This window comes from Carcharhinus amblyrhynchos, chromosome 32, assembly GCF_965287045.1.
Source record: "Carcharhinus amblyrhynchos chromosome 32, sCarAmb.v2.hapA, whole genome shotgun sequence".
NCBI lineage: Eukaryota > Metazoa > Chordata > Chondrichthyes > Carcharhiniformes > Carcharhinidae > Carcharhinus > Carcharhinus amblyrhynchos.
In genome coordinates this window covers 15,601,953-15,890,310 of record NC_137355.1, presented here as the reverse complement: position 1 = coordinate 15,890,310, position 288,358 = coordinate 15,601,953, and the positions used below count along the sequence as shown (strand labels likewise).

The following is a 288,358-nucleotide window of genomic DNA, read 5'->3' as shown; positions in this document are numbered from 1 at the left end:
GGCCACAAGGTGGCCCACAATTGTCCAGCGGCAGGAACTTGGGGGATGTGTAATATAATGGGTTAATTCTAACTGTATGATATGCTAACGAGGCACATTATACATCGTCACAGGAAGTGGTGCAATGCTTCATAATCTCGCTCTGTCTTGTGGGACCGCGTGACAGACTGGAAATCAGCAAAGCATTTCTTCATGAATGTAGAGCTTTCCTTATCTTAGCAGATTGTGTAAATATTCTGCACTACCGCACCCAGACAAAGAATATTATAAAAGCCTCACCAATTCGAGGTCAGCTATAGATTGTGCTATCCTAGGTCAAGCTATCTCGGTCATCACCTCACGAGCCTGCAACCTTCATGCCAGGAAGGAGAAGGGTATCAGATGGGAGAAAATATTCAGATTCTCACAGAATCTCTACAGTGCAGAAAGAGGCCATTCAGTCCATTGAGTCTGCACCGACTCCCCAAAAGCACATCTCATCTTGGCCCTCCCTTTGCCTTATACCTCTAACCCCTGCATTTACCATTGTTAATCCACCTAACCTACACATCTTTGGACATTAAGACGCAATTTAGCATGGCCAATCCACCTAACCTACACATCTTTGAACGCTAAGGGGCAATTTTAGCATGGCCAATCCACCTAACCTACACATTTTTGAACACTGAGGGGCAATTTAGCATGGCCAGTCCACCAAACCTACACATTTTTGAACACTAAGGGGCAATTTAGCATGGCCAATCCACCAAACCTGCACATCTTTGCACACTAAGGGGTAATTTAGCATGGCCAATCCACCTAACCTACACATCTTTGGACATTAAGGGGCAATTTAGCATGGCCAATCCACCTAACCTACACATCTTTGAACACTAAGGGGCAATTTAGCATGGCCAATCCACCTAACCTGCACATCTTTGAACACTAAGGAGCAGTTTAGCATGGCCAATCCACCTAACCTACACATCTTTGAACACTAAGGGGCAATCTAGCATGGCCAATCCACCTAACCTGCACATCTTTGAACACTAAGGAGCAGTTTAGCATGGCCAATCCACCTGACCTACAGACATGGATAGGATGTTTCCACTAGTAGGAGAGACTAGAACCCGAGGGCACAACTTCAAGGAACGCTCCTTTAAAACTGAGATGAGGAGAAATTTCTTCAGCCAAAGTTTAAAAGTTTGTTAGTTTATTTATTTATTAGCCATAAGTAAGGCTTACATTAACACTGCAATGAAGTTACTGTGAAATTCTCCTAGTCGCCACACTCCGGCGTCTGTTCGGGTCAATCCACCTAACCAGCATGCCTTTCAGACTTTGGGAGGAAACCGGAGCACCCTGAGGAAACCCACAGAGAGTGTTGAATCTGTGGCAGTCATTGCCACAGAGGGCTGTGGAGGCCAGGTTATTGAGCGTCTTTAAGATAGAGATGGATAGGTTCTTGAGCAATAAGGGAACCAAGGATTACAGGCAGGAGGCAGGAGAATGGGGATGAGAATCACACCAGCCATGATCAAATGGCAGAGCAGACACAATGGGCCGAATGGCCTAATTCAAATCCTATATCTTATAGCTCTTTTGGCCTTATGGATGGGCCAGCCAGCGGTGCACATGTCCCATGAAGGAACTTTTTAAAAATCCATTCAGATTTTTCTTATAAGTTGAGAATGTGTTGGGTTTTAATGCAGGTCAGATTCAAGCAGTGATGATTTGTATCAGTAATTCACCAAGGCATGTTCCAATTCTATCTGTGTTTGATTTACTTGTCAATCCTTTCTCTTTTTGTGAAGTTTATTGTTTCCCAAGGGGGTGGACCTTCACTAAACCTGTTTCGGGGAACCGTCACCTTACATCTACTCGAAAGAAAGACCTGAAATGACATAGGATCTTTTGCAAGATCTCAAGGACATTTCCAAGCATATTACAATCAAGAAAGTACTCTTGAGGTGGAATGAAATCAGTACACGTGGCCAGGTCCCTCAAGGAGAAATGTGATAGTGATTAGATTATCTCTGTTTGTGATGATCATTGCAGGAAAACACTGCACCTGCTTAACTCCCCTAATGTTAAAACTTGACTCAGAACAAGAGGCAGGGTGCACTGTCCCATCTAAAAGACAGCATCTCTGACACTGAAAGACTCCCTCAATGTTACACCCGAGTGTCAGCCTAAGTTTTACAATCATAGAATCCCTACAGTGCAGAAGGAGGCCATTCGACCCACCGAGCTTGCAGCGACGACAGGGTAGCACAGTGGGATGGACCATAAGACCATAATGCATAGGAGCAAAATTAGGCCACTTGACCCATTGAGTCTGCCCCGCCATTCAATCATGATTCTAACCATGATTAGCACTGCTGCCTCACAGGGCCAGGGACCTGGCTTCAATTCCTGGTTTGGATCACTGTCTGTGTGGAGTTTGCACATTCTCCCTGTGTCTGCATGGGTTTCCTCCGGGTGCTCTGGTTTCCTCCCACAGTCCAAAAGGTGTGCTGGTTAGGTGCATTGGCTGTGCTAAATTCTTCTTCAGAGTCTGCACATTGTCCCTGTATCTGTGTGGGTTTCCTCTGGGTGCTCCGATTTCCTCCCATAGTCCCGAATTTGTGCTGGTTAGGTGCATTGGCCATGCTAAATTCTTATTCAGGTGTATTGGCCATGCTAAATTCTCCCTCAGAGTCTGCACATTGTCCCCATATCTGCATGGGTTTCCTCCGGATGCTTCGGTTTCCTCCCATAGTCCCAAAGTTGTTCTGGTGAGGTGCATTGGCCATGCTAAATCCTCCCTCAGTGTACCCAAACAGGTGCTGGAGTGTGGTGACTAGGGGATTTTCACATTGCAGTGTTAATGTAAGCCGACTTGTGACACTAATAAATAAACTTTAAACTTAATAATCCCACCCAGGCCCTCTCCCCGTAACCCCACATATTTACACTGCTTAGCTTCCCGACACTAAGGGGCAATTTAGCACGGCCAATTCACATAACCTGCACATCTTGGGACACTAAGAGGCAATTTACTATGTCCAATCTACCTATCCTGCACATCTCTGAACAGTGGGAGGAAACTGGAGCACCCGGCGGAAACCCACACAGACATGGGGAGAACATGCAAACTCTATGCAGACAGCCACCCCAAGGCCGGAATTGAACCTGGGTCCCTGCTGCTGTGAGGCAGCAGTGCTAACCCCCGTGCAGGGAAATAGGGGATGAATACACATTGTCCTAACTCAGAAACAAAGGTGCTACCCACTGGGGCACAGATGACACCTTGTGAGAGATGTTAACTCAAGGGAAATGCTCGATAACTTGACATTAGCATCTCACCGGGATCCTTCCTGGACTCAGTCTGTAGTTATGACATTGCATTTGGATGTGAATGCATTAGGCACACTGAGCTATCTCCCCTCACTGCACTTTATAGTCGTAATAGAATTCAATTCGTGACACATGCCTTTGACACAGTTCTAAAATAAACTCATAAACAGATGGGCAACGAGAAATTCATCTATTTCATCTTGATCTGCCACATGACAATGGACGTATCAGTTGTTTGACAGTTGTTTGTTACGATTAAATACACCTACAGCTCACGATTGGCGGAAATACCGAAAATAGTTTAACCTTTACAGATACTATGGTCACATCCAAGATAAGATATGCATTGCAACAAGGCCGGCACACTTCCCAACGCAGGTCAGCTGTTCGCTAAACAGAGCTGAAGGTTTAGGCTGTGGAATTTTGCCACTGCTCGTACGAACAGCCCCGCCAACGCCTCTATTTCCTCAGGAGGCTAAAGAAATTCGACCTGTCCGCCACGACTCTCACCAACTTTTACAGATGCACCATAGAAAAAGCATCCTTTCCAAATGGATTTTAGCTTAGTTTGGCTCCTGATTTGTCCAAGGCCGCAAGAAACTACAAACGGCTGTGAACGTAGCCCAGCCTCCCATCCATTGGTTCCATCTACACTTCCAGCTGCCTCGGAAAAGCAGCCAGCATAATCAAGGACCCCGGGCATTCTTTCTTCCATTGGGGAAAAGGTATAAAAGTCTGAGGTCACGTACCAACTGACTCAAGAACTGCTTCTTCCCTGCTGCTGTCAGACTTTTGAATGGACCTACCTCGCATTAAGTTGATCTTTCTCTACACCCTAGCTATGACTGTAACGCTACATTCTGCACCTTCTCTTTTCCTTCTCTATGAACGGTATGCTTTGTCTGTATAGCACACAAGAAACAATACTTTTCACTGTATCCCAATGCATGCAACAATAATGCATCAAATCAAATCAATATTTGTTGGGTTCCTCCATTTATCTTGGAGCATAAGGTTTCAGGAGTACAGTGACTCATTTCAGAGCAATGTTGGCTTTTGAAGGAGGCTAGGGTTCCAAGAATGTTTGGAAAGTATGACTGAACCATCCTTGAATTCATAATATCAAAGAAAACAACAACTTCTAATTATACAACACCTTTAGGATGGGATGTTCTGGTCATTCCTGTCCTTGGGATCTTCCAGTCCCCTGACAGTAATCACCCCACCCCACATCCATGGGTTCTCTGGTGGCAGTGGGTGCGGGCAATGGGAAACCACGTTGATGGCGCGGGACTGGAAGATCCCACCGACAACCAATGGCGCCAAAACACGTCGTGGGGGTGGGGTGAGGCGGAAAGTCCTGCCTGTAATGTAATCAAAGTTCCTAAAGAGTATAAGCATGGCCAATCCACCTAACCTGCACATCTTTGGACACTAAGGGCAATTTAGCATGGCCAATCCACCTAACCTGCACATCTTTGGACACTAAGGGGCAATTTAGCATGGCCAATCCACCTAACCTACACATCTTTGGACACTAAGGGCAATTTAGCATGGCCAATCCACCTAACCTGCACATCTTCAGACTGTGGGGGGAAACCGGAGCACCCGGAGGAAACCCACGCACATATGGGGAGAACGTGCAAACTCCACACAGACAGTGACCCAATCCGGGAATCGAACCCGGGTCCTTGGCAGTGCTAACCACTGTGCTGCCCCCACTTAGGGGCTGGGAGCTGCAGCATACGAGAGAATGTGACTGAAAGTGATGGAGAAAGTAGTCATAAGTTTTCTCTTGTTCCACAGTTAATTGAGATACAAGAGATGTGAGAATCTTTTTAAAAAACCAAACTCGTTTCAAATGCTAAAGAATATCGATTGGTCCTCGAGTGAGTATTGCCCTGTGGTGCTGGAACGTTGGCGTTAGGTCTTAGTAACGGTGATGGCTTCTGCTATAGTTCCCACACTGCTTGGCAGGTTGTCAGGGAGTGACACCTATCATCAGCCATTCAACCCAAACCTCTACACCCACCCCACCTCCTTCTTCCCTCCCACCAGCTCCCCACCCTCAACTGGCACAGCTGTGACCCGGGCAATGCCCTTACAGCACAGGCGCCAAATATCTTTCTACAGAAAGGGAAACAGCAACGGAGAGAACAGGGGTTAAAAAGGAAAAGGAAAGGTCCAAACTTACTGCTGGTGGGCCGGGTACTTACTGCTGGTGGACCGGGTGGGCTGCATGTTTTGTCTCTGGATCAGAAGGCCATGTCCATCTCCAAGGAAGTAGACACAGGGAGAGGTTAATCTAGCTGGTTCCAGTCTGCCCACTCAGGGTTGGATGTGAAAGAAGATTTGACCATTATTTGCCCCTCAACTCACTCTGCAGGACAGATTCTCTGCTGCCGAGCTGCAGCCACAGTGACTGAGCTTGAAAAATACTTTGCTGGGTTCTGGGGTCCATGAAGGCGCTATCTAAAGGCAGGCCTTGTTCCGCTGTTCGTCGATCGCCTCACATTTTCTATTTTGTAAGGAGGACGATCCCAGACCTTAAAGGGTTAAGTGCCGGGCTGTGCACTCACCTGAATCCGAGGCAGAGTGTTCAAACGATTCTGATGCGCAGCGATACAATGGACAAACGTTACACCCGCTCGTCACGTGACAGGCCACGTAATCAGCTGCCACCACTGTCTTTCATGTCCCAACTCTGATTCATCCCTGAAGTGCGTTTATCTCCTCATTTCGAAATCAAAAAGCTTGCTCGTACTTTCCGTGCAGGCTTCGCTGGCTAGCTATTCCGACGTGATTAGCAACTCTGGCCAGCATTAGAGAGAAATGTCATCGCAGGGTTATTAATTAATGCAGAAGATGTTGAGTCAACGCTTGCAACCTCACTGTCAAAAGCGAACCCTAGGATTTACGTGCCTGGGTACAGTGGGGTGCCCTGCTCCCCGCTCTCAAACTGGCCCTTTGCAGACTCCAAAAGGGCTCTTTTATTTACACAGGAACGTAGGAATTAGGAGCAGAAGTCGGCAAACTCAACCCTTCGAGTCTGCCCCCGCCATTCAATCAGATCAGGGCTGATCTTTTTAAAAATAAAGTTTATTTATTAGTCACAAGTTGGCTGACATTCACACTGCAGTGAAGTTACTGTGAAAATTCCCACACTCTGGCTCCTGTTCAGGTACACTGAGGAAGAATTTAATGTGGCCAATTCACCTAACCTACATATCTTTGGAGTGCAGGCGGAATCGGGAGCACCCAGAGGGGACCCATGCAGACATGGGGAGAATGTGCAAACTCCACACATGCAGTGACCCAAGCTGGGAATCAAATCTGCGTTCCTGGCACTGTGAGGCAGCAGTGCTAACCCCTGTGCCACCGTGCCACGCCTAGGGAAAGTTACATAAGAATTTCCCATCCGTTTATTGTTAGCTGTGAGTAAACTCTGTATATCGGAAATATTAGGGTGGTCCTCCCATTCCGACCTGCCGGTGTGCCGATTCCCGGGATTCGCTCCCAAATTGCAATCATCTCCCAGCGATGGGAGTCTGGCAGGGTTGGGACCACACAGGAAACACCAGGTAAGTGATTTTAATCTTATTTTAAATGTAATTATCGGGCCCAGGACTGAATTCTCCCGACCTGAGAGCATCTCCCACTGGCAGGGTTTAGAGTAACTGTCACTTTCGGGAAACTAGCGGGAGACCCTGCCGGAGTTTAGGGAGGGCAATTTGGGCCCCCTCGGTGTGGGGGGGGTGGTACCCCCTGGACATGGGCACCCTGGCAGTGCCAGCCTGTGCCCCTGGCACTGCCCAAGGTACAAAGTCACCAGGCCCAGGGGGCACGTTGGCACTGCCCACCAGGCATGCGGCAGTGCCAAGGGGGAGTGGAGCCAAGGGGGTGGGACTTGGGGTTGGGGGGGTGGGGCGCGATCGGGATTAGGAGGGGACTGCTGACACTCTGCAGGCAGCATTGGTGTGGGCTGGAGGAATGCCAGTGATTGGGGGGGGGTTGGAGGCTTTGGGGGGGCAGTGGGTGTGCCGGGGGGCGGGTTCTGCCTCCTGTGAGGTGGGGGGGGGGTGGCCTGCTGGGTGGGGGGAGGTCTGGGGGTGGAATCTGCCTCCCACAGGGGTGTGGGGGGTCCTGTCAGGGTTGAGGGAGGGATTGTCACTGCTGGGGACGGGGTGGTAGCCCAGAGATCGGTGGTGGGGGGGGCTCGGACGGGAAGGGGATCGGGGCTGGCGCGGGAATTGTTGTGGTGGCCCGGAGATCGGGGCTGTGGTGAGGGGTGGGGGGTTGCTGGAGGACCAGCAGTGCGAGGGTCCTGGGCTGACCAGCGATTGAGCAGACCAGCTGACAGATCAGGGCAACTGCGCATGTGCAGAGTTCCAGAACGTCAAACTCTGGCACGAATAGGCCCCACAACCTCCCCCCCTCCCCCACCCCCCCACCCCCCGTGCTTTTACTGACATTCACAACTGTGATCTCTGCATCGCACAGAGTGTGGGAGATTCAGGCCTGAAGCTGCACTAAAAAAAAGCCAACGTGATTTATACCATTTTTTCCGCAAACTTGACACTTAGAACTTTTTTGGGAGAATCGTTGCCATTGTGACTGAGGGAAATGTTAATGCTAACCCAGCCAGCCAAACATCTTTGGAGCGTGGGAGGAACGTTTTTTTTTAACTTATTTGTTAGTGTCACAAGTCAGCTTAATTAACACTGCAATGAAGTTACTGTGAAAGTCCCTGAGATTTTGGTGCATGTTTGGGTACACTGAGGGAGAATTTAGCACAGCCAATTACCTTTCAGACTGTGGGAAGAAAATGGATCATCTGGAGAAAACCCACGCAGACACAGGGAGAATGTGCAAACTCAACATAGACAATGACCAGAGGCTGGAATTGAACCCAGGCCCCTGGCACTGCAAGGCACCGATTCTCTACTATCCTGATGGGGATGGGGCCTGGGTGGGATTGTGGTTGGTGCAGACTCGATGGGCCGAATGGCCTCCTCTGCACTGTAGAGATTCTATGACTTAATACTAATAAATAAACTTCCACTTTTTAACAATTAGGGATAGGCATCAAATGCTGGCTTTGTCAGTGATTTTATGAATTAAGAAATATCTAGATGATAATGCTGTGCTAACACTGTGCCGCCATGGCGCTGGCAATATATTCTTTACTGCGTCAGGAGTCTATGCCAATGCTAAGTCAAACTTTAATTCTTTTCATCGTGGTTTGATGATGAGATTTGAATGTTAAAGAGGCAGCTATTCTTTAAGATGACTAGGACACGGAGATAACACCTCCAAGTGGATGTTGGGTGGTTGGTTAGATGATGGTGTCTGGATAGACAGGGTTGTTGGACTGGATTATTTTTCCCTGGATTTTGTAGTTAAAGCTGTGGGATTGTCTATTTTGGAATTCTTGAGTTAGAGCAGAAATGATGTAAGGAGTGTCGGTTTCAATCTATGAATGGACCAGGGGGAAGGAGCTATTTTGTTGTAACTTTTATAAAGGTCTAATTGTCTTTTATATGGGTGGTTTATCTTTGAGCAGATTCAGTGACCCTTTTAAGTCTATGCAACATAATGGACAAAGCTAAAATTACTTTCTTACTTATTCTGAGACATCAGGGAGGTGATGGCCTGTGGTATTATAGCTAGACTATGAATCCAGAAACTGAGCTAATATTCTGGGATCCCGGGTTCGAATCCTGCCACGGCAGATGATGGAATTTGAATTCAGTGAAAGAAATATCTGGAATTAAGGATCTACGGATGACCATGAAATCATTGTCAATTGTCAGGGGAAAACCCATCGGGTTCACTAATGTCCTTTAGGGAAGGAAATCTGCTGGCCTACCTGTGTCTCCAGAGCCACAGCAATGTGGTTGACTCTCAACTGCCCTCTGAACAAGGGCAACTAGGGATGGGTAATAAATGCTGGCTAGCCAGTGATGCCCATGTCCCATGAATGAATAAAAATAGTAACCCAACCAATTCCAGAAAGTAACATGTTTAATTGGATTTGATCTAGAGGGATATAACTGGTTGGTTTAGACAGGTAAATGTGATCAGTACAGGTTTAGAGGGCCGAAGGGCCAGTTCCTGTGCTGTACTGTTCTTTGTTCTTAGCATGGCCAATCCACCTAACCTGCACATCTTGGGACACTAAGGGGCAATTTAGCATGGCCAATCCACCTAACCTACACATCTTGGGACACTAAGGGGCAATTTAGCATGGCCAATCCACCTAACCTACACATCTTGGGACACTAAGGGGCAATTTAGCATGGCCAATCCACCTAACCTGCGCATCTTTGGACACTAAGGGGCAATTTAGTATGGCCAATCCACCGAACCTACACATCTTTGGACACTAAGGGCAATTTAGCATGGCCAATCCACCTAACCTACACATCTTTGGACACTCATGGGCAATTTAGCATGGTCAATCCACGTAACCTGCACATTTTTGGACTGTGGGAGGAAACTGGAGTGCACAGAGGAAACCCATGCAGACATGGGGAGAACATACAGACTCTACACAGACAGTATCACAAGCCGGGAATTGAACCTGGGTTCCTCGCACTGTGAGGCAACAGTGCTAACCATTGTGCCACCGTGCCACCAGGTGATGTGAGAGACTCTGCGACTGAAATGTAACCCTCTCTTGAATTCCTTGCAATATTAAATATGCTGCAAAAAGATCATTGGTCTGTGATTCCTGCACTGCCTCCAAGGCAATTCTTCATAATGCACTGTGATATTCAGGTCAGTATTGTGGGTTTAAATACAGGTTTAGTGCGCTGAAACATTGAGTCCATTGAAAGAATTAAGCCATGCTCTGCTTATTACCTGCAGTGTTCTTGAAGCCTCCGATAATCCACTAGCTACCAGGTATTTATAACTTGATCACATTGGTAAGGTTTGTAATTGTAACGACCCCATGGTTCATCAATATCTCACACACACACTGAAGACTGTGCTGAGAGAGTGGGTGACACCTGTACATTCGAGGGGTACTGTTTTCACTCGGAGACTGGTGGGAGATGGGGAATGGGGGGTCTACTGCAAAGACAGTAGAGGAAATGACTCCCACCACATTTAAGAAGTACTTGGAAATTCACAACTTGGGCCAAAAGTGGTGGACCAGAAGTTGCAAAGTGGGATTAGGCTGGATGTGCTATTTGTGGGCTTGTTCAGAGATAATGGGCTGAATGGCCCCCTTTCCCTCATCACCCCAGCCCCATACTGTAAGCTTCTCTTATGCTAGGAAGGGGAACAGGGATGGATGAGTGGTATTATTGCTAGACTATTAATCCAGGTGGCACTGTGGTTAGTATTGCTGTCTCACAGCGTCAGAGACCCGGGTTCCATTCCCGGATCGGGTCACTGTCTGTACAGAGTCTGCACCTTCTCCCCGTGTCTGCATGGGTTTCCTCCGGGTGCTCCGGTTTCCTCTCACAGTCCGAAGGACGTGCTGGTTAGGGTGCATTGGCTGTGCTAAATTCTCCCTCAGTGTACCCGAACAGGAGTGTGGCAACTAGGGGATTTTCACAGTAACTTCATTGCAGTGTTAATGTAAGTCTACTTATGATACTAATAAATAAACTTTAAAAGTGGTGGGCCAGAAGTTGGAAAGTGGGATTAGGCTGGATGGGCTGGTACAGGGATAATGGGCTGAATGGCTGCTTGCACCGCTCTCCCCACCCTTCCCTCATGCTGTAAGTTTCTCCAATGTTGCAAAGGGGGAAGGCGATGGCCTAGTGGTATTATTGCTGGATTTTTTAAAATCCAGAAACTCAGTTCTGGGGACCGGGGTTCGAATCCCACCAAGGCAGATGGTGGAATTTGATTTCAATAAAGAATAGCTAGAATTAAGAATCTACTGATGACCATGAAACCATTGTCGGAAAAACCCATCTGGTTCACTAATGTCCTTTAGGGAAGGAAATCTGCCTTCCTTACCCGATCTGGCCTATATGTAACTCTAGAGCCACAGCAATGTGGTTGACTCTCAACTGCCCTCGGGCAACTAGGGATGGGCAATAAATGCTGGCCCAGCCAGCGACGCCCATGTCATGTGAATGAATAATAAAAGAATATAAGCCTGTCACAAAAATAACACCAAGTATTGGCCTAGAGGAGGAAATTTGGCAAGTCAGGTACAACTCTCACCTAGTTTTACAGATGCACCATAGAAAGCATTCTTTCTGGTTGTATCACAGCTTGGTATGACTCCTGCTCTGCCCAAGACTGCAAGGAGCTATAAAAGGTTGTGAATGTAGCCCAATCCGTCACACAAACCTCCCATCCATTGACTCCATCTACACTTCCCGCTGCTTCGGAAAAGCAGCCAGCAATAATTAAGGACCCCACGGTCCCTGGACACCCTGGGACATTCTCTCTTCTACCTTCTTCCATTGGGAAAAAGACACAAAAATCTGAGGACACGTACCAACCGACTCAAGGACAGCTTCTTCCCTGCTGCTGTCAGACTTCTGAATGGGCTTACCCTGCATTAAGTTGATCTACACCTAGCTATGACTGTAACACTGCATGCTCCTTTCCTTCTCTATGAACGGCAGCGCGCAAGAAACAACATTTTTCACTGTATGTTAATCCGTGTGACAGTAATAAAGCAAATCAAATCAAAAAGGAGAAGTACGAGGTTAAAAATGAAAGAGAGACTTACTGCCGCGTACATAAGGTAACAATTCTACATCTGAAAGCAGCTGTAGACATGGAGAGAGCTGATCGAACACGGGCAGGATGCGCGAAAGTACAGAAATATTACGCCAGGGGAAGTATGTACCAAACTAGCCCAGATTTGCATTAGAACAAGCGGGCCTCTGTATGACGTATTTACAGAAACTTGATAGATCAAACTTTAGCATGATTGTTGCTGCACTGGCAGGTAATTTAATAACTTGTTGAACAGAGTGTTCAGCTTAGCGCTGCTGGATATTGTATCTAATGAAAGGGATCATCTCGGTTTCTCTCTCAGGAACAGATAATGACAAAGCAACGACTTTCGAGGTAAGGACAGACAAACACTTGATCCCTTAGGGGTGGCACGGTGGCACAGTGGTTAGCACTGCTGCCTCACAGCACCAGGGACCCGGGTTCCATTCCGGCCTCAGGTCACTGTCTGTGTGGAGTTTGCACATTCTCCCCGTGTCTGTGTGGGTTTCCTCCGGGTGCACCGGTTTCCTTCCAAAGATGTGCAAGTTAGGTTGATTGGCCATGCTAAATTGCTCCTTAGTGTTAGAAAGGTGTCAAAGTGTAAAGCGAAGTTTATTCATTAATCACAAGTAGGCTTACATTAACACTACAATGAAGTTACTGTGAAAATCCCCCAGTTGCCACACGCCGGCAACTGCTTGGGTACACCGAGGGAGAATTTAACATGGCCAATGCACCCAACCAACACCAGTCTTTCGGACTGTGGGAAGAAACCGGAACACCTGGAGGAAACCCACGCAGACACGGGGAGAATGTACAAACTCCGCTTTGACAGTGACCCAAACCAGGAATCAAACCCAGGTCCCTGGCGTTGTGAGGCAGTAGTGTTAACCATTGTTTTACTGTGCAGAATTAGCAATGTAAATATGTGGGGTTATGGTGATAGGACTTGGGTGGGAAGAGGTTGGTGCACACTCGATGGGCCGAATGGCCTTCTTCTGCACTTTAGGGATTCAATGATTCTTCCCCTATGACTGAGCCTGGGTAAGGCTGATAGATTGGAGAATCATTGCATTTGTATTATGAAACTTTGGTTAGGCCACACTTAAATATTGCCTTCAATTCTGGTTGCCACATTACAGGAAGGACGTGGAGGCTTTGGAAAGGGTGCAGAAGAGGTTTACCAGGATGCTGCCTGGATTAGAGGGAATGAGCTACAAGGAGAGGCTGGACAAATTAGGCTTGTTTTCTCTGGATGCAGAGGGGAGACCAAATAGTGAACCAAATGGTTTTTTTTTTCTCTGACAATGGTTTCATGGTCATCAGTAAATTCTTAATTCCAGATTTTTTTTATTGAATTCAAATTCCACCATCTGCCGTGGCGGGATTCGAACCTGGGATTCAACAATGGTCGTGTCATTGAACGTCAAGGAGGTCAATGACGTTGGAGGTGGTCATTGCCTGGCACTTGCGCGCGGCAAGAACATTACTTGCCACTTGCAAGCTCAAACTTAATGGTCAGAATTTTACTGCCCCGTCCATCAGCGGGATTGGAGCAAGCTAGGGGCAGAACACAGAAGGATCTGTTGACCTCAGGAGGAATTTTACAGGACGAGAAAGGCTGTAAAATCCTGCCCAACATCTCCAGGTCTCGTTGCCTATGGACATGGACTCATTCACCACCTGAGGAGTCATGAATGGTGCTGAACATTATATAGTCATCAGCGAACTTATGATTTCAAAAGAGATTAAAGCAAAAGAGGGTGATGCAGATTCCAAAAAGGGAAGAAGTGCACTCATCAGCGTATTGTGCGACATGTTAAGACAGCAATCGATTCGTTGACTTAGGAAAGGACAGAGTGAGCCAAGAAGGCATTTGCGAGCATTGATTGAGCAAGAGCATTACTCTTAATGTGGATGTTCTAGTGCTTCACAATTGTCTACAGAGCTTCTGGGCACAGTTTTGAAAAAGTAAGAATCACAGGTCATAAATATTGGGCAGCAAACTGCCACATTGAATCCCAAACACAAAAAACAGGGGTCAGGTCAGGCAGCACTGTGGAATCCAACCGTCTACAGCCGGAGTAAGAAATAATCACATTTAGAAAGATCAAGGACAATTACAGACTGCTGGAGTCAGAAATGAATTAGCTTTGATGTGCGTTCTGCTTTAATGAGTTTGAATGGTGTCACTGCAATCACTGTGTATCTTAGTGCTGATGTATCTGCAGAAATAATGCTATTATTTTGTACTAGTTTCAGGGGTTTTTGTAACTGGGGATTGGACATTGACGAAATCATGACTTCACTGAGATTTAACTAAGGACAGGCTGGATAGACTGGGATTTTTATTCGCCGGAGCGTAGGAGGTTTAGGGGGTGATCTTACAGAGGCCTATAAAATAATGAGGGGCATAGGTCAGCTAGATAGGTCAACATCTTTTCCCAAAGGTAGGGGGATCTAAAACTAGAGGGCATAGGTTTAAGGGGAGAGGGGAGAGATACAAAAGGGTCCAGAGTGGCAAATATTCCACACAGAAGATGGTAAGTGGGGTGGCAAGGTGGCAGAGTGGTTAGCACTCTGCCTCACTGTGCCAGAGACCTGGGTTCGATTCTGAACTTGAGCGACTGTGCAGATTTTGCATGGCCTCCCGGTGTCTGCGGAGTTTCCTCCAGTTTCTTCTCACAGTCTGAAAGGTGTGTAGGTTAGGTGGATTGGCCATGCTAAATTGCCCCTTAGTGTTCAAAGATATGTAGGTTAGGTGGATTGGCCATGCTAAATTGCCCCTTAGTGTTCAAAGGTATGTAGTTAGGTGGATTGGCCATGCTAAATTGCCCCTTAGTGTTCAAAGATATGTAGGTTAGGTGGATTGGCCATGCTAAATTGCCCCCTAATGTTCAAAGATATGTAGTTAGGTGGATTGGCCATGCTAAATTGCCCCTTAGTGTTCAAAGATATGTAGGTTAGGTGGATTGGCCATGCTAAATTGCCCATTAGTGACCCAAGATATGTAGGTTAGATGGATTGGCCATGGTAAATTGCCCCTTAGTGACCCAAATGTGTAGGTTAGGTGGATTGGCCATGGTAAATTGCCCCTTAGTGACCCAAGATGTGTAGGTTAGATGGATTGGCCATGCTAAATTGGCCATTAGTGTCCAAAGACATGTGGTTTAGGTGGACTGGCCATGCTAAATTGCCACTTAGTGTCCCAAGATGTATAGATTAGGTGGGTTGACCACGATAAATAACCCCTTATTGTCCAAAGATGTATCAGTTAGGTGGATTGGCCATGCTAAATTGTCTCTTAGTGTCCAAAGATGTGCAGGTTAGGTTGATTGGCCATGCTAAATTGCCAGGGTTACAGGGATAGAGTGGAGGAGAAGTATGAGATAGTCTTTCTGAGAGCTGGCGCAGATTTGATGGGCTGGATGGCCTCTTTCTGCACTGTAGGGATTCTCTGGAATGTGTCCAAATGGCACCATCAAGGGCCAAGTGGGTGACTCTGGGGTGTGAACACACAGATCCCCAACAGTTCACCAGACACAAGCCCTGACCGTGAGCTCTATTCACCGCTTCCCTCAACCGGGTCTGACAGTTATGGCTGAACTTACTGTTATTTTAGCATAGCAATACTCTTGTGGATGTAAAAAATTCTGTGACACCATTAGAATGAGCATTGCAAACACGCTGAATCCAGTATGCACCCAACATCTTATTTACACTCCTTCCCAACAGGCCATGGCACAGGAGCAGGAACCAATTTTCTGTGCCTTAACCTGAGTCTACTCCCACCCTCTGGAAAATTGCTAGCCTTTCTTTATGGGGGAGGCATTAGCACAGTGGCATTGTCAGTGATCCAGAGGAGGTTCACGAAATGATCTCTAGAATGAAGAGCTTGTCGTATGAGGAATGATTGAGGACTCTGGGTCTGTACTCTTTGGAATTTAGAAGGATGAGAGGGAACCTTATTGAAACTTACAGGATACTGTGAGGCCCTGGATAGAGTGGACGTAGAGAGTATGTTTCCACTAGTAGGAAAAACTAGAACTAGAGGGCACAACCTCAGGCTAAAGGGACGGTCCTTTAAGCCAGAGAGGAGGAGAAATTTCTTCAGCCAGAGAGTGGTGAATCTGTGGAACTCTTTGCCGCAGAAGGCTGTCGAGGTCAGGTCATTGAGTGTCTTTAAGACAGAGATAGATAGGATCTTGATTAATAAGGGGATCAGGGGTTATGGGGAAAAGGCAGGAGAATGGGGGATGAGAAAAATATCAGCCATGATTGAATGGCAGAGCAGACTTGATGGGCCAAATGGCCTAATTCTGCTCCTATGTCTTATGATCTTATGGACGAGGAATCCCGAGACCCAAGATAATGCTGTGGGGACCCGGGTTCGATTCCAACCACAGCAGATGGTGAAATTTGAATTAAATAAAAATCCAGAATTAAATATCTATTGATGACCAGGAAACAATTGTCAATTATTGTAAAAGCTCATCACTAATGTCTTTTAAGGTAGGCTATCTGCCATCCTTACCCGGTCTGGCCTACATGTGACTCCAGAGCCACAGCAATGTGGTTGACTCTGAAGTATCAGGGAGTCACTCAGTTCAAGGGCAATAAGGGATGAGTAATAAATGCCGGCCTCGCCAGCGGCACCCACATCCCATGACAAAAATATTTAAAAATTCTCTCCAACTATCACATGTTGAAAAATGGCATAGAATCGTATAGCACGAAGTAGGCCATTCGGCCCATTGTGCCTGTACCTGTTCTATGAAAAGACTACCCAATTCATCCCACAGCCACAGCGCTTCATCCAATTACTCTTTGGAAATGATAATTACATCGGCACCCTTTCCAGCAGCACATTCCAGGGAAGGCTGGAGTATTTTTCAATCCCATCCGAGATCAACCCGGAAATTCCCATCAGAGGTAAACGGACCTTTTGCTTAACCATTGAATTCTACAACATCCCCCCCCACCGCGACTATTACTGCAGTCGGTGGGTGGGCAGGATTGGAAGATTTAGGCCCGGGTTTTAGAATGGTTTGGGGCAGCGCTTTGGGAGAGTGGTTAGCACCGCTGCCTCACAGCACCAGGGACCCTGGCTCGATTCCCAGCTTGGGTCACTCTCTTGTGTGGATTTTGCGCGTTCTCTCCGTGTCGGTGTGGGTTTCCTCTGGGTGCTCCAGGTTTTCACCAACAGTCCAAAGATGTGTAGGTTAGGTGGATTGGCCATGCTAAATTGCCCCTCTGTGTCCAAAGATGTGTATGTTAGGTGGATTGGCCATGCTAAATTGCCCCTTAGTGTCCAAAGATGTGTAGGTTAGGTGGATTGGCCATGCTAAATTGTCCCTTAGTGTCCAAAGATGCGCACATTAGGTGGATTGGCCATGCTAAATTGTCCCTTAGTGCCCAAAGATTTGTATGTTAGGTGGATTTGCCAGGGTAAATTGCTCCTTAGTGTCCGAAGATGTGTAGGTTAAGTGGATTGGCCAGGCTAAATTGCCCCTTAGTGTCCAAAGATGTGTAGGTTAGGTGGATTGGCCATGCTAAATTGTCCCTTAGTGTCCAAAGATGCGCACATTAGGTGGATTGGCCATGCTAAATTGTCCCTTTGTGTCCAAAGATTTGTATGTTAGGTGGATTTGCCAGGCTAAATTGCTCCATAGTGTCCAAAGGTGTGTACGTTAGGTGGATTGGCCATGATAATTTGTCCCTTAAGTGCCCAAAGATATATAGGTTAGGTGGATTGACCATGCTAAATTGCCCCTTAATATCAGGGGGTTTAACAGGGTAAATACATAGAATTAGGGGGATAGGGCCTGGATGGGATTGCAGTCTCTATGGGCCGAATGGCCTCCTTCTGCACTGGACGGACTTTATGATTTTTTGAGGATGAAAGACTGTTCAGTGTTTAGGAACCGTTCTCAAGCTTGGTGCCCTTGTTTTTGCAGCTTGTCATCACGTGAGGTTCTTGCAATTAAATTAACGCGGTTTCTACGCACTGTGCACGTGAGCTCTGAGGAGCAGGATGTGTTTCATTGAAATGAATGGAAGGAAATGTCAGGCAAAAATTAGCAATTAGTTACGGAAAGCATTCACCTTAACAAGATCAAAATATCAAGCATCGAGGGACTGGAGAATGACTTTCTAATAATAGATCTCATTCATAAACATGCCTTCCCCAGTTGGCCTCCCTGATATTATGATGAACACAAAGGGGATTATTACGGGTGTCAGAATCCATGCCCCAAGGAAATCTCTACAAAGCTGCAGCCGCTTTGCTTTTAGAAAGAGTTTCTTCTTAATCATTCGTGGGACATGGGTGTCACTGGCTGGGCCAGCATTTATTGCCCATCCCTAGTTTGTCAAGGGCAGTTGAGAGTCAACCACATTGCTGTGGCTCTGGAGTCACATGTAGGCCAGACCGGGTAAGGACGGCAGATTTCCTTCCCTAAAGGACATCAGTGAACCAGATGGGTCTTCCCGACAATGGTTTCACGGTCATCAGTAGATTCTTAATTCCAGATATTTTTTATTGAACTCAAATTCCAACATCTGCAGGATTCGAATCCAGGTCCCTGGAATATTAGCTGGGTTTCTGGATTAACGGTCTAGCCACTAGGACATCGCCTCCCCATGAGTTGAGTTGTTGAAAACCCATGAAGGGGATTGGCAAGTTCAGGTGAATAGTTCATTGTCCTGAAGGGTTGACATAGCAGTGTTGAGGGTAGGGGTCAGGGGTCGGGGTGGGGTGGGGGGGTGCGTGTGATCTGGGGGTGCTTCGGTGGAGGGCGGGTTCATGATTAGGAGTTAAAGGGGAATTGGACCGAATTTCTTTTCAAGAGATGGACATCAGCAGTTCAAGATGGCCACCTCATCACTACCTTCTCAAGAGAAAAGCTGCCCAGCCAACAATGTCCAAATCTGGTAAAAGGACGAATAGAAGATACCTAGAGTAGCAGAACTGTAGTCAGTCGACAATATGAATGGATTCTAAAGTTTAGTTATTGGTGTCACAAGTCGGCTTATATTAACACTGCAATGAAGTTACTAGTTGCCACACTCTGGCGCCTGTTCGGGTACACTGAGGGAGAATTTAGCACGGCCAATGCACCTAACCTGCACTGTGGGAGGAAACCAGAGCACCTGGAGGTAACCCACGCAGACATGGGGAGAATGTGCAGATTCTGCACAGACAGTGACCCGAAGCTGGAATTGAACCTGGATCCATAGCGCTGTGAGGCAGCAGTACTAGCCACTGATCCACCATACCGTTCAATGGGAGATGGGAGACCCCTTTATTTTTAAACCATGCCCGCTAAGTTCTAGATTCCCCCATGACAGAAAACAACCTCGCCACATCCATTTTTTAAATTCCATTTCACTCTTCACTACACATTACCACGTTTGACATTTGGAAACACAGCAGCAATGAGATGCATAGCTGACTCAAATGTCATCATGTTCTGGCTACGATTGAGAGCTCGGCAATAGGGACCCATTTCACACTTTGCAGTTTGTAACTTGGTGATAACCAAAAAGGATTTGAGCCATGTGCAGTCCTCCATCTCAGTTCCAGACTCTCCAATCTGAGGGGCATTGTATGGCTCAAAGGAGAAGTCAAATGAAGCTCTGACATGTTGTAAGAGTGTACGTGTAAGAGTGTAAGAGCTATGTGCCCTCGCCTGACTGTGTCCTCTGGCATGGGGAGGCAGTGGCACAGTGGAATTTCATTGGGTCAGAGATCCAGGATAATGCTCTGGGGACCTAGGTTCAAATCCCAGATGGTGAAATTTGAATTCAAGAAATATTTGGAAATAAAGTCTAATAATGACCCTGAATTGATTGTCGGAAAAAACCAACTGGTTCACTAATGTCCCTTTAGGGAAGGAAATCTGCTGTCCTTACCCGGTCTGGCCTGCATGTGGCTCCAGATCCACAGCAATGTGGTTGACTCTCAACTGCCCTCGGGCAACTAGGGATGGGCTAACTGATGCTAACACTGACTGATAACCCATTCCATTATTTTCAACACTTATTTATTTGGAAAAAATAGGATGTATAAAGGGCTTGTGGCTCGAGTCTCTGATGTGATACAAATTTCGATAAAGTGCCTGATCTTTAAAGAACTTCCAGACCTTTAACTCTGTATTTTCAGGCAGTGGCAGTACCTTCGGAGGGCTAGCATGATATTATGGGCAGAGCAGCCTCTATTTCTATCACTATGAGAGCTCTGACAAAGGGCCATCAGACTCTGATAGCTCCGTTCTCGCTCGGCAGACTGCTGAGATTTTCCAGCATTTTCTATTTTTCTTGCTAGGAGTAGGCCCTTCAGCCCCTGAAGCCCGCTCCGCCATTCTATAAGGTCATAGTTGATCTTGTTGTTGCCTCAAATCTAACTTCCTGTCCATCTGCCTGACCCTTAACCCCACCTTCCTGTCTGCCCCCATCCCTCGACCCCACCTTCATGTCCACCCGCCTGAACCTTAACCCCACCTTCCTACCCTCTCTCCCTAACCCTCCATCTCACCTTCCTGTCCACTCGTCTGACCCTCGACCCCAACTTCCTGTCTGCCCCTATCCCTCAATCTCACCTTCCTGTCCTCCCTCCCCGTCCCTTGACTACACCTTCCTGTCCTTCCTCCCTGACCCTCGATCCCACCTTCCTGTCCTCCCTCTCCATCCCTCACCCCACCTTCCTGCCTGCCCCCATCCCTCAACCCCAGCTTCCTGTCCTCCCTCCCTGTCCCTCGACTACCCTGTCCTTCCTCCCTAACCCTTGACCCCACCTTCCTGTCCTCCCTCTCCATCCCTCACCCCACCTTCCTGCCTGCCCCCATCCCTCAACCCCAGCTTCCTGTCCTCCCTCCCTGTCCCTTGACTACCCTGTCCTTCCTCCCTAACCCTTGACCCCACCTTCCTGTCCTTCCTCCCTAACCCTTGACCCCACCTTCCTGTCCTTCCTCCCTAACCCTTGACCCCACCTTCCTGTCCTTCCTCCCTAACCCTTGACCCCACCTTCCTGTCTGCCCCCATCCCTCAACCCCAGCTTCCTGTCCTCCCTCCCTGTCCCTCGACTACCCTGTCCTTCCTCCCTAACCCTTGACCCCACCTTCCTGTCCTTCCTCCCTAACCCTTGACCCCACCTTCCTGTCCTTCCTCCCTAACCCTTGACCCCACCTTCCTGTCTGCCCCCATCCCTCAACCCCACTTTCCTGAATCAAGAATCCAAATCAGTCTTGAATATATTCAGCACCCACTGATCTCTGGGTGAGAGAATTCCACAGCTAAATGACCCATTGAGAGAAAGCAATTTCCTCCCATTGCAGTCTGATATGGGAGATTGCTTATTTTTAAACTGTGTCCCTGAGTTCCCCCACGAGGAGAAACGTCCTCTCAGTGTCCATCCTGTTGACTCTCCTCAGAATGTCAAACAAGATCAGAGGACGTTGTAAAACCTCAGCGGGTCCTGGGAGCAGAGACAAAGATACACAAGGCAAACACACCTGGCCGTCCCATCGTATCGGGCAATGGAACTCTGTGTGAGAACCTCTCCGGCTACGTCGAGGGCATCCTGAAACCCATTGTACAAAGAACCCCCAGCTTTTGTCGCGACACTACGGACTTCCTACTGAAACTCAGCACACATGGAGCAGTTGAACCAGGGACACTCCTCGTCACAATGGATGTCTCAGCGCTCTACACCAACATCCCCCACGACGATGGCATTGCTGCGACTGCATCAGTACTCAATGCTGACAACTGCCAGTTTCCAGATGCAATTTTACAACTCATCCGCTTTATCCTGGACCACAATGTCTTCACCTTCAACGACCAGTTTTTCATCCAGACACATGGAACAGCCATGGGGACCAAATTTGCGCCTCAATATGCCAACATCTTCATGCACAGGTTCGAACAAGACTTCTTCACTGCACAGAATCTTCAACCGATGCTGTACACTAGATACATCGATGACATTTTCTTCCTCTGGCCTCATGGTGAACAATCACTGAAACAACTATATGATGATATCAACAAATTCCACCCCACCATCAGACTCACCATGGACTATTCCCCAGAATCAGTTGCATTCTTGGACACACGCATCTTCATTAAGGACGGTCACCTCAGCACCTCACTGTACCGCAAGCCCACAGACAATCTCACAATGCTCCACTTCTCCAGTTTCCACCCTAAACATGTTAAAGAAGCCATTCCCTATGGACAAGCCCTCCGTATACACAGGATTTGCTCAGATGAGGAGGATCGTGACAGACACCTCCAGACCCTGAAAGATGCCCTCGTAAGAACAGGATACGGTGCTCGACTCATAGATCGGCAGTTTCGATGCGCCACAGCGAAAAACCGCACCGATCTCCTCAGAAGACAAACACGGGACACAGTGGACAGAGTTCCCTTCGTCGTCCAGTACTTCCCCGGAGCGGAGAAGCTACGACATCTTCTCCGGAGTCTTCAACATATCATTGATGAAGACGAACATCTCGCCAGGGCCATCCCCACACCCCCACTTCTTGCTTTCAGACAACCACACAACCTCAAACAGACCATTGTTCGCAGCAAACTACCCAGCCTTCAGGAGAACAGTGACCACAATACCACACAACCCTGTCACAGCAACCTCTGCAAGACATGCCGGATCATCGACATGGATACCATCATCACACGTGAGAATACCATCCACCAGGTACATGGTAAATACTCTTGCAACTCGGCCAACATTGTCTACCTGATACGTTGCAAGAAAGGATGTCCCGAAGCATGGTACATTGGGGAGACCATGCAGACGCTACGACAACGGATGAATGAACATCGCTCGACAGTCACCAGGCAAGACTGTTCCCTTCCTGTTGGCGAACACTTCAGTGGTCACGGGCATTCAGCCTCTGACCTTCGGGTAAGCATTCTCCAAGGCGGCCTTCACGACACACGACAGCGCAGAGTCGCTGAGCAGAGACTGATAGCCAAGTTCCGCACACATGAGGACGGTCTCAACAGGGATCTTGGGTTCATGTCGCACTATCTGTAACCCCCGTGACTTGCCTGGGTTTGCAAAACCTCACTTACTGTACTGTCTGGAGACAATACACATCTCTTTAAACTGTGATCAGTGCTCCTACCACTCACATTGTCAGCCACTTCAGGTCTTGAACAGCAGGTTAGGTGTAAGGATTCGCATTTTAATCAGTAATCTCTAAACTGTCTGTGCTTTATATGCTCTGTCTGAGGCCAGAACTCTCCATTCACCTGACGAAGAGGGTAACCCCTCGAAAGCTTGTGAGAATATTATCAAATAAATAGGTTGGACTAAAACCTGGTGTTGTCAGACTTTTTACTGTGTTTACGCCAGTCCAACGCCGGCATACCCACAGCAGAGACATAACCAGAGCTTACGTTTCGAGTCTGTGTGGCTCTTCCTCAGGATCTTCTAAGTTTCAATAAGATCACCTCTCTTTCCAAGTTCCAATGTGTATACATCCAACCTATCAATCTGTCCTTGGAAGATAGTCCCCTCATCCCAGGAATCAGTAAAATGAATTGAAAGAAACTTTGCAGAATTGTTTCTGGTGCAATTTTTAAAAAAAATTATTAATGGGATGTGGGTGTCACTGGCTGTCCAGCGTTTACTGCCCATCCCTAAGAGCCCTTGAATTGGGTGGCTTGCTAGACTGTTACCAGATTGCTGCGACATTGGAGTTACTTGTCGACTGTAAGAGAATACAAAGAGTTCTGATTGTAACCCAGTCCATCACGCAAACCAACCTCTCTTCCATTGATTCCGTCTACACTTCCCACTGCCTCGGCAAAGCAGCCGCATAATCAAGGACCCCACACACCCTGGACATTGTCTCTTCCACCTTCTTCCAAGATACAAAAGTCTGAGGACACTTACCAACCGAGCTTCTTCCCTATGCCATCAGACTTTTGAATGGACCTATCTTGTATTAAGCTGATATTTCTCTACCGCCTGGCTGTGACTGTAACACTACATTTTGTACCCTCTCCTTTCCTTCTCCCCGATGTACGGAATGCTCTGTCTGGATAGCACACAAGAAACATCACATTTCACTGCACACTAATACACGTGACAATAATAAATCAAATCCTATGTAGGCCAGACCAGGTAAGGAGGGCAGGTTTCCTTCTCTAATGGACAGTAGTGAACCAGATGGGTTTTTAAGACAGTTGACAATGGTTTCATGGTCACCCTTAGATCCAGGTTTTTACTGAGCTCAAATCTCACCAGCTGTCGTGGTGGGATTCGAACCTGGGTCCCCAGAACATTAGTTGAGTTTCTGGATTAATAGCCTAGCGATAATATCACGAGACTAGTGCCTCCCCTTGATTATATCCATTCATAAGTAAGGAGGCCAAAGGGGGAGACCACATTCAGGATGCAAGCTCTGTATTCTGTTTAACTGCAGCATCATCTCCCTACTTTTATACTCAGTTTTCCTTACAAAAAAAATACCAACTTCCCATTGCCTTCCTAATCACTTGTACCAGCATATAATGTATTCCTATATATATCATCCTCTTTTGATTCATGTACTTGGACTCCCAGGTACATTAGTTTTTTAACTGACAATTAACCATTCTTTAAAGGCTCTTAAACCACTTCCCGTAAAATACAATTCATCTGCTGGAGGTTGTGTGCCAGTTGAAAAACATGTAGGATAGACTTCACACCCCCTGCCTCGCTCGCCTCCACTCCCCCACACATCTCCTGGCAGAACAGCTTGCTCAGTTGGCTCCTGCTGGCATGGGGATGATAGAATGAAAGAATCCCTATGGTGCAGAGGGAAGCCATTCGGCCCATCAAGCCAGCATCAACAACAATCCTACCCCAGCCCCATCCTCTGACCCCTATGCACTTACTCTGATAATCCCCCTGACACTCAGGGCCAATTTAGCCTGGCCAATCCACCTAACCTACACATCTTTGGACACTAAGGGGCAATTTAGCATGGCCAATCCACCTAACCTACACATCTTTGGACACTACGGGGCAATTTAGCATGGCCAATCCACCTAACCTACACATCTTTGGACACTAAGGGGCAGTTTAGCATGGCCAATCCACCTAACCTACACATCTTTGGACACTAAGGGGCAATTTAGCATGGCCAATCCACCTAACCTACACATCTTTGGACACTACGGGGCAATTTAGCATGGCCAATCCACCTAACCTACACATCTTTGGACACTAAGGGGCAATTTAGCATGGCCAATCCACCTAACCTACACATCTTTGGACACTACGGGGCAATTTAGCATGGCCAATCCACCTAACCTACATATATTTGGACACTAAGGGGCAATTTAGCATGGCCAATCCACCTAACCTACATATATTTGGACACTAAGGGGCAATTTAGCATGGCCAATCCACCTAACCTACATATATTTGGACACTAAGGGGCAATTTAGCTCTGCCAGTCCACCTAACCTCACATCTTTGGACTGTGGGGGGAAACCGGAGCACCTGGAAGAAACCCATGCAGACAAAGAGAGAACATGCAAACTCCACACAGACAGTGACCCACGCCGGGAATCGAACCAGGGTCCCTGGCGCTGTGAAGCAGCAGTGCTAACCACTGTGCTGCCCTACCTAGATCATCATAGAATAGATCATAGAACCCTACAGTGCAGAAAGAGGCTCTTCGGCTCATCGAGTCTGCACTGAACACAATCCCTCCCAGGCCCTACCCCCAGGTCCCTACGTATTATACCCACTAATCCTTCTAACCTGTACTACTCCGGACACTAAGGGGCAATTTCTTAGCATGGCCAATCAACCTAACCCGCACATCTTTGGACTGTGGGAGGAAACCGGAGTACCCGGAGGAAACCCACGCAGACACGAGGAGAATGTACAACAGACAGTGACCCGAGTCGGGAATCGAACCCAGGACCCTGGAGCTGTGAAGCAACAGTGCTAACCACTGTGCTACCATGCCGCCCTCAAGCTCTCCTTTCCCTTGCTAGCTGTTCCCTGTTAAATTATTGATTAAGCTTTTATCCAGCCTTGCTGTCTAGATGCTGTCGTTCGCACAGGAAAGTACGTGCTAAAGTACTGCGCTAAATGCCAACTACAGTGACTCTCAGGGGAGGTCAGCGAAAGGGTTAAGCACTGCTCCTCTCACAGTGATACGAAAAGCAACGACGAGTGCTTGCCTCAAGGATATGCTAGAAAACACAATGCAACTTTATGTCACCAATTCTTGCAACACTGCTGCTTTGTCTCAAAAACCAGACAATGTTAACTGCAACCTATTCACTGCAGATCAAAGAATCTTGCTGCAGCTTTTTGATGGGATGATCAGATACCAGGGACACAGCAAGCAAGAGGTTAATCATTTTGTTTGCATATGTTCCATCAGAAAGCGATGCCCCTGCACATATTAACAGCAAACATAATACGTAGTTAAGCTAAAGTAGGTCTTATAAATTCTGCAAGCCCATCATAAATTCTTATTACATCTCTTACACACGCATCAGTTTTAAAACAGGACACTCACATCGCAGCCACGCCGGCTAAAGACACATATCGTGGGAAAATTAAGTTCAGGAATACTTACTCATCGTTTGTCCTTCACGCTCCTGCAGTTAACTCAATCTTTAAACCTTCCAGCTCGCAACTGACAAGAAGTTAAGGCAAGAAAAAAAAAAGTAGACACAGCTTGTCAGACACTGGTGTGGGGAGGGGGGACTGGGGGGGTGACCAGTCCTCAGGATCGCCCACCTCTGACTGACCGTAGCTTTGATCTTTCCGAGGCAAGCTAATGCCTCCGATCACCATGGAGTTGAGGCCTGACTACATCTAATTGATTTTCATTCAGTAGCTTTACAGCAGCGATTTGGACAAACCTGTGGGAGGTTTAGACAAACAGTAAAGTATGATTCATCCTCCCCCTGCTCCCCACCCCCCCAACGAACCAGTCTCTCCTTCCTTCAGGGAGAAGGTGCCGGCAGCAGAGATTAGAGGGGCCAGAAACTAGAGAACAGTACTCTCTCTCCACGTTCGTTTATCCCACCCCAGGATTGAAGCTTTTTAACGTTCAAAGTGTATATATTCATGTCACAAGCAGGCTTATGTTAACACTGCAATGTGAAAATCGCCGGGGATTAGCAGGGTAGACGCCAAGGTTAGGGGGTACCTGGGTGGGATTGTTGTCAGTGCAGACTTGATGGGCTGAATGGCGTCCTTTTGTACTGTAGGGATTCTATGATGACCCCGGTGCCTGTTCGGGCACACAGGGAAAATTTAGCAGCTAACCACGTCTTTCGGACTGTGAGAGGAAACCGGAGCACCCGGAGGAAACCCATGCAGACACGGGGAGAATGTGCAGACAGTGGGCCCAAGCCGGGAATCGAACCCGGGTCCCTGGCGCTGTGAGGCTAACCGCCCGTTTAACCATTGAAGCTCGGTCGATCGTTCATTTAATATCTCTTGCCTTCCACAAAAAGGGTTGAGTTTAAAGGGTTATGGTAGTCACGAGTCTACAAAGGTACGGATTTAATCAGGCATCCTCGGAATCATGAAAAAAAAAGGCTGTCAGACTTTGCAATATGAAAGAACACAATCAAACTGTTCAACAGGGATAAGGGCAGCTGAAAAGAGACGGGTTCGGGTTACAGGTCAGGGTTCAGATAAAACAGGCTGTACTGAAAATGAGAATTTTTCTTTCATCACCTCCGATGCTGCACATTTCCAACATTCCTGTTCTTATTTGAATCTCCTAGGGTTATATTTTCAGGTAAGGGGAAGCTAACAGCTCAGCACCCCCCCACGCTGACACTATGGTTAAGAAAGCCCACCAACGCCTCTACTTTCTCAGGAGGCTAAGGAAATTCGGCATGCCCACCCTCATCACAGACGCATCATAGAAAACATTCTTTCTAGATGTACCCGTGAAACTCTTTGCTGCAAAGGATGTGGAGGCCAGGTCATTGAGTGACTTTTTAAGACAGAGACGGATAGGTTCTTGATTAATAAGGGGATCCAGGGGTTATGGGGAAAAGGCAGGAGAATGGGGATGAAAAACATATCAGCCGTGATTGAATGGCACAGCAGACTCGATGGGCCGAATGGCCTAATTCTGCTCCTATGTCTTGTGATCTTATGTATCACAGCTTGGTACAGCTCCTGCTCTGACCAAGACTGCAAGAAACTGCAAAGGGTTGTAAATGCAGCCCAATCCATCAAGCAAACCAGCCTCCCATCCATTGACTCTGACTACACTTCACGCTGCCTCGGAAAAACAGCCAGCATAATCATGAATCACATGCACCCCAGACATTCTCTCTTCCACCTTCCTCCACTGGGAAAAAGATACAAACTTCTGAGGTCACATCCCAACTGAATCAAGAACACATTCTTCCCTGCTGCCATCAGACTTTTGGATGGACCTACCTCGCATTAAGTTGATCTTTCTCTACACCCTAGCTATGACTGTAACACTACATTCTGCACTCTCTTGTTTCCTTCTCCCTTATGTACTCTATGAACGGTATGCTTTATCTGTATAGCGCACAAGAAACAAAACTGTATGCTAAAACATGCAACCGCAATAAATCAAATCAAATCAAATCAAAAAGGAGGGGACAACTAACTGTTGAAAGAGATCCCACTAAATAGCACAGAAATCGATGGACACAGCTGCTCACTCCATGCTTCCCACAGATGTTCATTCATTCAACAAACACACACATGTATATACACATGTGCCCATGCACACGTATGCATGTGGGCACACTTTGCACATACACATCTGCAAACAAACATGCACCAACACACATACACATATGCACAAACACGCATACGCACACACGTTCACAAGCCACTTGTTAGCCCATAGGTTCATAGAATCCCTACAGTGCAGAAGGAGGCCATTCAGCCCATTCAGTTCTGCACCAACTCTTCCGAAAGAACATCTTTCATGGTTCTGCTAAAGCCCGCTATGCTAACTGCCTCAAGTACAATCATACCATCGCTACAGAAGGAGGCTATTCAGCCCATCGAGTCTGCACTGACAACAATCCCATCCAGGCCTTATCCCCGAAACCCCACATATTTACCCTGCCAATCCCTCCAATATACACATCCCGGGCAGCAATTTATCATGGCCAAGTTTGAGTTTAGTTGCAGCTGGAAGCTAGTGGAAGAAGGCAGGGTGCTTTTCTCTCTCTCTGCCTCTCTCCCCAGGGATGTGCTTAAAGTTCCAGAGATGGGAGGCCTCGGAGATTTAAACCCCATTCAAAGGACCAATTCACAACTGTTGTTAAAAAGCTGCAAAACCTGGCATTGGGTGAGCATACTTGCTTCTTACGCCAAGTATAGAAAGAGATGTATAGTTGTGGGGTGTTATTTGACATGGAACAGCTTCGATAGCTAGCCATTGAGGTTTAAACTTCATCCTGGGTGATTCTTGTAATTGGAAAAGGTTGTGCTAAATCTTTTTATTATAGTTTAACTGTGGTCTTAAATAAACTTTGTGAAACTTTATCAGTGTCACAAGTAGGCTTGCATTAACACTGCAATGAAGTTACCATGAAAATCCCTGAGTTGTTACATTCCATCACCTGTTCGGGTACACTGAGGGAGAATTTTGCACGGTCAATGCACCTAACCAGCATATCTTTGGACTGTGAGAGGAAACCAGAACACCTGGAGGAAACCCACGCAGACACGGAGAGAAAGTACAAACTCCACACAGACAGGGCGACACGGTAGCACAGTGGTTAGCACTGCTGCTTCACAGCTCCAGGGACCTGGGTTCGATTCCTGGCTCGGGACACTGTCTGTGTGGAGTTTGCACATTCTCCTTGTGTCTGCGTGGGTTTTCTCCGGGTGCTCAGGTTTCCTCCCACAGTCCAAAGATACGCGGATTAGGTTGATTGGCCATACTAAAATTGCCCTTAGTGTCCTGAGATGTATAGGTTAGAGGGATTAGTGGGCAAATATGTAGGGATATGGGAGTAGGGCCTGGGTGGGATTGTGGTTGGTGCAGACTCGATGGGCCAAATGGCCTCTTTCTGTACTATAGAAATTCGAAGTCATTCTAAGACAGTGACCCAAGCCAGGAGTCAAATCCAGGACCCTGGCGCTGCGAGGCAGCAGTGCTAACCACTGTGCCACCTTTTGATAAAAGCTTCCTAGTGGATCACTTGAATCATACCTGGGGTGAAACTTTTTTTTCACTCACGCTAATGCCAAAATCAAAAGTAAAATTTAGTGTCTAGACTAACTTCATAAAAGATTTCTGTCCGGAATGATTTTTCTTTTATTCATTTGTGGGACACAGGTGTCGCTGGCTGGACCAGCATTTATTGCCCATCCCTAGTTGCCCTTGAGAAGGTGGTGCCTTCTTGAATCACTGCAGCCCACGTACTGTGGGCTGACCCCACAATGCTAATAATAATATATGTATCTATATAAGTACATAGTCAATTATAAGGCTTGTAAATACTAATGTGATAAGTTAAGGAAGTTCCCCTTTACTGAATGGAACTAGGAAACCAAGTATCGACCTGTTTATTGTGGGATGTGCCTTAAGTCAATATCATTGCCCCAAAGGCTTCCTCGCTCTTTCTGTATTACTGAACAGTAGGCTAGTGAAAGACATGCGGCAAGCTCTGAAATAACTGTAATGAATTCGAGCCACACAGACAGACCGCTGACAGCTCAATCAAGGATTCTGATGCACCAGTGGGGAAGTGTTGTGAATCTCGCCCTCCCCGCTAATGCAGCGACAAGGGTTCATTAATTCCAATCAGTTGATGACAACTCTCCCCAGCATGAGCCTTAAGCATTGATGTCATACAGAGTGGTCTCCATGGCAAGTCCCAGCCATTTCCTGTCTATTAATGTCCTTGGTTGTTTTGTGGAATAGTTATGAATTTGTGCAGGATGACAGTTAGCTGGGAGAGAGCAGCAAGGCTCATCCCAGCGCTCAAACCAATGCCAGAACTATGCGCCGCTGGCAAGCAAAGTGGCTTTCTAACTTACTTGTGACAAATAAATAAACTTTAAGTTGGCTTAACACTGCAAGGAAGTGAAAATCCCCCAGCTGCCACAATCCATGCTGTAGCAAGCGTGGCATCATAGCAAGCTGACCCCCTCCCCCATTGCATTCTTTGAGCATTATATCCAAGTCTGTCTTTCTACCAAGTCTCACTGTTTGCGCCGTGCTGTAGGGGTGGCTCCAATCCCAGTAAGCTGGACTCCACCCAGAATCAGGATCGCGAATGATGCCAGGACCTTTTGAGCTCCAGACTTGCCATTGTTGCTGGAGTCCCCAGCGGGCATGAGACTCAAAGAACGAAGGAACATTTAGCATATGGACAGGCCCTTCGGCCCTCCAAGCCTGTGCTGTTCATGTTCCCCAACTAAACTAAAAACAAACCTTCTGTCCCTCCCCCCATCCATATCCCTCTACTCCCTCCCTCCCCATTTACCATAAGAAGTCTCAAAACACCAGGTTAAAGTCCAACAGGTTTATTTAGTATCACGAGCTTTCGGAGTACCGCTCCTTCCTCAGAGAGTTGGGTTCATAAACAGGGCATATACAGACACAGACTCAATTGCAAGATAATGTTTGGAATGTCAGTCTTTACAGGTACAGACAGTGTGAGTGGAGAGGGGGATAATCACAGGTTAAAGAGGTGTGAAATGTCTCAAGCCAGGATGGTTGGTGAGATTTTGCAAGACCAGGCCAAATGATGGGGTTTACATGTAGTGTGACATGAATCCAAGATCCCGGTTGAGGCCGTCCTCATGTGTGTGGAACTTGGATGTCAATTTTTGCTCAGCGATTCTGCGTTGTTGTGTGTCGTGAAGATTTGGAGAAAGCTTACCCAATCTGTAAAGACTTGCATTATCAACTATTATCTTGCAATTGTTCCTCTGTCTGTATATACCGTGTTTATGAACCATCTCTCCCCTCCTCTAATGAAGGAGCTCCGAAAGCTCGTGATACCAAATAAACCTGTTGGTCTTTAACCTGGTGTTGTGAGATTTCTTACTGTGCCCATCCCAGTCCGACACTGGCATCTCCACATCACATTCATTTATCAATCCATGTACTCGTTGCTTACATTTCTCTTGTATCATTTACTCTTTTGCAATAAAACATATAATAAAGTATATTTATTAGACACGAGTAGGTTACATTAACACTGCAACAAAGTTGCTGTGAAAATCCCCTAGTCACCACACTCCGGCGCCTGTTCGGGTACACCGAGGGAGAATTTAGCTCGGCCAATGCACCCTAACCAACACGTCTTTGGGGAGGAAACCAGAGCACCGGGAGGAAAACCAAGCAGAGAACGTGCAGACTCCACACAGACAGTGACCCAAGCCAGGAATCGAACCCTGGCGCTGTGAGGCAGCAGTGCTAACCACAATGCCACCCCAAATATTTAGAGCTTTTGATTCCAGCCTGTCTCTTATTTAACATTCTCCCCGATTATCACAAGAATGAAACAGGACACCAGTCGAGGATTGTATTGTTGCTCGCTCTGTCGAAACACACCGACCACCAGCCCGAAGGCACAGTGGAAGATACACGGTCACAAAGGAAAATGACACAATAAGAATATTGATGATATAAATCTTGCCCTTTACCTGGCTCATTGAACCCTGAACCAGTGCTGGGGTTGTAGAAACAGACAGTTGCGTTTGGCTGTGCGGGCACTGGCATTTAGCAAACTCAATCTTCCTGACGTGGGAAGGTGTGAATTGGAGACAAAATCACCTGTAGATCATTGCGGCTCAAGGCAGGTACTGAGGGAACTGGGCTCCGCGAGGGAGAGACATCCCAATGTGCCATTGAACGAGATGTTAATCAAAATGAAAACAATTATTCTACATTCGACAAACAAACCGCCCTCACTCTGATATTTGTTCTGCTTCCCTCACGTGTCTTCAGGGAGGATGTCACTGACAGCAGCTGGTTACAGAGAAACAAATATGCTTTGGAAGGCCAGTGTAATCGGATCTGCTACTCACCTTCAATCCTGCTCCCTTACAGCAACAACCCAGTGGCTCCACATGCAATAAAGCAGAAAGACACAGCTCAGTGCTTGTTCATCCCTCAGGTCCCCAGAACTGCTTTCACCATCCATCTCCCCCCTCCGTCACCCTCCATCTCCCCCTCCTCCACTCTACATTTCACCTCTCCGTCACCCTTCATCTTCCCCTCCATCACCCTCCATCTCACCCCTGTCACCCTCCATCACCCTCCATCTCCCCCCTCCTCCACCCTCCATCGTCTCCTCCATCACTCTCCATCTCCCCCTCCTTCACCCACCGTCACTCTCCATCTCCCCGTCTATCACCCTCCATCTGCCCCTCCGTCACTCTCCATCTCTCCCTCTGTCATCTTCCATCTCCCCCTCCTTCACCCTCCGTCTCCCCCTCCGTCACCTTCCATCTGCCCCTCCTTCACCCTCCATCTTCCCCTCTGTCACCCTTCATTGCCCCCCATCACCCTCCATCGCCTCCTCCATCCCCCTCCATCTCCCCCTCCTTCACCCTCCATCTCCCCCTGCATCACCCTCCATCCCCCCCTCTGTCATCCTCCCATCTGCCCCCTCCTTCACCCTCGATCTGCCCCTCCGTCAACCTCCACCTCCCCCTCCTTCACCTTCCATCTCCCCCTCTTTCACCCTCCATTGCCCCATCATCCATTCCCCACTCCCAGCAAAAGAAATCCAAAATCTTACCTCCCTCTGAGAGTAGAAATCCGTCCTCATTTCCCTCTGAAACGGAAAGCCTCTTATGTTGAAACATGTCCTATTAATTGCCCCGTGAGGGGGAACATCCTCCCAGCACCTACCCTGTAAAGCCCCCAAGAATCTTACCTGTTTCAATGTGATCACCTCAACCACTCCAAGTGGGAGCACATTCCACATTCAGAGCATCCCCTGGATAAGGAGGTTTCACCAGAATTCCCTACTGATCTTCTTAGTGACTATCACGTGGAGAGATCTTATCATTACAGTTTCTCTGGCAAGTGTGACCATTCTCTCCATCTACCCCATCTACCCACAGCTGCCCCATCTAACTTGTTCCTTGAGAAGCAAGTGCTAAGTTACCTTCTTGAACTGCTGCAATCCCTCGCCAGCTTCTCCAAGTTCCGTTAGGGATTGGCAATGAGATCGCTGTCCTAGTCAGTGATACCCACAACCCGTGAATGAATAAACAAAAGGGCCCATGTTCTGTAGGTGCACCCACAATGCTGTTAGGGAAGGAGTTTGAGAATTTTGACCCAGTAAAAGTGAAGGAATGGCCAACATACTTCCAAGTCAGGATGGTGAGTGGCTTGGAGGGGAAGTTGCAGGTGGTGATATTTCTGTGTATCTGCTGCCCTTGACCTTCTAGATGGGAAGTGGTCATGAGTTTGGTAAGATTTTGATTTGATCTGATTTATTATTGTCGCATGTATTACCATACAGTGAAAAGTATTGTTTCTTGCGTGCTATACAGACAAAGCATACCGTTCATAGAAAAGGAAAGGAGAGAGTGCAGAATGTAGTGTTACGGTCATAGCTAGGGTGTAGAAAGATCAACTTAATGCAAGGTAAATCCATTCAAAAGTCTGACAGCAGCAGGGAAGTTGTTCTTGAGTCAATTGGTATGTGATCTCAGATTTTTGTATCTTTCTCTCAAAGGTGGAAGAGAGAATGTCCGGAGTGCGTGGGGTCCTTAATTATGCTGGCTGCTTTGCCAAGGCAGCAGGAAGTGTAGACAGAGTCAATGGATGGGAGACTGGTTTGCCTGATGGATTGGGCTACATTCACGACCTTTTGTAGTTCCTTGTGGTCTTGGGCAGAGCAGAAGCCCATACCAAGCTGTGATACAACCAGAAAGAATTCCTTCTATGATGCACCTGTAAAAGTTGGTGAGAGTTGTAGCTGACATGCCAAATTTTCTTAGTCTTCTGAGAAAGTAGATGGTTCTGGTGAAAGAGGCTTTGTGAATTCCCACAGTGCATTTTGTAGATGTTTAGGTGGATTGGCCATGCTAAATTGCCCTTTAGTGTCCAAAGATGTGCAGGTTGGGTGGATTGGCCATGCTAAATTGCCCCTTAGTGTCCAAAGATGTGTGGGTTAGGTGGATTGGCCATGCTAAATTGTCCCTTAGTGTTCGAAGGTGTGCAGGTTTGGTGGATTGGCCATGCTAAATTGACCCTTTGTATTCAAAGATGTGTAGGTTAGGTGGATTGGCCATGCAAAAACACTTTGGAGTTTCTGACTTGAACCATAACACTGGACAGCCATGAGATGGAAAAGCACTGGAACCTCTATCATCTTACCTACACACCTTTGGATGCTAAGGGGCAATTTTTAGCATGGCCAATCAACATAACCCACACATCTTTTGGACTATGGGAGGAAACTGGAGCACCCAGAGGAAATCCACACAGACACGGGGAGAACATGCAAACTCCACACAGACAATGTCCTGAGCTGGGAATCGAAACTGGGTCCCTGGCGCTGTGAGGCAGCAGTGTTAACCACTGTGCCGCCCCAGTTGAGGTGAATCGAGAACAAGCTTGTTTTGTAGTGGTTGCCATGGGAGACACACTAGGCCCAGCTCAGGTTTCTTTGAATGAAAAGGTTTGTTGGGACATGGGCTTGAGTGCTTGATGCTTGCGTTCACACTTACACACCCACACCACAGCAAATAGTGCCCCCAAGTGTCAGTCTGCAAACCCTGTGAGAAATATTACAGAACACACTCGATGTTGTAACTTGGCTGATTTGAAAGGCTGCTTCAGTTCAGCTAGTCCACCCTCGTTGTCCTTTTCTCGTGGAGATTCTTTCTTGCCAACAGGAGTTCTCTTGAGGAGGCGGGGGGGAGCGCAGTTTAGATCAGAGTTGAGGAGGAACTTCTTCACTCAAAGGGTGGTGAATCTCTGGAATTCTCTGCCCGTTGAAGTGGTGGAGGCTACCTCGCTGAATATATTTAAGACACGGGTAGATACAGACAAGGGAATTAAGGGTTATGGGGAGAAAGTGGGAAAGTGGAACTGAGCCACTTCAGATCAGCCATGATCTTATTGAATGGCGGGACAGGCTCGAAGGGCTAGATGGCCTACTCCTGCTCCTATTTCTTATGTTCTTATGTTCTTGGTTGCAGGGAGGGGGAGTTTGGGGTTTCGGGGGGGTTCAGGGGGAGGATGGGGGGGCTAATGTTTCCCTCATCTATGACAATTACAGCAGGCAAATAGTATGTTGGCCTTCATAGTGAGAGCATTTAAGAAGAATAGGGATGTTTTACTGCAATTGTGCAGCCTGGGCAGCACAGTGGTTAGCACTGCTGCCCCGCAGCGTCAGGGACAAGGATACGATTCTGGCCTCGGATCACTATCTGTGTGGAGTCTGCACGTTCTCCCCACGTCTACGTGGGTTTCCTCCGGATGTTCCGATTTCCTCCCATACTCCAAAGATGTGCGGCTTAGGTTGATTGGCCTTGCTAAATTTCTCCTTTGTGTCAGAGGGATTCGCAGGGTAAATATGGGGTTTGGGGGAGTGGGGCTTGGGTTGTGGTTAGTGCAGACTCGATGGGCTGAGTGGCCTCCTTCTGCGCTGTAGAGATTCTATGATTCTACAGGCCATTGGTGACGCCACACCTGGAGTATTGAGTGCAGTTTTGGTGTCCTTATCTGAGGAAGGGTGTCCTTGCTATAGAGGGAGTGCAGCCAAGGTTTACCAGGCTGATTCCAGGGATGGCAGGTCTGTCATATGAGGAGAGACTAAATTGGTTAGGATTATATTCACTGGAGCTTAGAAGAGTGAGAGGGGGAAACCTCATGGAAACTTATAAAATTCTAACAGGATTAGACAGGGTGGATTCAGAAAGAATGTTCCCGATGGGAGTCCAAAACTACAGGGTCATAGTTTGAGGATAAGGGAGTTGAGGCAAGGAGAAATTTTTTCACCCAGAGGGTGGTGAATGTGTGGAATTCACTCCCACAGAAAGTAGTTAAGGCCAAAATGTTGTGATTTCAAGAAGAAATTAGGCAGAGCTCGTGGGGTTAAAGGGATATTAAAGTTTAAGTTTAAAGCTTATTTATTATTGTCACAGGTAGGCTTACGTTAACACGGCAATGAAATTACTGTGAAAATCCCCTAGTCGCCACACTCCGGTGCCTGTTCAGGTACACTAAGGGAGAATTTAACATGGCTAGTGTACCTAACAAACATGTCTTTTGGATTGTGGGAAGAAACCAGAGCACCCAGTGGAAACCCACACAGACACAGGGAGAATGTGCAGGCTCCACACTGTCCAAAGATATGTGGGTTAGGTTGATTGGGCATGCTAAAATTGACCCTTAGTGTCCTGAGATGTGTAGGTTAGAGGGATTAGCGGGTAAATATGTAGGGATGTGGGGGTAGGTCTGGGTGGTGCAGACTTGATGGACCGAATGGCCTCTTTCTACTGTAGGATTTCTATGAGACAGTGACCCAAGCTGGGACTTGAACCCACATCTCTGGCTCTGTGAGGTAGCAATGCTAACCATTGTGCCATGGCGGACATGGGGGGAATGGAAGGGTCAGGGTATTGAATTTGATGATCAGCCATGATCATAATGAATAGCAGAGCTAGCTCGAAGGGCTGAATGGCCTACTCCTGCTCCTACTGTCTATTAGATTGCAATGATTTCCTCACCCAGTTTGCTCTGACCAAGCTGTTGAATTGCTGACAGTGGCCGTGCTCGCCTGGGGTGGTGGGGGGGGGGAAACACAGCGAGGCTCCCCCCACCCCCTCCAACCTCCTCTAAGCGGCTGCCGTTCAGCTGTGAGTCTTCAGCATGAGGGGCTATTGAACTGTGGAAGGCATCATCGCAGCCAAGAGCAACGGTGTCGTCACCCGTCAGTCCCCTCAAGTGACCAGTCGGGGTGGGGGGGGGGGGGGGTGGCGTTGGGGGGAGAACCGGACGCCATGCGTCGGGTTCAATTCCAACACAACTTTGGCTCCCCCAGCTAAGGTCCTGGTGCTAGGTGCTAAACCTGATCTTCCTCACTTCATTGCAATGGACTGGAAAATGACCTCTCTCTAAATTTGAACAAGGGCTAAATTGGCCAGCAACTATGGACAGTCAACAGAGGCAAGGTGGGGGTGGGGGTGGGGGTGGGGGGGGGGGTGGAGAAGGAATGGCCTTTCTTGCACTTCATTGTCTCTCTGAATCTATTTACCTGCATTTTAAGGAGCAGTCTTGTTGCTGCCCCTATAGGCAACCACCAGGAGGCACCAGGAGCACAAGTTATACGTTGAGCTTTGCAACCTCCAACCCCCATTCAGCCCATCAGGTCTGCAGTGAGTCTCTGGCAGAGTATCTTATCCAGCACCTCTCCTCTGCTCTATCCCCACCCATTTACCAAAGTTTAAAGTCGATTTTAATCGTGTCACAAGTTGGCTTTAACATTAACACTGATAGGATAGAGGTGGAGAGACTCTTCCCGCTCAGAAAGGACAGTAGGACAAGGGGGCACAGCCTCAAGATAAAGGGGGGCGATTTAGAACGGAGTTGAGGAGGAACTTCTTCACTCAAAGGGTGGTGAATCTCTGGAATTCTCTGCCCGTTGAAGTGGTGGAGGCTGCCTCGCTAAATATTTTTAAGACGCGGGTTGATGGGTTTTTGATAAGAGAGGGGATTAAGGGTTATGGAGAGGGCGGGAATGTGGAACTGAGCCACGACAGATCAGCCATGATCTTATTGAATGGCGGGGCAGGCTCGAAGGGCCAGATGGCCTACTCCTGCTCCTATTTCTTATGTTCTTATGAAGTTACAGCAGAAGTCCCCCTAGTCACCACACCGGTCCGGGTAGCTGAGGGAGAATTTAAAGTTTATTTATTACTGTCAAAAGTAGACTGACATTAACACGGCAATGAAGTTACTGTGAAAATCCCTCAGTCACAACACTCCGGCACCTGTTCGGGTACACTGAGGGAGAATTTAAAGTTTATTTATTAGTGTCACAAATTGGGTTACATTAATGCTGCAATGAAGTTACTGTGAAGATCCCCCAGTCGTCACATTCCAATGCCTGTTTGGGTACACTGAGGGATAATTTAAAGTTTATTTATCATGTCACAAGTAGGCTTACATTAACACTGCAATGAAGTTACTGTGAAAATCCCCTAGTTGCCACACTCCAGTGCCTGCTCAGGTACAGTGAGGGAGAATTTAGCACGGCCAATCCGCCTAACCAGCGTGTCTTTTGGACTGTGGGAGGAAACCAGAGCACCCAGAGGAAACCCACACAGACACAGGGAGAATGTGCAGACTCCACACAGACAGTGACCCAAGGCTAGAATCGAACCTGGGTCCCTGGCACTGTGAGGCAGCACTGTGCCATCCTCTTAACTGGAACTGTATTGGCACAGCGTGTGTTACAAAAACCAGCACATTTTACTTGAGTTTGTTTTCAGGACGTGGAATTTTTTTTTTGCCTGTGATGGTTTATTGAGAGAGGTTTGGCTGCATCTTTTAAACAGCAATCGCGGAGAAGCAATGTCCGGTGATTGAAATTGGCCTAAAGGGATACTGGCAGTGAGTATCAGGAAGAACTTTGTTTCCCAGATAAAGTGATAAACTCTTGGGATGGACTTCCCGGCAGGCCAGTGTATTAAAAATGCTTTAAAAATAGATGATGCTTTCCAAAGGGATTTGAGGGATGTGAGAGCAGAAAGATGTCCCAATCAATATAGTCTCTTAGACGTCTATGGTGTAGATGGAGCCCGTGGGGTCTGCACCAACCCTCTAAAAAACCAATTTACCCTGCACCCCTCCCTCCACCACCCCCTATTCCCATAACGCAGAGCACTTACCAATCCATCTGACCTGCACAGCTTTGGACAGTAAGATGCAATCTAGCATGGCCAATCCACCCTAACCTGCACATCTTTGGACACTAATGGACAATCCTCCTCCTTCCTCCAATCACTTGATGAAGGAGCAGTGCTCTGAAAGCTTGCGATTCCAAATAAACCTGTCAGACTTTAACCTGGTGTTCTGAGACTTCTTACTGTACTCACCACCCTAACTTGGAAATATGTCCCTGTTCCTTTGCAGTCGCTCGGATAAAATTGGCATTCCGTCCCTCACGGCGTTGCGGGTCAACCCACAGCACGCGGACTGAAGCGATTCAAGAAGGCAGCTCACCACCATAAGAACATAAGAAATAGGAGCAGGAGTAGGCCATCTGGCCCTTCGAGCCTGCCCCGCCATTCAATAAGATCATGGCTGATCTGTCGTGGCTCAGTTCCACATTCCCGCCCTCTCCCCATAACCCTTAATCCCCTCGCTTATCAAAAAACCCATCAACCCGCGTCTTAAAAATATTTAGCGAGGCAGCCTCCACCACTTCAACGGGCAGAGAATTCCAGAGATTCACCACCCTTTGAGTGAAGAAGTTCCTCCTCAACTCTGTTCTAAACCGCCTCCCCTTTATCTTGAGGCTGTGCCCCCTAGTCCTACTGTCCTTTCTGAGCGGGAACAGCCTCTCCACCTCTATCCTATCCATCCCATTCATCATCTTATACGTCTCAATGAGATCTCCCCTCATTCTTCTAAACTCTAACGAGTACAAGCCTAGTTTATTCAGCCTCTCCTCATAGCTCAACCCCCTCAACTCCGGTATCAGCCTAGTAAACCTCCTCTGCACTCCCTCCAAGGCCAAGATATCCTTGCGTAAGTACGGCGCCCAAAACTGCACACAGTACTCCAGCTGCGGCCTCACCAATGCCCTATACAGCCGCAGCAAGACCTCCCTACTTTTATATTCAATCCCCCTCACTATGAAGGCCAGCATCCCATTCGCCTTCCTGCCCACCTGCTGCACCTGCAAGCTGGGTTTTTGTGACTCATGCACAAGGACCCCGAGGTCCCTCTGCACCGTCGCCTGCTGCAGTTTTTCGCCACGTAAGTAATAACCATCTCCTTAAGGGGCAACTAGGGATGTACAACATATGTATGTATGGATATATATGGATATATATATAAAACATATGGATGTACAACACACACACACACATTGGGAGCAGTAAAAGTTTATTTGGATAAAAAACATTCACGCGAATGTCAAAGAGAGACGACCAAAATATACAGAAATATCATAAAAGTAGCATAATTTGAGGTATTGATGTCATCTAGTCTATTCGCCAGTCCATACGTAATACAGACACAAAAGTCAACACACACAAAGGATAAAATTAATAAAAAGACTCTCAGTATGTTACTGCATAGCCAGACTACATTCCAAACTTTCGTAGGTGAATCTTAGGTCCGATATTGCTTTCACGTTAGCTTACATTTTGTACACAATGTCGTGGCAACAACCAAAAGAAATATTTTGGCTTTACATTTTTTTTTGCCCTTTTGTCAAGTTCCACTCTTTTCTTTTAAATTAAAAAATATTTTAAAATCTCTGAACATTTATGACAAAGAGTTGTAAGAGGTAGCTATAAAACTTCTTCTTGTCTTCGTAAAGTTAACAGTGAAACACAGTAAGTCGTAACACTTTTTTTTAAAAGGAAAAAAGGAACCCCGGTAAATCCTAAACCCGAGGGTCACTCACTATCGCTTTGCTGTCTGCCCCTGAGTACCACAAGATAACCTTTAACCGGGTTTAAGTGGGAACCTGGCACCAAGTCGGTTAACACGCGTTTCGAAATGCTCCCTGAATAACGGTGCTCCTGTCTTCGACTTCACTTCAGCGATGCACTGTACACCGAGTGGTTTTTGCTGTCAGCAAACAGAATCGTACAATCCTCACGCCGCAGAGGAGGCCATTCGGCCCATCCGTCCTGCACCCACTCTATCCCCCGCGACCCCCACATAATTACCCTGCTAATTAGCACGGCCAACGCGCCTAACCCACACAGGTTTCGGACGGTGGGAGGAAACTTGGAGCACCCGAAGGAAACCCACGCAGACACGGGGAGAACGTGCAAACTCCACACAGGCGGTGGCCCGAGCCGGGAATCGAACCCGGGTCCCTGGTGCTGTGAGGCAGCGGTGCTAACCACTGTGCCACCGTGTCACCCCACCGGTGCAATTTGACATGAAGCAGCCATAATTTTGAATGGTTAATCTGATCAGACACAATTTAACACAGGAAGAGGTTATTCAGCCCATCAAGCTGTGCTGGCTCTTGGTGAGCTAAACAGTTGGTCCCACTACCCACTGTTCTTTCCCTTTTTGTTTTGGGGAAGGTGGGGGGGGGTCACACAAATCATATTTAAATTGGAAAAACAGTCCTTCCCATCCACTGTCCCCCCGACCCCATAGAAAACAAGTCAGCTGGAATCATTGAATCCCTACAGTGCAGAACAAGGCCATTCGGCCCACTGAGCCTGCACCATCCACAATCCCACCCAGGCCCTGTCTTCCTAACCCCATATATTTACCTTGCTAGATCTCCCTGACACTAATGGATAATTTATCGTGGCCAATCCACCTAACCCGCACATCTTCGGACTGTGGGAGGAAACTGGAGCATCCGGAGGCAACCCAGGCAGACACGGGGAGAATGTGCAGGCTCCACACAGACAGTGGCCTGGGAATCGAACCCGGATCTCTGGCGCTGTGAGGCAGCAGCGCTAACCACAGTGGAAACAGCCACATACTCATTGCAGCTGTGAGGTTCAACACCCCAGTCCTGGCCCCTTTGCTCCATGATGTGGAGATGCCGGCGTTGGACTGGGGTGGGGCACAGTAAGAAGTCTCTCAACACCAGGTTAAAGTCCAACAGGTTTATTTGGTAGCAAAAGCTACTCGCACTCGGAGTGCTGTTCCTTCATCAGGTGAGTGAGGCCCACTCACCTGACGAAGGGACAGAGCCCCGAAACCTAGTGGATTTTGCTAATGAATAAACCTGTTGGGCTTTAACCTGGTGTTGTGAGAATTCTTCCTCTCTTTGCTCCATCGCAGACTAACTTGCGGATAAGATTGATGTATTCGGGGGGGAGGCAGTTCAGTAGGTTTCCCCTTCTCTGTGCACATCCTCGCCGCTGATAAAGGGTTGAACGTTCAAGTTTAACAAGGCCTCGCTAGGCCTATCGGACGTTGTGAAACGTGTTGCAGGTTGTATCCTGTGCGAGAGCCAGAAGAGGCCATGCCACAGGTGTCGAGCGAGTTGCAGAAGGCTGCCGTTCCTCCCCCTCCCCTTGCCGAGGCTTTCGAGAGGCTGTTGCCCTTGGGGGAAGCCATGTCGCCCAGGGCAAGTTCCACCATGGGCCGGCCGGCGCTGGCTACACATTTCGTACTCGCCTTTTGAAAGAGGGGGGAGTTTTCCGCCCCCATCCCTGAGCTTACACAACACCAGACCTTGACAGAGCAAGTCAGCAGGAGATAACAAGCCGTGCGCTCATCGAACAAAGACCAATCTATCAAAGCTACGCTTACCTCATGAGAAATGACTTCTAAAGCTTGCCGGATCTGTCTTAGGGGGGTGGGGGAGGCCACACATCAGATTAACCGTTCAAAACGAAGGCTGTTTAGTCTCCATTAAATTGGACCTCAGATACCAGCCAGTTCCCATGCTGGGTGTCCCACCCAGGCCTCCTAAATGACTTTAGCCTTGGAGATAATGAGCCGAGCTAAGCTTAAAAAGAGCGAGGGCGTTGCTCTGACGACAAAAAAACTGCATCGTAAAGATTTGTATCTCATTCTTGCCCCCGCTGACATGAAGGTTGCGATTAATGAGCAGGCAGATTTTTGACCAGCTCGTGACTAAGGGGAACTCTGGGACTCTCAGTTGAAAGGTCACAAAGTGACTCCAGGCCTCCCAGAGTTCAGTAACTCCTCCATATCAACCGTCCTCATTATTACAGCAGGATTTAACATCCTTTCATGGGGATGTGGGTGCCCCTCGCAAGGCCCACGTTCGCGGTCGGCCCACTAACTGCCCTCGAGTGTCTCGCCAGGGAATTATTTAAGAGTCAACCACGTTGCCGTGCGTCTGGAGTCACGTGTAGGCCAGGCCGGGTAAGGTCGGCAGATTTCCTTCCCGAATGGACTTGAGTGAACCAGATGGGCTTCTCTGACAGGTGGACAGTTGTCATGGAGACTGCCTCATTCCCCGCTTAGAGAACAGGTCAAATTGGGTGGGAATTATGCCCCCCCCCGCTCTCTCTTTAGAAGTGAGGGAGCTGTAAAGTGTGGAAGATAGAATGACAGGATTTGAGACCTATGTGAAATGCTTTCCCGCTAACACCCGCACTAAGAGCAAGCGGATCTACCCGGAACAACTCACGTTAGACCCGCCCCGATCCAATCCGTAACGCCTACCCGCCAACAGGGAGTGGGCGTGGACACCGGTAAAGAGAGAAGGAAGGACGTGCCAGGCTTTATGGCCTCTAGGCGGAGTGTTGCTCATTCGGAGACACGACGGGCCGAATGGCCTCCTTCGGAGCCCTCTGTGTGATTCTGTCAGCGATTCAAAGTCATAGCTTAACTCGGCTCATTATCTCCGAGGCTAAAGTCATTTAGGAGGCCTGGGTGGGACACCCAGCATGGGAACTGGCTGGTATCTGAGGTCCAATTTAATGGAGACTAAACAGCCTTCGTTTTGAACGGTTAATCTGATGTGTGGCCTCCCCACCCAACCCCCCCATCCACCCACGCCCCCACCCCCCCCCCCCAAACCCCCACATCCCCCTCCCCTCACCCCCTCCAACCCCACATCCCCCCACCACCCCACCCAGCCCCACCCCTCAGACAGATCCGGCAAGCTTTAGAAGTCATTACTCACAATATAAGTGTAGCAACATCTAGCTTTGATAGTGATTAAGTCACAGTTGGTGGGTAGTGGCACATTGGCACAGCGGTTAGCACTGCTGCCTCAAAGCGCCCGGGATCTGGGTTCAAATCCGGCCTCGAGTGTGAGTGTGCGCGTGTGTGTGTGGACACTTTGCACGTTCTCCCCGTGTCTGCATGGGTTTCCTCCCTGGGTGCTCCAGTTTCCTCCCGCACTCCAAAGACGCGCAGGTTAGATGAATTGGCCATGCTAAATTGCCCCTTAGAGGCCCTAGGTGTATGGGGTTGGGTGGGTTGGCCCGTGCTAAATTGCCCGAGCATCAGAGAGACTCGCAGGGTAAATACGTAGGGGATAGGCCCCGAGCCCTCGGTGCAGGCTCGATGGGCCGAATGGTCTCCTTCTGCACCGTTCGGACTTCTGTGATTCTATGAGGCACACCCAGGCCACAGATATGGTGCAGAGTGACACTTGCTCCCTTGACTCTCAAGTCTAAATCATAAGGCATGAATCCACTTGGGAAAGTATTGATTGAAAGGCGGGAGGGTCCTCAGTGATGGCCCCCTCGCTCTGTGGCCCTGAAACCTGAGGCCTACATCTTTTCCTCAGGCTATTAGTCTTGACCTGAGAGCAAAATTGTGGTGTACAGTGCAGTCAGTGACAGTCACATGCAATATATAATCAAATCTCTTTGGTGCTCACCGTCCAACCCCACCACCCCCACCCCTGTACAAAGGGGACCCAAACAGCAGGACTTTGGTGGCCCACGCACCTCCTGATCTTTCATTTTTTTTTTTGGCAGTTTCTAGACAAATATGCAAGAATCTCGATGTCGGTTGACGACGACGGAACCTCCCCGACGGCAACACTACATAAAACAGAAGGGTTGTGGGGGGGGTGAAAACAAATTCTACAATCTCCCGCGCTCCCCCCCCCACAACCCCTGCAACGCGCAAGCCAGAACGGAGAACTTGGCCTTCCGACCAAAAAAAACTCCGGAGAATCCCAGCCAGGAACGAGGACGGAGATTTCTGGGCGGCTATCTCAGAATCTCTGGAGGCATTTCATAACGGTTCCTTTTTTGTTTTGACGGGGGTGGGGGTGGTTTAACGAGCGTGGAACATTCCGGAGAGTTCTTTGTGAAATCTCTTCTTTGGTGCTACCAGCTTGGAAAATGGTAAATTGTCTGGACAAACTTGCTGATGTTTAGAAAGTACAACAGTAATAGACGGCTGAGGTATACGTGTGCTTGTCGTGTGTGTGTGTGTTGTGTGCGTGTGTGTAGGGAACAGAGTCTGAGGTATGTCAGTTTTGTCAGTCTAAGCGCAGGGGCCTGGATATAACTGCATCACCTCACAGCCCTGACAATTATTTCATTCTACCTTTCGAATCGAAAGAGTGCTCGTTCCCAGTCGGCGACCGTCCCATTTATGGATCAGCACGCCCCAACTTGTCAAGATAACACGGCGAGGTCAAAGGTTAAAAGTCGGGTGAACAAAAACCGGCATTGCGTCCAGCCCATGTCCAGAATGGGCCGAATGGCCTCCCGCTATGCTGTATGTAATTTTCCTCGCGCTGATGGCAAGCTGCTATATCACCCTTCTTCTCCAACTCCCGAATAATAAGGGGAGGGGTGATGGCACAGTGGTTAGCACCGCTGCCCCACAGCGCCAGGGACCCAGGTTTGATTCCCGGCCTCGGGTCACCATCTGTGCAGAGTTTGCACAGCGACTGCTCCGGTTTCCTCCCACGGTCCAAAGATCTGCGGGTCAGGTGGACTGGCCGTGCTAAATTGCCTCTTAGTATCAGGGGGATTAGCAGGGTAAATATGAGGGGTTAGGGTGATAGGGTCTGGGTGGGATTGTGTTTGGTATGGGCCAAATGGCCTCCTTTTGCGCTGTTTGGAATCCTATGATTCTATTCTACAAACATCACAATCCTACGAATGTAAGATGATAGCTAAGTAGTGTCGTGGTTATGGAAATTTTAATTGTTGATCTAGTGACCTTCTCCGACTTGGGAAAGGGGATGGTGGAGGGGATTAGGAGGTATTGATGGTTAATCAGGGCTCCCTGGTCCACCATGTTCATAGGGTGCTCCAGAGAAGACCTGAGCGGAATACCTATGCTCGCCCCCAAATTGGAAAATCCTACGGGGATTTTTCTGGGGCGACACAGTGGTTAGCACTGTGGCTTCACAGCTCCAAGGGAAGGGGGTTCGATTCCCGGCTTGGGTCACTGTCTGTGTGGAGTCTGCACGTTCTCCCCATGTCTGCTCCTTGATGTCAGGGGGATTAGTAGGATAAATGTGTGGGGTTACATGGATAAGGCCTCAGTGAGATTGTGGTTGGTGCTGTCTCAATGGGCTGAATGGCCTCCTTCTGCACTGTAGGGATTCTATGATACACACACACACACACACACACACACACACACACACAGGTGTGTGTACGTGGAATGGGGGTGGGCGGAGAGAAAGACAAGACTTACATTGACCGCAGTGGACAGGGCTGGAAGATTTAGGCCAAGGTTTTAAGATGATTGGGGGAGGCGCAATGATTAGTACTGCTGCCTCACAGCGCCAAGGACCCAGGTTCAATTCCGGCCTTGGGTCATTGTCTGTGCGGAGTTTGCACATTCTCCCCGTGTCTCCGTGGGTTTCCTCCGGGTGCTCCAGCTTCCTCCCACAGTCCCAAAGATGTGAGGGTTAGAGGCGTTGGCCGTGCTAAATTGCCCCTTAGTGATCCGGGAGGCATGGGTTAGGGTTGTTAGCGGGGTAACTACGTGGGGTTACGGGCCTGGGTGGGATTGTTGTCGGTGCAACAATCTCGATGGGCCAAATGACCTCCTTCTACACTGGAGGGCTTCTCAACGAAAAGGAACTCATACACAGATGCTTGTGGGGTGGAGAGAAAGAGAAAGGCACAAGTTACACTGACCGAATTGTAGCTCGAGGAATTACGATGGGTTGTCAACGAGTCAAGTCAACCAACAATGGGTTCACAAAGAGCCAACTGGCGTATATTATAGACGGGAACCAACGGTCACTGAATTAGACAAATCCTCCTTTGGTATGCCGTATTCTGGGATATTTTAGAGTAGCTGGAATACTGTGAACTCCCCCCCCCAACATTTTCTACCTCCCACCCCTCATCATGAAAAGTAGAAATCAGAGGCCTTGTTCACAGGCCTCGCTGCCTCCTTCTATAACTGCGGCTGAAGCTCAAAGGGGAAAGAATGAGGCTGGTTAGGAGAAGGCAGAAGAATTCTCACCCTGGGGATGGGGAGTAGGGACAGAGGAGATGTCAGGGGTAAGTTTTTCACTCAGAGGCTGGTGGGTGAGTGGAATCGGTGGTGGTGGAGGCAGATTCGATAGGGTCTTCTAAGAGACTTCTGGATGAGTACATGGGGCTTAATAGGATTGAGGGTTATAGGTAAGCCCAGTAGGTAGATCGGCGCAACTTGTGGGCCGAAGGGCCTGTTTGTGCTGTAGTTTTTCTATGTTCTACACAAGTGCGCGCACACACTCAGGACGGTATAAAATCAGTCACGGTTATAAAAAGCAGTCGGGCTGCTCTGTTACCGTGGAAACGGTCGGCGAGGGGCTACTCTGGCAACTTCCCTGAGAGGACACAGGCAAATCCTTCTCTTGATTGACTGCAATAACGTAATCGCCCAACGTCAACAAGTTATTGAGGCCTGCACTAACCGGTTGGAAATGAGCAGCACTTGAAAGAGAGAAGGGGGCCGACTTTTAAGAGCGGAGCTCCCATCAGCTCCAATGAAGGTCTCCAAGCGGAAATGTCTATTCCAGGAGCTCAGCCACCCATTCCCGACATTTTTCCATCCCTGTTTCAAATTCCCTAACCATCGTTAGAATTCTGGAAGATTTTTTAATTCATTTGTGGGACGTGGGCAGTGCTGACTGGCCAGCATTTACTGCCCATCCCTAGTTGCCCTTGAAACTCAGTGTCTCGCTAGGCCAGTTTAGAGGGCAGTTGAGAGTCAACCACATTGCTGTGGCTCTGGAGTCACATGTAGGCCAGACCGGGTAAGGACGGCAGATTTCCTTCCCTAAAGGACATCAGTGAACCAGATGGGTTTTTCCGACAATGGTTTCACGGTCATCAGTAGATTCCTAATTGCAAATTTTTTAAATTGAATTCAAACTCCACCATCTGCCGTGGGGGGATTCGAACCCAGGGTCCCCAGAACAATTGCTGAGTTAATAGTCTAGCGATAGTACCACTGGGCCATCGCCTCCTGCCATGTTTGAAGGGCTGGTGGTGTACAAAACAGGCTGAGAGGTAGGAGGCAGGGCCAATAAAAATGCAACAGGTCATGATGGGGAATGTGGGAAGGAGCTTCTTTCGTCAGAGAGCGGGGAGAATGTGGAACTCGCTCCCACAAGGAGGAACTGGGATGAACCGGATAGTTGCATTCGATTGGAGGCTGGACAAACACATGAAAGGTTTGATGGGGTAGGAGGCTTGGACGTTGACATGGAGTCAACGGCATGTTCCTTGACTATCAGGTATCATGAAAGAGAGAGAGAGGGAGATGGAGAGGGATAGACAACGGGCTACTGATTTAACAGTTTGTGTTTTATACAGACTTGAACCGAGTCCCTCACTCCAGCAAAAGACAATTCCAGCTAGAAATGGAATTTACCCATCTGATATTGTAGACATTTTGGAGTTTAGGTTACGGATGTGGGCATTAACACAGCATTCATGTGAGGGCCCCCCCCCCCATTCTATAAATCAAGAGAGATTTTTGGGGTGGGACACATGTCCCCTTTCCTCCACATTCTCCTTTGGGCTCACATCCAACCTTTGTTGCTCCTTATGATGCCTTGCCCTTATCTGGTGGCTTGGTGTCTTAGCTGTAAGGTTAGGAGACGTGTGCTTGCAATATGCATCTTTATAAATAAATATCAAACTGTGTAAAGATTGACTGCAGTTTGGGGTGACAGGCCCCTCAGCTCCCTGAGATAGAGTGTTTATTTTGTATTCATTCATGGGATATGGGTGTCGCTGGCTGGTCAGCACTTATTCCCTTGAGAAAGAGCTGCCTTCTTGAACTGCTGCGTTGCCTGTGGTGTAGGTACACCCACCGTGCTGTTAGGCAGGGATTTTGACCCGGAGACAGGGAAGGAATGTTGATATAATTCCACGTTAGGGTGGTCAGTGACTTGGAGGGCAACCTCCAGGAGATGGAGTTCCCATGTGCCTGCTGTCCTAATCCTTCTCGATGGTTGTGTTCATGAAAAGGTTTGGAAGGTGCTGTCTAAGGAGCCTCGGTGTCCTGCAGGGCATCTTGTAGATGGTACACATGGCTGCCACTGTGCATCAGAGGTGGAGGGAGTGAATGTTCACCTTTGCGGTGTCAACAAAGTGGTTCGTTTTGTCCTGGGTGGTTCTCGAGTGTTTGGGAGCAGCACCCATCCAGGTGAATATTCCATCACATTCCTGTCTTGTGCCTTGAAGATGGTGGACAGGTTTTGGGGAGCTAAGAGGTGAGATATTCTCCGCAGAATTCCGAGCTGGAATTCCAATATTCAGTTGTCTCTGAATGGACACCTCTTCCCATCAAGGACAGGGATATAAAAGTATCGTGTCCTTTCGCAGAATCATCATACAATGCAGAAGGAGGCCACTCAGCCCATCGAGTCTGCACCGACCGCAATCCCACCCAGGCCCTATTCTCGTAACCCCATGCATTTATCTTAGATAGCACCACTGAAACTATGGGGAAATTTAACACGGCCAATCCATCTAACTGCACATCTTTCGGACTGCGGGAGGAAACCCATGCAGACATGGGGAGAACGTGCAAACTCCGCACAGACGGTGACTCAAGCCAGGAATCGAACCCGGGTCCCTGATGCCGTGAGGCAGCAATGCTAACCATCGTGCCACCGTGTCGCCCTTTCTTTTGAAATGTTTCAGCATGTAGGTTATGTAAAAAACCGGAGAGGCAAAGAAGCTGCTGTCTGTTGACTGATGGTGAAGGACCAACCAATCAGACCATCAGTCTGCGTTCCAATTGGTCTGGAAAAGGCGGGGCTTTGAGCGGATGGCCAGCAGCGGGAGCTGTGATTGGCAGGAGGTGGTCATGTGGTTAAAACCTCATGTCCCGCCCACTATGACACCCACGGAATGGGAAAACTCCGCCCAAATTGTCTCTCGGAAGTCCTCCCAACATTGGCTGTCTGACAACCTGCCTTAGAAAAGCGTCAGAGCGTGTGTACTATCAAATTGCTGCCCTCGGTCTCTTGGTCAAAGGCCTGTATCTAGATAGTCAGGGGGAAATCCGCCCTCCTGAGTGATTAAGGCGAACCGAGTGACCGCAAAACATGATATTGTTTCTTAATACAAGTATTGTGTCCCCGTCCGCAATATAAGTGCCATGTCAGGACAAGGGGAAGTGGGGGCTTGTACCATTAGTGCTTCCCCAATGGTACTCCCTCTGTACACGGGCAACGTGTACTCATTTGTGTACATTCAGCACCCACATGGGAATGCTGCACACACACACACACACACACACACACACACACACACAGTCCCCAATCTCAGCCCCAAGCCCCCCCCCAACCCCCCCGACTCCCCCTCCAAGACAATACTTTTTGCTTCCACGTCTGAGCAGAGGTTAGGAGCCAGCTCATCCCCACGTTCAATCTAGTAGACACGCTATTCTTAACTCCAGCATCCACCCGCCCAACACCCGGGGCTAGCAGGGAGGGGAAGGGCAATCAGCCAGAGTGGCCTCCTCCCACCCGCTGTCTCCTACATGGCAAGATCTCGCTGTCACTCACGCTGGTGGGGGTCTTACAGTCCCGCTAACAAGGTGCCCCCACCACGGCAGTGAGGGGTGCGTTGGATAGGAAACCCCTTAAGATACCATCACCAGGGAGCTAGTTCCAGCCACTGTGAAACACGGGATTGAGGGGGGAGGAAGATCCCGCCCATTGGGTAACAAAGAAAGACTTGGATTTATAATATTAGGGATTCTCAACCAATGGGGGTCCTTGAAATATTGGAGCCAATGTGCGGAGAGGGAGATCCCATAGCCAGCACTGAGGTAGTCAATAGATTATCCATCTGACAGTGGTTGTGGGATAAAAATTAGCCAGGATGCTGAGGGGAGAAGTCCCCCTCGTAATGGTGGCCATGTAATCTGCCACGTAACCTCCCAAGAGGGTGGATGGGGGTTTTACGTCCCGTCCAAGTAAAAGCACCTCCGGCAGTGCAGCACTCCCCCAGCGCTGCGCCGGGAGGGTCAGCCCAGAATTGGCACTCGGGTCAGCGGAACTTGAATCCTCAACCCCTGTGGGCCCAGGAAGGAAAAGAGCTACACACTGAGCTAAGGCAGACACCGAAAAAGGTGTAGATTAGGTCCTGGTGCGATGGCCGGCGCAGGGGCAGTCCGAAGGTTAGGTTGATTGGCCATGCTAAATTGTCCCTCAGCGTCAGGAGGATTAGCAGGGTAAATACAGTGGGGGTTACGGGGATGGGATCTGGGTGGGATCGTTGTCAGTGCAGGTCTGATGGGCCGAATGGCCTCTTTCTGCACTGTAGGAATTCTATCTGCTGTCACTCAGAACCTGGGCAAACATGGCTGGAGGGAAGCGATGCCTATGGACTCCCAGCCCAGAGAAAGACAGACATGAGGACCCAACGCAAGGGCCTCACCATTGGTACTTCATTGTCATTCTATAAATTGAGTAATCAAATTGCAACGAAACGTTGTCAAGTTTGGAGTTCCTTCCTGATTAGATTGTTAGAGAAGTTGCTGATTGTTCGGACTGCAGTGAAAAATGACCACAATCTTACCCTGCACCTCTTCCTTTGTGACCTCTGAACAGTTGCCAGAGGGCAACAAAAGGGACGCTGTCACTTGAAGGTAAGTCAAATTAAAATCACACATATAATTGGCTGCATATTTATAATATATTAAAAAAAATCTTGCGCTCGCATGCACTTCCTGACAGCTGTTCCCATTATGAATGCCGGTGGCCAGCTTTACAATGGGAATCATCCATGTAAAGGTGTCACGCTGCGATTACGCCCTCCCACCAATGGTGGCACCGCAGCCCCACTACTGGCAGGAGGGCGTAACCACAAGAGTGGCAAACTGACACAGGGCTAATTCCCGTTATAAATGTAGACGTATAAATGCATAATGGATATATAAAAATAAGAACTGTACATAAAATGGGGGAAGGATTTACGTTGGCAAATCCAGGTCTTATTAACCTTCTGCCCCCTTTTTAACCTGAAGACAACACTCGGTTTTTGAATTCTCCCTGTGCAACACCGTACGAGATCGGCTAAAATGAATTGTCACCTCGGTTCCTTGAGTTGAAGTGATCTGTGCAATCCTTTTCTGTAATCTTTTTTTTCCTGCATTTCCTTTTTCCTCCTCCCCCGCTTTCTTCTCTTCCCTGTCCTTACTCTAGAAAAATACAATCGGGACAAGTCCATCTGCTGACGCGGAGGGCCACCATCAGGGGGAGCCGCTGGTGGAGGGCTCGGCGGAGGTGGGGCCCTTGACGGAGGTAGGACTGGAGGTGCTCTGCGAGCCAGAGGTGGTGCTGCTGGGTCCCGCGATCACGTGCACAGCTGGTCTCTGAGCGAACAGCACTCCTGTGTGGGGATAAAGAATAAGGTTTGCATTCTGTTTACCCCGTCCGCTTCAAACCCCAACAGGGAAAAAGAACAAAGAGAAAACTCTTGCGCTGACGTAGCGCCTGTCACTGCCTCAAGATGTCCCAGTGAGGTACTTTACGAAACCTGGTCACTGCTCATGGTGACAGAGGCACAGTGGTTAGCACTGCTAATGCCAGGGAACCAGGTTCGATTCCCGGTGTTGGTCATTCTCTGTGTGCACATTCTCCCCGTGTCTGCATGGGTTTCCTCCGGGTGCTCCGGCCTCTTTCCACAGTCCAAAGATGTGCAGGTTAGGTGGATTGGCCATGCTAAATTGCCCCTTAGTGTCTAAAGATGTGTAGGTTAGGTGGATTGGCCATGCTAAATTGCCCCTTAGTGTCTAAAGATGTGTAGGTTAGGTGGATTGGCCATGCTAAATTGCCCCTTAGCATCTAAAGATGTGCAGGTTAGGTGGATTGGCCATGCTAAATTGCCCCTTAGCATCTAAAGATGTGTAGGTTAGGTGGATTGGCCATGCTAAATTGCCCCTTAGCATCTAAAGATGTGTAGGTTAGGTGGATTGGCCATGCTAAATTGCCCCTTAGCGTCTAAAGATGTGTAGGTTAGGTGGATTGGCCATGCTAAATTGCCCCTTAGCGTCTAAAGATGTGTAGGTTAGGTGGATTGGCCATGCTAAATTGCCCCTTAGCATCTAAAGATGTGTAGGTTAGGTGGATTGGCCATGCTAAATTGCCCCTTAGCGTCTAAAGATGTGTAGGTTAGGTGGATTGGCCATGCTAAATTGCCCCTTAGCGTCTAAAGATGTGTAGGTTAGGTGGATTGGCCATGCTAAATTGCCCCTTAGCGTCTAAAGATGTGTAGGTTAGGTGGATTGGCCATGCTAAATTGCCCCTTAGCGTCTAAAGATGTGCAGGTTAGGTGGATTGGCCATGCTAAATTGCCCCTTAGTGTCTAAAGATGTGTAGGTTAGGTGGATTGGCCATGCTAAATTGCCCCTTAATGTCTAAAGATGTGTAGGTTAGGTGGATTGGCCATGCTAAATTGCCCCTTAGTGTCTAAAGATGTGCAGGTTAGGTGGATTAGCCATGCTAAATTGCCCCTTAGTGTCCAAAGATGTGTAGGTTAGGTGGATTGGCCATGCTAAATTGTCCCTTAGTGTCTAAAGATGTGCAGGTTAGGTGGATTGGCCATGCTAAATTGTCCCTTAGTGTCTAAAGATGTGCAGGTTAGGTGGATTGGCCATGCTAAATTGTCCCTTAGTGTCCAAAGACGGGTGGATTAGCCATGGTAAATTCATGGTTTACAGGGATAGGGTGGAAGGGAGGTCCTGGGTGGAATGCTCTTCCAGAGAGCTGTAGGGATTTTATGGAATGTCTCTAAATGGCACATCCAAACCACCACATGGGTGACCCTGGAGCATCAACCGGTCAATATTTTTCCACCAACTGATGTCAAATAACCGGGATATCTGGTCGTTTTCACATTGCTGTCTCTGGGAGCTGGCTGGGCACAAATTGGCCACCATTTATGTTCGAACGGTAACCAGTTTTCACAAGGTACCTCATTAGCATCTAGGTGTACATCTGGCCTACCCACCAGCTTTACTAACTTGGTACCGACGCGTTTGACCAGCCGAGTCCGGGGAGAGAATGGTTCTTTCTGGGCAAAACCGCCAAGAAATCTTCTCAGACTGGCCATGTTGTAAATCAGGACTGAGGTCGTTGGTTTTTTCCAATAGTGATTTTCTTTTCCCCCAGGGCTCAGGGTGAGTCAGAGGGAGACATTGACCAACACGGGGTTAGAATATCCTGGCAGCGACGGGCAAAGGGACCAGCTTCGATGATAAAAGGTCTGGAAAAAGTAGACATGGAGCGGATGCTTCCTCTGGTGGGACATTCTCGGACAAGAGGTCACAGTCTTAGGATAAGGGGGAGAGTTGGAGGAGAAACTACTTCTCCCACAGGGTTGTGAATCTGTGGAATTCCCTACCCCAAAGATCCTGGGACAGTGAGCAAACTTAAGGAGGAGCTGGACAGATTTTTAATGGGTTGAAGGGTTACGGGGAGAAGGCAGGGATGAGGAGCATATCAGCCATGATCGAATGGCGCAGCGGCATCGACGGGCCGAATGGCCCAATTCTGCTCCTATATCTTATGAACTTTGAGCTTTGTATTCCCACCCGACTGGCTGTCACTCAGTTGAATGTTTTTAAGGCAAAGCTAGATAAATTTTTGAACAGTAAAGGAATTAAGGGTTATGGTGAGAGGGCAGGTAAGTGGAGTTGAGTCCACGAAAAGATTAGCCATGATCTTATTGAATGACGGAGAGAGGCCTACTCCTGCTCCTAATTCTTATGTTCTTACTCTACTTACTCCTTGTCGCTGAACCCAATACTGACCTAAGAATCATACTTTTAACCATTACGTTTCTGGCTTGATGTTGTTTTTCCTTCAAATAAAAGCAACACTTGCCTGTTTGACGGGTGCTTTCTGAAGCAGAAGGGCCCTGGGGCTACGGCATGGACAATTAAAAGACCAGCAGAATTGCCTGAGGGTAGAGTGTGCACAGGGAGATCCCAGCAAGTGCACCCCACAAATGCTTGGGCGCGGGGAACTAGCAAAACCACTGACCACCCCACCCACCCTTAACGTAAAGTCCGGACGGATAATCTGGGATCAGGTGCCAAGAGATATGTGAAGTATAAAACATGTAAATTCTCCGACAGTGTGCGTCAGGTTTGGAAAGGTACTGAACGGGAGAGTTGCGCTGGAAACACTGAGTGCCACAGATCCGCATGGGTGGCCAGGCCTGGCCCTTCTTAGCCAGAGTCAGGTTCATCTGAAGGCCCTACTTTTATCACCTCTGACCTTTGACCCGAAGCCCACGGACCGAGAGGGCGTTTGCACCTTACCTGTGTAGAGAGTGCCGTTGATCTCAATGGACATATTAATGCTGCTGATCCCGTTCGTGGACAAGTTCAACGCGAGCTCCTGACGATCATCTGGAGAAGGAAAAGGGAAAGGGAAGCGGAGGGAAAGGGTGGGGGGGGGGTGGGGGGAGAGGGGGAGGGATAAAGCAGAGACATGAGCGGCCATGTTTTATGAGTGGCCATTTTTTATGAGCGGCCATTTTTATGAGCGGCGTCCATCGTGGAATTGTAAACATTCTCAAACGCTTACCTGCTGGGGTGTAGCTAGTGTAAAGATAAAAAAGACCAATTGGAAAGAAACTGTACACTATTCTTAATCTGTGGGAATTTCAGACTCAAAAACAGAAGTCTTCTCATTTGAGTAAAATCTGATTTGACTTTTTATTGTCACGTGCATTAGTATACAGTGAAAAGCATTGTTTCTTGTGTGCTATACAAAGCATACTGTTCATAGAGAAGGAAAGGAGCGTGTGCAGAATGTAGTGTTACAGTCACAGCTAGGGTGTAGAGAAAGATCAACTTAATGCCAGATAGGTCCATTCAAAAGTCTGATGGCAGCAGGGAAGAAGCTGTTCTTGAGTCAATTAGCATGTGACCTCAGATTTTTGTATCTTTTTCCCCGACAGAAGGAACTGGAAGAGAGAATGTCTGGGGTGCATTGGGTCCTTAATTTATGCTGGCTGTTTTTCTAGGGAAGTGTAGATAGAGTCAATGGATGGGGAGTTCAGTAACAGTGTCAAGGAACCCACCTTAAATCTTCACCTCAACTCCACCAACAATGCAGGGTGGCAGCCGCGTGTACCACCCACACTGCAGCAACTCACCAAGGCTCCTTCGACAGCACCTTCCTATCTCATGCCCTCTAGAAGGACAAGGGGCAGCAGACACATGGGGGAACAGCACCACCTGCAAGTTACCCTCCAAGTCACTCAACTATCCTTTCTTGGAACTATCATCGGCCGCTCCTTCACTGTCGCTGGGTCAAAATCCCGGAACTCCCTCCCTAACAGCACTGTGGGTGTACCTACATTGAATGGACCCATTTGGTTCAAGAAGGCGGCCCACCCACTACCTTCTCTAGGGGACAATCTCTGAATAAAGGTTCTATGAATTGATGGAGGGGTGGGCAAAGGAAACGTTGCTCTGACCAACAATGCTTAAATCTCATGAACAAATTAACCATTCGGAGTACGGGAGCTCCTGTTCTGACCCAACCTCTGAAACCAATCCCCACTGCACCAGTTGCCATTCCACACACTACATATTCCGTGTCTGAAATAGGGCTATTACAGGCGCAGCTTTAGATCAGCCTCTGGATAAAGGACATCTCAGACATTCTTCAAGGGTCAGCATCACTGGGTTATTCGACTACGGCAGGCATCACAGTTGAGCTTGGTCCTCCTTCTCACTCAATGTACATGCAAACCTACGCACATGTTTACACGCATGAAACCCGCACACACACCACATACATCCAACAGGTGGTGCCGGTGAACTAAAGGAGATATCACCTTTGGGAAGCACAGTGGAGGACATGTCCCCGTCTACATCAAAGGAGATGAAGTGGAAATGGTCGAGAACTTCAGGTGTCCAGATCACCAACAACCTATCCTGGTCCCCCCTATCTCAACAATATAGTTAAGAAAGTCCACCGACGCCTCTACTTTCTCAGAAGACTAAAGAAATTCAGCACGTCTGCCATGACTCTCACCAACTTTTACAGATGCACCATAGAAAGCATTCTTTCTGGTTGTATCACAGCTTGGTATGGGCTCCTGCTCTGCCCGAGACCGCAAGGAACTACAAAGGGTCATAAACGTAGCCCAATCCACCACACAATCCAGCCTCCCATCCATCGACTGTCTACACTTCCCGCTGCCTCTGAAAAGCAGCCAGCATAATTAAGGATCCCACTCATCCCGGACATTCTCTCTTCCACCTTCTTCCGCTGGGGAAAAGATACAAAAGTCTGAGGTCACATACCAACCGACACAAGAACAGCTTCTTCCCTGCTGGCATCAGACTTTTGAATGGTCCTACCTCGTATTAAGCTGATCTTTCTCTACACCCTAGCTATGACTGTAACACTACATTCTGCATTCTCTCTTTTCCTTCTCTATGAACGGTATGTTTTGTCTGTATAGCGTGCAAGAAACAATACTTTTCACTGTATGTTAATACAGGTGACAATAATAAATCGAATCAAATTAAGGAGTGCAATCCAAAATGGGAGCTTTGATTTCTTCCTGGTTAACTCAGAGAAGCTGGCAGCGATCGACCTTCCCCACTGCCTGCCCACTCTCACACAGCAGGGAGTGGAACTTGAACTGCTCAGTGCTCTTGGTTCAGGTCACTCCCAACAGGGGCTGGCATCCTTTGCAAGTGAAGCAGCCGTGGGAAAAAGAACAGCGATCAAAAGTGAGTCAAATCGTCGCGCGACGCTGGCCAGCAAACGAAAAGTAAGAGCTAGTAACGGCCTTGATTCTGGCAAAGTCCCCACTGAATGGGACAGATACGCTGACTGACTGGGGTGGTCAATAAATGAGAGCCTGATGAACTTCCCTGACTAACCACAGGGTGGCATCAAACCCTCACTCCAGTCGCAGCAGCTCGAGGCTGTCACTCGGGAGTCGGGTCCTTTTGTCACAGAATGGCCCCCCCCCCCACAACACCCAAAAGCACCACAACAACAACTTGCATTAACGTTGCGCCTTTAACTGCCCTTATAACGCCCCGAAGCGCTTCATGGGACAGCAGTCACAGAAACCGGACCCCCCCCCCCCCCCCCACCAACAATGCACCTCCCCAAACTTCCGAGTTACATAGGGAGGAGTTAGAATCATAGAATCCCGACAGTGCAGAAGGAGGCCATTCAGCCCATCGAGTCTGCACTGCCCACAATTCCATCCAGACCCTATTTCCGTAACTCCACACATTTACCCTGCCAATTCCCCCGACACTGGGGGTCAATTTAGATTGGTCAATCAATCAATCTAACCAGCACCCTCCTTCGCACTGCGGGAGGAAACCGGAGCACCCGGAGGAAACCCAGGCAGACACGGGGAGAACGCGCGAACTCCACACGGACAGTCACCCGAGCCGGGAATCGAACCTGGGTCCCCCCGGTGCCAACCCACTGTGCCCGCTCACTTGTGGATACCCAATCCGTGCCTTGCCGACATTCCACGACGGAATTTTTAAAAAAAAAACTTACCCCTCAACCCCTTTTGCTCCAAGGAGAACAACTCCCACCTTCCCCACTCCAAATGAAGAACCTCACCCCTAGAGATTACCTGGTGCGAATCCCCTCGGCACCCAGTGGGCACACCGCCCCCCCCCACCCCCCACACCCCCCCCCCCCCCCCACCCCCTAAACACCCCCTAAACACCCCCGGAAGGTGCTGGGCCAAAGCGCACACAGTATTCTGAGCCAGTTCGCTCTTCATCAACAATCTCACAGACTCCGCACCTGGTTTGTTCCGAGTGATGTTGTGTCTTTTGCCTTCCAAATGACTCCTCAGCTGAATTCAAATTCTCAAACCACCTCAGCGAGAATCAAAGAGATCCTCCCTAGATTAATATTACCCAGCCCCTCCAGAGCAAGGCAGCGGTAACATAACCACCCACAGTACCACAGCGGAGCCTGTCTACACTTCCCGATGCCTCCGCGAAACAACCAGTATAATTAAGGACCCCCAGGCGCCCCGGACATTCTCTCTTCCACCTTCTACCTTCGGGAAAATGATACAAAAGTCTGAGCTCACGCACCAGCCGACTCAAGAACAGCTCCTTCCCTGCTCCTGTCAGGCTTTTGAATGGACCCACCGTATATTAAATGAACACACACGTCCGCGATGACTCTCACCAACTTTTACAGATGCACCATCGAAAGCATCCTTTCCGGATATATCGCAGCTTGGGATGGCTCTGCCCCAAGATCTGCCCAGGAAGGGTTGTGAATGTAGCCCAATCCATCAGGCAAACCAACCTCCCACCCACTGACTCTGTCTACCCGCTGCCTCGGCAAAGCAGCCAGCATAACTGAGGACCCCCAGGCACCCCGGACATTCTCTCTTCCACCTTCTTCCGACGAGAAAGAGATACAAAAGTCTCAGCTCACGGACCAACCGACTCAAGAACAGCTTCTTCCCTGCTGCTGTCAGACTTTTGAATGGACCTCCCTCACATTAAGTTGATCTTTCTCTACACCCTAACTATGACTGTAACACTACATTCTGCACTCTCCCCTTTCCTTCTCTATGAACGGTATGCTTTGTCTGTATAGCACGCAAGGAACAATACTTATCACTGTATCCCAATACATGTGACAATAATAAATCTAATCAAAATTGAATGCTGCGTTTGTTTTTGGCAGTATTTCTGTGAGAGGGAACACTCGATTAACAAATGTCTAGTTAGCAACTTTCTCGTGACTTAATCTGAGGCACAGTTGACCAATGACCCAAAAGAGTCATCAGCGCTCGAAACCATTACACAGAGCCTTGGTGGGACCCCCCCAGGGGGACTGTGTGCAGTTTAGGTCTCTTGCAGTGAAGGCTCGTGAGGCTGATACCCCGGTTGGTGAGACTAATGTTTGAAGTTATTAAGAATTCACAGTTCATTTATTAGTGTCACATGTAGGCTAACACTGCAGTGAAGTTACTGTGAAAATCTCCTAATCATCACACTGCTGTTCGGGGACACTGGGGGAGAATTTAGCACGGCCAATGCACCGAACCAGCACATCTTTTTACACTCAGGGGCAATTTAGCATGGCCAATCCAGATTGGCTTTACAAAGAACAAAGAAGATTACAGCCCTTCAGCCCTCCAAGCCTGCACCGACCATGCTGCCCAACTGAACTAAAACCCTCCACCCTTCTGGGGATCACATCCCTCTATTCCCATCCTATTCATGTATTTGTCAAGATGCCCTTTAAAACTTGCTTCCACTGCCTCCCCCGGCAGTGAGTTCCAGGCACCCACTGCCCTCTGTGTAAATAATTTGCCTTGTACATCTCCTTTAAACCTCACACCTTAAACCTGTGCCCCCGAGTAATTGACTCTTCCACCCTGGGAAAAAGCTTCTGATTATCCACTCTATCCATGCCCCTATAATCTTGTAGATTTCTATCAGGCCGCCCCTCAACCTCCGTCATTGCAGTGAGAACAAAGCAAGTTTCTCCAATCTCTCCTCATGGCTAATGCCCTCCATACCAGACAACACACCGGTAGATCTTTTCTGTACCCTCTCCAAAGCCTCCACATCCCTCTGGTAGTGTGGTGACCAGAATTGAACACTATATTCCAAGTGCGGCCTCACTAAGGTTCTATTAAGCTGCGACATGATTTGCCAATTTTTAAACTCAATACCCCAGCCGATGAAGGCAAGCATGCCGTATGCTTTCTTGACTACCTTCTCCACCTGCATTGCCACTTTGTGACCTGTGTACCTGTACACCCAGATCCCTCTGCCTATCAATACTCTTAAGGGTTCTGCCATTTACTGTATATTTCCTATTTATATTAGACCTTCCAAAATGCATCACCTCACATTTGTCTGGATTAAACGCCATCTGCCATCTCTCTGCCCAAGTCTCCAACCGATCTATATCCTGCTGTATCCTCTGATGGTCCTCATCGCTATCCGCTAATCCACCAACCTTTGTGTCGCCCGCAAACTTACTAATCAAACCAGTTACATTATCTTCCAAATTATTTATATTACAAACAGCAAAGGTCCCAGCATTGATCCCTGAGGAACGCCACTTGTCACAGCCCTCCATTCAGAAACACACCCTTCCCCTGCTACCCTCTGTCTTCTTTGGCCGAACCAGTTTTGTATCCACTTTGCCAGCTCACCTCTGATCCCATACGGCTTCACCTTCTGCACCAGTCTGCCATGAGGGACCTTGTCAAAGGCCTTACTGAAGTCCATGTAGACAACATCCGCTGTCCTACCCTCGTCAATCATCTTCGTCACTTCCTCGAAAAACTCGATCAAGTTAGTGAGATACAACCTCCCCTTCACAAAACCATCTCACAAATACGTCCACTTATTTCCAAGTGGGAGTAAGTACTGTCTCGACGAATCCTCTCCAATAATTTCCTTACCACTGCTGTAAGGCTCACCAGCCTGTAATTACCTGGATTATTCTTGCTACCCTTCTTAAACAAAGGAACAACGTTGGCTATTCTCCAATACTCTGGGACCTCCCCTGTAGCCAGTGAGGATACAAAGATTTCTCTCAAGGCCCCAGCGATTTCCTCCCTTGCCTGTCTCAGTATTCTGAGCCCTGGGGACTTGTCTACTTAGTGCTTCTCAAGAACTCCAATACCTCCTCCTTTTTGATCTCAATTATGACTCAAACTATCCACACAGCCTTTCCCAGAGTCATCATCCACCGAGTCCTTCTCTTTGGTGAATACTGACGCAAAGTAAAAATTTAATACCTCGCCCATTTCCACTGGCTCCACACATAGATTCCCTCTCCTGAGTGGGCCAACCCACTCCCTGGCTGCCCTCTTGCTAGTTATAAATGTATAAAAAGCCTCAAGATTTCCCTTAATCCTGCTGGCTAATGACTTTTCATGACCCCTGTTAGCCCTCCTTACTCCTTGCTTAAGTTTCTTCCTACTTTCCTTGTGTTCCACGCTTGCTTTGTGTGTTCCCAGCCTCCCAGCTTTGACAAATGCTCCCTTTTTCTCTTTGACTGGGCTCACAATATCTCTCGTTATCCAAGGTTCCCAAACCATACCATACTTATCCTTCATCCGCACAGGAATGGGCCAGTCCTCAATCCCTATCAACTTACATTTGAAAGCTTCCCACATGCCAGATGTTGATTTGCCCTCAAACATCTGTCCCCTATCTACCTTCTTCAGTTCCTGCCTAACATTGTTGCAATTAGCCCTTCTCTAATTTAGCACCTTAACTTGAGGACTACACTTAACTTTATCCATCAGTACCTTAAAGCTTACTGAATTGTGGTCACTATTCCCGAACTGCTCCCCCACTGAAACATCGACCACTGGGCTCATTCCCCCAATACCAGGTCCAGTCTGGCCCCTTCCCTTGTTGGACTGTCTACATACTGTTTCAAGCAGCCCTTCTGGGTGCTCCTTCCAAACTCTGCCCCATCTACGCCCCTAGCACTGAGCCCCAGTCAATACAGAGGAAGTTAAAATCTCCCACCACAACTACCCTGTTACTTGTACACCTAGCCAAAATCTGCCTACATATCTGTTCCTCTATCTCCCCCTGGCAGTTGGGCAGCCTATAATAAACCCCCAATATTGTGACTACACCCTTCCTATTCCTGAGTCCCATCTATATTTCCTCACTGTATGAACCCTCCGAGGTGTCCTCCCGCAGTACAGCTGTGATATTCTCCTTATCCAATACTCCCCCACTCCATTTACATCCTCCCCCCCCCCATTCCCGCCTGAAACATCTGCATCCTGGAACGTTAAGCTGCCAATCCTGTCCTTCCCTTAGGCAAGTCTCTGAATGACGGAGCAGGCCCGAGGGGCCGAATGGCCTACTCCTGCTCCAGGGAATCTCTTGCGCTCCTTCAGTAGATGTGCCCGTCACGGTCAGTCTGGCAAACATCACCGACTACCCGCTGGGCCGATAACAGGTTAGTAAATTACAGCTGTAATAAAGGCAATTAAAAGGAAACCTTTGGCCCCGGTCCAACAACACTGCAAGGTCACAATTCTCCCATTCTGTGACTTGCACAACAACAAAATAACGCATTTATATAGCCCCTTTGGCCTTGTGCAACCTCTTTTTTTTTTCCGGGTTACCAACCATTCAGTGACCGTGTTTATCGAGTCCAGTTTCACAACACGGCAGAAGCCTAACCGATTGTGTAACCCCTACAGTGCAGAAGGAGGCCACTCAGCCCATCATGGCTGCACTAGCTCTGCGACAGGGCACCCTATATCCCCGCTACCCCACGTATTTATTCTGCAAATAAGACCATCGGGTACAGAAGCAGAATTAGGCCATTGGGCCCATCGAGTCTGCTCCACCAATGAAGGATTCCGATCCCCACTCTTCCCATGAAAGTCGCAGATTGGATGGGAAGAGATAGATGGATTGGGTAAAGGTGAGATAAGGGTGGTAATTGGAAAGAAGGTCGATGACATTTTACAGATCGAGGCAAGAGTAACAAATAGCAACTATACAGTTAGACCATAAGATCACAATCAGGCCATTTGGCCCATTGAGTCTGTTCCACCATACAATCACAGCTCATAAGTTTCTCAACGTCATTCTCCCGTCTTTTCCCCGTAACCTTTGATCCCCTTACCAATCACGAACCTATCAATCTCTGTCTTAAAGACACTCAATGACCCGACCTCCACAGCCCTCTGTGGCAATGAATTCCACAGATTCACCACCCTCTGGCTGAAGAAATTCCTCCTCATCTCAGTTATTAAGGAGCGTCCCTTCGCTCTGGGATTGTGCCCTCGAGTTCTAGTCTTTCCCACCCGCGGAATGGATATGTGGTGAAGAATGTTTTTGCACCACTGTGTGGGGTAATGATCTGAAACCCGCTACGGCTGTGAGAAATGGAGACAAAGATCTCTAAAAGAGAAATTGGCTGGGGGTACTTGAGAGAATTAAGTCTTTTGATTTATTATTGCCACATGTATTAGTGTACAGTGAAAAGTATTGTTTCTTGCGTGCTATACAGACAAAGCATACCATTCATAGAGAAGGAAAGGAGTGAGTGCAGAATGTAGTGTTACAGTCATAGCTAGGGTGTAGAGAAAGATCAACTTAAAGTGAGGTAGGTCCATTCAAAAGTCTGACAGCAGCAGGGAAGAAGCTGTTCTTGAGTCGGTTGGTATGTGACCTCAGGCTTTTGTATCTTTTTCCCGATGGAAGAAGGTGGAAGAGAGAATGTCCGGGGTGCGTGGGGTCCTTGATTATGCTGGCTGCTTAACCTGCAGGGCCACGAGGGATAGATTTTAGGGGGAGAAGTGGGGTGGTGGGGTGCGGGGTGACTGAAGGGATTGTTGTACATGCACACGGTGACCCACCATTACTGTATTGGCTCAATCACCTCACCAGCTGATCCCGTCAATGATCAGTCCAAAGATGTGTGGGTTAGGTTGATTGGCCATGCTAAGAAATTGCCCCTTATGTCCAGGGATGTGTAGGTTAGAGGGATGAGTGGGTATAATATGTAAGGTTATGGGGGTAGGGCCTGGGGTGGGATTGTGCTTGGTGCAGACTCGATGGGCCGAAGGGCCTCTTTCTGCACTGCCAGATTCTATGATTCTATGAAGGATGCTGAGGTAAGCTGCAGACAGCTTCGCTGGAGAGCATTTACCTTTCAAACGTTAATGTACTCAAATTCCATCTCCCCACCCCCAGCCCCAAGGCATTTCGTTGGAAAATTATCAAACAAAATTTGACACCTAACCAGATAAAAGATATTGAGACATGTTGATTTTAAGGAAATTGGTCTAAGGAAATTGGGCATGTCAGCTACGACTCTCACCAAGTTCTACAGATGCACCATAGAAAGCATTCCTTCTGGGTGTATCACAGCTTGGTCTGGGCTCCTGCTCTGCCCAAGACCGCAAGAAACTACAAAAGGTCGTGAATGTAGCCCAATCCATCACACAAACCAGTCTCCCAACCACTGACTCTGTCTACACTTTCTGCTGCCTCATAATTAAGGACCCCACGCACCCCGGACATTCTCTCTTCCACCTTCTTCCGTCGGGAAAAAGATACAAAAGTCTGAGGTCCCGTACCAACCGACTCAAGAACAGCTTCTTCCCCGCTGCTGTCAGACTTTTAAATGGACCTACCTCGCATTAAGTTGACTGTAACACTACATTCTGCACTCTCTCCTTTCCTTCTCTCCTCTGCACTCTATGAACGGTATGCTTTGTCTGTATAGCACAATGAAACAATACTTTTCACTGTCCCCAATACAAGGGACATTCTCTCTTCTTCCGTCAGGAAAAAGATACAAAAGGCTGAGGTCACGTACCAACTGACTCAGGAACAACTTCCTCCCTGCTGCCATCAGACTTTTGAATGGACCTACCGTATATAAATTGAACACACACACACACACACACACACACACACACACACACACACACACACACACACACACACACACACACACACACACACACACACAAGCCCTGGGAAAGCTATCTGTCCTCACTGGGTATTTATTTCCTCATTCATCACAGCAATGGCACTGCACCCAAGGAGGCCACTCTGTCCATTGAGCCCTCTGCCAGCTCACTGGGACAATTGCTCTGATGACAGGTGGATCAGGGATGGGTCCCCAAAGCCAAACAAGACTTGGATTTGAAACTTACCATGGTCGCTGGCTGTCACCATCTTGCCGAGAGACGGACAGCGCTGAGGCTGTGAGGGGGCTCTGAATAATTGCCTGTTTTAATGCTGCTTCATACAACTAACTGCCACCGAGATTGTATCAAATATTATCTCAGGGGCCCAAATCCTTTATCTTCTGAATTCCGCATGTCAGTAAAGATGACTTTGTCTTCCTCACCAGTGTCTTTTCTTCCCTCCCATTTCCTGTGACCTGGTCTGGAAGGTTCTATTCACCCAAAGTTTCACTGATAATCTCTACTGGAGACCACCTCTATGCACCCAGTTACTGTGTGCTGTGGTTCGACTAACCCTCGCTCCTCTTCCTGTAACCGTTTCTTCCCCACTCGCTCTCTGCTTTCTCCCTGCGTCTGACCAGCACTCTCTGGGTCTTCATTCCCCACCTCACACATTCCTGTATATTTCCTTTCCCTATCCTCTATCTGCTCAATGCCTCTGTCTCCCCCTCCTGTTTCTGCCTGTGTTTCTCACCATGTCTCTCTTGCTTGCTCTGTTTTTCCTCCCCTCCTCCTCTCAATGTCTCTCTCTTCCCTTTCTTTATCACCCCTTCAATATTTCTCTATCACTCCCAATGTCCCTCTCTCCCCAGTTCTCGAACTCTCACTCACAACGTGTCTCCCCCTCTCCATGTCTCTCACTCTCTCTTCCCTCCCTTTCCATGACTCTCTCTCCGTCTCTCTCTTCCCCTCTCCACGTCTCTCGCTCCCTCTCTCTCCCCCTCACCATGTCTCTTGCTCTCTCCCTCTCCATGTCTCTCTCTCCCTCTCTCCCCCACACCATGTCTCTCGCTCTCTCTCTCTCCCCCTCACCAAGTCTCTCGTTCCCTCTCCCTCTCTCTCTCTCCCCCGCACCATGTCTCTCGTTCTGTCTCTCCCCCTCTCCATGTCTCTCTCTCCCCCCTCTCCATATCTCTCGCTCTGTCTCTCTCCCCCTCTCCATCTCTCTCTCTCTCTCTCCCCCTCATTATGTCTCTCACTCTCTCTCCCCCGCACCATGTCTCTCGTTCTGTCTCTCCCCCTCTCCATGTCTCTCTCTCCCCCCTCTCCATATCTCTCGCTCTGTCTCTCTCCCCCTCTCCATCTCTCTCTCTCTCTCTCCCCCTCATTATGTCTCTCACTCTCTCTCCCCCTCACCATGTCTCTCGCTCTGTCTCTCCCGCTCTCCATGTCTCTCTCTCCCCCCTCTCCATCTCTCTCTCTCCCCCCCCATCACGTCTCACTCTCTCTCCCCCTCACCATGTCTCTCCTGCTCTCCATGTCTCTCTCTCTCTTCCCCCTCCATATCTCTCACTGTCTCTCTTCCCTCTCCTTGTTTCTCGCACACACACTCCACCACCACACACTTCACACACTTACACTCACACTCATATTCACACACACACACACACTCACACACACACACACACACACACCAGATAGTTGTCCTGATCGCCTAGTTCTGAGATTAGCTTTGTATTCCAGAGCTATTAATTGAATTTAAATGAGAAATGGAACTTAAATCTCACCAGCTGCTGTTGTGGGATTTGAACCTGTATCTCCAGAGCAGCAAGACAAAAGCAAAACACTGCAAATGGCAGAATATGAAACAAATGCTGGAAAATCTCAGCAGGTCTGACAACATCTGTGGCCATGATGTGGCGATGCTGGCATTGGGCTGGGGTGGGCTCAGTAAGGAGTCTCACACCAGGTTAAAGTCCAACAGGTTTATTCGGAATCTGGAGCTTTCGGAGCTCTGCTCCTTCATCAGGTGAAGAAAACAGCCAGCTCAAAGTGGACAGGATCTCCAAGAAGACTGAAGGAGCAGTGCTCTGAAAGCTCGTGATCTCAAATAAACCTGTTGGACTTTAACCTAGTGTTGTGGGACTTCTTACTGTGAACACCCCAATCTCCATCACTCACCTGATGAAAGAGCAGCGCTCCGAAAGCTCGTGATTCCAAATAAACCTGTTGGACTTTAACCTGACGTTGAGATACTTCTTTCTGGACCTGTGGGGAGCGTATAGAGCCAACGATTCGAGCTCTGATGAAGGGTCATCCAGACTCGAAAGGTTGGCTCTATTCTTTCTCCACAGATACTGTCAGACCCGCTGAGATTTTCCAGCATCTTTTCCAGAGCCTGGCTCTGTCAATTGCTAATCTAATGACTTCCCCACTCCACCACCGTCGCCCACTAGGGGCCAGGGAGGGAAGCGCGGAATGCGGCTGGATCCAGGGCCTCACCTTTGCTGTTGATCTTGATGCTCATAGGCACGTGGGCTGTCATGGCGAAGAGGTTCTGCTGCAGGGCCTGCTGCATCAGCCGCTGCTGCCCCTCGGCGAATCTGGCCATCCGCTTCTCGGGCGGCTCCCCGCTCTCCAGCTTCTCCCGAAGCTGCTCCAGGGTCACGGCCTGGGCGGCGGCCGAGTGGTGGGCCCCCTGGGCCAGCGGGACGTGGATCCGGCTTGGCGTCAAGGAGCAGGACCCGGCTGCTTCCTCTGGAAGAGAAACACCGGCACGGGTAAGAGCCAGGGCTGTACGGCATCCAGGGTCAACGGCACACACGCACCCTCCCACCCCATCATTCACACAGCAGCAATGGAGACCTGAGCAAATTGAACACAGCAAGTGGTTAGGATCTGGAATGGGCTAACAATCTACCTAACCTGCACATCTCAGGATACTAAAGAAGAATTTAGCATGACCAATCCACCCAACCTACACATCTTTGGACACTAAGGGACAACTTAACATGGTCAATCCACCTAACCTGTATATCTTTGGACCTGAAGGGACAATTTTGCATGGTCAATCCACCTAACCTGCACATCTTTGGACACCAAGGGGCAATTTACCATGGTCAATCCACCTAACATGCACATCTTTGGACTCTAAAGGAGAATTTAGCATGGCCAATCCACCTAAGCTGTACATTTTTGAACATAATGGGTAATTTGGCATGGCCAATCCAACTGAAGGCAGGTTTAATCAAGACTTTCAAAAGAGAACTGGATCACTATCGGAAGATAAATAAAATTTAAAGTTACGGGGAGAAGGCAGGGGAGTGGGACTGGGTGACATGTTCTATGGATAACACAGACTGGATGGCTATTTTGTGTGTGTAACCATCTGTGTGGATGACTGTGTGGAATTTACACATTCTTGCTGTGTCAGTGTGGGTTTCCTCCGACTGCTCCAGTTTCCTCCCACAGTCTAAAGTTGTGTAGTTTAGGTGGATTGGCCATGCTAGATTGGCCCTTAGTGTCCAAAGATGTGTAGTTTATGTGGATTGGCCATGCTAAATATGTGCAGCTATGGGACTAAGGGAAGTGGGTCTCAGTAGAGTGTTCTTTTGGAGGTTCAGTGCAGTCTCGATGGGCAGAGTGGCCTCCCTCTACACTGCAGGGATTCTAACGCTTGATCCGAACTCGGTACAGAACAGCAATTGATGGGACATTCAAGGTTGGAGTTGGTGGAGATTCAATGGTGCTTTTCAAAATCGTGCAGGGTTTAGGTGGAGAAAAGTTTCTCTACCAGTTGGTGAGTTGCTGACCAGCAACGCAGATCAAAAGTAAAAGCAAAATATTGCAAATGTTGGAGATCTGAAATAAAAACACCAAATACTAGAAAAGGCAAGAGTAATATACCTCTCTCCATGGATTTTAAAAACATCCTTTATTCCATTCCTAAAATCACAAAGCCAATGTGCAGGGTGGACTGGGTAATATCCTCTTGTTCGTTCCACAAACCAACTCCAGTTGAATCCAGTTCAAGGTCCCCACAAGAGAGACTCACAAGATCGAAGCTGACAGGATAAGACATTGGATCTGATCTCGGGCTCATGTTGACGCCTGATCTTAACCAAAGGCCCAGTGCAAACTGGAGAAACAGAATTCACCGGTGGCATAATGGTTAGTGCTGCTGCCTCACAGCGCCAGGGATCCGGGTTCAATTCCCCGGCTTGGGTCACTGTCTTTGTGGAGACTGCACATTCTCCCCATGTCTGCATGGGTTTCCTCCGGGTGCTCCGGTTTCCTCCCACAGTCTGAAAGACGTGCTGGTTAGGGTGCATTGGCCGTGCTAAATTCTCCCTCAGTGTAGCCGAACAGAGTGTGGCGACTAGTGGATTTTCACAGTAACTTCATTGCAGTGTTAATGTAAGCCACTTGTGACACTTATAAGTAAACTTAAAAAAAGACTCGATGGACCAAATGGCCTCCTTCTACCCGCTACCATTTACATAAACAGGCTTAATGGACCAATTCCTGTTCTGTTGCACCCGCTTATCTGCTATGTTAGCAGGGTGAAAAGGGCCAATGTATTTGATCAGATAAAAAGGTTCTAAAAGAACGGGAGATAAATAGGAAACAAAAGGAGGGATTAAGGGGATTGCCACAGAGATCAAAGGGAAGTACAGCTGTAATTGATCTGAAAACGCTTGCAAAACCCACTGGGTCCAGGTACGAAGGATACGCTGGCACTGAGGTGATTAGCAGGAAAAGCAGAGAAAAGGACTGAGGGGGATTTGAACCTTCATTGTTGAGTGGGGGATAGACGGGGTCGCTGGGTCACTGGTGCGCCCCACTTTGAGTAAGCAGTGTGAGGAACTGGTGGGCAATGTGTGAGACAGTGGATCGTAGGACTCCCCCCCCGTGAACAGCTGTCCAGTGAACCCCAGGCTCCTCACCAGCTGCACACACTCCTCCCCTGCCCAGGCCACTCTGTTCCCCTGCATCAGGCAATCCCCAAAACCGCTCCCCACACCGTCTCCCAACCCAACTGGGCTCAGTACACCTAGGACACTCAAGTCTGACTGGCTCGTGGTCACCTGGAATCCACCAGTCTGATTGGCTTATCTTGACTTCAAATCCTCCAGTCTGACTGGCTTATTTAATCTTGAATCCTCCACTCTGTTTGGCTTATTTTATCTGGAATTGTCCAGCCTGATTGGCTCATATTCACCTGGTATCCACCAGTCCAATTGGCTTATTTTTACTTCAAATCGTCCAGTCTGATTGGCTCAATTTCAACTGGAATCCTCTAGTCTGATTGGCTCACCTTCACTTGGGATGCACTACTCTGATTGGACTATTTTTACCTGATGTCCTCCAGTATTATTGGCCCACTTTCATTTGGGATTTTCCAATTTGATTGGCACAGTATCATCCCGAACCCTCTGGCCTGATTGGTTCAGTCAGTATGGCCTGGAATGCTCCTGATTGGTCCATTGGAGCTCTGAGGAAGGATCATCCAGACTCAAAACGTTGGCTCTATTCTCTCCCTACAGATGCTGTCCAACCTGCTGAGATTTTCCAGCAATTGCTGTTTCTTAGTGAGATTTGTTCAGTGTTACCCGTGACTCTGTTTCCCTCCAAACCAGCCTCCCGTCCATTGACCCTGTCTACACTTCCCGCTGCCTCAGAAAAGTAGCCAGCATAATTAAGGACTCCACACACCCCGGACATTCTCTCTTCCACCTTCTTCTGTCCAGAAAAGGGCACAGAATTCTGAGGACACGTACCAACCGACTCAAGGACAGCTTCTTCCCTGCTGCCGTCAGACTTTTGACTGAACCTATCTTGCATTAAGTTGCTGGGTCTCTACACCCTAGCTATGACTGTAACACTACATTCTGCACCCTCTCCTTTCCTTGTCTATGAATGCTATGCTTTGTCTGTATAGAGTGTAAGAAACAATGCTTTTCACTCTATGTTAATACATATGACAATAATTAATCAAATCAAATCTTATTCATCTTAGTGTTATTGCGCCAACCCCTGGAACCACTCAAGGACAATGTACCAGCACCTACACTCAAAGGGTACATTCTTAACATTTCAACACAACAGCATACATTCCTTCATGCCCTTTTCTTTAAAAAAAAATGCACTTTATTCCCATGTAGATAAATGCTCGGCAGATTGCTGAGGGCATTGAACCAAGACTGGAATAACACACGCAGAGCAATAGCAGACAATAATGATTAGATGTGAGTGATTGGGAAATGTTACAATACTGCATTTAGGGGACTGGATGGCGGGGGGAGAGTCTCGGCACTAATATTATCCCAGCAATCAGAAAGATAGGAACTACATTCCTTGTGGCACCTGCTGTGAAGTCTACAGTTTAGCGCTGTCAACGTACACACTTTGAGTCAGAGGTGATAACGTTCAGGTTTCACTCATATTTAGGGCTGTGCTGAAGGAGTGCTAAACTACCAGAGTGCAACCACGCTTACAACAGAGCTGTTAAACAGAGGCTTGAGGTCCCATCGTGTTCAATTCAAAGGAGTGTTCTCCCCTATTGCCCTACATCTACTGGGGGCGGCACGGTGGTTAGCATTGCTGCCTCAGTGCCAGGGACCAGGTTCAATCCCAGACTCGGGTGACTGTGCAGAGTTTGCATGTTCTCCTCTAAGTGCTCCGGTTTCCCCCCACAATCCGAAGACATGCAGGTTAGGTGGATTTGCTGTAATAAATTGCTCCTTAGTGTCCAAAGATGTATAGAGTAGGGGGATTAGCCATGCTAATTTGTCCCTTAATGTCCAAAGGTATGCAGGTTAGGTGGATTGGCCATGTTAAATTGTCCTTCAATATCCAAAGAGTGCAGGTTAGTTGGATTGGCTATGCTAAATTGTCCCTTAGTGTCCAGAGATGTCTAGGTTAGGTGGAATGGCCATGCTAAATTGTCCTTCAATGTCCAAAGAGTGCAGGTTAGTTGGATTGGCTATGCTAAATTGTCCCTTAGTGTCCAGAGATGTCTAGGTTAGTTGGAATGGCCAAGCTAAATTGCCCCTTAGTTCAGGAGGATTAGCAGGGTAAAAGTAAAGTAAAGTTGATTTATTAGTCATAAGTAAAGCTTACATTAACACTGCAATGAAGTTATTGTGAAATTCCCCGGATCGCTGCAGTTCGGTCAATGCACTTAACCAGCACGTCATTCAGACTGTGGGAGGAAACCGGGGCACCTGGAGGAAACCCACGCAGACACGGGGAGGATGTTCAAACTCCACTCAGACAGTGACCCAAATCCAGTGTTGAACCTGTGTCCCTGGCGCTGTGAGGCAGCAGTGCTAACCACCGTGCCTTACAAAGCTTACACTTCTGTGGTGATCCTGTGTCACAGTGGGGTTAGCGTCCTGGCCTCCGAGCCAGAAGTTCCGGGTTCGAATCCTACCCCAGAACTTGACGGGCAAGGAAGGTGCGTTCATAACGCAGTCAAACAAGTTGAGTGTCAACCTGCAAAATCCTTCCAAACAGATCAATGGCTGGCAGTGTGAGCGGGAAAGACTGCTGACCAGCCACACTTGGCATGGAGTGGCGCACCTCAATCTATAAAGCCTCCTGGAGACAGACTAAGGAGCTGTTCCTGGAATTACTAGCTATGGGAACAGATGAAAAACTGGTGTTAAAATTGCATTTTTGTGGCATTTACAACATCACAAAACACTTCAAAGAATCAGACATTTGTCATCAAGGAAATATTAGGACAGGGGTCCTAACGCTTGGTAGGTTTTATAAAGAGTCTCAAAGGAAATGGGCGAGGTGGAGAAACAGACAGGTTTAGGGAGAGAATTCCAGAGCATAGACCCCTGGCAGCTGGAGGTACATCTGCCTACAATGCAGCAACGAAACTTGCAGAGTTACAGGACCCCAGAATTGGAGGTTATGGAGCTGGGGGAAGTTTGATTTTGATTTGATTTGATTTATTATTGTCAGATGTATTAACATGCAGTGAAAAGTTTCTTGCGCGCTATAAGAGAGAGCATACCATTCATAGAGAAGGAAAGAAGAGAGTGCAGAATGTAGTCATAGCTAGGATCAACTTAATGCAAGGTAAATCCATTCAAAAGTCTGACGGCAGCAGGGAAGAAGTGTTCTTGAGTCGGTTGGTACGTAACCTCAGATTTTTGTATCTTTTCCCGATGGAAGAAGGTGGAAGAGTGAATGCCCGTAGAGCCCTTCATTATGCTGGCTGCTTTGCCGAGGCAGCAGGGTAGTGTAGACAGAGTCAGTAGATGGGAGGCTGGTTTGCGTGATGGACTGGCCTACATTCATGACTTTTTGTAGTTAAAGAAATATGGGGGGCTGTTATGAAGATGCATATATAAAGCTGGAAATGTGGTGTTTGATGAGTGTGGATGTGAAGGAGGGATGGTGGGACCGAGAGAGGAGGTCAAATAGCATTGTCTCTTTAACAGCTGATTGTATCAATGCCTGGGAAAAGGAAGAGCTGTTTTGGGTTCAAAGCTGAACTGTTTAAATTGCAGGCAGCAGAAGCAGGTCTTTATAACACTGCATCAAAGCCAGAAGTCAGTATTCCAACATAGCAAAACAGGCTTTTGAATTGGACCAATAAAGCAAGTACGCAGAGGCACAGGACCAATGGGATTCAAAGGTGAGTGTTGTTGACAGTCTCAAGCCACTCAGATCGTGGGAATACTGTGAGACAATTCCAGGTATATAAACCGGACAAGGGGGAATAATGGTTAGAGTAAGCTTGCCACCTATTTAGTCAGAAGGTGGGAGAAGCGAGGCTCTTTATGTAGAATCCTGCAGTAACATATATCTTCCGAAAATCACCATCTAAAGAAAAAGATACCAACTCAGCGAGCGTTCCAGACGGAAGCATCAGAAAAAAGTTCATACTTCCAACAGACGTCCGGAATTATATTTGAGAGTGACTACATCCCATATGGATTTATTTTATTAGATAGTGAGAAGCTTTTTCCCCAAGGTCGAAGAGTCAATTACCAGGGGGCACAGGTTTAAGGTGCGAGGGGCAAGGTTTAAAGGAGATGTACGAGGCAGATTTTTTACACAGAGGGTGGTGGGTGCCTGGAACTTGTTGCTGGGGGGTAGGTAGTGGAAGCGGATACGGTAGCGACTTTTAAGGGGCGTCTCCACAAGTACATGAATAGGTTGGGAATAGATGGACATGGTCCCCGGAAGGATAAGAGGTTTTAGTTAAGTTAGGCAGCGTGGTCAGTAAGGGCTTGGAGGGCCAAAGGGCCTGTTCCTGTGCTGTAATTTTCTTTGTTCTATTATTCCTGAATGAGTCTTGTTCGAACAGCATTCAATTGGGATTTTATTCAGTTTGTTAATTGTTTTGATAAGGTTGTCACCAGTTTTGAGATAAAGACCTGTTAACTGTTCAGGATAGTGTCCCAACTTGCTTCAAATTCCAAGGCTAGTAGCTTCCTATTACCTCACACGCTTTTGTATAAGATTATGAGGGGAAGTATTCTTTTGGGGAGGCTTCAACATCGCACTGAGGGAAACATTATAACAAGAGCCAAGACTCTTAAATGCTGGCTTTGGTTCCAACCGGTCCCTGGCCGAGACGACCCAAAATTTAGGGGGGTTAGATCATCCGATTGGGCAAGCTCGCTTACCTTTTTTGATGGACAGGCCCGGAGAGAGGTGGGTACCGTTGGAGGTGGGGACATTCACGGAGGACAGGTGGACCTTGGCGGGGGACAGGAGGGCGGTGGTGGAGCTTGGAGAGTAGCCAAAGAGCGCTGTGCTGTAACTGGGTCTCCTGCCTTCCCGCCGATTGCTGTCGATGGCTGCCTGGAGCTCCGTGGGCGAGCTGAGAGATTGCTTTTCACATTCATACGGGTAGAGGTATTTCATGTATCTGCAGAACGGGAAAAAAAAAGGAGGAGACGTCAGACAAGAGTAGCCGGCCTCCGATCCGCAGGCAAGCGTTCTCCAAGGCAGCCTTCAAGACACATGCAGAATCGCCAGGCAGAAACTGATAGCCAAGTTTTGTATGGCCTCAACCAGGATCGTGGGTTCATGTCAAACTTATATTCTGTGGGCTGAGCTCACTTTGTAATGAATAATACAGGTTGCTATCTCCTTGAGATAGAGACAGGATACAAAGGGAATCCACTGGCTCTTAACTGCCCTCTGATATGAAGCAGTTAATTCTGGGTAGGGCGTAAATGCCAATCTTGTCATCAATGCCAAGGAGTAATCAAGTAAAACTGAACCTATAGTGGAATTCAAGCAGGGAACATACAACAGCACTGAACCGCATTCAGAATGCCGCTGATTTTACTTAAGGCTTTACTAAAGACCCGTAAGAATTAGAACAGTAGCAGGCCATTCAGCCCTTCATGTCCAGTCTGCCACTTAATAAAATCATGGCTGACGGTATAGAATCCATACAGTGCAGAAGGAGGCATTTTGGCCCATCAAGTCTGCACTGACAACAATCCCACCCAGGTCCTATCCTTGTTTACACTACAATGAAGTTACTGTGAAAATCCCTTCATCGGGTACACAGAGGAAGAATTTAACATGGCCAATGCACCCTAACCAAAATGTCGTTCAGACTGTGGGAGGAAACCCACGCAGACACGGGGAGAATGTGCACAGTCAGTGACCCGAGGCAGGGAATTGAACCTGGGTCCCCAGTGCCGTGAGACAGCCATGCTAACCACTGCGCTACCCCTTTTGACCCAGTTTCAATGGAAGGCCAATGTACTTTGGGTGATTTGCGAATTGACAAGATGGTGCTGCTTTGTGCCTGCTACCCTCGTGTTAACCACCCCAACCCCACCACCTTGCGATGGACATGGCTCTGTTGAAGGGAACCCATTCAACACGTAGCAAGAGCGCAAGTCCCAGAGCAGCCGGATCACTGACAGTCAAACAGAACGCTGGCTACTTACTGGGTCCTGAGTGTGAAGGCCGCACTGGTAATTGAGGTAGGTAAGTTGAGGCCTTTTGTGATTTCTCGCCAAATCTTCTTGTTGATGACTTCCACCAGTCCGCCCTTCTCCGTGACGAGCTTGTACAACATGTACAAGTCTAAGACCTGCTTCGCCATGATGGGGATCCGGTTCACTGGCGTCCCTGCAAGACAAAAGGGGCGGAAGGGTTTCCATCACATCTCCTCAAACTCCACCAGCCCTAACGCAGGGCATGTTCCTCTCTCTCTCTCTCTTACACACATGATACAAGGAGTCTCACACCACCAGGTGAAGGTCTAACAGGTTTATGTGGAATCACGGGCTTTCGGAGCACTGCTCCTTCATCAGGTGAGTGGAGGTAGGTTCACAAACACGGCATATATAGACACAACTGCAAGATAATTCCAGCTTGGAAAGTGAAGAATGGTCTTTACAGGTAATCTAATCTTTACAAGTACAAACAGTGCGAGTGGAGAAAAGGATAATCACAGGTTAAAGAGGTGTGAATTGAGGGGTTAGGGAGTGGGCGTCGGGGGTGAGGGGTTAGGGAGCGGGCGTAGGGGGTGAGGGGTTAGGGAGCGGGCGTAGGGGGTGAGGGGTTAGGGAGCGGGCGTAGGGGGTGAGGGGTTAGGGAGTGGGCGTAGGGGGTGAGGGGTTAGGGAGCGGGCGTGGGGGCGAGGGGTTAGGGAGCTGGCGTAGGGGGTGAGGGGTTAGGGAGCGGGCGTAGGGGGTGAGGGGTTAGGGAGCGGGCGTCAGGGGTGAGGGGTTAGGGAGCGGGCGTAGGGGGTGAGGGGTTAGGGAGTGGGCGTAGGGGGTGAGGGGTTAGGGAGCGGGCGTGGGGGCGAGGGGTTAGGGAGCTGGCGTAGGGGGTGAGGGGTTAGGGAGCGGGCGTAGGGGGTGAGGGGTTAGGGAGCGGGCGTCAGGGGTGAGGGGTTAGGGAGCGGGCGTGGGGGCGAGGGGTTAGGGAGCTGGCGTAGGGGGTGAGGGGTTAGGGAGTGGGTGTGGGGGTGAGGGGTTAGGGAGTGGGTGTGGGGGTGAGGGGTTAGGGAGTGGGTGTGGGGGCGAGGGGTTAGGGAGCGGGTGTGGAGGCGAGGGGTTAGGGAGTGGGTGTGGGGGCGAGGGGTTAGGGAGCGGGTGTGGGGACGAGGGGTTAGGGAGCGGGTGTGGGGACGAGGGGTTCGGGAGCGGGTGTGGGGGAGAGGGGTTAGGGAGCGGGTGTGGGGACGAGGGGTTCGGGAGCGGGTGTGGGGGCGAGGGGTTAGGGAGCAGGTGTGGGGGTGAGGGGTTAGGGAGCGGGTGTGGGGGCGAGGGGTTAGGGAGCGGGTGTGGGGGAGAGGGGTTAGGGAGCGGGTGTGGGGACGAGGGGTTCGGGAGCGGGTGTGGGGGAGAGGTGTTAGGGAGCGGGTGTGGGGACGAGGGGTTTGGGAGCGGGTGTGGGGGCGAGGGGTTAGGGAGCGGGTGTGGGGACGAGGGGTTCGGGAGTGGGTGTGGGGGCGAGGGGTTAGGGAGCGGGTGTGGGGGCGAGGGGTTAGGGAGTGGGTGTGGGGGTGAGGGGTTAGGGAGCGGGTGTGGGGGCGAGGGGTTCGGGAGTGGGTGTGGGGGCGAGGGGTTAGGGAGCGGGTGTGGGGACGAGGGGTTCGGGAGCGGGTGTGGGGGCGAGGGGTTCGGGAGTGGGTGTGGGGGAGAGGGGAAGCCACAGGATGCTATAAAACATGATGTGTATATCAGACTTCCCTCAGATGGCTGGTGGGTGATAGTGCACAGCCCAGATCGCTGCAATTTATCTGCTGATGTGATGCTGCCAGTAAATGAATGGTGTGGGGTTCTCTAAACAGGGTTGACACATTCCCCCTGTACCAAACACACACACACACACACACACACACACACACACACACACACACACACACACACACACACACACACACACACACACACACACACACACACACCACCCCAGCCCTGACTCTTCAGTTTAAAGTTTTCAGAAGGTTTGATGAGCTGCAAACAAGCGTTGAGTTTGAACATGGAAAGCCTTTAAGAAAATGATAATTACTGTGCATTTAATTGCAGCAAGTCTGCAGAGAGTTCCTCACTGGGCTTTAGCAGGAAGCCCGTGTTTGATACAATGCCTCATCTCACACATTACTGGACATCTAACTCACAATCTGCGTTAACCAGGATCAGAGCCATGTATTTCTCTGTATATCCACACATACCTCTTTCTGTCTCTCTCTTTTCAAGAGCATGGTAGAACGTGCCTGGGAGTGGAGTTATTTAAGAATCTGTACTAGTGGTGACATTTTTACATTAAAACCACCCATAACTAGCACTCCAAACTAGGTTCCCTATTAAAACTACACAAAACCAGCAACCTAAAACAGGCACTCAATTAAAACCACCCATAACTAGCACTCCCAGACTAGGTTCCTTATTAAAACCACGCATAGCTAGCATCCTAAAACAGTGTCTCTATTAAAACCATACATAACTAGCACCCCCAAGCTAGGGCCTCTTTTATAACCACACATAACTGACACCCCAAAAGTTGTGGTTCAGGCTGGCTCCACGGACTTAGACAGGTGGCCCCAGTTTCCATGTGTGGGTCCGGACAGTGAGCAACCAAAACCTCCCCCCCCCAACCCCGCCCCCCTCCCCCCCCACCCCCCCCCCCCCCACCAACAACCCCCCACACCATTCAACTGCAGAAAGCATCACAGCTAAGCCTGTCCTTATCCTCAAACTCTCTCTAGGAAGTGGGTGAGGGATAGAGGTGAGTGGCTGCCACGAAGGCGAGAGCAATTGTAGAACGTAAGCTTCCAATACAGACTCTGAGAACACATTCCTGGGCATTCTGAACTAGATGGATCCATAACAGACTGAGACAAGTGTACAGGTGCCTTTCAAAATCATAATTACTTTGAGTTGATTTATTATTGTCACAGTATTAGTACACAGTGAAAAGTATTGTTTCTTGCGTGCTATACAAAGCATACCGTTCGTAGAAAGGAAAGGAGAGTGCGGAATGTAGTGTTACAGTCATAGTTAGGGTGTAGAGAAAGATCAACTTAATATACGGTAGGTCTATTCAAAAGTCTGATGGCAGCAGGGAAGAAGCCGTTCCTGAGTCGGCTGGTACGTGACCTCAGACTTTCGTATCTTTTACCCAATGGAAGGAAGGTGGAAGAGAGAATGTCCAGGGTGTGTGGGGCCCTTAATTATGCTGGCTGCTTTTCCGAGGCACTGGGAAGTGTAGACAGGGTCAATGGATGGGAGGCTGGTTTGCGTGATGGACTGGGCTACGTTCATGACCCTTTGCAGTTTCTGTGGTCTTGGAATGAAGTTTTACTATAAAACACCTGGTGGGCCTTAACTGGGATGCTGCGTCCAGTTCTGGATGCTACACTTTAGGAAACATGTGAAGTCATTAGGCAGAAGGAGAGTGTGGAAAAGATTCACAAAAATACTTCCAGGGATGAGGAACTACACTTGCGTAGATGAATTGGTGAAGTCAGAACTGTTCTCCTTGAAGAAGAGAGAAGGTTTGAGAGGAGATCTGATCGAGGTATCCAAAACAGAGTGGACAGGGAGAAACTCTTCCCTAAATTACCCTTGGTGTCCCAAGATGTGCGGGTTAGATGAATTGGCCATGCTAAATTGCCCCTCAGAGTCAGAGATGATTAGCTGGGTAAATATGTGGGATTATGGAGTTAGGGCCTGGGTGGGGATTGTTGTTGGGTGCAAGCTTGATGGGCTGAATGGCCTCCTATTGCACTGTAGGGAGTCTACGATTGAGGGTGGCATGGTGGTTAGCACTGCTGCCTCACAGCGCCAGGGATCAGGTTCAATTCCAGACTCGGGTCACTGTCTGAGTGGGGTTTGCACATTCTCCCCGTGTCTGCGTGGGTTTCTTCCTGGTGCTCCGGTTTCCTCCCACACTCCCAACAACGTGCGGGTTAGGCGGATTGGCCGTACCCCTTAGTGTCAGCGGAATTAATAGGGTAAAAATTACGGGGACGGGTGGGATTGTTGTCGGTGCAGACTTGATGGGCTGAATGGCCTCCTTCTCCTTCTGCACTGCAGGGATTCTATGACAGCTGAGGATTGGCTGCTCAGTCAGTCGGGTTTTGGGACCAGGAGTCTCTCAAAGCCAGGCAGTGATTGGGATCTCTAACCTCTGAGGCTACGTGAGCTCTGTTGCAACCTCTCTGCAGTCAATGAGGAAAGTGACCATTAACTTTGCGATTAAATGGGAAGTCCTGATGTACCCTCACGGCTATAAATCAGGACATTCTATAAGGTTGGGAGCCCCAGTTTAGTGTTGGGCTCACTGTGATCTGAGGTCACCGCATATTGACTCAGTGAATCGAGTGTGAGTGTTGTTAATAAGCCGGAGCTCAAGCTTTCTCCTCTCTCTATTTTCCTGCCCTCCCTTCCCAGGCTTTCAGCGCGCTGATGTCCCAGAACCGTACAGCCAATGTCACGGGTGGTCAAGTCCCTTTGGGGTGGAACACATCTTTGGACACTATGGGGCAATTTAGCATGGCCAATCCATCTAACCTCTACATCGTGGGGCACTAAGGGGCAATTTAGCCTGGCCAATCCACCTAACCTACACATCTTGGGACACTAAGGGGCAATTTAGCATGGCCAATCCACCTAACGTACACATCTTTGGACACTAAGGGGCAATTTAGCATGGCCAGTCCACCTAACCTACACATCTTGGGACACTAAGGGGCAATTTAGCATGGCCAATCCATCTAACCCGCACATCTTTGGACTGCGGGAGGAAACCGGAGCGCCTGCAGGAAACCCAGGCAGACACGGGGAGAACATGCAAACTCCACACAGACAGCGACCCGAGGCCGGGATTGAACCCGGGTCCCTGGCGCTGTGAGGCAGCAGTGCCAACCACTGTGCCGCCCCTTTTGGCCACAATGGAACCGAAAAGGATTCTGGGGCACGTGCCCCATTTGCCGCAAAATAATAAAAAGTTTAAAGAACGAATACCTCGGTGGGAAACATCTGTCATCGGATTTGTGGGTTAAATGGACTGAAAAGCAGGAAATGTATTTACTCCAGCTCCTGGAGCAGAACTCAAACGGTTCCTATTAGCCCGGCTGCTGTGTCGCATTGTAAACGTTGATTGAATTCACAGAGATTGAATGGAAATTAATAGGGCTGTCAGCCAGAGCTGTTGCAAATGTTGAAGTGGGAGCAGTCCCCCTGGCCTTTCGCAGCTGATAAACATCTGCGCTGCCACACATGTGCAGGGCAGGAAGTGACTGAGCAGCCTGCAGTGACCTACTGCAGGGACGGTGAAAGAAAACCTTCTTGTTAAACAGGGCTGGCGTGGACAGGCCCATCTCAGTGGCCACCCCTCGCCTGGGCAGCGACGGGGGATCCGAAACCTGGGCACAGGGCGATCCCAGCCAAAGCGAAACCCAGAAACTCACTCAATGGTCACAGAGCTTGGCCTATACAGCATCCCCCCAATCCGGCCCCCCCCCCATCCCCCCCGAGTCACTCAGGGGCCCCTTCCATACTTCCTAAGTTAAGACACTTTAAAAAAATTAGCAAAAGGCACACATTTTGGCTTGAAAATTGCAAGCAGGTAAGAACTAATTTCGTAAGCACTAATTCCCATCTCCCGTCCTATCTAACTCACGCCGTTCACAATAATCCTTTGTGATTGGCGCTGCTGCCTCACAGCGCCAGGGACCCGGGTTCAATTCCGGCCTCGGGTCACTGTCTGTGCGGAGTTTGCACGTTCTCCCAGTGTCTGCGTGGGTTTCCTCCCACACTCCAAAGATGCTCGGGTCAGGTGGATTGTGGCCGTGCTAAATCGCCCCCTTAGCGTCCAAAGGTGTGCAGGTTAGGGGATTGAAAACTAGAGAGCATGGGTTTAAGGTGAGAGGGGAAAGATTTAGAGGGGACCCGAGGGGCAACTTCTTCCCGCAGAGGGCATTGCGGATATGGAATGAGCTGCCAAGGAAAAAGTGGTTGAGGCGGGTACAATAGCGACGTTTAGAAAGCGTTTAGATAAGAACATGGATGGGGCAGGATTAGACGGATAAGGGCCAAACCGGGCAACTGGGACTAGCTGGGAGGGCAGCATGGTCAACATGGACCAGTTGGGCCGAAGGGCCTGTTTCCGTGCTGTTTTACTCTACGACTGGATACAGTCTGGTACATCTCAGCACTATACACAACCTTCTACTTCTGCTTTCCACCAGATCTCCATTACTGAGTCATGTGACGTCGCATCAGTCGTGACATCAGTGTCACGCGCTCACGTTAACCCTTTACTCGACGATGTAATTCACTGTAGGAGAACAGCAGTCCAATTTTGGGAGCAGTCCAGAGTGTGATTTACGCTCAGGCATTTAGTGGTCCAACTGAAAAATCGCACCAGAAGGGGGCCTCTGATGCCAATGGGGTTGGCGCTCGAGCTTTCAACAGTTGGCCACCTGGTGTCCCAGAATTACCCATGATCCACCAACACCACCACCTCAGGAGTTCCACCATAGGAGGGCATAATGAAAGGGAGTTAGGCCTCAAACCTGGTCCACCATTAAACCAGATCATGGCTGATCTCCTGCAACGGCACTGACCCATCATGTCCCTTGATTTCCCCGAGGGATTTAAAATTATTTATCCCTGCCTCAAATACCTCAGCCCTGCTCACATAATCACTGTAGAAACATGAAAACTTTCAACGTGTGACCTTGCTGAGAAATCACAGAATCCTTACAGTGCAGAAGAAGACCATTCGGCCCATCGATTCTGCACCAACCACAATCCCACCCAGGACCTATTCCTGTAACCCCACATATTTACACTGCTCATCCCCCTGACACTAGGGTCCATTTAGCATGGCCAATCAACCTAACTCACAAATCTTTGGACACTAAGGGGCAATTTACTTTGGCTAATTCACCTAACCTGCATATCTTTGGACTATGGGAGGAAACCGGAGCACTCAGAGGAACCCCAGGCAGACATGGGGAGAACATGCAAACTCCGCACAGCTAGTGATTAGAGGCTGGAATTGAACCCGGGTCCCTGGTATTGTGAGGCAGCAGCGCTAACCAGTGTGCCACTGGGTCATTCATAATAATTATCTTGCTGGGAGGGATCTAATCTTTTCTTGAGTAGGGGGTCAATATGCGAGGGTTAAATAGGAGAGGGGAGTAAGTTAATGACAGAACTGTTGTGATAAATCTCACTCAATCTGGTAGGCCTCACACAAATATATATTTAAAAGGCTGGCAGGTTGCCTGAAGGGCTGATCACATGATCTGATGGTGCTGTCATTGCTGCTGCTTTAATTTCAGTTTGTACTCTGTGCAGTGAACATTTCTTTCAATAAATCTATTGTTGTTAGTTTGAATCTACATGTGCATCTTTTCTATTTTGTTTAAAATCCACAACCCCTAACACAGTTCGGACATTTTACACGGATTCTTTAAAGTAAACACATAATTACACATGTTCCTTTACATGGAGCTGCTTGTGTAGTTTTTGAGAGTGGAGGTGAGTTGGTACCTTTGGGACCCACTGCGTATTTACATAGTGCTTTTCATATCGATGGCTATCACTGTGCCTCAGTGGAAAGATGAAAATTCCTCTATAGCCTCACCCCTCCCTATCTCCGGGATCTCTTCCAACCCAACAACCCTCCGAGATATCCTTCGCATCCTGTCCTCTTGTGCACGTCCGATTAGAATCACTCTGCTTTTGATCAAGGTGCAAGTACTACAACAACAACTTATATTTATACAGCGCCCTTAACAGAACGAAACATCGCACGAGCATTACAAAACACTGACCACATAAGGGGATGTGGCACCAGGTATAGGGGGAAGTAGTGGCATAGTGGCACTCATCTCTGGATTAGTAATCCAGAGACCCAGGGTAATGTTCTCTGGGGACCTGGGTTCGAATCCCACGATGGCAGATGGTGAAATCCCAATTAAAGAGATCTGGGGTGGAATTTTAGGGAGGCACGCTGGCACAGTGGTTGGCACTGCTGCCTCACAGCGCCAGGAACCCTGGTTCAATTGCAGCCTCAGGGTCACTGCCTGTGCAGAGCCTGCATGTTCTCCCCATGTCTGCCTGGGTTTCCCCCGAGAGCTCCAGTTTCCTTCCACACTCCAAAGATGTGCAGGTTAGGTGGATTGGCTATGTCAAATTGGCCCTTAGTGTCCAAAGATGATGTGGTGATGCCAGCATTGGGCTGGGGTGGGCACAGTAAGAAGTCTCATAACACCAGGTTAAAGTCCAACAGGTTTATTTGGAATCACGAGCTTTCGGAGCACTGCTCCTTCATCAGATGAATAGCTGCACTAACCACAATCCCTTATTGTGTCCAAAGATGTGCTTGTTAGGTGGATTGGCCATGTTAAATTGCCCCTTAGGGTCAGGGGGATTAGCAGGGTAAATACAGGGGTTATGGCAAAAGGGCTTGCATGGGCTTGTGATTAATGCAGGCTCAATGGGCTGAATGGCCTCTTTCTGCACTGCAGGGATTCGATGATCAAAGAGTTAGGTTTTAAGGAGTGTCTTAAAGTGAGGTGGAAAGGGACAGGAATGGAATTCCAGAGCTTGGGGCCCAGGCAACACAAGGCAGAGCCCCCAGTGACGGTGTGATTTAAACTGAGGATGGACAGGGGGCTAGAATTAGGTGTTTAGGTTGGGCAATAGCACTCTGCGTTGCCTTACAGCCTGCCAGTGACAGCTCACATAATGTGATGAGTACATGGGATTTAACGGGATTGAGAGTTATAGATAGGCCTAGTAGGTAGGGATATGATCAGCGCAACTTGTGGGCCGAAGGGCCTGTTTGTGCTGTAGTTTTCTATGTTCTAAACAACACCTCTGACACGGTGAAAAACATTCCCAGAGTGCTTCAAAGGAGACATTGGCCGAAACTTTACCAAACATCCTCGCTGGTGGGATCCCCCAGGCCTATGGAGACCCCCCCGGCCATGGAGTGTGGTGACTAGGGGATTTTCACAGTGACTTCAATGCAGTGTTAATGTGAGCCTACCGGTGACACTAATAAACTTAAACTGAGGGAGAATTTAGCACGGCCAATGCACCCTAACCAGCACGTCTTACAGACAGTGGGAGGAAACCGGAGCACCCGGAGGGAACCCCCGCAGACACGGGGTTAAGTCAAAGGCGATTAGGGGAGCTTAACGGGGAGGAAGGGAGGAGGACAGTTGCTGGCGTACTTAAGAAGAACAGACAAGTGGAGGAGACACTAAATGGAAGCTGACAGCTGGGGAACTCTACAGTAGCTGGAGCAGGTCTCAACGGGGGTGAGGAGGGGGGGAGATAAAGTGTGGAAACTGCAATGGGAGGGGGGAGGCTTTCTTTCTTTAAAAAAAGCAGAACAGAAATGGAAGAAAATCCAAGAATAATGTAGCTTCTATTTGATAAAAGGACACAGACTGGGGGGGGGGGGGGAGAGAGAGAGAGAGAGAGAGAGAGAGCCAGGCCGGTGGAGGAATCCGTGCCTCTGAGAGCGGACTCAGTTAACGCTGCTGATCTGAGCTTTACGCGGCTGTGTTCACATCCTGTCACCCTCCATGATGAATGATTGTCATTTGGCACATCATGATTAATGATGCTGGGGGTCGTAGGGCAGAATTCCAGAGGGGAAAGGTCACAGACCTTTCAGCCAAGCCCAGCTTGAGTTCCAGGATAGGACCTCCCAATACACACGGAGCTCTCCAATCCCCCTCCCAGCCGTTTTCTTTTCCCGAAACGGTCGGGAATAATTTATCCGGCATGCCAAGCTGCAAGGGACTCCTTGCCTCCCTCCCCGCCCAACTTCACCTCTCTTCATCAGATAAGGAATCAAAGGCGTCCGCAATTTCCAAGGGTTGCTTGTGACTGAGAGGGGCTGGCTTGGGGCTGTGTGTAATCTAATACAGGTACACACTAATAACCGCTCCCCCACTCAACCCTTTCAAAGGAGGGAAATCAAACTCAGATGGCCATGGTTAATACTTTGTGATGCGGCTGGTTTTGGGAGTCCATTCATCAGCCACAAATATCGGGGACACACAGTGTTCCTTTCATTGGATTTCCTTTACCCTTCTTTCGAGAGAGAGACTGTGTGTGAGATAGATAGAGAGAGAGAGAGTGCGCGTGCGTGAGACAGAGAGAAAGAATGTGAGTGAGAGAGCAAGAATGTGAGAGAGACAGAGAGCAGAGCAGGCAAGAAAGAGAGAGAGAAAGAGAAAGAGCAAGGAAGAGAGTAAGAAAGAGCAAGCGAGCGAGAGCGAGCAAGCAAGATAGAACAAGAGAGACTGAACACGAGAGAGTACGAGGGAGAGAGAGTGAGAGAACAGACGCTCAAGAGAGAGGGAGTGAGAGGGAGAGCGAGAGATACTGTGTGTGAGATAGACAGAGATTGAGACAGAGCGCGAGTGAGTGAGCGAGGGAGAGCGCGAGTGAGCGAGCGAGCGAAAGACAGAAGAGAGACAGAGAGAGACAGAGAGAGAGAGAGACAGAGAGAGACACAGAGAGAGAGAGAGACAGAGAGAGAGAGACAGAGAGAGAGAGAGAGAGAGACAGAGAGACAGAAAGAGAAAATAAATCCTTTGCACTGAGCCTATTGCAGTACTTTGGCGGTGAGGCCATGTCAACACCAGGCTTCATACACAGGCCCTTGCTGGAGTCCCAACAATCTGATCACTCACATTGACCCGCTTTGTAACAGCTATTCCAGTGAAGTTATTTTTCACAAAGGCTTCGACAGACAAACAGCAACATTCTATTCACGCTCAGTTATCCTGTGACACATTCCATCCGAGTTTGATTATTGGATTCTTGGGTCATACCAACAACTACAATTTGCATTTATGTAGCCTCCTTTGTGTCGTAAAGTATTCCAAAGCACTTCATTGACAAAACCTGACACCAACTTGCATAAGATGTGGGAGAGCTTTGTCAAAGAAGCAGAGGGGGCGAAGAGATGGGGGGGGCAAAGAGATAGGGCGGGGGGGGGGGCGAAGAGATAGAGGGAGGGCGAAGAGATGGGGGGGCGAAGAGATGGGGGAGGGCGAAGAGATGGGGGGGGCAGCGAAGAGATCGGGGGGGGACAAAAAAATCGGGGGGGGGATAAAGAGATCGGGGGGGGGATAAAGAGATCGGGGGGGGACAAAGAGATCGGGGGGGGGACAAAGAGATCGGGGGGGGACAAAGAGATCGGGGGGGGGACAAAGAGATCGGGGGGGGGACAAAGAGATCGGGGGGGGGGACAAAGAGATCGGGGGGGGACAAAGAGATCGGGGGGGGACAAAGAGATCGGGGGGGGGACAAAGAGATCGGGGGGGGACAAAGAGATTGGGGGGGGACAAAGAGATCGGGGGGGGACAAAGAGATCGGGGGGGGGACAAAGAGATCGGGGGGGGGGACAAAGAGATCGGGGGGGGGGACAAAGAGATCGGGGGGGGGGACAAAGAGATCGGGGGGGGGGGGGACAAAGAGATCGGGGGGGGGACAAAGAGATCGGGAGGCGGGGGGAAACAAAGAGATCTGGGGTGAGCATTCCAGAGGTTAGGAATGTGAAGGATGCCAATGGTGGAGCAGGATTACAGGGCGATGTGTGCGAAGGGCCCAAATTGGAGAAACGGTTAAAGATCTTGTTGAAAGATCCTCGGCTGAGGCTCAGAGAAGGGCCACTCGGGTTAGAGAGGTGTGAACTGATGGCATCCCAACGGGAGGCAGCTTCTTCAGGGGAGGAGACAAATGAATCAAGCGATGGAGTCAACTTTTCAATGGTAGGAGGTTTGGGAGATGGGATACTTGTCTTTGGTTGGAATAGGAAGAGATGGAATGAGGAAATTGCAAGGTTAGGTTCTGGGGAAAGGCAGAGGCTGCTGAGAGAGTGTGACAATTAGACATTGAGGTCCAACTGCCAGAGAACCAGCAGCCGAACGTCAGGAGTGACCTCGGGAGCTGTGCCCAGAAGGCCCCGCCATCCTTACCCAGCTGAGAATAAAGTGGAGGCTGGCACATCTTGATTTTCCCTCCAGGAAAAAAACATCAACAAGCCAATGAACTCAGCGCAGGAGGACTGTTAATGTTTTGAGTGAGGTTTATCCCCCTCACAGTACAGAATGGCCAAGGAAGGTAGCTGATTTGGGCCAACTGGCATAGAATCCCTACAGTGCAGAAGAGGCCAGTTAACTCATCGAGTCTACACTAACCACATCCTATCCAGGCCCTATCCCCGTAACCCCACACACCTACACATCTTTGGACACTAAGAGACAATTTAGCATGGCCAATCCACCCAACCTGCACATCTTTGGACACTAATGGAGAACTTAGCATGGCCAATCCACCTAACCTGCACATCTTTGGCTACTAAGAGACAATTTAGCATAGCCAATCCACCTAACCTGCACATCTTGGACACTAAGGGGCAATTTAGCATGGCCAATCCACCTAACCTACACATCTTGGACACTAAGGGGCAATTTAGCATGGCCAATCCACCTAACCTGCACATCTTTGGCTACTAAGAGACAATTTAGCATAGCCAATCCACCTAACCTGCACATCTTTGGACACTAATGGGGAACTTAGCATGGCCAATCCACCTAACCTGCACATCTTTGGCTACTAAGAGACAATTTAGCATAGCCAATTCACCTAACCTGCACATCTTGGACACTAAGGGACAATTTAGCATGGCCAATCCACCTAACCTGCACATCTTGGACACTAAGGGACAATTTAGCATGGCGAATCCACCTAACCTACACATCTTTGGACACTAAGGGGCAATTTAGCATGGCCAATCCACCTAACGTACACAGCTTTGGACACTAACGGGCAATTTAGCATGACCAATCCACCTAACGCAGACATCTTTGGACACTAAGGCGCAATTTGGCATGGCCAATCAAATTAAACAACACATTTTTGGACATGAAGGGACAATTTAGCCCAGCCAATCCACCTAACCTGCACATCTTTGGAGTGTGGGAGGAAACCCACACAGGCACAGGGAGAACATGCCAACTCCAGACAGTGACCCAAACTGGGAATCGAAGCTGGGTCCCAGGCGCTTTGAGGCAGTGGTGCTAACCATTGTGCCACCTATGTCAACTGCGGTAACTGGCTCGGGAGTAAGTCAAGAGGGCGCTACACAAATACAAGTTGTTGTACTCGACGAGATTGCTGCTTCAGGGCTGGGTCTTTGGCGTGTGGATATTTCTGGTTAATTTTCACATTGTGGTGTTTAATGATCAAACGGGAATCCAAAGGCGGAAGCTGCAAATGCCATTATCCCGCACAACAAGTTAAGACTCGCAATTAATCAGACCGTCTGACAGTTTGATTTGAAGGTTAGAATTTCCATTATTTGTTAACATCATCAATAAGTGGCCCGCGAGGCTGGCTAATCAATGCCCTGATAGCTGGGGGGCAGAGTGTGCTGTCTGGGGAGCCTTTACTCTGCTTCTCAAATAACCTGCTACTGAATACAGCCCCTTCTGAAACAAGCAAGGGAAACTGCTGGAAAGCTTCTTGTGATATTACCGAGAGTGCTGCCCCAGGAAAGCAGCCAACATAATCAAAGACCCCACGCACACCTTCCTGAATAGTCCGATCATCTATTAAGCTGATCCTTCTCTGCTCCTTATCAGTAACACCATGTTCTGCACCCTACCCTCTCTCCTCCTCCCCTATATACTTTATCAACAGTATGCTTTTGCCTCCCATCCGTTGACTCCGTCTACACTTCCCGCTGCCTTGGGAAAGCAGCCAGCATTAATCAAGGACCCCATGCACTCCGCGCATTCTCTTTTCCATCTTCTTCTGTTGAGGAAAAAGCCTAAGGTCACGTACCAACCAACTCAAGAACAGCTTCTTCCCTGCTGCTGTCAGACTTTTGAAGGGACCTATCTGGCATTAAGGTGATCTTTCTCTACACCCTAGTTATGACTGTAACACTACATTCTGCACTCTCTCCTTTCCTTCTCTATGAACGGTATGCTTTGTCTGTATAGCGCGCAAGAAACAATACTTTTCACTGTATCCCAATCCACGTGACAATAATAAATCAAATCAAAATGACCACAACATTACCTTCTGCACCCTCTCCTTTCCTTCTCCCCATGTGTTCTATGAATGGTATCATAGATCATAGAACCCTACAGTGCAGTAAGAGGCCCTTTGCCCATCGAGTCTGCACTGAACACAATCTCACCCAGTCCCTACATATTATACCCACTAATCCCTCTAACTTATGCTTCCCTGGATATTAAGGGGCAATTTCTTAGTGTGGCCAATCAACCGAACCCGCACACCTTTGGACTGTGGGAGGAAACTGGAGTACCCGGAGGAAGCCCATGCAGACACGAGGAGAATGTGCAAACTCCACACAGACAGTGACCCGAGCCGGGAAACGAACCCAGGACCCTGGAACTGTGAAGTAGCAGTGCTAATCACTGTGCTACTGTACGGTATGCTTTCTATAGCGTGCAAGAAACAATACTTCTCACTGTATCCCAATACATGTGACAATAATAAATCAAAATGACTGTAACATTATATTCTGTGCCCTTTTCTTTCCTTCTCTCCTATATATTCTACAAACGGTATGCTTTGTCTGTGTAGTGTGCAAGAAACAATACTTTTCGCTGTATTCCATGTGACAATAATAAACTAGAATACTATATTCTGCACTCTCTCCTTCCCTTCTCCCCATGTACTTTACGAAAGAACATAAGAAATAGGAGCAGGAGTAGGCCATCCAGCCCTTCGAGCCTGCCCCGCCATTCAATAAGATCATGGCTGATCTGAAGTGGATCAGTTCCACTTTCCCGCTCTCTCCCCATAACCCTTAACTCCCCTGTCTGTCAAAAACCCATCTACCCGTGACTTAAATATATTTAGCGAGGTAGCCTCCAAAAGGTATGTTTTGTTTGTACAGTGCGCAAGAAACAATACTTTTCATTGTATCTCAGTACTTCTGGCAATATATCAGATCAATCAGTCCGACCCAGATACTGCTGTCTGGCAAGCAATTCCCCATTGAAACTGAAAGTGTGGACTGCCAAGAACTTTAGTTCATTAACCGGCGCCCACTGTTTACTGCACACATGCTGACTCCCTAACCCCAGCGTCAGAACTGTAGACCCTTGGCTGGAACATTATGACTGTTCGCGCCTGCGGGTTACTTGGTAAATCCTGGCCCTAGCACTTGATGAAGCCGAGCAACGGTGGAATGTGGCTTACTGTGGTAAATATTGACAGCCAAATCACACTGACTAACTAGCTGGAATCCAAACTGAGCACATTTCCAGAGAAGAAGCAACTTAGAAAAACTTGGGTTTGTACAGCGCCTATTGTTTGGGGGTGGTGCAATGGGGCTGTCACTGGATTAGTAATCCAGAGACCTGGGGTAACGCTCTGGGGACCCGGGTTCGAATCCCACCATGGCAGATGGTGAAATTTGAATTCAATAAAAAAATCTGGAATTTAAAGTCTAATCATGACCATTGTCGGAAAAATCCATCTAGAATCATAGAATGCCCTCAGTGGAGAAGGAGGCCATTTGGCCCATCGAGTCCACACCGACATCAATCCCACCCAGGTCCTGTCTCCATAATCCTACACATTTACCCTACTAATTCCCTGACACTGGAGGGTAATTTAGCACGGCCAATCAACCTAGCCTGCACATCTTTGGACTGTGGGAGGAAACTGGAGCACCCGGAGGAATCCCACGCAGACACGGGGAGAACGTGCAAGCTCCGCATAGACAGTGAGCCAAGCTGGAAACTGGACCCGGTTCCCTGGCACTGTGAAGTAGCAATGTTAACCACTGTGCCACACTGGTTCACTGATGTCCTTCCGGGAAGGAAATCTGCCATCCTTACCTGGCCTGGCCTCCATGTATTCCAGAGCCACAGCAATGTGGTTGACTCTTAAATGCCCTGTCTGAAATGCCAGTCTGTTTAAGGGGCAATTAGGGATGGGTAAGGCATACTGGCCCAGTCAGCGACACCCACACCCCATGAATGAATAAAAAAATTTTGGGATTTCCCAGAGCACCTAACAGTCTGTGAAGCATTTTTTGAAGTGTAGTCACTGTTGTGATGTTGGAAAAATTGCAGCCAATTTGTGCACAGCAAGATCCCACAAACAGCAATGTGACCAAATAACGTGTTCGTTTGTGAGGTAGATATTTTAAGCCAATATTATTCTCTGGGTATGGGCGATGCTGGCTGGGCCCATACCCATCCCAAAATGCCCTTGAATTGATTTGATTTACTGTCCCATGTATTGGGATGCAGTGAAAAGTATTATTTCTTACACGCTATACAGATGAAACATACCGTTCATAGAGTACATAGAGGAGAAGAAAGGGTGAGAGTGCAGAATGTAGTTTTACAGTCATAGCTAGGGTGCGGAGAAAGATCAACTTAATGCGAGGTAAGTCCATTCAAAAGTCTGATGGCAGCAGGGAAGAAGCTGTTCTTGAGTTGGTTGGAGCGTGGTGTCAGTCTACACTTCCCGCTGCCTCGGAAAAGCAGCCAGCATAACCAAGGACCCCACGCACCTTCCACCTTCCTCTGTCAGGAAAAAGGCGCAAAAGTCTGATAACACGTACCAACCGACTCAAGAACAGCTTCTTCCCTGCTGCTGTCAGACTTTTGAATGGACCCACCTCGCATTAAGTTGATCTTTCGCTACACCCTAGCTATGACTGTAACACCACATTCCGCACTCTCTCCTTTCCTTTTCCCCTATGTACTCTACGAATGGTAAGCTTTGTCAGTATAACATGCAACAAACAATACTTTTCACCGTATCCCAATACACGGGACTTGCTCTCATCCACCTTCTTCCGTCGGATAAAGATACAAATGTCTGAGGGCACATGTGTGTGGAGTCTGCATGTTCTCCCTGTGTCCGCGTGGGTTTCCTCCAGGGGCTCTGGTTTCCTCCCACACTCCAAAGATGTGCAGGTTAGGTTGATTGGCCGTGCTAAATTTCCCCTAGTTTGGGATGATGGGAATAGCGTCTGGGTGGGATTGTGTTCAGTACAGACTCGATGGGCCGAATGACCTCCTTCTGTACTGTAGGGATCCTGTGATTCTATGAAACCGATATTGGGTTAATCGATATTAAAGTTAACCAACACTTTCTATTGATATAACCTCTTTTCCTGATGAAACGTTCCTCCAAATTCCACAAACTGAATCCAACTTTCAATTGTTGTTGCGCAGACCAAGTTGCCTTTTGGGAACATTGCAGTCACGTCAGAGAAATGTGGCTTCCGATTAAATATTAACGCTAGTTTATCAAGCTGATAAAACATTTAGTCATGTTGACAACACAGCTCAGCATCCTACGAAGATACAAATGACAGGCGGCCCTCAATTAAATAGTCTACTGCCTTGAACCTTGACCCGGACTGAATATAAGTCCATCCCCTGTTGCAACAGGGACATCGGCAATCGATAAGCTTCATTAGTACAGGAATAAATGCAAAATAATCCGGGTGGTGGGCCTGGGGTTGGAGGCTCTAATTGTTTTGGAGCTGATCTGGACAGGCCACGGTGCCAGTCTCGCTTCTGAGACAGAAGGTCGCCTGTTCAAGCCCCACTTCAGAGGCTTGTGCACACCGCCCATAGAGCTGAGGGGGTGCTGCACTGTCAGGGGTGCTGCCTTCTCGGGCAAGACAGCCCCTTGTCTCCTCGGCAAAAGAAACAAAGGCTTAATTTATATTGCACTTAATTTATGTACCAAAGATGTGCAGGTTGGGTGGATTGGCTATGCTACATTGCCCCTTAGTGTCCAAAGATGTGGAGGTTGGGTTGATTGGCCATGCTAAATTGCCCCCTTAATATCCCAGGATGCGTAGGTTAGAGGGATTAATGAGGCAAATATGTAGGGTTATGGGAATAGGGCCTGGGTGGGACTGTTGTCGGTGCAAGCTCGATGGGCCGAGTGGTCTCCTTCTGCACTGTCAGGATTCTATGATCTATTCCTTCCAAAATTATATGTGACATGTCCAGGAAGCTCCTTCTCCAGATGCCATTTGAAAGTAAATAACCCTCGCTGGGACCTCAGGATATTAAAAATGCAGCAGAGAGGGTGAGGGTCAATCAAAGCCCTTTGTTGCTGTACTGCCTTCTCTTTGCACTGTCCGCAGATCAGGACGAGAGAAAGTGCCGTTGAACGGAGCATTATTTTTGTTTCGGTGGGAGATCTCCCAATCCCTACCCCAACTCCAACCTGCCCCCTCCTCCCCATGTCCTCCCCCCCCGTTCCTCTCCTACACAGAGGTCGGGAAATTAGGACAGGTGAGAACCTGGAAATTCCGAGCCCCCCCTCGGTGGCACCTCTGAGGGTCTCTGCCTCCTCCATCTTTTCCGGATTCCCATCACCCTCTGGGTGAAGAGGCTCGTCCTCAAGTCCCCCCCAAATCTCCTGCTCCTCGCCTCAAATCTCCGTCCCCGATCATTGATCCCTCCGCCAAGGGGAAAAGATTACTCCTGCCTATCCTACGTACCCCCCCCCACCCCACATAATCCCAATCCCCTCTCAGCCTCCTCTGCTCCAAGGAAAACAACTCCAGTCTATCCAATTTTTCTTCATGACCAAAATCCTTCAGCCCGGGCAACATCCGGGTAAATCAGCGACGCCTCTGGTGGCCAAACAGCAAAGGACTACTCGCAAATGAAAAATGCCTACTCAGGAAAGGCGCTGGAGGCGTAACTCCTGCCTACAGAGTCAAGCTCACCTAGACAAAAGGCATACACAAAACAAGATCAGATTCATGGCCACCACAGGACCTCCATGGCATCTTGCATTGGCCATTTGGAAACCAGAGTCCCAACTGATGTCCCTCACTACACCTCTGGGGGGCGGCAATGCGTCAATTCAAATCTGGCGAAGGGACACCCAGACGCGAAATGTTGGCTCTATTCTCCCTCTCCCTACGGATGCTGTCAGACCTGCTGAGATTTTCCAGCCTTTTCCTGTTTCCGTTTCGGATTCCTGTCTTTATTCAAATCGGTCAGAGCCCGGCTGCGTTGTCATCAGCCAAAGGAGAGATTCGAACCAACTTCCCCCTAAGCGTCTAAAGCGAAGTGATTGCCGCAAGAAGGAGAAAGAAGAAGCCACAAGAAAGCAAGCCACAGAAACCACGTGCCCGGCGCCAAGCACGTGATATCCTCGCACGAGGGGTTTCGAGAGTCGCTGGTGCGTTTTCTAGAAAGAGAAGACCCCGTTTATATATATTTCTGAGAATCGAACAGCTTTGGCAAGAGCTGGTAGCCAGCGTGACGGACAGCCAACCCTCAGATTGAAGAGTCGGGCGCTACCCAGGGCAAACTGGGAGAAAACTCACGGGGGGGGGGGCGGGGCAAGAAAAACCAAATTGCGTCCTTCTTCCTGGTTCACTTCCAACACGTTCCTGTCCCTTAGTTCAGATAAAATATGCGGAGAAGTTGAAGGAAACGGTTGGTGGTTTTAGACGGAAGTTGGGTGGGCACTTGAGAGAAACAAACTCGGTGGAGGGGGGAGGAATAGGGCTTACCACAAGGGAGCCGACATTGCCTCAATGGGCCGATTCGCCTCCCTCTGTGCTGCAACAACTCTACGGCATGAGATTTTCCAGTCCCGCCCGCTTGCCCACAGCGGGCATCATCATGGGTGGAAGGGGAAAATTTGGAGAGGGGCAAAAGGAAAAGTCAATCGTGTGTGGCTGCGCTCCAAATTTTCCCATCCAACGGGCGGGGTTATCCATCTCTTCCTGCTGGAGGATTTTCCAGTCCCGTCTGAAGTAGCCCATCTCTCCACACCTTTCCCCTGCTCACCATACTTTGCAACAGGTTCCCCAGTGGTACAGCGAGCAAGCCACGCTAAAGCCCCCTCGGAGGGTCTGGAAGATCCAGCTGACGGCCAATGGCTCGTCACGGGGAGGTTGGAAAATCCTGGCCAGTGACTCTAAAAGGTGGCTTGCCGGAGAGTGATGAATCAACCATCGAGGGGTTTGGTTGCTTTCCAATTGGTCTCATGCGGAGGTGAGGGGGGGGGGGGGGGGGGGGGCGAGCAGGGAGGGGTGAACCTCCAGGAATGGTGACTACCCAAACCAAAATGTCTGATCACTTCCAAAGGTGTGCGGGTTAGGTTAATTTGCAATTCTAAATTGCCCCTTAAGGAGATTAGCAGTGTAAATATACGGGGATAGGGTCCGGGTGGGATTGGTGTTAGTGTAGGCTGGATGGGCTGAATGGTCTCCTTCTTCTCTGTCATGATTCTAACTAATGAGCTTTCTCTTTTGAGTGATTGAAGGGGTAAAAATTGGCCCGGAACTAAAACTAGTACGAGTGCCGGAACCCATAATCTTCGATCTAATGAAGTGCGTTACCAATAGAAGTTGGACGATGCCTCTTTAACACCCAACTCTCAGTCAGTGTGGATCAAAGAGATTCTATAATTAGATACTGAGGGGTTAGATCAGAGATAACAGCCACAAACCTCACTTGCGTAGGTACAAGCACTTGTTAACCATAGAAGCCTACAGTGCAGAAACAGGCCCATCAGCCCGTCAAGTCATTGTCTATTTACGTCCACTAGTAAAGACAGAATTGAACCTCAGACAAACTTGCCTTCAAAAACCTGGCGTTAGTGCGTAGTAGCTCGCTGCAGCTAGTAACAAGCTAAAAGATTTTTGACTGAGAAGAACAATGGGGGAGGCAATGGCTCAGTGGTATTATCGCTCAGCTATTAATCCAGAAACTCAGCTCATGTTCTGGGGGACCCAAGTTCGAATCCCACCACAGCAGCTGGTGAAATTTGAATTCAATAATAATTAAGAATCTACTGACGACCATGAAACCATTGTCGGAAAAGCCCATCTGGTTCCTTTAGGGAAGGAAATCTGCCGTACTGACCTGGTCTGGCTTACACGTGACTCCAGAGCCACAGCAATGTGGTTGACTCTCAGCTACCCTCCAAGGGCAACTAGGCAGCGACGTCCATGATCACGAACGAATTAAATAAAAACTAAGGGTTCAATTACGTAGATCTACTCCAACAGTGAAGCCTTACAGCTCCAGCAATGTGTGGCCTCACTCCCCATTGGCGTGCTCCATTGGTTCAGGCCTGGTCACGTGGGCCACCCTGTACGAAGCCACACTTTCAAAGACATCCTCCTCCCTTACATTGGCCTTCTGGGCAGTGGGGTAAATGAATCAAGTGTTCTTTGTGATACTCTCCGACCGCCGGAGCTCCTTATTATTTAGGCTGCCTGGCTCAAGCCAGGATGTGTCAGCATCAGGGGGAGAGGTGGCAGTTTGGGCTGGTGCTTTGCTGACTTTCCCTCCATTAACGGATTTGGGCCTCTGAACCACAAGTGGTTTTGTTAGCTTTTATTTCCATTTCAGACCCGACCTAACTGGCTCAACCCTTCACACCTCCTTTGTCTCCCTCAGATCTGTGGTTTCAGTTCCTCCCATCACCTTACAGCTGTCAAGCCATCTTCTGCTTTTCTCAAAAGCTGACTGCAGATTGTGAACATTAAATACGTGTGTGTGTGTGTGTATATGTGTGTGTATATGTGTGTGTATATGTGTGTGTATGTGTGTGTATATGTGTGTGTGTGTGTGTGTGTATATGTGTGTGCGCGCGCAAATGTACACTCCTTTGAGTCTATATGTGTCTTTGTATCTGTGCACATATATACATGCATACAAGGGCAGCACAGTAATGAGCACTGCTGCTTCACAGCGCCAGGGACCCGGTTCGATTCCTGGCTTGGTTCACTGTCTGTATGTAGTTTGCACGTTCTCCCCGTGTCTGCGTGGGTTTCCTCCAGCTGCTCCGGTTTCCTCCCTCATTCTGAAGGACGTGCTGTGTAAGTGCATTGACCCAAATAGGCGCCAGGCCGTGGCGTCGAGAGGATTTTCACAGTAACTTCATTGCAGTGTTAATGTAAGCCTACTTGTGACACGAATAAATAAACTTTAACTTTACTTATGTGAAGAAACTACAAAAGGTCGTCAATGTAGCCCAATCTATCACGTAAACCAGTCTCCCATCCATTGACTCTGTCTACACTTCCTGCTGTCTCGGCAAAGCAGCCAGCATAATTAAGGACCCCACGCACCCCGGATATTCTCTCTTCCATCTTCTCCCATCAGGAGAAAGATACAAAAGTCTGAGATCACGTACCAACTGACTCAGGGACAGTTTCTTCCCTGCTGCCATCAGACTTTTGAATGGACCTACCTCACATTAAGTTGATCTTTCTCTACACCCTAGCTATGACTGTAACACTACATTCTGCACTCTCTCCTTTCCTTCTCGCAGAATGGTATGTTTTGTCTGTACAGCATGCAAGAAACAATACTTTTCACTGTATGCTTATACATGTGACAATAATAAATCAAATCAAATGTACATTCTTGCGTGTGTATACATGTGAACTAACATCTATGGATTTTTAAAAATTCTTTGATGAGTGGGGCATCATTGGCAAGCATTTGTTGCCCATCCCTAAGTGCCCTTCGATAGCGTGGCTTGCTAGACCATGAAGGCATTGAGGAAGGAGCCAATCACATTGCTGTGGGTTTGGATTTGCACGTAGGCCAGACTGGGTAAGGATGGCAGATTTCTACAGAATACCTTTTTGATTTGACTATCATTGTCACATGTATTACCATACAGTGAAAAGTATTGTTTCTTACGCCCTCTACAGACAAAGCATACTTTTCATAGAGAAGGAAAGGAGAGAGTGCAGAATGTAGTGTTACAGTCACAGCCAGGGTGTAGAGAAAGATCAACTTAGTGCGAGGTAGGTCCATTCAAAAGTCTGATGGCTGCAGGGAAAAAGCTATTCTTAAGTCAGTCAGTATGTGATCTCAGACATTTGTATCTTTTTTCAGACAGAAGAAGGTGGAAGAGAGAATGTCCGGGGTGCACAGAACCCCTACTGTGCAGAGACAGGCCATCCAGCCTGCACCGACTCTCCAAAACAACATCCCACACTTGCCCTATTCCTGCAACCCTGCACATTTACTGTGGCTAATCTACCTAATCTGTACACCTTTGGAGTTCAGAGGAAACCAGAGCACCCGGAGGAAACCCACACAGACACGAAGAGATCGTGCCAACTCCACACAGACAGTGAACCCGAAGCCGGAATTGAACCCGGGTCCCTGACTCTGTGAGGCAGCATGGCTAACAACAATGTCACCTGTTTCCTGAAGGACATTAGCAAACCAGGTAGCTTTTTATGACAATCTAGCTTGGTGGTAAAAACTGGGCAGCATGGAGAAGTTGGGCCGAAGGGCCTTATTCCATGCTGTAAACCTCTAAAATCAATGGCAATGTCATGGTCAGCATTACTGAGGCTAGCTTTCAACTCCAGAGTTTATTCATTGGATTTAAATCCACCATCTACTGTGGTGGGATTTGAACCCACGTCCTTGGAGCATTAGCCAGGGTCCTTGGGTACATTACCACTCCACAACCATCTCCTCTTACATGTGTGAATAAATGTATAGATGTGCATGTGTATGGATACATAGTTGTGCATATCCATGTGTGTGTGTGGGTGTATGCCTGTGTGTGTGGGTGGGCATCTCTATGTTCTTGCTATCAATCACTACAATAATGCAGAGATAACCTGCAAGCTGATGGATGGGGAGAACACACTTCCAATAATCCAAAGGAGAGAAATATTGCACTCAAAAGTTCTGTTTTACACTCCACAGGTGCTGTCAAACCTGCTGAGATTTTTCAGAGCTTTCACTTATCAATGCTTTCCATTCATCAAAAATAGTCTCATCAACCGAGGTCTAGACATCAAGTCAGGCAACTTTAGCTTATCACCTTTCTCCTCCATCTACAACCGCCCTTTTTCTTTACAATATCCCATATTTAGATTGTTTTTTTTCCCAACAATCGATAATAGTTTCACGGCCATCAGTAGATTCCTGATTCCAGATTTTTTTTATTGAAGTCAAATTCCACCATCTGCGGTGGTGGGATTCGAGCCCGGGTCCCCAGAACATTACCTGAGTTTCTGGATTAAAAGTCTAGTGACAATAACACTAGGCGTGGACAGAGTGGATAGTCAGAAGCTTTTTCTCAGGATGGAAGAGTCAATTACTAGGGGGCACAGGTTTAAGGTGCGAGGGGCAAGGTTTAAAGGAAGCGTATGAGGCAAGTTTTTTTTAGACTGAGGGTGGTGGGTGCCTGGAACCCACTGCAGGAGAAGGAGTGGAAGCAGATATGATAGTGAGTTTTAAGGGGTGTCTTGACAGTACGTAGTGCCTTAATGCAAACGCGGCCTCTCACACCATTCTTTTGTTCTCAAAGTTGCTACGCCTTGTTGCAATCTCTCATGGGAGCAGGAATGCCTTGATACAATTATACAGGGCCTTGGGGAGACCACACCTGGAATATTGCGCGCAGTTTCAGTCTCCTTATCTGAGGAAGGATGTTCTTGCTCTAGAGGGAGTGCAGAGAAGGTTTATCGGTGATTCCTGGGGTAGCGGGGCTTTTTTTTAATTAATTCGTGGGACATGAGTGTCGCTGGCTGGGTCAGCATTTATTGCCCATCCCTAGTTGCCAGAGGGCAGTTGAAAGTCAACCACATTAGCTGTGACTCTGGAACCAAATGTAGGCCAGACCAGGTAAGGGGGACAGATTTCCTTCTCTAAAGGATATTAGTGAACCAGATGGATCTTTCCGACCATCAACAATGGTTTCATGGTCATCAGTAGATTCTTAATTACAGGTCTTTTTTATTGAATTCAAACCTTGTAATCCTGTAGTTGGGTGGTTTCGAACCCGGGTCCCCAGACATTAGCTGTATTTCTGGATTAACTGTCTGGTGATAATAACACTAGGCATGGACAGAGTGGATAGTCAGAAGCTTTTTCCCAAGGTGGAAGAGTCAATCACTAAAGTACACAGGTTTAAGGTGCGAGGGGCAAGGTTTAAAGGAGATGTATGAGGCAAGTTTTTTTACACAGAGGGTGGTGGGTGTCTGTTGGAGGAGATAGCAGAGGCGGATACAATAGTGACTTTTAAAGGGCGTCTTGCCAAATACATGAATAGGATGGGAATAGAGGGATATGGTGCCCGGAAGGGTTGGGGTTTTTTAGTTCAGTCAGGCATTGTGGTCGGTGCAGGCTTGGAGGGTCAAAGGGCCTGTTCCTGTGCTGTAATTTTCTTTGTTCTAAGCCATCGCCTCTCCCAAGAGTCCAGGTCCACGAGAAGAAATTGAGTCATTTAGGATTTTATTTGCTGCAGTTCAAAGGAATGCGGTGGAAATTCTCATAGAAACCAATAAAATTCTAACAGGACTAGACAGGGTAGGTGCAAGAAGGATGTTCCTGATGATGGGGGTGGCCAAAACCTGGGGTCACAGTCTGAGGATTTGGGGTAGACCACTTAGGACAGAGATGAGGAGAAATTTCTTCACCCAGAGAGAAGTCAGCCTGTGGAATTCACTACCAGAGAAAGGAGTTGAGATCGAAACATTGAATGTTTTCAAGAGCTTTTGGGTCAAAAAGGATCAAAGGATACTGGAGGAAGAGGGGATCCAATTGAGTTGGACAATCAGCCATGATCACAATGAATTGGCTCAAAAGGCCAAATGGCTTCCTCCTTGTCCTATTTTCTGTGGTCCTATGTTTAATATCTAACACATTCTCCCTCTCTCCAGTTGTGACAAAGGGTCAAAAGAACTCAAAACGTTAACTCTGCTTTCTCTCCTTACAGATACTATCCGACCTGCTGAGTTGTCCTCTGTTCTTGTTTTGGATAGGTATGGACTTGTTGGTCTAAACAGCTTGTTTCTACGTTGCAAATGCAGGGTAGAACTTCCTGTATTCCATCCTCGCAATGTGACTTGAGATCAATCTCAGTTGGAGACTATTTGCAGTGTCCGCACTTTGATTTCCTCTTATGAAGGGAGACTGCAAATCTGGGCAGCGATTTTCAGAGACGGAAACAACCTCAAATCCATTTCACATCGGACCCTGAGGGTGACTAACGACAGGAAACGTTACCCAAACTCTTACAGATCTAAGACTAATATGACACCTCGCTGCGCCAGCATCGAGCAGTGCTGATGGTTGAGAGCTTCACATTTCTAGGTGTCCAGATCACCAACAACCTGTCCTGGTTCCTCCACACTGCACAATAATTAAGAAAACCCCACCAACACCTCCACTTCCCCAGGAGGCTAAGGAAATTTGGCATGTCCACTACAACTCTCACCAACATTTACAGATGCATGATAGAAAGGATTCTTTCTGGACGTATCACAGCTTGGTATGGCTCCTGCTCTGACCAAGACCACAAGAAAGTACAAAGAATTGTGAACGTAGCCTAACCCATCAGGCAAACCAGCCTCCCATCCATGGACTCTGTTTACACTTCCCGCTGCCTTGGAAAAGCAGCCAGCATAATTAAGGACACCACGTACCCTGGACATTCTCTCTTCCACCATCAGGAAAAGGATACAAAAGTCTGAGGTCAAGTACCAACCGACTCAAGAACAGCTTTTTTCCCCTACTGCCATCAGACTTTTGAATGGACCTACCTCGCATTAAGTTGATCTTTCTCTACACTCCAGCTATGACTGTAACACTACATTCTGCACCCTCTCCTTTCCTTCTCTGTGAATGGTATGCTTTGTCCGTATGGCACGCAAGAAACAATACTTTTCACTATATCCCAATGCATATGACAATAATAAATCAAATCAAAAATCAAGTCAAATCTAATCAGCATGAATGGCGTAGGGCACAGGGAGTACATCAGGTGAACAAAAACGTGAAAGGCCAAATTTCCGGGACAATTTTGTAACATTCCCTGATTCATGGAACGTAGGTAATACTTAACAAGGCATCGCTTCAGCATAAATATTCTTAAGGGCAAAGTCTTTTAATAGCCAGCACATCAAAGTCCCTCGATCTGTATTACACAGCAAGATCAATTCTGGGAATCCGCTTGTTGATATTAAAAGTTGTGTCAATATTTTTGCCGTACACCTTGTTCTCATTCTACCACATACAAATCAAAACAACCAAATCACAATTAACCCTTACATAAGTGAAAAACCCACGTTGACCTAACACCTCAAACAAGGCTCGAAGGAAGGTTGCCTCCGAACAAGTGTAGTGGCTATTGCTACACAATCTAACACAATCGGCAACTTGTCACCATCCTGACTTGGAAATATATCGGCCATTCCTTATTAAGGATACTAATAAGGTTGAATAAGATTGGAAAAGTACAGAGAAAGTTTACAAAGATGTCGCCGGGACTTGAGAAACTGAGTTACAGAGCAAGGTTGAACAGGTTAAGACTTTATTCCCTGGAGCGTAGAAGAATGAGGGGAGATTTGATAGAGGTGTATAAAATTATGATGGGTATAGATAGAGTGAATGCAAGCAGGCTTTTTCCACTGGGAGAAAAAAAACTAGAGGACATGGGTTAAGGGTGAAGGGGGAAAAGTTTAAAGGGAATATTAGCGGGGGGGCTTCTTCACACAGAGAGTGGTGGGAGTGTGGAATGAGCTGCCAGATGAAGTGGTAAATGCAGGCTCACTTTTAACATTTAAGATAAACTTGGACAGGTACATGGATGAGAGGGGTGTGGAGGGATATGGTCTAGGTGCAGGTCAGTGGGACCAGGCAGAAAAATGGTTTGGCACAGACAAGAAGGACCAAAGGGCCTGTTTCTGTGCTGTAGTGTTCTATGGTTCTATTGTTCACAGTCGCTGGGCTGAAATCCTGGAATTTCCTCCGTAACGGCATTGTGAGTCGACCCACAACACGTGGACTGCAGGAGTTCAAGAAGGCAGCTCACCACCACCTTCTCAAGGGGCAACTAGGGTTGGGCAATAAATGCTGACCCAGCCAGCAACGCCAATGTCCCAAGAATGAATAACAAAAAAGAAAACACAACGTGAAAGTGAAAAGTCTTTTTTTGATCGAACTTTTCACCTAAGTGTAGGCTATTGAGCAACACACACATACTCTTGGTACATTTGGATAATGCAGTTGCCATGGCCTGTTGTCTCCGAAAGAGCAGTTGGTTAGAGACGTCAAGAGATTTGAGTTAAAAATCTAGCCTGACGCAGTGCAGTACTCCACTGCAGTACTGATGGAGTTTAAGTTTATTTATTAATGTCACAAGTAGAAGCCTTAGTGTCAGGGAACTAGGGGCGTAAATATCATAGAACAGAATCCCCGTGGTGCAGAAGTAGGCCATTCAGCCCATCGAGTGTGCAACAAGCACAATCCCACCCCAGGCCCTCTTCCCGTAACCTCACACATTTACCTTGCTAATCCCACAGACGTGAGGGTCAATTTTAGCACAGCCAATCAACCCAACCCACACATCTTTGAACAGTGGGAGGAAACCGGAGCACCCAGAGGAAACCCACACAGACACGGGACGAACATGCAAACTTTACACAGGCAGTGACCAGGGGCTGGAGTTGAACCCGGGTCCGTGGTGCTGTAAGGACAGCAGTGCTAACCACTGTGCCAGCAAGCCACCCCTAAAATGGGATTATGGGGCAGGGCCTGGGGTGGGACTGTGGTCAGTGCAGGCTCAATGGGCCAAATGGCCTCCTCCTGTACTGTATACATTCTATAATTCCACTCAGCACCTCTCCCACATCCCGTGCACCCTTATTTTAAGGTGAGGTTGTTAAGAGATATCAGGACAAGATTGTGTGCTCGGAATCCAATTTTGGGCTACGATGTCCTCACCTCTGATCTCGAACATGATAACACTTTGTGAAACCCACCATTAATCACTGCAGTGTCTCAACATTAAGCGGAACCCTGCTCACCAATAACGAATGTTTGATGAGGCTTGTGTGAGAGCCTTCTATTAATCCCACCTAATTGAGGTTAATCACAACAGTCGAGTTGAAACCGTTCATTAATGCTCACTGAAGCCCCATTATTAAACCGCACTACGCATCGAGTGCGACAGCCAAGTTAGTCTTCTGGCTATCTCCTGCATTCCTAAATGCACGTGGCCTCCAAGAAGCCAATGGTGACACAGTGGTTAGCACTGCTGGCTACATCAACTGGGTTTGATGTAGCCCCGTCCATCAAACCAAACTCCCATTCTTTCACTCCATCTACACTTCCCGTTGCTTTGAGAAAGCAGTCAGCGTAATCAAGGACCCCCACGCCCCTGACATTCTCTCTCCCACTCTTCTTCCGTTGGGAGAAAGGTACAAAAGTCTGAAATCGCATACCAACTGACTCAAGAACAGCTTCTTCCCTGCTACTACCAGACTTTTGAAGGGACCTATTGTATATTAAATTGATCTTTCTCTACACTCTAGCTGTAACTGTAACACTACTCTCCCTTTCATTCTCTCCTATGTACTCTATGAATGGTATGCTTTGTCTGTATAGCATGTAAAAAACAATACTTTTCACTGTATCCCAATACATGTGACAATAATAAATCAAATCAAATCGAATTACTCTCAAACCCACAATCTCTGTCCCTTAGAGTTGATCGATGTTACTGCACATATAGAATCATGGAATCCCTACAGTGCAGAGGGAGGCCATTTGACCCATTGAGTCTGCACTGACCACAATCCCACTCAGGCCCTATTCCCATGACCCCCCCCGCATATTTACCCTGCTAATCCCCTAGGGCCAATTTAACAATCCAACTAATCCATTGTAGTTCCTTGCAGTCTTGGGCAGAGCGGGAGACATATCAAGCTGTGACACAACCAGAAAGGAATCTTTCTATGGTGCATCTGTAAAAGTTGGTGAGAGTTGTAGTGGACATGCCAAATTTCTTTAGTCTTCTGAGAAGGTAGAGTGGTGGGCTTTCGTAATTGTAGCGTCAGCACGGGGAGGACCAGGAGAGGTTGTTGGTGATCTGGATGACTAGAAACTTGAAGCTCCTGATCATTTCCACTTCATCCCTGTTGATGTAGACAGGGACGTGTCCTCCACGACACTTTATGAAGCCGATGACTATCTCCATTGTTTTGCTGACATTGAGGGAGAGATTATTGTTGTCGCACTAGTTTTTCTATCTCTTTCTTCTGGTGTGGTACTAATGCAGTGTCGCCCTTGAAAGGATAGATGGGGCTTTCGATTACAGGCTCGTCAGAGGAATGGTACCTGCTGGAACAAGGGCATCTTATTTCTCGAGTGAAGTTGTGGGGTGAGAGGGGTAGGGTGGGGTCAAGGCAGAGAGGGAGAATCTCACACACCCCTCAGTGTTTGGGCCTGGGAGTTCATCAGGCTGACTGATATCTCTGGCATAGGACCCAGGAACCTAATCCTAGAATCCCTACAGTGCAGAAAGAGGCCATTTGGCCCATCGAGCCTGCACCAACAACAATCCAATATGCTTCTATGTAAGGTGGCGCAGTGGTTAGCAATGCTGCCTCACAGCACCAGGGACCCAGGTTCAATTCCCAGCTTGGGTCACTGTCTGTGTGGAGTCTGCATATTCTCCCCATGTCTGCGTGGGTTTCCTCTGGTTTCCTCCCATTCTCCAAACATGTACAGGTTAGATGGATTGGCCTTTCTAAGTTGTCCCTTAGTGTCCAAATATGAGCAGACTAGCAGATTGGCCACGCTAAATTGTCCTTAGTGTCCAAAGATGTGCAGGTTAGGTGGATTGGCCATGCTAAATTGTCCCTTGGTGTCCAAAGGTGAGCAGATTAGGTGGATTAGCCATGCTAAATTGCCACTCAGTGACTCAAGTTATGTGGTTTGATGGGGCAGGGTGGGAAATTAGCTTACATGGGGTTACAGGAATGGAGCGGGAGGGTAGGCTTTGACACGATGCTCTGTTGGAGAGTTGGTGCAGACTCGATGGGCTGAGTGGCCTCCTTCTACACTGTGGGGGAATCCTATCATTCTAAAGAGTTTCTTCCTTTGCGAGTAAAAGGAGAGAGAGGTTTGCACTCAGACAGCAGAGAAAGGGGGGGAGGGAGGGGAGGGGAAGGGGAAGGGGGTGGGGTGGCGGGGGGGGGAGGCCGCACAGTGCGAGGATTCCTGACACACACCACCCTGACGTGCCGGCTGCTCCTTCCAGCCACAGAGGCTGTAACGTGATCAGTCCGGCCTCTGTGGGAGCTGCCACATTAGGCCGGGGACGGACGCAACTCAAAACCTGTTGGCTCAGCTGGGGGGACGGGGAAGATTCCAGAACGGAGGCCAGGTCAAGCTGTGGGCCCACATCCCCCCACATCCCCCACCCCCACCCCCCCCTCCCCTCCTGTCAAATAGAAGGTGATTAATGACTCCACATTCGAGCTGCCAGGCTCCAGAGCAGGAGTGCCATGGTCTTCAATGCTGTAGAGGGGCAGTGACAGGTTCCGCACCGCTGCGCGGGAGGGGACTGACGAGGAGAGCTGGGAGACATGAGTCCACGCAGAAGAGGATTCCGGAATTTTCTCTCCCCCCCCCCCCCCCCAACACTTTCGTTATTTAATCATCAGCCACTCCTCCGACGAAACGTTCTAAGTGTAGGCACCGCGGCAAGGACAGAAGCCAAATGCGCACAGCAAGCTCCCACAAACAGCAACAGGATAACCGTCGGACTGTCTGTATTTTGTGATGCAAGACATTGAGTCCAATGGTCAGCCAAGGTCAAAATGAATGGCGGAGCAGTCTCGAAGGGCCGAATGGCCTACGCCTGCTTCTACTTTCTACGTGATGTTGATTGAAGGATAAGTATTGGTCAGAATAGAATCCCAGAGAAGGCCATTCAGCCCATCAAGCCTGCACCTACAACAATCCCACCCAGGCCCTATACCCTTCACCTCACATATTTACCCTACTAGTCCCCCTAAGGGAGGATTTAGCACACAGAACCCCTACAGTGCAGAAAGAGGCCATTTGGCCCATCAAGTCTGCACTGATAACAATCTTACCAAGGGCCTACCCCCATAAGTATTTTACCCACTAATCCCCCTGACACTAAGGGGCAACTTAGCATGGCCAATCAGCCTAACCCGCACATTTTGGGGCTGTGGGAGGAAACCGGAGCACCCGGAGGAAACCCACACAGACATGGGGAGAATGTGCAAACTCTACACAGACAGTGACCCGAGGCCGGAATCGAACCCAGTCCCTGGTGCGGTGAGTTAGCAGCGCTAACCACTGTGCCACCTGAATGGCCAAACAACCTAACCTGCTCAACCTCAGGGGGAATTCCCCTACTCTTCAAAAAAATAGCACCACTGGGTCTTTCAGACCCACTCAGGCAAGCTAACACAGCCTTGGTTTGATCCCACTGGAGCGACAGCAATTCCCAACAGTGCAGCACTCCCACAGTCCTGCACTATACCGTCAGCCTGGATCTTCGCGCTCAAGCCCTGTAGCGGGACTCGAGCCAGGGGACCTTGCAATTGCAGAGGCTCGAGAGCTACCCACGGAGCCACAGCTGACAAATACAACAGGGCCTAAAAGTGGCGAAGCACAGGCCCTCCCTAACCTAGTACGGCACAGTGACTTAACACTGCTGCCTCACAGCACCAGGGACCTAGGTTCAATTCTAGCCTTGGGTAACTGTATGGAGTTTGCATGTTCTCCCCATGTCTGCAAGGGTTTCCTCCGGGTGCTCTGGTTTCCTTCCACAGTTCAAAGATGTGCAGGTTAGGTGGATTGGCCATGCTAAGTTGCCCCTTAGTGTCCAAAGATGTGCAGGTTAGGTGGATTGGCCATGCTAAGTTGCCCCTTACTATCAGGGGGATTAGCAGGGTAAATGCATGGGTTACGGGAATAGGGCCTGTGTGGGAGTACTGTCGGTGCAGGTGCGATGGGCTGAATGGCCTCTTTCTGCAGAGCAGGGATTCTATGAGTCTCTCAAAATAAGGGCGCGAATCTCAACACAACCGCTCCAGAAGGTACAGAACAGGACTGCAATGGTGCCTGTACTGTTGGCACTCAAAATCCTCTTAAATTCACTCGCCTTCAAGTCATCTGTACGCTGCCTCCCTCTCTTTATAACTGACTGCTGTTCCCGGATCAATTATAAATGATTTAGAATCGGGCTGACTCGCTTTAATTTGCTTCTGACGCCACACTGCGATGGAGGGCAGGTTGACACGGCCAGTGTGAAAGCTCGGGAGCGCGGGGGCAATATTTTGCCGGCCCCTTCCCCCGTTTCCAGTTTAAAAATGCCCCCCCACCCCAGGTGGAGCACGGAGCTGCAGGAGTGGAGGCCACCCAGAGGCTTTTTGCGGTGCCCTTGTCAGACAGGAGCTGTCTACACAGCGGTCATGGTGTGTGGACGCACAAACAGCTCAGCTTGCTGAAAAGCCTGGATGGACAGGCCGTGAATGTTATCGCAAGGAGGACACGGAGTCCATTAATCATTCCTGGTGGGCAGCACTGACAGGGAGTCAATCAACTGTGACTGAGGCTTCCAGCTCGACAACTCCCCAGCTCTCTGCTAGCGCAGCGCAATCCCTCCCTATACCCCCCCCACCTAACCAGCGCAGCGCAATCCCTCCCTATACCCCCCTCACCTAACCAGCACAGCGCACCCCCTCCCTATACCCCCCCCCCACCTAACCAGCACAGCGCACCCCCTCCCTATACCCCCCCCCCACCTAACCAGCACAGCGCATCCCCTCCCTATACCCCCCCCACCTAACCAGCACAGCGCACCCCCTCCCTATACCCCCCCCCACCTAACCAGCACAGCGCAATCCCTCCCTATACCCCCCCCCACCTAACCAGCACAGCGCATCCCCTCCCTATACCCCCCCCACCTAACCAGCACAGCGCACCCCCTCCCTATACCCCCCCCCACCTAACCAGCACACCGCACCCCCTCCCTATACCCCCCCCACACCCCCCAACCAGTGCCCCGTATCTTCTCGCTATTCCCCCCTACCCCTCACTAACCAGCGCACTGTTCCTCCTCCCTATACCCCCCCAACCAGTACATCGCACCCCCCCATAACCCCCACCCCGCTAACCAATACCCCATACCCCCTCCCCCCTCCCTATATGCCCCACCCCTGCCTAATGAGCACCCCGCACCCTCTCCCTGTACCCCCCTAATCAACGCACTGCATCTCCTCCCTACCCCCAGCGCCACCCCCCCCCACCCAGTGCACCACGCCCCCTCCCTATAATCCCAACCCCCACCTAACCAGTGCAAAGGGTCCTGAATGAAGCCCAGACCACCACGCAAACCAGCCTCCGTCCATTGAATCTGTTTACACCTCCGTTGCCTCGGCAAAGCAGCCAGCGTAATCGAGATCCCCACGCACCCCAGTCATTCTCTCTTCCATCCTCTTCCGTCGGGAAAAAGATACAAAAGTCTGAGGACATGCACCAACTGACTCAAGACCAGCTTCTTCCCTGCTGTCATCAGACTTTTGAATGGACCTACCTCGCATTAAGTTGATCTTTCTCTACACCCTAGACATGACTGTGACACTACATTCTGCACTCGCTCCTTTCCTTCTCTATGAATGACATGCTTTGTCTGTATAGAGCGCAAGAAACAATACTTTTCATTATATACTAATACATGTGACAATAATAAATCAAACTGAAATCTCCCTCACCTTATCCCTATCACCCTGTGAATTTAGCATGGCCAATCTACCTAATCTGCACATAGAATCATAGAATCCTACAGTGCAGAAGGAGGCCATTCAGTCCATCTAGTCCACACCAACCACAATTCCACCCAGGCCCTAGCCCCATAACCCCACGCATTTACTCTAGCTAGTCCCCCTGACACTAAGAGGCAATTTCGCATGGCCAGTGCACCTAACCCGCACAACTTTGGACTGTGGGAGGAAACTGGAGCACCCGACGGAAACCCACGCAGACATGGGGAGAACATGCAGACTCTGCACATATGGTGGCCCAAGGTGCCGGGTCCCTGACGCTGTGAGGCAGCAGTGCTAACCACCATGGACATCTTTGGAGGAAACCCACGTAGCCACGGGGAGAATGCGCAAACGCCACACAGTGATTTGCTACACTAATGAACAAACTTCAAACTTTTAATCTGGCCCGGGACATACATAGGGGAAAAAAAAAGTCAGAATAGGAATTTGACTGTCCCACACTGAAGTGGTTGCGTTTGCTGGAAGCAGTTCTCCAATATCAAACAGGAGATCAATAAAGAGGCCCAAGGGACAAGGAAACTTAAGTATCTGCTCAGGCAATGAAGTCTCGACTGCCAGTCACACATCAAACTGCCTTTCCTTCCCTGTTGCAGGCAATCTACATCCATCGAAACTGCATCAATCACAGCTTCCATAACAGGGTTGATCTTTATCAGCTCACAGCCAACGACACGATAGTTGAGCGGAGGGGCTCTGTGCGATTTCACAGCTTCTGTGCAGAATCATCCGGAATGTTTCGCGTCAGACACCAAATTTCAGAACCTGCGTGGGCTCAAATTAATTGCCCCAAACGTTTCACTGGAGGTTGCAGAGCCTGTGCGTGGCTTGCGAAGACTTCATTTTTAGATATTTCTGCCGAGGCAAATGCCAAGCTCAAAAAGATCAACTCACCCAGCTTTAACTTGACTACATTTTAAAACTCAGAAGGCATGCTGGGCTAGCTGGAAAACTGACTGCATTTTTCAAAAGTACAACGCTGCGTCTGCGTGGGTTTCCTCCGGGTGCTCCGCTTTCCCCCCACACTCCAAAGACGTGCAGGTTAGGTGGATTGGCCATGCTAAACTGCTCCGTAGAGTCTCGGGGTGTGTTTGTTAGAGGGGTTAGCATTGTAAATATGTGGGGTTTCACGGATAGGACCTGGGTGGGATTGCGGTCAGTGCAGACTGGATGGGCCAAATTGCCTCTTTCTGCACCGTAGAGATTCTAAGATTTCTACGATTTTTATTATCCAAACAAAGCTTTTCATAAACAACATCTGCAGGGCCTCTTTCTTTAAGTTAGAGACAACATGTGCCAAACAATTTTGATATGATAACAAATCACATATATTGTAGTTTCAGGTCTATGTTTGAGTTCAGTACAGGGCGAATAGGAAAAGTCAGTCTCTCTCTCTCTCACTTTTCTCTTTCTGGTCGCTTTTGTAATGATTTAATTTTAAGTTCTGTTCAATAAAAGAAACTTATCATACCAGTGCCGCCTTCGTCTATTCAAAGAAACGAATAGGGCTGGCAGGCTGGCACAGTGGTTAGCACTGCTGTTTCACAGCACCAGGGACCTGGGTTCAATTCCCAGCTTGGGGCAGAGTTTGCACATTCTCCCCATGTCTGCGTGGGTTTCCTCTGGTGCTCCAGTTTCCTCCCACATTCTGAAAGATGCGCTGGTTAGGGTGAGCTGACCCAAACAGGCACCAGAGTGTGGCGACTAGGGGAATTACACAATAACTTCATTGCAGCGTTAATGTAAGCCTTACTTGTGACTAATAAATAAACCTTAAAAAACTTCTGAATTGACCCTACAGAGACTGAAAGAATCTTCACCAGAAATTCATATTGGACAAGAAATATCTTTGTTTTAAATTAGATTTTAAATTTGGTCATGGGACATGGGTGTCACTGGCTGGGCCAGCATTTATTGCCCATCCCTAGTTGCCCGAGGGCAGTTGAGAGTCAACCACATTGCTGTGGCTCTGGAATCACATGTAGGCCAGACCGGGTAAGGACGGCAGATTTCCTTCCCTAAAGGGCATCAGTGAATTAGATGGGTTTTTCTGACAATGCTTTCCTGGTCATCAGTAGATTCTTAATTCCAGATATTTTGTATTGAATTCAACTTCCATCATCTGCCGTGGTGGGATTGCGAACGCGGGTCCCCAGAACATTAGCTGAGTTTCTGGATTAATAGTCTAGCGATAATACCACTAGGCCACTGCCTCCCCGAATGAATTCCACCATGCTTCCTCCATTACAATGGTAACTACCCTTCAAAAGTACTTAACCGCCTCTACAGCACTATGCAGTGTCCTGAGGTAAAGGCAAGTCTGTCCCTCTTGACTTCTGCCGGGACTCGTTGTACCCTCCCACCACGGCATTTTCTCCGGTGGTGGAGGCAGTCCACCAGTGCCCGATGGTGGGATCTTCCAGTCCCGCCGATGTCCACAGTGTTTTATGTGCCCCGCACCCTCTGATGCCGGGGAAAGTGCCACAAGGAGCTTCTCTGTCAGCAGGACTGGAAGACCTCACCTACAGGAAGGTCTGGGTAATTTTGGCCCACGTGTTTTCAGGTTAACAACAGCCATTAGAAATGGAATTGAACACAAGTCATGGTTTTTCCAAACTAAATTTCCCCTTAGTATCCATCATTATGAAATACTTTGAAAGGTTAGTCATGGCACAAATCAATTCCAGCGTCCCAGATTGTCTGGATCCACTACAGTTAGCCGACTGCCACAACAGGTCCACAGCAAACGTGATGTCCCTGGCCCTGCACTCAACCCTGGAACACCGAGATAACAAGGACACCTATGTCAGGCTCATATTTATTGACTACAGCCCAGCTTTCAACATCATTGTTCCTACAAAACCCATCTCCAATCTCCGTGGCCCTAGTCCAAAGATGTGCAGGTTAGATGGATTGGCCATGGTAAATGCGTGGCGTTATGGGGCAAGATGCTGCTTTGGAGAGTCGGGGCAGACCTGATGGGCTGAGTGGCCATCTTCTGCACTGCAGGCATTCTATGGTTCAAGTGTGAAAATAACCACTGCTGTCAGGTACTGGGGAAGGCTGGCAAACCCAAACCCTCAGCAGGTAAAGTTAAAGTTTATTTATTAGTCACAAGTCGGCTTACATCAACACTGCAATGAAGTTACTGTGAAAATCCCCTAGTCGCCACACACTGTTCAGGTGCACTGAGGGAGAACTTAGCACGGCCAATGCACCCAACCAGCACATCTTTCGGGCTGTGGGAGGAAACTGGAGCATCCGGAGGAAACCCACGCAGACATGGGGGGAGCCTGCAAACTCCACACAGACAGCGACCCAAGCCCAGAATCAAACTCGGATCGCTGGCGCTGTGAGGCAGCAGCGCTAACCACTGTGGCCACCGTGCTGCCCACATATGGTGCTAAAATTGAGAAGGGGAAAGTCAGGTGTGGAGGGGTGCAGTGGGAAGAGGAGGAGGCGATGTCCCTTTAATTAAGCTCCTCATTATGTTCTTTGAAGTTCTGGGGACAGGAGTTCAAATCGCTACTCTGGAATAAATTAGTACCTCGGGAAGCGCCAGATGATTGAGGAACTGTAAACTGAGTAATAGACTCGACAGTCATGGATCATTCTGTGAACTTGGGGATTGGGGAGGGTAATGACCAGTGATTACAAACCTACTCATCTTCAGAAAAGGAGCAGGAGAGGGTAGGTGGGCTGTGGTGACTAATATCGTCATGGGCAGTTAAGATTACCGTGCAGTCCAGCTGCAAAGATCAAAGCTTGAGGGAAAGGCACCAAGAACTCTGCTCAGCCAGTCTGCTTCAGTATCTCCTTCAACAGCCTCCAGCCCCGAGCTTGTGAACTAGCAACCCCTTCCGTGGCATTGCACATTGTGCTGAACTTGCCCGGTGCACATCTGCCCGGATTTGAAAGCAGGAATCCAGGTGCCGCACCTTTTTAAAACTAAACCAAAGCTTGGTGGAACGGCCGTTCTGTAATGGGGCCCAGGAGTATTGGAGTATGAGCTCCCTGATTGAGCTAATAGTTGCCTGCCCAATCAGGGAGTCTTGCCTGTGTATATATGGGTGTGCCAGGTCTACTGACACATGGATGGGAAGGTTGAGAGGGATATTTGAAAAATGCAAGCAAATGGGACCAGTTCAGCTTAGGAGACCTGGTCAGCATGGAGGAATTGGGCCAAAGGGCCTGTTTCCATGCCGTAAACGTCCTTGATTCCATGACTCCGGATTCTGACTTTGAGCCTGAAGCATCCTTAGGAGTGGAGATACGTTTGTGAATAAAGGGAACGTGGTAAAGTGATGGGTGACACCCCAAAGATGTGCTATTAGGCTGACTGGTGCAATAAATTGTCCCTAAGTTAGTTTTCCCTCAATGTGGAATGCCATAAGCATAGACAAGGGTCATGGGTGAAGGGGGGACTCGTAATGTTCAAATGGCGGCGCGGGCTCGTTGGGCCGAAGGGCCTGTTTCCCGGGCTGTTTTGTTCTTTGACACCGGACTCTAAAAGGTTATTTCTCATGCCTTGCTAAATTGCCCATCGTGTCCAAAGATATGCAGGTTAGGTGGATTGGCCATGCTAAATTGCCCCTTAGTGTCCAAGATATGCAGGTTAGGTGGATTGGCTATGCTAAATTGTCTCTTAGTAGCCAAAGATGTGTAGGTTAGGTGGATTGGCCATGCTAAATTGCCCTTCGTGTCCAAAGATATGCAGGTTAGGTGGATGGACCATGCTAAATTGTGCCTTAGTGACCAAAGATGTCTGGGTTAGGTGGATTGGCCATGCTAAATTGCCCCTTCATGTCCCAAGATTCATAGATTAATTGAATCCTACAGTGCAGAAGGAGGCCATTTGGCCCATTGAATCTGCACTTCCCACATCCCACCCAGGCCCTATCCCTATAACCCCATACATTTACCCTAGCTAGACCCCCGTAATCTAAAGGTCAATTTAACATGGTCAATCCACCTAACCTGCACATCTTCAGACTGTGGGAGGAAACCGGAGCACCCGGAGGAAACCCAGGCAGACACAAGAACGTGCAAACTCAACACAGACTGGGAAATGAACCCGGGTCCCTGGCGTTGTGAGGCAGCAGTGCCAACCACTGTGCCACGTGAAGGTTAGGTGGCTTGGCCATGCTAAATTGCAGGTTAGGGGGATTGGCCATGGGAAAGGTGGGGATAGGGCGGGGAAGTGGGCGAGGGTGGGATGCTCTGTCAGAGAGTCGGCACAGGCTCGATGGGCCAAATAGCACGGTAGGGATTATATGAGAATTTGAGAAGCACAAAGACTCGTGTAGAGTTGTGGGATTGGCGGAGGTTAGAGATTTATAAGGGCAGAGAGGGATTTTAATGAGAATTTTGGGTGGGACCTTCCACCTCACCATGACATGGCTAGCCATTAGTCACTGGAGGATCTTCTGGAACTTCCAGCGGTATTTTGCATGTATTGCCTGTCCCGCGGGGGGTGGCACGGGGTTGGGGGGGATTGGGTTGGGTACCAGCCCTTTAAATTTGGAGCCTTGTCAGACTGAAAGCCGATGAGCACAGGGGTCGTGGGTCAGGTTGACTCTGCAGAACCACAAGGCAGGTGGCTGCAAGCTTTGTAACGTTGATCGAGTCGATGCGGGGCAGGGGGGCACGTTTCGTGAACAGCGACAGGAGCATTTTGAGTCTGCCGACAACTCAGTTTCAATCTTCTGTATTTCAAGTTAGAATGAGTGCAGATATTAAAACAGAGTGGTTCGCACTGCTGCCTCCCAGCAGCAGGGACCCGGGTTCAATTCCCGGCTCAGGCCGCTGTCTGTGCGGAGGCTGCACGTTCTCCCCGTGTCTGCGTGGGATTCCTCCGGGTGCTCTGGTCTCCTCTCACAGTCCGAAAGCAGGTTGGGTGCTAAATTCTCCCTCAGCGTACCTGAACAGGCGCCGGAGTGTGGCGACTGGGGGATTTTCACAGCAACTTCACTGCAGTGTTAACGTAAGCCTATTTGTGACACTGACAAATAAAGCCTTATATAAAAAAAAATTCACATTTTTCCAAGTACAGAAGAAGGCCAAAGCTCATTAAAAAAATAAAATAGTGGCATGATAGTTGTGTCTGTTTGGGTGGAAAGGTATTGAGTCAGAGAGCCCTGTTCTGTGGTCTGATTCACACTTCCATCATTGCTTTCTTCAAAGTCTTCCCAGCCAGGAAGCTGAAGATTAATTTTGCCTGCCCTTATGTCATGCCTTATGTGACTAACCAGGCTGGCATCCACCCTACAGACATAATAGTCCAGCAGTGGCTCTAATTTTGATTAATAGTGTGTCGCATTAGAGCTGCTAATTACCAGTAACTGCGAAGAGGGCTTTTTTCATTAGCGGGTAATGGAGTGGGATGCAGCCGAAATGAGCCTCTCCGAGTGGGAGGAATGCACTCTAAGTTGCGCCAGGGTGACAGCGAGTGGCTAATAATGATGGATAAGCAGTCTCCGTTCCCAGGGCGAGCGCCGGAGCAGAAATAGTCGTCAAGAGCTAAGATCCACCGAGCCTAAACAGCGGTGCTGAGGCGTTGGGTGGCACCCGATGTCGCAGGGTGAAGGAGAGTCAACAATTTTGGTCAACCTCATGGCGCCAGGGATCCAGGTTCGATTCCGGCCTCGGGACACTTCCACTGCCTCCCCCAGCCTGGAACTCGCTGCCGGGGGGGGAAGTAGCGGAAGCAGATACGATAGTGACTTTTAAGGGGCGTCTCGACAAACACACGAATAGGCCGGGAATGGAGCGATACGGTCCCAGGAAGGGTTTTAGTTCAGTCGGGTAGCATGGTCGGTGCAGGCTTGGAGGGGCCGAAGGGCCTTTTCCTGTGCTGTAATTTTCTTTGTGCTGAGTTTGCACATTCTCCCAGTGTCTGCGTGGGTTTCCTCCAGCTGCTCCGGTTTCCTCCTACACTCCAAAGGGTAAGACCGTGCTAAGTTGTCCCTTAGTGTCAGGGGGATTTGTAGGTTAGATAAATGAGGTTTTGGGGATAGGGCCTGGGTGGGATTGTGGTCAGTGCAGGCTCGATGGGTTGAATGGCCTCTTTCTACGCTATGATATTTTTTGATTTGATTTTAAAGGAGGGGGGGGGAGGAGATGGGAGGGTGAAGATTTGATTTGTTATTGTCACGTGTGTTGGGATACAGTGAAAAGTATTGTTTCTTGCGCGCTATGCAGACAAAGCAGACCATTCACCATTCACAAGTGTTTGTAGTTTCTTGGGTTTGGAGCAGGAGCCATACCGAGCTGTGATACATCCAGGAAGAATGCTTTCTATGGTGCACGGTAAATGTGTGTGGTAATGGGGGTGGGGAGGGTTTGGAGTAAGACACTCTGTCAGAGAGTTGGTTTGGCCTGATGGGCTTTTCTGCACTGTAGGAAATGTATGTGTTACTTTTCAGCAGCTGCAGAATAAGTTAACCACCCCCACCCCCAATGAAGATTCTAGGGGGAGGGGGGGACCTGATGCGCAAGGTACAGGGTAGGAATTGCCCCAAGGTAACAGCTAGAGACCTTTAATAAGTCTGAGGCAGTTTCAATCTTTTGTATTGAATAAACTAGGCTTGTACTCGTTAGAGTTTAGAAGAATGAGGGGAGATCTCATTGAGACGTATAAGATGATGAATGGGATGGATAGGATAGAGGTGGAGAGGCTCTTCCCGCTCAGGAAGGACAGTAGGACTAGAGGGCACAGCCTCAAGATAAAGTGGGGGTGGTTTAGAACAGAGTTGAGGAGGAACTTCTTCACTCAAAGGGTGGTGAATCTCTGGAATTCTCTGCCCGTTGAAGTGGTGGAGGCTGCCTCGCTAAATATTTTTAAGACGCGGGTTGATAGGTTTTTGATAGGCAAGGGGATTAAGGGTTATGGGGAGAGGGCGGGAATGTGGAACTGAGCCACGACAGATCAGCCATGATCTTATTGAATGGCGGGGCAGGCTCGAAGGGCTAGATGGCCTACTCCTGCTCCTATTTCTTATGTTCTTATGTTATTTCAAGTTAGAATGAGTGCGGATATTAAAACATTTTCTGTGGTTGACACAGTTACACTTGAAGCACTCTTATCACTTTATCAATCAGCTTTTGCATAGATTTGCGAAGAAAATTCACCTGCAAGTATTTGGGAATTGCTTTGAAATTAGCTGAAGGCACAGGATGACTTAATCAAGGCAAATTTTCCTACTCGGTGCCTGAGCACAGGAGGTTGGTGGGGTACTGAGTGCAAACAATGACACACACACACTGCTCCCCATTTTACAGGGTGGCTAATTGGTTAGCACTGCTGCGTCACAGTGCCAGGGGCCTGGGTTCGATTCCAGCCTTGGGTCACTGCTTTGTGGATTCTGCACATTCTCCCCATGTCTGCATGGGTTTCTTCCAGGTGCTCCGGTTTCCTCCCAAAGATGTGCAGGTTAGGTGGATTGGCCATAGTAAATTACCCCTTTGTGTGTGTGGGGGCTGGGAGCTTAGAGGTGGAAGAACAGACACAGAAATCAATTCTGAACCTGTTCTTTTTAATTCGCTGACAGTATGTGGGTGTAGCTGGTTGGGCCAGCATTTATTGCCCGTCCCTAGTTGCCCCTGGAGAAGGTGGTGGTGCGCTGCCTTCTTGAACCACTGCAGTGGCGTAGGTAGACCTATGGTGCAGTTAAGCTGGAGAGTTCCAGGATTTTGACCTAGCGATGGTGAAGGAACGGCAAGGTGCGTGGGTTAGGTGGATTGGCCATGCTAAATTGCCCCTTAGGGTCAGGGAGATTAGCAGGGTAAATACATTGGATTACAGTATCGGGCCCTGGGTGGGATTGGTGTCATAGAATCATACAGTAGAGAAGGAGGCCATTTGGCCCGTCACAATCCCACCTAGGCCCTACCCCCATGCATTTAACCTAGCTGGCTCCCCTGACACTAAGGGGCAATTTAACACGGCCAATCCACGCTAAATCCTCCCTCAGTGTAGCCGAACAGGTGCCAGAGCGTGGCGGCTCGGGGATTGTCACAGTGACTTCATTGCAGTGTTAAGGTAAGCCGAGTCGAATAAATAAACGTTCAACTTTTAAAACAAGCTGCCCAACTGTGTGCCTTGTGCATCGCTGGAGGCGGGAAGCCTTCAAGTCACGAAGTAGGAAATAAACACTGGCTATTTAAACTTTATAAAGCTGCTTGTACTGGGCCCCAGTGCACAAAGAATGAAAGGTGCAGTCGTTTCCAGTTTGTGCTGTCTGCATGTGACATTACCAACGGTGATCATTTAATGACTTGTTTTTTAAAACCGTATTGTGATAAATCACTTAGAATGCCAGTTTCTTTCAACTTGTACCTCGCTGTTGAGAATAAACAAAGCTGCGTTTGTTCGAACGGGCCTGTGCTTTGTCCCCGCTTGACGGTTTATAAATCTTACTCTCGTTCAGTTGGAGGTGCTGGCTGGCTGGCCTGGGACTGAAATGCGGGGTTCGCGAGGTTTCCCAACCTTCAGGGATAGAGGAATGCACAGAATTGCTCTCGGAGTTCCAGGCCAAGATACAAATCGGGGGCAGGAGTAGGCCATTCGCCCCTTCAACCCTGTGCTGCCATGCGGTGAGCTCATCTGACAGTGGGCTCAACTCCACTCTCCTGTCTCCCACTCGATGGCCCCCGACTCCACCCGTCAGTCAAGAGTTTATCCAGTTCAGCCTTAAACATGTTCAATGCCCGAGTCTTCCCTACTCTCTGGGGAAGGGAGTTCCACAGACTCACCGTCCTTGGAAAGGAAGCAGGTTAGGATCGATGTGGAGGTTAGGACTGATGTAGCGTTGGATTGGGGTAAGCACAATAAGAAGTCTCACAACACCAGGTCCAACAGCTTTATTTGTTGCCACTGCTGAACTTTAACCAGGTGGTCTTGTGAGACTTTATTGTGGCTCAGTTGGGATTGTTTTCACCAGAGTTTAGACAATCGAGGGGGGAAAATCTCAGAGACTTATCAAATTCTAACAGGACTAGACAGGATGGACGCAGGGAGGATGTTCCCAATGGTGGGGGGAGTCCAGAACCAGGGGTTACAGCCTGAGGATACAAGGTAGGCCATTTAGGACGGAGGTGAGGAGACATTTCTTCACCCAAGGAGTGGTGAGCCTGTGGAATTCACTACCACAGGAAGTCGTTGATGCCAAAACTTTGGCGATAGCACTTGGGGCGAATGGGATCGAAGGTTATAAGGAGAAAGCAGGATTAGACTATTGAGTTGGACGATGAGCCATGATTGTGATGAATGACGGAGCAGGCTCGAAGGGCCAAATGGCCTCCTCCTGCTCCTATCTTCTAAATTTCTATACATCTCTCCTTTTTCCCTACGGAAGGAGGTGGAAGAGAGAACGTCCAGGGCACGTGGGGTCCTTATTATGCTGGCTGATTTGCCGAGGCAGCAGGAAGTGTAGACGGAGTCAGTGGGTGGGAGGCTGGTTTGCTGATGGATTGGGCTACATTCACAAACTTTTGTAGTTCCTTGTGGTCTTGTGGCAGAGCAGGAGCCCAAACCGAGCTTCAATACATCCGGAAAGGATGCTTTCTATGGTGCATCGGTAAAGGTGGGTGAGGTTCGTAGTGGACACGCTGAATTTCCTTACGACTGCAGAAATGCCACAGTCGCCACTTGTGAAGGGGTCTCGGAAATGTCCCCGGGGCTGGGGTTAGCAGAAAATGGGAGTTCACCCAGCAAAACCGTGCCCCGTCTGACTGCACCGCTCAGTTGAGACAGGGAGCTGGTCTTCTGCCTGTGAGACACCATTAATGTCCAGTCTGCTTAACAAGTGACTGAGCGGTGGCTCCAGCCACTCCAGACTCCCATTTATAAAACATCCTGACGGCTTCCCTTTATCCAATTAAGATGACATCTTATGGCCTGAATTGGAAATGAAGACTAATGAACCGCTCCCTCCCTTATCAATCAGAAACCCATTTCCTACCGGGAGCCAGCGTCTGGACCTTCGTCTGGTGCACTATGCTGGCTGTGTGAGCCCAATAACTGTCCCGTCAAACAAACATTCATCACGCCTTATGAAATAACACCGTCCGAGATCACTCCCCGTCTTGCGATTCTCACAACATCCAGGGCAATAAGATTAATCAGTTTGTGCTCACCATCCCCAAGGCTGCCGGCTCTTATTAAGCAGCAGATTCTCTCATTATTCAGGGTTTTCAGGACCCAGCCATAGAACCCGCACAGTGCAGAAGGAGGCCATTCGGCCCACTGAATCTGTACTCACTCTCCGACAGAGCATCTCACCCAGGCCCTATATCCCCAGTAACCCCCACATATTTACCCCACTAAACACAGAAACACCGTAGCAACAGTAGGCCATTGGCCCTGCTCCACCAATCATTATGATCATGACTGATCATTCGATTCAATATCCTGATTCGTCCTTCGCCCCCACCTCCTGGAACTCTTCATCCCTTTAGCCCCAAGAGCCATATCTCATTTCTCCTTGAAGTCACACAACGAACATTAACACAGCAACGAAGTTACTGTGTAATTCCCCCTAGTCGCCACACTACGACGCCTGTTCAGGCACACTGAGGGAAAATTTGGCACGGCCAATGCACCTAACCAGCACCTCTCTCGGACTGTGGTAGGAAACTGGAGCACCCGGAGGAAACCCACAGGGAGAACGTGCAAACTCTGCACAGACAGTGACCCAAGCCGGGAATCGAACCCGGGTCCCTGGCGCTGTGAGGCAGCGGTGCTAACCACTGTGTCACTTTTCCACGAACAGGTTGTGAGATTTCTAGCTCCACGCAGACACAAGGATGACCAAAGGCAGCTATATAGTTGCAGGCCTCTCTCTATCCGTTGAGGGGTTGTTGCTACATTTATAGTTCTTCAAGGAATGCGAGCACTATAAATCTTCGCCAGAGAGCAGCGTGATCGCCTTGTATTGTACAGGAGCATCGCAATCACACGCCACCGGAGATCAACTGAGGAATTGGATTTCAGATGGATTATCGATGTCAAGTAACAGGTTCCAATGATCAATCACAAGATGACAATTTTGCTTTTTAAAAAAAGAGAGAGAACAGGAACTGACAGCTGGGAGGGGGGGTGTGGGGGGGCGCGTGGCCCCTTTAAGAAGCCACAGCTGTTAAACAACTCTCTTAAAGTGGAATCACCTGCAAATTCAAAGATGGCTCGGAGGGACAACTGTTTCATTCCTCTAAGTGTGGCTTAGAAAATTACGAGGTTACACTTGGGGTTGGGGGGGGGGGGGTTGGCGGGCGGGAAGGCCCAATGATTAAAGGGTAGCTCCAAATGGAAGCTTAGTTTTTCTTTTCGAGTTCCAGTCGAGTTGTCGGCCAACTTTCTGAAGTCCTCCAACGAGCTGGAGGTTAGCGAGTTATAACTCGCTTGGAACGTCTGTGTTCGTAGAATCCCTACAGTGCAGGAGGCCATTCAGCCCTCCGAGCCTGGACTGGCCACAATCCCACCCATGCCCTATCCCCATAATGATGTGGAGATGCCGGCGTTGGACTGGGGTAAACACAGTAAGAAGTCTCACAACACCAGGTTTAAGTCCAGTTTATTTGATAGTAATCCCACTAACCTGATTACTATCAAATAAGCTGGTTGGACTTAAACCTGGTGTTGTGAGACTTCTTATCCCCATAATCCCATGCATTTGACCCTAACTAGTTCCCCTGACACTAAGGGGCAATTTAGCATGGCCAGTCAACCTAACCAGCACATCTTTGGGCTGTAGGAGGAAACCTATGCAGACACAGGGGAGAGAGTGCAAACTCCACACAGTCACCCAAGGCTGGATTTGAACCTGGGTCCCTGTGAGGCAGCAGTGCTAACCACTGTATCGTGTTGCTGACAGTTGGGTCACTGTGTGTTGTGGTTTCTGCACATTCTCCCCGTGTCTGTGTGGGTTTCCTCTGGTTTCCTCCCACAGTCCAAAAGATGTGTGGGTTAGATCGATTGGCCATGCTGATTTGTCCCTTAGTGACTCACCTGATGAAGGAGCGGCACTCCAAAAGCTCGTGCTACCAAATAAACCTATTGGACTTTAACCTGGTGTTGTGAGACTACTTACTGTGCCCACCCCAGTCCAATATCGGCAACTCCACATCATATCCCAAGATGTGCGGGTTAGGCGGATTGGCCATGCTAAATTGGCCCTTCGTGTTACTAGGGGAAAAAGCTCTTTAACTTGACAGTAAACATCTTTGGAGCGTTCCCTCAGCTCCCCCCTCCCCCAACAATATCCACCCCTAGCTCGTCGCCAAGCTAGGCCCGAGGCCTAAGTAAACAGCACGTTCCCTCGCATTCTGGTTCTGCGGGTTTGAGACCCTGGGGTCCCGAGAGATTTAATCGGTGCTGCTGGGTCAATTTAGAAAGGAATGCCAGAAAGGTGACGGCCGGCCTCACCTTAATTCCTTCAGGCATTAAGCTGCCACCGAAAGAATAGACACAATCAGGCCCACGCCTTAATCCTAGCAACACCAGGCCTGCCATTAATAAAACACAGAACAAAGGCTCCCAGCTCGCTACAAAGGGGAATGCTCAAATCATCAATAAATAAAGCAGCAGGGCCGACAAAGACATCAGCGTCTACCACATGGATCAAAGGCTGAGGGCCTTCCCTGATAAAATCTGGAACTCTCAGAGGCATGAGCACTCACACAAATACCGTGCAGGTAAGGCTTTCAAATAACTGTGCGCAGGATCCCCGCTTTGTACATTTTAATCGGCCGATTGCAGTGGGAAGTTTCCTTCCTCTGCTCAGCATTTTGTTTTCTCGGGGGGGGGGTGGGCAGAGTGGTCAGCGCCGCTACCTCACGGCGCCAGGGATGCTGCCTGTGCAGAGTCTGCATGTTCTCCCCGTGTCTGTGTGGGTTTCCTCCCACAGTCCAAAGGTGTGCAGGTTAGGAGGATTGGCCATGGTAAATTGCCCCTTAGTGTCCAAAGGTGTGCAGGTTAGGTGGATTGGCCATGCTAAATTGCCCCTTAGTGCAAGGGGCTTAACGCGGTAAATACGTGGGCTTATGGGGATGGGGTGGGCCTGGATAAGATACTCTTTCGGAGAGTCAGTGCAGAGTTGATGGGCTAAATGGCCTCCTTCTGCACTGTAGGGATTCTATGGAATGTGGTGCCACATGGCCTGGGGTGGTGTGTGCATATGTCTGATAAAGCACAAAGCAGGTGCTTAGATTCAGCCCTGTAGCTGCTGTGCTACTGCACAGTTTTTATCATTAATAAATACCTTGTGTGTTTCTCATGAATTCTTGTGAAAGTGCAGCATTACATCTGATGTACGTCTGGTGAAGGGCTGTCTCTCGTGTCGGTTTGGTATTTGTCTCTGTTACCTTGAAGGTCAGAGCCTGAGAGGGCAATTTCAAACCCCCTTAGCTTTAAACCCACACCATCGTAGCCAGTCTCCGTGCTGGCTAAGAGCCACCTTCATCCCAGTGTCTGAATGCACGTATCGCAGCCTCTGATTGTTGGGTTGAGTTGGGTGCAAGCAAAATATTGGCAGCAATGGGATACCCACGGATTGTCCCATGTGAAGATTCAATCCTTCCCATTTCACAGAATCCTTACAGTGCAGAAGAGGCCATTCTGCACCAACTCACTAAGAGAGTAACTTACCCAGGCTCTGCCCCACACCCTATTCCCACAGTCCCACACATTTACCAATTTAGCATGGCCAATCCACCTAACCTGCACATCTTTGGACACTAAGGGGTAATTTAGCATGGCCAATCCACCTAACCTGCACATCTTTGGACACTAAGGGGTAATTTAGCATGGCCAATCCACCTAACCTGCACATCTTTGGACACTAAGGGGTAATTTAGCATGACCAATCCACCTAACCTGCACATCTTTGGACACTAAGGGGTAATTTAGCATGACCAATCCACCGTAACCCCAAGGCAGACGTTATTAACCAGCATACGAGACCAAGCCACATCAGGAGAGATGTTTCGAAGGAGAAAAGCAAGGGAGAGATGGACACAAAAGCTATAGGAGCGTAGATGTGTCAGAGCTCTGTGGGACTGGAGGGGATTGCAAATTCATGGGAGGAGGAGAGAGAGGGGCTTGAAAACAAGGAGGCAAATTTTAAAACCAAGGCCCAGATGGGTCTTTCCGACAATCGATAACGGTTTCATGGTCATCAGTAGATTCTTAATTCCAGATGTTTTTAAAATTGAATTCAAATCCCACCATCTATCATGGTGGGTTTCGAACCCGGATCCCCCGAATATTGTCCTGCTCTGACAAAAGGTCATGCAGACTCAAACATTGGCTCCAATCTCTCCCTTCTATTCTCTCCCATATCTTTTAGAGACACTTCTTGACACGGGACCGCAGGGGGTGAAAGGGGAAAGGGAACTCCCTGCCAGTTAACGCATGGACTTGGGGCGAGCTCAGCTTTATAGCTGAATTAATTAAAGTTCCGCCCGAGGAAATTGAGAAGGTTCTGGCCATCTGCAGCTCAGATTTCTGCTGCAGGTGTGAACCTCATATCGCAGGCGCCAAGGCTGTGAGCAAATTGTGAAACCCGTCCTCACAGTCTGGGAGCTCGCTACGTCAACGTGCCAGCGCCAACAGCCGATTGGCAAACATCGCAAAGCGCTGTTAGGATGCAGGAAGCCAGGCTCACATCACTTCACGACAGTCAGTGGGGGAGGCAGTGGTATTGTCGCTAGACTATTAATCCAGAAACTCAGCTAGTGTTCCGGGGAACAAAAACAGACAGTGCTGGAAAATCTCAGCAGGTCTGACAGCATCAGTGGGAAGAGAACGGAGCCAAGGTTTTGAATCTCGATGGCCCTTTGTCAGGGCAGGGGACCCGGGTTCGAAACCCGCCACGGCAGATGGTGGAATTTGAATTCAATTTTTAAAAATCTGGAATTAAGAATTTACTGATGACCACGAAACCATCGTCGAACTCTGATCTGGGTCAAGAAGTGCCTCGGTTTTAAAATTTGTAACCTTGTTTTCAAAGCCCCTCTCCCTCCTCCTCCCAAGTCTTTGCAATCTCCTCCAGTCCTACACAGCTCTGACATCTACACTCTCATAACTCTTGCAATCATCTCTCCCTCACTTTCCTCCTTCGAGGCATCTCTCCTGACGTAGCTCGTATGCTGGTTAATAGCGTCCACCCTGAGATGTTTCAGGGTGTTCGAGGTGCTGTATAAATAGAAGATGTATAAGTGTCCTTTAGGGAAGGAAATTTGCTATCCTCACTGGTCTGGCCTATACATAATTTCAGAGCCACAGCAATGTGGTTGACTCTCAACTGCCCTCGGGCAACTGGAGATGGGCAATAAATGCTGGCCAGCCAGCGATGCACCAAAGACCCTTAGACAGCACCGCCCAAACCCACGACCACTTCCACCTAGAAGGACAAGGGCAGCAGATACATGGAACACCACCAACCTGCAAGTTCCCTCCCCAAGCCACTCACCATCCTGACTTGGGAATATATCAGCCGTTCCTTCACAGTCGCCGGGACAGAGTCCTGGATTTCCCTCCCTAACAGCATTGTGGGTCAACCCACAGAACATGAACTGTAGTGATTCAAAGAAGGCAGCTCACCACCACCTTCTCAAAGGCAACTAGGGTTGGCCAGCAGGCAACGCCCATGTCCCACCAACAAATAAAACTAAATGCCCATGTTCCAAGAATGAATAAATACAAAAAATATTGGCAATTTCCTTTTTGCTGAGTTTTGGACACCGAGGGGCAATTTATCATGGCCAATCCAGTTAACCTGCACATATTTGGATAACTGCAAAACTTTGCCCTGGCTTCCATTTCTACCTACGACACAGGGATCAACCTTGGCAGTTCCCTTCATAATCTCCAAGGCTTCTAGTTGGGCTCCAGCACTAAGACAATAGGCCTAGTTTAAAAATATATTCATCACGGAGCCGCGATGAGTTGCTATGACAGCTGGTGGATACATATATCCCTGACCTTACAATCCAGGGAAAAGGCAGAAGAATTTTTTTACTCAATTGCACTCTTAGCCATTATTGAACAGGCTGTGAGGGAGGAATGGCTAATGACAGGCTTAATGAAGTTACCATTTCACACTTAATCAACGCCAATTACTTCAAAGTCACGCAGAAGAATTCACATTATCCAGGCCCTTCTATTCAATAGTTTCATTAAAACCGTTCTCTGTTTCTCCCAGGGACTGAACAAATTCATATTAATGAGCAATTCTTAAGTGACTTGAAATTTACAGTTTATTTATTAATGTCACAAGTAGGCTTACATTAACACTGCAATGAAGTTACTGTGAAAATCCCCTAGTCATCACACTCGGCGCCTGTTTGGGTACACTGAGGGAGAATGTAGCACGGCCAATGCACCAAACCAGCACGTCTTTCGGATTGTGGGAGGAAACCCGAGCACCCAGAGGAAACCCACGCAGACATGGGGAGAACGTGCAGACAGTATGCACAGACAGTAACCTAAGCCAGGAATTGAACCCAGGTCCCTGGCACTGAGAGGCAGCAGTGCCACCATGTCGCCCCACTTGGAATATGAAGGAGTGGACCATCTATGGCAGTGGTTAGCACTGCTGCCTCACAGCGCCAGTGACCCAGGTTCAATTCCAGCCTTGGGTCACTGTCTGTGTGGAATTTGCACATTCTCCCCTGCGTTTGCGTGGGTTTCCTCCGAGTGCTCTGGTTTCCTCCCACTGTCCAAAGATGTGCAGTTAGATGTGCACTGTCCAAAGATGTCCATAGTGTCCCGAGATGTGTAGGTTAGAGGAATTAGAGGGGTAAATGTCTGGGGTTGTGGGCCTTGGGCAGGAATGTAGTCAGTGCAGACTCAATGGGCCAAATGGCCTCCTTCTGCACTGTACAGTTTCTATGATTTTTGGACACTAAGGGGCACTTTAGCATGGCCAATCCACCTAACCTCCACATTTTTGGTCACTAAGGGGCAATTTAACATGGCCAATCCACCTAACCAGCACAGTCTTTGGACTGTGGGAGGAAACCGGAGCACTCGGAGGAAACACACACAGACACGGGGAGAATGTGCAAACTCCACACAGGTAGCGACCCGAGGCCGGTATTGAACCTGGGTCCCAGGCGCTGTGAGGCAACCGTGCTAACCATCGTGCCACTGCGCCTCAACACAATGACAACCAGCAAACCAACATAGACATTGAAAAGATTAGAGGGACTGACCCGGGAAGCGATTCCCTGCTTTTTCCCCTGAAATGTGGAGATTTTATAGCCACCTGAGAATTGGGTCTAAAAACGGAGCCACCAACGGTCCACAGTGCTGCATCGGGGTTAGAATCTGTGAGGTGAGGCTCGAACCAGCAACCTCCTGACCGACTGAACCATCCTCCCCTACACATCTCGGACACAGGAGTGTTTTTTTTAAAAAAAAACAACTTAATGAGGCCGATGTTACGCAGGTTCAGGCTGGAACCCGCATTTAACCTTTAGCACAAAGCATGCCCTGTCTCATACCTGCTGATAGGACTAATCCACAGATTACAGCCCTGATTACACAGCCCAAGAGTTCATTTACAAGATTACAGCAGGACCAGCAGGCACGCATAGACAAAACCATTTCTAATCACAAGCGATTCACTTTAGCCAGCACTCTTTTTTTCCCCCGACAAAAGCACCTTTCAAGAGTCCAAAACAAAATCCAAGTGCTGACATCCCGAACCAACCTTTGCTGAACTTGTTTTAAGTACAGAAATATCCAGGGAATTAACTCGATGTTCTAACGCGCTGCACCCCTCAGAGTGAAGGGCTGGTCCCCTTTGCTCAGTCGCCCACGCCTCCTCGGGGTCCCACGGTCAGGTATCGAGCCATAGACAACGGAGGTATCAATGGTGATGGTAAACGAGGGACCTTGAGGGGGGGGGGAAAAGGAAGAAGATTCCTCCGGGTTTCCTCCCACAGTCCAAAGATGAGCCAGTTAGCTTGACTGCTCATTCCCCTTATTGTCAGGGGACAATGTGGGGGGGGTCACAGGGATGGGGCCTGGGTGGGATTGCTGTCACTGCAGTCTCAATGGGCTGAATGGCCTCCTTCTACACTGTAGGTGTTCTATGATTCTGTAAGACTTGTGTTTCCTTCAAGGAACCAGCTACCAAAAGCAGTGGTAGAGGTGGGTACAATTTTGTCTTTTAAAAAACTGTACTGTTCTAGTCACCCTATTATAGAAAGGATATTATTAAACAAGAAAGAGCGCAGAAAAGATTGACTAGGATGCTGCTGAGATTTAATGGTTTGAGTTATAAGGAGAAGATGGATAGACTGGGACTTTATTCTCTGGAGCATAGATGGCTGAGGGGTGATCTTATAGAGGTCTATAAAATAATGAGGGGCACAGATCAGCTAGATGGTCAATATCTTTTCCCAAAGGTAGGGGAGTCTAAAACTAGAGGGCATTGGTTTAAGGTGAGAGGGGAGAGATACAAAAGAGTCCAGAGGGGCAATTTTTTCCACACAAAGGGTGGTGAATGTCTGGAACAAGCTGTAGTAGAGGGTAGTAGTAGAGACAGGTACAATTTTGTCTTTTAAAAAGCAGTTAGATAGTTACACTGGTAAGATGGGGATAGAGGGATATGGGCCAAATGCAGGCAACTGGGATTAGTTTAGGGGTTTAAAAAAAGGTCAGCGTGGACAATTTGGGCTGAAGGGCCTGTTTCCATGCTGTAAACCTCTAAGTGTTTAGACAGTTACATGGGTAAGATGGCTATAGAGGGATATGAGCCAAAACGAGGGAAATTGGGACTGGCTAAATAGTTATAGAAAAGGAGCGGCATGGACAAGTTGGACTAAACGGTCTGTTTTCTTGCTGTAAATCTCTATAATTCTAAGCACACAGGGAGGGTAATGGGAATCCACCCTGTGTATTCACTTCCCTCGTCACAGTGCTCATTGAAGTTGAAACAGCGAGGCTCTTTATTCTATTCATTCGTGGGAAACAGGCATCATTGTCTAGCCAGCATTTATTGCCCATCCCTAGTTGCCCTTGTTCAGAGATCAGTTGAGAGTCAACCACATTGCGGTGGCTCAGGAGTCACATGTAGGCCAGACAAGGTAGCGATGGCAGATTTCCTTCCCTAAAGGACATTAGTGAACTAGATAAGTTTTTCCGACAATGGTTTCATGGCCATCGGTAGATACTTAATTCCAGATATTTTTTATTGATTTCAAATTCCATCATGTGCCGTGATGGGATTCGAACTCGGGTCCCCAGAACGTTAGCCGAGTTTCTGGATTCATAGTCCAGTGATAATACTACTAGGCCATCACATCCCTCTGAGCAGGTCAGCATCTATTGCTCATCCCTAACAAGCTGCCAGCATAATTAAGGACCCCATGCACCCCGGACATTCTCTCTTCCACCTTCTTCCATCAGGAAAAAGATACAAAAGTCTGAGGTCACGGACCAACCCACTCAAGAACAGCCTCTTCCCTGCTGCTGTCAGACTTTTGAATGGACCTACCTTGCAGTAAGCTGATCTTTCTCTACACCCTAGCTATGACTGTAACACTACATTCTGCACTCTTTCCTTTCCTTCTCTATGAACGGTATGCTTTGTCTGTATAGCACGCAAGAAACAATACTTTTCACTGTATACCAATACATGCGACAATAATAAATCAAATCAAATAATTACCCTTGAACTGAGTGCCTTGCGAAGCCATTTCAGAGTCAAACACAGTGCTGTGGATCTGCAGTAACCTTGAGACCACAGAATATCTACAGTGCAGAAGGAGGCCATTCGGCCCATTGAGTCTGCACAGACAGAGCACCAAGCCAACCCCCTGCCCTAATCCCATAACCCCGCACATTTACCAGGGTTAATCCACCTAACCTGCAAATCATTGGACACTAAGGGGCAATTTAGCATGGCCAATCCCCCTAATCTACACATCTGTCAGCCTTTATGGGGCAGTTTAACATGGCCAATCCATGTAATCTGTAGATCCTTTGGATACTAAGGGGCAAATAAGAATGGCCAATCTATCTAACCTAAACATCTTTGGACATTAAGGTCAATTTAGCATGGCCACACCACCTAAACTACACATCTTTGGACTATGGGAGGAAACCGGAGTATCTGAAGGAAACCCACGCAGACACGGGGAGAACGTGCAAACTCCACACACACAGTGACCCGAGATCGGAATCGCACTCAGTCCCTGTGGGTTGTGAGGCAGGAGTGCCAACCACTGTGCCACCATGTAGGCCAGATCTGGGTTAGAAAGGCAGATTTTCTTCAGTGAAGACTGAACCGGGTTATTATATCTTATTTTGAAAAAAGCAACAACACTTAATTCCCCGTTACTGAGGCTAGCTCTATATTCCAGTCTCTAATCAATGGGATTTAAATTCCACCAGCTGTTCTGGTGGGATTTGAACCCATGTCCCCCCGCCCCACCCCAGAGACCTCGGGATTACCAGCCCGGTTATATTACTGGCATGCCACCATGGAGAGGAATAGCACTGAAAGGGGAAACTCAGATAAGAACTCGAGGAGGAAAGGAAGAGGCTACGCTGATCCAAGTTGGATGACGATGAGAGGAAAGGAGGCCCTTGTGGAGCTAGGAACAATTGTGCTTGCGTTCCCCTTCTGGGGCATTCTTTTTTTTATTTCCAGGAGCGTTTTATAAACGTGATATTCCTTTAATTAATTGACGCACTCAAAACCTGGTTTGGGACAAAGCTCCCCTCATAAAATGTGTACCTTAATACAAAAGGTTGCTTGGACACTTCAAATCCCTTGTGTTGTAAGTACTGCCACGCCTCGTCAATCAGTGTCTGCTGTCCAGAGTCCTCTGAGTAAGCAGGGGGGGGAAGCTAACAGCAAGGAGCTTCGTGCATCAGGGCAGTGCATACCGGAGCTTCCCAGGATTAGCCAGATTCCCATCGGAGTCAACTTGGTGCCAATCTCTCCCCCGCAACACACACCTCCCAATTCCCCGCTCCTTATCGCGTCCCGGGGATGGAACTGTGCTCAACCTTTCAATATAGATAGCTTCAAGGTCAATAATCCAATCCGCACCCCCCCCCCACCCCCCCAGCTGTCTCAGTTGAAGTGACTGACAGGACGTGAAGGAGCCTCCACAGTTCCATAATGGGTCATTAACATCGCGGCAGTCCCCGCGTTTCCCGGGAGGGCACTCCGCTTCCGGGGCCTCTCCTGAATAAAAACGGGACACACTTGCGAGTGGTTAAGGTGGCACAGTGGTTAGTGCCGCTGCCTCACAGCAGTCTATTTACCCTGCTAGTCCGCCCGACATTAAGGGACAATTTAGTGCAGCTAATCAGCCTAACCTGCACAACTCTGGAGTGTGGGAGGAAAGCGGAGCACCCGGAGGAAACCCACACAGACACGGGGAGAACATGCAAACTCCACACAGACAGTGACCCAAGCCGGGAATCGAACCAGGATCCCTGGCACTGTGAGGCAGCAGTGCTAACCACTGTGCCACCCGGGTGAGCATGAACTAATTAACCTCATCCCCCTGGATACTGTGAGAAGCATTAGATTGGCCATGCTAAATTGCCCCTTACTGTCCAAAGATGTGCCGTTCAGGTGGATTGGCCACGCTAAATTTAAATTGTCCCCTAGTATCCCAGGACGTGTGGGGAATTAGTTATTTGGATTAGAGGGTAGATGTTTGAGGAAACAGGATTTGAACCAGGGTAGGATGCTGTCAGAGAGTCAGTGCTGGCTCAAATGGGCTGAATGGCCTCCTTCTACACTGTGAGGATTCTATAACTGGGACCTGAACACTCCTAAAGACCACAGATTCTGCTGCTTCATAGCACCCATGGATCATAGATTCCCTACAGTGCAGAGGGAGGCCATTTGGCCCCTCAAGCCTGCACCGACAACAATTCCATCCAGACCCTATTCTCACAACTCCATATACTTACCCTGCTAATTCCCCCAACATTAAGGGGCAATTTAGCATGGCCAATCAACCTAACCCGCACATCTTTGGACAGTGGGAGGAAACCGGAGCACCCAGAGGAAACCCACGCAGACACGGGGAGAACGTGCAGTCTCCACACAGACAGTGACCCAAGCCGGGAATCGAACCCGGGTCCCTGGCGCTGCGAGGCAGCAGTGCTAATCACTGTGCCACCCTGGTGAGCACAAACTAATTAACCTCACCCCCCGCCCCGGATACTGTGAGAAACATTAGATTGGCCATGCTAAATTGCCCCTTACTGTCCAAAGATGTGTAGATAAGTGGGATTAGCAGGATAAATACGTGGGATTATGGGGTTGAGCCTCAGTAAGAGCCTCTATCGGAGATTTGGTGCAGACTTGATGGGACAAATGGCCTCCTTTTGCACTGTAGGAATTCTACAAACCTATGACCCATGGTGCCCAATCCTACTGTCTAGGTCCCTAACACAATTTACTGGCCAATTGGACAACAGGTAGTGGGAACCTTGATGCCTGTGTATTCTACACTCCTGCAAGGAGCTTCTTGTGGCTTTTCTTTATTCATCCGTAGTATACGGGCGTCGCTGGCTGGTGAGTATTTATTGCCCTTCCCTTGTTGCCCGTGAGAGCATCAGAGAGTTAACCACATTGCTGTGTCTCTGGAGTCACGTGTAGACCAGACCAGATAAGGACGGCAGATTTCCTTCCCTAAAGGGACATTAGTGAACCAGATGGCTTTTTCCGACAATGGTTTCATGGTCATCAGTAGATTCTTAATTCCAGGTTTTTAAAACTTGAACTCAAATTATATCAGCGGCTGTGGCGCGATTCGAACCCAGGTCTCCAGAACATTAGCTGAGTTTCTGGATGAATAGTCTAGCGATAATACCACTAGGAGGGGTGGTCCCGTGGAAATTGGTGCCTGCAAGAAAAGGTGGTATAAGATTGGGACAAGCGTGAGGTGGGCAGTGGGCATTCAAAGTCTGCCAAGGGGTGTGTGCCATGCCTCCATCTCCCCACCACCATTCTCATGGAGGGCACAAAGCAAGCTGGCAGCACAGTGCCAGCACACAGGAGAAGCCAATTTGAAAAAGCTTTTTACAGCGGGTCCAATTCTCAAATTGGACAGCCTACAGTCAACACAACACAACCGACAAGGAAACCTCTCACTGTGACGGCAAAGTCTAATGGTGTTGTAAGCCCCCAATGAAGCAAGGCTGCCCGATACACAGCACAGAAATAGAATGAAAAAACATCTCACATGCTATATAAATCTACGAAGTTTTGAAGTGAGATGGTGTGGTTTTCTTTTAATGGTGAACCATGCAAACCAAACAGCGTAACACCAACATCAACTGTATCATTTTACACCACTGCATATCCGCCTTGTGCTGAAATGATTGAGGGTGGAGATTTCAGGGAAAGCTGGTCAATATATCTCAGCACCACCACCTCCCCCCCACACCCACCCACCCACTCCTTCCCCCCACCCCCTGACCTCTCTCCTCACCAACACTTCTTCTCACGGGCTAGGGTTGCCCACTGGAGTGGCGACAAGAGATTTCAACAGTCTCGGGGTCCCTTCATTTATAAACACAAGGCTTGCCCGGGTTGTGTGGCACATTCAGAGAGAGTAGACCCACTCAGCGTTGGGACTTCCAGGTTTAGATGTGGCACGGTCACATCAAAAGCAAACCTTCCTACATGTTGTGGCTCCAAAACAAGGTGTTTGCCCCACCCTCAGGAAGACATTGTCCCATAAGCTTTCCGCGTCAGAGCCTGCCAACCTGCGCCATGCGGTGACTCCACCAGAGAGCCTGCCAAACCTGCACCATGTGATGGCCAGTTTTACACCGTACCCAGCCTCGCTGGGAAATGGGTTGCATCGTAGTGCTAGATGGCACGGATCGAGGACCCCCCCCCCCGCCCCCCCAACCCCGGCTTCCGGCTCAGACTCACCTCGCTTCTGCATGAAAACGAATAAGTCATCCAGGAATTCTTTCCGTCTGGGGTCACTGTCTAGTTCATACAGCTGTCGAAAAAAAAACACAAAAAGGGAAGCATTCACAGGACGTCCAGACAGAACCGAGTCGCAACTGCATCCTGAGAACTGAGTCTGTTTTATAGAACAATGCAGGAGGAGGCCATTGAGTCTACACCAACTCTCAGAAAGAGCGTCTTACCGAGGTCCACACCCTATCTCCCGTAACCCCACGCAGTTGCAACGACTAATCCACTTAACGTGCACATCTTTGGGCTGTGGGAGGAAACAGGAGCATCCAGAGGAAACCATGGAATCCCTGTAGTGCAGATAGGTCTGCACTGACTCTCTGACAGTGAGAGTTACTGAGGCCCGCTGCCTGCCATATCCCTGTAACCCCACACATTTACAACGGCCAATCCACCTAACTCGCACATCTTTGGAGGAAACCGGAGCACTCGGACACAGGCACGGGAGAATGTGCAAACTTCACACAGGCAGCGACGGAAGCCGGGAATCGAGTCCGGGTCCGTGGCGCTGTGAGGCAGCAATGCTAACCACTGTGCCACCCTTAATTCAGATGCAGAATATTGTCCAAGTAGACCCTGTGATCACTGCCAGTACTTTCCAGCTATCAGAAACATCTCTGAGGGAAATTGGAATTTTTTTCCAGATAGGTCTACAATAACGAAAGTACGATGACACGTTCTCACGGGCTTTGGTAACAACTTGGGTTCGATTCCCAGCTTGGGTCACTGTCTGTGCTGAGTCTGCACGTTCTCCCCGTGTCTGCGTGGGTTTCCACCCACAGTCTGAAAGACGCGCTGGTTAGGGTGCATTGGCAATGCTAAATTCTCCCTCAGTGTGCCCGAACAGGAGCCGGAGTGTGGCGACTAGGGGATTTTCACAGTAACTTCATTGCAGTGTTAATGTAAGCCTTACTTGCGACACTAGTAAATAAACCTCAATATTACTTGACAAGAGTGGGTCATCGAGCGAGGACCACAGACCTAGTCTACAGTTAAAGGTAAAATACTGCGGATGCTGGAATCTGAAACGAAAACAGAAAAATGCTGGAAAATCTCAGCGGGTCTGACAGCATCTGTGGAGAGAGAAGAGAGCCAATGTTTTGAGTCTGGATGACCCTTTGTCAGAGCCTCACCAGAGTCATCCAGACTCAAAACATTGTCTCTATTCTTTCTCCACAGTTGTTGTCAGATATATTATTATTGTTGCCCATTCAGCACTGAGAGTCACAGATGAACAACAGCCTGAACTGACCAGAGTGCGGGTTCCCAACAGACAGCATATCAGTGACTTGGGCTAGGTGGATATGTAACTAACATGGTCGAGGGGATTGGGATGGGGGAGCTTTCTTATAATAGAGCGCGTGAGAAAACGTGGGGTGGCGAGATGAATGCCTGCTTAGAGCGAGTTCCTGTTCCCTTTCCAAATTACTCCCGATTTCACAACAAGGATCACATTAACTTTTGGTCAAAACGGGAACTCAATTTCTCACGACCAGCGCTAATACTGTAACAATGACAACCTTCTACGGTGAATCATAGAATTCCTACAGTGCAGAAGGAGGCCATTCAGCCCACAGAGCTTGCAGTGTCAACAATCCCACACAGGGCCTATCCTATAGAACACTGCAGAAAGAGGCCATTCAGCCCATTGAGTCTACACCAACTCTCCGAAAACGCATCTTACCGAGGCCCACACCCCATCTCCCAAACCCCACACAGTTGCCATGGTCAATCCACCTAACTTGCACATTTTGGAACACTAAAAAGGGCAATTTAGCATGGTCAATCCCCCTAACCTGCACATCTTTGGACTGTGGGAGGAAACTGGAGCATCCGGAGCAAATCATGCAATCCCTACAGTGCAGATGGGAAATGCCACATATTTACCCTGCTAATCCCCTTGACACCAAGGGGCGATTTAGCATGGCCAATCCACCTAACCTGCACATCTTTGGGAGAAAACCGAAGCACCCAGAGGAAGCAGACACGGGGAGAATGTGTTAACTCCACACAGACAGTCACCCAAGGCCAGAATTGAACCGGGTCCCTGGCACTGAGAGACAGCAGCGCTATCCACCGTGTCATATGGTAAATCACGAACAACAGAGTCCTCTGTTTTCTAAAGCAAGGACGCTTTTTGTCTCCCAAAATAATCTTCATTCCTTTTTCAGTGCCTCCTCACTGGTAAACCACCAGATATGACCCTGAGGCAGGAGGGCTGGTTTTCAACTTTCCCACCTTCCTCTGAGCCTTTCTAAACATTGTTTTCTTGGTATTAATTCAAAGGATGTGGTCATCGGTGGCTAGGCCGGCATTTATTGCCCATCCCTAACTGTCCCTTGAGACGGTGGTGGTGAGCTGCCTTCTTGAACTGCGGCAGTACACGTGGTGTGGGTACACCTGCAGTGCTGTTAGGGAGGGAGTTCCAGGATTTTGACCCAACGACAGTGAAGGAACGGCTGATATATTTCCAAGGATGGTGAATGTCTTGGAGCAGAAGTTGCAGGGGGCGGTTGGCCTAGTTTGGCCCACAAGACCAACCAGGGTCACTGTTACCTCACAGTAGGCCATGTTCACTAGTACCTCATGAGGTGGGAAGGGAAGAAGCTCACTTTGCTACTCCGCACCCCCGCTCCCCCCAACTTGTTTGAGATTTCATTTTCTCCCTTACCCATTTTCCCCCTGTTGGTGCACTGGGGCAGGAGATTTTGAGGAAAGAACCTTCCGTCCAGAGGGTGGTGAGAATCCAGAACTCACTGCCTAAAGAGGTGGTAGGGACGGGAACCTTTACAACATCTACAAAGCATTTCGATGAGCACTTGGAATGGCCTAGCACGCAAGGTTATGGACCAAGTGCCGGGAAATGGAATTAGAATAGATAGGTTTGCGGCACGGTGGTTAGCACTGCTGCCTCTCAGTGCCAGGGACCCAGGTTCGATTCCAGCCTTGGCTCACTGTCCGTGGAGTTTGCACATTCTCCCTGGGTCTGCTTGGATTTCCCCCGGGGGTTCCGGTTTCCTCCCACGATGTGCGGGTTAGGTTGATTGGCCATATTAAATTGACGATAGTGTCGGGGGCAGGTTAGCAGGGTAAATATCTGAGGTTCCGGTAACAGGGCCTGGGTGGGATTGTAAAAACTGAAACTAAACAGCAGCCTCTGCAACACCCTAATGACATCACCATCAAATCATGTGATCAGTGCTGAAAGCAATCACGCAGCCACTTAAATATATATTGTATGAAAGAAGAACAGGCATAGGCCATTTGGCCCATTGAGTTGGCTCCGCCATTCAATAAGATCATGGCTGATCAAATTGTGGCCTTTAGTCTACTTTCCTGTCCCCCCCCACCCCCCCGTCAATCAAAATATTTGTCCATCTCAGCCTGGAATACAATTCAACGTATTTAACAGAGGGAGGGTAGGCTACTGGAGGCTCAAATGTTGAAAATAGGAGCAGGCCCTACGAGCCTGTTACGCCATTCATTATTCCTACTCACGAGACTGATCCCACTTCCCCTCAACAGAAACAGAGAAAGTTACAATCCATTCAGCCATGATCTTATTGAATACTGGAGCAGGCACAATGGGCCAAATGGCCTCCTCCTACTTTGCACGAGCTTGTTTTCTACGCTTCAACCCCACATTCCTGCCCACCCCCAATAAACTTTCACACCCCCATGATGGGAAACATCCTCCCAACATCCACCAATACAAATATCTGAGTTAGGAGTATCTGACAGACAAGGGAATTAAGGGTTATGGGGAGAGGGCGGGAGATGTGGAACTGAGCCACTTCAGATCAGCCATGATCTTGTTGAATGGCGGGGCAGGCTCGAAGGGCTAGATGGCCTACTCCTGCTCCTATTTCTTACGTTCTTAGGAGTAGGTCACTTGGCCGCTCGAACCTGCTCCACCATTCAATAATTTAACTACAATTTCCTATGTTTCTATCGGAGAGGATTGGGCTATCGGTTTGGAGGATGAGCCAATTCATTGCAATAAATGGCTGAGCAGGCTCAAAGGGCCGAATGGCCTCGTCAACCCCACCGTGCCACCCACAGTGCCAGCGTGCTGCCCACAGATTGATAGATTTTTGTTAACTTAAGGCAGATGATGATACGGGGCAAGGTGGGGGGGGTGCCTACACAGTTGGATCACAGATCAGACGTGATCCCATTTAGTGGCGGAACAGTTTTAAGGAGTAAATGGTCTCCTCCTGTTCTTACGGGCAGACAGGGGAATGGAGCAGCGGGGGAAAGGGAAGGGAAGGGGGAAGAGTTTCTTGCCTCAATCCTGAAGCAAGCGCGAAACAGACGTTTCCCCGGGCAAGGAGCCTTCAGTCTCCCGGGTGAGGAGGGAGCGTTTCGCAGATCGGACCTTGCTGCTTAGTTCCAGCCGGGAAGGGCTGCGGGGCGCTTGAACCAGAGGCGGGCGGGGATGGGTTCGAGGAGAGGGAATGAAGACACAGTCAAAGGCATGGATCGATGCGGGCCAAGCGCCGGAGAGCGGCGCCCCCCCCCCTCCCTCCCTCCACTCCCAACTCAAGCCAAGATGACCCACCCGCCCAGAGAAAGGAAAGAAGAGAAAATGTCCGACCTTTGCGAAGTCTTTGGCCGCCTCTCTCGCACGTCCACTATCACCATCGTCATTCCAGGCCAGACTCCCATTCTGAACAGGAAAGGAGAAGAGGTAAAGACGGAGAGCAAAATAATAAAGAAGACAGCTCCGTGTATCTCTGGCCTGGAAGATGCACAGACAGGTGACAAGTTTATTTATTAGTGCTGGCACACCCGTGATGGGCCGAAGGGCCTCATTCTGTGCTGCCAAGCTCCATAACTCTGTGGGCGGGATTTTACGGACTTGCTCTTCCCAAGATCCCACCCAAGGACAGCAGACCTTCCCATTTTCTGCTCCTTGCTCCGATTCCCGTGGCGGGGTGGGAAGGTTAAATTCCGGCCAATGACTAGGAGTTCCCTCAAGTTTAAGTTTAGTGTCACAAGTAGGCTTACATTAACACTGCGATGAAGTTATTGTGAAAACCCCCTAGCTGCCACACTCCGGTCCCTGTTCGGGTACACGGAGATAGAATTTTAGCAATACCAATGCACCCAAACAGCACATCTTTGGAGTGTGGGAGGAAACCGGAGCGTCCGGGAGGAAACCCACGCAGACACGGGGAGAGCGTGCAGTCTCGGCACAGACAAGGCTGGGAATCGAACTGGGGTCCCTGAGGCAGCAGTGCTAACTACTATGCCACCGCGCCACCCCGGGAGAAGCCAGAGAGAGGGTTAAAGAAAGTAAGAGAGAGGACAGGGAGAAGTTAAAAATGAATTCGCAGTAAGAGAAGAGGACAGAGAAAATAGGAGGCGTGCCAGAAATTTGTTTCGCATTGGAGAGCTGTGCCATGAGGGTTGGGAACCACTGGTTTAATTTAGCAATCTAACATAAGGTGAGGGCAGCCTGTTCCCCCAGTTGTGTTATCAGCCATTTTGACACACAAAAGCAAGAGACGGTAGAAAGGTTCTGGTCAGCGACACAAAGACACATCGCCCCTGCCCCACCACTCTCAGGGAGAAAACATCCAACCCTGCCCAACAACTACAAAACATTTTCTCTTCAGCTCGTCTCAATAAAGGGCTGAGACTGTTACTTTAATAACAAAACCCATGGGGGTGAACATTAGGCCATAACCGTGCCTGGAGTGGATGGCACATTGTTTAAATTAGCACTGCTGCCTCGCAGCGCCAGGGACCCGGGTTCAATTCCGACCTCGGGTCACTTATCTGTGTGGAGTTTGCACATTCTCTCCGTGTCTGCGTGGGTTTCCTCCGGGTGCTCCGGTTTCCTCCCACAGTCCGAAAGACGTGCTGGCTAGGTGCTAAATTCTCCCTCCATGTACCCGAACAGGCACCAGAACGTGAGGATTAGAGGATTTTCACAGTAACTTCATTGCAGTGTTAATGTGAGACAACTTGTGACATGAATAAGTAAACTTTAAAAAAAAAAGTAAGGGGCATTTTAGCATGGCCAGTACAGCTAAACTGCACATCTTTGGACTATAGGAGGAAACTGGAGCACCCGGAGGAAACGCATGCAGAAACGGAGAGAACGTGCAAACTCCGCACAGACAGTGACCCAAGCCGGGAATCAAACCCAGATGCCCGGTGCTGTGAGGCAGCAGTGCGAACCACTGTGCCATCTGGGCTCCTTAGCTGTCCAAAGATGTGTAGGTTAAGTTAATTGGCTATGCTAAACTGCCCCTTAGCACCCATGATCTGCAGGTTAGGAGGATTGGCCGTGCTAAATTGCCCATTAATGTCCAAAGATGTGTAGCTTAGGGCGATTAGCCATGCTAAATGCGTGGATTTACAGGTGTAGAATGGAGGGGAGGCTCTGGACGGGACGCTGTTTCAGAGAGTCGGTGTAGTCTCGATGGGCCGAATGGCCTATTCTGCACTGCCGGGATTCAATAGCAACGTGGAATCATTATTTGGCCTACATTGAGATTCCATTCATTATGACTGTCAGAGTGTGGATCAGGCTCAGTGCGTCACAGTGGGAATCACACACTGCGTGACATTATTATCCAGTCACTTAACACGTTTGTGTCAAATTCCTTTGCCGGCTGTGTAAATGGCGGCTCTAATCCATCGGTTTAGGCACTCAGAATGGATGGTGATATCAGTGTTAACCCTCCATTAACAGGTTGGACCAAGGATTTATGTTACAGAGACATTAAGTGCTTATATATCACACGGTGGAAATTCCAGTCAAACACAAGATGGGAACCAGTTTTATCTTTCAATCCTGAGACGGGTGGGGAGGTGCGGCACAGTGGTTAGCACTGCTGCCTCACAGCGTCAGGGATCTGGGTTCGATTCCCGGCTGGGGTCACTGTCTGTGCGGAGTCTGCACGTTCTCCCCGTGTCTGTGTGGGTTTCCCCCCGGGTGCTCTGATTTCCTCCCACACTCCAAAGATGGTTAGGTGCATTTGCCACGCTAAATTCATTTTAGCGCTGCCGTGCTAAAAAATTCATTTGTGGGACATGGGCGTCGCTGGCTGGCCATCATTTACTGCCCAGCTCTAGTTGCCTGAGGGCAGTTGAGAGACAAAGATGTGCGGGGGTTAGGTGGTTTGGCCATGCTAAGTTAACCTTAGTGTCAGGGGGATTGGCATGGTAAATACATGGGGTTATGGGGATAGGCCCTGGGTGGGATTGTTGTCGGTGCAGGCTTGATGGGCCGAATGGCCTCCTTCTGCACTGTAGGGATTCTATGATTCCATGACAACCCCATTGCTCTAGAGTCACATGTAGGCCAGACCAGGTAAGGATGGCAGATTTCCTTCCCTAAAAAGGATATTAATGAACCAGATGGGTTTTTCCTACAATCAACAATGGTTTCATGGTCATCATTAGATTCTTAATTCCAGATTTTTTTTATTGAATTCAAATTCCCCTATATGCTGTGGCGGGATTCGAACCCGGGTCCCCAGAACATCAGCTGAGTTTTTGGATTAATAGTCTAGCGCTAATACCACCACCTCATACAGTCATAGTCAGAGAGCATGGAAACAGGCCCTTCGGCCCAACTTGTCCATGCTACCCTTCTTTTTTTGAAAAACCCCTCAGTTAGTCCCAATTGCCCACATTTGGCCCATATCCCTCTATACCCATCGTACCCATGTAACTGTCTAAATGCTTTTTAAAAGACAAAGTTATACCCACCTCTACTACTGCCTCTGGCAGCTTGTTCCAGACACTCACCACCCTCTGAAAAAATTGCCCCTCTGGACACTTTTGTATCTCTCCCCTCTCACCTTAAACCTATGCTCTCTAGTTTTAGATTCTCCTACCTTTGGGAAAAGATATTGACTTTCTAGCTGATCTGTGCCCCTGATTATTTTATAGACCTCTATAAGATCACCACTCAGTCTCCTACACTCCAGAGAAAAAGATCTAGCCTCTCCTTATAACTCAAACCATCAAGTCCTGGTGGCATCCTAGTAAATCTCTTCTGCACTCTTTCTAGTTTAATAATATCCTTTCTATAATAGGGTGATCAGAACTGTACCCAAATTCTCCCTCAGTGTATTAGACCAGGCGCCAAAGTGTGGTGACCAGGGGATTTTCACAGTAACTTCACTGCAGTGTTAATGTAAGCCTACTTGTGACAATAAAATAAAAAGATGCAATGACAAAATCCAGTTCTATCTTTGGGTGGGGCCACCTTGTGATTTATTGACTATTGGAATATATTTATGTTGCATTTTGTACACGTTTAATTGGGCGACACCTCTGCCACACATAAGCCAGAATTTCACCGGCGCAGTGGTGATTGGTGTGTACACGGTTGCCAAGCTGGTGCAGGTGGCCAATGGGGGTCAAAGCGGTAATGTCCCAGGCAGTTACCAATCAATGGGCTATCACCAACCCCAACGAGGGACTGAGAGAGGTAGATGTCACTGAGACAGCGCCTCCATTGTGAGGTGTTACCACTGGAAGAGATGGGCAAATACATGGGGTTATGGCTTTTCTACCAAAGCCAAGCAGCCGCAGTAATCCCCTCCCACCGTGTTATGCCCTGTCCAATTACACTGTTACGATATATGAATGGAATGGTTAAAACTAAGGGAAGGGGCAGTTTAGAACGGAGTTGAGGAGGAACTTCTTCACTCAAAGGGTGGTGAATCTCTGGAATTCTCTGCCCGTTGAAGTGGTGGAGGCTACCTTGCTGAATATATTTAAGTCACGGATAGATAGATTTCTGATAGAATTAAGGGTTATGGGGAGCAGGTGGGAAAGTGGAACTGATCCGCTTTCAGGTCAGCCATGATTTTATTGAATGGCAGGGCAGGCTCGCAGGGCTAGATGGCCTACTCCTGCTCCTATTTGTTATGGAAACAGGTCATGTATATTAACCGAGCACTTATAAGTTGGGGATAGGTGGGACACTGGGTTCAGCGGAAGGAAAGCTAGGAGACTGAACAAGTCATGGCATGGTGGTACAGTGCTGCCACCTCACAGCACCGGGGACTGGGGTTCGATTCCTGGCTGGAGTCACTGTCTATGCAGTGACTCCAGCAGAGTTTGCACATTCTCCCTGTGTCTGCGCGAGTTTCCTCCCACAGTCCAAAGATGTGCTTCATTTTAAACATGGCATCGGAACAAAGTGGGGGGGGAAAGAGAACTCAACGTGAAGCCTCTGTTAATGATCATCGCTTCTCATTTACTGGACTTATCTCATTGTAACCTGTAAAGATCTCCCACAGCCCAGTGATCCCACGACCCCTCCGTGTCACTGAACCAGATGTCCTCTGTCAAGTCAGTCAAGACACACAGGCTTTATCTGCTGCCCATTTGATAACGTATTGATCAGGCTTGCGCGACCATTGTTCGCACCGACCACTCGACTGTCAGCACTTAGGGCCGTTACCAGATAAAATCGGATCATGTCAAGTCTGCTCCTGGTCTCTGGCCAAAGTCGCAGCTCTGCGATGAGTGCAGTTATTTGCTCTGTGAGGTGGAGAGATGGTGATTATAGAAAGTGACATCTTGCCTTCGTCGATTTCCATGCTGACGGCCCTCTAAAATTCATGGTCGATTCAGGAGAGGGGAGACCATCCACTGTTCACAAACAAAACTCCCTCATCTCCTCGAATTACAGAATCTCTACAGTGCAGAAGGAGGCCATTCAGCCCATCGAGTCTGCACCAACCACAATCCCCCCCCAGGCCCTATTCCTGCAGCCCCACATATTTACCCGACTAATCCCCCTGACAGTAAGGGGCAATTTAGCACGACCAGTCAACCTAACCCGCACATCTTTCAGACTGTGGGAGGAAACTGGAGCGCCCGGAGGAAACCCACACAGATACGAGGAGAATGTGCAAATTCCACACACACAGTGACCCAAACTGGGAATCGAACCCGGGTCCCTGGCGCTGTGAGGCAGCAGTGCTAACCACTGTGCCACCCTATTAAGAATGTACTGCCTTAAGAATCTACTGATGACCATGAAAGCATTGTCCATTATTGGAAAAATCCATCTGATGTCCTTTAGGGAAGGAAATCTGCTGTCCTTACCCAGTCTGGCCTACATGTGACTCCAGAGCCACAGCAACGTGGTTGGCTCTCAACTGCCCTCCAAGGGCAACAAATACTGGCCAGCCAGTGATGCCCATGCCCCATAACTGAATGAAAAGAAAGAGTGGTGGTAATACCTTCTTGAACCGTTGCAGTCCATGCGGTGTAGGCACACCCTCAGTGCTGTTAGGGAGGGGGTTCCAGGATAATAACCCAGTGAAGGAACAGCCGATATATTTCCAAGTCAGGATTGTGAGTGAATTGGGGGGGGGAACATGTTTCCACTGACACTGCCGTCTGAAGTCAAACCTCTCATTACATCAAAACGCTTTGCCAATCATGTTAAATTCAGTTCCCTCTCGTTATCAATCCTTCAGCCCTGGGAAAACCTCAGGGGTAATATTGGATGGGCAATAAATGCTATGCCCAGGCCCCATGAATGAGTAGAAACTGAGTGGGCAGTTAAGAGTCAGCCACACTGCTGTGGTTCCAGAGTCACACGTAGGCCAGACCAGGTAAGGATGGCAGATTTCCTTCCCTAAACAGCATGAGTGAACCAGATGGGTTTTTACAGATGGCCATAGGGAGCATCCTTTCCAGATGTATCACAGCCTGGTATGGGCTCCTGCTCTGCCCAAAACCGCAAGAAACTACAAAGAAGTGTGAATGTAGCCCAACCCATCACACAAACCAGCCTCCCATCCATTGACTCTGTCTACACTTCCTGCTGCCTCGGAAAAGCAGCCAGCATAATTAAGAACCCCACGCACTCCAGACATTCTCTCTTCCACCTTCTCCCGTCGGGAAAAAGATACAAAAGTCTGAGGTCACGTACCAATCGACTCAAGAACAGCTTCTTCCCTGCTGCCATCAGACTTTTGAATGGACCCACCTCACGTCAAGATGATCTTTCTCTACACCCTAGCTATGACTAACACTACATTCTGCGCTCTCTCCTCTATGAACGGTATGTTTTGTCTGTGAAGCACGCAAGGAACAATACTTTTTACTATATACTAATAATGCACATGATATTAATAAATCAAATCAAGTCAGTCGATGATAGTTTTATGGATTAGAGAGTATCCTCGGGCTGGCATTGACACAATGGGCTCAATGGCCTATTTCTGTGCTGTAACTTTTCTACAGTTCTATTACTGAGACTAGCTCTCAACTCCAGGATCTTACCAATTGAATTCAGATTCCCATTAGCTGCCATGGTGGGGTTTGAACCCCTGAATTGAGCATTTTCTGGATTACTAGCCCCGGTAACCTTCGCGTCACACACCCCTGCCCTTCATGACGTGAAGCACCCCGGTCAGATCACTAGTTTGCCTTCTCTTTGCTTCCTATTTAACACAGAGCTGGGGTATCGCTTTCACTGAGGAAAGACTAAAAACTTATTCAGCATAATGAGTGACGTGACGAACTGGCAGCGACCCAGAGCCAGTTCAGCTGACGACACTTGGCGCTGAATTCACTCCTGAGGAGCAGGATTTATTGGATCAAATTAAACAAGACGAATGTCAAGATCGACTCAATGTTATCCATTTCCACAACGTCAACACCGCAAGACCGGCTGTTAGCGTTCGTCCACTAATCATTGTAATGTGAAGGGAAGGATACAACGAGCTGGAATCTAAAAGTGTTTTTTAATGTACGTGTACACACACACACGCACACTGCGCACAGAGGGAAAGAAACGGTACACACCTACACTAGAGAGAGAGAGAGAAAAATGGTACACACTTACACTGCAGAGAGAGAAAGAAAAAAATGGTACACAACTAAATTACAGAGAGAGAGAAAAAGAGAGAAACGGTACACATCTACACTACAGAGAGAGGGAGAGAGAAACAGTACACACTTACACTATGGAGAGAGAGGGAAATGGTACACATCTACACTACAGACAGAGAGAAACGGTACACATCTACACTACAGAGAGAGAGGGAGAGAGAAACAGTACACACTTACACTACGGAGAGAGAGGGAAATGGTACACATCTACACTACAGACAGAGAGAAACGGTACACATCTACACTACAGAGAGAGAGAGGGAGAGAGAAACAGTACACACTTACACTACGGAGAGAGAGGGAAATGGTACACATCTACACTAGAGAGAGAGAGAGAGAGAGAGAGAAACGGTACACATCTACACTACAGACAGAGAGAAACGGTACACATCTACACTACAGAGAGAGAGGGAGAGAGAAACAGTACACACTTACACTACGGAGAGAGAGGGAAATGGTACACATCTACACTACAGACACAGAGAGAGAGAGAGAGAAACGGTACACATCTACACTACACAGAGAGAGAGAAATGGGACACACTGCACAGAGAGAGAGAAACGGTACAGACGCACAGACTACACAGAGAGAAATGGTAAAGACACAGACACAAAAAACAGAGAGAAAGAGACGGTACGCACAAAACACGAGAGAGAGAGAGAGAGAGAAAAATGGTGAGCCTTTGTAGTAAGGGATGTAGAATCATAGAACGCCTACAGTGCAGAGAGGCCATTCAGCCCATTGAGTCTGCAGTGACCCTGCAGCAGTGTATCTCACTCAGGCCCCCTCACCCACCCTATCCCTGTAACCCCACACATTTCCCACGGCAAATCCACCTAAACTACACATTTTTGGAATCTGGGAGGAGACTGGAGCACCCAGAGGAAACCCACGCAGACACGCGGAGAATGTGCAAACTCCACAAGAAACTACAAAGAGCTGTGAATGTAGCCCAGTCCATCACGCAAACCAGCCTCCCGGCCATTGACTGCATCCATTCCGCTCCCTCGGCAAAGCAACCAGCATAATTAAGGACCCCACACACCCCGACCATTCTCTCTTCCACCTTCTTAGTTCAGGAATAAAGTCTGAGGTCAGGTTCTAACTGACTCAAGAACAGCTTCTTCCCTGCTGCTGTCAGGCTTTTGAAATGGACCTACCTCGCATTAAGTTGATCTTTCTCTACACCCTAGCATTGACTGTAACACTACATTCTGCACACTCTCCTTTCTTTCGCCCTGTGTACTCTATGAACAGAATGCTACGTTTGTATAATACGCAAGAAACCATATTTTTCACTGTATACTAATACACGTGGCAATAATAAATAAATCTTCAATCAAATTTGGAATGGAAGATGTGTAGGTTGGGTGGATTGGCCATGAGGTGTGCTGGTTTGGTGGATTGGCCATGCTAAATTTCCCCTTGGTGTCCAAAGATGTGTAGGTTAGGTGGATTGGCCATGCTAAATTTCCCCTTGGTGTCCAAAGGTATGTAGGTTAGATGGATTGGCCATGCTAAATTTCCCCTTGGTGTCCAAAGATGTGTAGGTTAGGTGGATTGGCCATGCTAAATTTTCCCTTGGTATCCAAAGATGTGTAGGTTAGGTGGATTGGCCATGCTAAATTTCCCCTTGGTGTCCAAAGATGTGTAGGTTAGGTGGATTGGCCATGCTAAATTTCCCCTTGGTGTCCAAAGATGTGTAGGTTAGGTGGATTGGCCATGCTAAATTTCCCCTTGGTATCCAAAGATGTGTAGGTTAGGTGGATTGGCCATGCTAAATTTCCCCTTCAGTCAGGGGGATGATTAGGATAAATATGTGGGCTTACTGGGATAGGGCTTGGGTGGGATTGTCATCTGTGCAGCTCGATGGGCCGAACGGCCTCCTTCTGCACTGTAGGATTTCTATGAACTGTTTTTTTGTCCAAAAAAAAAGAGTACGATCACCTTTTGGCAGCGGAGAAACAAACAGAACCAAACTAAGAAATATTTCCGAAGAATGTTTCAGTAGAAAGGGGGATAAATACAGGTCCTCGTGAGTGTCGTTGCTCAAATTACTTGAAGCTGCTCAGGTTTCTCCCTGCCTTGGGGGGGGTGGGGAGGGAGGGAGGGAGGGAGGGTGGAGGGGGAGGGGGTTGCAGGGAGGAGGGGGAGGGGGCCCTGTTATAAAAGGTCAGCGTCATAATGGAGCCAACATCCCGACACGAAATCATCAATAATTAAGACACTTAGGAGGCTAAGCTTCCTTTATTAAAGTAAAGAGGCTGCAACAATAGGTCTAAATGGTCAGTAACAAGGTCCTTTCCACCGGGTGACGGACTCCTATCCTTTACAGCTTCCTACTTAGCATGAATTTTTCATGCCCCCCCCACCGCCCCAGGCACTGGTGCTGGAGGCAAGGATCTTCTTTTAAAAATGTGGATTTCAATTATGACCAATTCCCTCTTTATATTTTCAAGAAATTGCACCCAGTTTGGGGGAACTGAAAGGAACAGGCCGACAGGATGAGATGAGACTGGGGGAGGGGGAGGTAAAGGAGGAGGCCAAACGGGCCTGGCCCATTTGGATGAGGTGGCCATTTTCCACGCTGCACTCACTGGGCGAGATTTTACGGCCTTGTTCGTCTAGAAACCCGTAAAAATCCCACCCGAGGTCAACAGACCTTTCCGTTGTCCGCCATCCCTCGCCTGCTCCGATTCCCCTGGGGGGGGGTGGGGCGGTCACTAAATTTAAGTGTATTTATTGGCGTCACAAATAGGCCGATATTTTTGCGCCTGATCACTTTGTGTTCCTTCGATGCAGCCCTTAACGTAGTACAAATGCTAAAAGTTTGTTTATTTATTTGTTTGTGTCACAAGTAGGCTTACATTAACGCTGCAATGAAGTTACCGTGACAATCCCAGAGTTACCACACTCCTGCGCCTGTTCGGGTGCACTGAGGGAGAATGTCGCACCTAACCAGCATGTATTTCGGACTGTGGGCGGGGGGAAACCAGAGCACCCGGAGGAAACCCACGCAGACACGGGGAGAACGTGCAGACTGTGCAAAGACAGTGACCCAAGGCGGGAATCAAACCCGGGTCCCTGGTGCTGAGAGGCAGCAGTGCTAACCACTGTGCCACTTTGTCACACTTGTGGGACAGGCTAGACATTGTTTAAGAATAAGGGCTCTACCATTAAGAACAGAGATGAGGAGAATGTTTTTCTTCTTGGTGGGGAGAGTGGGTCATTAGTCTGTAGAATTCTCTGTCCCAGAGGGGGAGAGGGGCAGAGGATGCGAGGGGGAGCGGGGGGAGGGGAGAGTTGGAAAGTGAAGTTAAGGCCAGGACCATATTGAAAGGTGGAGCAGAATTGAAGGGCTGAATGGCCTACATCTGCTCCTAAGTGCTATGTTCCTAAAGCAAGAAGAACTCTCAACTGAGCCAAATGTCAGCAAGCACCAACATTGTGCCATTGCCCCATTTTTGGATCTGCGCTCTCAAATGTACTAATGCTACCTACCTTATGGGGGGGGCACAGTGGTTGGCACTGCTGCCTCAAGGATCCAGGTTCAATTCCAGTCTTGGGCGACTGTCTATTAGAGTTTGCACATTCTCCCCGTGTCTGCATGGGTTTTCTCCCACAGTCCACCAGTGTGCTGGTTAGGTGGATTGGCCATGCTAAATTGCTCCTTAGTGTCCCAAACATGCTTGCATCAGAATCCAATGCCATTATCGAAGCTTGGGTATCAAACTCATGCCAGCGTGAATGACGGTGCCTAAATGGGAGTTCCAATCCTCGTTGCTCATAAATAGGTTGAGGAAGGTTGTGTACATAAGGGGGGGCAATGGCTTAGCGGTATTATCATTAGACTATTAATCCAGACAATGTTCTGGGGACCTGGGTTCGAATCCTGCCATGGCAGATGGTGGAATTTGAATTCAATATATAACATCTGGAATTAAGAATCTACTGATGACCATGAAATCATTGTTGATTGTCAGGGGAAAATCCATCTGGTTCACTAATGTCCTTTAGGGAAGGAAATCTGCCGTCCTTACCTGGTCTGGCCTACATGTGACTCCAGAGCCACAGCAATGTGGTTGTCTCCCAATTGCCCTCCAAGGGCAACTAGGGATGGGCAATAAATGCTGGCCCAGCCAGTGACGCCCACGTCTCACAAATGAATAAAATGTGCAGGTTAGGTGGGTTGGCCTTGCTAACTTACCCCTTAATATCAGGGGGATAGCAGGATAAATAGGTGGAGTTACAGGGATAGGGTGGGCTTGTTCAGCTTGATGGGCTGAAAGGCCTCCTTCTGCACTGTAGGGATTCTACGATAACAAATTCTGTTCTACGAAACTGCAATGGGTGCTAAGAACGGGGCAGTTTGGTTCTGCGAGAGGGTAGGTGGTAAACAAACTCACCGAGCCACCAACAGCTAGCGTGACCCCACCGGAGACAAGACAGTCAGCGAGTCACATCGGGCGTTCCAGCCAATCCACCCCCCCACCCCCCGTTCCTGTATCCGATTGAATGAGTGCAATTATGCAGGAATTTTCTGCAATGAGTATTTCCTATCAGCAGAAACCTCTTACAGACTTCCTTTCGCTGTGTTTAGTTAGCCATTTCCTGCACATTATCAAATTAGACGACCATCTGATTCTTCTGCCTAATGCATTGTAATGGGGGGAGGGGGTTTGATTTTGCACAAATCGCTTGAAGAATTGTGCTGTCCAGTGGAACAGCAACACTGCCTCCCTCACAGCATCCATCCGCTTAGGAATTAGGAGCGGGAATGGGCAAATCAGCCTGCTCCATGGTGGCTGATCTTATCCTGGTCTTAACTCCACTTCCCAGCCTTCTCCCCATTGCCCTCTATCCATCAGCGAGTTATCTATCTTTTTCTTAAATCTGTTGATTGCTCCCGAGTGTCAGGGGGTTAGCAAGGCGGCACAGTGGTTAGCCTCACAGCGCCAGGGACCCACAGGTTCGATTCCCAGCTTGGGTCACTGTCTGTGTGGAGTCAGCACATTCTCCCCATGTCTGCATGGGTTTCCTCCCACACTCCAAAGATGCGCAGGTTAGATGGGTCGGCCGTGCTAAATTGGTCCGAATTCTTCTATACCAATCTTGCTGTGGTTAAGTGGCACAGTGGTGAGCACTGCTGCCTCAGAGTGCCAGGGAGCTGGGTTCAATTCCTGGTCTTGGGGCGCTATTTGTGTAAAATCTGCATGTTCTCCCCGTGTCTGCATGGGTTTCCTCCCACAGTCCGAAAGATGTGCTGGTTAGGGTGCTCTGGCCACGCTAAATTCTCCCTCAGTGTACCCGAACAGATACTGGAGTGTGGCAACTAGGAGATTTCCACAGTAACTTCATTGCAGTGTTAATGTAACCTTACATGCGACACTAATAAATAAACTTTAACTTGATTGATTCTGCCTCCACTGCACTCTGGGGAATGAGTTCCACAGATTCACACCCCTCAGAGAAGTGGTTTCTCTTCATCTCAGTTTTCAACCAAGCTCCACTTCTCTATCCATCCCTCTTTTTCCAAACAGGATACGGGCGTCACTGGCTGGGCCAGCATTTATTGCCCATCCCTGACTGTAGGTAAGAGTCAACCACATTACTGTGGCTCTGAACTCACATGTAGGCCAGGCTGGGTAAGAATAGCAGATTTCATAGAAACCCTACAGTGCCGAAAGAGGCCATTGGGCCCATCGAGTCTGCACCGACCACAATCCCACCCAGGCCCTACCCCCCATATCCCTATACATTTACCCACTAATCCCTCTAACCTACGCATCTCAGGACACTCAGGGGCCATTTCCTTCCCTAAAGCACATTAATGAACCAGATGGGTTTTTCCCGACAATGATTTCATGGTCAAAATTAGACTTTTAATTTCAGATTTTTATTGAATTAAAATGTTATGGTCTGCCGTGGTGAGATTTGAACCCAGGTTCCCCAGAGCGTCACTATTCCCTCTTGTCCAAAAAGGGGGAACATCTGATCGATGTCCACCTTTAGCAGTTTATAGGGGCAGAACGACCAACACCCAGCTCCCAATTCCAATGTCCTTACATAAAAATAAATCCCTAACAGCTGGCACTAGGGACCCAGGTTCGATTCCCGGCTTGGGTCACTGTGTGGAGTTTGCGTTTTCTCCATGTGGGTTTCCTCCGGGTGCTCCGGCTTCCTCCCACAGTCCAAAGACGTGCTGGTTAGGTGGAATGGCCAAGCTAAGTTGCCCGAGTATCGGGGGGATTAGTAGGGTCGATGCATGGAGTTACGGGAGTACATTTTTGAACACTAAGGGGCAATTTAGCATGGCCAATCCACCTAACCTGCACATCTTAGGTCTGTGGAAGGAAACCAGAGCACCCGGAGGAAACTCAGGCAGACATGGGGAGAATGTGCAAGGCCAGAATCGAACCTAGGTCCCTGGCGCTGTGAGGTAGCAGCGCTAACCACCGTGCCACCCCTAAAGAACATTAGCTAAAGAGAAACAGGGGGATTAGTAGGGTCGATGGGTGGGGTTACAGGAGTAGGGCCTGGGTGGGAATGTAGTCAGTGAAAGGGCCAAATGGCTTCCTTTTGCACTGTCGAGATTCTATGATGATCAGTGATTGGTTCAGCTCTCTCAGAAGGCAGCCTGTAAATCGGTAAGGCTTGGGCTTGTTTGGGGTCTGACTGACAAATTCCACGTACATCGGAGCATAGAATGTTACAGAGGGCCATTCAGCCTATTGGCCGTGTGCTGGCTTTGAAATCCATTAACTTTACTTTCAGTTTACGGATGAAGGGAAGTCCTTGATTTTGCACACATTATCTCGATCTCTCCTGGGAACCGTTCAGGCAGTTTCCCAGAGACAGTGGTGAGCAGTCTGAGAGGCAGGATGTATGGGCTAGCTGAATGTCGCAGTCTCCAGGGAACACAGAGTTTCCTTTAGTCTCCTGTCTGTCCCCAGCGTGTGTTCACTAAGGTATATAACACACAGCAGAGGCAAGGATTCCAGCTTCTAGATTAGAGACGTTCATGTTTCACCTGGGACATAACCATGGGGTCTTCAAGATGTGGGACACATGTTTATAACACAGAAACAGGTCAGTTGGCCTATTTATGCCCCACATGATCTGCCTCCCCTAAAACCACAACCACTTCAGTGTAGAAGGAGCCCATTCGGCCCATCGAATCTGCACTGACTCTCCAAAAGAGAGTATTTTACCCAAGTCCGACAACCCCCCACTCCCACTCCGATCCCTGTAACCATCCCTGTAGCCCCCATGCATTTACCATGGCCAATCCATCCAACCTATACATCTTGGGGCGTCAATGGGGCAATTTAGCACGGCCAATCCACCCACTGTACACATTTTTGGACACTGAAGGACAATTTAGCATGGCCACTCTACCTAAGCTACACATCTTAGGTCTGTGGGAGAAAACCAGAGCACCCGGAGGAAACCCGTGCAGACATGGGGAGAATGTGCACACACCGGCAAGGCCAGAATCGAACCTGGGTCCCTGGCGCTGTGAGGTAGCAGCGCTAACCACTGTGCCACCCCTAAAGAACATTAGTGAAACAGAAATGGTTTTTTTTGACAAAGAAGGAGTTATAAGGTCAACATTACGAATATTTGCATTCATTTTAATTTGGAATTAATTGACTAAATTTAAATTCTCAGGTTCGCGTCTCCAGATCTTGTGTCCGGGTCTCTTGGATCACCAAGCTCCGATTCTCTATTACAAGTCTTAGAACCACAGCTCCTGGACTCTGAATGGAATTGGGGCTTACCTGTTTAATAGTTCCGGGGACGTGGGCAACTGACGCACCTGCAGTCCGAACCGAATTCTTTTCCCCTGACTCTGATTGGTCATTTGCCATCCAATCAGAAGGCTGTATCTAAGGAGGAAAAAAAATGGGGGTGTCCAATCAGAAAATCTGGATGCAACGCCGTAGACACTATATTCACCCAATCAGAATGCATGAAAAAGAAATGATACTTGGCTATACTCTATGGTTATCCACACAACTCGAAATCCTATAGTGCAGACCGAGGCCATTCAACCCATTGAGTCTGCACTGACTCTGTGATATAGCCAGGCCAACCCTCCCCAAACCATCACCGTAACCACACGCTAATTCCCCCTAACCTTAACAGCTTGAGATGCTAAGGGGCAATTTAGCATGGCCAATCCACACAATTTAGCCTGGCCAATTAACCCAGACTGGAGCTTGTTGATGGGTTACACATGTGGGTAATGTTGCTGACATTTCATAGGATCCCTACAGTGCAGAAGGTGGCCATTCAGCCCATCGAGTCTGCACCAACCACCATTCAGCCCAATCACAATCCCACCCAGGCCCTATTCCAGAACTCCACCTATTTACCCTGCTAATTCCCCTGACATTATTAGGCTCAATGTAGCAATGGCCAATCAACCTAACCCCCACATCTTTTGGACTGAGTGAGGGGGGAAACCCCTCACTCCGGGAGAGCACCGGAGGAAAACCACGCAGACACGGGGAGAATGTGCAGACTCCAGACAAAAAGACAAAAGGGAGATGGTGCCAATCAAGGCTAAGAAGGGTGTTGATAGTAGCCAATTTGAATGTGTAAAATGGTAAAGTAAAGTTAGCACAGTATCAGTGTCAAAGGACACCTGAGATGTACAACAGATGGCCCTGGTTGGGTTGGGAGGGAGGGAGGGAGGGATGGTGGGTGGGGTGTGCAGTGTAAGGAAGATGGACAGCGAGATTTAAAAATGAAACGAGGGGAGAAATGGAAATGAATAAGATGAATGGAAATGAGGTGAGGGTGGAGGAGAATTCGTGCTCTGAAGTTGTTGAACTTTTCATAGAATCCCTACAGTCCAGGAGGCCGCCATTCGGCCCATCGAGTCTGCCCCGACTCTCTGACAGATCATCTTACCTCAGCCCTCTTCCCCACATATTTACCCCACTAACCCCCGCCTCGCCTACACATCTTGGGGCACGAAGGAGCAATTTAGAATGGCCAATCAACACCAGAATTATAGGGAATGGGATAGCTTGATCTTGGGATTGGACATAGCTGAGGGCCGAAGGGCCTGTACTGTAACGTTCTATGTTTCTAACCTAACCTGTACATCTTTGGACTGTGGGAGGAAACCCACATCGACACGGGGAGAACGTGCAAACTCCACACAGACAGAGAACCGAGGCTGGGTCCCTGGCGCTGTGGGGTAGCAGTGTTAACCAACGTGCCACTGTGCCTTTCGGAACTAAAGCACTCCAGTCCAGGCAGCATCCTGGTAAATGGCTCTGCGCCTTTTCCAGTGCTATCACATCCCTCCTATAACGTGGATTCCAGAACTGTACATAATACCTGACTCACACATCTGCTTTGTGTTCACCGCTGGTAATCGCATTTTGCCTCCAGCCCCGATACCGCAATCTGGGGTTAAATGCTTCGAGCAACTGTGGTTTTTAGTTTTGCCCCTGAGCGCTGAAGTGATTAAATTCAATAAAACATACTGCTCCCCCACCCCAGAGAACAGCCACTGGGAAAGTCCCTACAAATAAGCCAGAGCGGTGAGTAATTCTGCTCAGTTGAATCCGATCTGGTATCCACAGTCCAACCTCTCCCACAGCGACGTGGTCAATCCACATACCATTCAGCTGAAGAGCCAGCGTAACAAGAAATATTCTCTCCTCTTCCTAGTAAGAAGAGGCAGTGGCCTAGTGACATTATCGCTAGACTATTAATCCAGAAATCCAGCTAACGTTCTGAGACGGGTTCAAATCCCGCTACGGCAGGTGACGGAATTTGAATTCAATTAAAAAATATCTGGGATTAAGAATCTACCGATGACCATGAAACCATTGGCGGAAAGACCCAGCTGGTTCACTAACGTCCTTTAGGGAAGGAAATCTGCCGTCCTTACCTGGTCTGTTTACTAGTGTCACAAGTAGGCTTAACACTAACACTGCAATGAAGTTACTGTGAAAATCACCCAGTTGCCGCACTCTGGTGCCTGTTCGGGTACACTGAGGGAGAATTTAGCACGGCCAATGCGCCTAACCACAGCCTCACCGGCCTCCCAATGTCCCTCTTCACCTATACTTTATTCAGTTGCGGGACGTGGGCATTGTTGGCTGGTCAGCACTTCTCGTCCAGCCCTAGGTGCCCGAGGGCAGTTGAGCCAACCACGCTGCACGGTGGCACAGTGGTTAGCACTGCTGCCTGTCAGCGCCAGGGACCCGGGTTCGATTCCCGGCTTGTCACTGTCTGTGTGGAGTCTGCATGTTCTCCCCATATCTACGTGGGTTTCCTCCAGGTGCTCCGGTTCCCCCTCTCAGTCTGAAAGATGCGCTGGATGGGTGCATTGGCCGTGCTAAATTCTCCCTCAGGTGTACCCGGACAGGCAGCGGAGGGTGGCAACTAAGGGATTTTCATCCTAACTTCATTGGTGTGTTAATATAAGCCGACTTGTGACGCTAATAAATAAACTTTAACTGGAAACAATCCCAGCACCTTTTAGTTTTAAAGCAATCGAGCTCTCAGCGTCAAATGCAGCCTCGCTGCTGAAGTGCTCCAAGTGTTCACTTTCTGTCACCTCGGAGGAATTGCTAAGGGAGCGTCGCGGCACATTCCGCTGAAAGCTCTGGGAATGTTCCGCTCCGACACCCAACACCGGGAATCAATCTGCTTAACTGCAAAGCAAAGTCAAGTGTCCCAACACTCCCAGAAACCAACCTCACGCACAGCGGCCTCCAGGAACAGAAGCCCCTTTGTGCGTCACTGAACTGACAACAGCCTCGCACGGAACAGCCATCATATCCCAGAACCTCCCGAGGAGGACCCTCTCGGAGTGCGCGCGGAGCTGTGATCCGCACCGGATTCGGGGCAGCAACAAGTTGCGTTTACCTGGCCAGCTTTGACATAGCAAAACAAAAAAGAAAACAGCGAGATCGTTCCGAGCCTTCAGACGAAACGTGACACTGAACCCTATTACAATACGTTAGGACGGGTGGCCAGAGCGAAGAGGTCGGCTATAACAAGCAGCTTACAGCAAGGAGGGAAAAGCAGAGAGGAAATCATTAGGCAGCTTCTTAATAAGATACCAACTAGGCCAAAGGCCCAGGCAGTGAGGACTACCAGGGCCAGGAAAGGAGTCACAATTGAGGAGTCTGGAAATCAGAGAATCATAGAATCCCTATAGTGTTGTAGGAGGCCACTCAGCCCATCCAGTCTGAACCTACTCTCTGACACAGTATCTTACCCAAGCCCATTTTCTATCCCAGTAAACTTGTACATTTACCCCGTTAATCCATCTAACAAACACATCTTGGGACACTAATAGGCAATTTAGCACAGCTAATCCACCTAACCGGCGCATGTTTGGATTGTGGGAGGAAACCCACGCCGACATGGGGAGAACGTGCAAACTCCCCACAGACAGTCACCTCAGGCCAGAATTGAACCAGGTCCCTGGTGCTATGAGACTAACCACTTGGCCATCCTCAGAGGTCAGAGAATTGCGCGGCGGAGGTGATTATGGAGATAGGGAGGGAGCAGGCCACAGGCAGAGATTTCAATGCAAGGAGGAGAATTTTAAACTTAGACAGAGAAAAAGTCAGCAAGAGCAGGGATGAGGTGAGTTCGGACTTAGTGTGAGTTAGGAGGGATTGAGGCAGCTGAGTAAGTCTATGCTCAGCTGCCTCAGAAGGGAGGGACGGTCGATGCAGTCCAATTTGCAGGTTGGAGTTTTTGGCGGACCTGGAGGTTTAGAAATGCTCTTTATTCACGGTTGCAGAGATGGGGGGGGGGGGGGCCTCACATGTGCCACAGCTTGGTACGGCTCCTGCTCTGCCCAAAACCGCAAGAAACTACAAAGGGTCGTGAACGTAGCCCAATCCATCATGCAAACCAGCCTCCCATCCACTGACTCCGTCTACACTTCCCGCTGCCTTGGGAACACTGCCAGCATAATCAAGGACCCCCATGCACTTCGGACATTCTCTCTTCCACCTTCTTCTGTTGGGAAAAAGTTGCAAAAATCTGACGTCACGTACCAACCGACTCAAGAACAGCTTCTTCCCTGCTGCCGTCAGACTTTTGAATGGACCTACCTAATAGTAAGTTGATCTTTCTCTACACCCTGGCTATGACTGTAACACTACATTCTGCACTCTCTCTACTATTACTTCCCTACATAAGAACAAGGAACAGGAATAGGCCTCTTCAAGCCTGCTGTGCCATTCAGTAAAATCATGCCCGATCTTTTCATGGACTCAGCTCCGCTCTACAAGTATACTCTAGGAACAGTATGCTTTGTCTGTATAGCACGCAAACAAACAATACTTTTCACTGTGGCACAGTGGTTAGCACTGCCACCTCACAGTGCCAAGAACCTGGGTTCGATTCCCGGCTTGGGTCAGTGTCTTTGCAGAGTCTGCACGTTCTCCCCATGTCTGCGTGGGTTTCCTCCCAAAGTCCGAAAGACGTGCTGGTTAGGTGCATTGGCCATACTAAATTCTCACTCATTGTACCCGAACAGGCGCCAGAGTGTGGCGACTAGGGGATTTTCACAGTAACTTCATTACAGTGTTAATGTAAGCCTTACTTACTAATAAATAAACCTTACTTTTTTTTAATCCCAGTACACGTGACAACTATAAATCAAAAGCAGGGATTTGATCATGAGAGGCCATGTGTAAATTCGAGGCTGATGGTACAGAATCTACATCAACGTATGAATGTGCATCCACAGCTGTTCCAGTCGCAAATCCTCCCCTGACAAACAGCAACAAGGGGGTACAGCGGAATGGCACCATGTATGGTATTAGTGTTTGCCAAGGGTGGACTTTTCTGCTCCGGAAACTCTGGGGCTGGGGGGGGGAACAGAAGTGACCGCGTGGTGGGTCCGAACTGAAGGATCACCAACACCACATCCATTATATTACACAGCGGGACTTGTGTCGGTTAGAGCAGTGTAGTAATGTACACCGACAGGCGATACAGCTAAAGCACCTACCAAAACTGTACAGGCTAAACCGTCCCACAAAAGAAAATAAGCACAGCAGAGAAGGAAACGGAGGGCTGTCTTTCAAATGTAACGATGCCTTTAAATCAAGTCAGGGGAAAATTGGCACTGATCCAATCACTGAACCCTCACTGTCAACTTAAGATTGGTACAAATGCTTCTCAAATTAAACTCATTACAAATGAAATAATTTTAGATACAAGACGCGATGAAGATTAAATTCTTTCCCAGACTACAAACCGTCCACAATTCTTGAGCAAAGTCGAAACGATCCTGTTTTGTTATTTCAAAGCATTCCATCTCTGGGAGAAATTAAACAGCCAGGGTATTTATTCAAAGAAAATCCAGAAAAGACGTGACTTGAAACAACAAAATTCACCATTTAAAGGCACGTACTTTCCTTCCATGATTCAGGCGGATCTAAATTTTGGAAATGGAAGGCTGGACTTGAGGAAAAGGAGTGATTTTCATTCACATAGCGCCTGTCACAACCTCAGGATTTCCCCCAAAGCACTTTACAGCCAACGAGGCGCATCTGAAGTGTCGTCACTGTTACGTAGGAAACGCAACTCACACACACCCCCAACGCAAACCACACACACGTCCCCCACCCACTCCAATGCAATCCACACACTGACGCCCCAACCCTAGCTATGATTGTAACGCTACATTCTGCACTACAAAGAAAATTACAGCACAGGAAGACAGCAGTGTGGTCGACTCTTAAATGCCCTCTGAAATGCCATGGTAGCACAATGGTTAGCACTGCTGCCTCACAGCACCAGGGATCCAGGTTCGATTCCTGGCTTGGGTCAATATCCGTGCAGAGCTTACAACATTCTCCCCGTGACTGCGTGGGGTTTCCTCCCACAGTCCGAAAGACGTGCTGGTTAGGGTGCATTGGCCATGCTAAATTTGCCCTCAGTGTACCCGAACAGGTGACAGATTTTCACAGTAACTTAAAAGTTAATTAGTCAGTCACAAGTAAGGCTACGTTAACACTGCAATGAAGTTAGTGTGAAATTCTCCTAGTCACCACACTCCAAGCGCCTGTTCAGGTCAATGCTCCCTAACCAGTAATCTTTCAGAACGTGATGTTTATTGCAGTGTTAATGTAAGCTTACTTGTGACACTGATAGACTGCCTAACAAACCTCTCCGTTCAGTGGGCAATTAGGGATGGTCAATAAATGCTGGCCTTGCCAGCGACACCTACATCTCATGAAAGAAGGAACTTAATTCGGGAAATTCCTGTGTGTGGGGCCGAAGTGACAGAGTCTGTTGGTGGGAAAAGGAATGGGATGCGAGCCTGCATTGAAAACCAAGGGTATGAGATATAGGCACTGAAATCTCAGAGTCCCGCTGACAGTGCACCCCCTCCACGGGTGCCCCGGCATTGAGGGGTGCATTCACCGGAAAACCCCATTGACAGAAGTTGGCACCATAAGATCCCATCCCACCAGCGAACACTGCGCCACCTCCCAATACACTGGGGGGGGGATCCCCCCCCCCACTCAGGAGTTTTAAGGGATTTCAGGATCGGAGGAAGTTCCTGAGATAGAGAGGGGTAACGCTATGAACCGGCACTTATTGCCCGAGGGCAGTTGAGAGTCAACCACATCGCTGTGACTCTGGAGTCACATGTAAGCCAGACTGGGTAAGGACGGCAGATTTCCTTCCCTAAAGGAACATTAATGAACAAGGTGGATTTTCCCGACAATCATACAATTCCTACGGTGCAGAAGGATGCCATTGAGCCCATCGAGTCTACACCAACAACAATCCCACCCAGGCCCTGGCCCTACCCCCTTTACCTTATATATTTTCCCTGCTAATCCCTCTGACACTAACTGGCAATTTAGCAAGGCCAATCCACCCAGCCTGCACATCTTTGGACAACTGACAATGGTTTCACGGTCATCGGCAGATTCTTAATTCCGGATATTTTTTAATTGAATCCACATTCCATCATCTGCCGTGGCGGGATTCGAATCCAGCTCCCCAGAACAGTAGGTGAATTTCTGGATTAATACACTAGCGATAATACCACGAGGCCATCGCTTCCTGTGAGAGCAGCTCTGGTAACTCTGAGGGGGTTACCCAGTCCAGAGTGAGGACATGTACTGTCTTGGAAGACACAAAAACTCAACACCAGGTCAATGCCAAGTTAACACACCTCCAAGCAACGGTGGTGGGCTTGAACTTTTCTTTATATTTGCTCTGTGTTGTGGGTGATCCTGATGGCTTGGCCATTACAAGTTGCCCCGGCAACTAAAGAGGGTATTGAGATTTAATCGAGCGTGGTGCGCTGGGGTTTGATACAAGGCTGACTGGCCAAGGGCATTCGATTCTCCACACTCACAGCCATAAAGGGAATAGTTGGAAGTTTTTTTTTAAAAACAATGGACTTTTAGAAGTGCCAACTGCGAAACCACTGTATTTCATCGATTTAAGTTTCCAGTTGCCCACAGTATCTGACTTAACCCTTTCAATACCAATGTGATTCAGCTCCACACTTCTACGTAGAGTGGTTGGGGGGTGGTTTGAGAAGAGAGAGAAAAATCAACTCACTGCCCAATGGGGCAGGGTAGCTGGATGGAGGCTCTGCGAGATTACAGCTTAAAGATGACCATGCAGGAGAGGCAAAAATGCTAAAAAATATTTTTGCAGATGAATTTGGTGCAAATGAACTTGAACGAGAGCACCAACCAGAATTACAATTGACAACTGAAAGATGGGTGAGCAAAACATACAGGACTTTGCTCCCAGATTAGTGAGGACTTTTTTTTTACTTCTAGCGCAGTGGAACTATTTCACCGACCCTACCCCCCAGCCCTTGTTCAACTCTTGGCTGTGTTGTTTCTCTTTTGTAACTCCTTGCTGCCCAACGGGTCAGAGATGGTTAAATTTTTTTTAAAAAAAAACGCAGCTCCCAAGCAAGAGGCCAAAAGCTCAGTGATGCGAAACAGGCAATGACCCCGAAAGGTCAGACTGTGAATCAGGCAGCGGGGATAGACATTCCAGGCCAGTGCTGGGGCTCTGGGCCTCTGAATGGCAATGGGCAAGCTCAACGGCACTGGGCAGGAACCAACCGGCAGAATAGTGAGGGGGTGGGGGTTAACAATGCTGGCAGACGCCGCTGCTCCAGCTTAAAGGCACAGTCCCACCTCCCCCCGGCCATCTCAGCGACTTTCTCTCAAATCAGTTCTTCCCTTTAAAAAAAAGAACAATTCTATGACATCTCATTTAAGTAGTGGCACACAATGGTTAGCAGTGCTGCCCCTCAGCGCCAGGGGCGTGGGTTCAAATCCGGCCCTGGGCGAATGTCTGCGCAGAGTCTGCACATTCTCCCCAGTTCTGCATGGGTTTCCTCCAAGTGCTCCGGTTCCTCCCACAGTCCAAAGGTGCGGAGGTTAGGTGGATTGGCCACGCTAAATTGCTCCTTGGTGTCCAAAGATGTGTAGGTTAGATGGATTGGCCATGCTAAATTGCCCCTTTAGTGTCCAAAGGTTTGTGGGTTCAATGAATTAGTAATGGTAAATGTGTGCAGTTGCAAGGCTAGGGCCTGGGTCAGATACTTTGTTGGGGAGTTGGTGTAGACTCGATAGGCCGAACAGTCTCTTCTGCCCTGTGGGGATTTATCAGTCATTTATGCAAAATCAGCCCACCAGAGGATAATGTTGGAAAGTGTGGATTGGACAAATCCCCAACTGCTCTTAACGTGGGTTTTCTCCCACGGTTTCCTCCTACATCCAAATATGTGCAGGTTAGGTGGATTGGCCATGCTAAATTGTCCCTCAGCATCCCAAGATACATAGGTTAGGGGGTTTAGCGAGGTAAATATGGGCGGTTACAGGGATAGGGCCTGGGTAAGATACTTTGGAGAGGCAGTACAGGCTTGATGGGCTAAATGGCCTCCTTCAGCACTGGAGGGATTCTATGAGCAGCTGAGACCAAGGGAAGAGGCCAGCTCCAGGCTGGAGATGGTACATTGTACCAGCTGGAGATGGTACAATGGAGCCTGCGACGGGCCTCAGCATTCCAGGTTTAGAGAGGGGTCACAGTCAGACACTCGTTGAACCACTAACATTAGTTCACAAGCCTTACACCAGAGAGTGGGAGTTGGACCATGCGAAGGTCTTTTGAGGTCGGGTGGCATTTTCTGGTTTTTGGGATGAGCACAGCCAGAGAATCCCATCCTCAGTGTTTGAAAAGCCTCCATTTGATTTGGTTTATTATTGTCACATGTATTGGGACACAGTGAAAAGTATTGTTTCTGGTGCACTACACAGGCATACCGTTCATAGAGTACATATGGGAGAAGGAAAAGAAAGGATGTAGTGCTACAGTCATAGCTAGGATGCAGAGAAAGATCAGCTTAATATATAGCAAGTTGGTTCAAAAGCCTGATGGCAGCAGGGAAGAAGCTGTTCTTGAGTCGTGATCTCAGACTTTTGTATCTTTCTTCCCCCGACGGAAGAATGTAGAAGAGAGAATGTCTGGGGTGCGTGGGGTGCGGTCTTTGATTTATGCTTTGCTGAAGCAGCAAGAAGTGTAGACAGAGTCAATGGGTGGGAGGCTGGTTTGCGTGATGGACTGGGCTGCATTCACAACCCTTTGTAGTCCTTTGCGATCTTGGGCAGAGCAGGAGCCATACCAAGCTGTGACACAACCAGAAAGGATGCTTTCTTTGGTGCCTTTGTAAGAATTGGTGAGACTTATACTAGACATGCCAAATTTCCTTAGCCTCCTGAGAAAGTAGAGGCGCTGGTGGGCTTTCTTAACTGTAGCGTTGGCATTTGGCGGGGGGGAGAGACCAGGACAGATTAATGAAGCTCTTGACAATTTCCATTTCATCACCGTTGATGTAGACAGGGGCTTATTTGGATAAGGTACCTGGGACTAGGTACCCAAGCAACCATATATATTTTTTATTCATTTGTGGGACATGGGCGTCGCTGGCCGCCAGCATTTACTGCCCATCCCTAATGGCCAGCCATCGACGTGGGATAGGCAACGCTCACCATGCAGCACATTCCAACGAGAAGCCAAAAATTTCAAGAGGGGAAAGCATGGAGCAGACGGACAAGAGGATTCAGACATCCCTTTACACGGTGCAGTCTCAAAATATTCCAAAGCACTTTGCAATCACGGCTTTGAATGAGGCAAGCACACAGCAAGATCCCACAAAAGCAACAGGATAAATCACTAAAGCAACTGTTTTTTAATTGGGATGTTGGTGGGATAGATAGGGCCCAGGTAAATTCCCTGGCTTTTTTCCCCCCGAATGGGGCCTTGGGGTTATTCATGTCCAGCTCAAGCTGTTGGCAAGGCCTCAGTTCAAAGCTTGATGTTGACATTCAATGGGGATCTTGCCCCCGTTGAGCTTGTGTGCGTTGTTGTTGTTGCGTGTATGTGTCAGAGCAATAGAATCCCTACAAGTACAGAAGGAGGTCATTCGGCCCGATATTCCAAAAGAGCATCTAATCCAGATCAACCCATCCCACTCAAGCCCAGGAACCATTTTTAGCGTGACTAATCCAACTAGCCTAGTCTTTGGACACTAAGGCGCAATTTAGCACGGCCAATCCACCTAGCCAGCACATCTGCAGACTGTGGAGGAAACTGAAGCACCCGGAGGAAACCCTCGCAGGCACGGGGAGAATGTGCACATAGATAGCGACCCAAGCCGGGAATCGAACCCAGACCCCTGGCGCTTTGGGGCAGTAGTGCTAACCACTGTGCCACAATCCCACCCCCAGTCACAGGGCAGAGAGACTGGAACTTAATGTACTTTTATTCAAATATAAACAAGAGAAGTTGGGGATTTCCCCAGTCCACATTTTTAAACACTATTCTTCCGATGGGCTGGTTGCCAAGTTTGCATCAATAAATCATTAAATATCCCAACAGCACTGCAGAGATCATTCAGCCCATCGAATCTTCATGATTCTCCGATGCAGTATCTTAGCCATGCCCTCTCTATGTAACCCCACACATTTATCTATAGCCTATCCACCTAACCTACACATCTGTAGACACTAGAATCATAAAATCCCACACTGCAGAAGGCGGCCATTGGGCCCATCGCGTCTGCATTGACCACAACCCATCCATACCTTATTCTCATAACCCCCTATATCTACCCTGCTAATCCTCCTGACATCACAATCAATTTAGCACGGCCAATCAATCTAACCAGCACATCTTTGGAGTGTGGGAGGAAACCAGAGCACCCGGTGGAAACCCACATGGACACGGGGAGAACGTGTAGACTCCACACAGACAGTGAACTGAGGCCGGAATTGAACCCGGGTCCCGGGCACTGTGGGGCAGCAGTGCTAACCAGTATGCCACCGTGCTGCCCCTAAGGGGGAATTTAGCACAGTCAATCCTCCTAACCTGCACATCTTTAGACACTAGAATCATGAATCCCTACAGTGCAGGAGGAGGCCATTTGGCCCATCAAGTCTGCACTGACCACAATCCCATCCAGGACATATTCCCTTAATCCTACAAACTTACCTTAGCTAATCCTCCTGACACTAAGGGGCAATTTAGTGTGGCCAGTCAACATAACCCACCCATCTTTGAACCGAGAGAGGAAACTGGAGCATCCGGAGGAAACCCACGCAGACACAGGGGGAATGTGCAAACTCCACACAGACAGACACCTATCCAAGGTCAGAAATGAACCCGGGTCCCTGGCACCGTGAGGCTCACAATCAAAGGCCATCCCAAAGCAATGATGCAACAGGTAACATAGCAGCCAAGAGCACAGCAAGATCCCACCAATAGCAATTTAATAATGACCCAATGGTCTGTTCTCCAAGGCGGATGAAGGGCTCGATATTGTCCCAGCCCAATGGGGAGAATTCCCTCTGCTCTCTCTCTCTCTCTTTTTGTCTCTAGGCAGCTGGCCTGACCAGACCACAGGTCAAGGCCTCATCTAAAAGATGGCATCTTTGGCAATGCAGCACACCCTCAGTGCTTGACCCGGGGGGGGGCGGCGTCTGGCCCGGTTTTGGAACTGGAGGCCATGGAGGGAGGCACGAGTGAACCTCCTGCTTCAGAAGCAAGAGGGTTACCAATCGAGATCCACCTCTGGACACGCACAAAATAACTTGGATTTGTATAGCGCCTCTAACTCAAGTGAAACGTCCCACGGAACTTTTTGCAGGAGTGTTATCAAGCAGAGGTTGACCCGTGCACCAAAGAAAGAAAGTCACTCACATCTGGCTTTGCTTTTTGCAGTTTGTTTTCATGGATATTAAAAACAAGGCTAAGATTCAACAGGGGAAAGAAAAAAAACACAGCTTTTAATAGGCTTTGGGAATGATGGATATAAATCAGCACCCCTTCTTTGAACTGAGATCAAAGCAGGGTCTGGGGCAATTCTTTACAGACCCAATAACTGGACGGTGAATGTGTGAAAAGGGGTGGGGAGGCGGTGCGGGGAGAGGAATATCAGTTGTGCTTTAGTATTTAAAGCTTCAAAAAAAAAGAGTCTGAGTCACGATGGGCAGATGTTCCACTGTTTAATTATCACTCTGAGAGCTACATCCACTTGAGGCTCAGAGCGAAGGCAACAAGAACAGTTGGGACACACACGCACACTGCAATAAGCTCTTTAACCCTTGTGAGCTTCCTGCTACCCAATGTTCATTTACGTAGCACCTGTTAACCAGGCAGCAGCAAGGAATTCACACTGAGCCCAAGGAGGAGGGCAGTGGCTCAGTGGTTAGCGCTGCTACCTCGGGGTCAGGGACCCGCATTCGATTCCCGGCTTGGGTCACTGTCTGCGCGTTCTGCCCCATGTCCGTGTGGGTTTCCTCCCGTAGTCTTGCTGGTGAGATGCATCGGCCTTGCTAAATTCTCCCCCTGGTGTACCCAAACAGGCGCCGGAGTGTGGTGGCTGGGGGATTTTTCACAGTAACGACACGGTGTACCGGGCTGAATGTGGGAGTCTTGACGTGGAGTTGAGAGGGAGTGAGGTGACTGTAGGGTAGCACAATGGCAAAGCGGTTAGCACTGCTGCCTCACAATGCCAGGGACCCGAGTTCAATTCACTGCGTAGAATTTACACCCCCAATATCTCTGTAGATTTCCTCCGGGTGTTCCGTTTCCCTCTCAGAGTCCAAAGATGTGCAGGTTAGGGTGGATTGGCCATGCTAAATTGCCCCTTAGTGTCCCAAGATGTGTAGATTGTCAGGATTAGCCACGGTAAGCACGTGGGGTTGGTTATAGGGTTAGGGAGGGGGACAAGGCCTGGGCAAGATGCTCTTTCGGACAGTAGTAGCGCAGACTCAATGGGCCGAATGGCCTCCATCTGCACCGCAGGGATTCAGTGATGTGTTGATGGATGGCGGGGGGGTGGGGCTGGCATGGTGCAAGTCATATGAGCAGAGACCTCTGCTTCCGGTTCCACAAAATGCGACGTAAATTCTATCCACACTATCTGGGTTGGCACTTTTTTGCCCCCCCCGCCGGCGGATAAAGCTAAGTTAAGACCACGTAAGGGTTTCCCCCAGGACATACATGAAAGGGGACAAAAAAAAAAATCATTAAAGAGGAGGGCCTTCTTTTTAATTCTTTCTGGAGTAGGCCTGAGGAGCTGGTGGGGCCTAGCACCATAAAAAAAAACACAGAGCATAAAGGCAGCTTCTTCAGAGCTAAATAAATCAGGAGTTGTGAATAACAGGCTGGGAGCAGATGCCAGCTGTGTTTATTCAGAAGGCTATCTCTAATCCCTTTGCTTCTAGTCATTATCTCCAACTAGACTCCATTTTCCTGTGGCTGACATGTTAAATGTAATTCTACACCACAATTTTTACACTCATCAGAAGTCCTTTGTCAGTTTTATCTAACTACAATTACCACCCGACCTATTAATAATCCCTCTCCAAATGGAAGCCCGATCTCACTCCCTAATAAAAAAAAAACCTACTACCTGGCAGAAAACCCCCGGCTTCTCACGGGCCTGGACTGTTCCGGAATCAGTCCATTAACCCTCTCCTGCCTCCGCTGCTGCCGGCATTGCCATCTCGGAATGCCAAGCCTCCAGGTTCTGGGCCCCCTCCCGAGGGCGGGAGTGCCAGAGTCGCCGCACTAGAAACATGGAACATTACAGCACGGTACAGGCCCTTCGGCCCTCAACGTTGTGCCGAGCTACGTCCGAACCCAAGATCAAGCTATCCCACTCCCTATCATTCTGGAGTGCTCCATGTGCCCATCCAATAACCGCTTGAAAGTTCCTAAAGTGTCCGACTCCACTGTCACAGCAGGCAGTGCATTCCACACCCCAACCACTGAGTAACGAACCTACCTCGGACATCCCTCCTATATCTCCCACCATGAACCTTATAGTTAAGCCCCCTAGTAACAGCTACATCCACCCGAGGAAATAGTCCCTGCACGTCCATCTATCTATCCCCCTCATCATCTTCTAAACCTCTATCAAGTCACCTCCTCTACTCCAAAGAGAAAAGCTCCAGCTCCCTCAACCTTTCCTCGTAAGACCTACCCTCCAAACCAGGCAGCATCCTGGTAAATCTCCTCTGCACTCTCTCCAATGCTTCCACATCCTTCTTATAATGAGGTGACCAGAACAGCACACAATATTCCAAATGTGGTCCCACCAATGTCCGGTATAGTTGCAGCATAACCCCACGGCTCTTAAACTCAAACCCCCTGTTAATAAATGCTAAAAGTACAGCACTGCAGTGCTGTAGTGTCAGAGGTTGCCACCCTTCAGAGTGGAGCGCTGAAGCCAATGCCCCATTCGCAGTGGACATGCAGGACACACTGGCGCCGGGCGGATTTCTCCCAAGCCACCCTCCACACCCACCCCATCAGCTGGCGGGCTCCATGGCAGGCACTGGGGCAGGGGAAAGAGAGATGGCGGCAGCAGGCTGAGAGATCGGTTTGATGCCAGCGTGAATTTATAGCAGGGTCTTCCACTGGTTCCCGATATGGCTGGTCAGAAAATCCATCAGAGGTTGGCATGCAACTTCAGAGAGTCTCTTCGGTGCACAAGGAGGCCATTCGGCCCTATGAGCCTGCACTGACTCTTGCCCAAGCCCTATCCCTGTAACCCCAGATATTTACCCCGCAAAATTCCCCAAACTAACACATCTTGGCACACTAAGGGGCAATTTAGCATTGCCAGTCCATCGAACCTACACATTTTGGGGACATAAGGGGCAATTTAGCATGGCCAATCCACCTAACCTGCTCATCCTTGGATGTCAAGCAACAATTTAGCATGGCCAATGTAAAAAGTTAGAGAGTTACTTTATTAGTCACAAGTAAGGCTTACATTAACACTGCAACGAAGTTACTGTGAAATGCCCCTAGTCTCCACCCCACCGCACCTGTTCAGGTCAATGCACCCTAACCAGCACAATCTTTCGGATTGTGGGAGTAAACCAGAGCACCCGGGAGGAAACCCATGCAGGCACGGGGAGAATGTGCAAACTCCACACAGACAGTGACCCAAGCTGAGAATCGAACCCTCGTCCCTGGCGCTATGAGGCAGTAATTCCACCGCGCCTGGCTTTAAAATGAAGGGATTGGCTCTTGTAAGCGGAGAGGGGGATTGCAGCCTCACACACCAGGTTTGTTTTGTCCCCCAGGAAACAATCCTCAAATTTCCTTTCTAAATTCCAGGGACTTGAAGCATTAGCCTCTTTCTCTCTCTCCAAGATACCAGCCTCCCTCAAGTGACACCCCTTGTCCAAATTTAACTTGAGAAGGGATGTGGAGCACGTCACAGAATCTCACGTCAAAGGCCCCTTTCTCTGTGGATATGTGAAAAATGCGAGATGTCGCCATGGAGATGGCATCGCTTTAATCTTTAATGATATTCAAAGTAATGAAAGCCACACCAGAAATAGACACTTCCCCCCATTGAGGTCAATCGGCCTAATTAGGCCTTTCTTTTCTATAAATATCAGCGATAGAATGATCGGATTTACACAGTCTCGGAAGTAGAATGCATCAGATGGCCATTACTAATGAATGGCAGTGTGCACCCAGGATCATTAAAGAGATGTGCCGCTCTGGATAATCATGGAGTGCCTCATCACCGCACCAGAACACTCCGCGATCCTCATCCTGTCCATTCCACGAACGGCAAGGCCCTTGCCTTCCAGTCAGCCTCCGGGAAAACCTCGCAAAACACCATCCACGCCGGCACAGTGGTTAGCACTGCTGCTTCACAGCGCCAGGGACCCCGGGTCCGATTCCCGGCTTGGGTCACTGTCTGTCTGTATGGAGTTTGCACATTCTCCCCGTGTCTGCTTGCATTTCCTCCCACAGTCCTAATAAACGTGCTGGTTAGGTGGGATTGGCCATGCTAAATCACCCAGTGGGACTCGCTGGGTTAGGGGAATAGGGCCTGGGTGGGATTGTGGATGCTGTAGACCCAATGGCCTCCTGTAGGGATTCTTTGATTCAAACATTCAGACTAGGGAGTAGGCCACCCGGCCCCTTGAGTCTGTCCCAGACATTCAATAAGATCATGGCCAGATTGTAATCACAATCCAGAAACACCATGAATGATCCAATGTTAAGCATCTCACCAGAAGGAAGTAATCCCAGCAACACAGAGAGGACCTACCTCGCATTAAGTTGATCTTTCTCTACACCCTAGCTATGACTGTAACATTACATTCTGCACTCTCTCCCGTCCTTCTCTATGTATGGTATACTCTGTCTGTATAGCACACAAGAAACAATACTTTTCACTGTATCCCAATACATGTGACAATAATAAAATCAAATCAAAAGGAAGCAATCCCAGGTTCTGCAGGCCCGGGGGGGGGACAGCGAGAGAGAGCTTATTTATTAGATCACAACTAGGCTTACATTAACACCGCAATGAAGTTACAGCGAAAATCCCCTAGTCGCCACATCCTGGCATCTGTTCAGGTACACTGAGGGACAACTTAGCACCTAACCAGCACATCTTTCAAACTGTGGGAGGAAACCAGAGCACCCGGAGGAAACCCACGCAGACATGGGGAGAACGTGCAGACAGTGACCCAAGCCAGGAGTCGAACCCGGGTCTCTGGCACTGGGAGGCAGCAGTGCTAACCCACTGTGCCACCGTGTGACTAACCCAAACCAAAAACACACATCACTAACTTTAGAACAGGTTTAAAGGCTCAAAAGAAATGGTTGGAATTCCGCAGTTTTACGAGGCGAGAGAGGAAACACGCTAAAAACAGTGTCAGTGGCAGGCATCCACTGCAAGTTACAAGAGCAATAATTCAAGAGAGCAGGGGAGATAATGTTTACAAAGTTCAATAAAGCCACTAGATTCAATTACTCACTCCAGACATTTGTTATTCATTACACTGCATAATGTTCCTTAGATTGGGCAGGGAGGCAAAAGCCTAATGTACTCTCGGCTTCCAACTGAAGGACAAATATCCCCAATGAAACAGTTTTTCCTCAAGTCATATGTGGGACATGGGCGTCACTGGCTGGGCCAGCATTTATTGCCCATCCCTAGTTGCCTAAGGGAAGTTCAGAGTCAACCGCATTGCTGTGGCTCTGGAATCACACGTAGGCCAAACCGGGTAAGGACAGCAGATTTCCTTCCCTAAAAAGGGAAATTAGTGAAGCAGATAGGTTTTTCTGACAATGGTTTCACAGTCATTTTAAATTTATGTTAGTGTTATAAGTAGGCTTACATTAACGCCGCACTGAAGTCACTGTGAAAATCCCTAGTCGCCACGCTCTGGCGCCTGTTCGGGTACACCGAGGGAAAATTTAGCACGGCCAATGCACCCTAACCAGCGCATCTTTCGGACTGCGGGAGGGAACAGGAGCACCCGGAGGCCCGGCAGCCTCGTGATTAGCACTACTGCCTCACGGTGCCAGGAACCTGCGCTCAATTCCTGGCTTGGGTCACTGTCTGCGCAGAGTCGGCACGTTCTCCCCATGTCTGCGTGGGTTTCCTCTGACTACGACTCCTGGTTCTGGATTCCCCCAGCATCGGGAACATCCCTCCTGCATCTACCCTGTCTAGAATTTTATAGATTTTTATAAGAACCCCCCCCCCTTATTCTTCTGAACTCCAATGAATACAATCCGCCATCCCCGGAATCAGCCTGGTAAACTTTCGCTGCGCTCCCTCGAGAGCAAGAACATCCTTCCTCAGAAGAGGAGGCCAAAACTGCGCACAATACTCTAGGTGTGGCCTCCCAGGGCCCTGTATAATTGCAACAACACACCCCTGCTCCAGTACTCGAAACCTCTCACTGTAAGATCAACATACCATTTGCCTTTCTTACTGCCTGCTGTACCTGCATGTTTACCTTCAGTGATTAGCGTATGGGGACGCCCAGTTGCACATTCCCCTCTCATTATTTACAGAAGGCAGCTTGCTATCTGAGTGGCCTCATTTTTGCTGCCATGCAAACTCTCCACAGAATATAACCGGTACCATTCTAACACGCTTGCACTGGTCTTGAGATGGTACCTCAAAAGACACCGAGGCAGAGACTGCCACTTGATCAATCCGTTTATGAATTAAACAGTGTGTTCTGGGCTCACGTGAGAACGAGAAGGCCATTCAGCCCCTCTGCCATTTGAGAAGATCATGGCTGATCTGACTGTGCCACCGCACCCCCCCCCCCCCACCACCCATAACCCTCAACTCCCTTGTCGATCAAATCTAACTCAATTTTCAAGTTTGCTGACGACACCACTGTAGTGGGTTGAATCTCAAACAATGACAAGACGGAGTACAGGAATGAGATAGAGAATCTGGCACGGCAACAATAATCTCTCCCTCAATGTCAACAAAACAAAGGAGATTGTCATCAGCTTCAGGAAGCGTAGAGGAGAACATGCCCCTGTCTACATCGACGGGGATGAAGTGGAAATGGTCGAGAGCTTCAGGTTTCTAGGGGTCCAGATCACCAATAACCTGTCCTGGTCCCTCCATGATGATTAAGAAAGCCCATCAATGCCTCTACTTTCTCAGGAGGCAAAAGAAATTCAACATGTCTGCTATGACCCTCACCATCTTTTACAGATACAAATAGAAACCATCCTTTCCTGATGTAACACAGCTTGGTACGGCTCCTGCTCTGACCAACACCGCAAGAAACTAGCCCAGTCCATCATGCAAATCAGCCTCCCATCCAATCGACTCTGTCCACATTTCCCACTGCCTTGGAAAAGCAGCCGGCATAATCAAGGACCCCTTGCACTCCAGACAATCTCTCTTCCATCTGGAAGAAGATACTAAGAACTCATACTGACCAACTGAAGAACAGCTTCTTCCCTGCTGCCATCAGACTTTTAACTGGACCTACCTTATATTAAGCTGATCTTTCTCTACCCCCAGGTATGACTGTAACACTACATTCTGCACTCTATCATTTCCTTTCCCCCTATGCACTCTATGAACGGTATGCTTTGTCCATATAGCGCGCAAGAAACAATACTTTTCACTGTATGCTAATACAAGTAACAATAAATCAAATCAAAAGTGGGGAAATCTATCAGGTATTAAACGTCTGTACATTTCCAGCGTACGAAATGTACAAGTGTCCTGCCATTCTCTCTCTGTACTCTATCTTGTACAGGGCAGCATGGTGGCACTGCTGCCTCACAGTGGCAGGAGCCCAGGTTCGATTCCCAATGGAGTCATTCTCTGTGGAGTCTGCACAATTCTCCCACCGTCTGTGGGGTTTCTTTCTGGTGCTCCGGTTTCCTCCCACAGTGCAAAGATGTGCAGGTTAGGTGGATTGGCCGTGCTAAATTGTGCCTTAGTGTCAGGGGGATTAACAGGGTAAATAAGTAGGGTTATGGGGAGTGGGGCCTGGCTGGGATTGCGATCGGTGCAGACTCGATGGGCCAAATGGCCTCTTTCTGCACCGTAGGGATTCTATGGTTCCATAGTCTGAAAGAATTAGGCTGTCGATAAACAGGGATTACAGAAGAGAAGAAGGTGGCACCAACCAGTTTAACACTGCAATGAAGTTACTGTGAAAATCCCCTAGTTGCCACACTCCGACGCCTGTTCTGATACACTGAGGGAGAATTTAGCACGGCCAACGCACCTAATCAACATGTCTTTCTGGGGGTGGAAATTGGAGCATGCGGAGGAAACCCACGCAGACACAGCGAGAACATGCAAACTCCACACAGACAGTGACCCAAACCAGGAGTCGAACCCGGGTCCGTGGCGCTGTGAGGTGGCCAGACCAACACAGAGTGAAGCATTGCACTGACCACGGAAAGATATCCCCATTATCAACTCACTGGGAGCTGAGTTGCTCTTGGATTTAGTTTGATTTCAAAGCTTCCCTTGTTTACGGTGGCATTATCACACCAAAACACAAATGCTGAACATCTGCTCGACCCAATAAAGTACATGGCTTCAGCAGTGTGGTGAGGACTGTGAATATTTCACCAGCTGCCAGTTTAATGAACGCCACATGCTGTCATCTTCCAGTTCAGCCCAAGGCAGGCACTCACCCCCACCATCCGCGATAAATGCCACAACGCTAACCGGAGGATCAGCGCCTGATCTTCCGATCGGGCACAATACAGCCTTCCAGACTTAGCTACGGTGGCACAGTGGTTAGCACCGCTGCCTCGCAGTGCCAGGGACCCAGGTTTGGCTCCTGGTTTGGGTCACTGTTTGTGTGGAGTTTGCACATTCTCCCTGTGCCTGCGTGGGTTTCCTCCAGGTGATCCAGTTTCCTCCCACAAGCCCCAAGGACATGCTGGTTAGGTGCATTGGCCGTGCTAAATTCTTCCTTAGCGCGCCCAAAAAGATGATGGACTGTGGCGACTAGGAGATTTTCCACAATAACTTCATTGCAGTGTTAATGTAAGTCAACTTGTGACACTAATAAATAAACTTCTTTAAAAAAAAACTTTTAGGTTAGGTGCATAGGCCATGCTAAATTGCCCCTTAGTATCCAAAGATGTCTTGGCAAGGGAGGTTGTTGGGTAAATATGTGGGGAAGATGTTCTGAGTATTAAATGTTGCCCGGAACAGCTTCATCCCTGCTGCCACCAGACTTTCTCCCTGTGCCTATGTGGTTTTCCTCCGGGTGCTCCGGTTTCCTCTCAGTCCGAAAGACGTGCTGGTTCGGTGGATTGGCCGTGCTAAATTCTCCCTCAGGTGTACCCGAACAGGCGCTGGAGTGTGGTGACTAGGGGATTTTCACAATAGCTCCACTGTAACGTATGCCTACTTGTGAATAATAAATAAAGTTTAAAAGCAGCCAGCACAAAATCGAGGACCCCACGCACCCCGGACATTCTCTCTTCCACCTTCTTCCGTCAGGAAAAAGCCTGAGGTCACGTATCGGCCGACTCAAGAACAGCTTCTTCCCTGCTGCTGTCAGACTTTTGAATGGACCTCCCTTGCATCAAGTTGATCTTTCTCTACACTCTAGCTATGACTGTAACACTACACTCTTTCCTTCTCTGTGAACGGTATGCTTTGTCTGTAGAGCGTGCAAGAGACAATACTTTTCAATGTTAATACGTGTGACAACAATAAATCGAATCAAAGACCAGGATAAGATCAGCCACGAGCATACGAAATGGAGGAAAACAGCCTTCGAAAAGGACTGAATTCCTGTGTTCCTGTCTCCCCTCCCCACCCACTACAATAGTTTATTATTGAAGTGGACCCACCCCTCCCTCATCTCAGGAAAGCGGAATTCTGTTTATTGCAAAAAAAAATGGGGGAAGGAGGTGCTTAAATTAACAGGGCGTACCCTTTAATCAAATTCCTTTCTGTAAGCCCGGGCAATCAACTTTACACGAGATTTTTATCTAACAAGCTTTGGCAGATTCCGTTTTATCTGCTCCCTCGTGGGCCCAGCTGTGGCCCAATTATACATATAAAAAAAGAGAGACCAGGCCTCAGACACCCTAGGCTACTTCGGAAACCATGAATAATTAAGCATTGGACCGTGGAGGAGTCAGAAAATTCTTTCATAACGTGCGCACACACACACACAACAAAATTACCTCAAAAGCTCCATAATAAACGAATGCCAGTGCAAATTGAGAACTACAGCTCTGAAGCTGCAAAATCAAAAAAGGTTGCGCGGAGTTAAAAACGTTCACGTGGCCCCCTTTCCCTCACCACCACCCTGGTTGGGCCTTCCGTTCATTAGGAAATAATGTTTTTATTGTTTTAATAACTATTTACCAGACTGCGAATTCTAATTGAAGGGTGTGTGTGTGTGTGAGTGTGAGAGAGAGAGAGAGAGAGAGAGGTCAATAAAATCTTAAGCATTTCACAGTCCTCGTGAGTTCGCTCGCGTGGGTGGTATTCCTTCAGTATTTAAGCGGGGGGGATGGGTAACTGGTTAGTTCCCCACCCTCCCCCCCCCCCGCCGACCCACTTCCCTTGCAGAGCTGTAACCAGAGAGCAGGAGGTGCCACGAGGTCCCAAAAAAGTTGCTTCCTACTGTTGCGCCTAGTGATTCATGCCAAAACTCTCCACCTCACCTGCTGCCCCAATGCAAATTATTTTTTTTTTTAAAAGAAAATCGATGTTTATTCCGAGATGGCGTCAGTAAAACTCCTATAAAAGTCAGGTGCTAGCAGGTTTTAAACCCAAGCTCCTGTTTTCGGGGATCCCCCAAACAAGCAAATTGTTGGATTGCAAATTAACTATGAGACAAATGGTCTACTGACACCAAGTTTATTTATGAGTCACGAGCAGGCTTACATTAACACTGTAATGAAGTTACTGTGAAAAATCCCCTAGTCGCCACACCCCAGTGCCTGTTCGGGTACACGTAAGAACATAAGAAATAGGAGCAGGAGTAGGCCATCTAGCCCTTCGAGCCTGCCCCGCCATTCAATAAGATCATGGCTGATCTGTCGTGGCTCAGTTCCACATTCCCGCCCTCTCCCCATAACCCTTAATCCCCTCGCTTATCAAAAACCCATCAACCCGCGTCTTAAAAATATTTAGCGAGGTAGCCTCCACCACTTCAACGGGCAGAGAATTCCAGAGATTCACCACCCTTTGAGTGAAGAAGTTCCTCCTCAACTCCGTTCTAAACCGCCCCCCCCCCTTTATCTTGAGGCTGTGCCCCCTAGTCCTACTGTCCTTTCTGAGCGGGAAGAGCCTCTCCACCTCTATCCTATCCATCCCATTCATCATCTTATACGTCTCAATGAGATCTCCCCTCATTCTTCTAAACTCTAACGAGTACAAGCCTAGTTTATTCAGCTTTACACGAGGGAGAATTTAGCATGGCCAATGCCCCTACCCAGCACATCTTTTGGATTGTGGGAGGAAACCCACACAGACACGGGAAGGACGTGCGGAGACAATCACCCAAGCCACTGGACCACTGGCGCTGTGAGGCAGCACTGCTAACCCAATACGGCAACCAGAAATGTGATCAACCCTTCAAATGTGGCTGAACCCAAGATTTGATTCAAGTTTTTAGGGCGGAGCAGTGGTTAGCACTGCTGCCTCACAGCGCCAGGGACCCTGGTTCAATTCCAGCCTCGGGCCATTGTCTGTGCGGACCTGCATGTTCTCCCTGTGTCTGCGTGGGTTTCCTCCGGCTGCTCCGGTTTCCTGCCACCCTACAAAAATATGTGCGGGTTCGGCGGATTGGCCATGCTAAATTGCACCTTAGTGTCAGGAGGACTAGCTAGGGTAAATGCGGGGGGTTATGGGTGAGATTGCGGTCAGTGCAGACTGAATGGCCTCTTTCTGCACTGTAGGATTCTATGATAATGACCCAAGCCGGGAATCGAACACGGGTCCCTGATGCTGTGAGGCAGCAGTGCTAACCACAGTGCTGCCCATCATACAGAAGGATTGGTGAAACAAGAATGAGGAGTCTTCGTCTGAAGACTAAACATAGATAATGGTCACTTGGAGCTAAGTATAGTGCGTCTAATCTCTGCCCTACTGCTTGCAGGCGACATGCCTTGGTGCACATGCTGTGTACCAATTGATAGTAGTTTAAAAGGTACGCCCCCTTATAGGGTCTATCAGTTCTCAACAGGTTGCAGATGGATTCCGACTCTGTCCAGGTCATTGTGACAGCAGGATGGAAAGAGATGGAGACTTGAACAAAGCCAGACTACCGGCTGCAGAGTTTGGGGCCACAGAAAGACTCAAGTTGAGAAACAATACTGAGAAAAATAAGGTGATTCTTCCCATCGCATTAGCCTGTTCTAGCTGGGCAAGCCATTGCCTGTTACCAAGGGAACTCCTATTTAATGAGCCCCAAAATATATTCATAGGCACCCAAGGTCCATAGTTATTCACAGGCACCCAGTGACATTGCCCAATATTGGGTCTGGGCTGACATGATGGGAGGAATCACCTCACCTTCCTCAAAAGGAGCCCAATAGAGGTTTGTGACTGGTTACGATGGCGAAATACTGATCATAGACATACTGGTAGACCTTTATCCATTGCAATCACCATGGCCAAACCTTTTTCAGTCTGGGCATACTCTCTACATCTGCCAGGGTTGATGTGAACTCCATTGGATGTTCTGCCCCATCATCCCAATGCTACTCCTTTCCCATGGGGGGGGGGGGGTGTCACAATTTATAATGAGTGGTCTCAGTGGGGGAGGGTCATAATAGGCTAATATATTCATTGACAGCAATTGTTGTTAAGTCTTTCTCTTGTGGCATTTGCCACGACCATTTCAGATCATTTTTAACAGTGCATGGAGGGGTGCCAACAGGTTTGCCAAGTTTGGTGCGAGTTTACCACAGTAATTCACAGAGGCCGAAGAAAGACCTCAATACTGTTGGGTTCCTTGGGGTCAAAGTCCCTTTTATGGCCTTCACCTTCGACTGGGTGTAATCCATCCTTGTCAACGCTGTGTGAGGTACGTTACCTCATTTACCTAGAGCGCTCGTTCTGTCCTTTTTAAATTGGAAACCAGCCTCAGGCCTTCTCCAAATCTTCCTGAGATTAAAAACGTCATCCAGTTCGACGGCCGCTCTGGGCACCTCTTGAAGAAGGTTTGCCATCACTCTTTGAAAAATGGCACAAGACAGATACACCCCCCAAAGGGCAAATGCATGTACTCAGCCAATCCTCAGAGTATTTTTGTTGACATACTTCCCGGGTGGCAGCTCAAGCTGTACTTGGAGGTAGGTGTGGCTAGTATGAAATTTGGAAAGTGAGAGACCCCGAGCCAACTTCGCATACTCTTGACAGAAGACTTGTATCTGTCTATGTGAAGGCTCTCTTAACCATCAACTTAGCGCCCAGAGACAGACTGAATTGTCAGGTTTTAAAACTGGGACGACCGGTGTAGCCCATATAGCAAATCGTATGGTGTGTACGATGCCGAAATCCTCTAGGACTAGAACAACAAGGCACCAGAGAAAAGGAGAGATTTGTATTTATGTAGCACCTTTCATAACCTGGGGAGAATTCTGCAGCTCTTCTTTGAAGTTACCACGGGATTTTTTTATACATCTATTGAAGAGTGGGCTCTGCTTTAAAGTTTCATCTGAAAGCAGTGCCTCCAAAAGTGTGGCACTGCCCCAGCGCCGCACTGAGAATGTCAGCCTGAATGGAGTCCTCGGGTTACCGAAATAGTACTCAAACCCACTACTCCTCCACTCAAACATCCCATCAACCGCTAAGCCCGACAGTAACCCAGTTATGAACCAAAAGCACAAGAAACGGCACCTTCCCCGCAGAAATCATTAGCAGCCAGGGAGAGGGGGAGATTTATGAAACTTCCTATCTGAACAATCTCAGACAGGCACAACCACTAAAAACAAAATCAAGATTTTGATTTGATTTATTATTGCCACCTGTTTGGATACAGTGAAAAGTATTGTTCCTTGCGCGCTACGCAGACAAAACATACCGTTCATAGAGAAGGAAAGGAGAGGAGAGAGTGCAGAATGTTGTGAAGCTTAGAACGAGAGTACAAGATAGAATGGGAAGGCACACTGGGCATAGCTAGCAAGAAGTCACCTCACTCCGATGCTATCTTGGAAAAAAAGTGGACCATCGCCAAAACATATTGCCAGTCAGACCAGCAACTTGTGAATTTCAAATCGGCAGCAGATAAGCTCCTCGTTTGCCTGGTGAAAACCCCCAGCAATGTTCCTTGGGGCCAGCCACATGCAGGGAAAGCCCAGAGAAATGGCTGCCGTCTTTCACACGGCGATTTACAGCCTTTGTAACATCACTTGTAGCTCAGGTCGTTGGCCCAGAAAATCAACACCAACACTTCTGGCATGGTACCTGAAGGACGGCCACACTGACTGTCTTTACAACACAACTTGGAACATTGGTTAGAAAGTGTTTGCCTTTGGAGTAGCTGCCCACACAAAGAGTCTCAATCTTTGTAGTGAAGATAACCATGGAATCTAACTAATTATCAAAAACATTCACAACTTTCACTGAAACTTCAAACAGAGGCGAGTAACAATCAAACTTCTGTTTCTGCTGCAGATTAGCAAGTGGTCCAGGTGTGGAATTCCACACTGCACTGGGGCTAGAGCGAGTATTCCTACAACTACGTTGCCAACTGCAATGTTCTAACTTCGAAACAGTGACTGATGTGCCTCGAAATCGGCACTTTCAGATATCCCAGCCATTGTCAGCTCCAGAGGTGTTTTTAGCCAGGGTAAAGTCACTGGGTCTGAACTACCCGTGGCATCGGACAGCAAGCCAGTGGCAGGAGAGCAAAGAGCAGAAGCAGGGCTAAGCTTCCAGCTAACACGGGCCAGCAGCGCACACTTTCTCAGGAGACTGAGGAAATTTGGCACGCCCACCACGACTCTCGCCAACTTTTACACAGATGCACCATAGAAAGCATCCTTTCTGGATGTATCACAGCTTGGTATGGCTCCTGCTCTGCCTAAGACCACAAGAAACTACGCAGGGTTGTGAACGTAGCCCCATCCGTCACACAAACCAGCCTCTCATCCACTGACTCCATCTACACTTCCCGCTGCCTTGGAAAAGCAGCCAGCATAATCAAGGACTTCACACACCCCAGGCATTCCCTCTTCCACCTTCTTTCACTGCAAAAAAAAGATACAAAGTCTGAGATCACCTACCAAACGCAGCTTCTCAACACAAAAACAGAAAGTTACTGGAAAATCTCAGCGGATCTGACAGCATCTATAGAGAGAGAATAGCCAATGTTGAGTCTAGGTGACCCTTCGTCAGAGCAGTATTTTGCTTTTACCTTAGTCAAGAACAGCTTCTTCCTGTTGACTTCTGAATGGACATAGCATATATTAAGTTGATCTTTCTCTACACGCTAGCTATGACTGTAACACTACATTTTGCACCCTCTCCTTTCCTTCTCTATGAGCAGTAAGTTGGTAACAGTTATTTGGTAGCACGAGCTTACCAAATAAACCTGTTGGACTTTAACCTGCTGTTGAGACGCCTTACTGCGCCTACCCCAGTCCAACACAGGCAACTTGACACCTTCTCTACGTTTTGTTTGTATACCGTGCGAGAAACAATACTTTTCACTGTATCCCAATACACGTGACAATACTAAAGCAAAATCGCAAGACAGATAAACTCCCTAATCAGAGAAACTGTGGGAGTTGTAACAGTGACAGGAGAATTCTGATAGATTTATGAGGCACCCTGCTTTTAAAAAAGGGGAAAGTGAATGAGGCCTGTTCCACTAGGCCGCAGTGCTGAGATATCCCTCCCTCACTGCCTGGTGTCAACATCTGGTCGCAGTTCCTTTGTTGGGCTACTTGTTGAACAATTATTTACTCTTGTGCTGGTTACACAGTCTGAGGGTCATCATTGAAAAGACTCGCATTCAATGATAAGCCGAAAGGCATTCAAAAACGGAGCACAAACAGGCTGGCATAGTGCGGAGTGCAAACAGTGGGTGACTCCCGGCAGACAGAAAAGGAAAATAAAAGTCACAATGACCGCCGACAACTGTGATCACTGCATTGGCAAAACAAAAAAGAAATTGGGAATGATTAAATCGGAGAATGACATACAAAATGTCCAAGTATTTTGAGAGTTAAAACTATTTTGTTAGTGTCACAAGTCAACTTACATTCACCCTGCAATGAAGTTACTGTGAACGTTCCCCCAGTTGCCACACTCCGGCGCCCGCTCGGGTACACTGAGGGAGAATTTAGCACCCAACCAGCATGTCTTTCGGACTGTGGGAGGAAATTGGAGCACCCGGAGGAAACCCACGCAGACACGGGGAGAACGTGCAGACACCACACAGTGACCCGGAGTCGGGAATCGAACCCGGGCCCCTGGCGCTGAGAGGCAGCAGTGCTAACCACCATGCCTCCCTCTGTTTCTGCTGCAGATTAGCAAGTGGTCCAGGTGTGGGATTGCACACTGCACATGAAGAGATTTAAAAAACAGATAGTGAAACTCAGTGGATCTGGCAACATCTCTCTAAATTAGGTGTCATATTCAACTCTTGTTTCTCCATGGTTACCGCCATGTCTGGCCTTCATGTAGCTCCAGAGGCCACAGCAATTCTTTTTTATTCATTTATGGGACATGGGTGTCATTGGCTGGGCCAGTATTTATTGCCCATCCCTAGTTGCCTGAGGGCAGTTAAGAGTCAACCACATTGCTGTGGCTCTGGAGTCACACGTAGGCCAGACCGGGTAAGGATGGCAGATTTCCTTCCCTAAAAGGGCATTAGTGAACCAGGCTGGTTTCACAGGCTTTTCCGACAATTGACAATAGTTTCCTAGTCATCAGTAGATTTTTAATACCTGATATTTTTTATTAAATTTAAATTCCACCATCTGCCGCAGCGGGATTTGAACCTGGGTCCCCAGAGCATTCGCTGACTTTCTGGATTAATAGCCTAGCGATAATACCACTAGGCCATTGCCTCTCATCTGCCCTCTGATCAAGGGTAACTAGGGATGGGCAATAAATGCTGGCCAGCCAGCGATGCCCATACCACATGGATTAATAAGATACGAATTAGAGTCTCCCCGGTCGCCTGCAGGAACGTGGAGCCGAGTGAAAAATCCTGGTCGGCCTCAAGTGGCTGTTAACGAGCTTAATTAACTACCTGCCATGTGAAGATGCCCTGTTGGCACAGTGCCAGCTGGCCGGTGGTAATATTTTCAGTGCCCACCTGTTTCCATTCCCAATCCAGGGGTGGCACAGTGGTTAGCACTGCTGCCTCTCAATGCCAGGGACCCGGGTTCAAATCCTAGGGCCACTGTCTATGTGGAGTCTGCACATTCTCCCCGTGTCTGCTTGGGTTTTCTCCCACACTCCAAAGATGTGCAGGTTAGGTGGGTTGGCCAAGCTAAACTAACGCTTAGTGTCAGCGGGACTAGCAGGGTAAATGCATGGGGATGGGGCCTGGGTTGGATTATGCTTAGTGCAGACTGGATGGGTCTCCTTCTGCACTGTAGAGATTTTATGATTCTCTCTCAGCCAGGGGGGGCTGAAAAACCAAGACCCACTGCTCTGCAGGAATGCCAAGTGCCAGTATGGACCGAACGAGATTCTCTGTTGCGCTATGCAGTCCTAACAGTCAAACACCCCTAGTGTCTTGCCTAAGGGGTCCGACAATGGACAGTCGGCAGACTATTCGACCAGAGAGGCCATCACAGCCACACCCAGCTTTGTTCTTTGCCCGTGTCCATGCGTGAATAGCGACTTTTCCAGCATCGTCAAGCGGAGTTACTTCTAATAATTCTATTCAAAGACACAACTCGGAGGGGGCAAAGTTTTTAAGCAAGACGCTTTGTGCTGTTAAACTCGTTAACATGACTCTGCAGTCAGTCTGAAAAGACTTTCCCCCTTTTAAACAGTCGAGCAATGTCCTGTATGAGTCTGTGTGTCAGATACGTGGCTCATACAATCCAGTAACTGGCCCATTACCAGTTCAAATGGCCTGTTGCTTCGAGTACCTGTAAAAGAGAGAGTGCTCCTCCAACTTGCGTTTGCAAAACTCAACTCAAAATGCCCTTTTCAGACGCGTTTCTGCGAGTGGGCAGCATCCGTTGAAGAACCCCGAGTGCGCTAACAACCAATTGAAGATAATCCATCGGGCTGGTAACGGGGCTGATTTAACCACATGCTCAAACCGGAAAACAAAAGGAATCCATTCAATGTCCTGAATCACCCTAGTTAACCTCTCTTTAAGCAACAGGACCAAAATACTCACAGTATTTGAGTTATGGTCTCGCCAATACCTCATGCATAGGGATGACTGTTAATCTAGAAACTCAGTCAATGTTTTGGGGATCCGGGTTCGAATCCCGCCACAGCAGAAGGTGGAATTTGAATTCAATAGAAAAATATCTGGAATTAAGAATCTACTGATGGCCATGAAACCGTTGTTGGAAAAACACATGCGGTGCGGCGCACTCCCGAACTTAAGCTCGTAGGATTCAGATAAATTGGCTCTTTTACTCACAGTCAGAGTCATTCCCAACTGCAAAGCCATCTTTACTCAGTGAAAAATCACCAGCAAGTCTGGATATAAATAGAATCCCTACAACGCAGAAGGAGGCCATTCAGTCCATCAAGTCTGCAGCAACATCAATTCCATCCAGGCCTGATCTCCATGACCCCATGTACTTACCCTCCTAACCCCCTGACACTAAGGGGCAATTTAGCATGGCCAAGCCACCTAACCCGCACATCCTTGGACACAAGGGGGTAATTTAACATGGCCAATCCACCTAACCTACACATCTTTGGACTGTGGGAGGAAACCCACACAGACACGGGGTGAATATGCAATCCCCACACCGACAGTGACGGAATTGAACCCAGGCCCCTGGCGCTGTGAGGCAGCAGTGCTAACCACTGTGCCGCCCAACAGATTCATAAACTATAGCTCTGGCAGTGAGGAGAGAGTAACTGGATACTGTAAGTAACTCAATCAACATGCCCAATTGAAGCTTCCTTCTTTTTGCGTGAAATAAATGGGGAAATTTAATACTGCTGTTTGACGAGCAAATTAAACTGCCGGACTAACCTCACTGTACGCGGAAATTTAATAGCCCAATTAAAAAGGGGCCTGGGAGATTGAGACGAGGCTAAGAGTGAAGCGGGAAAGACTGGAAACAGTTGAGTGCGCAGCGGGCAAATCCACTTTGTTACGGAGAAGGGGAGCTGGGCACCTTGATAGTGACGGGCACTGGGGGCCGCCTAGCCGTGGATCAGAATCAAGAGCGCTTTGGGCAGTGTGGGTTTGACAGATGTAGGTCAGGAGGTTTGACCTCGGTAAATGGCAGCATCCAGATGGGCTGAATGGCCATCCTCCTGTGAAATAATTGCGCCGGGCGCCCTATAATGGGCAGCACGGTGGTTAGCGTTGCTCCCTCACAGCTCCAATTCCGGCCTCAGGTGACTGTCATTGTGAAGTTTGCACCCCCTCCCAGTATCTGCGTGGGTTTCCTCCGGGTGCTCTGGTTTTCTTCCACGGTCCAAAGATATGCAGGTTAGGTGGAGTGGCCATGCTAAATTACCCCTCAGTGTCCAGAGATGTGTAGGTTAGATGGATTGGCCATGCTAACTTGTCCCTTGTGTCCAAAGATGTGCAGGTTAGGTAGATTGGCCATGCCAAATTGTTCCTTAGCGTCCAAAGATGGGCAGGTTAGGTGGATTAGCTATGCTAAATTGCCCCTCAGTGCCTAGGTAAATTAGCAGGGAAAATAAGTGGGATTAAGGGGATAGGGGCTGGGTGGGATTGCTGTTGGTGCAGGTTCGATGGGCCAAATGGCCTCCTTCTGCACTGTAGGGCTTCTATTTTATTCTATAATTAGCCTCAGTGCCCTGGTACGAGAGCTGAACAGGGATACCATGCAAAGGTTCGCTGTTTTGATGGACACTCAGATATTCTTCCACACTGTAGGGATTCTATGGTTTTGCCTGGAAGGTGTACCGATCTGGAAATCAGGGGTGACCTCTCTCCCATCAACCTTGGTATATTCCATAGTTCAAAAGAACAAAGGGGCTTTGGATAAAGAGTATGGAGCCATAACAAGGAAGCTGTTCCTTGGCAGGAACATCCCTTCAGAAGGTGGAATGGAGGAAGGGGCAAAGAGAGGAGAATCTTCTAAACATAACCTGCCTCATATCTAACAGCAGATAGGTTTAATGATGTCAATTGCAGTCCACTAGTTGCACTCTCACCTCAAAAGGTCAAGGGTTACCCTCAAGGTCACAGGTTCACGTTTCCCCTCACTTCCCCTTTCCCAAGCCTTCAGCGCATAAGGGCAGCACGGTAGCACAGCTGCTTCACAGCTCCAGGGACCTGGGTTCAATTCCCGGCTTGGATCACTGTCTGTGTGGAGTGTGCATGTTCTCCTCGTGTCTGCGTGGGTTTCCTCCGGGTGCTCCAGTTTCCCCCCACAGTCCAAAGATGTGCGGCTAAGGTTCATTGGCTGTGCTAAATTGACCATAGTTGCATAAGCTAGAGGATACGTGGGTAAAATATGTATGGACATGGGGGTAGGGCCTGGGTGGGATTGTGGTCAGTGCAGACTCAATGGGCTGAATGGCCTCTTTCTGCACTGTAGGGTTTCTATGATAATCCAGGCTGACATGCGCACTCTAGCACCGAGGGAGTGCGGTCCAGTAGTTGCACTCTCACCTCAAGGTCAAGGGTTACGCTTAAGGGCACGGATTCAAGTTCCATCTCCAGAGCCTTCAGTGCATAACCCAGCTGACACACCCGCTGCAGCGCCGAGGGAGAGCTGCACTGTTGGAGGTGCTGCCTTCCGATTCAGCCCCTGGACTGGGGCACCTCACCCGCCCCCTCAGGGCGGTGCAGAAGATCCTGCAGCTCACCTATGAAGAGACAGTAGGTGGCGTCCCAGACAATCCCTCGTCCAACAATCAAAACACAAAAAGGAGGAAAAAAAATCTGGCCGTTCATCTCAACGCAGTTTGTGGTTTAAAACAAAATCAGAGGCAGTTCCTCTGACGTTCCGCTCGTGACTCCGAAAGTATCGAGTTGCTTTGGGGATGCCACGAGAGGCGCGATATAATAATCGAAGGAAGGAACGAAAGACACGCCAGCACTCTAGGACGTCCCAGGATGACTAGAGGCAAACTTCTTCGTCAGCCGAGAGCCCACACACTCTGACAGAGAGCGTGCCGTCTCAACACAGCTCCCGTTGACAGACGCTGGCTCATTCAATTACGAGCTAAGCAACACCAAAGCACCTGCACATTCGCACAATCCAGTTAACGCTCTGGCTTTTGACAGGCCAAGTATTGTTGGCACGGGGTTGGCTATAAATCTTTTGATACGCATCCAAAAGGCGGCTCTGTGCCAAGAGGCCCTCCCCTCCAGGGTGTTCTTTGAAAGCTCAATTCGGTTTCCTGCCAAACATCACAGTTTCAATTTTCATACGAACAGATGTCAGCTATTACCAAGTCTAGTTTGTGGTACAGTTACACTAATAACCTCTCCACTTTGTCAAGAAAAACGCTACTTGCAATCTCTCATTGCTCTCACTCCCCCATCAACTGTTTAACCCATTGGAGACCCATTTAACTCTCTGAAGCACACACTGAGTCATAGAGCGTGGAAACAGGCCCTTCAGCCCAACTTGTCCATGCCACCCTTTCTTTCAAAAAAAAACCCCCTAAACTAATCCCAATTGCCCACAGTTGGCCCATATCCCTCTATACCCATCGCACCCATGTAACTATCTAAATGTGATATTAATGCAGCTGTACAACATCATTGAGTGGATGTAATGGCATACCAGGGATGGAGTCAGAACATCAACGATGATTTGAGCTGGAGTGACTCAACTGGTCAGCACTGCTAGCTCACAGCTCCAGGGGTCTGGGTTCGATTCCCGGCTTGGGTCACTCTGAGTGGAGTTTGCACGTTGTCCCTGTGTCTGCATGGGTTTTATCCAGGTACAGTCCAAAGATGTGCAGGTTAGTTGCGTTGACCGTGCTAAATGTCCCCTTGGATATAGCTCTACGCATAGAAAGCAACAGAAACCCTACGGTGCAGAAGGAGACCATTCAGCCCATCGAGTCTGCACCATCAACAATCCCACCCAGACATTATCCCTGTAACACCACATATTTACCCCGCTAATCCCTCTAATTTACGCATCCCAGGACATTTAGCATGGTCAATACAAGTAACCTGCACATCTTTGGACAGCACCCAGATGAAACCCATGCAGACACGGCAAGAACGTGCAAACTCCACACAGAGACAGTGACCCAAGCTGGGGATTGAACCCAGATCCTGGAGTTGTGAAGCAGCAGTGCTAACCAGTGTGCTACTGTGCCAGGCCCGTCTGACAATCGTTCCATGGTCATTACGATTTTAATTCCGGATTTCTTTTTTTCCATTACTGAATTCAAGTTTCACCATTTGCCATGGTGGGATTCGAGCCTCCGGTCCCCAGAACATTATCTTGGGTCTCTGGATTCTAGTCTAATGACAATACCACTCTGCCATAGCCTCCCTAAAAATTGAGGGCACATCACCCAGGTGATGCATGCTCAGAATCCTACAGCACAGGAGGCCATTCAGCCCATCAAGTCTGCACCAATCATGATCCCAGCCAGGGCATATCCCCACAGCCCCATGCATTTACCCTAGCTAGTCCCCCCTGACACTAAGGGGCAATTTAGCACGACCAATCCACCAAACACACACATCTTTGGAATGTGGAAGAACACGGAAGAAATCCACGCAGACAACGTGCAAACTCCACACAGACAGTGACCCAAACCGGGAATTGAACCCAGGTCCCTGGCGCTGTGAGGCAGTAGTGCTAACCGCTGCGCCAAACTGGGAACTGAATATCAGAATTCAAATGACTGGTGAGTTTGCCACTGGATTTTACCAAGTTAAATGGAATACTTTTGCACCTACTCCAGTGAATGTTAATTTAGTACAACATTAGTGACTTCCTTGCAACACAGAGTAGAGCCCAATTCTACCCATTACAATAAAATCCATGTATATAAACCAAGGTGTCTTACCTGTTTAAACTGTTCTTCGTAGCCCCAGTCATGGTGGCCAGCAGGTGATTTAGAATGTGCTTGACTTGGCGAGATGGACTGACTGTTCCCCTGCTGTTGGGATTGTCCGCTAATGGATGGATGGTGGGCAGAGGGAGGTCTCTGAGTTGGCAGCACAGCAGCAGCCTGTTTCCTGAGATACTCTAGATCCTCCTCCTCCTCTTCTTCTTCTTCATCCTCCTCGAGGTCTCCTCTCGCCACCCCCTCCTCCTCCTCCTCCTCCTCCAGCCCGCTGGCAGGGTCCTCCTCTTCGAAGGGATCGTCCTCCGGCTCGGAGTCCATGCTGCTCTTGTCGGAGGCGCGGGGGAGGCTTGGGGCCCCCCCGGCTGGCACAGGCCTGGCCAGGGCGGTGACCAGCGAGCCCGGCGGGGATCTGGAGGAGGCGGTGGCCAGGGCGGCCTGCTGGGCGGCTAGCTGCTGGGCGTAGAAGATGTGAGCGTTGCGGATCTCCCTGTCCTTCCTCTCCCTGCCCTCCATCTCCAGCCGGGCTTGCTGCTGTCTCTGCAGATGCTCCATCACCGCCTCCAACTTCATCCCCTGGTGATGGAGCTGAGAGTTTCCAGTCAGAACCAGGTTTAATTCTTCTCCAGTTGCCAAGCCGGGCTGTCAAAACAAAAAGGCACAGAGTTAACCACTCTTTGGGATCACCGCGGTATCGCTTACTATTGGACACTGCCGAAATTATTGGGGTGCCGTTTAGCACATTGCTCCACGGCACACCAATCACCCTGAGTGAATGTTATAAGCTGTTAAAGACCACAGACAATGAAGATAGGAGCAGGAGGAGGCCATTTGGCCCTTTGAGCCTGCTCCGTCATTCATTACGATCATGGCTGATCATCCAACTCAATAGCCTAATCCTGCTTTCTCCCCATAACCTTTGATCCCATTCGCCCCCCAAGTGCTATATCCAGTCACCTCTTGAATACATTCAATGTTTTGGCATCAACTACTTCCTGTGGGAATGAATTCCACAGGCTCACCACTCTTTGGGTGAAGAAACGTCTCCTCACCTCCATCCTAAACGGTCTACCCCGAATCCTCAGACTGTGACCCCTGGTTCCGGACACCCTCAACTTCGGGAATATCCTCACTGCATCTACCCTGTCTGGTCCTCACATTAAGAAGTCTCACAACACCAGGTTAAAGTCCAACAGGTTTATTTGGTAGCACGAGCCACAAGCTTTCAGAGCACCGTCCCTTCGTCAGGTAAGTGGGAGTTCTGAGGGGCATGGACAGTTGGATAGGGAGAGCTGTTCCCCTTAGTTAAATTACAACGGAACACAGGTTAAAAGTGAGGGGTGGGAGGTTTAGGAGGGATTTGAGGAAGAACTTGGTGATGGTCTGGAATACGTTGCCTGGGAGGGTGGTGGAGGCAGGATGCCTCACACCCTTTAAGAAATACCTGGATGAGAACTCGGCACACTATAACATTCAGGGCTATGGACCAAGTAGGATTAGGTTGGCAGGTCTCAATGGGCCTGTAGTATTCTGAGAGTGTAGGACCAGAGGAAGTAATCGCAGAGTAAGGGGTTGCCCATTTAAGGCAGAGAGGATGAGGAGGAATTTCTGCACTCAAAAGGGTAGTCAGTCTGCGGAAATCTTTACCAGAGGATCGGTCATTAAGTACGTTCAAAAACAGTTTTTTAATCAGTAAGGGAAATCAAGGGTTATGGAGATAAGGTGGGAAAGTGGAGTTAAGGATTGTCATATTAGATCAGCCAAGGTCTCATTGAATGGTGGAGCAGACGCAATGGGCCGAATGGCCTATTTCAGCTCCCATATCTTATGGGCTGATCATGAGGCCTTTTGCTGCCTGGACGCAGTGTAACAAAGCGACAGAATGGAGTGGGGGCCCCATTAACAAGTGACTCAATAACCACATGACAAGCTTTTATCAAAATTGGAGCACGTGGTCACTAAGCCTGGAAGGCTCTTTGGGGGCCACTTCAGTGCGTGCTATGGGATCCCGAGGGTCACAGCAGTTGAAATCGATGTTCCCATTAACCCGCGTGTCTCCAGCTTTCACATTACAGCAGCGACTGCACTGCAAAAGCACTTAATCGCCTGTAAAGCACCGAGCGACATGCTGCGCTTACGGAAGGGCAATATCGGAGAATTCAAGTTCCGTCTTCGACAGGCGGACCCTGAGCCTCTGATTGAGGCTCCCATCCATTAAGGAAGCTCCAGAGTGAGCAACAAAAAAAAATGGAGAAATTTCATCCGGAAGGCACTTGGAACAAATTGAGAGACTTTTGTTGGGGAAACGTGGAATGGAAGCCAAGCCAAGGCTTCGGAGGGAGGCCGCAAATTCCTAAAGAACTCATCCACCCTCCCAGCAATGGGATCCTACAATGCAGAAGGAGGCCATTCAGCCCACCCTGTCTGCACTGACCACAATCCCACCCAGGCCCTATTCCCATAACCCCAAGCATTTACCCTAGCTAGTCCCCCGACACCAAGTGAGAAGTTAGCATGACCAATCCACCTAACCTGCACATTTTGAGACTGTGGGAGGAAACCAGACCACCCGGGAATCGAACCCAGGTCCCTGGAGCTGCGAAGCAGCAGTGCTAACCACTCTGCTACCATGCTATCCCTTACTTGAATGGGTGTAAATTGAGAGAGGTGGATACTCAGCGAGACCTTGGTGTCCTCGTGCAACAGTCACTGAAAGTAAGTGCGCTGGTACAGCGGGCAGTGAAGGCGGCAAATGACATGTTGGTCTTCATAGAGAGAGGATTTGAGTATAGGGATAGGGATATTTTGCAGCAATTGTACACAGCATTGGTGAGGCCACACCCGGAGTATTGTGTGCAGTTTTGGTCTCCTTATCTCAGGAAGGACGTTCTTGCGATAGAGGGAGTGCAGCGAAGGTTTACCAGGCTGATTTCTTGGACGGTAGGCTTTTCGTATGAGGAGAGACTAAATTGGTAAGGATTATATTTACTGGAGTTTAGAAGAGTGAGAGGGGATCTCATGGATACTTATAAAATTCTAACAGGGTTAGACAGGGTAGATTCAGAAAGAATGTTCCCGATGGTGGGGGAGTCCAGAACAAGGGGGTCATAGTTTGAGGATAAACCTTTTAGAGCTCAGTGGAGTAGAAATTTCTTCACCCAGAGAGTGGTGAACGTGTGGAATTCACTCCCACAGAAAGTAGTTGAGGCCAAAATGTTGTGCGATTTCAAGAAGAAATTAGATATAGCTCTTGGGGCTAAAGGGACAAAGGATATCGGAGGGTGGGGGGGTGGGAAGGCAGGATCAGGTTATTGAATTTGATGATCAGCCATGATCAAAAATGAATGGTCGAGCAGGCTCGAAGGGCCAAATGGCCTGCTCCTGCTTCTAGCTTCTATGTTCAAGGCCAGCAGCACGTACCATTATCCTGAAACTAGCTGTTTAATTCCAGATTTTATCAAATTAAATTTAAATTCTCCAGCTGCCCTGGCAGGATTCGAACCCTCACTTCCAGATCATTAGCCCAAGCATCTGGATGACTAATCCTGTGACAGAACCACGACGTTACCATCCCTGATGCAATAGCTAATGAATAAATAATCAAATATAGATTTGCTGCTCAAACCTAAAGCTGTGCTTTCTTTTATATAAAAAAATCAAATTTATAGAAAACCCTCTTGACATTATCTGAACTCTTTAAAAGGTATGTTGAAGTTTTTCACCTTGTACTCATCAGGTCACTTTGCAAGAGTACCAGTCTAAAGGGGAAACAATAGTGGATGTAAAAGCAAAATATTATAGATGCTGGATATTTGAATAAAAACAGAAAATGCTGGAAAATCTCAGCAGGTCTGGCAGTGTCTGGGGAGAGAGAAACAGAATTAACAAATGTAGATCCGTTTCTCTCTCCATAGATGCAGCCAGATGTGTTGAGTTTATCCATAATTATTTTTAAATATACTGTATATTTGCAGTTTTCCCTTTATCCTGGTATTTTTGCAAAGTGCAAGATGGAACACTTTGTTGTGTAGCTTTTTTCCACTGGATCATGCAGGTGGCCATTCAGCCCATCGAGCCTGCGCTGACAGCATTCTCACCCAGGCCCTGGCTCCATAGTTACCCTGCTAGTCCCCCCGACACTAAGAGGCAATTTAGCATGGCCAATCCACCTAACCAGCACGTCTTTGGACAGTAAGGGGCAATTTAGCGTGGTCAATCCACCTAACCCACACACCTTTGGATTGTCGGATGAAACTGAGGCGCCCAGAGGAAACCCACGCAGACACGGGGAGAGCGTGCAAACCCCAGTCGCCTGAAGCTGGAATCAAACCCCGAGTCCCTGGTGCTGTGAAGGCAGCAGTGCTGACCATTGTGCCATGCCATCCACATGCTGGCGCTATATAAATGCACAATGCCAACAACATTGTAATATTACCACTCCAGTGTCATTCTTTTGGTGACTTGGGTCAGGATATCAGCAATTTCCACTATAAAATGAGATGACAGAGAAAGCTAAGTGATCTGCAATGAAAACATGTGTGTTGCAGTTTATTTTGGGGCATACCACCAGGGTATTTCTGTGCGCGCACACACATGAACACACAAAATCCCCAGGAATGTAGTCAAACTGCAGAAAGTCAAACAGCAAATTTACAACACCATACTTTGGACTGATAGAAAGCGAGGCAGATGGATATAGAAAGACAAATACAGGGAGCATTTAAACCGTTAAGTTAATGGCCAAAAGAACACAAAAACCAAATTAATGTTTAAGAAATTCAATCTATCATTTACTGTTAAACATTGGAAATTACTGCCGGGGTTGGGTGGGGTGGGGGGGTGCTTTAATAGTTTCAGTTGATGGAGACATGGCTGATTGTCAGTGTGGGCATGTTAGTGTGTGAGAGGGAGGGTATCGAAGGATTGGAATGAGAATGGTTTTGGACATCTGACTAGTTCCGTCTCAGGGGGAGGGGGGGAAACTGGGGGGGGGGAGGGGAGGGGGAGGGGGGGAAACTGGGGGGGGGGAGGGGAGGGGGAGGGGGGGAAACTGGGGGGGGGGAGGGGAGGGGGAGGGGGGGAAACTGGGGGGGGGAGGGGAGGGGGAGGGGGGGAAACTGGGGGGGGGAGGGGAGGGGGAGGGGGGGAAACTGGGGGGGGGAGGGGAGGGGGAGGAGGGGGGGAAACTGGGGGGGGGAGGGGAGGGGGGGAGGGGGGGAAACTGGGGGGGGAGGGGAGGGGGAGGAGGGGGGGAAACTGGGGGGGGAGGGGAGGGGGAGGAGGGGGGGAAACTGGGGGGGAGGGGAGGGGAGGGGAGGGGGAGGGGGGAAACTGGGGGAGGGGGGAAACTGGGGCAGGGAGGGGGAGGGGGAGGGGGGAAACTGGGGGAGGGAGGGGAGGGAGGGGGAGGGGGGAAACTGGGGGAGGGAGGGGAGGGGGGGGAGGGGGGAAACTGGGGGAGGGAGGGGAGGGAGGGGGAGGGGGGAAACTGGGGGAGGGAGGGGAGGGAGGGGGAGGGGGGAAACTGGGGGAGGGAGGGGAGGGGGAGGGGGGAGGAACTGGTGGGGGGGAAACTGGGGGGGAAACTGGGGGGGGGGGGTTGGGGAGTGGGAGACGAAGACAGTAACTAAACGGAAGCTAAATGCAATGCTGAGGAACACAATCCCTTCCCCACCCCCCCGCCATCCTCTGAGCCGGGGTATTTCAGTGGGATCCACCCCCACTGCTCTCACCTCCCCCCCCACCCCCCGGATCTGAGGCTCAGACTGAATAACAACTGCTCCTTTTGTCAATATCACAGCGCTCGTGTCCACAGGCAGATTTCACCCCGCACCAAAACTGCCTCGCTACATTTAAACCCCCAACACACACACACAGACACACAGACAAACTCTGCAACAGTGGAACAAGTGACGGGGTGGGAGGGGGGGAGAGAGGCTGGGGTCCAGCAACAATAAAGAAAAACAAGTGAAATTCTCTCTTTTGATCCCATTTCCTACCCAAGGGAAACAAATAGATACAAATCGCAACTCAACTAAAAACAGATACACAGTATGTGGAAATAACATCGCGCAGGGGTGAGATCCCCCCCATTCACACACACACACATATACTTCACCCCCTTTCTGACCTGCTTATCTCCCCTCCCCTGTTAATAGAAGAAATTCCAGCCACAAACTTTCAAATAGATTTACCTCCTGCACTTGTCTCAGAAGCTTAGATGAGTGTCTCACTTGCCCTTTCTCTCTTATGTACAACACTTTAACATTCTTTATATTAGGGGATGCAAGAAATAGCAAGATCCAGTCTGACAACCTCCCCCCTCCCTCTCCCTTTTCCCTTACCATGGACGTCGTGTTGCTGTTGTATTTCCCTCTGTTGTCCACCATACCGACTCAAAGATAGATACATAGAGAGAGAGAGTGAGAGAGTGAGACTCACTCACACCTCCCCTCCTCCTCCTCCTCTCTCTCTCTCTGCAAGGAGAGAGGCCAGCCCGGGCTTCCAACTCTCAGTGCATGTTCCAGGCAGCTGGATCAGCACAGGGTGAAATAATAGAAAATCTCCTGCCCCTCTTACATTTTACCCCAGTCTATTAAATAGCAATCCCAGCATGCAACAAGTATGGGATCCTGCGCCTGCGTGGGGGGTGGGGTGTGTGTGGGAGGGGGGCTGTGTCACATCTCTTGTGTTTTTTATGGCTCTCCTATTCTGTCGAGCTCGCCAGTCTCTCCTGAGTCACAGCCAGGCTCAGACCTGTCTGTGTTTTGTGTTCCTCTCTACCCTGGCTGCATTCACACTCTGAGACCCTGGGATGTCTCAGTGCTGGGGGGTCTTTTTATATGTTGCACATTCGGGGGGGTGTTAACTTTGTCATTGGATTGGCTATAGAATCCCTACGGTGCAGAAATCAGCCCCTTCGAGTCTACACCCACTATTACCCAGGTTTACCCCATAATCCCACTAAGCTAAGGGGTAATTTAGCATGGCCAATCCACCTAACCTGCACCAACGCCCCGACAGTGCAGCGCTCCCTCAGCACCGACGCCCCGACAGTGCGGCGCTCCCTCAGCACCTACGCCCCGACAGTGCAGCGCTCCCTCAGCACCTACGCCCCGACAGTGCAGCGCTCCCTCAGCACCAACGCCCCGACAGTGCAGCGCTCCCTCAGCACCTACGCCCCGACAGTGCAGCGCTCCCTCAGCACCTACGCCCCGACAGTGCAGCGCTCCCTCAGCACCTACGCCCCGACAGTGCGGCGCTCCCTCAGCACCAACGCCCCGACAGTGCGGCGCTCCCTCAGCACCAACTCCCCGACAGTGCGGCGCTCCCTCAGCACCAACGCCCCGACAGTGCAGCGCTCCCTCAGCACCTACGCCCCGACAGTGCAGCGCTCCCTCAGCACCAACGCCCCGACAGTGCAGCGCTCCCTCAGCACCAACGCCCCGACAGTGCAGCGCTCCCTCAGCACCTACGCCCCGACAGTGCAGCGCTCCCTCAGCACCTACGCCCCGACAGTGCAGCGCTCCCTCAGCACCTACGCCCCGACAGTGCAGCGCTCCCTCAGCACCAACGCCCCGACAGTGCAGCGCTCCCTCAGCACCTACGCCCCGACAGTGCAGCGCTCCCTCAGCACCAACGCCCTGACAGTGCGGCGCTCCCTCAGCACCAACGCCCTGACAGTGCGGCGCTCCCTCAGCACCTACGCCCCGACAGTGCAGCGCTCCCTCAGCACCAACGCCCTGACAGTGCAGCGCTCCCTCAGCACCAACGCCTGACAGTGCAGCGCTCCCTCAGCACCAACACCCCAACAGTGCAGCGCTCCCTCAGCACCAACTCCCCAACAGTGCAGCGCTCCCTCAGCACCTACGCCCCGACAGTGTGGTGCTCCCTCAGCACCGGCGCCCCGACAGTGCAGCGCTCCCTCAGCACCTATGCCCCAACAGTGCAGCGCTCCCTCAGCACCTACGCCCCAACAGTGCAGCGCTCCCTCAGCACCAACACCCCAACAGTGCAGCGCTCCCTCAGCACCTACGCCCCGACAGTGTGGTGCTCCCTCAGCACCGGCGCCCCGACAGTGCACACTCTCTCAGCATTGATGCCCTGACAATGCAGCATTCCCTCAGCACTGACACCATGACAGTGTGGTACTCCCTCAGCACTAACACCCCAATAGTGCGGTGCTCTCTCAGCACTGATGCCCCGACAGAAAGAGGTAATTTAGCACGGCCAATCCATCTAACCTGCACACCTTCGCTCTGCAGGAGGAAACCAGAGCATCCGAATGAAAATCCACGCAGGCACGGGGAACATTGGAATTAGGAGCGGGAGTAGGGAATTCAGGCCTTCGCGCCTGCGAAGTTGGGTGGATTAGTAAATTTGCTGATGACACCAAAGTTGGAGGTGTGGTAGATTGTGAGGAAGGGTGTCATAGTCTGCAGGGAGACTTAGATAGGTTGCAGAGCTGGGCCGAGAGGTGGCGGATGGAATTTAATGCGGAGAAGTGTGAGGTAATTCACTTTGGTAAGAGCAACAGATGTGTCGAGTATAGGGCTAACGGGAGGACTTTGAATAGTGTGGATGAACAGAGGGATCTAGGTGTGTGTGTACATAGATCCCTGAAAGTTGGGAATCAAGTAGATAAGGTTGTCAAGAAGGCGTACGGTGTCTTGGCGTTTATTGGTAAGGGGATTGAATTTAGGAGTCGCAGTGTAATGTTGCAACTGTACACTACTCTAGTGCGGCCGCACTTGGAGTACTGTGTGCAGTTCTGGTCCCCGCATTACAAGAAGGATGTGGAGGCGTTGGAGAGGGTGCAGAGGAGGTTTACTAGGATGTTGCCTGGTATGGTGGGGAGGTCCTATGAGGAGAGACTGAGGGATCTAGGGTTGTTTTCGTTGGGAAGAAGGCGGCTAAGAGGGGATCTTATTGAAACATATAAGATGATTAGGGGTTTAGATAGGGTGGATAGTGATAGCCTTTTTCCTCGGATGGAGAAAGCTAGCACGAGGGGGCATGACTTTAAATTAAGGGGGGGTAGCTACAGGACGGATGTCAGGGGTAGGTTCTTTACCCAGCGGGTGGTGAGGGATTGGAATGCCCTGCCTGCTGCAGTTGTAGATGCGTCTAGTTTGGGGGCGTTTAAGAGATCTCTGGATAGGTTTATGGACGAAAAGGGATTGGTATAGGCTAGTGGGTCATTGTTTTTGTAACTGGTCGGCGCAACATCGTGGGCCGAAGGGCCTGTTCTGCGCTGTAATGTTCTATGTTCTATGTTCTATGTTCTATGCTCCATCATTTAAGGCCACTCTGTGCAATGGAGAGCATGCAGACTCTGCACAGACCCAAGCATAGAATCGAACTCGGGACCCTGGCGCTGTGAGGCAGCAGTGCTAACCACTGTGCCACCGAGCCACCCAAACATAGACAACATCCAAACATTCCGACCTCATTGATTCCTCTCCCCCTCTCTCTTTCAGACAGACCTCTCTCCCCCACCCCTGTTTAATACCAAGCTATAAGTTGGCACTGCCCATTCCTGATTATTTTCCTCTCCCCCATCCAACCCATCCTTTCTTCTTTTCATGGGATGTGGGCATCACTGGCAAGGCTGGCATTTGTTGCCCATCCCTAGTTGCAGTTGAACTGAGTGGCTCACTTGGCCAGTTGTTGAGAGTCAACCACGTTGCTGTGGTTCTGGAGTCACATGTAGGTCCAACTGGGTAAGGATGGCAGATTTCCTTCCCTAAAGTACATTAGTGAACCAGATGGGTTTTTCCAATGATCTTTTTTTCCCATTACTAGTTTTCAATTCCAAATTTTATTGAATGAATTTAAATGCCACCAGCTGCCATACTGGGATTTGAACCCGTGTCCACAGAGCATTGACCTAGATATCATAGAAAGCCTACAGTACAGAAAGAGGCCATTTGGCCCATCAAGTCTGCACTGACCACAATCCCACCCAGTCCCTACCCCCACATCCCTACATATTTACCCACTAATCCCTCTAACCTGCACATCCCTGGACACTAAGGGGCAATTTTTAGCACGGCCTATCAACCTAACCCACACATCTTTGGACTGTGGGAGGAAACCGGAGCGAACCCATGCAGACACGAAGAGAATGTGCAAACTCCACACAGACAGTGACTCAAGCCGGGAATCGAACCCAGATCCCTGGAGTTGTGAAGCCACAGTGCTAACCACCGTGCTACCGTGCCGCCCATTCTTCTGAACTCAAGTGAATATAATCCTAACCAACTCGATCTCAAACATCAATCCCGCCACGCCAGGGATCAATCCAGATCCTCTGGAGTATGTGGAGTACCAGCCCAGTTCTTGCTATGTACAGAATGTGGTGAAAATTTACCAGACTCATTCCTGGGATGGCGGGATTGATGTTTGAGATTGAGTTGGTTAGGATTATATTCACTTGAGTTTAAAAGAATGAGGCGGTGATGGTGGAACTCATAGAAACCTCGAAAATTCTAACAGGACTAGACAGGGTAGATACAAGAGAGATGTTCTCGATGGTGGGAATGTCCAGAACCAGGAGTCACAGTTTGGGGATTGGGGGTAGACCATTTAGGAGAGAGGTGAGGAGAAATTTCTTTACCAAGAGAGTGGTCAGCCTGTGGAATTCGCTACCACAGGAAGTAGTTGAGGTCAAAGCGTTGTATGTTTTCATAGAAGGAGTTAGATATAGCACTTGGTGCGCAGGGGATCAAACAATGAGGGGGGAGGCAGGATCTGTCTATCGAATTGGATGATCAGCCATGATCATAATGAATGGTGTAGCAGGCTGGAAGGGCTGAATGGCCTCGTCCTTCTCCTATTTTCTATATTTGTATCTCAACTTCTGTCCAATCCTCACACTGTCCCTCCACCTTTCCCCTCCTCCTCTCTTCCTTCCTGTCTCACCTTTCCTCTTTCACTCCTCCTCCCTCTCTCACCCTATCCTCATCCTACCCTCTCCCCTCCATTCTTCCCTCCCCCTCCTCCTCTCACTGACACAAGAACATTCAGCTCAACCTCACAATCCCCCCTCACCTCTTCCTCCTCCTTCTCCACCCTCCCCCTCCCATCTCCCTTAATCACCTCCTGCCTCAGACCCCTTGCCCCTCCCTCTCTCGATGCCCCGCACTCCCTTCTCCCTCCTCATTCCCCCCATCTCCACCCCCTCCCTCCAATTCCCTCCCCAAATACTCTCTCCTTCCCTTCCAAACCCCTCTCTCTCCTCCCCAAACCCCTCTTTCTCCCTCCCACTCCCTCCACCTCCCACTCTCTCCCTGCATTCCACTCCCTACCTCCTTCTCCCAACCTCCCCATCCCTCCCTCCCCCAACTCACTCTCCCTCCCTCTGCCTAACTCCCTTCTTCTCTCTCCCTCCATTCCTCTCCCTCCCTCTCCCTACCTCCCTATCTCTCCCATTCCCTCCCTCCCTTCCAGTCCCTCCTCTCCACCCCCCACATCTCCCTCTCTCTCCTCCTCCCTCCCACTTCTCCCCTCCCTCCACTCTTCCGTTATTCCTTGTCTTTTCTTTCTCCCCGGCTCCCTGGACATTGCCAGTGTCCGGCACTCCCTGCGGAGGCTGTGTGTCGGATGCTGAGTGTTCCCAGTCTCCCGGTTTATTTCCTGTGCTCCTGCACCTTCTGTCCCAGAGCTCACACGTTGCTGCCACATGGTGCCTTGCAACCAGGTCCAAATGAAAGATAAAGATGAACTAACAGTCGTGCAGTCAAACTATTAATAATGGCCTGGCATTCTTTCTGTGAGATTCTACAATCTGTGACCATTGATTGTGATTGAAGACACAAATTGTGCATTTAAAGACCTTTAGAGATTGGAAACAACAGTTTCGTGACTTAATAGACCACTTTCTGAAACAAATCACTTGCTCAATTAATTAAATGGTACAATCCCTGCAGTGCAGGAGGAGGCCATTTGGTCCACACCGGTTACAATCCCACCCAGGCCCCACCTCCATAACCCCAAGCATTTAACCCGCTAATCCCTCTAACGCAGGCATCCTGGGACACTACAAGGCATTTTGGCACGGCCAATCCCCCCCTAATCCGCACTTCTTTGGAGTTTGGGAGTACCCGGAGGAAACCCATACAGACATGGGGAGAACATGCAGACAGTGACCCAAGCCGGGAATCAAACCCGGGTCCCTGGCACTGTGAATGCTAACCACTGTGCCCCCATGCCTCCCCAAGACCAAAGCCCAGTTTACCCTGTTACTTGCAAAGGTGATGGTGTAATCCATGCTGTACGTGGGATAGCACTGTGTAGAGAAAGCCATCAGATCGCAAAGACAATACTTGAACTGCATTGATTTGAATTTGTTCTGGTCTTTGATTTGATTTCTTATTGTCACATGTATTAGCAGACAGTGAAAAGTATTGTTTCTTGCTCGCATACCGTTAATAGAAAAGAAAGGAGAGAGTGTAGAGTGTAGTGTTACAGTCATAGCTAGAATGTAGAGAAAGATCAACTTAATGCAAGGAAAGTCCATTCAAAAGTCTGATGGCAGCAGGGAAGAAGCTGTTCTTGAGTTGGTTGGTGCATGATCTGACTTTTGTATCTCTTTCCCGACGGAAGAAGGCGGAAGAGAGAATGCCCGGGGTGCGTGGGGTCCTTGATTATGCTGGCTGCTTCTCCAAGGCACTGGGAAGTGTAGACAGAGTCAATGGATAGGAGACTGGTTTGCGTGATGGATTGGGCTACACTCATGGCCCTTTATAGTTTCTTGCGATCTTGGGCAGAGCAGGAGCCCATACCAAGCTGTGGTACATCCTGGAAGGATGGTTTCTACGGTTCATCTGTAAACATTGGTGAGAGTTGTAGCTGACATGCCAAATTTCCTTAGTCTTCTGAGAAAGTAGAGGCAGTAGTGAGCTTTCTTAACTATAGTGTCGGCATGGGGCGGGGGTGGGGAGGACCAGGACAGGTTGTTGGTGATCTGGATAAGTAGAAACTTGTCTTGTGGAGGTGATTGTGTTTTGCTGCAGGAATGTTTGGGGAGTTTTTTACTGACACTGAGACTGGGCAAATCCAGCCGCCTGTGGTTTACTTACAGGTGTAACCACTGCACACCTGAGTTTCAGCCACTGGTTCGCTCTGCCTACGTCGCTGCCCTTCTCCACATTCCCCGCACTCACACTCTGTCTCTCTCTGCGTCTCATCTCTGCAACCTGATTAAGAGGCTGCACTCGAGCCGGGAGCTCCACCCTCCCAGTTCAAAGCTCTTCCGTGGATCACGCAATGCAGACCTGGTTTTTTTTCAGGGGGGGAGACTGGGGGGATGGGGGGCAAGGGCGGTAAGAAAGCTTTCCATTGCCAGCTAGGCTCAGCATGTCTCCTTTTATGTCACAGCACATTGAACATTGAATCGCTGCTGTGCGGGAGGAGGCCATTTGGCCCATCCAACTCTGCGCTGACCACAATTCAACCCAGGCCCTACCCCGCAATCCCATTAATTTACCCTGCTAGTCCCCTTTACACTAAGGGGCAATTTAGCACGGCCAGTCCACCTAACCTGCATGTCTTTGGACTGTTGGAGGAAACAGGAGCTCCTGGAGGAAACCCACACAGACACGAGGAGAATGTGCAATCTCCACACAAACAGTGAGCCTCGGCCGGATTCGAACCTGGATCCTTGACGCTGTGAGGCAGCAGTGCTAACCACTGTGCCACCTTGCTGCCCCTATAAGATTTAGGGCAGAAGGTACAAGAGCAGTAGCTCAGTTTGAAGGTTACCTAGGTTGCGAAGGGGGTTTGGCAGGGTCGACATTGAGAGATTGTTTCCTGGGATTGGGAAATCTAGTCAGTGTGATGGAGGACCTGCCCCTGCCTACATTTTGTTTATTCATTCGTGGGACGTGGGCAGCGCTGGCTGGGCCAGCATTTCTTGCCCATCCCTAGTTGCCCTTGAAACTGAGTGGCTTGCGGGGCCATTTCAGAGGACAGTTAAGAGTCAACCACATTGCTGTGGCTCTGGAGTCACATGTAGAACATAGAACATAGAAAACTACAGCACAAACAGGCCCTTTGGCCACAAGTTGTGCTGATCATATCCCTACCTACTAGGCCTATCTATAACCCTCAATCCCATTAAATCTCACGTAGGCCAGACCAGGTAAGGGCGGCAGATTTCCCTTCCCTAAAGATCCTTTTTATCCAGATGGGCTTTTCCGACAATCGACGTCAATGGTGATGAAGTGGAAATGGTCAAGAGCTTCCATAAGATATAGGAGCAGAATGAGGCCATTCAGCCCATTGAGTCTGCCCTGCCATTCAATCGTGGCTGATATGTCTCTCAACCCCATTCTCCCGCCTTTTCCCCATAACCTTTGATCCTCTTACCAATCAAGAACCTACCTATTTCTGTCTTAAATATGCTCAATGACCTGGCCTCCACAGCCCTCTGCGCCAATGAGTTCCATTGATTCACCACCCTCTGGCTGAAGAAATTCAAGTTTCTAGGTGTGCAGATCACTAACAATCTGTCCTGGTCCCTCCATGCTGAAGTTATACTTAGAAGGCCTACTGACGCCACTACTTTCTCAGGAGACTAAGAAAATTTGGCATGCTAGCTACAACTCTCACTAATTGTTACAGATGCACCACAGAAAGCATCCTTTCCGGTTGTATCACAGCTTGGTATGGGCTCCTGCTCTGCCCAAGACCGCAAGAAACTACAAAGGGTCGTGACTGAAACCTAATCCATCACGCAAACCAGCCTCCCATCCATTGACTCTGTCTATACTTCCCACTGCCTTGGAAAAGTAGGCAGCAGAACAAGGACCCCATGCACCCCGGGACATTCTCTCTTCCACCTTCTTCCTTTGGGAAAAAGATACAAAATTCTGAGGTCACGTATCGACCGACTCAAGAACAGCTTCTTCCCTGCTGCTGTCAGACTTTTGACTGGACCTACCATATATTAAGTTGATCCTTCTCTACACCCTAGCTATGACTGTAACATTACATTCTGCACCCTCTCATGTTCTTCTATGTACCCTATGAATGGTATGATTTGTCTGTATAAGCGCACAAGAAATGAGACTTTTCATTGTATCACAAAACATGTGACAATAATAAATCAAATCAAAAACATGCCTCAGGATAAGGATAAAGGGATGATCATTTGGGCAGAAAGGTAGGTTAATAAAGATGGTGAATGGCACACTTGTCTTTATCAATCGGGGGATAGATTACAAAAGCAGAGAAGTCATGATGGAGTTGGATAGAACTTTGGTGAGGCCCACAGCTGGAGTACAGTGTGCAGTTCTGGTCGCCACATTATAGGAGGGATGTGATCACACTGGAGAGGGTGCAGAGGAGATGCACCAGGATGCTGCCTGCAATGGAACATTTAAGTTATAAAGAGAGATTGGCTAGCCTTGGGTTGTGGAGCAGGGGAGACCGAGGGGGCGACCTGATCGAGGTGTACAAGATTATGAGAGGCACGGACAGAGTGGATAAGGAGCAGCTGCTCCCCTTAGTTGAAGGGTCAGTTACGAGGGGACACAGGTTAAAAGTGAGGGGGAATGAAGGGGTTGGGGGGGGATTCGAGGAAAAACCTTTTTACCCAGAGGGTGGTGAGGGTCTGGAATGTGCTGCCTGGGAGGGTGATGGAGGCGGGATGCCTCACATCCTTTAAGAAAGTACCTGGATGAGCACTTGGCACACCATAACATTCAGGGCAACAGGCTAAGTACTGGTAAGTGGGATAAGGTGGGCAGGTCAGGGCATTTCATGCATCGGGGCAGACTTGATGGGCTGAAGGGCCTCTTTTCCACCTGTAGTACGTTGTGATTCTAAGAGGAGAAGTTCCTTTATTCAAAGGGTTGCGAATTTTTGGAATTCTCTATCGTGGGGTTAGAACAGGTTGATGGACTGAATAGCCTACTCCTGCTCTTGTCTTCCCCTCTGATCGGAGGGGGGGTTTAAAATGTGAAAAATGGCTCGATGGGGTCGAAAGGGAGAAAGTATTTTTTTTCTGGTGATGGGGCGGAGGGGCAAGTAGTTCACAAATGAAGGGACGTAATATTAATATCGAAACTTGGCCGTTCAGGGACAGGTCAGTTGGGGGGGATTAACGGGTAAATACGTGGGGTTATGGGCATAGGGCCTGGGCAAGATGCTCTGTCAGAGACTCGGGGCAGAGTCGATGGGCCGAATGGCCTTCTTCCGCATTTTGGGAATCTATGAAAAGCAGGGAGGGCAACTTTGTGAAAAGGGCAGCAGAATTTGGAACTCTTTCCCCTGCAAAAATGTAGATGAACCAACAGTTAATATATTTAAGGTTGAGGATGGCACAGCGGTTAGCACTGCTGCCTCGCAGCACCAGGGTCCCGAGTTTGATCCCAACTTTGGGTGACTATCTGTGTGATGCCTGCACATTCTCCCCGTATCTGCACGGGCTTTGTCCCACACTCCAAAGATGTGTGGGTTCACCAAAGATCCTTAGACAGCACCTTCCAAACCCATCACCACTTGCATCTAGGACAAGGGCAGCAGATACATGGGGAACAGCACCACCTGCAAGCTCCCCTCCAAGGCACTCACCATCCTGACTTGGAAATATACCGGCCGTTCCTTTGCAGGCGCTGGGTCAAAATCCTGGAATTCCCTCCCTAACGGCATTGTGGTTCAACCCACAGCACGTGGGCTGCAGCGATTCAAAAAGGCAGTTCATCACCACCTTCTCAAGGGGCAACTAGGGATGGGCAACAAATGCTGGTCTTGCCAATAGTGCCCACATCACATGAACGGATAAAAAATACTTAGGTGGGTCGGTCATGATAAATCAGTGACCAAAGACGTGTGTAGGGAGACCCAGCGAAGTAAAACTTCTGCTATTGTGTTGCCTGTAACAAGGGTGTGAGGAGAGGAATCTTTCAGTTATTGCTGACCTACCTCCATCTAGAGGCCTTTTAAGATACTGCACTGTAACAAAAAAATGCAAACTGAGGGGCGATGGCCAAGATTATCGCTAGACTATTAATCCAGAAACTCAGTTGGGGGATAGGGGTTCGAATCTTGCCACGGCAGATGGTGGACAGTTTCCTGCAAGTGCTCCGATTTCCTCCACAGTCCAAAGATGTGTAGGTTAGGTGGATTGGCCATGCTAAATTGCCCCTTAGGGTCCAAAGGTGATGTGGGGTTGCTGGCATTGGACAGGGATGGGCACAGTAAGAAGTCTCACAAACACCAGGTTAAAGTCCAACAGGTTTATTTGGTATCATGAGCTTTCAGAACGTTGCCCCTCCAAAAGCTCGTGCTACCAAATAACCACGATGGACTTTAACCTGGTGTTTGTGAGACTATTTACTGTCCAAAGATTTCTGTATTAGGTGGATTGGCCACGCTAAATTGCCCCTTAGTGTCCAAAGATGTGCAGGTTAGGGTGGATTGGCCAGGCTAAATTGCCCCTTAGTGTCCAAAGATGTGCAGGTTAGGTGGATTGGCCATGCTAAATTGCCCCTTAGTGCTAAAGATGTGCAGATTAGGTGGATTGGCCATGCTAAATTGCCCCTTAGTGTCCAAAGATGTGCAGGTTAGGGTGAATTGGCCACGCCAAATTGCCCCTTAGTGTCAGGGGGACTAGCTATGGTAAATGTGTGGGGTTACAGGGATAGGGCCTGGGTAAGATTGTGGTTGATGCAGACTCGATGGGCTGAATGGCCTCCTTCTGCACTGTAGGGTTTCTTTAATTCTATGCTTACATTAAATCAGGTTACCTTAACTCGAGCTTTGGAGAAGTAATTGTCCTTCTCTTCCACCACCTGGTGTTCAATTCCTGTCATTACTGCACCTGAAACGCTGCTGAAAATCCATTATCTCCTTCATGAATACCTCTGTGATTCCGTTGCCCGCTCTCTCACTGCAAGTTTTGACTGGCTTATTTTAAACAGGTCACATCTGAGTTTATTAGTGTCACAAACAGGCTTACGTTAACACTGCAATGAAGTTACTGTGAAGATCCCCCAGTCGCCACACTCTGGCGCCTGTTCGGGTAAACGCATCCAACCAGCACATCTATGGGAGGAAACCAGAGAGCCTGGAGGAAACCCACGCAGACATGGGGAGAATGTGCAGACTCTGCACAGACAGTGATCCAAGCCGGGAATCGAACCTGGGTCCCTGGCGCTGCGAGGCAGCAGAGCTAACCACCGTGCCACCCCTACACTGTCAGATGCACTGCGGTGGGTCAGACTGGGTAAGGATGGCAGATTTCCTGTTAAGTTTCACATCCGGTGAACTAGGTGGGTTTTTGCCCAGTGGGCGATCCATGCAGACACAGGGAGAACGTGCAGACTCCGCACATTCCCACTACAGTAACTGACTTCATTAGTAGGTGCGCAGCAGACTGTGTGCCAAAGAAGCAAATCTGTATGTTCCCCAACCGGAAACCCTGGATGAACAGGGATATCCACAGCTTGCTGAAGTCCAGATCTGAGGCGTTCAAGTCAGGTGACACTGACCTATACAAGAAAGCCAGATATGATCAAAGGAGATCCATCAAAGATGCCAAAAGACGGTATCAGACTAAGCTGGAATCCCAGGCTAGCCACACTGATCCCCACTGACTACGGCAAGGTCTGCAAGACATAACAAGCTACCAAATTAAGGCATGTAAAATCTCCAGCTCCAACGCACCCCTCCCTGATGAGCTCAATGCATTCCACGCCTGTTTTTAGCAAGAGATCAGCGAGAGCGGGCCTCCACCCTGGATGAACTTGGATCTGGGGTCACCATTACAAATGTGAGAGCAGCTTTCTCGAAGGTTAAACCATGGAAAGCCGGATACATTCAGATGGGGTATCCCGATGAGCGCTCGGATCCTGCCCGGGTCAGCTGGCGGGGGATCTGCAACTTCTCTTTACAACAATCTGAGGTCCCTATCTGCTTCAGGGAGACAATCAGCATCCCACACCCCAGACATTCTCTCTTCCATTGGGGAAAAAGATAATAAGTCTGAGGTCACATACCGAATGACTCGAGAACAGCTTCTTCCCTGCTGCCGTCAGACTTTTGAATGGACCTACCTTGGATTAACTTGATCTTTTTCTAGCTGTGACTGTAACACTACATTCTGCACCCTCTCCTTTCTTTCTCTGTGAACGGTATGCTTTGTCTGTATAGCACGCAAGAAACAGTACTTTCCACTGTATTCTAATACACGTGACAATAATAAATCAAATCAAAGACAGTAAGCCAGGAATTGAACTCATGTCCCTGGCGCTGTGAGGCGGCTGTGCTAACCACTGTGCCAAACCAAAAATAGGAAATCAAAGGACAGTTAAAATAGCAGGAAAAGAAATCTTTGGACACTAAGGGGAAATTTACCATGGCCAATCCACCTAACCTGCCATTATACTCGTGGCTCTGACGAATGGTCATCCAATCTCGAAACGTTGGCTCTATTCTCTCTCCACAGATGCTGTCAGACCCGCTGAGATTTTCCAGTAGTTTCTGTTTATCCCACTAATCCCCCTAACCTACAATATCTTGGAGTAACCTAGCACGGCCTATCAACTTCACCCGTACATTTTTGGACTGTGGGAGGAAACCAGAGCATCCGGAGGAAACCCACGCAGACACAGGGAGAACATGCAGACTCTGCACAGACAGTGACCCAAGCCGGGAATCGAACCCGGGTCTCTGGTGCTGTGAGGCAGCAGTGCTAACCGCTGTGCTGTCCCTTGAAACTCGAAACGTTGGCTCTATTCTCTCTCCACTGATGCTGTCAGACCCGCTGAGATTCTCCAGCACTTTCTGTTTCTGTTTTGGATTCCCAGCCTGTTGGCCTGTCACTCAACACTCCTCAGCCTTGTCCCATACCCAGTCTCTGCCTACTCTTACTGACAAATGAAGATTTTTTGTTGAAGGAATAACATAGCCATGGACCTGTGAGGAAGAATTTCAGAAACTCGCTCGCTGGTTCCACCTATTGGCCAGGGCCCAAATCTCACCCTACAGCACCACCTGCTGGCCGGAGTTCACCACACCAGGTTAAAGTCCAACAAGTTTATTTTTTAGCAAAAGCCACTAGGTTTTGGAGCACTGCCCTTTCATCAGGTGAGTGGGAGTTCTGTTCATGAACAGGGCATATAAAGACACAAACTCAATTTACAGAATAATAATTAGAATGCGAGTTTTTACGGGTAATCAAGTCTTAAAGGTACACACAATGTGAGTGGAGAGAGCGTTAAAGAGATGTATATTGTCTCCAGCCAGAACAGTTTTTGCAAGTCCAGGCAAGTCTGTAGGAATTCTAACATCTTTCTTTCCATGATGTGGAGATGCCGGCGTTGGACTGGGATAAACACAATAAGAAGTCTCACAACATCAGGTTAAAGTCCAACAAATTTATTTGGTAGCAAAAGCCACTAGCTTTTGGAGCGCTGCCCCTTCATCAGGTAAGTGGGAGTTCTGTTCACAAACAGGGCCTATAAAGACACAAACTCAATTTATATAATAATGGTCGGAATGCGAGTCTTTACAAGTAATCAAGTCTTAAAGGTACAGACAATGTGAGTGGAGAGAGCATGAAGCACAGGTTAAAGAGATATGTATTGTCTCCAGGCAGGACAGTTAATGAGATTTTGCAAGCTCAGGCAAGTCGCTATGGGGGTTACAGATAGTGTGACATGAACCCAAGATCCCAGTTGAGGGATTTCCACTCACATTGTCTGTACCTTTAAGACTTGATTACCTGTAAAGATTCACATTCCAATTATTATTCTGTAAATTGAGTTTGTGTCCTTATATGCCCTGTTTGTGAATAGAACTCCCACTTACCTGACGAAGGAACGGCGCTCCGAAAGCTAGTGGCTTTTGCTACCAAATAGTTTAACCTGGACTTTAACCTGGTGTTGTGAGACTTCTTAAGGTGTTTACCCCAGTCCAACGCCGGCACCTCCACATCAGAATTCACCACCCATACTGTCACAAATAAAATTCATGAACAAGATTTCCATCTAAATGTTTACATAGGAATTTTCAATATTAAACATCGTTGTAAATGTCTAAGCCTGCAGTTGGACAGGGAATATATTTTTGAAGAAGAATTTAAGTGCATAGCTTTTTATTGGTACTTCGTTGTACTTTTATTCAAACCAATAAGACATAGTGGCAGAATTAGGCCACTCGGCCCATCGAGTCTGCTCTGCCATTCAATCATGGCTGATATTTTTCTCATCCCCATTCTCCTGCCTTTTCCCCATAACCCCGGATCCCCTCATTAATCCAGAACCTATCTATCTCTGTCTTAAAGACACTCAATGACCCGACCTCCACAGCCTTCTGCGACAAAGGGTTCCACAGATTCACCACCCTCTGGCTGAAGAAATTCCTCCTCATCTCTGTTTTAAAGGATTGTCCCTTTATGAAAGGCAAACAAGACCCAAGCTGACAAGACATTGCATCCCACCTTGGACTCGGTCAAACACACTCCAAGCTGTCAGGATGAGGCGCTGCGCCCCCTCCTGGGCTTGTCTAACATTTCATCTCAGCCAAAAGGCTTTTTTATTTGTTCTATTAGTGTCACAAGTATGCTTACATTAACACTGCAATGAAGTAGCTGTGAAAATCTCCTAGTTGCCGCACTCCGGCACTTCTTCAGGTACACGGAGGGCCAATGCGCCTAACCTGCACATCTTTCGGACTGTGGGAGGAAACCGGAGCACCCGGAGGAAACCCATGCAGACACAGAGAGAATGTGTAAACTCCACACGGACAGTGACCCAAGCCGGGGAAATTTGCAAACTCCACACAGTCACCCAAGGATGAACCTGGGTCCCTGTCCTTGTGAGGCAGCAGTGCCAACCACTGTGCCACCTGGGTGGGTGTATGTATTAGAGTTGTTGGCAATGCATCTAGTAAGTGGCACCCCTTCAAACTATAAGGCTCCTGGAGATAGATTAGTCCGGGAATTACTAGCTATGGAAACAGACGAAAGTATGCCTTAGTGAGCCACTAGGTGCGGGAAGAGACTTGGAATTGGAATATATGAAAGCACATTATGTTTTTTAAATTCACTTGTGGGACATGGGTGTCATTGGCTGGGCCAGTATTTATTGCCCATCCCTAGTTGCCTGTGGGCAGTTAAGAGTCAACCACATTGCTGTGGCTCTGGAGTCACATGTAGGCCAGACCAAGTAATGACGGCAGATTTCCCTCCCTAAAGGGACATTAGTGAACCAGATGGGTTTTTCTGACAATCGACAATGGTTTTATGGTCATCAGTAGATTCTTAATTCCAGATTTTTTTTATTGAATTCAAATTCCATCAAATATTGAATTCACATTCCATCACCACAGTGGTTAGCACTGCTGCCTCGCAGCGCCAGGGACCCGAGTTCGATTCCCGGCTTGGGTCACTGTCTGTGAGAAGTCTGCACGTTCTCCCCGTGTCTGCGTGGGTTTCCTCCGGATGCTCCGGTTTCCTCCCGCAGCCCAAAGATGTGCGGGTTAGGTGGATTGGCCATGCTAAACTGCCCCTTAGTGCCAGGGGGAAACTAGCTAGGGTAAGTACATGGGGTTATGGGGATTGGGCCTGGGGTGGGATTGTGGTTGGTGCAGGCTCGATGGGCTGAGTGGCCTCCTTCTGCCCTGTAGGATTCTATCTGCTGTGGCAGGATTCGAACCCGGGTCCCCAGAACATTAACTGAGTTTTTGGATTAATAATCTAGCGATAACATGACTAGACCAATCGCCTCCCCTTAATGTCTCAGCTCATGGACCACATTGCCTTTACTGTAATTGTGACGATACTCGCTGTCGTAATATCGGAAATGTAGCAGCCAAGTACAGTACAGCATGGTGAGACACTCTGTTTCCGTGGTGTTGGCCTGGGGGATGAAATATGGGCTGGGATATCAGGGAAAAACACCCCTCTGCTACTCTTTGAAGTGATGTGGCTGGCTGAGAGGGTGGGTGAGGTGTCTGTTTACTGTCACCCCACCCCCGCTCCGCCAGTACTGCGTTTGGAACATCAGCCTCGGGTTAACTGAACTGTAATAAATGTAATGTCTTGAAACACTGTAAAGTATTGTAAATATGAATGTGTGTGTGTGAAAGTGTGTGGTCTGTGTGTATGTCTGTGTGTGTGTGTGTGTGTGTGTGTGTGCGCGCGCATTAGTGTGTGTATGTCTGTGTGTCTGTGTTGTGTGTGTGTGTTAGTGTATGTGTGAATGTGTGTATGTGCATACATTAGTGTGTGTTGTGTGTGTGTATGTATTAGTGTGTGTATGTCTGTGTGTCTGTGTGTGTGTTAGTGTATGTGTGAATGTGTGTATGTGCATACATTAGTGTGTGTTGTGTGTGTGTATGTATTAGTGTGTGTATGTCTGTGTGTCTATGTGCGTGTGTCTGTGTTGTGTGTGTGTTAGTATGTGTGTATGTGTTAGTATGTGTGTATGTGTAAGTGTGCGTGTGTCTGTGTTGTGTGTGTGTGTATGCATTAGTGTATGTTGTGTGTGTTAGTGTGTCTGTGTGAACATGTTAGCGTGTGTGTCTGTGTGACTGTCTGTGTTGTGTGTGAATGCATTAGTGTGTGTGTGTTGTGGATGAGAGGGGATTATTTTGCAGTGTTTGTAATGATTGGATATGTTGTTTTGCAATGGTTTATTTTAGAGTATTTATAAATAAAGTATACTTGTGAAATAAGAAAAGAATCAGCCTTAGTTATTGGATCCAGTCACCGGAGGGAGCCTCAGACCTTTCCTCAAAAACTTTGAACAAAGTTATGAAAGAAAAATGCAAATCCGAACTAACTCCTTTTAAAAAGTGCTAACATTCCCTCGTGGCGAATTTCTTTGACAGAAGTTGATGAGTGATGGATTGCAGACTTCTTCGTCTGGAGTTTGGCAGAGCTTAGACAGAAGAGGTAATAAACCGTAATGTACCATCACCCAGGCATGTATGTGTGTTAGTGTATGCTTGTGTGCGTGTGTGTTAATGTGTATCAGTGTGTACATTTGTGTATGTGTTAGTGTCTATGTGTTAGTGTGCATGTGTTAATGTTTGTGTGTGTGTTAGTGTACATTTGTGTGTATGTGCTGGTGTGTGTGTATGTGCTGGTGTGTGTGCATGTGTGTGTGTGTGTGATTGTGTGTATGTATGTTAATGTGTGTCTGTGCTTTGTGTTTGTGCATTTGTGTGTGTTTGTGTATGAATATGAATTGTGTGTGCATGTTAGTGAGTGTGTGTGTTGGTATATAGGCGTCTGTGTGTGCATGTTAGTGCGTGTGTGTGCCTGTGTTGCATGTGAGTCTACATTGCATGTGTGCACATTAGTGTGTGCTTGCATGTTATTGTGCATGTGTCTGTGTTGTGTGTACTCATCAGTTTGTGAGTGTGTGTGTATGTGTTAGTGTGTGTGTCTGTGCTGTGTGTATGTCAGTATGTGTGTGTCTGTATTGTGTGTGTCAGTATGTGATGTATGTGTGTTGTGTGTGTGCATCAGTGAGTGTGTCTGTGCTGAGTGTGGCTGTGTATGTTGTGTGTGTGTATGCGTTAGTATGTGTGTGCGTCTGTGTGTGAATGTGTTAGTGTGCTGTGTGTTTGTGTGTAGTGTGTGTGTGTAAATGAGTTAGTGTATGTGTGTTAGTGTATGTGAGTGTGTTTGTGTGTGTTAGTACTTTTGTAAATGTGTTAGTGTGTAAATGTGTTAGTGTGTGTCTGTGTTGTGTGTGTATGCATTAGTGTGTGTGTATGTTGCATGTGTTAGTGTGTGTGTGTGAATGTCTTTGTGTGTGTTTCTGTGTGTCTGTGTTGTGTGTGTTAGTGTGTGTGTGTAAATGTATTAGTGTGTGTGACTGTGTGCGTGTGTGTGTGTTGTGTGTGTATGTGTTAGTGTGTGTGAATGTTGTGTGTGCGTGTTTGTGTGTGTCTGTGTTGTGTGTGTATACGTTAGTGTGTGTGTATGTTGTGTGTGCGTGTGTGCGTGTCTGTGTTGTGTGTGTATGCATTAGTGTGTGTGTACGTTGTGTGTGTTAGTGTGTGTGTGTGCGTGTGTGTGTCTATGTTGTGTGTGTGCGTGTGTGTGTCTGTGTTGTGTGTGTATGCTGTGTGTATGTTGTGTGTGTGCGTGTGTGTGTCTGTGTTGTGTGTGTATGTTGTGTGTGTTTGTGTGTGTGTCTGTCTTGTGTGTGTATGTTGTGTGTGTGCGTGTGTGTCTGTGTTGTGTGTGTATGTTGTGTGTGTGTGTACGTTGTGTGTGTTAGTGTGTGTGTGTGTTTGTGTGTGTGTCTGTGTTGTGTGTGTATGTTGTGTGTGTTAGTGTTAGTGTGTGTGTGTGAATGTGTGTGTGTGTGTGCTGTGTGTGAAAGGGGATTATTTCACAAGCACACTCTTTCATTGCTGTAAAGCCAACGTGAGGATGCTCAAATTCTAATCTACCCTGTGGTCGGCCGAGCAACACAAACCCCTAATAGGCAAAAGAATCTCCGCTCGGTGCTTACTGCAGCAATCCCTCAGTGGCGTTCGCAACAACTAATTTGCCACTGCAGTAGTTTAAAGAACCCTGGCTCTGCATACAGAGTGATCAGAGACTCACACTGAATGTCACTGCGGAGAATGCAGCAGAGTTCCAGGCAGTGCATCAGTCAACATCGCGCGGTGTTCCGACTGAATCTTAATCCCTTTAAATTTCCTTTACACGCTGAAGTTACTGACCATAAAGGCTGTCGTTTGTCACAATGACAGGTAGCAGCTTGTTCTTTTGTACTTTGTTTGGGTGAACTTTTTTTTAGCTCCCTTCACCCCCTCCCTCTCCTCTGATTTCGTCCCCTCTCCCCGCTTTCTCCCTCATTCACCTAAGCTTAAAATTTATTTATTATTGTCACAAGTGAGGCTTACTTTAACACTGCAATGAAGTTACTGTGAAAAATCCCCCAGTCGCCACACTCCGGCGCCTGTTGGGGTACACTGACCAGCACATCTTTCAGACTCTGGAAGGAAGCCGGAGCACCCGGAGGAAACCCACGCAGACACGGGGAGAACGTGCAGACTCCGAACAGACAAGTTGACCCCAAGTCGGGAATTGAACCCGGGTCCCTGGCGCTGTGAGGCAGCGGCGCTAACCGCAGTGCTGGAGATCTCTGTTTCTGTGTCCTGTGTACCCCTATGGTATACCCACCCCCCCCCCACTTCAGTATCACACCCAACTGCCCAACTTGGCTTGGGCTATTATAATATGGTAGGCATCACAACGGAACCTACCTCATCCATCAGTCACATGCTGCACTTTCCAGCAGGGCCACTAGGGGGACAAGGGGGAGAAGGTGTAATGGTGATGGGATGGAGGTGAAGTCAAGGTGGCTTCCCCCACTTCCTGCCTCACTCTTTGTATCCTTATCGAATCGAGCAAGGTTTTGCCTTTTGAATTGCAGGTTTTCTTTAGTTTTCTTCCTCTAGGTTTCTCCCACTTTCTCTCCTGACAAGACGCATGGGCCAGAATTTTACCAGCCCACCCACCAGGGATCCGGGTTCGATTCCGGCCTCAGGTCACTGTCGGTGTGGAGTTTGCACATCCTCTCCGCGTCTGCGTGGGTTTCCTCCAGGTGCTCCGGTTTCCAACCTCAGTTTAAGGATGTGCAGGTTAGGTGGATTGGCCGTGCTAAATTGTCCCTGACATTCCAGACACCCTGGTCCACTCCTCCGTCACACCCAACTCCTCAGTCCCTGCCCACGGCACCTTCCCATGCAATCCCCTTACCTTCTCCCAGGTCCTAAATACCTCTTTCAGATGAAACAGCGCATCACAAGCACCTCCTTCAATCTGGTCTATTGCATTTCCAATCCCTCCTGCCCCCCACCATCCTCCCCCTCACAGGATAAATATCTGCTGACTCTCTTTGTTCTCAGCTGTGATGAAGGATCATTCAGACTCGAAATGTTGGCCCTATTCTCTCCCCACAGATGCTGACGGGTCAATGCACCTACCCTGCACATCTTGGGACACTAAGGGGCAAATTAGCATGGCCAATCCACCTAACCTGCACATCTTTGGACACTAAGGATCAATTTAACATGGCCAATCCACCCAACCTGCACATCTTGGGACACTAAGGGGCAATTTAGCATGGCCAATCTCTCTAACGTGCATATCTTTGGACTGTGGGTGGAAACTGGAGCACCCAGAGGAATCCCACGCAGACAGAAGGAGAATGTACAGACTGCGCACAGACAGTGATCCAAGCCAGGAAATGAACTTGGGTCCCCAGCGATGTGAGTCTTCGAAGCGAAGCTTGAACTCACAAACCTCAGATTTAAAGGCTAGAGAGGGGCACTCGTTCAGCAAAAAACCCACTTCAGGTTTAACAGTGAATCATGAATTCAGATCTATCAATCTTCCTCTCTCAGCTGCTTGCTCAGTCTACTTCACAGCATTTTCTACTTCAGTTACTGGCTCCTTGCTGGCGAGAGCTATCGCTCTCTCCAGTACTCAGTCCATTTCCGTCAGTGAATCTAACAAATGCCTCAAGTCAGCCGCAACCAAAGATTTGATTCTGTTCAATGACATTAATTCATTGGAGCATATCCAAGCTGAACGAGGTGTCCCTGTGTAACGCAGTTAAATGCTGGAATAATGCAGCAGGATAGAGATGGGTTCCTCCGGTCTCGCAAACTGTGTTCCTGCTGCCAGCGGGAATGGAGAATTTGGCACTCAGCCAGTTCTCACTGGGACTGGCGAATCTCCGCAGCGGAGAATTCCGGCCAGAATCTACAATCCAGAATTGAACTGATTCATTATTGTTGCATAAAGTAAAGTAAATAAAGTTTATTTATGAGTCACAAGCGAGGCTGACATTCACACCAACGGAGTTACTGTGAAATTCCCCTTGTTGCCACACTCCGACGCCTGTTCATATCAATGCACCCTAAACCAGCGCATCTTTCGGACTGTGGGGGGAAACCGGAGCACCCGAAGGAAACCCACACAGACACGGGGAGAATGTGCAAACTCCACACAGACAGTGACCCAAGCTGGGAATCGAACCCGGGTCCCTGGCGCTGTGAGGCAGTAGTGCTAAACACTCTACCACTGTACCGCCTGTGTATTAGTACACTGTGAAAAGTATTGATTCATGCATGCTATACAGACAAAGCATACCGTTCATAGGGGAGAAAGAAAGGAGAGGGTGCAGAATGTAGTGTTGCAGTTACCAGTAATGTGAAGACCTTCAGCCCAATTATTCTGTGCCAGTACTCAATATTCTACAGAGCATCCCATTTACCTCACCATGGCCTTTGTTTGTATTCCACCTTTCTTTGTGTCGTTCCATCCCATTCTCTTTCGGTCTGACCCAATTATGTTATCCCCAAGCTCAGATCCTGCACAAATGGGCCATCTCGCAGAGTTACTTGCATGAAACTACCAAGGGTTGTGAACATAACCCAGGCCATCACGCAAACCAGCCTCCCATCCATTGGCACTGTCTACACTTCCCGCTACCTCAGGAAAGCAGCAAGCATAATCAAGGACCCAATGCACCCTTGACACGGTGGCACAGTGGTTAGCACTTTTGCCTCACAGCACCTGTGACCCGGGTTCGATTCCCGGCTCAGGTCACTGTCTGTGTGGAGTCTGCACGTTCTCCCCGTGTCTGCGTGGGTTTCCTCCGGGTGCTCTGGTTTCCTGAAAGACGTGCTGGTTTAGGGTGCATTGACCTGAACAGGCACCGGAGTGTGGCGCCCATAGGGAATTTCACAGTAACTCCATTGCAGTGTTAATGTAAGCCTTACTTGTGACTAATAAACAAACAAACTTAACCAGCACGTCTTTCGGGCTGCGGGAGGAAACTGGAGCACCCGGAGGAAACCCACGCAGACACAGGGAGAATGTGCAGACAGTGACCCGAGCCGGGAATCGAACCCGGGTCCCTGGTGTTGTGAGGGAGCAGTGCTAACCACTGTGCCACCGTGCTATCCTGAGGGCACATGTGTTAGAATATTGCTGTGAAAGGGGCTAATAAAGCTGGTTTAGAATGCACATCATTCACCCACATGGATCGGTAAATTGGGATTACACCAAGCTTGGCAAGGCAGGGAGGTTAATTTACATGGTTTCGTTGGACAGTGTCCCAGCCTATGTTTCCTGCAGCTGGGTTTACAATTTGTTTTGAATGAATGTGTGAGCAGCTGTGGAATCCGCTTTCTTCAGCAGCCCGTGAATTAATAAAGGACTCAGCCAATAAATAAATCACAGCTGACACTTAGACACGCCAAGACTTTAGGATGGATTAAATCCTGGTTAGCACTGCTGCCTCACAACGTCAGAGGGCCAGGTTCGATTCCTGGCTTGGGTCACTATCTGTGTGCGGAGTCTGCACATTCCCCCTCTGTGTCTGTGTAGGTTTCCTTTGGGTGCTCCGGTTTCCTCCCACAGCACAAAGTTTAGGTGGATTGGCCATGCTACATTGCCCCTTAGTGTCCAAAGATGTGCAGATTTGGTGGATTGGCCATGCTAAATTGCTCTTTACTGTCCAAAGATGTGCAAGATTAGGTGCATTGAAGGTGCTAAATTGTCCTTAGTGTCCAAAGATGTACAGGTTAGGGGGAATTGGCCATGCTAAATTGCTCCATAGTGTCCAAAGGTTTGTGGGTTCGATGGATTAGCAATGCTAAATTATCCTTAGTGTCCAAAGATGTGCAGTTTAGGTGGATTGGCCATGCTAAATTGTCCCTTAGTGTCTAAAGGTGTGCAGTTTAGGTGGATTGGCCATGCTAAATTGTCCCTTAGTGTCCAAAGATCTGCAGTTTAGGTGGTTTGGCCACGCTAAATTGCTCCTTAGTGCCCAAAGATGTGTGGATTACGTGGATTGGCTATGCTAAATTGCCCCTTAGTGTCCAAAGATGTGCAGGTTAAGTGGATTGGCCATGCTAAGTTGTCCCTTGGTGTCCAAAGATGTGCAGTTTAGGTGGATTGGCCATGTTAAATTGTCCCTTAGTGTCTAAAGGTGTGCAGGTTAGATGGATTGGCCATGCTACATTGCCCCTTAGTGTCCAAAGATGTGCAGATTTGGTGGATTGGCCATGCTAAATTGCTCTTTACTGTCCAAAGATGTGCAGATTAGGTGCTTTGAAGGTGCTAAATTGTCCTTAGTGTCCAAAGATGTACAGGTTAGGGGGAATTGGCCATGCTAAATTGCCCCATAGTGTCCAAAGGTTTGTGGGTTCAATGGATTAGCAATGCTAAATTATCCTTAGTGTCCAAAGATGTGCAGTTTAGGTGGATTGGCCATGCTAAATTGTCCCTTAGTGTCTAAAGGTGTGCAGTTTAGGTGGATTGGCCATGCTAAGTTGTCCCTTGGTGTCCAAGGATGTGCAGTTTAGGTGGATTGGCCATGTTAAATTGTCCCTTAGTGTCTAAAGGTGCGCAGGTTAGATGGATTGGCCATACCAAATTGCCCCTTAGTGTCCAAAGATGTGTAGGTTTCGGGGGTGTGAGGATTAGCAGGGTGAACATGTTGGGTTACGGGGATAGGGTCTGAGCAAGATGCTCTGTTGGAGAATCAGTGCAGACTCAATGGGCCGAATGGCCTCCTTTTGCACTGTAGGGATTCTATACAGACTGTTCATAAGCTGCAAAACTGGGGAATTTAATGCAGATACATTGCAGCACAGAGAGTGCTGATGTCATCACTGCAATCGATCAGTAGCGGAGCCTGTAAAACAGAACCAGAAACGCTTTATTTAATCCCGTCAATTGTTTAACTGCAACAAAACATTTGGTGACCACGTTAAAACAGAAAATAAGAGAAATTACGCAGTAATTATAAAAAAAAGAAATAATTTGAAGGACTTTTCTTTCAGTTCTCAATCCAGAAACTCCACTCTCTGCAGCTGTGAACCTTTTGTAACCTTATTGCTTGCACTGTTAATGAAGTGAGGTCACTGCTGTAATGTAGGAAACACAGCCATCCATTTCCACACAGTAAGCTCCCACATACAGAAACGTGACAATGTCAAAGGGCCGCACGGTGGCACAGTGTTTAGCACTGCTGCCTTACAGCACCAGGGTTCTGGGTTCAATTTCCGGCTTGGCTCACTGTCTGTGTGGAGTCTACACATTCTCCCCGTGCCTGCGTGGGTTTCCTCCAGATGCTCCGGTTTCCTTCCACAGTCCGAAAGACGTGCTGTTTCGGTGCATTGGCCGCACTAAATTCTCCCTCAATGTACCCGAACAGGCGCTAGAGTGTGGCGACTAGGGGATTTTCACAGTAACTTCATTGCAATGTTAATGTAAGCCTACTTGTGACACTAATAAGTAAACTAACAGTGCAGTGGGTGTATCTGCATCACATGGACTGCATTGTGTGTCGCATGCTGGCACGGTTGTTCGCACTACTGCCTCACATCTCCAGGTTCTGGGCTCGATTCCTGGCTTGTGTCACTGTCTGTGTGGAGTGTAAGTGTATGAGTTTGTGTGTGTGTGAGTGTGAGTGTGTGTTTGTGTGCATATGAGTGAGTATAAGTGTGGGAGTTTGTGCGTGTGCACATGTGAGTGAGTGTAATTGTGTGTTTTTGTGCATGTGTGAGTGTGTGTGTGTGTGTGCGTGTGCGTGCGTGTATAAGTGCATACATATGAGTGTGCTTGTGAGCATGTGTGTGCGTGCGAGTCCATACGTGTGTATGAGAGTTGGAGCTCGCGTCTATGTTCCCAGCAAGTTGTGGAACTCCGCTATGGTGGGATGAGAATGGATATTCCTTTCCTTGCCACTTTCTGGAGCCTCCCATCCTGTTCAGCATGGAGGCACAATGGTTAACCAATAATACGGGGCTGAACTGTATAGAACCCCTACAGTGCAGGAGGCCATTCAGCCCATTGAACTTGCATCGATAACAATCCCATCCTATCCCCGCAACCCCCCGGTCTGCGTCCCTCCCATTATTTTACAGATAAACACAAGGATTTCAAAAGGGGAACAGCTTGTGATGCTTTTCTGAAATGACCAGGAGGTCTGAAATGGGTTGTTGCAGAGGAAGAGTCACATAGCTGTCAGCTGAAGCTTAGTGATGGTCATCTGGCCTTTGATTTGGGTCTGAGTTTGTGTTCCATTCCAGATCTGCCACAAAATCTGAGCTAACACACTCTTGTGTTATTGCCAAACTGTCGAATGCGCCGTCATTTGGATGAGATGGGGAACTGAGGCATTGTTTATCCTCTCAAGATCAGGGGTGTTCCCTCCCCTGAGCTCTCGTGAATATTTATCCTTCAACCTAAGACAGATCTTTGAGTGACCGTCGGATTGCTGCTTGTGGGATCTTACTGTGCACAAATTGGCTGCCGCATTTCCTACAGTGCCACAGCGATGTAACTCAAAAGTTACAATTGACTGTGTAGCCCAGTCCATCACACAAACCAGCCTCTCATCCATTGACTCTGTCTACACTTCCCGTTGTCTTGGGAAAAGCAGCCAGCATAATTAAGGACCCCATGTACCCCGGATATTCTCTCTTCCATCTTCTTCCATTGGGGAAAAGATATAAAAGTCTGAGGACCAACCGACTCAATAACAGTTCCTCCCTGCTGCCATCAGACTTTTGAATGGACCTACCTCACATTAAGTTGATCTTTCTCACCATTCTAGCTATGACTGTAACACTCATTCTGCACTCACTCATTTCCTTCTCTATGAACAGTGTGCTTTGTCTGTACAGCATGCAAGAAACAATACTTCTCACTGTATACTAATAAAAGTTAAAATATATTAATTACAAGTAGGCTTGCATTAACACTACAATGAAGTTACTGTGAAAATCCCCCTAGTCACCACACTCCGGCGCCTGTTCGGGTACACTGAGGGAGAATTTAGCACGGGCCAATGCATCTAACTCGCACATCTTTCGGACTGTGGGAGGAAACCGGAGCACCCGGAGGAAACCCACGCAGGCATGGGGAGACAGTGACCCGAGCTGGGAATCGAACCTGGGTCCTTGGTGCTGTGAGACAGCAGTGCTAACCACTGTGCTACCCCACGTAACACAATAATAAATCAAATCAGATCAAATCAAAATCAAAATGAAGACCTTTGGAACTTCCTGCAGTTGTGAAAGGTGCTATATAAATGCCGGTCCTTCTCTCTGCATATGGCAAGTTCCTGTCGATCTGCTTATTGGACCTCAGTTGGCATCCCACGGTGGCTGAATTTGCAAGCGAGGGTTGGGAGGAGAGCTTAAACACTTCAATCCTGAACCTCGCTGTAATTTCTAAGCAGCAATGTGTTTCTCTACGCAGCAGGGCGCAATCTCAGCGGAACTCACACCCTCCTGCATAAATGTTACTCAGCATATCAATCTAGTGAGAAGTCTTGTTCTTGCTTTGTTTCTGTTGTTGTTGGCACTGCCTACTCGCCGGGCGGTTCCAGCTGTTACTTGTTTCCTTCTGCACCGCAGGGATAATGCTTCGTTCTGACCTGAACCAATTAGGAGAGAAAGGGGAAACAGAGAGAGAGAAAACGAGGAAATGGAAAAGACTTTCATTGCTAAAGTTCCCCCCTCAGGTGTCCTGAAGTGCTTCACATCCAGTCAAGTACCCTTTTCAAGTGGGGTCGCTGCTGGAATGTAGGGACAAAGAAAACAGGAGCAAGAGTAGGCCATTCGGCCCTTCGAACCTGCTCTGCTATCGATCATGATCACGGCTGAGATGACACGGTGGTACAGTGGTTAGAGCTGCTGCCTCACGTTGTCAGAGACCTGGGTTCGATTCCGGCCTTGGGTCACTGTCTGTGTGGAGTTTGCACATTCTCCTCCTTGTCTGCATGGGTTTGCTCCGAGTGCTCTGGTTTCCTCCCACAGTCGGAGAGACGTGCTGGTTAGGACGCATTGGCCATCTAAATTCTCCCTTGGTGTACCCGAACAGGCACCAGAGTGTGGCGACTAGGGAATTTTCACAGTAACTTCATTGCAGTGTTAATGTAAGCCTACTTGTGACAGTAATAAATAAACATTGGGGAGAAGGAAAGGAGAGGGTGCAGAATGCATGTGGTGTTGCAGTCAGAGTGAGGGTGCAGAGAAAGATCAACTTAAAATAAGTTATGGTGAATAAACGGTAACCAAAGAACCTGACATTGATTATCGTATAAACGTTAAGATAAAGCAAAATATCGCAGATGCTGGAGCCAGAAATAAAAACAGAAAATGCTGGAAAACGTCAGCAGGTCTGGCAGTGTCCGTGGACAGAGAATAGAGCCAACGTTTTCAGTTTGGTTGAAGAATCATCCAGATTTGAAATGTTGGCCCTATTCTCTCTTTATTGACGCTGTCAGAATGTAAGAACCTATCTAGCTCATAGAATCCTACCATGCAGAAAGAGGCCATTCAGCCTGTCTAGTCCACATCAACCACAATCCCACCCAGGCCCCATCCCCATATCTCTACATGTTTACCCACTAATTCCTCTAATCTACCCATCCCAAGACACTAAGGGGCAATTTAGCATGGCCAACCAACCTAGCCCGCACATCTTTGGACTGTGGGAGGAAACTGGAGCACCTGGAGGAAACCCACGCAGACACGGGGAGAATGTGCAAACTCCACACAGACAGTGACCTGAGCCAGGATTCGAACCCAGGTCCCTGGAGCCGTGAAGCAGCAGTGCTAACCACTGTGCCACCCAGAAAAGTTCACTAATGTCCCTTTAGGGAAGGAAATCTGCCATCTTTACCCGGTCTGGCCTACTTGTGACTCCAGAGCCACAGCAATGCGGTTAACTGCCCTCTGAAATTGGCTGAGCAAGCCACTCAAATTCAGGGGCAATTAGGGATGGGCAACAACTCAAAACATGTCCTTGTATCATACCTTTTTCAATAGAACAAAAGCTTGGGGGCACCCATTCCTGGGCAACAAACGCTGGTCTGGCCAATGACACCCACATCCCATGAAAAGATTTAAAAATATATCAATGTGAATTTAACTTTTATTGCAGATGACAATATGTGATACTTCCAGGTGCCAAATCCTTTGTGTTAGTACGTCGAAAGCTACCAATTCAAATGAATTATTATTAAGACCTCTTGGACCTTCACAAGGGTCTGATTTATATCCCAAATTTCCTGTGAAACAGACAATGTAAGTGAGGAATGAGACTCTGTTTTGAACTAAAAGGTCGAAGTCAAGGATATTGTCTCTCTGACAGTTTTTAAGTGTCCCAAGTGAAACGAGATTAGTGAGAACAATCAGAAGCAAGAAATAACGGAGAACTCAATTGAGTGGGTCGATATCCAAATGTTCTAGAGATTGGAGTCTGTTTTAGATGGGCTAAAGGCGCCATGAAAAGTGAGAACAAAATAACTTAATAGCTTAATATCTTTGTTACTGATGTCTTGCAAAGTGCGGAACTTTCCCGTGAGAACATCAAATATCAATAAATGATGCAACGTAAGATCAAACCAGTCTCCCAACCACTGGCCCCGTCTACACTTCCCGCTGCCTCGGCAAAGTAGCCAGCATAATTAAAGACCCCATGCATCCCAGACATTCTCTCTTCCACTTTCTTCTGTTGGGAAAAAGGCACAAAAATCTGAGGTCACGTACCAACTGACTCAAGGATAGTTTCTTCCCTGCTGCCGTCAGACTTTTGAATGGGCCTACCTCACGTTAAGTTGATCTTTATGCACTAGTTGTGACTGTAACACTATATTTAGCTTTGACAAAGGGTCACCTGGACTCAAAACGTCAGCTCTTTTCTCCCCTTACAGAGGCTGCCAGACCCGCTGAGATTTTTCTCTTTTGGTTTCAGATTCCAGCATCCACAGTAATTTGCTTTTATACTATAATCTGCACCCTCTCCTTTCCTTCTACCCTATGAACAGTATGTTTAGCGCACAAGAAACAATACTTTTTGCTGTACACCAATACATGTGACAATAATAAATCAAATCAAATCAATTCAATTCAATGATGTGGAGATGTTGGTGTTGGACTGGGGTGGGCACAGTAAGAAGTCTCACAACACCAGGTTAAAGTCCAACAAGTTTATTTGACAGCACAAGCTTTCAGAGCACTGCTCCTTCACCAGGTGAACCACTCATTTTCACCGGTGCTAACCACTGTGCCAACATGCCACTTTGATTGCATACCAGGCCAGAAGGGTTCTGTTCTGGAATGGAACACAGTCACCCTGCGACAAGCCTAACGCAAGTGTCCCATTGCAATCCCTCCTGAAGGGAAGAAAGCTTTGCTATCAAAATAGAAAGATTCTTTCTTTCGCTCTATGGGGCGTGAGTGTGAGTGATAAGAACATAAGAAGTAGGAGCAGGAGAAGGCCATCTAGCCCTTTGATAAGATCATGGCTGATCTGAAGTGGATCAGTTCCACTTTCCTGCTTTCTCCCCATAACCCTTAATTCCCCTGTCTATCAGAAACCTATCTACCCATGACTTAAATATATTTATCGAGGCAGCCTCCACCACTTCAACGGGCAGAGGATTCCAGAGATTCACCACCCTTTGAGTGAAGAAGTTCCTCCTCAACTCTGATCTAAACTGCACCCCTTCTTATCCTGAGGCTGTGCCCTCTCGTCCTGCTGTCCTTTCTAAGTGGGAAGAATCTCTCTACCTCTACCCTATCCACCCCCTTCATTATCTTATACTTCCCTATAAGATCCCCCCTCATCCTTCTAAACTCCAACGAGTACAGACCCAATCTGTACAGACCCAAGACTATCTTTGATGACAAAGGTAGTCTTGCCCGACACTAAGATGTCCACGGAGAGATCTGAAATGCTGCCTTCGCCTTGTGTCGTGCAGCTTCAGAAAGATCGTGAACCTCAGAGAGTCGCAAGTGCGACGGCTAGCCTGAAACCCGTTGCGGCAACGTGTTCCCACGACTATGAAACCCGTATTATTAACGCCGTTGTTCTCTCACAGCTTTTGTCGGAATTTGCTCACGCCTGCGTATCTTTCCAATGTTACTGCCGCACTCATTCAGCCAAACTGCCTTCATTACGCTGCATAAAATTAAGAGCCCATGAAATTAGAGTGGGTTTGTGACGGCAATGAAGCCTCTCACGTTCTGTTCCAGCTCACCTTGAAAGAAAGGAGGAAAATATGTCTCGGATCAGGAAGACTTTGCAGTCTGTTCTATCTTAACGGCAGATTTACATTAAGGGGTTGCAAGTTGCTAGATTCCTTGTAGCAATCATCTTCAATATTAATTATTCCAGCTCCACACTTCCTTTGATTTGATTTGATTTATTATTGTCACATGTATTAGTATACAGTGAAAGGTACTGTTTCTTGCGCGCTGTACAAAACATACCGTTCATAGAGTACATAGGGGAGAATATAGGCCGGAATTCTGCAGTGTTTACTTGAGCTTATTTTTTCACGGGATGTGGGCATTGCTGGCTCGGCCAGCATTTATTGCCAATCCCTAATTGCCCCTGCGAAAATGGTGGTGTACCACTGTGGTCCATGTGATGTTAGGGAGAGAATTCCAGGATTTTGACCAAGCAACAGTGAAAGAACAATGATACAATTCCAAGTCAAGATAGTGAGTGATTTGGAGAGGAACTTTCAGGCGTTGGAATTCTAATGGGGTGGGGGTGGATGTAAAGGTCCATTGATGTCAGGTGGGAATCTCCAGTTTTCAGGCAAGTGTGGCAAAAGAATCCCGCCCATAGTGTTACAGTCATAGCTAGGGTGCAGAGAAAGATCAACTTAGTGCTAGGTAGGTCCATTCAAAAGTCTGATGGTAGTAGAGGAGCTCTTGAGTTGGTTGGTATGTGTCTTCAGACTTTTGTATCTTTTTACCGAACGGGAGAAGGTGGACGAGAGAATGTCCGGAATGCGTGGGGTCCTTAATTATTCTGGCTGCTTTTCCGAGGCAATGGGAAGTGTAGGTGGAGTCAATGGTTGGGAGGCTGGTTTGCACGATGGCCTGGGCTTCACTCACAACTCTTAGTAGTTTCTTGCGGTCTTGGGCAGAGCAGGAGCCATGCCAAGGTGTGATACTTCTGGAAAGGTTGAATTCTATGGTGCATCTGTAAAAATTGATGAGAGTCGCAGTGGACATGTCAAATTTCCTCAGCCTCCTGGGAAAGTAGAGGCCCACAGGCAGGCTGAAGGGCACACCTGATGTCTACCAACATGGGGGAAATCCCACCTATCGCTGGTAAAATGCCACTAATGGGCCAAATTAAAGTTTTTTAACGTTTTAAAGTTTATTTATTAGTGTCACAAGTAGGCTTACATTAACACCGCAATGAAGTTACTGTGAAAATCCCCTAGTCAGCACACTCCAGCGCCTGTTCGGGTACACTGAGGGAGAATTTAGCACGGCCAATGCGCTTAACCAGCACATCTCTGGAACATAAGAACATAAGAAATAGGAGCAGGAGTAGGCCATCTAGCCCCTCAAGCCTGCCCTGGCATTCAATAAGATCATGGCTGATCTGAAGTGAAGTGTGGGAGGAAACTGGAGCATCTGGAGGAAACCTATGCAGACACGGGGAGGACATGCAAACTCCCCACAGACAGTGACCCAAGCCGGGAATCGAATCCAGGTCCCTGGTGCTGTGTGGCAGCAGTGCTAACCACTGTGCTACCGACTAAATGTCTCGATTGGCCTCCAAGACCTTGAACAGTTCCTGTCTTGGGCGAGTTGCAAAGTTGATGGGCTCTCCACCTTGCTGCCCTATTATCTGCTCCCCTCTAAACCAGGTCGAGTGCAGCTTATAGACCATCTCTACGAAGAAAGCAGCTGAACCACAGCCTCAGGACACCACACTACTGTCCCAGCAGGAATAGATCACTTGGAATCCTGGGTGGGATCCTGATTAATTCCCAGCTATTGGTAAGCACCAGTCCAACATCTTGGAATTGGGTGTGACCGGCTAGGCCAGCATTTGTTGCCCATCCCTAATTGCCCCTTGAGAAGGTGGTGGTGAGATGCCTTCCTGAACCGCTGCAGCCCATGAGGTGTAAGTGCATCCCCACAGCGCTGTTAGGGAGGGAGATGCAGGATTGTGACCCAGTGAGAGTGAAGGAACAGCCGATCTATTTCCAAGTCGGGTGGTGAGTGACTGGGAGGGGAGTTTGCAAAAATGGCCAAATGGCCTCCTGTCGAGATTCAGTGATTCTATAATCCCATACCCCGTAATACAGTGCGTTCTATCAATTCAACATGCTGGTTAATCTTATTGTAGTTCTTAAAACTGAAACATGAACAGCAGGACATGGTCACACTCCGGAACACTAACAGTGGGTATTTGAAGTGTTAAGCTAAGATGGACTGAGGAGAACTGAAAGTTGACGTGTGTTTTTATGCAACTGCTGTTTAAAAAAAATACAACAGATTTTACTCAGGGCTGCCTCTCAACATTCAAGCGTTTTCAGCCAATTAATTCACACCCGCTGTTTCGGATGTTAATCATAGAGATCGAGTTGAAAGCTCAGTTCCAGTGAAGGAAGACCAGGCCCATATGGTGCTGTGAGATGCCTTGCACTCATTTCACTCTGTGTGTTTGGATAACTCATTTGAATAGAATAGAATAGAGTAGAATTGAATAGAATCCCTACAGTGCAGAAGGAGGTCATTCAGCCCATTGAGACTGTGTCAACAACCATCCCACCCAGCCCCTAGACCACATGCAATTACCCTGCTAAAGTTGCAAGATCATGTTGCGGCTCTATAAAACATTGGTTAGATTGCATTTGGAGTATTGCGTGCAGTTCTGGCCACCACACTACCAGAGGACGCGGAGGCTCTGGGGAGAGTGCAAAGAAGGTTCACCAGGACGTTGCCTGGTCTCGAGGGCATTGACTATGAGGAGGGGTGGATAAACGAGGACTGTTTTCACTGGGAAGACAGGGGCTGAGGGGAGACCTGATCAAGGTCGACAAAATTATCAGAGGCATAAACAGGGTGGAGAGCCAGAGGCTTTTTCCCAGGGTGGAAGTGTCAATTACAAGGGGACACAAGTTTAAGGTGAGAGGGGGTAAATCAAAAGGAGATGTGCGGGGAAAGTTTTTCACGCAGAGAGCGATGGGTGCCTGGAATGTGCTGCCAGAGGAGGTGGTGGAAGCAGACACATGAGCAATATTTAAGAGGCATCTGGTTGGGTACATGAATGATACAAAAAAAAGAGTTTTTTTTGAGATTTCATTAGGGTATCATGATAGGTACAGGCTTGGAGGGCCAAAGAACCTGTCCTTGTGTATACTTTTCTTTGTTCTTTGTTTAATCCCCCTGAAACCAGGGTCAGTTTAGCATGACCAATCTACCTAACCAGCATCTCTTTTGGACTGTGAGAAGAAACTTCTATTTTAGGTTAGGTCTATTTTGTTTAATTTTTTGGTGTTCTCTAACTTTTATTTCTTTATTGCCTTTCTTCACTTTTCTTCCCCCCCAACTCTTTCCCCCACTTCATCTCCCTTCCCTTACCTTTTCTCCCCCCGCTTCCCCTTTTCTACATTCTACATCTGTCCCTCCTCCCCCCCCCCCACCCCGCACCCCAACACCTTCATCTGTCACAACTTCCAGCTTCTCTGCCGTTTGGCTGTTCACACCCTTTATTCTCTCTGTGGACAGCTATTAGCAGTCTTTTCCCCTTGTTTCTGTGGCTATGACTCATCTTTCATTCCCTCCTCCTGCAGTATAATTATCTTCCACTTTCTCTGCCTTTTAGCTTTGACAAAGGGCGACCTGGACTCAAAACATCAGCTCTTTTCTCTCCTTATGGATGCTGCCAGACTTGCTGAGATTTTCCAGCAATTTCTCTTTTGGTTAGATGCATTGGCCATGCTAAATTCTCCCTCAGTGTACCCGAACAGGTGCCAGAGTGTGGCGATTAGGGGGTTTTCACTGTAACTTCATTGTAGTGTTAATGAAAGCCTACTTGTGACGCTAACAAATAAACAAAAGAAAACAAGACCATCTGGCTGTGAATGTGGCCACGGTGGAGGAACAGACAGTTAGGTGGGACGACGGTCTCTCTCTATATGTGCTCAAGATGCTTAATCAAGGAATGCATTCCATCTCTACATATTTAACCTTTATAATAACTAACATGCCATCGAGAGAAGATGGGGGGGGCAGGGGAAACAGGTCGGGGGGAGGGGGGTGGGTGCACGCAGATGAGCACAGATGAAACACAGCTTTTTCAATAAAGTTGATAGTTGTCCTGAATCCAAATATAATGGAGTGTAAGCTTTAATGTTTGATTTGATTTCCTGATGGAAGAAGGTGGAAGAGAGAAGGTCTGTGGTATGTGGGGTGTTTGATTATGCTGGTTGCTTTTCTGAGGTGGTGGGAAGTGTAGACAGAGTCAATGGATGGGAGGCTGGTTTGCATGATGGACTGGGCTACGTTCACAACCCTTTGTAGTTTCTTGCAGGTTTTGGTCAGAGCAGGAGCCTTACCAAGCTGTGATACATCTGGAAAGGATACTTTCTATGGTGCATCTGTAAAAGTTGGTGAGACTCATAGCAGACATGCCAAATTTCCTTAGCCTCCTGAGAAAGTAGGGGCGTTAGTGGGCTTTCTTGACTATAATGTCGGCGCGGAGGGACCAGGACAGGTTGTTGGTGATCTGGACACCTAGAAACTTGAAGCTCTTGACCATTTCCACTTCATCACCCTTTTTGGGGCATGTTCTCCATTATGCTTCCTGACGTTGCTAAAATATTTTCAACCCCTTCCATTCTGTTCCACGAGTTTGCAAAAAGCTGCCAATAAATTTATAATAGTTTTATACGTAGATTTACCTACACCCTTTAGGGATGAAGTATCTCAAACTGTTTCATGTAGTCAATTATTTATGATCTCCAGCGACTGTTATAATGTTCGCAATTGCCCTCCAAGTTTTAACTCTATTATACAGATTATGAATTGGCCTTTATTTTTCTCTCCCCGGGGAGTTATGTTTCGAGTGCACTTGGTATAGATTCCAAGAGTTTAAGCTTTGAAATGCCTAGGAATCCTGCGGTGAAAAATTATCCAAATTTTGGCACACATTTTTCACAGCTGCCATTGTTCGCTTTAAGTACTGCAGAGTGATTTATAAACCATTACAACTTACAGCAGTTACCTGGAAGAAAAATAAAGTCAGATGTTTTCCCTCCTTTTTTCTCGTATCGCTCAGAAACAACTCAAAATACTTTGCACAATAACCAAGGATCGCAAAGAAAACCATTTTGCAGACCGAACCACTGTGGGATTCATTTCAGTCGCCCTTTTTCTATCACCTACTGAGCCTTGATCTCCCACCTGCTCAAATTCATAGAATCATAGAATCCTTACAGTGCAAAGGAGGCCATTCGGCCCATCAGGTGTGCACCCACTCTCTGTCATCTTACCCAGGCCCTGTTCCCTCCGCACTATTCCTGTAACCACATACATTTAGCGTGGCTAATCCACATCATCTGCACATCTTTGGACACTAAGGGGCAATTTAGCATGACCAATCCACCTAACGTATGCTTCTTTGGACACTAAGGGGGAACTTAGCATGGCCAATCCACTTAACCTACACATCTTTGGATACTAAGGGGCAATTTAGCATGGTCAATCCACCTAATGTAGGCATCTTTGGACACTAAGGGCCCGATTTTACCATTGCGTTGCACCTGTTTTTGGGTGCAAAAACTTGGTGAGATCAGGTGTGACATGAGTAGCACAATCTGCACCCCCCCCCCCGCGCGCCAGTTCCCCCTACACCAAGGCCCTTTTCCAAAGGGGAAGTGCCGGTAAAGTTGGGCATGCAGCTGTCATCCCGGCTCCTTCTTCAATGACCTACACATCTTTAGACTGTGGGAGGAAACCAGAGCACCCGGAGGAAACCCACACAGACATGGGGAGAATGTGCAGACTCCACACAGACAGCGACCCGAGCAGGGAATCGAACACAGGTCCCTGGCACTCACATCCTTTTTAGTCTTTGCAGCCTGATTTTTACATTTGTTTGCCTTTCTCTTCTCTCCTCACCTGTTAACAGATTGTTCTGCCTGGAACATTTTCTCTTGAAGGATGATGTAATCAAGGATTTTAGAATCATAGAATCGTAGAATCCCTGCAGTGCAGAAGGAGGCCATTTGGCCATCCAGCCTGCATCTGCAAAAATCCCACCCAGCGCCTATCCCCATGACCCCACGTATTTACCCTGCTAATCCCCCTGACACTAGGGAGTAATTTAGCATGGCCAATTCACCTAACCCACACATCTTTCGGACTAAGGGAGGAAAGCAGAGCACCCGGAGGAAACCCATGTAGACATGGGGAGAATGTGCAAACTCCACACAGATAGTGACCCGAGGCCGGAATTGAATCCAAGTTCCTGGCACTGTGAGGGAGCAGTACTAACCACTGTGCCGCCCACAATATCTCAATATTTACTAAACGGAAACAGGCCATGAGTTCCGACATGTCCATGCCAATGTTTATGGTCCATTTGAGAATTTCTCACCTCACGTCATCCAACCCATTCAATTTATCTTTCTATTCCTGCCTCCCTCTTTATCCAGCTTCATGTTAATGCAATTTTCCCCAACTACTCCATCTGGTAGTGAGTTCCATACTCGAAACCACTCTCTGAATTCCTCATTGTATTTAGCAGTGACTGTTTTATATTTATAGCCTCCTAGTTCAGGTGTCCCTCACAAAAGGAAGCATTCTTATTTCCTTCTACCCTACCATGCTGTGCCTCAGTGTCACGCGGCTATCAGTAAGACCTGACCCAGGGTTACCGTCTGCACTCCCCGCAAGGTGGAAAGACCCGCCCGAGATCAAAGGACCTTTGCATGATCTGTTCTCGCCGCTACAACTCCCGTGACAGACGGGACTGGAAAATTCTACCCTATGACTATCATGCCATCATAATTAGGGAGGCGATGGCCTAGTGGTATTATCACTTGACTATTAATCCAGAAACTCTGCTAATGTTTTGGGGACTCGGGTTCGAATCCCGCCACGGCAGACGGCGGAATTTGAATTCAATAAAAAATATCTGGAATTAAGAATCTACTGATGGCCATTGTTGGAAAAACCCACCTGGTTCACGAATGTCCTTTAGGGAAGGAAATCTGCTGTCCTTACCTGGCCTGGCCTGCACGTGACTCCAGACCCACAGCAATGTGGTTGATTCTCAACTGCCCTCAGGGGTGGGCAATAAATACTGGCCCAGCCAGTGACCCCACATCCCATGAATGAATAAAAAAGACATGCACACTAAATCAAAACTTGGCCACATTTTCAAAAATGTCTATACTGCATGGATTTTGGAAACATTTTCAGGGTAATGGAAACCAGAGATTATTAGTTGCTAATGCAATTTAATATTCAATAAATGATAGAGCTTGTAGCTGCTTTAGTTAAAACAAAGGTTAGTTAACTGCGATCTACATTGTGTTAAGCTAATCAGTGATTCGCAATCACGAGCATCTTGTATACTGTCAATATAAGTGTAAAGTATCACTGCACATGCTTTTGCGTTCAAAAGTAAATGAGACAGGTAGAGGTCACACTCTTAGTCTGGGTCAGCATAGCTCAGATTTCACATCTACATCAGTGAGGATTTATATTTTCAACTGCTGCGTGGAGTTCCAGTCTCCATGTGGTGAAGTGGACAGGGCAGAACGGTGGCACAAGTGATTAGCATTGCTGCCTCACAGCATCTGGGATCCATGCTCGATTCCCGGCCTGGGTCACTGTCTGTGTGGAGACTGCACGTTCTCCCTGTTTCTGCGTGGGTTTCCTCCGGGTGCTCCGGTTTCCTCCCACAGTCTGAAAGATATGTTGGTTAGGTGCATTGGCTGTGCTAAATTCTCCCTCAGTGTACCCAAACAGGTGCCAGAGTGTGGCAACTAGGGAATTTTCAAAGTAGCTTCACTTGGTGTTAATGTAAGACTACTTGTGACACTAATAAATGAACTTTAAATTCGTGAAAGGTAAGCACTTCCATTATCTATACGCAGTATTCAACTCATATGCAATCTGACTTGTCAGTGCCTTTCCTTGTTGAGAGCCACAGCGGTTTACAGCATGGAAACAGGCTCTTCAGCCCAAGTTGTCCATGCCACCCTTTTTTTTAGCTAATAAGCTAGTCCCAATTGCCTGCTTTTGGCCCATATCCCTCTATACCCATCTTACCCATGTAACTGTCTAAACGCTTTTTAAAAGGCAAAACAGACCCGCCTCTGCTACTACCTCTGTTAGCTTGTTCCAGACACTCACCACCCTCTGCGAGAAAAAATTGCCCCTCTGGACACTTCTGAATCTCTCCCCCTCACCTTAAACCTATGCCCTCTAGTCTTAGACTCCCGTAACTTCGAGAAAAGATATCGACTATCTAACTGATCTATGCCCCTCATTATTTTATTGACCTCTATAAGATTACCTCTCAGCCTCCTAGGTTCCAGGGAAAAAAAGTCCCAGCCTATCCGGCTTCTCCTTATAACTCAAACCATCAACTCCCCAGTAGCGTCCTAGTAAATCTTTTCTGTACTCTTTTCTGGATTAATAATATCCTTTCTGTAATAGGGTGACCAGAGCTAAGCTTTGAAGCTATGAGGGTTGCATCCTACAGGACAATCCTTCCACTTTCACCATTATACTCTTGATGTAACAAATCACTCTTGAAAGCTTCTGGTGAGCGAGCAGTCAGTGCGATGTACAGCGGGACCTGTCAGTGATGGGTGAAGTGCTTTTTTTATTGAAGGATAATTAGTCTTAAAGCAGTGAGATTTCAGCTGGAAGTGCGTCTGTGATACTCCCGGGCACCTGCTGTTTTTTGGCAGCTCCTCTGATAGCCAGTCAGTGACAGGCAGGAACGGTGCTGCTGTGGGCTAAGCAATTGTCAAATACATCAGCACAGCTAAGTGCAATGCAGGAAATGTAATCTGCTATTCCATTGCCATCACAGCCAGAGTCTATTGACAAAGCGCTTTGGACAATCATCAATTATTCTGGATAGGGAAATTAAAATAGAACAGGACAGGGGAGCATCCCGAGAGTGCAGACAAAGGCCATTTGGCCCATCGAGCCTGTGCTAACAGCAATCCCACCCAGGCATTACCTCCATAACCCCAAATGAAAATGCTGGAAAATCTTAGCAGGTCTGACAGCATCTGTGGAGAGAGAATAGAGCCAACCTTTCGAGTCTGCATGACCCTTCGTCAGAGCTCGAATCATTGGGTCTATTCTCTCCCCACAGATGCTGTCAGACCTGCTGAGATTTTCCAGCGTTTTCAGTTTTTGTTTCAGATTCCAGCATCCGCAGTAATTTGCTTTTACCCCACGTATTTACACTAGCTACTCCTTCTGACACTAAATAGGCAATTTACCATGGCCAATCCTCCTAACCTGCACATCTTGGGACACTAAGGGGCGATTTAGCAAGACCAACCCCCACCCCTCCCAACCTGCACATCTTGGGACACTAAGGGACAATTTAGTATGGCCAATCCACTAACCTGCATATCTTGGGACACTAAGGGGCAATTTAGCAAGACCAACCCCCACCCCTCCCAACCTGCACATCTTGGGACACTAAGGGACAATTTAGCATGGCCAATCCCCCTAGCCTGCACATCTTGGGATGCTAAAGGACAATTTAGCATGCTCAATCCCCCTCATCTGCACATCTTGGGACACTAAGGGACAATTTAGAACCTTCAATCCATCTAACCCACACACCTTTGGAGTGTGTGAGGAAATTGGAGGACCTGGGTGTTCCGGTTTCCCCGTACTGTCCAAAGATGTGTGGGTTAGGTGGATTGACCAGGGTAAATACGTATGGATACGCTGGGATTTTATGATATCTATGACATTGTCGATACAAAATTAATTCTTACCTGTGTTACTTAATACTAACGCTCCAGTTTCCTTCCACATTCCAAAGATGTGTGGATTAGGTGGATTGGCTGTGGTAATTTGCTCCTTAGTGTCAGGAGGATTAACAGGGTAAATACGTGGGGTTATGGGTACTGGGCCTGGGTGGGATTGTGCAGACTGGATAGGCTGAATGGCCTCCTTTTACACTGTAGGGATCCTATGGTGTCAAGTGCTGTGCCTGCAGGATGTGTTTTGCTGATTAAATCAGTTGTGTTAATGAGCCAATGCTGTTTAGCCTTGTTTTTAATTGGATCAGTATGCTATTTGCAGCTGTTACTTAGCAACTTACTCAGTTTGGGGTCGGCCAAGGGTCTGGGACAGGATGTTCTGAATCAGAAGGTTGTGGGTTCAAGTCACACTCTGTAGGTTTGAGTACAAGCCCACGTGACAGTCAAAAAATTAAAATGTATTTAGTAGCATCAAAACTAAGCTCAGATTAACACTGCAATGAAGTTACTGTGAAAATCCCCTAGTTGCCACACTTCTGTGCCTGTTCGGGTACACTGAGGGAGAGTTTAGCACGGTCAATGCACCCAACGAGCACATCTTTCAGATATAGGAGGAAATCGGGGCATCTGGAGCAAACCCACACAGACACGGGGAGAATCTGTACAGAGCCCCAAGCCAGGAATCTCTGAAAAACATCTTACCCAAGCCCTATTCCCATAACCCTACAAATTTATCACTCTAATCCCCTCAACCTACACATCTTTGGAAATTAAGGGGCAATTTAGCATGGCCAATCCACCCAATCTACAGAGACTGTCACCCAAGGCTGGAATCTAACCCTGGATCCCTGGCGCTGTGAGGCAGCAGTGCTAAGCACTGTGCCACCGTGCCCACTCCAGCACAGCATGTGAAGGAACTTTATTTATTAGTCACAAATAGGCTTAATTAACACTGCAATGAAGTTACAGTGAAAATCTCGCAGCCGCTACACTCTGGCACCTGTTCGGGTATACTGAGGGAGAATTTAGTATGGCCAATGCACCGAACCAGCACGTCTTTTGGATTGTGAGAGGAAACTGGAGTACTCGGAGGAAACCCACACAGACACGAGGAGAACATGCAGACTCCATACAAAAAGTGACCTAAGCCGGGAATCGAACCTGGGGCCTTGGTGCTGTGAGGCAGCAGTGCTAACCACTGCGCTGTCATGCTGCCCTGTGTCTGTTGGGGGCATTGTCCATACTAAATTGCCCCTTAGTGTCCTGGGATGTGTAGGTTAGGGATTAGTGGGGCATATATGTGGGGTTAAGGGAATAGGACCTGAGTGGGATTGTTGTCGGTGCAAGCTTGATGGAGCGAACGGCCTCCTTCTGTGCTGTATGGATTCTATAATTCTCTGATCAACAGAAGCTCTGTTCAGCACTAAAGGGTGGACAGCTCCAATACAGGAATACATTCTAAGTTATGTTGATGCATTCTGCATTCAAATTGATTCTGTGTGTCATCTATACAAGTATATTGGCATCAAATGTCCCAGCTTAATATTTGTAGATGGGAATAAGAAAAAAAGTTATTGCCTCAAATGTCATACATGGTCCCCAGCTGAAGGCGGTCTATTATAAATGTGCATGTGGCCTGTAACTCCCTGGATCCTTCCAAATGTCATGACATTTCAGACCAGCTAGAATTAAAATTCCATACACCGGTACCCAGTCCTCTGCTAGAAGCTTGGAGATTGTTAAGCAATCTGCTGTGTGTGTTTTACTGAGTCCCTTCTGGGCCTGATTATATATGCTTCATAATAGAGGAACTATCAGAGCTCGACTTACCACACGAGGTATATGTGTAGCACCTGTGTTTTGTGGGAGGCAATCAACCCTCTCTTTAACTATTTCAATGAACCCATTCACCTGTCCGGCGTCCGTCTATCCATCCACCTATCCATCTAGCTGTTTGTTTATCCATCTGTCTATTTATCTATCTGTCTATCCATCTGTCTGTCTATCTATCTATATATCTACCTATCTATCTGTCTATCCATCCATTTGTCTATCTGTCTGTCTGTCCATCCATCTGTCTGCCTATCTATCTGTCTATCCAGCTGTCTGTCTGTTCATCCATCTGTCTATATGTCCGTCCGCCCATCCATCCGTCCGTCCGTCCAGCCATCCATCTATTGTTAAAATCTCAAGACGAGGCATGATCATTGTTCAATGGAGATTCAGTCACTAAACATCTACCCAGTGCACGTTGGAGCAGAGTGTACCATCTATACGATATACTGCAGCAACTCACCCAAGCTCCTTTGTTAATACCATTCAAATCCAGACCTGTTTCCATTTAGAACGACTAGGGCAGCAGACATGTGCCAATCAGCACCAATGAAGGACAGGCCAACTGGTCATTGTGTTGGATCTTGCTGTGTAAATCAGCTACTGAATTTACTACATTACAACAGCAAAAGAACTTCAGAAATATTTCATTGCTGAGATGTCATGAAAGGTGCTATAAAAATTCACTTTCTTCAACGCTTTTTCAAACAAAAACACTTCTGGCAGGATTTTCCCCAAGACGTTTGCATGGTCCACGTCCACGGATAGGAAAATCCTGCTTAACCCCACTTGGCATTCCGGCTGTCTCGAGTGTGATTATGTAAATGGAAAGCAAATAGCTTGGGATGGGAAAGGGAAGGGACGGAGACAGCCTGATTGAAACAAAATTGAAGCTATCACGACAGCACTCAGTGGAAGTGAGTGAAATAAATCAGATGCTGGAACGTATGACAAGGTCAATATTGAGCTAAAATAGTGATGAACACGTGAATTTAGGGATTGGGAGCAATGGTTTGTGATAAAACCCACGAGTTTCTAAATCGTCACACAAACACACATAGAGTATTGTGGCTCAGTGGGACAGTGGTTAGCACTGCTGCCTCACAACACCAGCACCACCTTCTCAAGGGGCAACTAGGGATGGGCAATAAATGCTGGCCTAGCCAGCGATTCCCATGTCCCATCAATGAATTAAAAGAACCAGAGAAATCAGGTTCGTGCTCATTTCCCCACGTCTCACGATCTTACCAGCATCTGGCAAAATCAGCCTCCCACCCATTTTTGGCAAGAGATTGAATAATTTATTTAAATATATTTAATTTGCATTTCGCATAGATTTAATGAGCCCCGGGATGTCATCGTCCTGACTCAATTTACCATCCCTCCTGCCATGGGTTTGGAATGGGAAAGGGGTGGACCATGGAAAGTTCCATTGACCTCACTGGGATTTTCTGGTTTTGGAGCCAGCAAGGCCAGGAGATTTTGCCCTTAGCAGTTTTCTTGTAAAACCGACCCCAGCTCGTCCGTATAAGAGGGGTGTGTTTCCTTAGCCTGAGAGTGAGTGTCCCAAGAGTGTAGAAGGAAACCGGAGCACCCAGACGAAACCCACTAAGACACAGGGAGATTGGGCAGGCACGGGGAGGCTTCAGACTATCAAAATGCCAAAAGTCACATGAATATTAGTGTTTGTCCAGTTTTTAAAAATGACTGGAGGTTCATAACATAGAATCATTATGAATTCTATATTATTATAGAAAATAGAATCTATATATTCTATAATATAGATTATGTATATAGAATCCCTATAGCGCAGAGGAGGCCATTTGGCCCATCCACTCTGCACTGATCACAATCCCACACATTTACCCCGCTAATCCCTCTAACCTACACATCCTGGGACACTAAGGGGCAATTTAGCACGGCCAACCCACCTAAACTGCACATCTTTGGAGTGTGGGAGGAAACCGGAGCACCCGGAGGAAACCCATGCAGACACAGGGGAGAACGTGCAAACTCCGCACAGACAGTAACCCAAGCCGGGAATCGAACCCAGGTCCCTGGCAACGTGAGGCAGCAGTGCTAATCATCGAAGTCAAGCCTGAACTTGCAAACTTCTGGCTTAAAGGCTAGAAAAGTCATGGAATGCTGCAGTGCAGAAAAGGCCCTTCAGCCTATTGAATCTGCACTGACAGTAACTCCCACTAAAGGCGCACTATTCCCATTATCCAGCACTTGTCCCATATCCTTCAATGTTATGATATTTCAAGTTCTCATCCAACTGTATGGTTGTAAGATTTCCGACCTCAACAACCTTCCCAGGCAGCACATTCCAGATTCCCACCACCCTCTGAGTACTTTTTTCTCTTAAATTCCCTCTGAATCTCCAGCCCCTCACCCTCACACTATGTCCCCTCTTGATTGACCCCTCAACCAAGGGGAACAGCTGTTCCCTACCCACCCTGTCCTTACCCCTCATAATCTTATTCACCTCAAACATGTCCACCTCAGCCTTCTTTGCTCTAGAGAAAACAATCCAAGCCTATCCAATCTCTCCTTATAGCTCAAATGTCCAGACAACATCCTGGTGAATCTCCTCTGGACCCTCTCTAGTACAATCACATCCTTCCTATAGCGAGATGACCTGAACTGCACACAGAACTCCAGCTGTGGCCTGACCAACACTCTGCACAACTCCAACATTACCTCCTTGCTCTCCACAAGTGACAATGCAGAAGAGACCATTCAGCCCATCATATTATTCTGGTCCACTGGAAGAGCGGCTCGGCCGGTCTTGTTCACACTGCCCCCTCCCTTCCCCGCCTCGCCCTTCCCCTGAGGCCCAACAAATCTTTCCACCTTTGAATAATAACCCAATTCCATTTTAGATGTCAGATTGAGTCTCCCTCAATCTCAGGCAGTGCATTCCAGACGCAACCACTCTGATTTATAACAACAGCTTACATTTATATAGCACCTTTAAGGCAAGCAAGCATCCCAGGGTGTCGCAGGAGTACCACAATAACACATGAAACAATATTAGGGCAGGTAGCTGAATATTTGGTCAAAGATGTAAGACGCAATCTTATCGGCTGTTCACACAATTAGCCAAATCCCCATTCACTGATATGATTTGATTTGATTTATTATTATCACATGTATTAGTATACAGTGAAAAGTATTGTTTCTTATGCACTATACAAATGAAGCATAGAGAAGGAAAGGAAAGAGTGCAGAATGTAGTGTTACAATCATAGCTAGGGTATAGAGAAAGATCAACTTAATATAAGGTAGGTCCATTCAAAAGTCTGATGGCAGCAGGAGAGAAGCTGTTCTTGTGTCAGTTGGTATGTGACCTCAGACTTTTGTATCTTTTTCCCGATGGAAGAAGGTGGAAGAGAGAATGTCCGGGGTGCATGGGATCCTTAATTATGCTGGCTGCTTTTCTGAGGCAGCGGGAAGTGTGGACGGAGGCAATGGATGGGAGGCTGGTTTGCTTGAAAGACTGGGCTTCGTTCATGGCCCTTTGTAATTTCTTGCGGTTTTAGGCAGAGCAGGAGTTTTACCAAGTATTGATACAACCAGAAAGGATGCTTTCTATGCTGTATCTGTAAAAGCTGATATGCCAACTTTCCTTAGTCTTCTGAGAAAGTAGAGGCGTTGGTGAGCCTTAACTACAGCGTTAACAGATTCTCTATCTTATTCCTGTCTCTTCATTGTTTGAGATCCAACCCATTTACAGTGGTGTTGTCAGCAAACTTGAAAATCGAGTTGGAGGGGAATTTGGCCACTCAGTCATAGGTGTATAAGGTGTATAGCAGGGGGCCGAGAACACAGCCTTGTGGGGTACCGGTGTTGAGGATGATCGTGGAGGAGGTGTTGTTGCCTGTCCTTACTGATTGTGGTCTGTGGGTTAGGAAGTTCAGAATCTAGTCGCCAAGGCCTAGGCCATGGGGTTTGGAGATGAGCTTTGTAGGAATAATGGTGTCGAAGGCTGAGCTGTAGTCAATAAATGGGAGTCTGCAGGGGATGGGAAAATCCTGCCAGTGTGAGCGGTGATAAGATTCCGGCTGTAGGTTTTAAGGAGCAGACCAAAGGAAGAGAGAGGGAGAGAGCAGCGGAGAGATTTAGGAAAAGAATTCTAGAGGTTAGATCTTCAGGAGCTGTGGCGGAGGGAGATACAGAGATTCAACAATCAAACCACCATGAAATGTATTTTCAAAAGAGAAAACGCTGGAAAATCTCAGCAGGTCTGGCAGCATCTGTAAGGAGAGAAAAGAGCTGATGTTTTGGGTCCAGGTGACCCTTTGTCATAGCCAAAAGGCAGAGAAGGTGGGAGACATTTATGCTGCAAGGTGAGGGAATCAAAGGTGAATCATAGCCATAGAAACCAGGGGAAAAAGCTGCTAAGATGGTGGCACAGTGGTTAGCACTGCTGCTTCACAGTGCCGGGGACCTGGGTTCAATTCCTGGCTTGGGTCACTGCCTGTGTGGAGTTTGCATGTTCTCTTCGTGTCTTTCCTCCGGGTGCTCTGGTTTCCTCCTACATTCTGAAAGATGTGCTGTGTAGGTGTGCATTGACCCGAGCAGATGCCGGAGTGTGGCAACCAGGGGAATTTCACAGCAACTTCATTGCAGTGTTAATGTAAGCCCTACTTGTGATGAAAAAATAGATAAACTTTAACTTTAATGGCTGTCCAAGGAGAGAATAAAAGGTGTGAATGGCCAAATGGCAGAGAAGCTGTAAGCTGTGACAGGTGAAGATGCTGGTGGCGGGCGAGGGGGAGAAATGGGACAGAGATAGAGTGTAGAAAAGGGGAAGCGGGGGAGGAAAGGTAAGGGAAACGGGATGAAGTAGGGGGAAGGAAAGATCGAGGAGGGGAGAAAAATGGAGAAAGATGATAAATAAAAGGTAGAGAACAATAAAAAAGATTGAATAAAATAGAATGAAAACAAAGGGGTGGGACTGGGGTAGAGCAAATCATCTGAACTTGTTGAATTGGTTGTTGAGTTCGGAAGGCTGGAAAGTGCCTTGCCGGAAGATGTTCCTCCAGTTTGCATTGAGAAATTCTGTCAAATGTGTATTTTTTTTTGTTAAATAAGGCCTGAGACTTTGTTAACTTAAATCTCCTCCTGAATCCGCTGCTTTTCAGCATCCCAGAATGTGGAGCAAAATCGTGCTGACATTTCAAATCATTGTCAGGCTGAACTCTGCAGTTTGCCCTGTGAAAGATAACATATCGTCTGCAGAATCCAGTCCATTTAATAGGCTTTTCTAACTGCAGCAAATGGAATAGGGCTTTGATCAAGATCAATGCTCAATTTAATCCAAAGTATTTTTTGTGTGAAAGCCTATTATTTAAAGACCTTGCTGCGAAAAATGTTCATGTTTTTCCCTTTTTCTGTCCACGAAGGAGGTGTTGTAAAATGCAGTTTATTTATTAGTGTCACAAGTCGGCTTACATTAACACTGCAATGAAGTTACTGTGAAAATCCCCAAATCGGCACAAACTGTTGGGATACACTGAGGGAGAATTTAGCATGGCCAATCGACCTAACTTTTGGATTGTGGGAGGAAACCGGAGCATCCGGAGGAAACCCATGCAGACATGGGGAGAACATGCAGGCTCTGCACACTCAGTGACCCAAGCTGGAAGTTGAAAGCGGATCCGTGGCGCTGTGAGGCAGCAGTGCTAACCACCATGCCTAGAATCATAGAACCTCTACAGTACAGAAGGAGGTCATTCAGCCCACTGTGTCTGCACCAACCACAACCCCACCCAGATCCTATCCCTGTGAACACACACACTTACCCTGCTAAACCCCCTGACATTAGGGTCCCATGGCCAATGCACCTAACCTGCACATCTTTCAGACTGTGGGACGAAACCGGAGGAAACCCATGCAGACACGGGGGAGAACGTGCAGATTCCACGCAGACAGCGACGCAAGCCAGGAATCGAACCTGCATCCCTGGCGCTGTGAGGCAGCAGTGCTAACCACTGTGCTACAGTGCCGTCCGTGCCCTATAAATAGCAAAGTAGCAGCTCTAACCATTGGATTTTAAAATAAAAAGTTGCGCCAAAGCCTTCTAAATGGCCTGATAACAACTGCATCCTGGGAGATGTGCTCAACTTAGGCAAGAGAGAGGCAGATGAGGAATGTGCTCAGAGAACTCAGACAGGGACAAATAGCCGGATTTAAGAAATTGCATTGGTAGACTTGACTCACAACATATCTAATCAATGCAGCGGGGCAGTCAACAAAGCCAACAAGAGTTGAACTGTGCAGGAAAACGGTAGGATACCAGTCTGTAGAGGAGGCAGTCAAAGTCTATAGTGCTCTGGTCTGACTGTAATTTAAAATCCTTCCTCTGGAGTTTATCTCTGGGAAACAAGAGACGTCCTTTGACTCTGGGGGCCGTGTAGAGACACAATTTAATCCCTGGGAGCCTAAGGACTGAGTCATGAGGGAAGGCTGGAGAAGATTGGGGTTTCTAGGCCTAGTGCCTAGTGCTTCACGTCGTTAGTGTACGCTTAAACTGGGCCATCTGACGGGCAACACGACAGCTCAGTGACTATCACTGTTTGCTGTGCAGATACATGGATTTGGGGCAGTGTCTGTGGGAATTTGCACATTCTCCCCGTGATTGCGTGGATTTTCTCCGGTTTCCTCCCACACCCCAAAAACATGCTCTTAGGCTGATTGGTGTAACAAATTGTCCCTAAATTAGTCTTCCCTCAATCTTCCCCAATAGGTGTAGACAAAGGTCATGGGTAGAGGAGGGCACTCACAATGTTAAAATGGTGGTGCGGGCTCGTTGGGCCGAAAGGCCTGTTTCCCGTGCTGTGTTGTGTTGTTCTTTGTTCTTTTTGTTTCTTTCAGCGCAGAGAGAGCTGAGAGGTGGTTTTATAGATATGGATTGTTGCAAAGCTGAGTTTGTGAAGTTGGAATGTGATGTTGGTAAAGATGTAACAAATTGTAAAAAGGGCTAGAGAGAAAAAAGCATCGTGTGGTCCCTTTAAAAGCTGATTCTGGTTTTTGTTGGAGGTTTAAACCTCCAACCTTTTTGGCCAGAGGTTTAAAATGCTAAGTACATCCAGAGTCCAAGCTGAAACATCAAAAAGTCAAGCAGTAGCCTTGACAAGGCAACTTGTTTTTGTTTTAATTTAGCCCAATCAATTTAAAACAGGCACTCAGCTACCAAGAACCTATAGAATTTGAATTTGACGGTGTTGGCAACACCTGACCAACCTTATTGTCGGAAAATTGATACATTGTCATAGGTATAAAAGAGAGTGGTGGGGGAGAAACAGGAGAGCATAAGAAGAACTGCCACCTCTCAAGACTTGGGAAAGCAGCCAGAATAATCAAGGACCCTATGCACCTTGACATACTCTCTTCCAAGTTCTTCCATTGACAGTAACACTACATTCTGCACACACTACTTTTCTTCTCCTCTATGTACTTTATGAACAGTATGCTTTGTCTGTATAGTGCACAAGAAACAATACTTCTCATTGTCTCCCAATACATGTGACAATAATAAACCAATCTTCCTCAGAATTACTCTCCCATTGACATTTATATATATCATTTCCACATGACTTGTCTTCGCAGAATATTATGCATCCGTTGGCAAGACAAAGTACCAGACCTGAAGCTCTCTCTAGAGCAAGTCTACCATCAGTCCACACACTGCTGGTGAGAGCGCAGTCCCGGTGGGCAGGGACCTGGGCTCGGGTCACTGTCTGTGTAGAGACTGCGCGTTCTCCTCGTGTCTGTGTGGGTTTCCTCTGGGAGCTTCGGTTTCCTCCCAGCGTCCAAAGATGTGCAGGTTAGGTGGATTGGCCATGCTAAATTGCCCTTAGTGTCCTGAGATGCGTAGGTTAGAGGGATTAGTGGGTAAATATGTCAGGATGTAGAGGTAGGGCCTGGGTGGGATTGTGGTCGGTACAGACTCGATGGGCTGAATGGCCTCTTTGTGTGCTGTGGGGTTTCTATGATTTCTAGACACACCTACCTACTGACGCCTCATGTCATCAATCTATTAGAATCTTCAGGTACAGAAAAGTGTGCCTGTGATAAATATCCTCTTGTTGAATATCACCTACAGTGGGGTTGCGATGTACACAGTACCCACAGCACTGAAACAGCGTCATTTGGCCCAGTAATTCTATACTGGTGTTTATACTCCACACAAACAGTCTTATCACTGGCTGTTCCCTCTGTATGACAGTACATCAATGCACTATCACCGCTGAATGCCTCACATCACCAACATCCCAGGGCTTTACCATTTACCATAAACTTGAATGGACCAGCTGTATAAACACAGTGGTTACAAGAGCAGATCAAAGGCAGTGGGTAACTCACCTCCTGACTCCCTGAAGCCAGCCCATAAGACAAGGAGCTGAATTAACGTCTTTTAAAAATGTATTAGTGTCACAATTAGGCTTACATTAACATTACAATGAAGTTACCATGAAAATCCCCTAGTCGCCACACTCTGGCGCCTATTTGGGTACACTGAGGGAGAATTTAGCACAGCCAATGCATCTCACCGGCACGTCTTTCAGACTGTAGGAGGAAACCTTGCCTGGGCAAATCCAAACAGAAGGAGTTAAAGCACTTTGTCAAAGGCCAACCAAAAAGTTTCAGCGCGAGCTTCCTGTGCGTATATTCTTATTTTGTAGGGCTTTAGTCAGTGACTTTAATTGTCCAGGTCTCGTAGGGATGATTAATGGTGTGTAGGGGAAGATATGGTAATGAGTAATGTGCTTGCCTACTGATAAGGGAACATTTAATTTCCTAATCCGCTGTCAGCATTTTCACACTGCTGTCACTCCAACAGGATGTCTCAGAGAAGGAACCTATCACCCCCTCCCCAGCCACACCATTCCCCTCAGCCCGGGCCCACCTTTGGACCCAGCGCGGAGAGCAATAAGGTGAAAATGACAGTGCAGTAAAGCACACCACACCAACACACGCCCTCGTCTCTTGGCCAGCACGGTGGCACAGTGGTCAGCACCGCTGCCTCACACTGTCAGGGACTCTGGTCCAATTCTGGCCTCGGGTCACTGTCTTTGTGGAGTCTGCATGTTCTCCCCGTGTCGGTGTGGGTTTCCTCTGGATGCTCCAGTTCCCTCCCACACTTCTAGGATTAGTTTGATTGGCCGTGCTAAATTGACCCCTGGGGGGGGATTAGCAGGGTAAATATACAGGGTTACGGGAATAGGGCCTGGCTGGGATTGTGGTCGGTGCAGAGTCGATGGACCAAATGGGCTCTTTCTGCACTGAAGGGATTCGATGGTCCTCGTTCAATTTTGAATTAGTTCAATTGTCTCTCACCAGCTTTTACAGATGCACCATAAAAAGTTCCCTGTCCAGGCCATTCAGGGATTCCCCTCTCCAGTTAGCTCTGATTCCCTCAGTACTGAGAAAGCCTGAGGATTGGGAGCAGTTTAAAGGACTAAGAGATTTATTATTCCAGTTCCAACAACCTGTCCTGGTCCCCCCATTCCGACATGATATAGTTAAGAAAGTTCACTCAAGAACAAGAGACATGGGGAGAACGTGCAAACTCCACACAAACAGTGGAATGGCCAGAACTGAACCCAGGTCCCTGGCGCCGTGAGGCAGCAGTACTAACCACCGTCATCATCGGACAAGCCTTTCAATCCAGCAACCAAGCTTGTTTGTAAAGTGAGTTTATCCTTCCTTAAAAATACGGAGGTCAAGTTTGTGGACAGGGTGGCACAGTGGTTAGCACTGCTGCCACACAGCGCCAGGGACCCGGGTTCGATTCCTGGCTTGGGTCACTGTGTGTGTGAGGTTTACATGTTCTCCCCGTGTCTGCATGGGTTTTCTCCGGGTGCTCCGGTTTCCTCCCACAGTCCAAAGATACGTGGGTTAGGTTGATTGGCCATGATAAATTAACCCTAGTCTTAGGAGAATTAGCAGGGTAAATATTAGGGGTTACGGGAATAGGGTCTGGATGGGATTGTGGTCAGTGCAGACTCGATGGGGTGAATGGCCTCCTTCTGCACTGTAGGGATTCGATGACTCAGCCATGCTTGTACACTGAACGGTGGAACAGGTTCAAAGGCCCGAATGGTCTGTTCCTATCACTTATGTGACGTTCCAGTTAGTTGGGTGGACCAAACCCTTATCTCTTCTGAATAACAATCTTATGTTTAAAGTTTAATTACAAGTATCACAAGTCGGCTAACATTAACACTGCAACAAAGTTATGTGAAAATCCTCGAGTTGCCAGTTTGGGTACACTGAGGGAGAATTTAGCAGGGCCAATGCACCTAATTAGCATATCTTTCAGGCTGTGGGAGGAAAACGGAGCACCCAGAGGAAACCCACGCAGACACGGGGAGAATGTGCAAACTCTGCACAGGCAGTGACCTGAGCTGGGAATCGAACCCTGGCTCCCTGGCGCTGCTAAAGTTATACTTTGAGAGGCTTTTCATAACTGCATCTTTTATCGATCTGCAGCGCTATTCAGTGCTGCATTTGGAAATCAATGAGAATGTAATTTGAGTAGAGAAGAAATGTATTTGCTCTCAGTGTTATCCTCTTTGCACTATCTGCCATTCTTGTATCTTTATTCAGCTGTGAAAGTGGTGTGTCACGGGTCACAGCTTCCACATAATTGCTGTCATTCCAGCTCCACGATCAGCAGGCACAAGGGGGTGACTCAGGCGACATCGACACGTTCTCCCCCCGCTCAGCCACGCTATTACGCTTCCTTTCGCACCCAGGCCTATCCAGTGAGCATCCCGGACCCTCGAACCTGCTCACTTCCCCTCGTGTAACACCTCCGCGTGCTTTTCTTTCGCAGAGGTGCTTTAAAGAATGAATTGAACAGTTGGGATGCCAGAATCCTTTCCCCCTCCACTTCCCCGCATTTGCTGTGCCACTAATTCTAATCATAGACATCTTGCAGTGCAGAAGGAGGCCATTCGTCCCATCGTGTCTGCACTGACCACAATCCCACCAAGGCCCAATCCACACAACCCCACATATTTACCTCACTAATCCCTCTAACCAATGCATCCCGGTTCACTAACGGGCAATTTAGTATCGCTAATCCACCTAACCTACACATCTTTGGACACTAAAGGGCAATTTAGCATGGCCAATCCATCTAACCTGCAATGTTTGGACACTAAGAGGCAATTTAGCATGGCCAATCCAACTAACGTGCACATCTTTGGACACTAAGGGGCAATTTAGCATGGCCAATCCACCTAACGTACACATCTTTGGACACTAAGGGGCAATTTAGCATGGCCAATCCACCTAACCTACACATCTTTGGACACTAAAAGGCAATTTAGCATGGCCAATCCACCTAACGTACACATCTTTGGACACTAAGGGGCAATTTAGCATGGCCAATCCACCTAACGTACACATCTTTGGACACTAAGGGGCAATTTAGCATGGCCAATCCACCTAACCTACACATCTTTGGACACTAAGAGGCAATTTAGCATGGCCAATCCACCTAACGTACACATCTTTGGACACTAAGGGGCAATTTAGCATGGTCAATCTATCTAACTTACATATCTTTGGACACTAAGGAGCAATGTAGCATGGCCGATTAACCTAGCCTGCACATCTCTGCACTGAGAGGGGAAACTGGAACACCCAAAAGAAACCCATGCAGACACGGGGAGAATGTGCAAACTCCATCCAGGCAGATTTTATATTATTAAAGTATATTTTTGCAATAAAATGAATCTGTAACGTATCATTGAGGTTCAATCTCTATGAATGAATATTTGAACTGTACCTCTCCGGATACCCTATAACCTGCAGAGTAAACCCTTTAACCATTGCTTCACACTTTGTCCACTGAAGTTGGATGGATATCTGGCTGCCCAAGCTTCCCCCCGCCCCCCGTGAGAATATCTTTCCCCTCCTTCCTGGCCATGTTACATGTTCTTGAAGAGTGAAGCCATATGCTTTGAAACAGTGTCAGTGTGAAAAGAGCATCATTCTCACTAATTGCACTGATATTTTTACAGCTGATGGGCTGCATTAACATTTGCCACTTTGGCAAGGGCTCAGAATATTTCCTGTGTTTAATTAACTTCAGAGTACTACATTATTCTCACATCCTATATCACAAGACACACTTTTATATCACCTCACATTTACAGTGATATGATGCAGGAACTGAACATTGACTTACTGGGCTGGACTAGTTGAATTTAGTTTGTGTGTTTTTTAATATCTCTATCAGGTCAATATCGGCGAAATAATACACGTTGACTAACATCATAGAACTCCTATAGTACAGAAGGGGGCCACTCAGCCCATTGAGTTCGCACCCACAACAATCCCTCCCAGCCCTATTCCCACATATTTACCCTGCTGATCCCCCTGACACTAAGGGGTAATTTAACATGACCAACCAACCTAACTCGCACATCTTAGGACGGTGGGAGGAAACTGGAGCACCAGGAGGGAACCCACGCAGAAATGGGAGTTTGCCCAAACTCCACACAGACAGTGACTCAAGGCCGGAATTGAACCCGGGTCCCTGGCGCTGTGAGGCAGCAGTGCCAGCCACTGTGCCACCATTCCCCCAATGTCTGCGTGGGATCACTCCAGGAGCTCCGGTTTCCTCCCACACTCCAAAGATGTGCGGGTTAAGTTGATTGGTCACGCTAAATTACGCCTTAGGTTCGGGGGATTGGCAGGGTGAATCCATGGGATTATGGGAATAAGACCTGGGTGGGATTGTGGTCGGTGCAGACTCAATGGGCTGAATAGCCTCATTCTACATTTTAGGGTTTCTATGATTCTATGTGCTCTAAGGGCAACTAGGGAGGGGCCTTAAATGCTGGCCAGCCAGCAGTGGCCAAGTCCCAAGAATGAATTAAAAAAACAAGCAGTGGCACAGTAGCACAGTGGTTAGCACTGCTGCTTCACAGCTCCAGAGACCTGGGTTCAATTCCTGGCTCAGGTCACTGCCTGCGTGGAGTTTGCACATTCTCCTCGTGTCTGTGTGGGTTTCAAAGAACAAAGAACAACCCAGCACAGGAAACAGGCCCTTCGGCCCAACAAGCCCGCGCCTCCGCATCACCCTACACCTATTCTACCCTGCATATCTACAATAAGAACCCCTGACTTAGCCAGATTCAGGGGAGAATAGTGTCAATTTGGTAAAACCAATCAGCCTAAGAGCACATCTTTGGGGTGTGGGAGGAAACCGGAGCGCCTGGAGGAAACCCACGCAACCACAGGGAGAATGCACAAACTCCCACAGACACAGGCCCAAATCCATGTATCTGCACAGCTAGCAGTGCTAGTCACCGAGCTGTTGCGGCGCCCGTCTACCGGTCCAGGATCAAGCACACACACCGACACGAAGTACTAGGCCACTCCCGGAACCTCCAGGAGCAGCCCACGCACGACCCACCGTGTGCATGCCCCTCGTTTGACAACGAGGTGGACCTCCACCTGTGGAGTGAAAAGACAAAAATGTTAATCACAAGCCTGCCTTTCCGGTGTCCCCGAGGTTCTAACCCTTATTCAATAACCCCTACCATAACCCTCCATCCTCGTTTCACTCATGTGCCTATCTAACTGAACCTTAAACGAGTCCAACGTTCCCGCCTCCACCACCCCACTTGGTAGCGCGTTCCATACCCCCACTACTCTCTGCGTAAAGAACCTTCCTCTCATATCCAAATTATACCTCTCCCCCCTCACCCTTAAATCATGTCCTCTTGTATTCGTAACCAATCTAGGGAGCAGTCTCTCACTATTGACCCTGTCTATTCCCTTCAGTATCTTATATACCTCTATCATGTCACCCCTCAATCTCCGTCTTTCCAAGGAGAACAGTCCCAGTTTCTCCAACCTTTCCTCATAACCCAACCCCTCCATGCCAGGCAACATCCTGGTAAACCTCCTCTGCACCCTTTCCAGAGCCTCCGCGTCCTTCTGGTAGTAAGGTGACCAGAACTGGACGCAGTACTCCAAATGCGGTCTAACCAACGTTCTATACAACTGAAGCATTAGACGGCAGCTTTTAAACTCTATACCTCTTCCTATAAAGGCTAGCATTCCATAAGCCTTCCTGACAACATTCTCCACTTGTGTCACAACCTTCATGGATTTGTGAACCTGCACTCCCAGGTCCCTCTGTGTTTCTATACTCCTAATTTGCCTACCTTTAATCACATAGCTCCTCTCTGCATTATTCCTTCCAAAATGCATCACCTTGCATTTGTCAGGATTAAATTCCATCTGCCACCTATCTGCCCAATGCACCAACCTATCTATATCCTGTTGTATCACCTGACAATCCACTTCAGTACCCGCCAACCCTGCCATCTTGGTGTCATCAGCAAACTTGCTGATCACACCACCTACGCTCTCTTCCAAGTCATTTATGTAGACTACAAAGAGGAGAGGTCCCAGTACCGAGCCCTGCGGCACACCACTGGTCACTGGCCTCCAGCTGGACAAAGTCCCCTCCACAACTACCCTCTGTCTCCTATTGCCCAGCCAGTTCTCAATCCACCTAGCTACCTGACCCCGTATCCCATGCGCCTTAACCTTTTCTACCAGCCTATCATGAGGGACTTTGTCAAACGCCTTACTGAAATCCATATAGATGACATCAACGGCTTGCCCATCGTCAACCGTTTTTGTCACCTCCTCAAAGAATTCCACCAGATTCGTAAGGCAAGACCTCCCTCTAACAAAGCCATGTTGCATATCCCCAATCAGACCGCAACGCTCCAAATGCTCATACATCCTACCCCTAAGTACTTTTTCCATTAATTTCCCTACCACCGATGTCAAACTCACTGGCCTATAATTCCCAGGGTTATCCCTACTACCTTTTTTGAACAGCGGTACCACATTTGCCACCCTCCAGTCTTCTGGGACCTCACCTGTGTCCAAAGAAGAGACAAAGATTTGCACCAGAGGCCCAGCAATTTCATCTTTCACCTCCCTAAGCAGCCTGGGATAAATACCATCAGGCCCCGGAGCTTTATCCGTCCTTACGCTACCTAAAAGCCCTAGCACTTCCTCCCTCGTAATAGATATTTCCTGCAGCTGATCCTCAGCTCCCTCTAACAGGGTTTCCTGCAGGTGCTCCAGTTTCCTTCCACAGTCCGAAGATTAGTTTGATTGGCCGTGCTAAAATTGCCCCATAGTGTTCTGAGATGCGTAGGTTAGAGTGATTAGTGGGTAAAATATGTAGGGATATGGGGTTAGAGCCCGGGTGGGATTGTGTTCGGTGCAGACTTGATGGGCCAAAGGGCCTCTTTCTGCACTGTAGGGTTGTATGGTTCTATGAACTCTCTGCTTAATGACATGATACCTCCTTGCTACTTTCAATCAAACTCTCTGGCTCTGACAAATATTTCTGACAACTCTGGAGTCTCAATCCTTCAGACTTTAAGTTCCTTTAGGGAGATTGAAAAGGTATCACATTTAAAGGAAAATCCTACTTCTTAATCTCACTCTCATTTTCCAATCCTTCTTTCCCTTTCTTTCTCTGACTAAATCTGTCACTTCCTTCATCCCCTTTAACTCCCTCTCCTTCCCAGTTTTTTTTTAGTTTTTCGGTCTTTTTTTAATAATTCGTGGGACTCGGGCATCGCTGGCTGGGACAGCATTTATTGCCCATCCCTTGTTGCCCTTGATCGGAGGGAGGTTGAGATTGCTGTGGCTCTGGAGTCACATGTAGGCCAGACCAGGTAAGGATGGCAGATTTCCTTCCCTAAAGGACATTAGTAAACCTGATGAGTTTTCTGACAATTGACAATGGTTTCATGGTCATCAGTAGATTCTTAATTCCAGATTTTTTTTATTGAATTCAAATTCCACCATCTGCTGTGGTGGGATTTGAACCCGGGTCCCCAGAACATTAGCTGAGTTTCTGGATTAACAGTCTAGCGATAATACCACAGTCCAAAGATATGCAAACTAGGTGGATTGGTCTAGTTAAATTGCCCCTTAGCATTCCAAGATGTGTAGGTTAGGTGGATTGGCCATGCTAAATTGTCCCTTAGTGTCCAAAGATGTGTAAGTTCGATGGATAGGCCATGTTAAATTGTCCCTTAGTCTCCAAAGGTGCGTAGGTTAGGTGGATTGGCCATGCTAAGTTGCCCCTTAGTGTCCAAAGATGTGCAGGTTAGGTGGATTGCATGTTAAATTGCCCCTTAGTGTCCAAAGATGTATTGGTTAGGTGGATTGGCCATGCTAAGTTGCCCCTTAGTGTCCAAAGATGTGCAGGTTAGGTGGATTGCCATGTTAAATTGACGCTTAGTGTCCAAAGATGTGTAGGTTAGGTGGATTGGCCATGCTAAATTGTTCCTTAGTCTCCAAAGGTGCGTAGGTTAGGTGGATTGGCCATGCTAAATTGTCCCTTAGTCTCCAAAGGTGCGTAGGTTAGGTGGATTGGCCATGCTAAATTGTCCCTTAGTCTCCAAAGGTGCGTAGGTTAGGTGGATTGGCCATGCTAAATTGCCCCTTTGTCTCCAAAGGTGAGTAGGTTCAATGGATTGGTCATGACAAATGTGTGTGGTTACAGGGTTAGGGCAAGTGAGAGAGCCTAAGTCCAATGTTCACTGTCAGAGGGACAGTGCAAACTTTATGGACTGAATAGCCTCGTCTGCAATGTAGGGATTCTATGAAGTGTTAATGGGGTTTTACAAATGGCTGTTTTGACTTGGTCCCGCTTGCGAAATCACACGAAACGTATCACTCACTGCAAAAGTGCACGGAAAAATATTTTACAGTTGGGTTCAGTGAAATAAGTCGGTGAGGAAAAGGATAATTTAATCGCTGTTTTGTAAGGGAGGAGGAAATTGTGTTTTGAAATCAATTAGGATTCCTGTCTTGTTGCAGGAGTGTACACCCTGCAGTATTTGCACAATGGGGCACAGTAGATCATGACACTGTTTATCCTGCACCACTGCCTTTCTCTTTAAAGTCGAGAAAAGCTCTCAGTTTGTCAGGAAAAATCACTGGCGCACGGATGATCCATGACCAAACAAGGCGCTGAAGAGGAATCAATAAAAGGCACCAGAATATTGGAACTCATGCAGAATCTCACAACAAAAATAAATATCCAAAGGAGGGCCTGAAGGGTTCCACAGCCATAGTTTTATTGTATCATTAAAGGCCTTTTATAACACCGTGCTGTACAATAATCCAGACTTGTTGCAGTATTACTTGTAGAATTATGGTAGAATCCCTACAGTATGAAAGAATTGAGCCTGCACCAACAATAATCCCACCCAGGCTCTATCCCCATAACCCCACATATTTACCTTGCTAATCCCCCTCAAACTAAGGGGCAATTTAGCACGGCCAATCTACCTAACCTGCACATCTTTGGACACTAATGGACAATTTAGCACGGCCAATCTACCTAACCTGCACATCTTTGGACACAAATGGACAATTTAGCACGCCGAATCCACCTAACCTAGAATCATAGAATCACTACAGTACAGAAAGAGGCCATTTGGCTCAGCAAGTCTGCACCCACCACAATCCCATCCAGGCTCTACCTCCATATCCCTACACATTTACCTGCTAATCCCGCTAACCTACACATCTCAGGGCACTAACGGGCAATTTTAGCATGGCCAATTAACCTAACCCGCACATCTTTGGACTGTGGGAGGAAACCAGAGCACCCAGAGGAAACTCACGCAGACACGAGGAGAATGTGCAAACTCCACACAGACAGCGACCCAGCCGGGAATCGAACCCAGATCGCTGGAGCTATGAAGCAGCAGTGCTAACCACTGTGCTCCGGGCTGCTCCCTGCACATCTTTGGACACTAAGGGGCAATTTAGCATGGCCAATGCACCTAACCTGTACATCTTTGGACTCTAAGGGGCAATTTAGCATGGCCAATTAACCTAACTCACACAATTTTGGACTAAGGGAAAAACTTGAGGAAACCCATGCAGCCATGGGGAGAGTATGCAAACTCCATACAGACAGTGACTCAAGGCTGGATTGAACGCAGGTCCCTGACGCTGTGGAGCAGTAGTGCTAACCACTGTGCCACCGTGCCACAGACTACTTCTAACTATAGTGAAAGTAAGACTCACTGATGGGAATTTTAACTCTATCTCCAGGCCAAAATTGGGTGTCCAACACTTGTTGGCTTGCTGTCATCCGATGACCTCCCACTGCCAAATGCCCTGTAACCATTCTTGTGCCATTGGCCAATATCATGGTGCCTCATCTTCCTGTGAGCAGAATCTTCAGTGCCTGACTGACTGGGGCAGCACAGTGGTTAGCATTGCTGCTTCACAGCGCCAGGAACCAGGGTTCAATTCCGGCCTTGGGTGAGTGTGTGGAGTTTACATGTTCTCCCTGTGGTTGATTTGATTTCATTTATTATAATAACACGTATTGGTATACAGTGAAAAGTATTGTTTCTTGCACGCTATGCAGACAAAGCATACAGTACATAGAGAATGAAAGGAGAGAGTGCAGAATGTAGTGTGACAGTCATAGCTAGGCTATAGAGAAAGATCAACTTAATGCAAGGTAGGACCATTCAAAAGCCTAATGGCAGCAGGGAAGAAGCTGTTCTTGGAATGTGGTCTCAGTTTGGAATCTGCGTGTCTTTCCTCCCACAGTCCAAAGATATGCAGGTTAGTTGGATTGGCCATGCTAAATTACCCCGGTTAGGGGGATTGGCCATGCTAAATTACCCCTTAGTGACCAAAGATATGCCGGTTAGATGGATTGGTCATTCTAAATTGCCCCTTAGTGTTCAAAGATGTGCAGGTTAGGTGGATTGGCCATGCTAAATTGCACCTTAGTGTCTAAAGATGTGCAGGTTAGGTAGATTGGTCGTGGTAAATTGCCCCTTAGTGTCCAAAGAGGTGTAGGTTTGGGTAGGCTAAATTGCCCCTTTGTGTCCCTAGCATTAGGGAGAACAGCAGGGTAAATGTGTGCGGTTATGAGGAGAGAGTGAGGTCTGTGCCTGGTAAAATGCTCTGTCGGCGAGTCGGTGTAGACTCGATGGGTTGAATGGCCTCCTTCTGCACTGTGGAGATCCTGTGATAGTCACCCATCGAAAATTGAGAAGGAGAATTGCTCACTGATCCAGCAGTGGTGCATTGAAAGCCTATTACTCTTCCTGGCACTGAGTGACTCAGCAGATCCACAGACAGTCAAGGAGATTTCTGTCAGGGTTTAATACATTGCTGACTAACAGAGAAACTGCAGAGTAATCAAGTGCTCTTGAGGGGGAAGAATAAACAGTGAATGAATACGGGTGTGTGAGAGTGTTGTTTTCTTCTCTTGCGACTGCGGTAAGATTCCCTGCAAGATCTTCACTTACAACTGAAGGGGCAGGATGAGGCCATTCAGCCCCTCAAGCTTGTCCCAGCATTCAATAAGATCAGGGCTGACCAGAATATTAATAAGGGTAGTTTTGTCACGAAGCATTTAACCAGGGTCTGGAGTATGTGACTTCTTCACCATTAACATTCAACATCACTGATTGTGCTCTAAGAAACTGAAACAGTGGCACAGTGGTTAACACTCAGTTAATTACTCAGTTAATGGCGGGGCACTGGGGAGAGTTACAGAACAAAGAAATCTGTTGATAGGTTGAGAGAGCTCGGTCTTTTCTCCTTGGAGAAATGAAGGATAAGAGGTGACCTGATGGAGGTGTATAAGATGTTGAGAGGTACTGACCAGGTGGATTCTCAGAGGCTTTTTCCCCAAAGCTGAAATGACTGCCACAAGAGGACACAGGTTTAAGGTGCTGGGGATTAGGTACAGAGGAGATGTCAGGGGTAAGTTTTTCACTCAGAGGGTGGTGGGTCAGTGGAATCGGCTGCCGGCAGTGGTGGCGGAGGCAAATTCAATGGGGTCTTTTAAGAGACTTCTGGATGAGTACATGGGACTTAATAGGATTGAGGGTTATAGGTAAACCTAGAAGGTAGAGATATGATCGGCGCAATTTGTGGGTCGAAGGGTCTGTTCGCGCTGTAGTTTTTCTATGTTCATAGCTCCTTGAAAGTGGAGTCACAGGTGGACAGAGTGGTGAAGGCGGCATTTGGCATGCTTGGTTCCATCTGTCAGAACATTGAATACAGGAGTTGGGATGTCTTGTTGAAGTTGTACAAGACATTGGTAAGGACACACTTGGAATACTGTGTGAAATTCTGGTCACCCTATTATAGAAAGGATATTATTAAATGAGAAAGAGTGCAGAAAAAATTTACTAGGATGCTACCAGGACTTGATGGATTGAGTTATAAGGAGAGGCTGGATAGACTGGGACTTTTTTCCTCTGGGGTGTATGAAGGGCACAGATCAGCTAGATAATCAATATCTTTTCCCAAAGGTAAGGAGTCTAAAACTAGAGTTTAAGGCGAGAGGGGAGAGATATAGAAGTGTCCAGAGGAGTAATTTTTTCACACAGAGGGTGGTGAGTATCTGGAAAAAGCTGCCAGAGGTAGAAGTAGAGGCGGGTACAATTTTGTCTTTTAAAAAGCATTTAGACAGTTACACTGGTACGACAGGTATAGAGGGATATGGGCCAATTGTGGGCAATTGGGATTTGCTTAAGAGTTTTAAAAAAGAAAGGGCAGCATGGACAAGGAGGGCTGAAGTACCTGTTTCCATGCTGTAAACCTCTATGACATTGCTGCCTCACGGCTTGGGTCACTGTCTGTGCAGAGTTTGCATGTTTTCCCCATGTCTGTGTGGGTTTCCTTCAAATGTTCTGGTTTCCTCCCACAGTCCAAAAGACATGCTGGTTAGGTAGATTAGCCGTGCTAAATTCTCCCTCAGTGGACCCGAACAGGCGCTGGAGTATGGCAACTAGGGGACTTTCACAATAACTTTGTTGCAGTGTGAATGTAAACCTACTTGTGACTCTAATAATCAGACTAGAACTCAGGAAGCTAAAGGCAAGTCTTCCAACTGCAGAAGGTTAGTGGCACAATCAGGGTTGTTCACCAAGTGCTGCCCATTCCAAGCGGAATCACATATAACAGTGGGCGTTCCATTTTGGGTTTTGAAAGTGGGGATTGGTTGAGCACAGTCTGTACACCTGGCCTATCACAGACACCTGAAGGAATATACTGTTTGATTCAGTCATTCAATTATGCGATGTATTGTAGGCGTCACAGCGGCACTAAAATCGCTACATTCTCACTCAATTAAACTGATCAGCCAACTTTGTAACATTACATAGAATCCCTACAGTGCAGATGGAGGCCATTTGGCCCATCGAGTCTTCACCGATCACAATCCCACCCAGACCCTATCCCTATAACCCTGCATTTTGATCTTGCTATACCCCCGACACTAAGCGGCAATTTAGCATGGCCAATCTACCTAGCCCGCACATCTTTGGAGTGTGGGAGGAAACCGGAGCACCTGGAGAAAACCCACACAGAGACGAGGAGAACATGCAAACTCCACACAGACAGTGAGCCAAGGCTGGAATTGAACCTGGATCCCTGGCGCTGTGAAGCAGCAGTGCTAACCACCGTGCCACCCTCGACTGGCTTTGGGAGAAAAAAAACCTTTTACCTAGCCAACATTTTAAATTGTGAGCTCTGTTTTTGATTTGTAGAGCAGGGGAGAACGCGGACATGACTTCCACACACTTGCTGGGAGCAATATACGTTCAGACACAGGGCTCCATTCTCTTCTAACGGAAGGAATATGTACAAGCCTTGCACCATACTTGAATTACTGTTTAAAAGTTTAAAGTTTATTGATTAGTGTCACAAGAAGGCTTGTATTAACACTGCAATGAAGTTACTACGCAAATCCCCTAGTCGCCACACTCTGGCATCTGTTGGGGTACACTGAGGGAGAATTTAGCATGGCCATTGCACCCTAACCAGCACATCTTTCAGACTGTGGGAGGAAACTGGAGCACCCGGAGGAAACCCACGCAGACACGGGGAGAACGTGCAAACTCCACACAAACAGTGACCCAATATCATAGAACCCCTATACTGATGAAAGAAACTATTCGGCCATTGAGCCTGCACCGATCATAATCCAGCCCAGGCCCTTTCTCCATAACCCCATGTATTTACCCCTGCTAACCCCCTTGACACAGGGTCAATTTATCATGGCCAATCCATCTAATCCGCATGGAAACCAGAGCACCCGGGGGAAATGCACTCAGGCGGTGGGGAGAATGGGCAAACTCCACACAGACAGTGGCCCAAGGTCAGGAATCAGACCCAATTCTCTGGCTCCATGAGGCACAATAAAAAGTCTGACAACACCAGATTTAAGTCCAACCGATTTATTTGATAGTACACTGCTGCCATGAGGCAGCAGTGCTAACCAGCGTGCCACCATGCTTAACGTTAATGATCGGTGGGGTTTATCCATGGCGGCACCTCAGCCAATCAGAGGCCACTTGCCAACCAATCAGCAACTCTTTATCTCCTGCAGTGTGAACGATAAGTGTTTGAAATTTGGTATTCCTGCGTTTGTCCTGATGAGCACAAGGTGGAAAGTTTCGACAACACCTCTCTTTTCAGCGATATCAGCCTGTGCTCAAACAGCAATGGTTGCGCACGTGAAGGAACATTTGATGCCCCTTATTTCCTCTTTTAATCTACTCTGGCTGTCGCGATGGATATCCGGCTAATGGAATGTGTTGTTCTCTATCCACCTCACGTTCTATAATTTGTCTTGTCTCTGGTATTGATGCCGACATGGGAAATGTGTTCAAAGGATGACATTTTGAGCGATTGTTTGATGAATGCTTGCTGAACGGAACTGCTTCACATCACTTCCCTCAGAGTTCCACAAATTTGTTTTTGGATATAAAGGTTACTCGTTCTGTTGGGTTGTGGAACCAATAGCAGTGCTGAAACTCTTCACATTAATTGCTGGATTTTTACTTAAATAAGAATCTCTAACTCTCAGCTCAAACCTTGTTTTGTGATCGAACTAGCTGTGAGTCACAGGATAGAATCATAGGTTCTCTACAGTGCAGAAGGATGCCAATTGAGTCTGCACCAACAACAATCCCACCCTATTCCCATAACTGCATGCATCTACCTAATTAGTCCCCCTGAAACTACAGGGCAATTTAGCATGGCCAATCTGCCTAACCTGCACATCTTTGGATACTAAGAGGCAATTTAGCATGGCCAATCCACCTAACCTGCACATATTTGGGCACTAAGAGGCAATTTAGCTTGGCCAATCCACCTAACCTGCACATATTTGGACACTAAGAGGCAATTTAGCTTGGCCAATCCACCTAACCTGCACATATTTTGACACTAAGAGGCAATTTAGCATGGCCAATCCACCTAACCTGCACATATTTGGACACTAAAAGGCAATTTAGCATGGCCAACCCACCTAAATCCACAATCTTTGGGTCACGGGAGGAAACTGGGGCACCCGGAGGAAACCCACTCAGACACGAGGAGAACATGCAGACTTTGCACAGGCAGTCATCCGAAGCCTTGAGGCAGCAGTGCTAACCACCATGCCACTGTGCAATAAGGGGTTTAGGCAATTTTATAATAACAAACAGGTTTGAAATAATAATTGATTTTTACTGATATTTGAAGCAATGTCCAGATCAGAAATTCCAGTTTAAAGCCATTGTTTTTCTTATAAATGTTTTTACTTGAGCAGGGTCGGGCTGGACAAAAGGAAAAGTTTCCCTCTCAGGTGCCCATGAAGAACTTTTCCATTAACAGTTGTGATATCGGTGGCACAGTGGCATGGTGGTTAGTACTGCTGCTTCACCATGCCAGGGACCCAAGTTCGATTCCGGCCTTGGGTCACTGTCTGTGCAGAGTTTGTATGTTCTCCCGTGTCTGTGTGAGTTTCCTCCAGGTGTTCCGGTTTCCTCCCACAGTCCAAAGATGTGCGGGTTAGGTTGATTGACCATGCTAAAATTGCCCCTTAGCGTCCTGAGATGCTTAGATTAGCAGGTAAAATATGTAGGGATATGGGGGTAGGGCCTGGGTGGGATTGTGTTTAGTGCAGATTCGATGGGCCGAAGGATCTCTTCCTGCACTGTAGGGTTCTATGATTCTGTGAAATCACAGAATCCCAACAGTGCAGAAGGAGGCCATTCGGCCCATCAACTCAGCATCAACATCTTAGACAGATCAACCCCAAGCCCTATCCCCGTAACTCCATGCATCTTACCCTACTAATAGCCTAACAGACTATCACGGCCAATCTACCTAACCTGCTCATCCTTGGACACTAAGGGGCAATTTAGCATAGCTAATCCATCTAACGCATACATCTTTGGACACTAAGGGGCAATTTAGCATGGCTGATCCACCTAATCTGCAAACCTTTGGGCACTAAGAGGCAATTTACCGTGGCCAATCCATTTAATGCACACATCTTTGGACACTGTGGGGAATTTAACATGGCCAATCCACCTAAACTGCACATCTTTGAACACTAAAGGGCAATTTAGCATGGCCAATCCAACTAACCTGCACATCTTTGGACACTAAGGGACAACTTAGCATGGCAAATCCACCTAATTCAAACATCTTGGGACACAAGGTAGAATTTAGCACGGCCAATCCACCTAACCCATACATCTTGGGACTATGGGAGTAAATCGGAGCCCCCGGAGGAAACCCATGCAGACACAGGAAGAACATGCAAACTCCACACTGACAGTGGCCCCAAGCCTGGAATCGAACCTGGGTCCCTGGTGCTGTGAGACAGCAGTGCTAACCACTGCGCCGCCCCACAATCTTTCCAATTTATGATTTCCTCTTCCGGACTTGCAGGAGAGAAACAAGGGGCAAGATCCTCCGAACTCGCCTGCGGCTGGGATTCTCCAGTCCCGCCGCTGTGAACAGAGTGCCAAATTCCCCGTTCCCGCTGGCGGAGGGGCGTGCGAGTCCGGAGAAATCTGGCTCAGCTCCGGGTTGTCCACAGCTGATAGATTTAGGTGATTCCAAAGCTTTAACTTGCGGCAATAAACGAACCGCCAGTCTAATAAAATCCTACGCTGTGTAATTAAGCCCAAAAATAACGTTAGTCGAGAGAATTTGCTCGTGATATTAGAACACTGTCAACGCAAGACAAATCTACTAATAATACCCAGATGACATCACCGGTGCTATGGGAATAGCAACCCAGGGCCTTCTGCTAATTACAGTTGGTGCTTGCATGTTCAAACAATTTCATAATGGGTCTCCATCAATCTTCATATGCAAACGCAGGAGGACATGTTTGACATTTTGGCTCCATTAATAACTATAATGTACCTTATTAGGTGACTGCACAAAAGCCATTTGAAAAACTCTTGCACTCCCTTCAGGAAGAATACATTGACTTGACAGAGTCAGTCCTTCCAAGATTATCCGCAAAAGCCCTTCCCCCCTCCTCCCCCAGCCCATTCGCCAATGCCCCCATACCCCCATGGGTTCAACAACAGGAGAGGCCCAGAAATTGGTGGAAGGCTAGTGTAAATTTTCCCTGGAATCCTCTGTTGGTGCCTGCCACGGGTGGCAAAATGAGCGAGGCGCCGGCTTGGGTTATAGATTCGCCAACAGCGCAGAAGGAGGCCATTTGGCCCATCGAGTCTGCACCAACCACAATCCCACCCAGGCCCAGTAACCCCGCATACTTACTCTGCTAATCTCCCTGGCACTAATGGGCAATTTAGCATGATGTGGAGATGCCGGCGTTGGGCTGGGGTAGGTTGGACTTAAACTTGGTGTTGTCAGAGTTCTTACTGTGTTTACCCAATTTAGCATGGCCAATCGACCTAACTCGCACATCAAATGCTTACCAGGCTGACTCCAAGGTTGGCAGGACTGATGTACGAGGAGAGATTGACTAGATTAGGATTGTTTTCGCTGGAATTCAGACAAACGAGGGGAGGACCTCAGAGAGACATATAAAATTCTAGCAGGACTAGACAGGGTAGATGCAGGGAGGATGTTCCTGATGATGGGGGAGTCCAGAACCAGGGGTCATAGTCTGAGGATTCGGGGTAGACCATTTAGGATGGAGGTGAGGAGACATTTCTTCACCCAGAGAGTGGTGAGCCTGTGGAATTCATTACCACAGGAAGTAGTTGATGCCAAAACATTGAATGTATTCAAGAGGCAGCTGGATATAGCACTTGGGGCGAATGGGATCAAAGGCTATGGGGAGAAAGCAGGATGAGCCTATTGAGTTGGATGATCAGCCATGATTGTAATGAACGGCAGAGCAGGTTCGAAGGGCTGAATGGCCTCCTCCTGCTCCTATGTTTCTATTTTTGGAATGTAGGAGGAAACCCAGAGGAAACCCACGCAGACATGGAGAGAACATGCAGACTCTGCACAGACAGTGACCCGAGACTGGAATTGAACCCGGGTCCCTGCTGGCACTATGAGGCAGCAGTGCTAACCACCGTGCCACCTCACTATGTAGTAAGTGAGTGAAACTCACTTGCATCCTGCTAATGAGATGCCAGTGAAGGCCCAGCCGCAATCTCTCAACGGGAAACCACGTCAGCACCAGACGCATTGGCGCAGATGTCGGGACTCACCTCCACGATGCCAATGGTCACCTCTGGAGTTCGGAATGGAAATTGCCTGCCACCCTGGACCCCGGGGCATCTTCAAGTGACCCTTCCAGGCTTGGTGTCCTGGTGAGGGGGAGGAAGAGGGGGCAGAGGGTGGTTGTCGGTGGTGGAGAGGGGAAGGAGGGAGATTCATCTTCCAGCCCCAGAACAATCTCGGAAAGCCACCTTCATTTTCAGAAGGTCCACCTTCTTTCTTCAATAGTGGATCAGTAATGGTGGGCACCGTTTCAATACGGTGCCCCTTATTTGATGGCAAGGCAAGCATGATGGTGCCTAGTCCACCTAGGGCACTCACCTGATGAAGGAGCAGCGCTCTGAAAGCTCGTGCCACCAAATAAACCCATTAGACTTTAACCTGGCATTGTAGAGCTACTCAATGTGCCCATCCCAGTCCAACGCTGGCATCTCCACATCATTACATCGATGAAGTTTTTTAAATTCATTCATGGGACATGGGCATCGCTGGCTGGACCAGCATTTATTGTCTATCCCTAGTTGCCCGAGGGCAGTTGAGAGTCAACCACATTGCTGTGGCTCTGGAGTCACATGTAGGCCAGACCGCGTAAGGACGGCAGATTTCCTTCCCTAAAAGGACATTAGTGAACCAGATGGGTTTTTCCGACAATCGGCAACAGTTTCATGGTCATCAGAAGATTCTTAATTCCAGATATTTTTTATTGAATTTGAATCCCACCGTCTGTAATCCAAATGACAATGGAGCAGCGGGTTTAACAGTCTTCTGGTAACTGGTAAAGTGGATGGGTATCATTTGTTATGATCAAAGGCACTGTAGTTTCAGTGTTGCCCTCTATCCATTTGTATAAAACGCAACTGATTTGAACGAGGAGTTTAATGGACCGTGTTGCAATTAAATATTCCCTCCCATTACCTCTTATACATGAATGACATGCCTTTCCAATGTCAGATTTGAAAAGGGGCGTATATCTCTATGATCATAGAATCATAGAATCCTGACAATGCAGAAGGAGGCCACTCGGCCCATTGTATCTGCACTGGCCACAATCCACTTCCCCATATTTACTCTGCTATTCTCCTCTGACACTAAGGGGTGGCACAGTGGCACACTCCTTTCTCACAGCACTAGGGATGTGGCTTTTGATTCCAATCTCGGTTCACTGTCTTTGTGGAGTCTGCACATTCTCCCCGTGTCTGCGTGGGTTTCCTCCGGGTGCTCCGGTTTCCTCCCACAGTCTGAAAGAAGTGCTGGTTAGGTTGCATTGGTAAACTCTCCCTCAGTGTACCCAAACAGGCGCCGGGGTGTGGCAACCAGGGGATCTTCACAGTAACTTCATTGCAGTGTTCATGTAAACCTATTTGTGACATTAATAAATCATAGAAATCGTAGAAACCCTACAGTACAGAAAGAGGCCATTCAGCCCATCGAGTCTGCACCAACCACAATCCCACCCAAGCCCTATCCCCATATCCCTACATATTTTACATACTAATCCCTCTAACGTGCACATCTCAGGACACTAAGGGGCAATTTTAGCATGGCCAATCAATCTAACCCGCACATCTTTGGACTCAAAGTTAAACTCACAGCACCTAGGGGCCTGGGTTCGATTCCATCCTCGGACTCCACTGTCTGTGTAGAGTTTTCATGTTCCCCCCATGTCTGTATGGGGACACTCCGGTTTCCTCCAAAAGTCTAGGGATGTGCAGAGTAGGTGGGTTGGCCAGGCTAAGATTGCCCCTTAATGTCAGGGGGATTAGGGGCAATTTTAGCATCGGGGCATAGGGCCTGGGGTGCAACTTTGATGTTACAAATGCCTCCTTTGGCACTGCTGGGATCGTATGATTCTAATTTAGCATGGCCAATCCACCCAACCTGCACGTCTTTGGGCAATAAGGGGAAATTTAGTATGGCCAATCCACCTGACCCACACTTCTTGGAAAATTAAGGGGCAATTTAGCATGGCCAATCCACCTAACCTGCCCAACTTTGGACACTAAGGGACAATTTACCTTGGCCAATCCGCCCAACCTACTGTGGACTGTGGGAGGAAACCGGAGCACCTGGAGGAAACCTGTACAGAAACGGGGGAGAACGTACAGACTCCATACAGACAGTCACCCAAGGCTGGAATTGAACCCGGGTCCCTGGAGTTGAGGCAGCAGTGCCAACCACTGCGCCACCGTGCCACCCCTTGGTAGACATACTGCAATTCTACTGGGTATCCTCAATTAACAGTCGTAGTTTTGACCTTTGCTGAAGTGTCAAATGCTTTACTGAGGGCTGTATGAATGCCCACCATAGACAAATGTTCATCACCACCCGCTTTATCATATTTCAGACTCATTTACTTTCTTCCTTTAGTCAAGATTTATCTCGCTGCCGAGTGTCGCATTGATTTATTCAAATCAGCATTCTACCCTGGCTGCACTTTTCCCTTTCAAGCATTCACTGACAGAGGGATACATTTCCAAATCCCAGTGAAGCCTGCGGAAAGCATGCCGCAGAGGTAGTGAGTGACCCACTTGCATCCTTCTATTGGTTGAAAATTCTTGCAATAAGATCGTACGTAGCTCTGTCCAAACGAGGCTGCAAGTACCAAGCTTATCCAACATAGGTTCCAGCATTGCATTTACAGCACAGAAACAGGCCTTTCAGCTCAATGCTTGTTTTCATGCTCTCAGAATCAAAAATTGCCTGCAGTGCAGAAGGACGCCATTCATCCCATTGAGTCTGCACCAATCCTCTGACAGAACATCCCACTCAGGCCCACTCTGCCACGCTATTCCCTCAACCCCATACATTCACCATGGCTGACCCATCAAACCTACACATCTTTAGATGCTAAGATGCAATTTAGCATGGCCAATCCACCTAACCCGCTCATCTTTGGACACTAAGGGGCAATTTAGCATGGCCAATCCACCTAACCCGCTCATCTTTGGACACTAAGGGACAATTTAGTATGGCCAATCCACCTAACCTCCACATCTTTGGCACTAAGGGGCAATTTAGCATGGCCAATCCACCTAACCTCCACATCTTTGGCACTAAGGGGCAATTTAGCATGGCCAATCCCCCTAACCTGCACATCTGCGGAAACTAAGGTGCAATTTAGCATGGCCAATCCATCTAACCTCCACATCTTTGGCACTAAGGGGCAATTTAGCATGGCCAATCCACCTAACCTGCACATCTTTGGACACTAAGGGGCAATTTAGCATGGTCAATCCACCTAACCTGCACATCTTTGGACACTAAGGGGCAATTTAGCATGGTCAATCCACCTAACCTGCACATCTTTGGCACTAAGGTGCAATTTAGCATGGCCAATCCATCTAACCTCCACATCTTTGGCACTAAGGGGCAATTTAGCATGATCAGGCCACCTCAGCGAGAAGAGGGTGCGTGTGGTCCTTGATTATGCCAGCTGCTTTTCCTGAGGCAGCGGGCAGTGTAGACAGAGTCAATGGATGGGAGGCTGGTTTGTCTGATGGATTGGACTACATTTACAACCTTTTGTAGTTCCTTGCGGTCTCGGGCAGAGCAGGAGCCCATGCCAAGCTGCGATGCATCCAGAAAGAATGCTTCCTATGATGTATCTGTAAAAGTTGGCGAGAGTCGTAGCTGACATGCCAAATTTCCTTAGTCTTCTGAGAAAGTAGGGTGAAAGCATTGACAAATTGTGCCACAAGGGTTAGATTGCAGACGAAAATGAATACAGGTACCTGTTAGAAAAGCAATGTTCTGAGGTTGGGTCCTTCTACCTTGGACTCTCAGTGAGGGATCTGATTATTGGACAGATTGTAGATGTGCTCTGGTTTTTAAAAATTCATTTGTGGGACATGGGCGTCGCTGGCTGGGCCAGCATTTATTGCCCCTCCCTAGTTGCCTGAGGGAGGCTGAGATACAACCACATTGCTGTGGCTCTGGAGTCACATGTAGGCCATATTAGTGAAAAGTATTGTTTCTTGTGTGCTATACAGATACAGCATACCGTTCATAGAGAAGGAAAGGAGAGAGCGCAGACTGTAGTGTTACAGTCATAGCTAGGGTGTAGAGAAAGATCAACTTAGTGCGAGGTAGGTCCATTCAAAAGGACGGCAGATTTCCTTCCCTAAAGGACATTAGTGAACCAGATGGGTTTATTGACAATTGACAATGTTTTCATGGTCATCAGTAGATTCTTAATAAGAACATAAGAACATAAGAAATAGGAGCAGGAGTAGGCCATCTAGCCCTTCGAGCCTGCCCCGCCATTCAATAAGATCATGGCTGATCTGTCGTGTCTCAGTTCCACATTCCCGCCCTCTCCCCATAACCCTTAATCCCCTCACTTATCAAAAACCCATCAACCCGCGTCTTAAAAATATTTAGTGAGGCAGCCTCCACCACCTCAATGGCAAGAGAATTTTTTTTTTAATTCCAAATTCCACCATCTGCCATGGTGGGATTCGAACCCAGATCGCCAGAACATTGGCTGAGTTCCTGGTTTAATAGTCTAGCGAAAACATCGCTAAGCCATCACCTCCCCTTTTGGAATTAGCATGGCAAATTGCCCCTTAGTGTCCGATGACGTGCAGGTTAGGTGGATTAGCCACGGTAAATGCGCAGGTTTACTGGGATAGGACAGAGGGGAGGGCCTGGATGGGATGCTGAGTTTCTGTATTAATAATCAAGCAATAATACCACTAGACCATCACCTCCCCACATGCTCTCTGGGTGAAGAAGTTTCTCCTGAGTTCCCAATTGGACTTATTGCTGGCTAGCACTATTTCTGCTGACACTCTGCTCTTCTCTCTCTCTCACACACACACACACACACACACACACACACACACACGACTGTGGTCCGTTTTGCTCCTTAGGTTCTCAAATCCTTTGTATTTATTGTCATTCCAGGGACTATTCTTCAAAGGGGAACTGGGCATCAGAATCTGACAGAAATCCTATACCGTATATAACTAAAAGCCAAAAAAAAACACAGTAAAGGTCTTTTTCATATGCCTTAATCAATACCTCATCAGTTTTCAACAACACTTTGGAATTAAATCAGAAGTGTTTCCATTCTCTGCGTTCAGACATTGAGAAATAAAGTATTGGAACTCACCGGTAAGTTCGAGATGGCTTTGATAGTAGCGTAGAACAATGAAACGTAGGTCACACATAGATCAAGTAAGGCCACAGGACTGGTCCATAGATGTACGCGGGTACAGCAGCTAATAAAGAAAGAGAATAGAATGTTGGCATTTATAGCTAAAGGAATAGAATATAAAGGTAAGGAAATATTGTTGTAACTATACAAAGCATTGGTGAGGCCGCACCTGGAGTATTGTGTACAGTTTTGGTCCCCTTATTTGGGAAAGTAGCACTGGAGGCAGTTCAGAGGAGGTTCACTAGATTCATAGAATCCCTACAGTACAGAAGGAGGCCATTTGGCCCATCGAGCATGCACCAAACACAATCCTACCCAGGCCTTATTACCATAATCCTTCTAATCTCCCTGACACTAAGGTCAATTTAGCACGGCCAATCAACTTAACTGTACATCTTTGGATTGTGGGAGGAAACCGGAGCACCCGGAGGAAACCCACGAAGACACAGGGAGAATGTGCAAACTCCACACAGACAGTGATCCCAGATTGAAATCGAACCCAGGTCCCTGTGAGGCAACAATGCTAACCACTGTGCCACCCCGTTGATTCCAGGGATGAGGGGTTTGTCGTATGAAGAGAGATTGAACAGTTTAGGCCGATACTCTCTGGAATTTAGAAGAATGAAGGGAGATCAAATTGAGGTATACAAGATGATAAAAGATATGGATAAAGTAGACGTGGAGCGGATACTTCCTCTTGTGTGGCATTCTAGGACCAGCGATCACAATCTTAGGACAATGGATAGCAAATTTAAAACAGAGTTGAGGAGAAACTACTTCTCCCAAAGGGTTGTGAATCTGTGTAATTCGCTACCCCAAAGTGCGTTGGACGCTGGGAGTAAATTTAAGGAGGAGTTAGACAGGTTTTTAATTGGGAATGGGGTTAAAGGGTTATGGGGAGAAGGCAGGAAAATGGAGATGAGGAGCATATCAGATATGATCGAATGGCGGAACGGACTTGACGGGCCGAATGGCCTAATTCTGCTCCTATGTCTTATGAACTTGTAAGTACCAACATGAGAATTAGGTGCAGGAGCAGACCATTCGGCCCCTCGAGCCTGCTTTGCCAATCAATAAGCCAGGGTCGTAACTTGTCAGATTGTAGGGGTAACTTGTCAGATTGTAGGGGTTACCCCAAAGGTGCGCTGGGGAATTCCTCTCAGAACTTTACAGGCAAGGGTTTTTCAGTCATTGCCCAGACATGCTAACTTCCAGCTGGATACTGTACAAATTATGAATTTAATCACAAACTTCAGATGGTTCCAGTTTTGCTTCATTCTGTACTTTATCCCTAATTAAAAAGCCAACTAAGTCCAATCAGAGTCCCCATTTAAGGGACAAACCAGATCCAAGATGACAAGACAAAAATTGCCCTCCCCTCCTACCACCCGAATGCCCCCACTCTCTCTTTTATAAATCGGTGCCGTTCGATCTTCCCGAGGGGGCCAGGTCTGAAAGACGGCACATCAGGCAATGTAAAACACCTTCAGCACTGCACTGAAATATCAGTAGGCAGGTTGCTGGATAGAGGTTTGAAGGAACAACTTTCTGACTCTGATGGTGGATTAAGAAGGCATATACAGCATGCTTGCCTTCATTGGGCAGGGCACTGAGTACAAGAGTTGAGAAAATCATTTCGCAACTATATAAAACCTTGGTTAGGTTGTGTTTGGAGGATTGCGTACAGTTCTGGTCACCACGCTACTAGACGGATGTGGAAGCTTTGGAGAGAGTACAAATAAGGTTCAACAGGATGGTGCCTGGTCTTGAGGGATTTGGCCATGAGGAGAGGTTGAATAAACTAGGGTTGTTTTCACTGGAAAGATGGAGGCTGAAGGGAGATCTAATAGAGGTCTACAGAATTAGGGGTGACACGGTAGCATAGTGGTTAGCCTTGCTGCCTCACAGCTCCAGGGACCTGGGTTCAAATCCCAGTGTGATTGCTGTCGGAGTGGAGTTTGCACATTCTCCCCGTATCTGTGTGGGTTTCCTCCCACACAGTGCCGGATTTCGGCATAAGCTAAACAAGCTACAGCTTAGGGTCTCACAATCGGCAGGGGCCTCACAAAATTTCAGAAGGTTTACAACGAAGAGAACATTTAAGAGCGGATACCAGAAAAGGCAAAGAAAGCAGCAGCTTGAAGAGCAGCTCAAAAAATTACCAAGAGTTGACAGTTACTTTACTCCAGAAACAGATAAGGATCTACAAAGCCAAGGTGATTAGCAAAGTCCGAAACAATCGCAGCCTAGTGCCTCTGTTACTGAGACAACGGAGTCTGGAATCTCAGCTGAGGAAAACACTGGAAGTGATGTAAATGTGAGCGCTGCAGAGCCGACATCCACAGTCGGAACAACAAATTCACCTTTACGAGATCTTCTGGTGTAACTTTTTAGCAAGGGACCTTCAACCTTTATACAGCTTAGAGCCTCACTAAACCCCGCACTGCTCCCACAGTCCAAAAGATGTGCTAGTTAGGCGCTCTGGCCAATGATAAATTGCCCCTTAGTGTCCCAGGATGTGTAAGTTAGAGAGAATAGCGGGGTAAATATGCGGGGTTATGGGGATAGGGCCAAGGTGGGATTGTTGTCGGCGCAGGCTCGATGGGTCGAATGGCCTCTTTCTGCACTGCAGCGATTCTTAAAAAAAAATTATGAGAGGTGGCTAGTCAGAGGCTTTTTCCCAGGGTGGAAGTATCAATTACAAGGGGCACAGGTTCAAGGTGAGAAAGGGGGCAATTTTAAGGGAGATGTGCGGAGGAAGTTTTTTATGCAGAGTGTGCCTGGACCGCACTGCCAGAGGTGGTGGTGGAAGCAGGCACATTAGCAACGTTTAAGAGGCATCTGGATGGGTACATGAATAGGGCAGGAATAGAGGGATACAGTCTAAGTAAGGGCAGAGGTTTTTTTCAGTTTAGTTAGGGCATCATGATCGGCACGGGCTTGGAGGGCTGAAGGGTCTGTTCCTGCGCTGTAATTAGTATGAGCGCAGCCCACTGAGACATGGACGACGCCACCATTCCAGCTAACGTTCCCATTTGTCCTTCCCAGGACCTTGCTGTGTACAAATTGGCTGCTCGGTGCGCCTATCAAACAGTGGCTGCAAATCAGGAGGGATTAATTGGTTGCGCAATGCTTGTCTGCAGACACAACAGCCTGGGCAAACACAAGGTCATTTTTCTCCATAATTAGCATGTTAAAGACAGCTCCATTTTAATTAGATCAGAAAGAAATAAACAAGGAGGCTGCGAGAACAAAGTGATCCCAGAGTCAATGATTTAAAACGGCAACATTTGAAAAGCAAGGCGGCAAAAATAACTCGTCACCAAGGCACCCTTTTGTGAAATATTTTAACCAAAGCATCGGCAAAATAAATACTAAGTGAGAAATCATTCAACCTCACTGACAGACTTTTAAAGTTTATTTGTTAGTGTCACAAGTTGGCTTACATTAACACTGCAATGAAGTTACTGCTAAATCCCCCAGTCGCCACACACTGGTACCTGTTCAGGTACACTGAGGGAGAATTTAGCACAGCCAATGCACCCTAACCAGCACTTCTTTGAGACTCTGGGAGGAAACCGGAGCACCCGGAGGAAACCCACACAGACACGGGGAGAATGTACAGACTCTACACAGATGGTGACCCAAGCCGGGAATCGAACCCGAGTCCCTGGCGCTGTGAGGCAGCAGTGCTAACAACTGTGCCAGTAAATACTATGAGGGTGCTGGAAATCTTTTCGGACCTCGGATTATCGAACTGAAATGTTGGGTGGAGTTTGGTGTCTATTCCCCACAAGATGCTTTTGGGGACAGAGGGGAATTTAACCGTGAGGGAATTTTAACCAGGTAATATTTGCTGGTGAGCACCTTGCCGCATTCCTACCTCTGTCCCCAGTTAAGGCTGGCAAAGCTGACGGATATCAGCACATTGTCATGTTGGTTAGCACTGCTGCCTCACAGCGCCAGGGACCTGAGTTTGATTCCTGGCCTTGGGTGACTGTCTCTGTGGAGTTTGCACATTCTCCCAAGTGATTTGATTTGATTTATTATTGTCACGTGTTGGGATACAATGAAAAATCTCTTGCGTGCTGTACAAAGTTCATGGAGTAAACAGGAGAAGGAAAGGAGAGGGTGCAAAATGCAATGTTACAGTCATAGCTGGGGTGTAGAGAAAGATCAACTTAATATATGGTAGATCCACTCATGGCAACAGGGAAGACACTGTTTTTGAGTCGGGTGATGTGATCTCAGTTGGGGTCTGTATGAATTTCCTCTGGGTGCTCTGGTTTCCTCCCACACTGCAAAGATGTGCAAGTTAGGTTGATTGGCTATGCCAATATGGTGGCACAGTGGTTAGTGCTGCTGCCTCACTGCACCAGGATCCAGGTACGCTTACCGGCCTTGGGTCACTGTCTGTGTGGAGTTTGCACATTCTCCCCGTGTCTGCGTGGATTTCTTCCGGGTGCTCCAGTTTCCTCCCACAGTCTAAAACAAGTGCTGGTTAGGGTGCATTGACCCAAACAGGCGCCGGACAGTGGCGGCTAGGCGAATTTCACAGTAACTTCATTGTAGTGTTAATGTAAGCCTTACTTGTGACTAATAAATAATCTTTAAATTGTCCCTAGTATCAGGGGGGTTAGCAGGGTAAATATATGGGGTTATGAGAATAGGGCCTGGTGGGATTGTGATCAATGTAGACTTGATGGGCTGAACGGCCTCCTTCTACACTATCAGGATTCTATGATGTCCCACTTGCCCTGCTACCAATTGAGGGTCTTCGAGTCAGAGAGAGAGGCAACAGAGTAACAGGCCCTTCAGCCCAACTCCTTCATGCTGACCAGGTTTCCTAAACTGAACTAGCCCCATTTGCCTGTGTTTGGTCCATATCCCTCCAAACCTTTTCCATTCCATGTACCTGTCCAAATGTCTTTTAAATATTGTACTTGTAACCACCTCTACCACCTCCTCTGGCAACTCAATCCATACACACACCACCCTCTGTGTGAAAACATTTCCCCTCAGGTCCCTTTTAAATCTTTCCCTTCTCATCTTAAACCCATGCCCTCCAGTTTTGGACTCCCCTACCCTGGGGATAAGACCTGGCCTATCCACCCTACCTATACCCCTCATGATTTTATAAACCTCGATAAGGTCACTCCCTCATCCTCCTAATTAGTGGCCACCTAAAGGCCTCATCCCATTTTCCTGTCAAACACCAGTGACGCGACCAGCACAGCCAAAGAGCCATACAGCATGGAAAGAGGCCCTTCAGCCCATCGTGTTTGTGCCAACCGTCAAGCATCAACGTGTTCTAATCCCATTTTTCAGCACTTGGCCTTGGAGCTACACGGGAAGGCCTGAAACCTATGGGCAGCACAGTGGCAACAGCCTCCCATCCACTGACTCTGTCTACACTTCCCGCTGCCTCAGCAAAGCAGCCAGAATAATTAAGGACCCCACACACCCCAGGCATTCTCTCTTCCACCTTCTTCACTCAGGAAAGGATACAAAAGTCTGATTCAAGAACAGTTTCTTCCCTGTTGCCATCAGACTTTTGAATGGACCTACTTACACTAAGCTGATTTTTCTCTCCACCCTAGCTATGATTGTAACAGTACATCCTGCACTCTCTCCTTTCCTTTTCTACGAACGGTATGCTTTGTCTGTATAGTGCACAAGAAACAGTATTTTTCACTGTATACTAATACACGTGACAATAATAAATCAAATCAAATCAAATCAATGGTTAACACTGCTTTCTCATACCACCAAGGACTCAGGTTTGATTCCCAGCTTGGGTCACTGTCTATGCAGAGTTTGTACATTCTCCCCATGTCTGCGTGGGTTTCCTCCTGGTGCTCTGGTTTCCTCTCACAGTCCGAAAGACATGCTGGTTAGTGTGCGTTGACTGTGCTAAATTCTCCCTCAGTGTACCTGAACAGGCACCGGAGTGTGGCAACTGGGGGATTTTCACATTAACTTCACTGTAGTGTTAACATAAGCCTACTTGTGACACTAATAAATAAACTAAGCTTTACAAACTTAAAAGAAAAGTGAACTGTTTTGTTTGCTTTTGGGCTCTCGTGGTGGGTGCGAGGCGGGGGTGGGTGGGGGGGGGGGGGGAGATTGGGGAAAGGGATGGACCCCTCATTCAAATCCATTCAGCGCCTGATCAAGGCACTTACCTATAGGGAGGTTGGGGGTCTGAAAAGAGCCAGTCCAACACTCAACCACCCTAGCCAATGGACTCCCTCCCCACTTCCTGCCACCCTCCCAATTCCCCCTCCCCACTTCCTGTGACCCTCCCAATTCCCCCTCCCCACTTCCTGTGACCCTCCCAATTCTGCCCTCACTCACTCGTGACCTGAGTCATGTGCTGATCCTCTTCCTGATTGGTGAATTGTTGGCTCCACCCCTCTTCCCCCTCCCAACCAATGGCAATGAAGAGCTGCCAGACTCTGATAGGCCTCTGATTGGGGTGGGGGCGGGACTTCCATCCCTGGCCAATTACTAAGCAGGGATTCCCAAGGGGAGGTGAGGAGGGTCTCTGATTGGCTTTGGGTCTGAAGGTGGGGTGGGTTATATGCTCTATTTCTTGCTCCACAGATGCTGCCAGACCTGCTGAGTGTTGCCAGCATTTTCTCTTTGAGTTTGAGGATCTCATTCATTCATTCTCCAACCTTTCCCTCCCTCCCCCATTCCCCCCCCGCCGCTCCCCCCTGCTTCCCACGTCCCAGCAACAATGATTCAAATGTGAAACACCAGCTCCTGCTGTTTGGAAAAGATAAAGGGAGCATCAGAGTTCAGAGGAATAAATAGCTCACAGATTATTCATAATGTTTAATCGAGTACTCTTAATAACAGCCCTTTGGCATGACAAATTGTCGCAATTTCAGAAGAGTGCAGTCTTGTCAGTCCTACAGTTTATATCTCAAATGTGGATATGTGCACGTGTGTGTGTGCATCCGTGAACCTGTCTCATTAGCCTGTGTTGCAACTTGTAATGCTTTGCGAACCTCTGCCCTCCAACCTCTGTTCCCTTCCACTCCTATTTAAGCAGCGGGAAGACATAGCAAGTAAATTAGTTGTAAAATGAAAGTTCATTGCCACAAGGAATGTGAAAAGCCTCTAAGCTAATAAGTCTGCATTGTTCTTGCAGCCAATGTTTGCAGCAAAGCATAAATTGTAATAAACAAGAAGTTATACTCGTTAGCAATATGCCTTCTGGCTGGTTAAGTACATTAGCGAATTGGTGCAGCGAGGCTCATTATTACAAAATGGATTCTAATTAAATTCCCAATTCCAACAACAAAGCACAACTGTCGGTTTTGAAAAGATGCCTTTGAAAAAAAATTTCATTCCCTTCAAGGTACCCACTAAACGGGCAAATCTGGTAGAGCATTGTGACTCTCCAGATATTCTTTTAAAGTTTATGAGTCAGGCTTACATTCGCACTGCAATTAAATTACTGTGAAAAATCCCCCAGTCGCCACACTCCGGCCCCTGTTCGGGTACACTGAGGGAGAATTTAGCATGACAAGTGCACCTAACCAGCACGTAAAGGTGTAGATAGGGTGGATTCTCGGAGGCTATTTCCCAGGGCTGAAATGGTCGCTACGAGAGGACACAGGTTTAAGGTGCTGGGGAGCAGGTACAGAGGAGATGTCAGGGGTAAGTTTTTCACACAGAGGGTGGTGAGTGAGTGGAATCGGCTGCCGGTGGTGGTGGTAGAGGCGAACTCGCTGGGGTCTTTTAAGAGACTTCTAGATGACTGCTTGGGATTTAATGGGATTGAGAGTTATACATAAGCCTGGTAGGTAGGGATATGATCGGCGCAACTTGTGGGCCAAAGGGCCTGCTTGTGCTGTAGTGTTCTATGTTCTATAAAGACATAGAGTCATAGCGGTTTACAGCATGAAAACAGGCCCTTCGGCCCAACTTAATCATGCTGACCTTTTTTTAATCACTAACCTAGTCCCTATACCCATATCCCTTTAAACCCATGTAACTGTCTAAATGCTTTTTAAAAGACAAAATTGTACCCACCTCTATTACCACTTCTGGCAACTCATTCCAAACACCCTCTGCGCAAAAAAATTGCCCCTCTGGACCCTTTTGCATCTCTCCCCTCTCACTTTAAAACTATGCCCTCTAGCTTTAGACTCCCCTGTCTTTGGTCTTTGGACTGTGGGAGGAAACCAGAGCACCCCCAGAGGAAACTCTTGCAGACATGGGGAGAAGGTGCAAACTCCACTCAGACAGTGACCCAAGCCGGGAATCGAACTGGGATCTCTGGCGCTGCGAGGCAGCCATACTAACCACTGCTGCCCCACTAAAGCTTACCCAGTAAATGGGCAAATCTGTTAGAACATTGTGACTCTCCAAATATCCTACATCTGTTGTGCACAGGTTTTAGCCCCAAGGAGCATAGGAACATTTCTGTACTGCATCGTTAGATCTGACAGGCAGCATTTGTTCACTAATTTAGACACTGTCTCCTTCCTCCTAAATAAGAAAATGGTTTTCTCCTTTTCACGGTTCCGTTGTAATATAGTTAATATCCTATAATTAAGAAAGGCCAGACACACCTTTACTTTCTCAGAAGACTAAAGACATTTGGCATGTCCGCTACGGCTCTCACCAATCTTTACAGATACTGTATAGGGAGCATTCTTCCTGGTTGTGTCACAGCTTGCCCAAGACTGCAAAAAATTACAAAGGGTCATGAATCAAACCCAATCCATCGCGCAAACCAGCCTCCCGTTCAAACATACAGAAGCCTGAGGTCATGTACCAACCGACTCAAGAACAGCTTCTTCTCTCCTGCCGTCAGACGTTTGAATGGACTTACTTGCATTAAGTTGATCTCTCCCCACTCCCTATCTGTAACTGTGGGGGAAACAATGGCCGAGTGGGATTAACACGAGACTATTGATCCAGGAACTCAGCTAATACTAAATTAAAGTTAATTTATTAGTCACAAATAAGGTTTACATTAACACTGCAAAGAAGTTACTGTGAAATTCCCCTAATCGCCACAGTCCGGGTCAATGCACCTCACCAACACGTCTTTCAGACTGTGGGAGGAAACTGGGACACCCGGAGGAAACCCATGCAGGCACGGGGAGAATGTGCAGACTTCGCACAGACAATGACGCAAACCAGGAATCAAATCCAGATCCCCGCCACTGTGGAGCAGCAGTGCTACCCACTGTGCCACGGTGCCGACCCACTAATTGCCCATTACAAATACCTGCAATGGGCAGTTTGCCTTCTGAGGAATGGTTGAGAGAGGTAAGGTTTGTATCTATTGGAGTTTAGGAGAGTAAAAGGCAACCTGAAACCTTTAAGATCCTCAGGGGGTATTGACAGGATGGATGGGGAGAGGATGTCCCCTCATGTGGGAGAATCTAGCATGGCTGACACACCTAACCCACACATCTTTGGAGTGTGGGAAGAAACCGGAGCACCCGGAGGAAACCCACGCAGACATGGGGAGAACATGCAAACTCAACACAGACAGTCACCCAAGGCCAGAATCGAATCTGGGTCCTTGGTGTTGTGAGGCAGTACTAACCATTGTGTCGCTGTGATATCTTGTGAGAGGCAAACTGGGAAAGCATACGGTGAGACAGGAAGGTAGTAATCTGTCCCTAACATCCAGTAGACAAAAGTACTCAAGCCTTGAGATGACTGTTGCAAATATTAGGACAGAAATGATAAATCGAATAATTCTGCCTGCTACTTTAACAGTGCTGTTAAATCAATTTATTTTTCGTTCAATTTTTCTTGTAAGTCAGTTGAAAACCAAAGTAACTGCTGTTGAATCCTCCAGACTCACTGCTCGACAAGTTCACTTGGGAATAACTGAGCTTTCAATTAAGCGGATGGAGGTTAGCGGAGAGCGCTGCTGAGAATGGCAGCACAATGAGCCACTCGCAAAGATCCAATTTCTTTTTGTCAGGTTGTCACTTGCTACTACAGAACTTGAGTATTGCTGAGAAAAAAGAAACATGCAGTGGAAACTTTGTACCTTGCACTCATCACATGAGTGTGGCGACCGGGGGATTTTCACAGTAACTTCATTGCAACGTTAGATAAGCCTACTTGTGACACTAATAAACAAACTTTAAACTAGGTAGATACTGAGGTTGAGGAAAAATAATGGTTACAACTCATAGGCTTCCATGGTTCCCTTAGTGGCTGTCTCGAGAACAGCATTTAAAATTCATTCATATGGGCATTGTTGACTGGGCTCTCAGTTATTGTCCAACCTAATTGCCCTTAAACTGAATGGCTTGGAGCCCAATTTAGAGGGCAATTGTGAGCCAACCACATTGCTTTGGCTCTGGAGTCACATGTAGGCCAGACCAGGTAAGGATGGCAGATTTCCTTCCCTAAAGGACATTAGTGAACCAGATGGGTTTTTCCGACAATCGACAATGATTTCATCAGTAGATTCTTAATTCCAGATTTTTATTGGATTCAAATTCCACCATCTGCCGTGATGGGATTCGAACCCAGATCACCAGAACATTAGCCGAGTTTCTGAATTAACAGAATCATACAATCCCTACAGTGCAGAAGGAGGCCGTTCAGCCCATCGAGCCTGCACCGACAACAATCCCAACCTATCACCATAACCCTACATGGCTAATCTCCCTGAAACTAGGGTCAATTTAGCATGGCCAGTCCACGTAACCCACACATCTTTGGACTGTGGGAGGAAACAGGAGCACCCAGAGGAAACCCACGCAAACACAGGAAGAATGTGCAAACTCCAAACAGACAGTGACCCAAGCCGGGAATCGAACCTGGATCCCTGGCACTGTGAGGCAGCGATGCTAACCACTGAGCCACTGTGCCATCCATAAAGTCTAGTGATAATACCACTATACCATTGCCTCTCCAGCATTCGCAGTACATTTGTTTTCATGTCATAATATTGGGTAATTAAGTTGCTATCATTATGCCCTGAAGGTACAACTAACAAAGTGAATAAATAGGCTGACGGTGATGTTACAGATACTGATTTATATTATCCATCTGCTTTCTCAAGCTATGGTTTCATATTGGTTCTCAGACCCAGAATTAACTAGGTTGTTGCCAAATAATCTAACATCTTTGGTGATATGACCATAAGATCATGAGGCATAGGAGCAGAATTAGGCCATTTGGCCCATCTCAAGTTGCTATACCTCAACTTTTCAACCATTAACACTGAAGTTTACATGGCTAAGATTAAATAACATAACACACGGTTAACTGAGCAGTCTGCAACACCGAGGGTGTCCTGGCCAAATTTAAATTTTTCTTGCCCTTTTTTTCTTTCTTTATGGGCGGCGTGGTGGCATTGTGGTTAGCACTGCTGCCTCACAGTGCCAGGGATGCAGGTTCGAATCCGGCCTCAGGTCACTGTCTATGTGGAGTTTGCACTCTCTCCCCGTGTCTGCATGGGTTCTCTCTGGGTGCTCCGGTTTCCTCCCACAGTCCAAAGATGTCCTGGTTAGGTAGATTGGCCGTGCTAGATTGCCCCTTAGTGTCAGGAGGATTAGCAGGGTAAATGTGTGCAATGACGGGGATAGGGCCTGGGCAGGGTGTGGTTGGTACAGACTCGATGGGCCAAATGGCCTCCTTCAGTACTGTAGGGATTCTATGACTCATTCAGGGAAAGTGGGCATTGTTGGCTGGGCCAGCATTTATTGCCCATCCTTAACTGCTCTTACAAGATTAATTGGTATCATGAGCTTTCGGGGCGCTGCTCCTTCATCAAGTGAGTGCTCCAAAAGCTCATGATGCCAGATAAACCCATTGGACTTTAACCTGGTGTTGTGAGACTTCTTACTGTGCCCACCCTGGTCCAACACCGGCATCTCATGGCTAATTGCACTGGAACTGAGTAGTTTGCTGGGCCATTTCTGTGGATCTGGAGTCACATGTTGGCCAGACCATGTAAGGATGGTAGATTTCCTTCCCTGAAGGACATTGGTGAACAATCAACAATGATTTCATGGTCATCATTAGACTCTTTACTGATTTCAATTCTCACCATCTGCTGTGATGGGATTCAAACTCAAGATCCTAGGGCATTACCCTGGGTTTCTAGGTTACTAATCCAGTGACAATACCACTATGCCACTGCCTCCCACATTATGGCCAATATCATCCAAAATTATATCCATAAGACATAAGATATAGAAGCAGAATTATGCCATTCAGCCCATCATTTCTGCTCCGCCATCCAATCATACCTGAAATAAATCTCATCCCCATTCTCTTGCCTTCTCTCTTTGATCCCCTTATTGATCAAGAACTTTGTCTTAAAGACACTCAATGACCCGACCTCCTCTGTGGCAATGAGTTCCACAGATTCACCACCCTCTGGCTGAAGAAATTCCTCCTTATCTCAGTTTTAAAGGAGCGCCCTTTCACTCTGAGGTTGTGCCCTCGAGTTCTAGTCTGTCCCACTAATGGAAACATCCTCTCCACGTCCGCACTATCTAGGCCTCTCAGTATTCTGTAAGTTTCAATTAGATCCCCTGCATCCTTCTAAACTCCATCGAGTGTAAACCCAGACTCCTCAACCGCTCCTCATGTGACAAACCCTTTATTCCTGGGAGCGTTCTTGTGGGCCTCCCCCAGACCCCCTCCAAGACCAGCACATCCTTCCTGAGATATGGGGCCCAAAACGTCTCACCATATTCCAAGTGGAGTCTGACCAGAACCTTATATAGTCTCAGCAGTACATCCCCACTCTTGTATGTTAGTCCTCTGGAAATTAATGCTAACATTGAATGTGCCTCCCTAACTGCCAACTGAACTTGCACGGTAGCCTTAAGAGAGTCCTGCCCTATTGACACAAACAAATATAACTTTTAATGGAGCTTGGTAACTTGCTAAAAACAAGCCTGGGTGACTTGGTTGTTAAAGATTAAAGAGGATCCAAGGTTGTTTATTTGGTAAGGAGGTACAAGGTGTTCATGCCTGTAAGTAATGGCAAAGCCTCTTTACTGACAGTGGATAATCTGTTAGCCTACAAAAAAACTGCTAAGAACGTCAAGTGTAAAAAATGGCTATACTTTAAACTGTCTAGTTAGTTTCAAGATATAATAAAGTTTGGAGTGCAAAGCCTCACTGGTTACCATTTCTACTTAGGTTTAAGGCCCATGAGATTCACAATGTCATAGAGATGGGCTTTGAGAGGGAAAGAGTTATAAGAGGCTATTGCTGGATTTTCCCAAAGTATTACTGAACCAGGGATAGCCTGAAATAGTCTGCAAGGATCCAAGTGAAAGAGAAAGCCGAGAGAGAGAAATGCAGCAAGTTTCTATGGCCAGATTTTTATTGCCTCACCCACCCCAGAATCGGGGTGGGGGGCGCTGGTGGGGAGGTGCTCACAGAAGGCATTCTCTGTCTGCCTTGGGTGGGATCTTATGAGCCTCGGGCAGGCGAGGTGGAAAATTCTGGCATATGGGTCACAAGCATGCAGATGGGAGCTCATGCTTGGATTGAAGGCACTGCGTTTCTGAAGATTTACATAAGACTGGAAGATTTGCCTAGCTTTGGTTTGAGGAATGAATCATCAGAGTAACCCTCACCATAAAAGATAGTTCAGGGATTAGAAGTTATCTTGCTGAGAATGGGAAGAAAAGAAATAAGTCCTCAGGAGCTAAGAATCCCTTTAGACAGGTTCTGGGAGAATGGAAGTTTTAAGTTTCTAAGTTTATTTATTAGTGTCACAAGTAGACTTACATCAATACTGCAACAAAATTACTGTCAAAATCTCTGATGCCACACTCTGATGCCTGTTTGGGCACACTGAGGGTGAATTTAGCACGGTTAATGCAAATAACCAGCACATCCTTTGGACTGTGGGGAAACCCACGCTGACACGGGGAGAACCCACACAGGCAGTGACCCAAGCCTGGGAGTCGCACCCGGGTCCCTGGCACTGTGAGGCAGCAGCGCTAACCACTGTGCCACAATGGAGTGTGTACTTAAGGGACAGGGTAAAATATAACCAAGGACAGAGATTGTTGGTTATTTTTAATGTTAAATGGGGGATTAATTCTGTAGTTTGGTATATAAGTTGCGTACGAAACAGTATTTTCTCACTATTGCTTTTAGTTCATTTGTTGCAGCAGAAGTCTTAAAGTTTGAAATCATGCCATCCATTGATAATTTATTTTAAAAATGCATCCCTCTACAGGGATTGCTACAGTCCGTACATAATTGTCAAAGGAAACAGCATGAATTGTTATCACATTGTAGGAATAAACCAGAAAAAACGTATTTCAACTCATATTTCATGCACCGTGGCGAGGCTAACCGATTACTTTTGATGTACATAAAGTATATCGGATTAAAGAAAATATTAGTTCCACACATGAGTGCTTATAGAATGATAGAATCCTGCAGTGCTGAAGGAGGCCTTCCAGCCCATCGAGCCTGCACCGACCCCAATCGCACCCAGGCCCTATCCCCATAACCCCGTACATTTACCCTAGCTCGTCCCCTGACTCTAAGAAGCAATTTAGCACAGCCAATCCCGTACGCCTTTGGAGGGTGGGAGGAAACCGGAGCCCCCGGAGGAAACCCACGCAGACACGGGGAGAATGCGCAAACTCCACACACCCCAAGAATGAATTTTAATAATATTTGACTTCCGCACCCCCCCCCCGCACCGAAGAACTCAAAGTCAAATATTTATCAGAAATTTGAAGTTGAACCATTTAGTCTGAGAACTGTGTCAAAGATTTGTAGAATCATAGAATCTCTACAGCGCAGGAGGCCATTCAGCCCAATGCATCTGTACCAACTCTCCGACAGAGCAGCTTACACCCTTCTATCCTTGTAACCTCACACATATAGCTCGCTAATCCCCCTAACTACACATCTTTGGACACTAAGGGGCAATTTAGCACAATCAATCCACCTAACCTGCACATCTTTGGACTGTGGGAGGAAACCAGATCTCCTGGCGGAAACCCACACAGACATGGGGGGGAGCGTGCAGACTCTGCATAGACAGTGACCTGAGGCTGGAATTGAACTAAGGTCCCTGGCATTGTGAGGCAGCAGTGCTAACCACTGTGCCACTGTGCTGCCCTTATGCAGGGATGCAATTCTTTGGACCTTCCAGCAAGGTTGTCCTTTCAAATCTCCTTTAATCCTCAGAAGGCTGCAGACTCTCTGTTCAACAGACACACCATGGGCATCTTGAGTGAAAGAACTCACCTTGTTTTAACATTCCTTAACTCTGGAGGCTGATTTTAATGAGGAGTAATGAGAAAGGTCTTTGTGAGGAAAGATTCCTGGCAATGATAGCTGAAGGGTTCGGTAGCCGACAGAAATTGGTATTCCTTCAGGTATCTAGTTGGTGATTGAACAGTTGAAACCTGTTCTGACGTGCATCTTGCATAATGCAGATCAAACACTGCGGAGAGTGAATCTGAAATTGCAGTTAGGATATTTACACAAGAAAAAACTATTATTGAATCTCGATGATTGCAGTAGCAGCAGTTCTCCAGTTGACATTATCATCGCTGGATCCCCCACATCGTAGGGGTTACCACTGACCGGAAACTGAACTGGACTAGCCATATAAATACAATGGTTACAAGAGAAGGTAAGGGGCTATGAATTCTTTAGCATGTAACTCATCTACAGATCACGTCAAAAGTCTATTATCTAAGAGGAACAAGTCAAGAGCGTGATGGAATGCTCCCCACTTGCCTGGATGGGTGCAGTTCCAACAACACTCAAGAACATTGACACCATCCAAGTCAAAGCAGCCCCGCGTGATTGCTACCCCTTCCAAAAACATTCAACCCCCTCCACCACCAATGCACTGCAGCATGCCATCTGCAAGGTGTACTGCAGGAACTCACCAAGGTTCATTAGGCAGCACCTCTCAAGCCCATGACCACTTAGAATCACAGAATCCTACAGTGCAGAAGGAGGCTATTCGGTCCATCAGGTCTGCACCAACCC

The 288,358-nt window shown here is 48.2% G+C and overlaps 1 protein-coding gene across 3 annotated transcripts; it reads right to left on the bottom strand.

Moving 5' to 3' along the window:
- Positions 1-51,434: 51,434 nt before the first annotated feature.
- On the bottom strand, positions 51,435-272,422 carry LOC145360678 (AT-rich interactive domain-containing protein 3B-like). Of its 3 annotated transcripts, none has more exons than XM_080216032.1 (10): positions 272,321-272,422; positions 192,011-192,652; positions 156,810-156,917; positions 141,740-141,811; positions 137,092-137,164; positions 77,473-77,656; positions 76,186-76,430; positions 69,035-69,289; positions 56,400-56,489; positions 51,435-53,464 (listed from the first exon to the last, which is right to left on the bottom strand). In XM_080216032.1, exons 2-10 carry the CDS (start codon positions 192,581-192,583, stop codon positions 53,325-53,327), a joined length of 1,740 nt encoding a protein of 579 aa, XP_080072158.1. In that variant the 5' UTR covers positions 192,584-192,652; positions 272,321-272,422; the 3' UTR covers positions 51,435-53,324. The 3 variants fall into 3 exon arrangements, with proteins under 3 accessions (XP_080072158.1, XP_080072156.1, XP_080072157.1); XM_080216030.1 differs by lacking the exon at positions 272,321-272,422 and adding an exon at positions 198,355-198,533; XM_080216031.1 differs by lacking the exons at positions 141,740-141,811; positions 272,321-272,422 and adding an exon at positions 198,355-198,533.
- Positions 272,423-288,358: the final 15,936 nt, after the last annotated feature.

Coding starts and splice junctions, on each gene's coding strand:
- LOC145360678 (XM_080216030.1), bottom strand. CDS start 198,399: ATGGTGGACAACAGAGGGAAATACAACAGCAACACGACGTCCATG. Junction 76,431..77,472: donor GCCTTCACACTCAGGACCCA/GTAAGTAGCCAG, acceptor CCCGTTCTGCAG/ATACATGAAATACCTCTACC. Junction 69,290..76,185: donor GGGCCTGTCCATCAAAAAAG/GTAAGCGAGCTT, acceptor TTTCTCTTCCAG/AGGAAGCAGCCGGGTCCTGC.